The sequence below is a fragment of the Trichosurus vulpecula genome, chromosome 2, assembly GCF_011100635.1.
Source record: "Trichosurus vulpecula isolate mTriVul1 chromosome 2, mTriVul1.pri, whole genome shotgun sequence".
Lineage (NCBI taxonomy): Eukaryota > Metazoa > Chordata > Mammalia > Diprotodontia > Phalangeridae > Trichosurus > Trichosurus vulpecula.
Window position 1 is genome coordinate 423604392 of NC_050574.1, and position 288358 is coordinate 423892749.

The following is a 288358-nucleotide window of genomic DNA, read 5'->3' on the forward strand; positions in this document are numbered from 1 at the left end:
TGCATTTCTTTGTTTATCCAGTGCTTAGCCCTATGCTCAGCACATAGAAATACTTGTTGACTCGAGAACTCATTAGCTTGTGATCTCAAGGCAAGTTGCTTAACTTTTCTGAGTCTCCAGCTGCTCTCTTGAACTGTATGCTGAATTATAGGTGGTAGTGATCTGTGTTGGGGGAGGGAGTCCTCATATTGACAAAGTCACAGGTCCTTGATGTATTGATGTCATTGATCATATCTCCCATTCCTTAGAGTCCTCTGAATCTTGAGCAGAGTTGGCCAGTTTCTATTCAGGGATTGCTTTTCTCACAGTATATTTTTTGAGTAGAACACATCAGATGGTGAAGCATTATATAGAAACCTCATGGAAGACTCCTGGATTGAAAGTGATTGCTTAACTACCTGCTGATGGAAACAAAAGAATTAGTTCTTTCCAATGGGGAGTACAAGTAGCACAAAATCTAGAGTCAGGAGATTAGGGTTCAAGACCATGTTCCGCCAGGTATGAGAAGTGTGACCAAGGGCACTCTACTTTCCTCATTAGGTCTCAGTTTCCCCATCTGAAATATGGGGAGGGTTGTACCAGGTGTTCTCCAAGGACCCTTCCATCTCTGACATTCTCTCACTTGGCTTAGCCAATAACGATTATCAGGAGAATTCATTCAATACACACTTTTGAGTGTCTTTTATTTGCACAGCACTATGCCAGGTACTCAGGGAGATACAAAGATTAAGGCGGATGCTCTGAATGAGCTCACAGCCTTCTATGTCACATCAACAAGTACCTGTGATACAAATGGCAACATGATGAGTGTCTGGGATACACAAAGGAAGGAAAGAGAGTCATAACAGTTTATGGTCAGATGGCACTTTGCAGTTTACAAAGTACTCTTCCTTACAACAACCTACAAAAATATCTCTTTCTTTCTTCCCTTCTTCCTTTTTTTCCCTCTTCTCTTCTTTTACTGGACTGGTGATTTAATTGGTATAGGAAACTCATAGTGAAGAAATTCTCTCTACTAATACTGATTTGGAATCAACTCTTAGTCTTAGAAAGTCTCCTGGAGGTAGATAGAGGTTAAGGGACATCCCCAGAGTGACACAGCCAGTGTGTATCAGAGGCAGAACTTGAACCCAGATCTTCCTGACAGGCCAGCTCTCTATCCACCACTGCAAGGTGCATCTCTATTATAAATCTTAACTTTCTAAGCTTTTGCATCATCTAAAGAAAGGCCAAAAGAATACAGATCTCTTTTTTTAAAAACCAGTGCCTGCTTTGATAAGAGGATCAGCACATTGATTGGGCTGTATGCACACAGTTTTCTTCCTGTGAGATTATCTTTGCCAGATGGTTCTTAGCCGGCTTCCCTTTCTCCTCCCTCACTTTACAGGATAGTGTTGGTTCCAGCCTCAAACCTCCCTGGATGGTTTCATTTTGTCTTGAAATGAGCTAAGATGTTCTAATAAATGATAGAAGAAAGATCAAGCCTCTGATGGGTTAGTGGGTGGAGAGCTTGGTTAGGGAGGAGTATAATAGTAGTAAAATAGGCTTCTCTTACAGTTCCAAGGCATTCTTGTGGATATTCCTCCCCACAGAAGGGGAGTAACTGGTCATTTAAAAGCCAGATATGATTGATTATTGACCAACTGCACTTTGCCTGTAGTATCCAACAGAGACCACAATACTGTCAGTTAGAGTTAAGGCTTGGAAATTGGTAAAATTAAATTAAATTAAATTAAATCAAATTCTTTAGCTATCCCCTTAGGGCAGCTAGGTGGTACAGTGGATAGTGTCCTGGGCTTGAAGTTAGAAAGACTTCGTGAGTTCAAATCCAGCATCAGATACTTACTAGCTGTGTAACTCTGGGCATTCATTTAATCCTGTTTGTCTCTGTTTCCTCATCTGTAAAATGAGCTGGAGAAGGAAATGGCAAACTACTCCAGTATCTTTTGCCAAAAGAACCCCAAATAGGGTCATGAAGAATCAGACATGACTTGAAACAATTGAAGAACAAATATGTGGAAGGCTTAGCCAAGAATGAACAAAGGTCTTTTTTTTTTATTTTAACCTCATTTCCTAATTCACTAATACTTACACACTGGTTTACTAGAGTGAGGAGGTAGGTCATAATGGGTGTGAAGGTGTAAGTATAAAACCAGTGGATTGGAATAATGTAGCTTCTAGGTCATTGTTTTCAACTGTCTTGTGTAAGTTATTAAATAATATAGCTATTTCAATCTATTTTCTTTTAATCTTTTTCTCCTTTAGTGATTACCTTTTAGTTACAAGTATGATTACAGTCCTAGGGGGAAAAACATAAAATTTCTTCCCATAGAGGTTTGGTAGTTCAGAAAAAAAAAGTTGAGAGAGACAAGAGAGACAAAGATGGAAAAGCATTCAGAAAGGGAGAACCAGAGAGAGAGAGAGCTAGACAGAGACAGAGAGTCAGAGAGAGGGAAAGGAAGAGGACGAAGGAGAGAGAAAGGGAGGGAGAGAGAGAAAAAAACATGGAGAGACAATGAGACATCTCAGAGGGACCTCTGATGTTACCTTCTCCAAACTCTTAATTTCATAGATGAAGAAACTTAAGGCCCAGAGAAGGTGTAACTTGCCTAGCATCACAGAAGTCAGTAGCAAAGTCAGGGTTCTGATCTGGATCCTCTCCAAATCCAGTACTCACACAGCCTCTCTTTTTAATTTACATTGTTCATCTGTATAAATAAATAATCCAGTGTGTTTGAGAGAGGTCGAGAGGAACTTAAGAAAATTCCAGGGTCAACCTTTTTAGAACAGGCATCTTCATTTCAATTCAACTTACATGTGTTGTGCAAGATAATTTGGTAGGCCCTACAAGAGGAATGCATATAATAAGACAGTTCTTATACTCAGAGAGCTTTTAATTATCGGGAAAACATTCGCTTATTAACACCTTAATTTAACAGATCTAGAATTCATCAAGGAAGATGGATAGCACTCTTAAAATTTGAGGTTGAGGGTTAATAGTTAACAAAAATCTTCTTGCAGATTGAATCCCACAGAACTGATTTTGACTCTTGCTATCGATCAATGAATCAATATTCATTGATTAAACATCTACCATGGGCTAGGAACTATTCTAGATGCTTGGGAACGAAACCAAAAATTAAACAGTCCCTGATATCAAAGTAGTAGTCATGACTGGCTCATGATCAGTGGAAAATCTGCAGTGTTCCACAAAGGTGACAGTCTCCATGCTAATTAGAGTTATCGCTCAGTGCTTAGAACAGTATCTGGCATATAACTGGCATTTAATTAATGCTAGTTGACTTGGCTTACAAAGATTGGTAAAGCAGCATTGTACTGTTTCTTGAGAAAGGGATGGGTTGTGATGCCTATCATTTTCTGTCTCAGCTTCTGTAATTACCCTAGAACCTTTGGTAACTAACTTGACTACTGAGGGGTTGACATATTTATTATGCAGCATTGTTTTAATAAGTGACGCATTTGTTTTGTATATCAGATTCTTGGAAGAAAATTGTAAATGTCTTCACTGATCATAACAGGTGATGGATTAACAGCATTAGGACTGACAGTTTAAAAAGCCACAATGTAAATTTTCTCCATTACTCCTTTGTTATTTTGGAAGTTTAGTATAAATGGGGCTATATTCATGGTGAATTTTTTAAAAGTAGTTTTACTTCTCTATTCCATCTTCAGCAAATTCCATCATCCACGAAGACACTGAGAGAATTAAAGGTGGTAGATTGTATAATTTTACCCACTAGGAAATGAACTCATACCACCAACTTTTCTTGCCAAGGTTCCTAAGCTGCTGCAGCAAAGCATTTGAAATGATTGCGTTTATTCACCGAGTTATGAAAATCTGATTTTCAAACTTCCCATAGAGACAAGCAGCCAGTTGTACACTGCCTTCTCCCACCACAACACATCTAGGAATCCACACTTAGAACAGCAAATGAGCTTATTTTGTGCCAACAGTGCCAACTGGTGGATGGTATAGGGAAGTGCCAGAACCAAATTTTCTTGCCTACCACCTGCTTTCTTACACTCCAAGGGTTAGTACTGTACGTGCCGTATTCCCAACTTTTCTCTTTTCTTTTGGCACTTAGAACTCAATTCCACTTTATACAACATTTTTTTCTCCTACATACACATAATACAGCCCCTTTAACTTCCTCCCTTGTTGCCCTCTGGAAAAACTTTACCTTGTTTTCTCTTTATTTCAGTCTTTTCTTTCACTTCATGACACACACTCCATTCAAAAGAAAAAGACGAAAACAAGAGAACTCAAAACCCTAATCACACCTAATCAACAGGAGTAGTACTTCTAGTATACCTATTTCAAAGAAAGGACAAGGAAAACCAGATAATTTTAAGAAAAAATAAGCACAATAAAACACTACTGTTATTAACTTCTAAAGTCCCCAGAGCATTCTGAAGTCCACTAGAATTTTCCACAGATTGAAAATATTTTCTTCAAACACCAACGTGGAAGATTTAAAAATGTCAAAACCTCTTTTATTCGCTTTTTTTGGGTTTTCAAAATATGTAGAACTTATCATTTTTTGCTCTTTCATTGAAAAATTATGGTATTTCAGTTTCCATTTGAATGGTTTAGGCATTTGTCTGTGGACTAGCCTGGGAACCTAACAGTCATTTATAATATTGTTTCTATGAGGAAAACGTGTTCTGAGTTCACTGCTACCAATTTATAAATGAACTTTTGGAGCACACTCCATTCGTAATTCAAGGGCTGCACTTATTAACACAATTAAAACCTTAAAGCAAAGAATTAGGCTGCTATTTCCAAATTGTTACTCTTCATAGTCACCTGCCTCAAAGAGGCTGGGCAGCTGAGGAAAATGAAGCACAAAGGTGTGTATGGGACAGAATTTTTAAATAATAGGAGAGACATCTTTAAGAGAAACAAAGTAAATTTATTATACAAACCTTGCAAGATTTGGGCACACCTCCATAAGGGAGGAGGCTAGGTAAAAGGGTACCTGCCTTAATTTATACTCTTAATGAAAAAGATTCCCACCCACCTCTATCCCTTCTCACCATTGGCTGAGAGGCGGGCTTACAATCTAGGCGCGAAAACTACACAGAGGACCAAGATTGATCCAGTTCGTTCAGGTTATTCCCCTATCAGAACTCAACTGCCAGGGTGGCGTCTGAAAGTCTAGGAGGAGAAATGGGATGGGGGAAGGAGAGACCCTTCCTGGAACAGAGAACAAATAGCTCACAGGAAGTTCATTATCTTCTAACATCTGAGAGAGAGAGGGAAGGGCATGCCTTCCCAAAATTACAAGGCCAAATCCCAAAACCTTTCCACTAGACATACCCTGTGAAGTCTTCACAATTATCCAACCCACACAGGTGTAAACTACGTTTCCAGAACCAAAGGGTTGGATCTCAGGGGAGTCAGGAGCCACTAACTATCCATCCAACCTTCTCTATTCTTGCACCAACTGAGGCCATAAAAAGGAGAGTCCCTGGAGGGACTTTAATTTTCTATTTGCAACCTCAGCATTTAGAACAGCGCTTTGCACACAGCAATCATTTAATAAATGCTTTTTTATTCATTCATTTGTTCATGATGATAGCCTAACCTTTATAATCAGTAAATTTTTCCTTATGCCTGAACTAAAGTCCCAGAGTGACCATTATAAAATTTTGATTACATATAACACTCTTAAAAAACCAAGAAGACCATCCTTAGAATTAAAGATCTAGAAAGAGCTATGAGTTCATTTCCTAGTGGGTAAAATTATACAATCTACCACACATTATCTCATTATCTTTAGATAAATACCTAAGCTATCTGAAATACCTTGTTGATGACTCTGTTAAAGAAATAATCATTGAAAATTTTTCTCTATTTTTTCTCAATTACATGTAAAAACAATTTTTAACATTTTTTAAAATGTTAAATGCTCCAAATTCTCTCCCTTCTCTCCCCCATCCTTGAGAAGACAAGTAATTTGCTACAAATTATACATGTGCACTCATGCAAAACAGATTTTCATATTATGTTGCCAAAGAAAACAGACCAAAAAAAAAAAGAAAGCAAAAAAAAGTATGTTTTAAACACATTCAGACTCCATCAGTTCTCTCTCTGGAAGTAGGTAGCATTTTCCATCATAAGTTCTTCCGAATTGTCTTGGATCATTGTATTGCTGAGGATAGCTAAGTCATTCACAGTTGATTATCATACAATATTGTTGTTATTGTGTTACAATGTTCTCCTGGTTCTGCGCACTTCACTTTGTATCAGTTCATATAAGTCTTTCCGGGAAGAAATAATCATTTTTAAAAGATTTTAATTGCCAATGATAAATATTTATTGAATAAATGCCTAATTCATGCAAACCAGTAGTTCAGGCTGCTAGGGTCAGGGGACATGGGTAGAAAGGGGTCTGGCCAAAAAAATATAAGGAATGCAAAGAAGCAGTGTGCTCTAATGGAAAGAACAATAGATTGAAAGTCGTAGACCTGTATTTATGTCCCAAAGAGAGGCAGCGTGGTCTAGTAAATAGAGCAGTGGATTTGAGTCAAGAGAAGCTGGATTTCAAATCCCAGTCTAGAAAATAACCAGTTGTGTGACCCTGGACAAGTGACTTAACCTCCCCATACCTCAGATTCTTCAGTTTCAGAAGAAGGACTTGTATTCAATGGCCTCTAAGGTCCCTCCCAGCCCTAAAACCATGATCTCACAAGCTCCCACTGTTCAGCTAAGTGATCTCAGGCAAATCACTTAAGTTCTCTGAGTATCAGTTTCTTCATTTTCAAAATAGAAATCATAATACTTTTACTATATATTATCATGTTTCAGAATGACAAACTGATCCTCATAAGACAATTGTCAGGACCAGATTTGTGGATGTAAATAAAGTACATGTATATGTACACACATACATATGTATATAGCACGCACACATGGAAATATTGTTGTTGTTCAGTTGTGTCCAAATCTTTGTGACCCTGTGGACAGTACAATCCATGGGGTTTTCTTGGCAAAGATACTGGAGTAGTTTGCCATTTTCTTCTCCAGTGTATTAAGGCAAACAGAGATTAAGTGACTTGCATAAAGTCTCACAGCTAGTAAGTGGCTAGGGCTGGATTTGAACTCAGATCTGTCCAACTCCAGGCACAGTGCTCTATCCACTGAGCAATCTAGCTGTTCCAATGTACACATATACATGTATTTATTTATATACAGAATATAGACCAATGCTTTGATATATATGGTGAATACACATGTATATACATACATAGACACACGTGTAGCAAATACACAAATGTGTTTCCTACATGTATACATGTGTATATATGTATATTGCATTTGCAACAGGTATATATAGCAAAGCATCATTCTAAGGACTGTTGCAAATACACATCTCTACACACATAAGTATAGTAAACACGTGCATGTGTATGTATACATGCATGTGTATGTATTTGCTACATGTGTGTATAGCAAAGCGTTGTTCTAAGGGCTACATATATATATATACACACATAATATACATGTGTATACACACATATATATATGCATTTATATAGCCTCATAACAATCCTGGGAAGTAGTTGCTTTGTCCCCATTTTATAGATGAGGAAACTGAGGCAAAGACAAATGACTTACAGGGTCACACAGCTGCTAAATATCTGAAGCAGGATTTGAACTCAGATCTCCTTGACTCCAGGTTCAGCACAACGCTATATCATTCTTTACTGGAGTACAATTAGTTAATAATTTAGTTCAAACCCAGAAAAAACCATCTCCAGAGTAGGAAACTTCCATATTTTCTCAGGAATATAAAATGTATTACTTCCCCCCTGCTCCCTCGCCCCCACCCATTTCTTCTTATTTTCCCTTGACAGACTCAACTGAAAGGGAACAGCTACGGAGGCACTGCCCTTTTGCAAAGAAACAAAATGAGTACATGGAAATAACATTGTAAATACCAAATGAAAAAGCCATAGTGGTATGGATGTAAATACTATCTCTGTAATTATCTGTACTATATGTGTAACTAGGGGGCACTGACAGAAAGAAAAAGGGTTTTATTGAAAATTAAAGGAGTCCCAGATTTGCCATGAAAATAAGAAGAAAGTAGATTGAGCTTCCAAATGTTAACTTAGCAGAGCAATCTTCCCATCGAAAGCTATAGTCTATCCTAGCTTTCTCTTAGACAAATGGCTTTTGGAAAAGCTAGTGGGAACTCTAATACCTGGAAGTTTTTTCTATTAAAATAAATAGGTCATCGTTTTCTCCTAACAGATGACAACATACCACTGTTTCATTTTAACCAGATGAAAATGAAGTAATGAAAATTACTAACTTTAAACAACATTTCTACATCCCAACTAATTAGTTTTGGTTTTGATTTGTCAGCAATCCTTCCTTTTCTTTTGGCATCCACACGTCTATCGTTCCCTTGAGAGCATGAGTTTGTATATGATTCATATCTATCATCTATTCATCTTTCCTCCATATATTAAGGGAATTTTTTACAAGCCCCAGTTAATACCACCAATCTTGACAATTTTCTGTCCAAGAGGCAATTACCAGACACGAACAGAACTGGAACTGAGGAAAGTGTGGTCCTGGGATCTGCCTGAAATTTCTATTAGTGGCTCTTTCTACATAGTAAGATTCCATTCAGTTAAATATTTCTAGGCTGTATCTAAGGCACTAAGTTTCACATTATAGGGAGTTTGCTGTTGTTCAGTCATGTCTGACAAAGATATTGAAGTGTTTTCCTTGTCCAGCTCAATTTATAGATGAGAATACTGAGGCAAACAGGGTTAAGATTTGACCAGGGTCACATAGCTAGTAAGTGTCAGAGGCAAGATTTGAACTCATGAGAATGAGTCTTCCTGACTCCAGGCCCAGCTGGGGTGGGGGGAGGGGAAGGAAGAAGGTGGGAAAAGGGGGGAGGCAGTAATAAGCTCATTGAGTTTTTCTCTTTCCCAAAGTTTAACTACAATCTGGTAGTAGAGATTAGACAGATTCACAAATAAAGGGAATGCAAAGTAGAGTATGAATGTGCTTGAAAGATTGACTACCCCCTTCCCCAACGTCTGAGAGCTCGAAGGTACTGGAGAGTAGGGGAATGAAAATCAGGCAAGATGTCTAAAACAAATAGCATTTAAGATTTCCACTAGTGAAGTCATGGAGGGATCATATTCTAGTTGTAAGGAGCTATATAAAGAGAGATATGAGGCCAAGAAAACATGAAATGAATGTGTTAGTGGGAAAATGAGTTAACCATTTTAACTAGAGAATAGGAAGCATTGTGGAATAAGGCTAGGATGCTAGGATCATTGGGTTTTTTAATTAAAAAGGGATTCAAGAGATCACCCATTCCTCCCTAGGGATGTTTAGCCTGGAGAAGAGAAGGCAGGGTAGAGATGTGATTGTCCTGTTTTTGAAAGATTATTACTGGGCTGAGGAGGGGTGGTGATGTTTGAATTGTTCTGTTTGGCCCCAGAGGGCAGACTCTGGTGCCACTAGCAAAGAGGTAAATATGGATGTGAAGTAAAATTTTCCCAAATACACAGAATGAATGGCTTGTCTGGGAAGGTAGTGGGCTCCCATTCCTTGGAGATCTTCAGAGTCTGGAAGACCACTTGTCCAGGGTTATAGTGAGGAACAAAATTGCAGAAGGTTGATGAGGGTGACCATGGCAAAAAATAAAGGTGAGGAATGTAGACTTTGATGATGGATTTTGCAGTGATTACAGTGATTTGCAATGACGAAATTAATGACAATCCCGAGACTCTATAATATTCTGAAGCGCCTTCTGAATCATCAAAAGAATGTGCTTAATGTTAAGCTTCTAATTCTTTGAAAATTGGTGTAACAACAATGTTACTTGCTGCTGCTGTGGAGGTGTAAGACCAATAACACCAGCACAGAGGAGGGCTGCTAGCACAGGTTCTTCAATCTGCTTTTCTAAAGGAAAGCAACTTTAAAGGGGTCAACAATCTTACTTTAATTGAACATATATATCATTCACTTAGTTCAGGGGAAAAGTCAAAACAAACAGAAATTACAAGCAGAAATTACACAAGAAAAATAAAGACCAACAGACTGGGCTTCTAACTGTCTGAGAAATTAGCACTGATCAACAGACATATCCAACTGTAAGACCAACATTATACCTACATAGTTACCAGAGAGAGAAGCACCAACATCTGGATTTTCAAAACCAGGGGGGGATCCTTAACAGCTATCCAGAGTCTGATCACAGGAGCACTCTTCCAATGAGTGAGCCCCAAAGCAACCTCAGAGTATATATACCCTTTTTAGAGCCAGAGGGCATCACAGCCCTGGTGATCTAGTGCCTAATTAGAAAATAGCAAAAGATGTGGGCCTTCCTACAAACAAACCTCCTCTGATCAAGCTTTTAATGGGCTCCACATCTAACCCTATCAATGGTCGAGGAAGATCTTCACTCACATTAACGTTGTAGTTGGCAACCTAAATGCAATGTATATAGTGATTCTTCTTTAATTAATATATTTAACCAAAATAAGCCATTACCCTACAGTGTCAAAGGATACGATATCTCTTAAAATGAAGCATATCTTTAGTATCTCCTCCCCCTTAGCCCTTTAATATATTAAAGGGGACAGAAGGAGGGAAAGGAGACAAGGGAAAGAGCAGGCAAATAGGAAGAGTATTTAACCTGCCATCCTGATGTTGTTTTTCAATATAAACCAACAACAAGCAATTCTAAAAACAATTCTTGGTTGTGGAGCAAAGCATGGCACATTTTAGCAGTCTACAGTGTATGGTTTGCCTGTATGGTCTATTATCTTGTATTTTGGAAACCATAACCATCAGAATGGTTGTTGTTTAGTCTTTCCAGTTGTGTCCAACTCTTGGTGACCCCATTTGGGGTTTTCTTGGCAAAGATACTGGAGTATCTTGCTCTGTCCTTCTCCAGCTCATTTTACAGATGAGGAAACTGAGGCAAATCGGGCTAAGTGACTTGCCCAGGTTCACAAGTCTGTAAGACTTGAACTGTTAAGTAAGCTAGTAAGATTTGAACTCAGGAAGATGAGTCTTCCTCACTCTAGGTACAGCACTCTATCCACTATGCTACCGAGCTGCCCAATCAGAATGGTAAGTGGTGAAATAGTGAACTTTGGAAAACAAGGCACCATCCCTACATTCTATTTTGGAGGATGTGGTTTTGGTGGATATAGTGGCCCATTGAAATCCATCTGATTTATCAACAGTCTCAAAGTTAGGGATGTTAGGTTTTTTATGCAAGGGGTTGTGTGGAGTAGTATGGGTTAGGGGGTGGGGGAGAGAGAAAGCTGAGAATCATTCTGTTCTGATACATTTCCATGGTCTCCATTTTGACTAAATCATCATAATTCCCACCCAGACAGTCAGTACAGAATGATAATGGCCTGATTTATTGTTTTATATGCATCACCAGTATATGCAGTACTTTATGGCTTGCTATAAATCGGGAGGGATTATCACAGCTGTTACTTATTTTAACAGGTCACAATACAGTAGTTTATGCCAGATGGTTTGGAGGATTTTGAGAAAGAAATTATATAAAGACAGCCATATAGATACTAGTTTGGATAGTAGCTTTCTTAAATTAATTTACATTTGTTATCCTATTAAGTATATATGTATAAGCACTTCTCTACTTATAAAGCAGCAATCCCTTTTATAACAGTCATTTCTTCATAGGATCTCAGTCTCTGTCTCCCTTCCTCCCTCTGTCTCTTTGTCTCTGTCTCTCAGTCACTGTCAGCTGTATGTCTGACTCTCTCCCTCCCTCTTCTCTCCTCTACTGCTTGTGTCTTCTTCTCCCTCCATAGCAACTGCAACAGGGTGCAGTTACTGGAATGGCAGAAGTCAGCTATGTAAGGGGGATTCATCCTTTCCTATCGAATAAGCCCCAAGGGCCAGGTTTTATTTCAAGAGCTCAGCAAATATTTAAGCCAAGATAATAAAACAGAAAAGCCAACCCAGGTAAACAAAATAAGAAGGAATCTGGGGTGAGGTTCTAGGACTGAAGCCCCAAGTAACTCAATGCGGCAATAGACTTTGCTTTTAATAAATTCAAAAGATCTCTCCCTGCCCACCCTCCAATTTGGAACGGCTAGGTATCACGGTAGATAGAGTGCTGGGCCTGGAGTCAGGAAGGACTGAGTTCAAATGTGAACTCTGACACTTCCTAGCTGTGTGACCGTGGGTAAATCACTTAACCCTATTTGCCTCAGTTTCCTCATCTGTAAAATGAGATGGAGAAGGAAATGGCAAGCCACTCCAGTATCTTTGCCAAGAAAATTCCAAATGGGGTCACAAAGGATCAGACAAGACTGAGATAACTGAACAAGTCACTTAACTAGTCTGTGCCTCAGTTTACCATCTGTCAGATGGTCACAGTTATACCTTTCCTGAACAACTGAACAACCACAACAATCAAGTAGGGGCTGTGACTCCTTAAGACACCCCAATGCAAACTGAATGCAAATTACCTTCAGCATTTAGACTTATCAGTGGTTCTTTAAAGTAAGGGCCTGATATGATATAATAAAAAGGAAAAAAGTATAGTCTAAATTTTGATTTTCCCCACAATTGAAAATACAGTTTGTGGGTAAAATAGTTATGTCTCAATTACCTGCATCAGCGTTCTCAAACTTTTACACTCTTAAAAAATTGTTGAAGAAGGACTCCAAAAGTTTTTGTTCATGTGGGTAGTATATATCAATATTTACCATACTGGAAATTAAGATCATTTAGTATTATTATGAAAACAGTTTTGAACTTGCATACTCCCTGAAAGGGCCTGTCTTCCAAAAACAGGCACAGTGACCAGAGTCAGAAATGACTTTTAATATTCTGGTGTCAAGTGAGTAGATAGTCTCAGAAGGCAGAAAGAGCTAACTGTGTCACTAATTCTGACTTGATTTTTCAAATTAGTATTTGAGAAGCTTTGACCCATGTGGTCTGAGAGGCAGCAAGACATCTTAACTAAAGGGCCAATCTGTGGTCATAAGGGCCTGGGTTCAGGTCCTGTCCCTGTCCCTGTCCCAGTGTTAGTGAGACCTTCCATAGGCAAAGTACTTAATCTCTTACTGCCCAGGAGGCAACTCTCTAAACTTTTAAATTTACAGATGATTCGCCAAGATACTTTGAAACGTCCACACAAAGAACTCCCTGATTCATGAAATCATGATTCCAAATTTAAAAAAAAAAATTTTTAAAAATAGCTTGAGTAAAGCGTAAACATTGACTGATTCCTTCTGCTTTCCCCATACATTATGATCATGGGTATTCATTACTAATGACCCTGAGTCACAAAGGGGAACTTAAATTATCATCTGTTCACTCCATTTAAAAACACAGGGAAGAATATGATATGTTCTACAAAGAGCTATGTCTAAAATGCTTAGAATTTCCCAGGAGCTCTGGTTGTTGTTGAGTCGTATCATGTCTGACCCAATTTGGGGTTTTCTTAGCAGAGATACTGGAGTGATTTGCCATTTCTTTCCCAAGCTCATCTTACATATAAGGAAACTGAGATAAACTGGGTTTAGTGACTTGCTCAGGGTCACACAGCTAGAGAGTGCCTGAGGCCAGATTTGAACTCAGGAAGAAGAGAGCTGGTACAGGCCTTTCATCCCTGCTATTGGGGAGGCTGGAGCTGGTGAATCTCTTGAGCTCAAGAGTTCTGAGTTGTAGTAGGCTTAGAGCCAATCTGGTGTCTACACTAAGTCCAGCAGCAAGATTGTGGTGGCCGGGGGAGGGTCGAAGAGGGTAGATCATCCGGCTACCTAAAAAAGGGAGAACTGGCCTAGGTTGGAAACTGAACAGGTCAAAGCTTTCATGACGATTAGCAGTGAGAGTGGACCCATGAGTGGTGCTCTATTTCTAGTCTGGGTGAGATAGGAAGTCCTAGTCTTTCAAAAAAAAAAGTTAATTTTTAAAAATTATGTTTAAAAGGGCAAGTTTTAGTTTTTTAGAAACCTGGCTTCTTTGAAATACCTCATTTCCCAGAAAAGCTAGATAAAAGGAGACATCACTGTTTGTGATGTGTATCTCTATAGGCACTTTTCTATATAAGGCTACTACATATCTTTAGTTCTACCAATGAAGGTTATGGTGATACAGGTACAAAATATGGGAAGACCCAAATTTTTCTTATATGGCTGTAAGCATATAAGTAAAAATGATCTAAGATGATGTATATCAACACTATTTGAGAAGTTAAAGTGAAACATGTCATGTTGTTCATCCTTCTTTTTCAGAGGACCAGTGCAAATAGAGTAAAAGATATTCTGCAGGAAACATATAATCTGAAAAGGAGAGGGGCCGATATACCAAATATAGTAAAAATAGTAATAAAGCATTAGTTCTCAAGTCCAAAGACTTGATTTTAAATCCTTCTCCTGGTATTTACTGCCTGCGTGGCCTGGGGTAAGTCATTTATCTTCCTGAGGCCTTAGTTTTCTCATCTCTAAAATGAGAATGTCCCTAGGATTATTGGGGGTTTTTTGGCTGCCTGTTCAACAAAAGGGTCTTATTTTATTTTGGTTTTGATCTGGACTTGTTTTTATCAATATAGGGAATTTCCTGCCTGGATCATTCTTTCACCAAGGTATAATGGCAGATTATCTGTTGCCTCGTACAGTGCTGGGCCTGGAGTCAGGAAGACAGCTTCCTGAGTTCAAATCCGGCCTCAGACATTTCCTAGCTGTGTGACTCTGGGCAAGTCACTTAACCCTATTTGCCTCAATTTCCCCATCTGTAAAATGAGCTGGAGAAGGAAATGGCAAACTACTTCAGAATCTTTGCCAAGAAAACCCCAAATGGGGTCAGTAGGAGTCAGACATGACTGAAAAACAACTGTACAAATAACAAAGAATTTTAGAGAGTTGCCTTGAGGGTAGTAAGAGATTATGGTTGTAATAGGTGGCCTTTGAGGTCCCCAGAACTATGATCTTTAGTCATGGAACAAGAGTGATGGATAATAGTTGACCTGTCTGAGCACTGCACTAGTACCCACAGAATATTAAAGATTCCAGAGAAGTCCTCCAGCATTAAGTAGATGCTCTACAAAGAATCTGTGGGAGAATGTGGACAAGTACTACCCATGATGAGAGAGCACTGGATGGGTTATCAATATACCAATGGAGGGAGTACCCACAATGATGATATTATGAGTCTGTAATATCATCATCATCATCTTCATCATTATAGATATGCAAGATCACCTCAGGGCATGGCTGAACCCTTCATGCTTTTTGTCTCTTAATCTGCTTCCTTAGGCCTTGTTAGCAAGGCTTCTATTTGACAAAGGGATGGTGTAGACTGAGAGTAACAGAGCATATGTTCTCAGGGTATACAGCTAGTGACTTGGCTTTTAGGAAACTGATCTTGGCAGGAGTTTCTGTAGTTTCACTAATCCTGACCTCGTTGTTTAAATTAGGATTTAAGAGATTTTAACCCATATTGGTGGGCAAACAGCCATGAAAAGAAATTTAGCTAAACTAGAAAGACTGGTCTTTGATGCTTTAATTCCTCACAGGTAGGTGCTTTAAAAATAAAAAGTAAATTATTTGAAATGAAGTAATTAATCTAGTGTGAAAGATGTAGGACTGTACTTTTTTCATGGTGTTTCCAAGACTTTCTCTTTTTTGCCTTTCTTAGGGTAGTTTGAGTGTGTGTGTGTTTGTTTTTGTTGTTTTATTTTGTTTTTACAAAAGAATCAAGAGAGATTTTTGTCTGTGATTTTGTTCATAATTTTTTTAATCTTATAATGTTCAACAGATAACAGTGCTTTCTGGTTTTGTCATATTGCAATCTACCTTTTTTCTTGATGCTAGGTTTGATGACAGACTTTTCTAACATCTTGTTCTAGCCTCTAAAATCAAAAATCATAGACTGCATGTGAGTCAAGAAGAAGCAGAACTATAAAGTTATTTCTACAAACTATAATTTTTGGATCCATTAACTCTTTTGAGCTACAAGAGAACCATTTAGTTCACTGTCTTTTAGCTTTCTTTGTTCCCAGCATTTAGCACAGTGCCTGGCACATAGTAGGTGTCTAATAAATGTTTATTGACCAACTCACTGAAAGAGGTACATTAGACAAAGTTATCTTGTCATCCTAAAACAAACAATTCATGCTTCATTATTCCTAGAGTGTGTTTTTCTTTCCTCTTTTGCGGGGGGGGGGGCGGGGAGGAGCAGGGCAATTGGGGTTAAGTGACTTGCCCAAGGTCACACAGATAGTATGTGTCAAGTGTGAGGCCGCATTTGAACTCAGGTCCTCCTGACTCCAGGGCCAGTACTCTACTCACTGCGCCACCTAGCTGCCCCCTAGAGTGTATTCTTCTCATCTACCTGTCCTGTGCTTTCACTTAACAACCTTTCTCCTCTATCTCGCTGGGGGGTTCTGGTGACCCTGGTTTGAAGACTCTTCCAGAGCTTGCAAGTTTGGCAAGTCCTCCCAAGCAGTATAGGTTTCTATTGTGGTCCCAGCATCAGGCTTATGTCAGTATGTCCTGGGAGAGCCAGTTTAGCAGAGGGGTTTACTACCAGACTGCCACTGGGTAATGCATTTTTTCAACTCATAAAAACTACTGGTGGATGAATACTTATCACTGATGAAATCTCTCATCTTCTCTGAAGTACTATAGGAACCAGCCCCAGTTTTTTGGTCGTAAATATTATATAATAGGGGTGGCTAGGTGGTGCCGTAGTTAGTGTCAGGCCTAGAGTTAGGAAGACCTGAGTTCAAATCTGGTCTCTGACACTTTTAACTAGCTGTGTGACCCTGGTCAAGTCACTTAACCTTCTTTGCCTCAGTTTCCTCATCTATACAATGAGCTGGAGAAGGAAATAATTATTTAAAAACTTTTTAAAAAATAATCCTTGTTGATGGCTTGTTTTTGACATCACCTATTTCTTCTCCAGGAAGCCATTTCATGTAAAGAAAAAAATAAAAAGGAAAAAAAAAGGAGAAAAGAGGCAAAAAACAATCCATGCATTGAAATTTTGACAATATTTTTGTTCTACACCTGTGGACCTCTTGGAGGGGGGAGGGGAAGAGTTGTCCTTCCCCCCACCTTTGTAAGACATAGAGGGGAGTGTCTTCTCATATCTCTTCTTTAGGGCCGTGCTTGTTCTTTGAAGTTTTGCAACATTTCATTTTTAGTTGTTTCGTGATGACGTTTCTTTCCATTTACACTATTTTACTCATTCTTGGCTCTGCTTACTTTGCATAACATTTTTCTATATTTTTTCCTTAAAATCATTAGATTACTAGAATGCATTGCTAGAAATTTTAACCTTTTCCTTGGAAGGTCATTATTTCTTGGCATAAATCAGCATCAGTTCAGAAGTGACCTGAGTTCCAATTCTGTCTCCTATACACTACATATACATGTATGTATGTGTGTGTATATATATATACATATATTTATATATAATATATTTGACTGTCATTAAATCACTTAGTCTATATGAGCCTTAGTTTTTTTTGAATTTATAAATGTAGATTATAATACCTGTAGTCATAATCTGCAACCTATCTTCTCCTCTGGGTTCATATGGATCAGATTCATCCTACAGGAATTTTCATACATTTCTTTGACTCCTTTTGCCCTGAGTCAAGTTCTTCCCTGAGAATATCAGTATCTAGCTCATGCCTCTATCCATGATTTCAGGGGCCTTGAGTTCCTATTCAAGCACCTAAGCTAACAAAACATCACATGTAAGAGAAGTTTTATTTAGCCTTATGGAATCACATAGGACTTATATCCAATACTATAAATAGTAAAGAAAACTTTCTTCCTTGGTAGATCAAACCTCCCCCAGGGACCTAGACTCTTCAACATTAAAGTGCTATATCAGTGTCAGTTATTATTATAATTATTAATAGTAGTAATAGTATTTAATTGAAGGGTGAATGAATGGAAGAGCTTCAAAACATATTCATGGATTCCAAAGGTTCTAGTTTTCTAGCCTACGATCATGGAAACCAAAAATTCAAAGAATGGTACTTACACTTTTTTAGAGCATTTAGCAGTAGCCTAAGTACAAAAACCTTCCCAAAACTAAAGCCCAAAACATTTTCTTGGACCCCACTGGGTATTGAGCTGAAGATATAGCTAATTGAGAGCCTGACTCATGGAGTGTCAAGAGGTTTCTATCCTGAATCTATGCTTAAGATGGTAAAAGCAGATGTTTTTAAACCAAATAAACAGGTGCATGGAATAAAAGATTTAGAAGCTAAAATACACTAGCAGCCTCTAGGTTTGTCCCTATCTAAATGGTACTTTCTACAAAAGTAGAGATGCTATACATTTCACCATTCTATAACTCAGGTAGTAGGAATATAATTTTCCCTTCAATTTTAAAGCATTTTTTACTTATCTCCTATATTTAGTGTCAACAATGAATTATTTATCATATATGTATTTATGCACATTTATATATGTTTATATGTGTATGTGTGTATATTTATCTATAATACATATGACCTAGTGTTAAATTATTGGCATTTTAGTAGCCAGCTAATAGATTTGAGGACCTATTCAGTGAACATTATAAATGAGTAGGCCAAAAATGCCACAGTAAAATCAGGGAGAAGTATCTGTTCAGATTATATAAGAAATGTGGATTATGTTTGATTTATTATACTGAATGAGAAAATTCCTGCCACTGAGGTCCAACTCTAGATTAAGTTTCAAATATGCACAAAATTTCCCCTCTGTCTCACATGAGTAAAGGGCATTTTCTTGAGCAACTTCTCCTCATGTTTAGCAAGAAAAATAAATTTTTATATTTGAAGATGATAAAAATAAATGTTAATAAATTATTGGATTTTTCTTGTCTGGCTCCTTAGCCTTTATTTTCATGAATGCTCCTCTTTGATTTATTCAGTGTTCTTTAAAAAAATACAAAATATGCCAAGTCATTCCTTCAGACTTCACTGGGATATGTGGTCTAAAGTATCATTCAAAATTCTTTCTGGTCATAAATTGCCAGGGCTCTGCTGGCACTTACCCATGCTTCGGGCTTCCTTGAGTCCTGTTCTCTTCTGTATGGCAGGGGATTCCAGATAAATTTATCTGAACTAATATGTCAGTTAGCCATGAGTTGGCCTTGCTCATAATTAAATAAATTAAATTAAATTAAAATAGAGCTCTTTCTTGGAAGCTCTCAAGAAGTGGTCCTGTGAACATGTCAGAGCCTAAGCTAGACAATTAGGGAGCAGAAGAAGATGGTCAGATGTGCCTCAGTTTCTCTTCAGTCACACAGTGAGTGGATTCATTCTACCTACCAGCCCATTGACTGTGAGGAGGTCAAATTCTTGGTTAGCAGCATTGTTGTAGAAAGTACTCCTTTCTTGCTGAATATTTCTCAGGTGGCCTGTGAAGCTGGGACATTAAATAGCCACCTCTGGTGAATAGGACAAAGCACTCTTCTAGTCAGGGTGGGACTGCTTTGTAAAGAAAGCTAAGAAAACTCCAGGGATCCTGAGCCAACAAGGAGAGATTCTGAGGGTCACACGCCACTACTCTTCTCCCTTTCCCTTTTCTCTCCAGCAAAGTTCAGAAAAAGCACACTGATTATTAGACCTGTTCCCAAGTATTCAGCACCATCCTGTTCAACATTGCCATTTGTTTTCATTGGAATAGGGTAGTGATATCTCAGGTAGAAACAGAGGCCACTAAACTGTTCATAAGGATCTCTGCAAGCTGTATATTGACTTAGAAAACCACATTTAAGCATTACCTATATCCTAGTGTATTTTCATTTATTTTAGTAAATATTTCCCAGTTATATTTTAATGTGGTTCAGGGAATAGCCAGGAGTGTCAGTCATCTGGCTATGTTTACAGGCCTATGTGTCTGACACCTCTGGTAAAGAGTATTCTCAGGTAAAGAAACTCCCTAAATATATTGTTTGTATGTTATTTCCTACATTAGAATATGAACTCCTTAAGATCATGGACTGGTTTTTTTTTGCCTTTCTTTGTGTCACCAGTGATTAGCATACCACGTGACTTAATATATGCTTATTGGTTTTATTTGATAATTCACTCAATGCTTGTCAGTATCTTCTTTGCAACTTACAGTTTGAGAGAGTTGCCTAGATCACTGAGAAGTTAAGTGACTCTGCCAGGGTCACACGTATGTTGGAAGGCAGGATATGAATCTGTCTTCCTGGTTTCAAAGTTGGCTCTCTTGCCACTATTCCATGCTGCTACTCAAATAGAAATTGAATATTGGCATTGGGAGAAGGGTGATGCAATTGCCTGAAAAACTTTACTACAATCCTTCTATATCACAAGGGTTAGGAGTGCAGCACCCTTGCCATCTGGAGAATCCATGTGAAATTTTTTGGTTCTCCATACCAGAGAAAAAGTCTGAATTTTTTTCTTTTTCTTTTATGGGGTGTTTACAGTACTTTTTTGTAAAATTTGGGTTAAATATTTGGTCATAGGCTCTGTGTCATCTGCTGGCCTTCTTATATCATCCGCAACTTCTACAAAACTCCCCCCAAATTCCCACTTAATTTCTTATGCTGATCCATGATATATCAAAACCCCAATGGGGAAAGTCTCGATGTAGAAGGGATAACAGTATAGGACTTAGAAAGTGATGGTATGAAAATCCACAGCTGTGTAACAAAGGTCTGTTCTTTGGGATTGTGTGGTTAGGAAAAGAGAACAGATAGGGAAAAAATGTTCTGGTGTCTCATGTGGCCACTATCTCTTTTTGACTATCTCTTTATTTCTGTCTCTTATCTATATTCAACATAGAAATGATTATAGGGTCTTAATTCTGGAAATATTAGGTTTGGATTTGTTACTTGTAGCCTGAAAGTGAGAGATAAAGGTCAGCAATATCCCAGCTAACATTATTCATTGGTTGCATATACACACAAAATATATGTGTGTGTAACTATACATATATGTGTGTATATGAGTTTAGACAAAATTGTGCTATAGAAAGAAGCTAATTGCATGGGAATAGAGCTGAGAAGATGAAGCCTGAGCCTGCTGAGCTAAGAGTCTGCTGAGCTAAGGATGGGGGTGGTGAGAGCAAGGGTTGAGACAGGGTCAACTTGGGTAATTGGCTTAAAGACATTATAGCAGGGTTCTGGATATTGTGTTGGAGTTTGGTTACAATGTCTTAATGCTAATGTTTTGAATTGGTATCATGTAGGGTAATGTAATGTGGAGGTTGCCTCTATATTTTTGGTAATTTGAGAACCGTATCAGTTGGCACTATGCCAACATCCCCCCAACTTAAAATAGAATTATTGTCACCCTGTAATTTAGAGGAAATCAGAAAGTCGTGGGCAGGGAGAGAACTTTGAAAAGCAATCAAACAAATGCTTATAATTCAAGCAGTTGGATTCCATAGTTCATTATGCAGCAGATATAGAAACTGTGTGGTAACCTGTAAATAACAACACCCTACTTGTCCCACCCCTCCACACACACACACACACACACACACACACATACAAGAAGAGGAAGGAAGGAAAAGATTTTTACTCTGATTATTGTAAAGAGGATTTTTCTAATGAACTGGAATATCTTCCCCCTTTTCCTCATTTGTAATCCATCCGAAGTTTTCCTATAGGCACATAGTATATCCACACAATGTGTCTTGCTTTATTTCATGCTTAACATATCCAAGGAAGTCAGTAAACTTTAATAATAATTATGCTTCCAACAAGCATTTATTAAATGCCTACTATATGCCAAGAGGTGTTGAGTATGCACAGACATAAGTTTATACAGTCCCTGCCCCCAAGGAACTTACCTTTTACTAGGCTACAACATGTTTATAGATAAAAAAAATGCAGAAAATACATAAAATATATACACACTGATGAGGAGGAGGGTGCCAATAACTAAGGAATAAGGGAAGACCTCTTGAAGGAGGCAGTACTTGAGCTCATGAAGACTCTCAGTGCTTCTCCTAATTCTGTCACTGCCTTGCCATATGACCTTACAAGTCTTTTCATTTTCGAGTATCTTAAGGCTTCCCTTTGACCCCTTTGGATGTTGGTAGAGTCTCTACTTACACATCACTGCCCATATATGGAAATCTGTCCTTTTGGAAAAGCCTCTCCATTTGTAAAAACCTGATCATTTGAAAACTGGCCTGTAAAGTCAAGCTTTGCCCAAGCGTGCTCTTATATCTAACGTGTACTTTGCATAGAAGAGTAAGTATATCAGAGACAAATTCAATGTGTTCCTCTTAGTCTCTCGCTAAAAGGTGTTTTGACTAGATTTTTTTAATGTCATTGGCTGGGGTGGTGGTACACAACTTGTAGTCCCTGCCTCTGGGGAGGCTGAGCCTGGGAGGATACTTGTGTTTGGGACTAATGAACTGCAGCATGGCCAAAGCTAGTAGGTGTACACACTAAACCCTGTACCAATGTGGTGAGCCCACAGGAGCACAGGACCACTGGGTTGTCTAAGAAGGGGTAAACTGTCCAGGCTGGAAAAGTTTGTGTTTCAGTCAATGTTTTGGATCAGGCTGGTAAGAGGCTGTTTTACTTCTAGTCTGGGTGAGATAAGAAACCCTAGTCTCCAAATACACATACATACACATATACACACTATATACTCGCACACTATACACACATACACACATACGCACATATCAGTTTATATCTATATATATGAGCATCATATGTAGATATAAACATCAGTTTATATATGTGTATATATGTGTATGTATATGTTATAATATATGTTATACATATGTTTATGTGATATATTTATTATCTATAATATACAAACTATATATGTATGTGTGCATGTATTTAGTATATAGTATTTAGACCTTTATTTCCTGTTATATCCCCCCCTCCCACTCTCAGAGAGCCATTCTTTTCAATAAAGAATAAAAGAGGGAGAAAAAACTTCAGCAAAACTAACCAACACATCAAAAAAAAAAGTCTGGCCTTTATGCAGCAATATACAACCAAGGTCTCTTACCTCTGCAAAGAAATGAAGGGAGGTACCTTCTCATATGTTTTCATGGTCAGTATCACTTTTCAACATTGAATTTCATTTATTTTGTTGTGGTGGTGGTGGTTGTTTTCCATTTACATGGTTGTGGTCATTGTAAATATTGTTTTTCTGGTACTGCTTGCTTCATTTCACATCAGTTTATGTAAATCTTTCCCTACTTCTCTGTATCTATCATAGATATTTCTCACAGTGCAGTCACAATCTATTACATTCTTGTACCTTAGTGGATGAGAATCTGCTTTGCTTCCCATTCTCTACTATGAAAGTGCTATTGTTATAAATATTTTGTTATATATGAGACCTTTCTTTTGTCGTTGACCTCTTTGGGGTATATGCCTAGAATCTCTGGGTCAACGGGTATTTGGTTCTCCAGTCTTGGTCAGAGTTAATTTAGTGTCACATACAGTATACAATGAATGTATGTGTATTCCATAAAGTTATATACATGTACATATGCAAATGCAGGTATGAATTATTATACTCATCTGGCTCTCATTTTACACTAGTAAACAGTAAATCTCTGCAAGACATTGTGTGTGTTAACATTTTAAAGTCTTTGTTGTTTGTAATGTTTGACGGATGGAACATATAAGCATTTAGAGATCAATCAGTGTATGCACAAATCCACAAGGGCCCCATGTGCATAATATATGTGATACAAATGCACATGCCTTGCCAGGGATGTGGATGCTGAGGCTGCTGCTACTGTATTGCTTCTGACTCTTCTGCTGAGAGAGAGAGAGAGGGAGAGAGAGAGAGAGAGAGAGAGAGAGAGAGATCTTGGATACAAAGCTAAGGAGCTGCCATCCATCAGATCACTGGGGCTCTCTAAAGATGCCATGTAACACTGACTTTCACACCAGGGATGGGTAACTCTGAGAACAAGCTGCAGGGCTATTCAAGAAGAAGAAAATACAGAGGTATGAGAAATTAGGACCTGTGTATACCCGGAGGGGGGCAGGAAAATAGAGGGGGGGTCAGGGGAGTGGGGTAGAAGAGCTTGGCAGCAATCAGCCAGTCTTAACACATAGGCCCTGCTTTGTGGCTGGCCTTTAGCTACGCTGCTGCTGCTGAGTTTGTGGCTGGAGTTGGGTTGCTGCAACTCACTGCAGCAGAGTCAAGGGTGAGATTATTTTGAGCAGGTTCCCTTTCAGCCTTGTTCAGGCTGAAGATCTTCAGGGAACAGGGGAAGCGTTTGTGGAGTGGCAACACTCTGCTCAAAAACAGGGCTCCTTGCACCAGTCCTGCCTGCTGGCCAAGAGATTTTGCTGCAGCATCCCTCCGGCCAGTTAGGAAAGGGATGTAAATCAATGAGGCAGTGAGAGAGAGAGAGAGAGAGAGAGAGAGAGAGAGAGAGAGAGAGAGAGAGAGAGAGAAAGATTATCTACCATGGCAAGGCTCTCAATGCCTGGATATTATGGCAGTGCTTTGCCTATTCCAGGTATCTAAGGTTTGTTATCTAGAGGTTTGTCTTTTGGGTTTTTGTTTTGTTTTGTTTTGTTTCCTGGTAGATGAGTCTCTGATTTTCCAGTGATCACTTGGATGTCCTGACCAGGAGGTACCAGTTTCTACAATCCAGTAGCTAAAGCTTCATGAATCCTTTGTGAGGTACATAGTATCTCTCTGGACCTCTAGGCGCCCTCTTTGCCAGACAACATCCATTCACAATTCTCCCTGTGACTGGGAAGTTAGAGTTAGTCAGGCTTTGATGCTGTGCTCTTTCTGTGCCTTAAAAAAATGTAGTATGCAGTTTCAATACAACAAGGATATAGAAAGCCACCAGAGAGGGCCCTGTCTTTTCTGAGAAAAGGGAAAGAAGGCAGAACCCAAAAGAGGTTGCTGCTCTCTGCCTGTTACGGTTTCTTCCACTGTGGGGACTGAATACCTGCCTGACATCTGCATTTACGTGGAGGTTGCTCGAGAAAAGTACTGTAAACGGTGAGGCTGGAACCCTTACGCTTTGCAAAAGGTTTGCCAGGCAGAGAGAAGGGGGCGGGGGGCGGGAGGAGGGGGCGTAGGGAGGAGAGGGAAGAGGAAGGAGGGTGGGAAGGGGCAAGGGAATGTACTTCAAAGCCTAGTGTCGCTGGTGGCCTAGGTTGACAGGGATGGGCTCGTCTGTTGCAGATTCCCCCCACCCCACTCCCGTCCCCGCCCCCAGCCCTCCAGGACCTGATTCACTGGCCATTGCAGGGGTGAGAGTAAGGAGCAGCTTCAGCTTTTAGAGCAAGTAATTGGGGAACAGAAATCAGCAGTGACGTCATTTTAACTGATTCCTCACAGCCGTACGCTGTGGGTGAACTTAGGGGGGAAAAGCTGCAACCACACGGAGAGATTCTCAGTTCTGGCTGGAACGGAGAGCCCCCCAATGGTAATTCGATCGGCGCCTTGTGCAGAGCTGCTCCTGCGGGCATTCACGGTGCATTCATCAGAGGACAGAAGGGAGATGGTAGGAGTTTGTGTGTGTGTGTGTGTGTGTGTGTGTGTGTGTGTGTGTGTGTGTGTGTGTGAAATATATGGAAGCTGCTTTGAAGTTTTGCCTCAGCAGTGGCGGGTTTCAATCTGTGGCATGAATCCTTTGCTGTTGCATGCGAGACTTGGACATGTAGCATTTACGCTTCTCGCCAGGAATGGAGGTGCAGAGGCAGCCAGCCAGCATTGAGTCAAGCCGCTTTTTTTCTGCAAAGGGGGATGGCAGTACTTTGGGGATTTGCAGGTGGAAGGACAGGGGCTTGGAGGTATTTGATTCCACCGGCAGAGAAGACATCTGAAACCTAGAGGTTTAGCAAATAGATTGACCTGTGGTGTTCCTTTTGCTTTGGATACTAGTGACATTTTGATTGCCAAGGGTTTCATGATAATGCATCTGTCCATAATGCTTTAAGGTAAATGGACTGTTCCGATAAGCAAAAAGAGAAGAGAAAGAAGGTTTGGTGGTTTTTTTTCTTTTTAGAGAGCATTTAACCCCATCCTTCCTGTTCCATCTGCACACCTGTCCAGTCATCACCACTCTCTATAGGAATTAGTAGCACAACAGGACACATTGGCTAGGCTCATCTATATGACCAGAGTATTCTACCTGGACATACCTGGGTTGAGCTGAGCTAGTCATGTGGTTGGAATATGCGGTCACTGAAAGAAAAAAAATGCATGTACCATCCAGGGAAGGTTAAGCTGGTCAGGCCAAGATGGCGGATGGTGCTTAAATAATAGCCCATGGTCTTCAGCTGTTTTGGCTTGAGGCTGGTCATTTTATGAGATTTTTCATCTTGTTACCTCTTGGGCATCAGTTTGTTTTTTCACATCTGCTTGTGAGGAAGTCAGAGATAATGAATAATATCCAAAAATAGCCCTCCACTAGTTTCAGATAGAGTACTTACTGCCTAACCCCATTTTTTTTGCTAGCCAAAGGATGGACTCATTTCAGCAGAATGGACCTGAGACATTCAAACATGAAGCTCTCAGAAAACCTGGGGTCATATCCATGAATCACTCAGAGGACACTCAGTTTTCAGCAACTGCAGTGCAGAACAAGGTTTGGAGGTAGGGAGAGTTGGAGAACCTAGAAAGGGTAGAGATAGGTCTGGGGGACAACAGTGGAGTCAGAGCTTTTGTATATAGCACATCTGCCCCTGCATTGATGAGACACAGGGATGGTTTTTTGATAACCCTGCACTACCATTAGTGGGAGCCATGAATGACTTGCTTGTTACTTGGGATTTTTCCCCTCACTTCTGCCTTCTATTCCACATCTGGACCTTCTCTTTCATCTTACACTGAAGCCCTAAGAGTCTTGGTGACATAGAGCTGGGGTAACTAAGAGACTCCTTAAACTTTCAAAGAATTCTTTGTGTGACTACTCAGGATGTCTTGTTCACTGAATGTTGGGAGCCATGTCTCTTGAGCATAGAGAACAGTATATGTTCTCCAGTGGAATATAAGCCCCCTGAGGGCAAAGACTCTCATTTTTTTTTCCTTGAATGCCCCATGCTTAGCATAGCTCCTTGAAGGTTATTACAGCTTGAAGGTTAAATAGCTTGTTGAATTGAGTGACTAGAAACTGCTTTTAAAACTAGCATGAGATATAATTAGAAACCTGTGCACAAGTTCATAATGGTGAAAGCCAAGCCTATGGGAAGATCACCATGATAAAGAACCTCAGAAGGAAAGTGGAGCTTGTCTGAGGATACTAGTCACAGAGACCTAGTCTTCTTTCCAAGGGACCATGGTTCTTTGTGACCTTGGGAAAACTTACCTCCGCTTCCTTTGCTCTCCTACAAGAGCAAAGTGAATTCCCTTGGACATGTCTTTTGAGGGGAGTCAAGAAACTGGAATGTAAATTATGTTAGAATTTTTGGTTTGAGAAGCCTACCCATCCCTGTATATGTCCTTTCCTACACTGAAGTCCTCCTCTGCTGCCTGGTCATGGCATGGAAATGACCTTTGGTTCTAAGAGGAAGCTATTTCAGGCATAGGAAAGAGTGTGCAAAGACACAGCGTTAGTATAGTGTAAATAAGAAGAGAAGGGGGAGGGGAAAGTATTTTCTTTTGGTTGGAGCACGGAGTAAATTGAGGAGAATAATATGAGATGAGGCTGAAGGGGCTCTCTGAAACCAGATTGTTGAGGGCCTTGGCTGCCAGGCAAAGAAACTTGAACTTTTTCCTTGATAGGCAATAGGGAGTCCCCAATAATTTTAGAGGGAGTAGACTAAATGAGGTTAGACTAGATGGCCACTGATGCCCCTTCTGGCTCTACATCTGTAATCCTATGATCCTAGATGGTCTCTGAAGACCCTTCCATCTTAAAAGCCATGATTCTCTGACGCATGTTTTGGCCACAACTTTCAGTGACCATCTATGAAGTCATAGGGTGTGCCAATCTGTATCAGTGGAGGAAACACCAATACTGACAAAACCACTGGTCATTGAAAAAGTTTTTTCTTCACCTGAAACCTGGGATCCTAAATTAGAAGTGAACTGGAATCCCTCTGAGAAGTACAAGTGAAAAACAACCACCTAAGAGTGCAGGAGTCCTGCCAACTCTTCCTCTGACTTTAGATGAGTCACTTGGCCATATACTTTCTCCATCTGCAGCAAAATGTACCTACTCTGCTTCCATACAGAACTTTCTCCCAATACAACTTAATAAGTGTGCACATAAGGGCTTAGATCCTATGACCATCCTTCTAACTCTAAAAATTTGATACAAGATAACCATAGCTCTTAGGCTTGCAGAAAATGATGTAGTTTATCTGTGAGGTAGGCAAGTCAACAGAGGTTCAAGAGTTTAGGTCATTTGCTTAGTCACCTGCACACCTCAGGAGTTTGGGGATTTGACAAATCCAGAATTGGAACTTCGATCTCCTGCCATACTTCAGTACTCTTTCCAATATACACAGTGCCTGTTCAGAAACAATTGCATAGAAAGTGTAACTCTGACCAAATTAGTAATTTGGGAATATTGAATGATAATGTGAGCAGAAGAAATGGAAGCAGATCCATAGTTTAATTGTTCCCAAAATGGGTCTGTTGGGTTTTGGAGAGCCCTTGTATATGTTTTGGAATGGTAGTTTTTTAAAAAGTTATCATTATCCTAAATCAAGGTAAGAATTATTATATTGTTAATTTTAAATGCATTCAAAAGGGAATTAAACAAGATCTATTCCTTTTGCACACTGATTTCATCAGTGTATACCGATGTCAATTACAACCCAGCTATAATTTCACAAATAAATTTAGAAAGTTGCCTGAGGCTCATGGAGGTTAAATGATCTGGCTTATGATCTTTCAGTATCAGAGCAGAATTTGAACCCAGACCTTCCTGATATGAAGTCCAGCCTTTTAAACCCATGGAAGCATAGCATACTATCTTAACCTATAGGATAATAATTGTTATTATACCTTCCAAGTGCTCCCTTTATTTCAATTATATGCTTCATATTTGTATAATACTTCAGAATTTTTCAAAGAGCTTCTCTCACAACAACCCCATAAAGTTGATAGCACAAATACTATCATTCCCCTTTGACAGGTGACAAAACTGAAAGATTAAGTGATTGGCCCAAGGTCACACAGCTAGATCCAAGTTTTTTGATACCAAAATCATCAGCCTTTCCACTGCTTAACATTGCCTCCCAAGATGCCCAACACATTGCAAGCCACAACAGTCAGTCACATGTTACATCTGCATGAACTGAGGCTATAGAAGTAACTTGCCTGGAATGAATCAAGTGGAGTGGAGGGAAACATAACCAGAACAGTGAGTGCCTTATTCCAGAGCTCCAAACTCCTCACTCTAAACATTCCTAAGTCTTCGATATACTTTTTGTTGTTGTGTAAAATAAATACCTGAAGCCAATTGGGCTCAAAGCATGATGAATGAAGAAGGGAGTAAACAAATTCCTTCTGTTCTACTGTTACCCGTTTCACCTTTTTGTTGTTGTTGAGTTCTTTCAGTGCTGTCCAGTTCTTTGTGACCCCATTTCAGGTTTTCTTGGCAAAGATATCACAATGGTTTGCTATTTCCTTCTGCAGCTCATTTTAGAGATGAGGAACTGAGGCAAACAGTTAAGTGATTTGCCCAGGGTTATGCAGCTGGTAAGTATCTGAGGCAGAATTTGAACTCATAAAGACAAGTCTTCCTGATTCAAAACCCAGTGGTCTATTTACTGCACCACCTAGCTGCCCTTGGTTCCACCTACAGAGATGAATAAACATGAACAGCAGTTGTCCCTTGTCTTGTTGTCCAGGAAAATATATACACAATCTATACTGTGTTCAGTTATATTTCCATTCTATGTATTCTTTTGGATTTACCTGTGGTTTTGTATCTGGTAGAGACATGTGGGTACTGTTCATTCACTTAGATCATTCAGCGAGCATCAGGTGGCTACTACATGGCTGACCCTGTACCAGGCTGTTGTACAGGTTTGGGTAACACAAACATAAAATAAATCAAAACCAACAAACAAACAGAAGACATGGTTGTTATCTTCAAGAAGCCTATACAATTCGAGTCTCTGAACAAGGTAAACTTAGAAGAACCAAGTTGAGAACTGCATAAGCAAGTGAGAGATAATGATGTCATGAGCGCATCTTATATTTGAGTGAATATTCTGTCTTTCTCCTCACCCTTGGCTACAACTTCAACTTCCTGATAAGTTTTTGTGGGGCAGGCATTTGGGGACAGCTTATGTGGCTTACAGTTATGTTTTGGTACTTCTTGTTGTTGTCGTGAGCATGGCATGTATAATCAAAACTGATCTTCCAATTGAATTCTCTAATTATATCTTGATAAAGATCTGGCAATTCAATGAGAAGGAAATTTTAAGGGTTGCCAGGATACAGATGACTCTGGGTTATAGGGAAAGATTTGCTTGCAGAATACTAATATGAATGGGGCCATTCAGCATTCTTATCTAGACTTTTCCAATGGACTCTTGTAGTATGGATATTGGAGTGCTTATTTCTCGACTATTATTCTGAAAAGGCGATTAAAGACATAAGTGGAGTTTTATGAAAGAAAAAGTGACATGTTCCTTGAGAGCAGCATCATTTGTCCTTCTGTTGGTACACAGTGAAAATCAAGGGATCCTCTAATAAAAATAGGGGCTATTTCCTAGAAATCTGATGGGAAGGGATGGAGAAGAGGAAGTAAACCAACTCTGATTTCTTCTTTCTCTCCTGTTCCCCATTGTTGTGAATGAAGATGAGATGTCTTTGAAGCTTCATTGCTGTTTTGGTTTGGGAGATGTACAGTGATGTTTTCAATAGATTTTACTTAAAAAAATAAAAAGAGTGGAAAGTTATTCAACTTCCTATCCCTTGGTATAGACATTTTTATGCTGCTTTTCTAATGTATTTCAACTTCCTTCTTTCTTTCCTTCCTTCTTCTTCCTCTTCTTTCTTTCCTTTCTTCCTTCTCTCCTTCCTTTTCCTTCTTCCTTCTTTCCCTTCTTCCTTTCTTTCTTTCCTCCCTCATTCCTTCCTTTCCTCCTTCATTTCTTCCTTCTTCCCTCTTTTCCCTCCTACCTTCCCTCTTTCCTCCCTTTCTTCACCCCACCATCCACCTGTCTGGCCATCTATTTAACATTTATCAGTTGCCTACTTTATAAAAAGCATTTTGCTAATAGCTATGGGATAGATAAAGAAGGAAAATACATGATTTCTGCCCTCAAGAAACTCACAGTTTAGTTTGGGAGTTAATGTGCACACACATAAAACTGTTGAATCACAATATGAATCAGTATTCCTAAAGTGACTCCTTCTTCCTCTAATTTCTATAGCACTTTGTACCTCTCTTAGTGGAACTTAACAAATTCTACCTTACACTTATTCCTGTTTTATTCATCTTTTTAAATTATACATTTTTGAGATGGTTTCTTAGTTATTGTTGTATTCCTCTCCCCCTCACCCAAAGGATATTGTACCATAGTAGGTATTCAATAAAATGTTGTTGAATGAAGGAATTCACAAGTACCCAACAAATAGTAACCAAATGGTATGAAAATAAATGTTATAGATTTAGAGGAGGGAAAGCCTATAGACTAGAATGGTCAGGGAAAATTTCATGCTAGAAGTAGGGCTAAGCTGGGCCATAAAGGACAGATAGAATTGAAATAGGTCAAAAAAGAGTCATTCCAGGCAGAGAGAGAATAGGCAGAAGTGTGGAGGTGATAACCTGGTGTCTGGGGCAGCAGTAAATAGACTAGCCTGGTTACTTCAGTTAGTGAGTGGAAATTTCTATGGGGGAGTAGTGGAAGAAAGGGCTAGGAAGGTAGGTTACAATCAGATTTAAGACACCCTCAAAAACCAAGCTAAAAATAATGATAAAGCCCATCAAAGGTTTTTGAAGAAGAAAGTGAGATGTTGGTGTTTGTGGGGAAATTAATATGATAGCAATATAATAAGGGATGGACTGAAGAGAAGAAAGGTGGGAGTCAGTAGTAATCTGGGTGTTGGATGATAAGGATTTGTTTGACTTGAGGTTACAGCTTTGGGAATGAAAAATGTTTGATAATGAAAATGTTTAGAACTTTACAAGCATCTATGTGTGGCAAGAAAAAGTCCATGTCCTAGGTATCATCTTTGTATTATTTAAATAATACATAACCACTTCTATTGCTGTCGCACTATCAGATGAGAGAATCCTAAACCAGACTTGCTGACACAAAATCATTGAGTTCCAAGTAGAAGTGAAAGGACCCTTAGAGATCTAATTCAATTGCCTCATTATATAGCTGATGAAAATGAGGTCTAGAGAAGTGATATTTAGGGATACACACCAAAAAATAACCACACCCCTAGGGGCAATACTTTCTTGATACCAAGCCTATTTTTAGTTAAATATTTGTTGCCACTGCGTTAACTTTGAAGGGAAAAAATACCTCCAAGGATAGCTAAAGTATATGAAGAACTTTTCCTAGTCAATAGAACAGTTATTCAGTTAATATAGAATTGCAAATTCTTGGAGTTGGAAGCAAAGCATGGATTGAGTAGTTCTCCCTTCCCTATATCGTCTGTTGTCATAGACCTATCTACCTCCAAAGAGATGTTTTCTACTTTTTTCCTATCTTTCCTCTGTCTTCAAAATACTCCCCCAAAGTCCCTCAAACCTCAGCTTATGCTCAGTATTCCTAATACTAAGTCCACATGTTCATATGGGCTATTTGTGCCTGATCTGTGGTAAAGCCTTCCATACTTGTATTGGTCTGATCAGCCATAGTCGGACACATAGTCCCTTGACTTCAACATAGTGAGGTTGCTTTGCTCCTCTTCGAGAATGAAGGACAACAACCAAGCAACACCATAACCAACATATTGTAGGACCATTCCACTTTTTTTGTGTTCTTCCTCTGTTACCAATCCTTCCTTTCATCTTCTATATATGTATTTTAAAAAATGAATTCACCCCACATAGCTAGCTATATTACTTCTTCATTAGATTCATTTGCATTTATGGCATCAGATTAATTCTTAGAAACATCCCCATTCCTCTTGACTCAGTTTACCTGTTCTGCCTATCCTCTCTGTGCAACCATCAAAATCAACTGCAAAAGTGAAGTGTACATGTCTCAGATTATACCTAACCTACCCTTCTTTGTCTATTATAAGCCCTAGCATCTTCCTTTTACCATTCTTGTCATTTCTACTTCAATAACTACTTCATCCTTACTGTTCAGAATTAGGCCCAGCATTGTATACCCGTCATCACTTCCTATAATCTCTGAAGGATGAAATTATCAGCAAGGCAAATCAAGAACTTCTCAGCTGTTATTCTTTTTTTTAGCAGAGAGAGACCCCCCCATTTGCCTCAGTTTTCTGTAAAATGAGCTGGAGAAGGAAAGGGCAAACCACTCTAGTATCTTTGCCAGGAAAACCGCAAAAGGGGTCATAAAGAGTTATACAGGACTGAAAACAACTAAACAACAACAAAAGTCAGATCAGAAGAAATTCAGTAAGTAAGCAAAAACAAATTGTTAAGAAAATAATGCCATTTAGGAATAAGTAAGTTTGTTAGGGAAATGGAAAGAAGAGACTGTAATAAGATCTGGTGATTATAAAAATAGAAGAGGAAGGGGAAGGGAATAAGTATTTATATAGTGCCAAATAATGTTCCAGGCCCAGTAAGCACTTTTACAATATTATCTCATTAGATGTGCCCGGGTGACCGTGAGCAAGGCACAGCTTGCCCACAGCTAGTAAGTATCTGAGGTCGTATTTGAACTCAGGTCTTCCTGACTACAGGCACAGAGCCCTATCTGCTCTTTCTGCTGTACCACCAGTAGAGAAGGTTGTTGGTATTTAACATGCATGGATTTACTCATATCATTCCTTTGTTTCAGAATCTTCAGTGGCTCCCTATTACCAACCACTCTGAGTAAAGTTAAAATTTCTTTGCCTGGCATTCAAGGCCCTTGACAATATGTTTCACAGTGCTTTTCTGGTCCTATTTAAAATTATACTCCTTCATTTACTCTGTACTCCAACCAAACAGAAATGTTCTCTACCCCCAAAATTTGTACTACACTTACTATTTCCTGTGCCTGAATTCTCTTCCTCGCCCCTATTTGCCTATGGAATTCCTATTCATTTAAAAAAAGTTTAACCCAAATGCTTCTTTTCTCCATGAAACATTCCCTGAAATCTTCTGCTACCTTTGACCTTACACCTCACACATAGCACTTTGCTTTGTATCTTTCTAATACACTCAACATGTAATATTGTATATCTTATTTCTCTTTTATCCTCCTCCTAGTCTATAAGCTTCATGAAGACAGAAACTATGTCTCATATAAACTTTGCATCTCTCCCAGTGCCTAACACAGAGAGCGTGCCGAGTAAATGAATTCTATCTTTGTTTTTAAGTGAAGACGAGCAGGAATCCATGTTCTTTAGAGCTTTTTCCTTTGTCTTGTAACCTGGATGATTGATCTCTATTGCCTGTCCTCCCAAGCTCTGTACTCGTTTGCTTAAATTCTTAATATCTATCTGCTCATACTTGCATTCACAGATATCCCTGGACCTTCCTCTGGCCTTCCTACCACCTTCTCTTCTGTCTGGTCAAATTCTTGGTCCTGATCCCCTTCCTGGAACTATCAAGATCTGCAAATGATAGAGGTTGGCACAGTTCTGGTCATGTATGCAGCCAATAAATAATTCCTGAATTTAATTTAATTGAATCGCTTGCTTAGGTAAAATAAATCTCATCAAACATTGATAGAAAGTATCATTTTTAAACGTAAAAATAAAGCATCAACTTTTTAAATGAACCCTACCAAACCAAAACAATCCTCCAAATCCATAATCTTTTTCCTTCCTTCCTTCATTCTAGCCATCCTTTCTTTTCTTTTACTCTCTCTCCTCCCCCCTCTCTTCCTCCCTCTCTCCTTTTCACCTCCTTCCTTCCTTTCTTTCCTTTTGTCTTTCATTCTCTTTCCCCTTCCCTCTTTCCTTCCTTTTTTCCCCTCCTTCCTTCCCTCTTTCTTTTTTTCCCCTTACCTCCAAAAAAAAGCAGCCTGATCTCACTGCTGAGTGGTACAGAAGATTTGACCTGCTCCTTTTCCAACCTACATTGGTTCCACTCTCCCTAGGCAGCCTGGTAGCCCCCTGCTCTCTGGGGGTTCACCATATTGCTGCCAGACATAATGAGACACCCAATTGATTTTAGCCCTACTGCAACTCAGAACTCCAACATTCAATCAATCCACCAGCCTCAGCATCCCCCCCCAAAAGGGATTACAAGTGTTTGCTACCATGTCCAGATGATAAACTAATTTCTAAAAGAGGCCCTTGCTGTTTGCATTGTTCACATTATGGACTATTAAGCTTAGGTCAATGACTTGAATGCAGTCCAGTAGTCACTAGCAGTTATCATGATTGTAATGTCTATTGGGTTGGACAACCCCAAAAGACCCAATCCTTTTGTGGAATTTCCACAAGAACATTACCACAAATGACAGTAGTTTTCCACAAGTTATCTTCTGCATGAATAATCAATATCTTAATAAAACCATGGTCCCTTGAGGTCACGCCTGAGATAGTTGAGTTGGTGGGGGTAGGGAAATGGGGAGGTCGATATGTTCAAGGTGGCCCCTTCTCCTAAAAGAAAATACATTTTGACAGAAAGATAAAGGTGGGGAACAGAGGAAATAAATACAGTACTCAAAAAAAGCTATTGGTTTGACAACTTTTTTAAATAAGAAAGAAGAAAATAAGTTATTAGAATATTGGCTGAAACCCAGCTTTAAACAAGATGATACTTCTCAAGATATATGCAGATTATAGCACCCTTCCATCCAACCCAATCTATCTACAAGTACAGACATCCAAGGGACATAAGGGATTAGACTTAATGATCTCTAAGGTGGTCTAAATCTATGGCCTCTTGTTCTTCCCCTTGCCATTGTTTTTAGTATCTGATAAAACAGGCAGAGCAACCCCATGGTGGCATATAAAAGGTACTGCGGACTTAGTTATATGGGCCTCCTTTATCAATTGTTTTAATGGAATCTACTAGTCAAATAAGGGGAAGGGGAGGTTTCAGTGATATCTTACAGGAATTTATTGTCATTTGGGTTAGCCAAATGGACCAGTTGTTTGGGCATTATGTAGATGTAGCTAGAAACTTTTCTTGCTTTGCTGGGTAGTCAGCTATAGAGGTAACCTGTTGTATTATAAAGTAACTTTAGGGCTGTCTCCGGAACCCCAGAAAGGAGACCCCATATGCAATTTGGCCACTGCGATGTCACTATGATGTATTTCATGGAATCATTACACTTAATGTAGTCTCCTTCTCTTCCTCCCCTCCCTGTGTCTACCCTCTATTTCATTTCTACTGCTGATTGGAGCTATGAAAAGTCCGTGCTATTCAGGTGTGTAAAGTAGTCCATTCATTTTCCTGTACTTCTTGTTCTCATGTCAAGATAGTCTGTGTTGGCATCATTGAGCTGGTGAAGCTCTGCATTATGACTCTCCAAAGTGAATAAATCTGGAACTGGCCGCCAGCAGTTTGGTTAAGAGGGACCTAGGGCAATGCCAGGGTACTTGTTATGTCTGCTTTGGGAGAGGTCTCTGTGCAAGGAGGAAACAATAAAGCATCCATTGTTCTCCACTTAAGAAACTGTGTGTTTGCTCTGAAGGGAAGGGGGGCACAGTGTTTTTTACTTTGAGCTGCTTCTGGCCCTGGCAGTATATCATAGAGTGAGATTTGGTGAAAGATGTGTACAAAGAAATTCCTTGTCCGGGTCCCTATGGGAAATATTGGAAGCAGAAAGGACAGAAACTTAGAGATAGAAACAACAGAGACACAGAGAGATGGAGAAAGAGACAGCAAAAAGAGAGAGACAAAAGCAAGGAGACACACAGAGAAGAGACAGAAAGAGAAGAAACAAAAAGAGACAGAGAAAGACAGAGAAAAGGAAAAGGAGACAGGAGAGAAACATTAAATGTAGAGATGTGGTCTTAGTAAACAATGTTTCTTGTATACTTACACTTGCACATTTACATGAACCTTTACAAAAACCTTTACTGCATTTCTATAAATAAGCTGACTTAAAATACAGATTAATTTACCTTTTAAAGTAATTATAGCTAGAATTAAATAGTACTTTAAGGTTTGTAAAACCATGTTTCCTTAACTATCCTCTTAACAACTCGAGAACGAAGGTATTATAGATATTATTATCCTTTTTTACAAATGAGGAAACTGAGGCTTAGGCAGATTAGGTAACTTGTCTATGATGAAACAGCTAGTAAGTATTGGAAGAGAGATATGACCCCAGTTATAGCCTGACTCCAAGGCTAACATTCTTCCCACTATACCACACTATACTGGTTCTTGTCAAAGCAAAAATGTGGTTAATAACTCACATAAAAATCGAGGAACTTATTTGAAAGATACTTTTAGAAGGACAAAGAAGGGTACTTCATTCATATCATACCTGCATTAATGTTATAGTAAAATCACATTAATTCAGATTTGATCAATTCAGAATTTACAAATATTTGAATAAGAGTTGAGCTGGTTTCCCTGTGAACTTACATTCAAAAGGAGGGTTTACCTAGCAATCTAAAAGTGTAAACAGATTGAGAAGGAAATGTTTACCTATTAAGAGAACAAACTATTTTCAAGAGGTTTAGAAACATCCATTTGTATGTCATGGAACTGCAGTGTAAGCAGAGGCCAGTATAGCTTTTAGGTGTCATTATCTGTTCATTAAAGAATATGTACTAAGCAAACTTTTGTAGGCCCATCCATCCATCCATCCATCTATCCACCCTTCCATTCATTCAAATAATTACTTATTGAGTACATACATGTCCAATGGTATGTATACTATATACAAAGAGCTCTGAGACTTGATCCCTGACCTCCCAAGGCATATATATATATATATATATATGGAGATGAGACCTATAAGGTGCTTTACAACCCTTAAGGAGCTACATAAATGAATTACTATTATATACACAAAAATGTAAATAACAATACAAGAGATATTGCAAAATGGTATAGACAGTGCTCTTGGGTAAACCATAGGCTGTGAGTTCAGAAAAGAAAGAGCAATATGGGTTATACAGAGTCGTTTGGGAAGTTTTTATGGAGAAAGTGAGATTTAAGCAGGATTTGGATAGATGAGGTAGGGTAGAAGATGGGGGGGGAAGTATCTATAGAAGGACCGTAGAAGGACCACAGATCCAGGAAAAATTAATAATAATTTACGTTTGTACAACTGTTAAAGATTTATAAAGAACTTTCCTCAAAAGAATTCTGGAAGATATGTAGTCTAAGTATTATCTCCATTTTACATATGAGAAAATCTGTGCAGGGGGTGAAGTGATTTGCCCAAAGGCACCTAACTGTAGTTAGAGTTTGCACTGAAGTTAGAACCCAAAAGGGAACTCATAGATCATCTAATTCAGGTCTCTCGTTTTAAAAGTGAGAAAACTGAGGCCTGGAAAGATGAAGTTACTTGTATGTGGTCCCACAGGAAGCAAGTGACATAGATGAAATTTGAGCCCAGGTTCTCTGACTCCATTAGAGCACACTTTCCAGTGCACCAAGATAAGACGCTGACAAACTCACCAAAGGGAGAGAGTGTTAGAGAGAAAAAGACTGAGAACAATGCTGTTGTTCGGACATTTCAGTCGTGCCCAACTCTTCATGACTTCATTTGGGGTTTTCTTGGCAAAGATACCAGAGTGGTTTACCATTTCCTTCTACAGGTTATTTTACAGATGAGGAAACTGAGGCAAACAGGGTTACATGACCTGTCCATCGTCACATAGCTAGTGAGTGTCTGAGGCCAGATTTGAACTCAGGAAAAGAGGTCCTCCTGACTCCAAACCCAATACTCTAGCCACTGAACCACCTATAGGAAACCTTAAACAGAGAATTTGAGAGTGTTGGGGACAAAGTTTGTTTTGCAAATTGTTAACGTTTCAGTGAATGGTGAGGAAGTAGAGATAAAGTTGAGAAAAGAAAGTGAGTTGGGGAATGTGAAACATTTTTGGAAATGGCCATTGTTGGGTTTTTGTTTTGCTTGATTATGCCTAAAAAACAAGAAAAGAAATATTTACCTGCTTTGCTAATTATGTCATCCTTGGGATGCTTCTGCTCTTAAAAGTAATGCCTTGCTTGCTTAGGCTGGTGAGGATTTGTCTTTTGTCTATATTAATACTTAAGTGTGAATATACAGGCCTGGGGGCCATGTTGCATTGCTGGCTGCTTCATGAATGGAACCTTAAGGTCTATGTCAATGTCCTTCACAACATACCACAACCTTAGCGATCCGCGATTACACTAGTTTCATTCCTCTCCCGCCTGGGAAAGGCAGATGGACAACCCTCTCTCTATCTGTAATGTCAACAGTCTCTATGATATATTGTTGCTAAAGAAAGTTCATCTCTTAGTATCCAACCTGCTAGAAAACTTGCTTCCCTGTCATTAATGCAGTCAGAATACTCCCTTTAGTGACTGCCTTTTCTCCCTATATCCTTCTTAGGATTTCTACAAAGAAAACACCTTGTAGAACTTTGTGCTTTGGAGAAACATTTAGTAAACTTAAAGTGGGGGGACTCCTAAGGTTTCATTAATATAGGGAACTGACAGATAAGGAAATGCTGTCCACCAAGGCAGGTCAGCACTTTCTCTGTAATCGTTAGCCTGGGGCACTGACTTACCTCATATGTGTCTGAGGCAAGACTCAAATTCTGGTCTTCCAGCTTCAAGTCTGGCCCTCTATCCATTATCCCACACTGCACTATATAAATAGCTGTCAATATCTTTGTGGCCATTGCTATTACATAATGTGACTATAATGTGACTATAGATTACAACAAGCCACACTACAATCTGATTCATCACTTTCCTCTCACATTCTTTTATCTTTGCTTTTAAATACTTCTAAGGCCAAAGATTAATCAAAGTCATTCCAGTGGGCAGCATTTTTAATAGTAGGTAGAATCAATCAACCAATAAACTTTTATTGAGTTCTTGCTATGTACCAGGCGTTGTGGGAGGGAGAGAGGGAGTAAAAAAGCATTTTCAAGTGGGGGTAGCTAGGTGGTCCAGTGGGTAGAGCACCAGCTCTGGAGTCAGGAGGACCTTTGTTCAAATCTGGCCTCAGACATTCGACACTTACCAGCTGTGTGACCCTAGGCAAGTCACTTAATCCCAAGTGCCTTACAAAAAAGAGCATTTTTATTAAGCTCTTACTATGTGCTCAGTACTATAGGTACTAATAGGAAAAGTCAGAAAGTTCCTGTTCTCAAGGAACTCATGTTCTAATTGGGGGAGACAACACATAAAAGACCATTCAGCTGCAGAGTCAATGGAATAAAGACCTGGGTGGATGGGAAGGCCCTGAAGTCTGCAGAAACCCATGTCTTAGTTGCTCCAGCTATCAAGGTGTGACTGATACAGCAGGGGCTCTTAGCTTGTCCAAGGCTTTTAGAGTTGAGACATAAAGTGCAACATGAAGGGATTAGACTCAGTGACCTCTAAGGTCAACTATAAATGGATGATCATGTGCAACTTTCCCTCTCTTGTTTCTCTTTTTCTCCACTCCTCTCCCTCATTTTTTGCTGAAGCCAATGAGAGTGACAATGCTGGCAGGGGTGGGGGAGATTGAAGGAGGTGAAACGATCAAGGGGAGGCAAGGAAGGAGTCTGTTTATTTTGTAAATTTAAAAAATATATCTTAAATTATCTTCTATTTATCTAAGAGGTAATTTTTCTTTGTTATCTGGAATCATTTTGCAGCCTTTCAAGTCTGAAGCCAGATGATCCCTGGCTAGTTCATTTAAACCAAACCTGGGTTGTGATGCATCAAAAGAGAGTACCCTGTGAAGGCTGCTACTTTGCCACCCACTGGCAGGCCTGGGGAAACTGGGGGGAAGTGAAGTGAGGAGAGGGGGTTCTGACTAAGCTACAGTGACCTTGCAAAGTTCCCTTCAGAGACTCCTAGGTTCAGGGGAGGCTATTTTGTTCTCCTATTCCCTCTTTGCACCAACCTTTGTGTTTGATCTCTGGACCAGTTTGTCATAGGCCTTCAGAGCAGGAGTTTTTGAGCCTCTCAGAGATCAAAGGCCTTCCAACAGAGTTGTGTGGGTTTCTTGGCTCTGTTCTCTAACAAAGCAAATCCAGCCACTCCAAGGGAACGTGGCAAAGATCACAAGACAGAACAACTGAGGGAGGGAACTCCCAGTTTTCTCAGTATTGCTGCATGAGGAACAGATGGGTATTGGAGTCAGAAAGTTTTGTTTCTCTGAAAGACACTGAAATTGAAGAATGCACAGACCCAGGAAGAATTTTAGTGATTTATTTAGTGAGTCATCCAAACCAGAGGGCACCAGGGGCTTTCTTCAGATTTCTTACCCCATATGCCCAAAAGTATACCAAAAGCCTAGGGTGAATGCTGCACAGATGTGAATAATAATCCTTTCAGGAGATAGAAATGCCATCTTTATCCTTTAGTCATCATCAAAAAGTACTTATTAAGTGGTGATCTGCCTACTGTCAACAACAGATATTACGGAACTGCAATAATGTGTCTGGTGTTACGGATACGAAATCAGTTAAAAAAAAAAAAACATGGTCCATATGCTCTGCAAAGTGAATTAGTAGACAATCCATTTCCTTTGGGAGCTTAGATTATAAAGGGAATAAGAAACTTCTGGCACCCGTGAGATAATTTTTCTATGGCTCAAAACCCACACTGGAGTCAGCCCTAGGCAACATTTTGAGTGGTTGGAGATTTCTTTTGGTTGAGCTCTCTCATTTCCTTCCCCTTCCTGCACCACTTCTCTTTCCTGTGTCCTCTTCATGCTAATCCCTGCTAAAGGCCTCAGGGACAGAGTAGAAGGGGAGAAAGAGAAGAGGCCTGACTCTTCCTACCAACCGTCAATTGCCATGCCAGGCTAAGATTCAGAGGAGTTTTTGCCCAAATATCTGTGTGTCTTTGCCTTTGCTAGGTTCTGTAGATTACAAGGATATTCTTTCTGGCAAGGAATTTACATTCTAGTGAGAGAAAACACAAATGGTGTGTGTGAAGATATATACCCATACACATATATATATACATTCATATATATTTATCTATATAGGTGTAGATATGCAGAGAGAGACAGAGAAAGACAGAGAGAGCAAATAGAAAGAGAATAAATGCAAAATGCAAAGTACTTTGCATGTGACTGATAATGTCCTTCCTTCCTCCTCCACAAAGACAGTTATCAATATCCCTGCTATGCCCCCTTTTCTCCCCCTCTCCCCTTAGAGTGACTAGGAAATGAGCACTTAACAAGCTGCTGCTTCAGAAAGATTGGCGATCCCTCATCTAAAACTGAAATGGTTAGAAAACTTGAATATGATCACTATAGGTGCTTGAGCTCCTACCTCTCACCTTAATCCAGCGAGTATTCCTTGAGCACTTACCATGTGCTTGCAGCAAAACCATATGCTTTCCCAAGCATATGTTAGCAGTAATACAAATTTTGTGTAGTGGATAGAGCACCAGCCCTGGAGTCAGGAGGGCCCGAATTCAAATCCAGCCTCAGACACTTGACACTTACTAGCTGGTATGACCCTGGGCAAGTCACTTGACCCTCAAAAGAACCAATCATAAAAATTCCTTGAAAGATATACAACTTTGTTCCATAACCTTCTGATTACTAATGTTAATGAGACATAAAACAAGATATTTTCTACTGTGATAGAAGAAGATATCCAGTGAGGAGTCTAAATAGAAGAAAACTTCCTTATAGAGGGTGAGGTCCTCCAGTTAATCTTGTTTCTCGATAACATTTGTGCTGATTTTATCAAGTCCTGGAGCACTGAAAAGCTTCTAAATACCCAGTATATGGCACATATTAGTAAGTATTTATTACAGTGAAATAGGCTCCATTCCAAACACAAGGTGATGTGATAGATAGCCTGCTGACTCAGTGATCTCTAAGGTCTCTTCCCACTGTAAGTCTATGGTCTTATGGGACTTTTCCTCTCCTCTTCCTCATTTTTCTACTCTTTCCTTCCTCTCTCATCTCTCTGCTGAAGCAACTTAAAAATGAGAGTGACCTAATTCAGAGAGAATGGAGGAGAGAATGTATTTATTTTGGAAATTTTGGAAAAAAATTTATCTTGAATTATCTTTTCTTTACTGAAGAGGCAATTTTCTTCTGTGGTATCTGGGATTATTTGTAGCTTTTCAAGTCTGAAGCCAACTAATCCCTGGATAGTTTATTTAACTAAATCTCAGTTTTCCTGGAGTCAGGAAGACCTAGGTCCAGATATCACTTCAGACAACTTGATAATTGTGTGATTGTGGGCGAGTCTCTTAAATTCTCAAGGACTCAGTTTCTTCATCAGTAAGAGGTTCTCATATGATCCTACCATCAATAATTTCCCCCTGAAAAAGAGCAGATTATCTATACACAAAGGAAAAAAATAAATGGGTAACAAATGCCTGTTTTCCATACTATGACCTGTCAATGGAGGGACAAACAATAGAATTGGTCCATCAGTACATATATGGATAATCATTATTAAAAGACAATAAACTAGGGACAGAATTGACTAAGAAGATTGCATGTGAGAAATTTAGGGTGCTTTTAATGACTCCAAATACCTTATTGAAACAAAGACCCATGTTTGTTTTTTAACCTCAGTGTTTTTCTGGTGATACTGTGTAACCACAAGTCATGGAATACCATAGTCTAAAGTTGTAAATTTCCCCAAGGGTGATGAAGAGTTACATGGTAGATATGGGTTGGTGTTCAGTAATTCAGTTGTGTCTGACTCTTTGTGACTCTGTGAACCATAGCATGCCAGGCCCTTCTGTCTTCCACTATATCTCCTGAAGTCTTTCTGTCTGTGGGATTTTCTTGGCAAAGATAACTGGTGTGGTTTGCCATTTCCTTCTCCAGTGGATTACCTTTTGTCAGAACTCTCCACTATGGCCTGTCCATCTTGGGTAACCCTACACAGCATAGCTCACAGTTTCACTGAGCTACACAAGCCCCTCCACCACAACAGTGATACAGGATGGGGATATGGGAAGGCTATTGGATATTATTACCGAAAAATTGTGGAGAAGTACCATAAAGGATATCAACTCACTAGAGGTAATTATGACCAGAAAAGGAGGCGAGATGGTCATACAGCAATAGGCAGCTTACAACATCTATGAATACATTGTCCAAATGTCTGAAAGGAAGGCCCCTTGCACATTTAGTTGAGGACTTAACACATGACAGGACATGGACAAGAATCACAGAGAGACTGTGGATGGATTTTGATCTGAAGTGCTGGGGTACTCACAAGGCTGTGGAAGCCTGGGGCCATGCTTTCATGCATTGTAGAGTTGGCAAAAGTCTGGAAGAGGAAAGATGCTCTTTCTAGAAGCCTGAAGTCCTTCTCTCCTTCAAGGGACTTCTCCTTGAAGAGAGTCTGGAACTGCCTGTATCCTCTCTTGAAGCTGGAAGCCAGAAAATTTCTCTTCTTCCGAGCTCTTGCCAATGCTTCCCCTCACATAGTCACACAGCATCTCCACCAATGAGGAGAGTCTTGTGTAAATGCCAGGCTTGAGCTCTAAATTACAAATGAAACCAAAATATTCATTAAGGTATCCAAGTACTATGTGCCTAGCACTGTGGTCAGTAAAAAAAAAGATACAGAAAAAAAAATAGAAGGCCTTGCCTTCTAGAAGCTTACAATCAGTTCAGAGTTTACAAATTCCTTTCCCCCTTCCCTTTTAAGATCACCTCACTTAGTTTCACGGTAGTTCAGTGGTACAATGGGCCCGGAGTCACAAAGACCTGAGTTCAAATTTGGCCTCAGACACTAGCTGTGTGGCCCTGGGCAAGCCATTTAACCCTGTTTGTCTCAGTTTCCTCATCTGTAAAATGGGCTAGAGAAGGAAATGACAAACTGCTTTAATATCTTTGCCAAGAAAACCCCAAAAGGGATCACAAAGAGTTGGTCACAATTGAAAACAACTAAACAACAACAACAAAAATTCAAAGGAAAATTTAACCAATACAGAAAACCATTTTTCCTGTACCCACGCAACTCCATTGACTTGTTTCCATTATCTGGCAAAAGGAATTCATCACTTTAAACCTTTTGCCCTTTTTTCTGGAGCTATATTTCTAACCAGTCTGTAATACTGGTTGGTAAGATCCCTCAATGGCATCACATTAAGAAGTTTACATACAAATCCAATGATTTTCTTAAAGAACTAAATTAAAATTTTGAAAACACTGAAGAACTTCTTAGATGGCTTTTAACTTTTAAAAAGCTGGAAATGCACAATTTGAAATGGAAACATTTTGTGAAAATTACATACAAGAAGAAAAGAAGCCAGCTTTTCACTTAAATAACAGAAAATCTTAACCTCTATGGGTAAGATGCTTAAGGTGGAGCTCTTTCTCCTTTTTTCATGTGGGTTTATTGATGTCTTAATGTTTTTTACATCACACTCATTTTTTTATATACACTTTCTCCACTCCCACCCCCAGGGAACCTTCTGTAGTAATAAAGAATATTAGTCAAGCAAAGCAGCCAATATAGCAACAGAGAGGTCATATTAGGCATCAGTAGTCTCCTGACCCTCTAGAACAAGAGTACTTAATCATCTGTCCTCTGGAATCAATCTTGGTCATTGCATTTAATCTGAATTGGCAGCCTTTTTTGTTGTTTTCATTAATATCATTTTAGTCACTGTGTCCATTTTTTCCTGGTTCTGCTTTTTTTTACTTTATATCAACACATATAAGACTTCTTGTGTTTCTCTGATTTCCTCATATTTATATCATTTTTATTTTGCAATTATATTCTATTATAGTCACATGCATCATTTGCTCAATTTTTTTGAAGAACAACCTAGGCAATGGATAACCACTTTTTCCAGTTTTTTGTTATCACAAAAAAAATGCCATTAGGAATATTCTCCCATATATGCATATATACATGTGTATAAGTGTATGTCTATACACACATGTGCATGCACATATAATTTTCCCAGAAAGTTTGGACTAATTTGCTGTTCTATCAACAATGTCTAAGTGCACGTGACCTCCCCCTAATATTGGCTATCTTTTATCATCTTTGACAATTTGATGGGTTAGAGTGCCACTTTCTTTGAATCTTTGAGCCACCTTCTATTATTTGGTTTTAAAATGATTTTGTTTTTCTTCCTGTTCTCATCCTATCTCTTTTCTACCTTTCTGTGTCACCTCATGTCCCCCCCTTTCTTTCACTTCTGCAGGTAGAGGGACAGACAAAGACAGATGTGGCTCTATCTATCACTTCTTGCTTCCTGCCCTACCTAATTTGTGCAATGACCTCTGTCCCTTCCAATCCCAGGGGCCACGGAACCAGGCTGAGTCACCTTGCCACCTCATCAGGTGGGAGACTGAGGTTAATTGACTTGTAGGAAAACCCAGCTTTCCTGCCTACAGGTTCAATGCTTCAGGGAATAAAGCACTTCCATCCAAGCCATACCTTCTACCAAGATTAGAAAATGTATTATAATCACATAGGTTTTCCAAGTAGAAAGGTCCTTTAAAAATAACTAAAGCCTTTTTGGCTCTCAAGGGCTTGTATTTATAACTCTTTTGTTGGCCCAATAAAAGGTATCACTTGTCCACTCCCTGTGAAGATACTAATTAGGAAGTAATAATTCTCAGTAAGTGCAAGGAAGGTGGCTCATGGTGTCTTTTTTTTAAGGAACAAAAATAATCCATCCTAGTTGATGGCCTCAAGTAATTTTGAAGAGAAGAACCTATTGCATGAGATACCATATCCATTACCAAATACAATTGAAAGTCATATTGCTAATTACCTTAAGTGTCTTACAATTAAACTGGGCCAAGGGCATCAGTCCAAGAGCACTGAAAGGGAATGGAAAGAACCTTGCCTTTCTTTCACATGAATCCATTGGCCACTAGCATTATATCCTGAATGCCAAAGTAATTTCTAGAAGCTTTCTCTAACTTTCTACTCCCATTCCACTGCCTTCTTAGGAGTAAATTGCTTAAGTGATATTTCCCTATTGCTTGAATCCCTTTTTTCAGTTTTAACATGACCATTCATGAGGTCATATCTTCACCACCATGTGCTAGGTGTATATATGCACAACTGAGGCCCTGAATATACATTCTACTGGAGTTATGCAACATGTTCACAGACATACAGAAAATGCAGGAAAATATTCAAAATAAATATCCAGTGATTTGGAAGAGGGTACTAACTATGGAAGTGGCACCTGAGCTGAGCCTTGAAGGGGCCAAAGGTTTCCAGCAAGCAGAGGTGAAAAGGGAAAGCATTCTAGGTATGGGAGAGTGCCAGTGGGAAGGTAGGGAGGTGAGTGATGGAATATTGGGCATAGAAAATGAGTAAGTAATACGTAATCAGCCTGAAAAGTTAGCCTGGAGATAGATTGCAAAGAACTTTAAACAGCAAGTAGAGAAATTTATAATTCATCCTCAAGGTAGTAGGGAGTCACTGAAATTTCTAGAGAAGATGAGTAGTGTGGTTATCCTTGTGCTTAGGAATATCAATCTGGCAATTTGGCAGCTGTATGGAGGTAGGGTTGGATATACACATTGCTGTTGTTGTTCATTCTTCATTCTTGAGGACCAGTAACATCATGAGTGTGATGTCTTGACTTGTGTGTGCATTGGATTTAAAGGAGGCAGAGCTGTGCAAAATTGTCAGCCTGACTCTCTCCTCCAGAGTCACTGAAGTCCAGGATGCAGTGGGTGACCTTGGCCTGTTGGAGAAGGGAGAGACTGAATCCTTGAAGACCAATTAGGAGACTATTGCGATAGTGCAGGCAAAAAGTGGTGAGGGCCTGGGCCCATGGTGCTGGCTATAGGAGTGGAGAGAAGAGGAGGTAGAATGGACAAGACTTGGAAGCTGTTCTGATATTTGATATTCTCCCAACCTGGGAAAATGAACAGCTGAAGATGACTCCCAGGTTGGGAATCTGTCAGTCAACAAACATTTATTAAGCCCACTCTGTGTCAGGCACTGTGCTAAGGGAATACACAAAGAGGCAAAACCCACCTCTGTCCTCAAGGAACTCACCCTCTGATGGAGAAGACAACAAGCAAACAAATGTACTAAAATAGGAAAAATGGGAAATAATTAAAAGAGGGAAGGTACCAGAAATAAGGAAGTTAGTAGGAGGAGTGAATTTTGAGGGAAAAATAATATATTCTGTTTTAGAAACAAAGAATATTTTCATATTGTTTCATTTGTTTCCTTATCTCAGGTACAGTTTCATTACTTTTCCTTTGATGCCTCATGGGCAACCAGCTCAACACACTACATAGCTAGTAAACGATAAAATTGTGATTTGAATCCAAGTCTTAATCCAACTTAAGATCCATGTAGGTAAACAGGAATTCGGGCTAGGTTCAAAGTAAGGTCTTCCCAAAATGGCCCATCCAGGTTGCAAAGAAGTTGTGAATGGTCTAAAACCAAAATGGTCTAGATCTGGGCATCAAGGACCTTCTTGGGGCAGCATCAGGAAAATAGAACAGAATGAAGAAAAGAATGAAGCAAATGCATAATTTGACAGCCAGAAAGAGCAAGCAGCCTCTCATGGTAAAGGCATATAAGTGGCACCCTTTCCTACCTCAACTGCAATCGCAGAGCTTTGGGCGAGGATAGCATTTTTAAATCACCCTTTCTAGAGGCAAGGGCAGAGTCAGGCGCCCAATACTCTGACCTAGATTTCAGGTCGGGTACAGAGGGCTTGAAACCTGGTGTGAGTATCTCATGACTTGGTGAAAAGCTAATGGTTTTCAAACTTGTGTTTGGGAGAGCAGAACATCTTATGACTGCTGAAAAGCTTAAAGGCCCCCTCTGGTACATCTGACCTTGAAGTTGATTTAATTACCTGCCATATTGTCTTTGTCTCTCTTTATTTAAACTAGTACATGACAAGTGGGTTTGCAGTTGAGAGTAGCTTCCTTGGTTTGCTATCCTGTGTTTGAATAATGAGTAATAATGATAGACTTCATGTAGTGCTTTAAGATTACTTTATAAACATTATCTCATTTGAGTCTCACTGCAACCTCTGAGGTGAGTGCTACAGGAATCATTAGACCATTTTGCAAATGAGGCAACTGAGGCTCACAGATTTTAAATGACTTGCATAGTATATGTATATGTATATGTGTGTGTGTATGTATAGTATCAGAGAGAAGATTGAACCCAGGGATTCCTGACTCCATGCTGTGTCAGTGAGTTCATGGATCATTATAGATATTTTTTGTCTACTTGTTCCCTCTCCTCCATGAAGGGACTAATTCTAGCCAGATGACATTAATTAAGGCATTTGACATTTTTTGAAGCATGTGCATATAACAGTAGTTTTTCAGTCCTGTCTGACTCTTTGTGACCCCATTTGGGGTTTTCCTGGCAGAGATACTGGACTGGTATACCATTTCCTTCTCCAGCTCATTTTACAAATGAGGAAACTCTGACAAGCAGGGTTAAATGACTTGCCCAGGGTCACACAACTAGTGAGTGTCTGAGGCAAGATTTGAACTTAGGAAGATGAGTCTTCTTGACTCCAAGCCCAGTGTTCTATCCACTCACCACCTAGCTTGTCTATTTTTTAAATCAGCTAGGTAATATAGTAGAGAGAGTGTCAGAATTGGAGCTGGGAAGACCTGAGCTGAAATCCTACCCCAGAGGCTTACTATGTCACCCTAAGCAAATGAGCTCTCTGAACCTCCATATTCTCTTCTGCAAAATGAGGATAGTAATAGCACCTATCTCATTTGTGAACATCAAATGAGCTAGCACATCTAAAGTGCTTTGCAATAATATAAATTGTGGTCATGGTTACTATAAGGAATATTCATGCATCAATTCATAATACCTGATGCTATAACCTATCCTGTCTTCATCTTTTGGATCCTAGAGCAAACATTTAGACAGGCTGTCCTTTAGACTCTAGTTAGTGGTACCTCTGGTTTTCCCTGCTCTCAAGTTGGGTGGTAAGTAACCAGCCTTTTTCAAAATGAGGAGACCCAGCATTCTGGCCTAGCTCATGACACATATAAAATGCTAAGACTGGAAGACATCTTTTAGTTAGTTTTCTTGATTCCTGAAGGATCGTAATTTTACTTAAACCAAAGCTCTGCCCTCTAGCAATGGAGACTGGGCAGAATATAACATACAGCTTGGGGAATTCAGTATGAAGTCTGCAATTTTATTAGACCAGGGATGTGCTGGAGTTAACTCAAACTAGCTTGAGAGAGCCTATTATTAAATTTTCAGTGTGAGCAGTTACACCTTGGAAATCTGCAAACACCACAAATCAAAGCTTAATTTATTGTCTTGTTGATTGTCTGGACTTAAGAAGGTGACGGAGAAAGTGTAAATGATGCAGATAAAACTTAAAAGTGTGTCATGTGTTTTCAAAGAGCCAATTGTTAAGCCTTAACTGGCACACCATGACTGGCCTCACAGAAGTTTAATGTCTCACTTGGATCATGCCAGCCTCCATGACTTCCCTCTCCCTTTCCCTTTGATTTACTAAGCTTCCCTTGATACATATACACCTCACTATTTGGGTATTGTGTTAATTTTCCAGGTGTAGGACTTCACATTTTCTTGTGTGTGTTGAGGGGAATATCGGAAGGGGTGAGATAGGAGAGTTTCCAGTTCTTCTATAAGAAAAGGGAAAAGCTAATGTTAACTCAACCCCAGCCCCATATTTGATGATTGCTGTTTGGTACATTCTACAGTGGGCAGTCAGTGGTCAGAGTGCTGGGCCAGCTCAGGACTCATCTTCCTGAGTTCAGATCTGGCCTTAGACACTTACTAGTTATGTGACCTTGGGCAAGTCATTTAACGTTGTTTACCTGTGAGCTGGAGAAGGAAATGGCAAACCACTCAAGTATCTTTGCCAAGAAAACCCCAAATGGGGTTACAAAGCATCAGATATGACTAAAACATGAAACAGTATCATTCTATAGTGATAAAGGAGGGGAAAGGGGGAAGAACAAGGCATGTTACACCTTCTCTGGGAACATGGTGGTTCTGATGTCTGCGTGGTCTCAAATCACTTAGGCTCTGATCATGTTTGGCATCTAAAAATCTCTAAATAAAAAATCCTACAATTTGATTCCATAACCTACTCCAGTCTATCCTGCCTCCCTCAGTGACCTCTTCTACTGCTACATCTTCCACAAGGTCATTTATGCAGTGCTGGCTTCTCTAAGAACTTGGTGTTCCATTTCCCATTTCTTGCTGGACAGTTCCATCTCCATATCTTGCCAGTATCTTAGACTTAACCACCCAAGCCATCATCTCTCCATCCCCCCCAACCAGATAAGTCCTAATTTGAAACGTTTTTTGTCTCCTCACCCCCTTTCTTTCCATTTCTCTGGCAAAACTTTAGCCCAGGACCTCACTATTCCTTGCTTAGGCTATTGTAATGGCTTCCTATATTACCCCCACTTTCAATTTCTTCCCCATCTGATCTCTCTTATATACTACTGTCAGATTCGTTTCCCTCGAACACAGTTCTGAACAGCTCTCTCTTTCTTTAAAAATCTTCTATGTTTACCTCTTTTTATTTCCCCTGGCCAAATAAAATGACAACATCTTAGCTTTACATGTGAGGCCCAACGTAATCTGACCCCATTCCCAAACTCAGCCCTCCTTTAAACTCCTTCATGTATTTTGCTTTCAAACTCATGTTCATTGCACACACCCCATACTTTCCTGTCCCAAGGTTTCCTCAGGCCAGCATTTTGCCTCGAATTGATTCTTTTCTTGTCTAACTCCTGCCCATCCTTCAAGCCCAAGCTCAATAGTTACTTTCTCTGTCTTATTTCTTCTATCTTATTAAGACAGAAGTGACCTCTCCTCTCCTGATATGCTTTTTAAAATTTTTTTTCTTTTTATAATAGATATTTGACAAAATTCAATAAACATGAAAAAACATCATATATAAAGAGCAAAGAGGATTATATGTGAATTTCTATATATGACCTGTATATCTAACCTCTGACATATATATGTAAAATTTCATATAGTAGTAAAAAAAATTGCCCTACCTTTATGTGTCCCTTAATGAACTTCCTTCTGCTCTCTTATGTCAAGTTTTCACTTACACTATTTTTTTCTTTTCTTTTCTTTTTGCAACATTATTACTACTCCTCTCCCAATCCTCCATTATCTCTACTATTGCTATGTCTCATCATCAAATAAAATCTTTCCCTTGTAACAAATAAAAACAGTCAAGCAAAATAATTTCACACATTGGTGTAAAGATGTATGTGTCAGTTTGAACCTAGAGTTTATCATCTCTCTGCCAAAAGGTGGGAAATATGAATTATCATCAGTTTTTGGAGACACGATTGACCACTGCATTGATCATGGTTCTTAGTATTTCAAAGTTGTTTCCCTCTATAACACTACAGTCATGGAATAAGTTGTTTTTCTCATTTTACTTACTTCATTGTGCATAATCTTACACAAGTATTCCTAGGTTTCTCTGAATCCATCCCTTTCATAATTTCTAAGTGACACAATCATATTCCATTACATTTATATGTCAGAATTTGTTCCTCAATTGACAGATATTCACTTGGCTTCAATTCTTTGTTGCAAGAAAAAGTAGTGCTGTAAATAAATTTATATGTATAGTCTCTTTTCTTTGTCTCTGATCTCTTTGGGGTATGCTTAATAGTGGTATGATTGGTTCTAAGTGCAAGCAGTTTAGTGGCTTTGGGGGTATAGTTACAAATTGCTTTCCAGAAGAGTTGAACCAATTCACAGCTCTATCAACTGCAGTAGTATGCCCGTCTTTTCACAACCCCCAAATAATTGTCATTTTCCTTCTTTTATCATATTTGCCAATCTGATGAATGTGAGATAGAATTTCAGTTATTTTTAACTTGTACTTCTCTTAATAGTGATTTGGAGAGTTATCCCATTTGGTTATTGATAGCTTGTATTTCTTCCTTTGAGAACTACCTTTTCACGTCCTTTGACAAGTTATAAAGTGGGAAATGGCTCTTGCTCTTAAATGTATATCAGTTTCCTATATATCTTGTATATCAGTCCTTTATTGGAGAAATTTGCTGTAAAGATTTTCCCCAATTAATTTTTCCCTTCTTTCTACATGAATTTTCTGTTATTTTTCAATTTTATTCAATCATAATTATCTATTTTGTTTTTTATGATAATCTCCATTGTTTGGTCAAGAACTCTCCCCTGCCCGTAGTTATGAAAAGTATGTTTTTCCATGCTGCTCTAACTTTTTTATGGCTTTCCAGATCGAAGCCAAATATCTATTAGACATTTGTCTCGAAATACGGTATGAGAAGTTAGTCCAAGCCTATTTTTTCCCAGACTGATTTCCAATTTTAACAATAGTTTTTATTTTTCCAAAGCAGTAAAATACCAACTATAATTGGTTTCTTTGAGTTTACATGACATTTCATTGCTTCTGGGTTTTGTGTACCTATCGCATTGATCAACTTTTCTTATCTTTTAAAAAAAATTAGTGTGATGTTGTTTTGATGATCACTGCTAAGTAGTATAGTTCAGGACAGCTAGGTGGTCCAGAGTGCCAGGTCTGGAATCAGGAAAACCTGAGTTAAAATCTGACCTCTGACTCTTGCTGTGTGACCCTGGGCAAGTCACTTATCCCTGTTTCCCTCAGTTTCTTCTTCTGTAAAGTCAACTAGAAAAGGAAATGGCAAACCACTCTAGTATCTCTGCCAAGAAAACCCCAAATGGGGTCACAAAGAATCGGACATGACTAAACAACAACAAAGTATGATTTAGGTCTGGTCTTGCTTTATGCTTTTCCTTCCCGCTTTTTCCCCTAGAGATTCCTGATCTTATATTTCTCCAGATCAATTTTGTTATTATTATTATAGTCCCATAAAGTACTTCTTTGAAAGTTTGATTGATATGGCACTGAATCTGAACATTCACTAAGGTGGTCTTATTTTCATTATATTTAGCATGACACAACTATGAATAATTAATATCTCATTATTTTGGTCTGCCTTTATTTCTGTATAGAGTATTTATAGTTGTATTCAAATATACATTCTCTGTGTGTCTTTGTAAGTGGACTACCAGATATTTTCTATTTCCTGCAGTTATTTTAATGCATTTTCTTTCTCTATTTCTGCTGTTTTTGTTTTATATATATACATATATATATATACATATATGTAGGATGATGATTTTGGGGGTTTATTTTATGTTTTGCTACTTTAGTGAACTTATACTTCCTATTAAATATTTTCTAATTGAGTCTCTCGGGTTCTCTGAAGTAACCTCTGCAAAAAGTGATAATTTTATTTCTTCTTTGTGCTTATTCCCTCAACTTCTTTTCATTGCTATAGCTAGCATTTCTAGATCTATATCAAATAACAGAAGTGACGATTTGCCTCCTTACTTTATCCCTAATGTTAATGAAAAGGCCTTTACATGTTTCTCCATAAACTTTTTGCTATAGGTTATGTATCATACCATGGCAAGGCCCATTTACTTCTTTGCTTTTTAATGTTTTTAACAGATGAGTGTTGTATTTCTTCAAAGGTTTTTATTACTGCATTTATTAATATAATTTTGATTTATATATTCTTATCTTTGTTTCAAACACCTCACCCAGCAGTAGTTATTAGTGTAAAGGAAGTAAAGGGGGTAGATAGTATCCCACCTAGAGCATGATTGGTTTTGTGTAGCAAAGTACAAGATGCCTCACCTATAAGAAATATAAAGGACAGTCCCCATTCCATGGGGCATGAATACCCCAGAGGGGACTGGGCCTGCCCAGGTTTGGCTCATGTTTGCCTTGAGGGCTTACCTCAGTTAGGTATAAGATTAAATAAAGTCATCCCTCTCTGCTTATAGGCTTTCCAATTTTTCCTATTGGAAATTTGTTTTTACCTTGGGTATGATATATCTCCCCTGCATGTGGAACTTCTAAAGGGGAATCAGTCTTCAAGTCAATCTCCGCTATGCCTCAGCCTATGCTGAAACAGAAGCATGCCTAAATAACCTAAATAACCACCTATACCATTATTAATTATATACACGAGGATTAACAGCAAGGGGAATAAAGTGATATCAATAAAAGTATAGTGAGTAATGCAAGAGTAGAAGGGGAATAGTTTGGATAGGAAGAAGTTGATGGCTTACACTAAAGGATTCAGGGGCAGAATCAGCTCCCCTTCAGCCCCTCCTCTTGAATGGAAGGCAGCAGAGAATGTGGATGAGTTACACAGTTAATGGTGGGTAGGGGCGAGGCACACTCAAGAGAAGGGTGAGAAACAGGAGAAAGGGAAGTTTCTATGTTCAGTGTCTTACCAACCATCTCCTTTGGTTTTCGGCTTTGACATCTTACAAGTCTGATAACTTGGTCCTGTCTTCATGGCCTTCCAGGTGCAATGGGACAGAGCAGAAGGGAAGGGCACAACATACCAGTGTCTGACCTTCTAACACCTCAGCTCAACCCTGCTTACTTGTCACTCTCAGCGAGAAGAGTAAATCTCTTCTCCCGGGTTCCTCTTCTCTGAAGCCAAATTCCAAGAAGTGTCAGCAGATGGCATTTGAGTCTCCATTCTCAACAGCAGCACTCAGCATCCAAGAATTACATTAATAAGCATATATACATATACATAATCTTTATCAACAATTATTACTGAATTGCAAGGCAATAATTTTAGAAGCTCAGGAGATGAAAGACAAGACATCAATCTCTGCCCTAAAGGATTTAACAACCTAGGTGGTGAGACATGATGTATGCACATGCACATAGCTAACAATGCAAGAAGTCTGATAACTGACTGCCCAACACCAGGAATAACAAATGAGTGTTAAAAAGAATGAGTAATAATAAGGATTCGTTGTTGTTACTGTGTCTGAATCTTTGTGACACATTTGGGGTTTTCTTGGCAGAGATATTAAAGCAGTTTGCCATTTTCTTCTCCAGCTCATTTGACAAATGAGGAAACTGAGGCAAACAGGGTTAAGTGACTTGTCCAGAGTCACACAGCTAGCAAGTGTCTGAGGCCAGATTTGAACTCAAGAAGATGAGTGTTCCTGACCTCAAGCCTGGTACTCTATCCACTGCAACACCTACCTGCCCCCTTATCTGCCATGCTTAGAGCAGCATTTATCAAGAGCACTTTCCTGAAACTCTCAGTCTCTGACTTTCCTATTCTGGTGACTCTTCCTGCTTTGCTCACCTTGTTGAGCCAATTCCTGCAAAAATAAAAGCAGCTGGTCTCTAAGAGGTCAGGTGACACATGTTCTTTTTCTGGAGGCAGCCTGATAAATGTGATAGGTTGAGAATCATTACACAGTGCTGTGAAAGAGACAGGAGCCGGAATTCAGGCTGATGGGAGAAGGTGTGTTGTAGGTGAGGCAGCACTGGACTAAATAAGAGCCAAGAAAAGCCCTGCCTCTGCTAGAAACGAATTGTGTCAAAGCTAGAGAATTCTGGGATAGCATTGACTTGAGTCTTTCACGTCCATTGCAGCTCTCACAACAAAACAAATCCATCAACAGTTATGACTCAAGACCTACTGGGTTCAAGGCACTATGCTATATCTCAAGAAGATGAAGTAAATGACACAGTGTCTACCCCAAAGGAAATAACAGCTTAATTGGGGAGCCATGGTCTATTCATATGATTTTGGGCAAATCATTCATTCTTTCTGGGCCTCAATGTCCGTATCTGTTAAATGAGAGGAATAAGAGGTTACCTAAGGCAAGGGCCTTTTCCCTAGGTTCTGTGAACTTGTTTTTATTTAAATATATATTTAATAAGTATTACAATATAATTGGTTTCTTTTTGTAATCCTCTGCGTTTTATTTGATGCATTTGAAAATACTTTGAAGAGTCTGTAGGCTTTACCAATCAGATTGGCAATGGGGTCCATGACCCAAAAAAGGTCTATCCCCTGCTCCAAACTATTCTGCCTCTTGTTTAATGTACAATTTTAAAAAAAATAATATATTTTTATTTATTTCATTAAATATTTTCCAATGACATTTAAAAATTCTGACATTCATTTTTAAAAATTTTGAGTTTCAAATTCTCTCCCTCCTGCCTGTCCCTCCCCCACCCCTTGAGATGGCAAGTAATGTGATATCAATTATGCTTAATGTCTAATTAAAACTATTAGCACCAGATTGCCAGAGGCATATATCCTTGTCACAAAAACGGCTAAGCGCCATAAGACCCGGATGGTCTTTGAGGTCTCTCCAGTTCTAACATTCTATGTCCTTCTGAAAGAAATTGAAATTGTTTTCTTTCTGGTTTTGGTTGCTTGTAACTGTTTCCTCTAATCTTTCTGGGAAGAGGCCAAACAAAATGGTACTTTGACTGAGGCAAGGTGATCAAATGAGTTTGTTTTGATCCTAAAGTCATTACTATTATTCTGGGTTTGTGAGATGACCTGTCAGGAAAGTAGCAGAATCTTGAAAATCATACATGCTTCTCTACTTCAGGTTCTGGGAGGGCTTACAAACTCTTGCTGGAGGCAACTGTCATGTCAAAACATTGTATTTAGAGTCAGGAGACCTAACTTCAAATCCCAATTCCGCCATTTTAATTGGGTGTCACTGCTTTAGTACTTGTCACACCATCTCTCTCTAGCCTCAGCTAGACTTCTTTTTGCCCATATTATAAAATGAGGGGGTTGGACTATCTTTGTGGTCTCTTCTATATGGTTTTTCTGGGATCCTGATCTTTGATGATCTTTGTCTAAACATTGCTCTTCGAGAATGAAGAGGAAATTAAGCAAAAGTGATAGTTCCATGAGATAACCTCTGGGCTTCTTCCTCTGACCTCAGGCCCTAGTCCCTTAGTCCCTTTGATTTTCAACGTGGGAAATGACTTAAGAGGTATGGAGCATGAGTCATCCTGGAAATGGGGAGAAAGGTAAATCATAGAATCCTAGGATTTTATAGTTGAAAGGGACTTTAATCTTATCTAGTCTAGTCCACTGCTTTACAGATAAGGAAACTGAGGCTTAGAAGAGTGAAGGGTCTTATACAAAGCCTAATAATTGGTAGTAAGTAAAGGAGCCAGGATTAGACCAAGGTCCCTTGTGGGCTTTCTCTGGGGAGGTACACATGAAAGGAAATCTTCTTCCGTGAATTTTTAAAATGCTGAAAATCAGGGAAAGACATCAGAAATGACTAAACCACTAAAAGTTGCTTTTAGCCCATAAATACGCATACAGATAGAGTTTTCTCCCCTTATTCTGTATATGTTGGAAGTGTTTCAGGTCAGAAAAGCCCATTTGGACAGCCTTTAAAAGTATTTCTCTATTACTATGGGTTCAGCACACAGATGCTTTTTCTTTATTTGAGAGCATAGTAGCAAATCTGAATGAATAGTGGCTCCACATGAAAGGAAACCAAGCCAGGAATAGACAGAAAGCTGTCTGGTTCAGCTGTGGTCCTTGGGGCTTTGTGTTTCTTCCCAGACAGCAGGAGATTCTGTTGTTCCCTGTTTCACCAATGCCCCTTTCCCCTCTCTCCTCTAGAAGGCAGAGAGGAGTGGGCAAGAAGGGAAGCTGGCAGCAGCGGGTTGCCACGGTGGGAGAGGAGGCTGAGAAGGAATTGTTTGACTGGATGTAATCCCCACCACCAGGCCCTGAACCAGAGAACTTTTGCAGAAGCAATGGAGACTCTCTGTGGGTTTCCATTTTGCTTACTAAGCTGCTGGCCCCACAGGGTTTACTTCTGCCTATAACAGAATAGGGATCAGAGAAACGGGCTGACTGCACATATATTATTGACTATTTCAGACATTTATTAATAGATAAATGCATTGCCGCACTCCTTGCTGCTTTCTGTCACAGTATATTAGAAAGGATGGTTTGCAGAGGGGAAGAATTCTGCATAGTGGGGGCTGTTGTGAAGGAAGAACGGTAGAAAGGAGGGGTGGAGATACATGTGTTTGTGTCCATGTGTCTTACGAAGTTCATAAATGAATTTTTAAAAAAAAAATCCTTGTCTCCTCTGAAGGGCTAGAAAATCAATTACTGAATTAACTTCCATATTTCACCCCTGCCCAGTCTTCATTCCCCGCTCCCCACACCCCATTTTAAATTCTTAAAAGATCTGAGATAAAGAATTAGAATGAATGGCAGGACCAGTTAGTAAATGGTAGAGGACTGTAAACCTCTGGGCAGGGAAGCTTTCCAGGAAGAAAGACTAAAAATAAACAATATTATGTACTCCTCAGAGGGGGCTGCCCCTTCCTTCAGTTTGATGAAGTCTTCAAAGCATCTAGGCACTCCCTCAGCCCTGGAATAAGCCATTTGCCTGTGAAAGGTAGTATTCAGGAAGGATACACACAAACAGTACTAATAGTGATTGAAAGTGGCAGGGGCTTGGTGTGTGATTGCAGTGTATGTTTCACTCCCTGAAATATGTGCCACTGATGTTAACCCCTTCTAAGAGCAACTAAAACTTAGCTTCCTGCTGACCTTTCTGCTGAAAATAGACTCCATCATTTTGAAAGGAAGGTTGCTATTAGTTTTCTGCATAATAGGGACTAATCTATTTCATATCTGTGCAGTGTGTTTGTATATGTACACATGTGCCTAATATATACACATCTATAGACGTATATGTACATGCACAAACATACATTTTAATAGTTTCAATGGGAATAGCCACAAAATTGCTCAAGTCCAACAGAAGAACAAAATCAAATCAGTATGTAAGGATTTTTTCATAGCCCCATGAACTATTTTCATAAAGTATGGAATTTCTGAACTGGAAGATAATCTAGGGTGGCATTGTTTTTATACTGTTTTGAATCCTGCAATTTCACAACTGGAGGGGATTTGATAGGTCGTCTAATCCAATCCCATCATTTTAAAGATGAGAGAACTGAGGCCTAGACAGGTAATGTGACTTGGAATAAAACCAAAACTGAAACCCAGGTCTCTTGAAGTCAAGTGTATAATTCTTTACTTTATATCACACTACTTCATTTGTTTTTGTACTTTCAGAAGGAGGGAAACAAGTATTTAAGTATCTACTATGTGTCAGTGCCAATCTATAAGTGCAAGATCTTTCCCTTCTCCCCCTCCCCTCTCTCCCCCTTCCCTCTCATTGAATAGGCCTCAGGTGGGGCCAACAAAGGGAGGCCTGTTAGAGGCAGGCCCACACCCTTGCACTAACTACATGTGAGGCTCCAGGCCCCACACCTTTTTGCTAAGTAGAGTCTGAGCCCTCAGGGCTCTGAACAGGGTATAAGAGCTCTGAGGTTGGTGTTTTGCCTTTGGGGGCACACTCATTGAAAGAGTATTGGTGATGAGACTCTGGGTAGCCGTTGAAGCAGCCCCCACCCACTTTGAAAAACCCAGATGTTGGTGCTTCTCTGGTAACTATGTATTGAGATATTGGACAGACAGACAGAAGCCTGTCTGCTGGTCGGTGTTATTTGCTCTGTTTATTTAATTTCTGTTTGTAATTGCTCTGAAGTTCAAGGTGCTAGCTTTCCCCCTGAACTAAGTGAATGGTATATGTATGTTTAATCAAAGTGAGATTTTTAACCCCTTAAAGCTGCTTTCCTTAGAAATGCAGATCGAATAAGCTGTCCTAGCAGTCCTCCTGTATGCTGGTGTTATTGGCCTTACACCTCCACAGTAGCCGCAAGCAACATTGTTGTTACAGTCAGGCACTACTAAGCATTTTATATATATTAAATTTTTTTTAATTAAAAATTTGATCCTCACAACAATCCTGGGAGGCATTTGGGGTTATTAAAATCTCCATTTTATAACTGAGGAAACTGAGGCAAAGAGAAAGGTTACATGACTTGCCAAGGGTCACACAACTAGTAAGTATTTAAGGCTAGATTAGAACTCAGGTCTTCCTGACTCCAGGCCTAGCATTATATTAGGTCACCTATCAGGAAATGGTTGGTACTTATTTATATACAAGCTAGGTGTTGCAGTGCAGAGAGTACTAGACTGGGATTCAGAAAGCCCTGAATTCAAGTCCTACATCAGATACTTATTTTTAGTTGTTTCAGTTATATGTGACTCTCTGTGACTCCATTTGGGGTTTTCCTGACAAAAAGCCTGGAGCAATTTACCATTAATTCTCCAGCTCATTTTACAAATGAGGACACTGAGGCAAACAGGGTTAAATAACTTGTCCACAGTCACCCAACTAGTAAGGTTTTCCTGACTCCAAGCCCTGTTCTCTATCCACTGCCCCACCTAGCCACCTTCAGATTGAGTGAAACTGAGCAATTCAATTAAGCTCTGTTTGCCTCAGTTTCCTAATCTCTAAAATAGTACCTATGTCTTGGGTTGTTTGTGAATCAAAGGAGATAACACATATAAAGTGCTTTTCAAAACTTTAAACATTATATAAATGCTAGCTATCATTATTTTTTAAATGTCTCAAATCTTTCCTGAATTCTTTATTGGTGATTTTCTGTGAGGTCATTCAGTTCTCAATAATACTCCCTGGTAGAAGGAACCAGTGGTGTAGATGCTTCCAAACAGTATCTAATGTGAAATCTTCCATTCTTGGTTTGGAAAGCACTTTAGAGGACTTTTATGCATCAGCTATACCTTTCTGACTAGGCTTGACTTAAGCTAATGTGAATGTTAATTTGCACTCCCTGAGCATACCCCAGGGAGAAGTGACCCAAAAGTCTGTCAGGTGGCATGGAGAGAATGACCCAGGAGATTGGTAGATGGCATGGGAAAGTTGACCTAGAATTAAAATATAGGCTGCTTAATGGCTGACTGCTCGTAAATAATGCAGAGACCATAGAAATCAGTGCTCCAGTAACTGGAGGAGATAACAGGGAAGAAGTAAAAAAAAGTAGAAGTCTAGACTAGAGCTGTAGGGAAACCCCCTGGATCTATCAAAATAAGTGGAGCAGAAATCTCCCTTTCTTGGTCTTTGTGTCACTATTATTAGAACAAACATGCCTGACTGGACTAAGCCATACTGTCTTCACCTACCAGAATGCAAGCTCAGCCATTGAATCATTGTTAAAAGAAAAAGAAAGGGGGTTGTTGGTGTGGAGACACTAGGCAGAGCTTGATGTGGTGGGGAAAGCCCATGAATGATATGGATCAATTTTAGTTAAGATGTTGCTTAGGAAATCAGATAGTCTTTCTGGGACAAGATCCATTAGTGCCTGTCTTAACTGACTCCAGCAGACATATAACACCGTCAAGACTGTGAAACCAGAGGACATAACTAACCAGAGAAAGTAGTAAATAGTTTCCCTTTCCTTCCTCTAACAAGAGATAAAACTATTGTGGCAACCTGGGAGTGAAATGCACACCTGAAAATACACGGTAGAAATCCATTATATGGTCTAGGCTGATAAAGGAAGAGATTTCAGTTCGAGCAGGGGTGACAAGTTCCTTCCTTGTTAAGTGAATTGCCCTTGTGGTTGCTGGCTCTTCCAAGCAATACCAGTGCTAGAATTCACTGGTTGGGTTCACATCATTATAGATTGTTCTAGAAAAAAAATTTATATGCTCCATGCCACAATAAAGATGTGAAACATTTCTTACAAGGGAGAATCTGTGTCCCAAGCACAAATCCCTAAAAATTAATACTCCAAAGAGTTCCATAATGCTGAAATAGGGAGGGTCTGTGAGAGGTCAGATAGTCCAATCCCCTGACTACCCCCTCCCCAAATCTCTGGACAAGAAGTCCTTTAAGCCTAAAACAAATTTCTTTTGTCAAAATTTCAGCCCATATCCTCTGGCTCTGTCTTTCATAGAGATGGACAGCACCTGTCCCCTTTTCAGCTTCACTGGGACCTCACCAATAAGTTGCCTGTGAATTTTCCCCTGATTCAAAAGACTGTAGTAGTTTTAGAACAGGGGTCCCCATGGGTTTGATCACTCAGGATGGACTGATCAGTTGCAAAGCTTATGCATGATGTGGCAGATGTCTCAACACCTCATCTTTTGGCCTCATAGGGCCATGTGCATTTCCAACAGAGATGCAACTGTTCTACCTCCAGCTAAGGGATGATGGTTTTTGTTTTTTTTCTTTGGTGGAGGCAAAAGGGGTTTCCAGGGATCTGTTATTTCATTGAAGAGCTCCCAGAAAGGAAACCCTTATAGATGTAGATCAACAACCATTCTAAAATTTATAGTTCTGGAGAGTTGCTTGAAGAAGTGAGAGGTTAAGTGATTTTCACATGTTCATCCAGCCAATGTCAGAAGCAGAAATTGAACCCTGCTTGTCCTAACTCCAACATCCTATCTCCACTACTCCATCCTGCCATTCTATCTCACTTTAGAACCCTGAAATTCCTGTATGGATCAAGGGCATTAAATACTGGAGTGACAGGCACTAGCCCCTGGAATACTGATATCAAACCATTAGCCCTTATCCTTTCCTAAACCTCAGGATTTAAAACCTATGAGTGATGGGCCTAGAATTGATTTCTCAGAATATTCTCTATTCAGTTGCCTAGCCAGGTTTGGATTTTTTTTATTTATTTCTTCAGTCAGGAAAGCAGTCTGCTCTTTTTCTAAGACTCTTAGCGGAAGGAGAGCTTGAAGGACATGAGGCAGTTAATTAACCCATCCCCTCTCTCTCCAAGCTGTCAGAGGCACAACTGGAATGGATTAATTTGCTACCAGCCTCTGTTGGTTTTGGTAATGGCTTCCCTCCTGGGGGGAGTTGACCTCCTGATCTCCAGTGAGAGTCTGACTTGTTAGTCAACAGCCAGGTCAGTGAACCAGAACATTCCTCAGTAAGCTGTTGAATAAAGCATCTGTCTCTTAGTTGCATGCTTGTTTATTGGTTCATCCCTTCTCTCCCCCTGCCCCTCCACTTCCCCAACCTCTCTTCCCAAATTCAAGAAAATTCTTCAAAATGTAAAGGTCTACCTGGATTGGCCCTGAGTTCAACTATATAGTACCCTGTTGGTGATCTGAGATGTTGGGTTTTTACCTGTCTTAGTAAACAACTATTCCCAGGTTTTCTTTCATGGCCTCCAGGGCTCAGTGACCTCTGACCTGTAGGCCAAGCCTGGCTCATTCCCAAACTGAGATTAGTGAAACAGAAGCTTACCTTGCTTTACTGCTTGGTTCCTTCCTTTTTCATCTCCTCCTTCAAATGCATTTCCAAATATACACAAACTCTGCCTCATGGGTTACAATTCTTCTGACTGAAAGTCTGTTTCTATAACATAAGTTGGTTGGTTGTTGTCCTTAGTCCTCCAAGAGGACCAAAGTAACATCACTATGCTTGAGTCAAGATTCAGTGTGTCCAACTGTGGCTGATCAGGCCAATACAACATAAACACAGCAAAGGGATAAAGCACCTTGTAATTGAAGGTGAAAGCACCTAATGTTCCTTGATCCAGCCCAATCTAATGGTTCCCAAAGTAAGGCCTTCAAACCTGAAGAGGTCATACAGATATTACAGAGGGTCCATGAATCCATACATAAATCCACAAATAGATAAATACATCTTTTGGGAAGCTAGGTGACAAAGTGGATAGAGCACTGAGTTTGAAATCAGGAAGACTCATTTTCCTGAGTTTGAGTCTGGCCTCAGACACTTACTAGATCCTAGTGTTTCAACAATTCGGCTAGCAGCTGCTGTGGGGGTGAAAGACCAACACAAGCCCAACAACAAGAACACTGCCAGCACAGTTCTTTGATCTGCTTTACTAAGGAAAGCAACACTAAGGGGTTAACAATCTTGCTTTAATCCAACATACAAATATCATTCACTTAGTTCAGGGGAAAAAGCCAGCATCCTGAACTTCAGAGCAAATACAAACAAATTACAAAGATACATTATAAACAGACCAAATACAATTGTATTTGATCGTATAAGAAACCATCAACATCTGGGTGAGCTGGGAGGCTCTTAAAGCAGCTCCCCAGAGTCCTGAGGCTCCAGGAGTGAGAGTCTCAAGCAAATAGTTCTGTTCTCTCTTTTTATACACTCTTTAGCCATCATTAAATATCATCTGAGCAACCAGAACTCAGGCTTCTGCTATTGGCTCTGGTCTTAGCAACTCCCCTTAGGACACTGAGGGCTTTACTCCCACATAGGCTTAACACCTAGTAGATAGGGGTGTGGGCCTGGGGCTTTGCACCTGGTAAGGTTTAGTCAAAGGCACTTAATTTATGATTCCAAAACAATAAAAAAAAGTCCCAACTTAATTGATGTTACAACTAGGCAAGTCAACTTAACCCTGTTTGCCTCAGTTTCTTCATTTGTAAAATGAGCTGGAGAAGGAAATGACAAACCACTCCAGTATCTTTGCCAAGAAAACTCCGGATAGGGTCATGAAGAATCAGACAACACTGAAAAAACAACGATAGCAATATGAAGGCAAATTACAGGCGGTTCCTTTATGAACTATGTAAAATAAAATAGATGGCACAGTAGATACAATGCTGGATGTGAAGTTAGGAAGCTCCTACTTAAAAAGTTTAGGGACTTCGTAGTTGTATGACTGTAGGCAAGTTGCTTAATCATTCTGTGCCTCAGTTTCCTCATCTTCAGATGGGGATAAAAATAGCACCCTACCTCATATGGCTACTGTGAGGATGAAATAGCTTAATATATAAAATTCTTTTCAAATCTTAAGGTATCACATAAGTGTTGGTTATTATTATTATCTCACATACACATGGTATCCCAATAAAAGACCCTGGGGATACCCTATATTACTATTTTTCAAAAGTATACAGCTTTTGTGATGAACAAAATGAAAATTTGTTTAAAAAGCACTAAAAACTTAATAGTTTTTGTCATTGTGTATTTATCAGTCAACAAATACTAATAGTACAAGTGCTTTCAAGTAGAGGTAGCAATCTCTGATATTTGTGATATTTAAGAAATTGACCTTGAACTTGAAAAAGTTAGGAATTGTTCATCTAATCCATGCATCATTTGTTCCATGAGGGCAAGGATCATGTCTTCATCATTTTTGTGTCTTTGTAGGGTAACATTTCTTAAACTTTTTTTTATCTCAAGACCCTCTTTTTCATCTCAGGACCTCTTAAAAATTGAGAGCTTTTGTCGCCGTGGGTTATATCTCTCAATATTTACCCTATTGGAAGTTAAAACACCTTAAGAATTATTATGGAAATAGTTTTGACCTTGCTGAGCTCTTGAAAGGGCCTCACGGACCCCCAGATATTCTTGTACTACCTTTTGAAAATCATTGCTCTAAAGTATAGCCTAGCACTTCACATGCAGTGAATGCTCAAAAAAACAGTCATTTGAATGTATTTATGAATCACTGTCCTGAGACACTTTTTTCTAAAATAAGCCACTTTCATAAACCGGCACCAGCTGACTAACCTACCACGTAGAAAATCACACAAGAAAAAGGCAAAATTGTTTAAGGTATGCTTAATATTCTTATTGCCTATAGAAGCCACTATCCTTCAATTGACCACAACAATGCTACACAGTTCCTTGGCTGGTTGTTGCTAGTTATGGAATTGGTTATAAACATAGATCATCACAGCAAACTTTAATACTCAAGAGTGAGTGGAAGGATATTCCTTCTGCCAGGTGCCAGTTATATTAAGGAATTGTAGAATTGTAGAATTTTAAAGCTGAAATGGACATTAAGGATCAAATCTGCAAGTCCTTCTAGTGGTCAATTTACCTTTGGACTCCTAGTAAGTTAAGCAGTGCCCCAACATGTGGTAGGTTCTTAAAAATGCTAACTGAACTGAAGTTAATTAGCAACATGGAGTCATAGGAAATCATAATAATAAGTTCTCAAAGATGGACTTAAGTAATATTGACGACATACTCTTTACTATATAGATTAGGTAGGCATCTTAGGCTTTATCAAGAGTTGGCCTCTAAATTTGTGGTACAGTAGAAATGCATCTTTTTTTCCAGTGGCAAGTCTCAATGCTAATAGATTTAATGACATGCTCTCAAAAAAATATGGAACATTGCAAAAAAAATGGGATAACTGATAACAAATGAATTGATTAAGAAGATAAATAATTATCCAAAGGCATATTTAGGAGGGGTTTTTTTGTATTTAACATGGGGTGTTCTTATATATGTCTGTACTCATTCTTTTCTGTCCTCTGGCCATATATGCAATCCTTAAATCTGAGTTCCTTTATAATATCCATGAATGAAAAATAATAGTATTTAATAGCACTTAGTATTTAATAAGCACTTACTATGTGCAAAGTACTGTGCTAATCACTGGACATACAAACAGGAAAGAAAGACAGGCCGTGTTCCTAAGGAGCTCCCATTCTAAGGGAGGACAACACATATGGAAGGTTTCAGCCGGAAGTCAGATGGAAAGGTCTCATGGTCCTTAGGACATAGCAGCAAAGCTGATGGTAATTGCCTCATCTTCAGTGCCATTTCCACTGATAAAACTTTACCACTTTCTGATGTTGAACCGTTTAATATGCTAAGGATTTTGGTGGCAAGAACTTTCCTTTCTGCATCTTCGATAGATCTTTACGGTTTTTACACATGCAGGGGCAGTTTCAAGGTTGCATTTCCATGAGGGTTGTTTCCCAGGGTAATGGCTACAGATACTGGACTCTAATCGTTGCTATTCCCAAGGCTTTGGGGTTCAGGGGACCATGCTGTCTCCATTTGGGTCTGAGGGGAGATTTTGGTCAAGGTAGTGATGGTACTGGCACATACTGTCTTCTCTCTCTCTCTCTCTCTGTCTCTGTGTCTGTCTGTCTGTATGTCTGTCTGTCTCTCTCTCTGTCCCTCTCTCTCTCTCTCTCTCTCTCTCTCTCTGTCTGTCTCCCTCTCTCTCTCTCTCTCTCTCTCTCCTATACATGCCTTGCTTCTTCATGTCTGCCCTGTGACTGGCAAGTGGTTGTCAGTTGGTTTGGGGATGGGTGGAGAGCTCTAAAGTGTTGCTTCCCCACATGATGGTTGTGAGGGCTTGACTAGAAGCATGACCAGGCACCTGTGGGGTGCTGCTGCATAAGCTTTTATGTTTATCTACCTGCTGGTGGCAGTTGGTCAGCAAGTGTGGTTTTCGGTGATGAGGAAAATGAAGCCCCTTCTTGATGCTGATATCTCTCCTCAAGGATGGCTTCAGGTGCTGGGCTGAAAACAAGTCTGTGGTATGGGGGACACTGCTATTACCAAGGCTCTGGAGTTCTGGGGAGTGGTGTTTCCATCAGGTTCTAAGGGAATAGTGGTTCAGGTGGTGGCAGTAGTTTGACTTGCTTGGCGCATTATACCTCTTTTGTCTCCTCCAGGTTGCATTGCTATTTCGGGTAGGATGATTTGCCTATCTTGAGAGTAGTAGTTGGTTGGCATAGGATTTCAAGCCTCTAGAAAGGGAAGCAGTGATCATGTGATTCAAAGTCCAGTATACCTGTCAGTATATGCATTGACATAAACAATGGAATCTCAGATGTATGAAATGACTCAGATATAATCTGGAGAGAAAATTAACATCCAAATTTGCTTAATAGATACTTCCTTTTGTTAGTGACTCCTCCTGGATCTTCAATCCACAAAGAGGGTGGTGCTTAGATTAGAAACAATGTTTCAAGAAGGAATATGTGAGTGTGGGGGACATAATAAGGTGCAAGGAAAGTAAGACTTATTATTTAACTGAGTAGGAATGGGAGAGAAACCAGAATCTCAGGAAGTTTCACGCTAAGTTGGACTTAAGGATATAATATCTTCCAATACCAGGGGAAGATAGTTCTGTGTCACCCAAAGATGCAAAACTCAAACTTCTCCCAACCTCCCTGTTTTCTTTTTCCTTTGACCTCTACATCATCTACGCTTCCTATTGTCTTTCAAGTTGAAATAGAATTTAAGGGTAACGCTACCCTGACACAGTGTGTTTGGAGAGGTGATTTTAAGGATGAAAAGATAAAAGATGAACTGGCAAACTTTCAGCAAAAAATAGGGAAGCCTAGAAAAATGCACAGGAATTAAGAGGAGGCAAAATGAACAAAAGAAACTAGCTAGGATGTGATGAGTCTCATCAGAATAAAGCAAGTAAAATGTGAAGCCAGGAGGGTAAATTGAAATATGTCTAATGTTGTCATAAATTGAACCAGATTCTCAGTGCATAAAGTTGGCCCTGAGACCCTCAGCTTCTTTAATGGCTCAAGCAATAATTTCCTACATGGAATCTTTCTCGTTTCTAATAGTCACAGCAGCTTCCTAAAGAGATTAACTTACCCCCAAGAAGTGATTTATATCCTGGAATTACTTGACTCAAGGTGTGTTAAGAAAAATGATGGCATGATTGGAAATGAGTAAAATAAACTCCAGGGGGACACACTGCTGTGCTAAACAGTGCAAGGGACTTGAGTAATCTTCTGGGTTATGCCTGGACTGACAAGTACATACATATTAATGTATAGTTCCTATCCACGGCAAATTCAATGTTAGATGAAACAATATTACAAGGAACATTTGATTCCTCAGGAATAATGTTATAAATAGGCAATTGCCAAGACTGTGCTACAGCAGATTTTCACAATTTTATATTTCATTTTGGTTATGTTATTGCAGAGGGATGTATTTTAGGGGCAACTATTCACAGAGTATGCCTGTATACTATTTCTAATGTTCTATAGAGAAGGAGCTAATTCATTTGAGAACCCCAGACAAATTTTGGCCAATGAATTCACAGGGAGAAATGGATATATTGGGTTTTGAGTTTGAGGTAAGGAGTTGGAATCGGGGAAACTGATCTAAAACTTTGAAGGGTGAAAGTAGGTATTAGGTCAGAGCAGATATTGTGTCAGGAACTAGGCAGACAGATGGGGAGGGAAGCAGGACAACATGGAGAACAAAACAAGGTGGATAGGCCGATGTACAGGTAAATACACAAGAACCAGGAGATCTGTGGAACCTGAAAAGGCAGGAGCTGTCAGTAACAAAGAAGGCCTCATTAGCAAAAGTGACCCTTTAGCTCATTCCATTGTTTTGAAATGCTTTCTTTTAAAACAGGAACTAATCCCTGTACATGGCTAGCCTCCAATTTATGGGCAAAAAAAAAAATTGAGTACCTGGTTAGAGTAAGGTAAAAGAGAGAAAGAATAAATGAAATGAATGAAAGAAAAGCATTTATTAATGTATTGCCAAGTGATAACACTAGATATAAAGAAAAAAGCCGATTTTTAAAAAAAGTAATAACAGCCTCTGTTCTCAAGGAACTTATATTGTAATAGTGGGAGATAATGTGAATAGGGGAGTGATGGCTACAGTGGGTGACTGGGGTTTAGAATGTTACGGGGATGTTAGTGGAGCCATGGGAAAGTAGATTTCTTTCTAGTAGCTGGGCAGTATTGATTTGATTATGCTTCTTGGAAGGAGGGAGTGGTCTGAGATCAGAGAAGAAGCCAAGGAGGCCAGTGTTAAGGTGGATGAGGAGAAGTTTGAAGCATGAATGGAGCCTGCATAGATGTATGGGGTCATGTGAAGCACTCATCAGTCACAAGGTAGGGGGAAGGGAAAGGAGTCCCAGAAGTTCAAGACACGAAGGTGTTAATGTAGGCCATGGTATGTGATGACATAAGAGTCAAAGTTCCAGAGATCCAATCATTTAACAAGGCGAAAACTGACCTTCTGGTAAAGAAATTCTAATTCTAATGGAATTCAAATTCTCCTAATCCCAGGATATAATGTCCAGTTTTTACTATGAGCTCACCTATGGGATGACTCAACCCAAAGCAACTAGTATAAAATGCCTTTTTCTCTTCCCTTTAACAGCAGTCTCAAACCTGGACGTGGAGAGTAAATTGAGCGTCTGCTACCAAGCCCCGTGGCACCAGCAAAGAAACATTTTCCTTCCTGCAACAAGGCCCCCCTGTGTGGAGGAGCTGCATCGTCAAGCTAGGCAGAGTCTTCAAGCTCTCCGCAGAGGTAACTGAGGCCAAATGGTTAGGGCCTGGCAGCAGAATGGAAAAAGGGTAGAGCAATGATTGGGCCATTGCGGGGTACTAAGATATCTGGTGAGGGCATAATAAGAATATACAGTTAATGATTGAATGAGTGAATGAATAAATGAACGAATGAATGAATGAATGAAAAAAAATTATAAAGCACTTACTATGTGCCAAGCACTGTACTAAGTGCTATGGATTCAAATACAAAAGAAAAGTTGGTTCCTATCCCTAAAGGGCTTACTTAAAATTCTAATAGAAGGAGACACCATATATAGGAGAGAGGAAACCAAGGATGGGTGTTTTGGTTTGGAAAGTCACAAAGATGGTCATTGGAGACACAAGGGAGAGGGGACTGACCTAAATATATTGCAAAAACAATAATGATTTCTTAACTTCTTTTTTCTTGGCAACTGGAAACAGATGTTCCAATAAATAATGATGAGAGTCAGTGCCCTACAAGGGTAACTGTTCCCGGACTACTCTCCTTTCATTTTACAACTGGTTTCAAAATAAATGCACTCATTCAACAGATATTTATTGAACCACAACCATGTGCAAAAAGATAAAAGATTGCAAACCTCAAGGAGCTTAGGATCTTGTCGGTTATATTCTGTACACAAATAACTTAAGACAAGGAAATCAGGGAACAGCATGAGATAGTGAAAAGAACCCTCACCAGAAAAGCAGTCAGAAGGTCTGGGTTCTAGATCTGGTTCTGTTGCATTGTATAGTAGATTAAACTAGTGGCATAAGGAGACCCAGGTTCAAATCTTGGCTGTATTACCTGTATGATCTTGGGCAAATCACTTAACATTTCTGGGCTAAAGCTTCATCTATAAAATAGTGGGGTTGGATTATATGATCTCTGAGGTTCCTTCTAGATTTAAATTTATTAATATGGCTATTAAGAAATAGCCATATTACTTTTTTCAAGTCAATTAAATTTCTCTAAACTTCAGTTTCCCCTTCTGTTAAATGAGGATAATTACATCTGTCCTGGCTACCTCAGATAATTATCAGGATCAAATAAAATAGCAGATTCCAAAATGCCTCAAAACTCTTTAGCGCTATAAAAATGTGAGTTATTATTCTAACTCATCACCATCGTAATAATGTTAATGATAATGTTGGAGATGGTGGTGTTTGTTGTAGAAGTTGGTGGTGGTGATAAACTACCACATAGAAGACTGGGTTGGGCTTCAGCCAAAGGAGAATCACTATTGATGAAACCAATAATTCTGAAACAATCACTAGTATAAGCCTAGCCAAAAGAAGCCTTTTAGTTGAAGTTATTTTTGTCCTTGTTGCTTTTAACCAACAGTAGTTGATTGTATTTCTTTAGGACTCAGTCACTACTCAATTATTAATGAGTGAATATTGTTCACCATTATGTTGTTTTTGCCCTAATAGTAATGGCCATGGGGTCCTCAAAAAATAATCCTAAAGGGGAGGAATAGAAAGTGGTGATATCCTGTGCCTTGGAAGAAAAGGTAATGGGCCAATGGCCAATCACATACTAGCCTGCTTCAAGTCATCTTGGTACCAAATTTAGAGTGCAATAGAGTTTAACAGAACTGCTAGGAGGAAAAAGTACAAAAAATTACAGACATCATACCAAACATCTTAGAACTAAAATTAAAATATGACTATAAATCTTCAATGGATAGAGTGCCTTTATTCACAAGATAATGTAGTTCTGCCATCTTGTGGCCAAGAGTAGCACCTACAAATGCCCATGGTGTGGAGAAAAGTGAATGACGACTCTTCCTGAGCCTTAGTAGTTGGATGCTTTCTAAAAACCAACATTCCGTTGTACCCAGAGCTAGGGACTTGGATAAGCATCTCTTCCCTTCATTTTTATGGCCCAACCAGAAACCGTTCTCCCTAGCTACTTTGATTAGTGTGGTATGGGGTGTATGTGTATGTGTGTGTGTGTGTGTGTGTGTGTGTGTGTGTGTATGTGAATGCACATGCTTTGGGGGGGGGGGGTGAGTCCCATTGTTAAGAAAAGACAGGGATTCTATGTGGTTCCAAGGATCATCTCTAGGGAGAGAGAACCTTATAGATCTGTATGATTTCAGAAGGGAGGAAGGTCCTACCTGCTGGCTGATTCTTGAAACTCCTTTAATTGGGGAAGAATAAGAACTCATTTATTTGGCAATTTAAGGTTACAAAGAATTTCTCCATATAACAGCCCTGTGAGGTTGGCAGGAATCAAAGTCTTTTTCTCATATCAATAAGGTTTACAATGGAGGTGCAACAGGGAGGGGTAGGATGTTTATTTTAAATTAATTCTCACTAGGGTACAAGTGACTGATACCAGATCCCAGATTTTGATAGAGAGGAATAAAGGAGGAGGGCACCAGATTGCAGTGTCGGGAGTGACAAAGAGAAATCTGGTACCACCAAACCTAAGAAGTTTATCAGAGTAAGATGGACAGAGCTGTGAACTGGCAGCCATGACCTGGCTTCCAGGCCTAACCTCCTGTCAGTTACGTGACCTTGAACATGGGGTCATTTCACTTCTCTGCACCTTAGTTTCCTCACCTCTAAAATGAAAGAATGTGACTAGATCATCTCCAAGGTTTCTCCTATATCGTTCGTCTTATGATTCTGCTTTACAACTTTTACCTAACCCCATCCCTGTACTTTAATATAGTAATAGCAGATCCTCTTTGAGCCAAATAAAAGTGGGCTGCCCCTAAGGCCCTGGGCCTGGACCTTCTTTTTCCTCTTTTCATTTGTCAATATCATCTATCCTATGACTTTAATTATTGGGTCCCTTCCCTCTCTTTCTATCTCTGTCTCCCTGTTTTTTATCTTTTATCTCTTTCTTTCTCTCCCTTTCTTTATCTGGCTCTGTCAGTCTCTCTGTCTCTGTCTCTCTCTCTTTCCATATACATACATACATTTATATATATATATATATATATATATATATATATATATATATATATATATATATACACACACACATATATATATATGTAATACGTATACATATATATCACATACAGAATCTATCCATGTATCAATACATGTATATTCATTGCCCCAATATCTGCCCTGCGCTCTCTTAGTTGACAAGTATTTATAGAATAGCCATGAAGTGTCAGGCATTGTACTAGGTATTGGAGGTACAAGTATGAAAGACAAAATAATTGCTACTTGCAATTAGTTTACATTTCTAACGTGGGACATAATGATGCAAAATACAAAGTTCATAAATATAAATCTACACAAAGTAATTAAATACAAGGAAGTCTGGGAGGGAGGAAGGGCACCAACAGTTGCGGGGAGGGGGAGGGGATTGGAAAAGCCTTCCTGCAGAAGATGATGCCTGGGCTGCATCTTTAAGGGAAGAGAGGGACTCAGTGAGGCTGAACCAAGCAAGGAGTGCGGTGAGGGCCAAGTTAGAGATGGGAGATGGAGTGTTGAGTTTGAGGAACTGATAGAAGACCAGTTTTGTTGGATCACAAGAGTTTGGAATAAGGAGTAATGTCGAGTGAGGCTGGAAAAATAATTAGAGACCAGGTTGTTCAGAATTTTAGCTGATTAACTGGTTTTAGATTTTATCCTAGAGGTAATATGGAGCCACTGGAGTTATCTGAACAGAGGTGTCATTTGGTCAGATCTGTGCCCCAGAAAAATTACCTTGGCAACAGTATGGAGATGTACCGAAGTAGTCTGATTATCCTGAGTCAGAGAGACCAATTGTTATAATCTATTATTTTAAGTAAATCTATTATTTAGAGGAAATGAGGGCCTGAATCAAGGTGGTAGCTGTATAAGCAGAGAGGAGATGGATTTGGAAGATTGCTGTGAAGATGGAAACAGCAAGATCAGGCAACTGTTTGGATATATGGAGTGAGGAAGGGTGAGAAGTTTAGGATAATGCTCTAAACTCCAGCTCTCCAACTACCTGATAAATATTTCCACCTCAATATCTCACCATCTCCTCAAACTCAGCATATAAAACAAATCACACTCCTTGTCTTCCTCCCTAACACTTCTCCAAACTTCGCTATGTCTATTAATGGCCCCATTGTTCCCACTTCAAAATGTCATGATCAGCCTCAGCTCCTCACTCACCTTCACCCTACGTATCCAATTAGTTGCCAAATCTTTGTCTTTCTACTTCCATTACATCTTTCATATCTGTTCCCTTCTCTCTACTCACATAGCTCCAACTTTAATACAAGGCTTCATCACCTCTATCCTAGACTATTCCAATAGCCTTCTAATTGGTCTCCCTGCCTCAAGCCTTTTCCTACTCCCAATCCATTCTCTGATACAACTGCCAGAGCAGTTTTCCTTAAGGGCACATATGACCATGTCATTCCCTTACTTATTACATTTCAGTAGCTCATCTCCATCATAAAATATTTATTCCTCTATTTGGCTTTTAAAGTCCTTAAAAACTTCATCCCCAAACTACCTATTTAGTCTCTTCTCAAACTCTCCAGCCAAACTGGTCTTCTCTCTGTTATTCCCATACAACACTCCATTTCCCACCTTAGTGCCTTTACAGTGATTGTCTCCCACACCTGGAATACACTTCTTCCTTATCTCCAGGTCACAGAATCCCTCCCTTCCTTGAAGACATAGTTCAAGCACAACCTTCTACATAAAGCCTTACTTCATTCCACTTGGTAGTGCCCTCCCTCCCTTATATTTAACTGCCTTGTATTTATTCTATATAAACTTATATGTACACATTCTCTCTTCCAGTAGAATATAAATTCCTTCAGAACAGGGATTGTTTTGTTTCTTTTCACTGTAGCTCTAGTGACTAATGCAGTACCTGGCACATAGAAAGAGCAAAAGTGTTCTGCAACTTATAGTCTTAGAAATTTGCTTAGGAGGCATTGAGGTTATGACTGGCCCAAGGTCCCACAGCCAGCATGTCAGAGACAAGACTTCAACCCAGGTCCTCTTGACTGTAGGGTCAACTCTCTTTACATAACACTATCTTGCCTCATCTTTTAAGGAAATGCATTCCATTTTCATGCATCTCCAATTGTTATGAAGATCTTAATACTAATACAATATCTACTTCCTTAGAACTTCCACCCATTTGTATGAGTTCTGTCCTCTTGGAAGTGGATAAAATAAGGCCTCTTCCATATGAGAGCCCTTCAAAAATCTGAATCTAACTGTAAACTTTCCCTTTCAAGGCGGAGCATCTCTATCTGTAGGCTAAATGTCTTGACTGGAGGTGGTATGTTATAGTGGATCATGTGTTTGACTTGGGGTCAGAGGAGATAGGACTTTGGATTCTACCTCTGGCATTACAATATTGTCACCGTGTGATCCCAGACAAATCACTTAACCTCTGTCTGCCTCAGTGTTCTTGTCTGTGAAATGGGGATAATGAGAGCACCAACATCCCTGGATTGTTGTGAGGATCCAATGAGTTAATGTTTGTGAAGCATTTTGCAAACCTCAAAGGTACATAAAAGCTACTTGGTATTGTTGTGAAGCTCAACCAAAATAATGAAAGTAAGCCCTATGTCAATTATGATTACAATTCTTTTCTTTGTTCCTCAAATGGCATGGTTTCCAGACTCCTCTCCACTCTGGTTGCTTCTTCAGAACACACTCTTATTTTTCAATGTCCTTCCCAAAATATTGTGCCCAGAACTAAGCACAATATTCCAGATCTGTTCTGAGTACAGTGTGATGATCAGCTCCTCATCCAGGAAGATATATCTCTCTTAAATTCTTTCTATTTCTGAGACATGATAGTTAACAAATGTAATAGTTATATATGTCTCATATATTTGGAATATCTCCCATTTGGGCTTGTGAATGAATTACTATACCAAAGAAATGTCAATAATCTATTACAATGGGCTGAATTTAATCAGATAAAGTTTAATCTTGGGTTCAAAAAAATTAACTTCTTGAGGGAAGTGGGGATAATAGTTAAGACAGTAAAATTTTGTGCAATCTCAATATGTGTCAAAAATATGACATGGAAGTCACAAAAGTGAACATGATCTTGGACTACACTGAGAGGCATTCTTTAGAAAACGGAGGGGTGATTGCACTGATCAGACTATATCTGGAATATTGTGTTCAGTTTGGGGTGCCGTATTTCAGGAAGGCTTATTAACTGCAGAATGTCCAGAAGAGGGTGAACAGATGGTACAACCATTCATTTGAACTGAGGATACTTAGTCTAGGTAAGAGAAGACTTAGGGAAGACATTTCAGCTGTCCTCTGCTATTTGAAGAACTGGCTTATTAAAAAGGGATTAGCCTTGATCTGCTTGGCCCCAGAGTACAAAACTAGATGTACTGAGTGGAAATTACAAAGATACAAATTTAGGCTTGAGATAGAAAAAAAAATCCTAATGATTAGAGCCATGTAAAAGTGAAAAGGGCTAATCTGGGAGGATCACCCTTACCATCATCATCGTAATAGTCGTAACATTTATATAGTGCTTGACAGTTTGCCAGACACTTGACAAATATCATCCTCACAACAACCCTGGGAGGTAAGTGCTATTATTATCCACACTTTATAGTTGAAGAAACTGAGGCAGATAGGGTTGTGACTTGTCTAGGATCAAACACTTGATAAGTGTCTAAAGCCAGATTTGAACTCAGATCTTCCTAACCCCAGGTCCAGTGCACTGTGCCACCTCATGACCTAAAACTAGAAGCCTACAATTAAAGCTTTATCTCTTGTTGGAGATGCTACAGAAGATACTCCTTGGATGAAATGTGCTTTGAGATTCCTGCCAACTCTGAGATGCTGAGACTGTGTGACCAGTCTTTCCCAAAAGGGAAGCCACCTAGTCTACAATGCTATTCCAAACTAGCTGTATTAGCAACTCACTTTAAAAGAATGTTATTCATTCCAACATATTTGTAATAAGTACAATTTTTAAAACAGACACACGAATCATGAAATCCATTAGTTGTAATATAGTTGGTTATTGAGAGAACTTGTTTTCTAACTCTCTAGCCCATGTAATAGGTCAAGAAATCTGGGGTCTAGCTCAATTTTTCTTAGCAATTTGCCATTTGAGGCAGCAAGGTAGCGGCATAGACAGAGCACTGGGACAGGAATCATAAGTTCAAATCTAACTTCAGATACTTACTAGCTATGTGATCCTGGGTTAAGTCACTTAACCTCTGTATTCCTCAGTTTCCTCATCTGTAAAACAGAGATACAAAATAGCACCAATACACTCCCTCCAAGGTTGTTATAAAGATCACTTAGCATAGTGTCAGGCACGGAATAGATACTTAATAAATGTTTGTTTCCTTTCTTTGTGTTCAAATCATACTCTCTTGCTCAGTTTCCTCAGCTGTAAAATTAACAGGATGGATAATGTGATCTCTATTGTCCCTTCCAGCTCTAAGATTCTTTGGTTTTATGATTGTAAGGCAGCTCACCTTTAAGGTGACTGTTTACTATGCTTATCTTGAGTCAAGATCAATGGAACAGTTGGGTTTCAATGGCCCAGAGTGTTTCTCTACATTTGCGCAGGGTAGCTTGGATTATATGTGTCATAGCATCTACACATATGCATTTAGCCTTCACTCAGTTACCCATGGTAATGAGGATAGCATCACAAATAGCCTTACCAGCTTCTGATTTCTAGTCCGACCCCAACCCCCAGGCCCAACCATTTTTGCAAGAACTGCCAGCAAGGAACTTCATCTGACTGTTTTGAATGTTTCATCTTCCATTTTCCTCACCCACTTTGGTCATGGTGCTAAGGAGCAACAGTGTCCAAGAAGTGAGAAGCTGGAAAGGGAAGGAGGAGAAACAAGAAAACAAAGGTTGGATGGTTAATTCCTCACCAACAGAGACTAAACTATTCAAATATCATTCTACACAGATAGATTTATCTGGCTATCTACCTAAGATAGGATAGGATATTGATAATAGCCCATATTTATTTAGTCTTTTAAAGCTTGGTACTTGAAATTGACAACAATTAAAGTAATTAAGTAATTAATGATACACATAGCTAGAAGCAGCAAATATGTGATTTGAACCTATGTCTCCTAACTCCAAATCCAGATCTCCTTCCCCTACAGTCTTAAGTGATTCTTATTTTCATCATGATTAATAGTTCCCACAAAGTATATAACACCATTTGAGACATTTGGTGTTGACAGTTTGGTTGAGCCGTCCCTAGCCAAATGAAATATATTGTATTTACTCAAAATATAGTAAACATATACTTTCCTCCTTGATATTTTCACTCTAAAATGAAGAAAGAAAAGGAAATCATCTAAGCATTTAGGGCCTGGTCTGCTGGCTACCCTCAGTATCTTTCATCAGGGTTTATAGTACCTTTACTAAAGAACAATGATTCATTTAGGGTTATAAAGCAATCAGTGGCAAAATTCATTGAAGTCATTCCTTTAACAATTGTGGACTCCATATTTTTTTAAACACTCTGAGTTCGAAATTAGTAAATCTGGGAAAATATTATTTACACTTAAGATTTCTTTTTCTATCAAGTTTCTCAGTAAAATACACCAGATCTGAAGGAATAAATAGGAATTAATAAGCTGCTACAGCCCCAGCTCGCTTTTACTATCTTTCCATATGGTTACAGGTAAAACATAGATGCTGCCATTCCTATTTCTTAGCCCAGGCCAAATAAGAAGAAGGGTTCAGAGTGAATAATGGAGTTGAAAAGACAGGAATATTAATTACCTCTTCCTTCTCATCTTAATGAGTGATGCTTTTAGCCCTCTCTGTTAGGGTCAAAGTGGATTGCACTTCATTCAAAAAGAATTTAAAAGCAGCTCATTTCATTGAAAGGAAAATGACGGTGGGAAAAGGGTGGGAAATTGAATAAAGAAACTTTTTATCTCAAAATATGTGTATGATCTGGGTAGGTGTTAAGATGGAACATGTCAATGTATTATTTAATCCTGTATGGTCCTTCTTTTGGCTCTCCTCAGTCTCTTGGTTCTTTGAGGATCTATCTCCTCAGCTCATAGCTCTGAACCCTCAATTCCATGAAATCTCTCATATTCTAGCTAATAAACACAGAAAAAACTGACATCATTTGATGAATTAGAATTCAAGATAGATAGACCCATCAATTAAACATTAAGTGTTCTGGGCACCCAACCCCTCTGCCGCCTCAAGCAAGTTTCTTGGGAGTTCTAGACTTGGTTCCCAACACAGAGAGAGGGAGATCCATTAGCAATTCATGGAAAGCTGTGCTGGGCTACAGATGATCACAGAAATCATAGCTGCTTCTCAGGGTTCCCATAGCTGGTCCCCGTGGCTAGCTCTGTGGAGCTGTTAACTCATGGCCACAAGTCTTCTACCAGGTCCTTTTCCCTTGCCTATTCCTCTTAGCTGCCTCTGCCTTGCTCTTCATAAGCCCTCTCCCCAGCCTTTTCAAAACCTCCCATGGTCAGAGACTCTTCATGCTTAAAGCCTTTCAGGAATTCTAGAAAGTGCATAAATTAGGAAAAAAAATGTAATACAGGCAATTGGATTTATATAGATATGGCATAAATGACACATTAAATAAGCAACATATAAATATGTATTTAACTGGATCTGTGATCATATTCCCTCCAATGGTAGAAAACGCATCCAGACCTTTCTATCCTGTACATTTCTTATCCTTTTTCCTCCTATATACCCGCAATGGAGAGAATCAACCCAATGTTCTAGAAGCCTCCCCTGGGTCTTCTATCTATGCTGTAGTATTAAAGCTTTCTGCTATCCCTTACCTTGAATAGGCAATCTCCTTTCTCATCTGGATATTTTTCCCACCATGTCTTGCATGCCAGACATGGTTAGTAATATGACAGAGGCTAGTTAAGACCCACTATGAATCTCTCTATTGATGTGAAATTTTGATTCTTCAGAGATTATGGTGTCTCATGACTGCCAGATATATAGTATTACAGGGAGAATACTGGAATTAAACAGATGGGGGTTTGTGTCACATAGTAACCTGAGACTGTTGAAAGCATTTTTAGTTTCCAAGATGAGAATGATTTATACTCACATCAAAAGTATCCTTGAGGAAATTGTGAGAAGGGAAACAGCAAGCTTCTGCAGATGATTTTCAACAGCAGGCTCCCTCATCTTCACAGTCATGCAATTAACTGAAAGTTATAGAACATACACTATTCTACTTTTTATAATTATTCATTGGGCACAAAAAAGTCATTTAACTCAAAACAAAAGCACTGTTTTAAAAGTTGTTTCTCCCATAAGGTGCTCTATTAGGTACAATGGAATGATATAGGGAAGCCAGAGGTCCTGAATTCTGGAGGGACAATCTCCTGGAGGGGGCAGGTTTTTGGGTTATTTTTTAAAGCTTAGTATTCAAGGATTGTAAAGAACAGAGTGAGTGGAGGTGAATAGATAGGGTGTTCTGGGCATGAAAGGTATAGCATAAATAAAAAATTAGCAGCAGGAGATGAAAAAGAACAAGGATATTTTCCCTACTCACAGAGAATATGAATGCGGTTGATAAGGGTGGATAATGAATAAAGCCCACGCTCAGTGATAACCCAGTCTAAAGGACTTTAAGAAATATAGTGGCATACTTTAACGAGTGAGATGGGTGAATAATTGTGAGTATACTCTTTATGTATCCTGTATCTATTTCTTTACATGTCTCTCCCATTTCTCTTTCAGAGGAGAGACACTTATTTTGTGTCTTTACCTTTCTTTAAATCCTCAGCCCAGTGCCTGTCATGAAGTAAACAATTAGTAAGTGTTTATTGATCGATTGACTGAACCAGGGACTTGAGTTGGAGAGTTCTGTGAGGAAAATCTGACCCAGTACCTGGATGAGAGCTTGGCAGTGGGGAAATTAACATTGTAACATGTTTAAAATAAAATTTAAAAATAAAACAAAACACTGGGATTTGGAATTTGCCTCCAGTTTAACATACTATGAAAGAAATATCTACACAAAGGGGAAATACAGAAAACTTTTCTGACATAATAAGGGTGTACTCTGGCTAATCAAATTCTCTGGTGAATGGGAAATGGTATTATATCCAGCCTTACACACTTCTAGCTGTGTGACTCCGGGCAAGTCACTGAACCTCTGTCAGCCTCAGTATCTTCAACTGTAAAATGAGGCTAATAAAAGCACCTACCTCCCAGGGTTGTTATGAGGATCAAGTGAGACATTTGTAAAATGTTTAGCACAATACCTGATACAAAGTCTATGCTTAATAAATAATTGTTTCCTTCCTATACATCTAAATTCATTTTTAAGATGGTAAATATAACAGCACTCATTAAAAAGCAGCAAACATTTAATTTCTAAACCATATGTACTTTAGAAACTAGGGCAGAAGAGAGGAAAAGTCATGGATGAGAAGTCAATTAATTTGATTATTTTTGTGGTCCAGATCAATACTAACCCAGCCTCCACTGAGGTGGCCTACAGCTGGTATACATGCAAATTTCAAAGAATTAGAATATAATAAAAAATACACAGAACCAAAACTATATTAAGGCCAGTTTATTTTGGGTTGTTACAATTTAGGAGGCCATGGTGTGGTAGAAAAAGACTAGATCTGAAGTTGAGCCTTTTGTTTATAACATGGGGTTAATCATTTTTGCACTGTCTATTTCACAGGGTTAATCAGAGGATCAAATGAGATGGCATTCATAATACTCTTTGTAAATCACAGCATACAATATAAATGTCAACTCTCATTATTAGCATTAATAGAATCTAATACTGTATCATAAAAGTATAGATATTCTGGCTAATAGAGATTTCTGATTCATAGTGTGTTGAATAATAGAACTTGCTGTTCATTTTGGACCTTCTTACTTGGAGATGGTATTATGGATTTTGGTTTCCTAAGCGTAAGTGCATACACTAGGATTCTGGTACTTGGGATGGTTGTGAATATGGGAGGTAGGGGTAAGTATGTTTTACTGGTAGACTCACTGAAGCACCTATAAGGTACTTATAGTATATTCTAGAGCCTTTAATGAGTCAGTCTTGTGAAATTAACAACACATCTGAATAACCACAGACATTCAGGTTTTCTATAGTTACACTTTAGTTCCTGACTTAAAGGACTTGTTCATAGAGGTGATGGTTTACTCTGTATCGGTCATTCACTCTTGCCTGGTTCCCAAGGTTCATTCCCATAACCTATTGAATAATGTAGCTGGACATGAGGGTTATGGATTATGTGAAAAGAGGGGTTCCAAAGGTTTTGTGGCCATCCTTTTGTTCCTGAACCTCTTGTTCTATGAAATTTCCTACGGTGTAGACATAGGAATACTTCCCACTGTTCAATTTAAAAATTTCTTTTGCTCATGTTATGTTGAAACAAGACAAATCCAAAGTCACGGTGCTTCTAGAACTTTAAAAAATAAGCTTTGTTGTTCAGTTGTTTCCAACTCTTTGGGACCCCTTGGAGTTTTCTTGGCAAAAATACTGGACTGGTTTGCTATTTCCTCTTCTAGTTCATTTTCCAGATGAAGAAACTGAGGCAGAGTTAAGTGACTTGCCCAAGATCACATAGCTAGTAAGTGTCTGAGTCCAAATTTGAACTCAGTAAGATACCTTCCTGACTCCAGGTCTGGTACACTGTGCTACTAGCTGCCCCCTAAAATGAGGTATCACATTGTAAAAGGACTATATATCACACTGTGCAAGACCAGATCATTGAAACGTATCTGCCGGTTAGGATTAAGCATGCACTGAGATTTTTGTTTAAGTCAGATATTATTTCAGAAACCTTAATCTTTTCAGTTGCAAACCAGTTAAAACTCATGTTTTCTTAGCCTTTTGCTAATGTTCCTGCAAAATAAAATATATTTTTTCTCTTTATTCCCCTTTCTCCTAAAACAGAACAACGGAACCGTGGGGATCACCGAGAACAAAGAGTAACTGTTCCACTTTCTGTGGTGGCACCCCCACTTCCTTCTTTACCTGCATCCTACGGTCGGAAGAGACTTGAGCTTAAGGACCGGCACTTTTTAGCGGTGAGAATTTCTGTACACGGGCAGGTTGTTGTTGTGCTTGTCCTTCGTTTTCGAAGAGAACCATGTCATCAGGGAAAAGGTGACATGACTCGCAGTTGACTTTAATTTTATTGAGGGAGGGCTGTGCAAGGTCACCAGCTTTACTTTCTCCTCCAGAGCCATCTGGATCCAGTGATCAGATATCAGGATGACTGGAGATGGCCCAGGATGCAATGGGAGATCCTAGCCCTTTTAGGCTTAGGCCTTTTCGTGTACTCACTGAGAGTGAGGTAATGCCCATTCAGTGAATAGGCCTCTTTAAGAAGTGAGTCAGCTGTTTAGCTGATTCACCATGTATTGGTATGGATGAATCATTTAGTTCTAAATGGGTAGCCTAGGTGTCTGGTTGGTGTGGGCACCTCTGCCCTTCTGTCATGACTGATTGAGAGACACTTGTAAACAAAAGACTATGTGTTTTTTCTCTCTTTTTCTCTTTTATTTTCTTGAATATTAATCCCACCAGTTGAGAGTGATAGAGAAAACTGATGTGACAGGTTAAGGTACCAGGGATGACAGGTAATTGTAATACAAAACACTATGTATGGTTAGGAGAATGTTTGGGGAAAGCTAAGAGAAGTTTGGAATAATGTACTGTGAAGGAGACAGACATAATATGAAGAAAAGAATATTACTCTTTAAAAAGTAATAATGGTAATATTGTAATAGCATAGTTTTTAGTTTTACAAGATGGGGAAACATTTTCAGGCAAGAGATCAACCACCCTGACTAGAGCGCTAATATGGTCATTGTTGTATGCTGAATTTCTCAGCAGTTCCAGGAAGTCTGGATGTTACTGTCCTTTGTCAATGCCCTATAGTCGGACCTATGGATCAAGCAGAGGGATTATACACTGGCATCATTATGGGAAGCCTAAATAAACTTGTCCTCAGCAAGGGCTATTCACTACAAGATTTGTTGGCCCTTGAGTTTTAAAGATAACTCCATAGAATGGGAATAATGAAGACCTGGAGACTTAGGGGTTGAAAGGTGATGAAGTACAGAGAGTGAAGGGTTTGGAGTCAAGCAGACCTAAATTCAACTCCTGCTTCAGACACTTACTTAGCTTTGTGAACCCAAGCATCCCAACTTATCTCAGACTCAATTTCCTTATCTGTTAAAATGAGGAGATTGGACTTGATAGCTTGTAAGGCTCCTTCTAACTCTAAATATATGATCCTGAAATCCTCAGGATCTTGCAAAAAATAGGGTTATCACAATGCCCTAATCTTTAAATGACTCTTGAACCTGATATTACTATACAAAGAGCCTTGTACTTCTTTTGGACCAAGTGCCATCTAGCTCTGAAGTCTTTGATCCCTATATTGTGTGGTCTTCTGTCCTACCATCTTTGATACCACTTCTGTGGGTATAAGGATGTGAGAACAGTGATAGTCATGAGTGCATAGTTGAAATAAAATGAATGAAGATGGTGGCTGGAAAGCAGGGAACAGCATGAGCTCCCTGCCGTGTCCCTCCAAAAACCTATTAAAAATGGCTCTGAACGAGTTCTAGAACTGCAGAACCCACAAAACAGCAGAGGGAAGCAGGGCTCCAGCCCAGGACAGCCTGGATGGTCTCTGGGTGAGGTCTATCCCACACGGAGCTGGTTGCTGGGAGCTAGGAGCTGGGAGCTGAGAGTGGAGCGGAGCAGAGCCCAGTGTGAGCAGCGTGGACCAACCAGACCAGGAACCAGGCGGAATGTGCCCTACCACCCTGAATCAGTGAGCTGCGACAGTTACCAGACTTCTCAACCCACAAACACCAAAGACAGTGGAGAAGGTTAGTGGGAAAAGCTGCGGGAGTGGAAGGGGTTCGAGGTTCAGCTTCCAGCCCCAGGGGCAGCGGAGGTGGGGCAGCTACAGCTGTTGTTGCTTCCGGCCCCAGGCCCACCTGGTGGGAGGAATTAAGTGGCAGATCAGAGCAGGAGTGCACAAGCCTGCTGAAGATTTAAGCCCAGTCCGGGTTGGGGGTTCTTGGGGAAGGAGTACTGCTGATGTGACAGAGCTGGCACCTCCCCCCCAAACATGGAACATAGAACTCTGTAGTCTACAAGCAGTCATACCCCACTGAAAAACTCAAGGGTCAAGTTAGGTGGTTGGGAATATGGCCAGGCAGCGAAAACACACCCAGATTCAGTCTCAGACTTTGCATTCTTTCTTTGGAGACAGAGAAGACCAAAACATACAGACAGAAGAAGTTAACAAAGTCAAAGAGCCTACAACAGAAACCTCCAAGAAAAACATGAACTGGTCCCAGGCTATGGAAGAGCTCAAAAAGGATTTGGAAAAGCAAGTTAGAGAAGCAGAGGAAAAATTGGGAAGAGAAATGAGAACGATGCGAGAAAAACATGAAAAGCAAGTCAATGACTTGCTAAAGGAGACCCCAAAAAATACTGAAAAATACACTGAAGAAAACAACACCTTAAAAAACAGACTAACTCAAATGGCAAAAGAGCTCCAAAAAGCCAATGGGGAGAAGAATGCCTTGAAAGGAAGAATTAGCCAAATGGAAAAGGAGGTCCAAAAGACCACTGAAGAAAATACTACTTTAAAAATGAGATTGGAGCAAGTGGAAGCTAGTGACTTTATGAGAAATCAAGATATTATAAAACAGAACCAAAGGAATGAAAAAATGGAAGATAATGTGAAATATCTCCTTGGAAAAACCACTGACCTGGAAAATAGATCCCGGAGAGATAATTTAAAAATTATTGGACTACCTGAAAGCCATGATCAAAAAAAGAGCCTAGATATCATCTTTCAAGAAATTATCAAGGAGAACTGCCCTGATATTCTAGAGCCACAGGGCAAAATAGAAATTGAAAGAATCCATCGATCACCTCCTCAAATAGATCCCAAAAAGAAATCTCCTAGGAATATTGTCACCAAATTCCAGAGCTCCCAGATCAAGGAGAAAATATTGCAAGCAGCCAGAAAGAAACAATTTGAGTATTGTGGAAACACAATCAGAATAACCCAAGATCTGGCAGCTTCTACATTAAGAGATCGAAGGTCTTGGAATACGATATTCTGGAGGTCAATGGAGCTAGGATTAAAACCTAGAATCACCTACCCAGCAAAACTGAGTATCATGCTCCAAGGCAAAATATGGATTTTCAATAAAATAGAGGACTTTCAAGCTTTCTCAGTGAAAAGACCAGAACTGAATAGAAAATTTGACTTTCAAACACAAGAATCAAGAGAAGCATGAAAAGGTAATCAAGAAACGGAAATTGCAAGGGACTTACTAAAGTTGAACTGTTTTGTTTACATTCCTACATGGAAAGATGATGTGTATGATTCATGAGACTTCAGTATTAGGATAGCTGAAGGGAATATGCATATATATATATATGTGTGTATATATATATATATGTATATATATATAAGTGAATGTGTATGTATGTACATATCTATATATGTGTATATATATATATATATATATATATATATGTAAAAGAGAGAGAGAGAGAGCAGACACAGGGGGAGTTGAAGATGAAGGGAAGATATCTAAAAGAAATAAAATCAAATTAAGGGATGAGAGAGCAACATACTGAGAGAGGGATATAGGGAGAGATAGAATGGGGTGGATTATCTTGCATAAAGGTGGCAAGAGGAAGCAGTTCTGTGGGAGGAGGGGAGAGGGCAGGTGAGGGGGGAATGAGTGAACCTTGCTCTCATCAGATTTGGCCTAAGGAGGGAATACCATACATACCCAATTGGGTATCTTACCCCACAGGAAAGAAGAGGGAGGAAGATAAAAAAGGTGGGGATGATGGAGGGGAGGGCAGATGGGGGTGGAGGTAATCAAAAACAAACGCTTTCGAAAGGGGACAGGGTCAAGGGAGAAAATTCAATAAAGCGGGATGGGTTGGGAAGGAGCAAAATATAGTTAGTCTTTCACAACATGAGTATTGTGAAAGGGTTAAACATAATGATACACATGTGGCCTATGTTGAATTGCTTGACTTCTTAGGGAGGGTGGGTGAGAAGGGAAGAGGGGAGAGAATTTGGAACTCAAAGTTTTAAAAACAGATGTTCAAAAACAAAAAAAAAAGTTTTTGCATGCAACTAGAAAATAAGATACATAGGCAATGGGGCGTAGAAATTTATCTTGCCCTACGAGAAAGGAAGGGAAAAGGGGATGGGAGGGGAGTGGGGTGACAGAGGGGAGGGCTGACTGGGGAACAGGGCAACCAGAATATATGCCATCTTGGAGTGGGGGGAAGGGTAGAAATGGGGAGAAAATTTGTAATTCAAACTCTTGTGAAAATCAATGCTGAAAACTAAATATGTTAAATAAATAAATTTAAAAATTAAAAAAAAAGAAACTGCCTTTGTTGAAATATTTGATCTCTTTGTCCATCAGAGAGATGGCAGCCAAGGCAACAACAGTTTAAAATAAAAAATCATTTCAAAAACAAAAAAAAACAAAAAAACAACAACAAAAAGAAATAAAATGAATGTAACCACAGTCCTGCCAGTAGAGAAGGTCTGTGAGAGAGTATATCTGCCACCTTTAAGTCTTCTGTGATGATATGCAAAATGATGGGAGAAGTTACCAGGGATTTGATGCTGCTAGTTTCCCAGTGGGTGGCTCCCTAAATGAAAGTGTTAAGTCCTTTTCAGAAGTGTTGCCATTAAAGAACCCAGACTTCAGTGGAAAGGACCCAAATTTCATGATTTGATGACAAATGGCAGAAATTCCCTGACCTCCACATGACTTTTAAATTACTTTGGATGCTTTTACATAATTTTTGACAGCTTATGCTACCTCTGCACTGCACTCTCTGACCTGCTTCACTAAACAAGTAACCAAATACTGTAACTGTCTCTAGTGACACTTTTGCAAGGGGATAGATGTGGGGTGATGTGGAGGGGAAGCTCCTGAATGTTATGGGTTAACCCACTTGTTTCCCTCCCCTTGGTTGTATAGTCACCTCCTCCTGTGGCCAGAGCCCTTGGCTGACTGCCAGTTTCATACAATCTTTAGATCCATTTTCAGTCAATGATTAGTCCCAGTTGTAAAAGGACCCAACTTTCCTCCCAGATGGGAAAGCCCACCATAAAGACCACCACAGAGAGAAACCTCCTGCCCCCCCTTCTTTAGTGACCACTTCAAAGTAATCCCCTGGCTCCCACAAATAGGAGGAGGTGGTACTTAGTTTATTCACACTTAATTTGAACCAGAGATTCTTCAAGTAAAACTTTAAGGAAACCAAACCTGCCAATTTAGATGAACAAAAATGTTTGTGAATTGAAAAAGCAGTGAGAGTAACAAAGATCTAATTAGCATGGAATTCCCCCAACAGGGTTGGCCTTACAGTATGCAGCTGTCTAAATGACATAATTTCAAGAGATCAAGGAAACTCCTCCCTGCCAAAATATATATTGCTCATCTAGCCCACCAGTGTCTGCACTTTTACAATTAGATATTCTTTTGTTCCTTGTTAAAATACAACTACCCTTGGGAGAGGTAACGTATTAAGCCATATCAGTGATTTATATCATAGTGTGAATGAATTTTTGAGTTCCAAATATTGGGAAAACTCTGGACGGGGGAGGGACACCATGGAGAAGAAGTTCTTGATCTGGGGTCTGCAGAGTTTTTAAAAAAATATATTTTGTAACTATTACAATATAATTGGTTTCTTTTGTAATCCTATGTATTTTAGTTTATATATTTAAAAAACATCATTCTGAGAAGGGATCCTTAGGCTTCACTAGATGGCCAAAGCAGGTAATGACATAAAAAGGTTAAGAACCTTTGATGTAATGGGAGAAAAGGGAAGGGTGGGGAACTTTGAAACCAAATGTTTGCTAGTTCGAAGTTTTTTGGATAGGTCCCTGACAACCCCACTAAAATCTATGCCAGTCTGGCCTGATTGGATTATAAATGTGCCACATTTACAACGAAAAAATTTTTTTCTCATGAGCCACAGTTTCTCAGCAAGCACATGAGAACAATTTCTTAACAAGCTTTAATCCACATGACCATCCTCCTTCCTAGAAAAACAATTTAAGTGGCATGTATGCTATTTATTTAGGAATGAGGGCAGAAGGTTTCAGAAGAGAGGTTTTATATACTAAGAGTGACTAGAGCATTAAACTTGAAGTTAGGAGGGCTTGAGTTTGAATTCCACATCAGTAACTTATTAGCTATGTAACCCTGGGCAGATGACATAACCTCTCTCAGTCACTCTCTCCATCTATAAAATGGAAATGATAATAATCCTTACCCCTTCCCTACAGAGTTAGAGTGAGCTGCAAATTGGATAACATATGTAAAATGTTGTGCAAGCCTGTGCCTTAGGAAGATTACTTTGGCAGGTGAGTGGAGGATGCAGTATCAGAGGAGAGAAGAGGGTGTACTTAAGACATGCCACAAAAATGTAAACCAATAGGTATGGCAACAGATTAGATATGAGGAGCAGGAGTGAAGGATGATACTTTGGTTGCAAGCCTGGGGGACTGGGAGGATAGTGGTACCTTGGACCCAAGGAAGTTTGGAAGTTTGGAAGAAGGGAGGGTTTGAGGAGAAAGATGAGTTCAGTTTCAGACATGTTGATTTTAATATGTCCATACGGCTTTCAGTTTGAGGTATCCACTATGCTACTGGCAATGCAAGACTGGAGGTCAGCAGAGACATTAGGGCCGGATAAGCAAATTTAAGAATTATTAACATAGAGATGATGATTTAATCAATCCATGGAAGCTGATGAAGTCACCAAGTGAAATAATATAAAGGGAGAAGAGATGAGAGCCCAGGATAGAGACCTCTGTGGGACATTCACAGTTACCAGTGGTGACCTAGATGGAAATCCAGCAAAAGAGACAGAGAAGAGAAACAGGAGAGAATAGTGTCATAAAAATATAGAAAGAAAAGAGTATCAAAAAGAAGAGGATAATTAACAATGTCAACATCTGTTGAGAGGTCAGAGGTCAAGAAAGATGAGAAAAGGCCACTGGATTTGGGAATTAGAAGATTATTGGTAACTTTGGAGGGAGTAGTTTCGGTTGAATGATACAGTCAGAAGCCAGGCTGCAAAGAGTTAAGGAGAAGAGAGAGAAGGAAGTAGAGGTACCTGTCGTGGATGGCCTTCTCAAGGAGTTTAATCACAAAAGGGAGGAGAGACATGGGAAGATAGCTAGCAGGGATAGATGGAGGGGAAGAGGGAGGGACTGAAGATGGAAGTAGACAGTAGAAAAGTGGCTAGCAGACTGGGAGAGATTAGAGATAAGTGAGGGAGTGGGGATGACTGAGCAAGCAAGCTGCTGAAGAAATTTCAAAGGACTTCACTCTGCAGTAGTCCATACAAGTCTTCCCAGGTTTCTCCAAAGCTATCCCTTTCGCCATTTCTTATAGCACAGTAACATGCTATTGCATTCATATACCATAATTTGCTCAGCAATTCCCCTTAGATTTGAGTTCTTTGCAACAAAAAAATTGCTGCTATAAGTACTTTTCTGCATGTATGTCTTTTTCCTTCTTTTAAAAATCTTATTGGGGTATAAACCTTGAAGTAGTATTGCTGGGCCAAAGAGTATGCACAATTTACTGACTTTTAGGACACCATTCTGAAGCATGGCCAAGATTTTGCAGTTTCGTTGATAAGAACCAACACCCTCACTCTAATTGTTACTGGCAGCAGGAAAGCCAAATCTGTGATTCAAGTTCAATGGATACCACATCATTCAGAAGTTTCTCAGTATCTCATCCTAAATTAGACTCCCAAGTACAGTCCCTAGCCCTCTAGAGCAAGACTTGGGAACAGCAGTTGTGCTAGATCTTAGCCTTGAGGGAAAGATAAATATGGCCCTGAGATAGAAACCTTATTTGATATATAACAAGGACCACAGATTCAAGAGAAAAAAATCAGAACTTCAAGTTTATGCAGAATTTCCATTTATCCCCCCAAACTCTAATAAAAAGGACAACCTATCTTCTACAATTTCATTTGAAGTTTGAGTCATCATTCAGCGTAAGGATCTCAAGCATATTTCTGGGAATGGATTGGTCAATACTATGTCAAACTATTTTGGAGAACTCTTGAAGTCCCCTGGTTTAGGTAGCCAGAGGTTAGTAGTTATTCATTAGCGAGTGTGAATAACTTTTCTGCAGGGGTAGGATTCTTAACTTGGATATAATCCACTTTCTTCAGAATTCAAGGCAGTGAGCCATGAAACCCCAGATGGTCTTTACAGACTTTGCTGGGGAGACTGGATACACCGCCATTCTGACATGTGCTGGAGCTTGAGTGGCAAGCATTACTCTAGAGTACAGAAAATTAGGATCATGGAGAAGTGAATCTACTGATCTTTATGACTGCAGCAATCTTCACCAAATATCATTGTCACAGGCTGCACTAAAAGACCTTACATCAGTTTCTTAAGACAATTTCAGTTGAATGAGTAGAGGGAGACAAAGCCTCCAGGACACAGTAGAAAGGCAGCAAAGAGGCCCTATACCATCTAGTAGCTTCCTGTTTTATTAATCTTGATAGGTAGGTGTTAAATTCATTCATTTCTAAGATTCTAAGGCATGTAAGTGATATAAATCCCCTTTTGGGGTCTTGGAGGCAAGTTCCTGGTCATCCCACCCTAGTTAAAACTCTGTTGTGATCTAAGTCTTTAACTTTGGGGTTGGAAGTTAACTTATTTTCACACACTGGGTTTGCAATGATATGCTTTTCCACACTAGGTGATTAGGTGCTGTTTCCCCATAATCTAGGAGGAAATATCAAAAAATATAGGGCATCTTAAAGATCTAACAGAATGTTAATGATTGAAAGTTTGTCCCTTTCAAAAACTAACAAATTGTAGTAACAAAGAGATCTTAAGGAAAAAAAAAGATCACACGAGCATAATTACCTTCACACCAGACACTAAGAGAGAAAACACTAGGTCTTGAACATAGAAGGTATTTAATAAACGTTTATTGAATTGAGTTGATTGTTGTTGTCCTTTCTCAAAGAGGACCAAAATGACATCACTAAGCCAGAGTCAAGTTTCAATGTGTCCGACTGTGGCTGATCAGAACAATATGAGCTCAGAATGCTCTACCACAGGTTGGGCACAAATAGTCCATGTGAACATTTGTGGGGGATACTCTAAATTTGTGAATCCTGCATTTCCTTTGAGCTGTTTCAATATTGCTTTGCTCATAGAGCACAGCACCTTCTCTGATGTGGGCATGCCATGCTGAGCAGTCCTGTGCCAGTGTCTCCCATGTCACACAATCAATTCCAAAGTTCTTTTTTTATATTTTATTTTATCATTTTATTTAATATTTTAGTTTTCAACATTGATTTCCACAAGATTTTGAGTTACAAATTTTCTCCCCATTTCTACCCTCCCCCCCATTCCAAGATGGCATATATTCTGATTGCCTCATTCCCCAGTCAGTCCTCCCTTCTTTTACCCTACTCCCCCCCATCCCCTTTCCCCTCACTTTCTTGTAGGCAGGTTAGATTTCTATGTCCCATTCCCTATATATCTTGTTTCCCAGCTGCATGCAAAAAACAACTTTTTTAAAGCATCTGCTTTTAAAACTTTGAGTTCCAAATTCTCTCTCCTCTTCCCTTCCTACCCACCCTCCCTGGGAAAGCAAGCAATTCAACATAGATCACACATGTATCATTATGTAAAACACTTCCGCAGTGCTCATGTTATGAAAGGCTAACTATATTTCCTTCCATCCTATCCTGTCCCCCATTATTCAATTTTCTCCCTTGACCCTGTCCCTTTTCAAAAGGGTTTGCTTTTGATTACCTCCTCCCCTTATCTGCCCTCCCTTCTATCATCCTCCATTTTTTTATCCCCTTCCCCTTATTTTCCTGTGAAGTAAGCTACCCAATTGAGTGTGTATGTTATTCCCTCCTCAAGTTGAATCTGATGAGAGTAAGATTCACTCTTTCACCCTCACCTGCCCCCTCTTCCCTTCCAACAGAACTGCTTTTTCTTGCCACTTTTATGTGAGATAATTTACTCCATTCTATCTCTCCCTTTCTCCTTCTCTCAATATATTCCTTTCTCACCCCTTAAATTTTTTCATTTTTTAAAATATCATCCCTGCATATTCAACTCCTCCTGTGCCCTCTGTCTATATTCCTTTCAACTCCCCTAATGCTGAGAAAGGTCTCATGAATTACACACATCATCTTTCCATGTAGGAATGTAAACATAACAGTTCAACTTTAGTAAGTCCCTTACGAATTCTCTTTCTTGTTTACCTTTTCATGCTTCTCTTGATTCTTGTATTTGAAAGTCAAATTTTCTATTCAGCTCTGGTCTTTTCATTGAGAAAGCTTGAAAGAACTCTACTTTATTGAAAATCCATATTTTGCCTTGGAGCATAATACTCAGTTTTGCTGGGTAGGTGATTCTTGGTTTTAATCCTAGCTCCTTTGACCTCTGGAATATCATATTCCAAGCTCTTCAATCCCTTAATGTAGAAGCTGCTAGACCTTGTGTTATCCTGATTGTGTTTCCACAATATTCAAATTGTTTCTTTCTGGCTGCTTGCAGTATTTTCTCCTTGATCTGGGAGCTCTGCAATGTGGCAACGATATTCCTAGTTTTCCTTTGGGGATCTTTTTCAAGAGGTGATCGGTGGGTTCTTTCAATTTCTATTTTACCCTCTGGTTCTAGAATATCAGGGCAGTTTTCCTTGACAATTTCTTGAAAGATGATGTCTAAGCTCTTTTTTTATCATGGTTTTCAGGTAGTCCAATAATTTTAAAATTATCTCTCCTGGATCTATTTTCCAGGTCAGTGGTTTTTCCAAGGAGATATTTCACATTGTCTTCCAGGTTTCATTCCTTTGGTTCTTTTTATAATATCTTGATTTCTCATAAAGTCACTAGCTTCCACTTACTCCAATCTAACTTTTAAGGTGGTATTTTCTTCAGTGGTCTTTTGGACCTCCTTTTCCATTTGGCTAATTCTTCCTTTCAAGGCATTCTTCTCCTCATTGGCTTTTTGGAGCTCTTTTGACATTTGGGTTAGTCTATTCTTTAAGGTGTTATTTTCTTCAGTATTTTTGGGGGGTCTACTTTAGCAAGTAGTTGACTTGTTTTTCATGGTTTTCTTGCATCACTCTCATTTCTCATTCCAATTTTTCCTCTACTTCTCTTACTTGCTTTTCCAAATCCTTTTTGAGCTCTTCGGTTTTTCTTGGAGGCTTTTGATGTAGGCTCTGACTTTGTTGACTTCTTCTGGCTGTATGTTTTGATCTTCTTTGTCACCAAAAAAAGGAGTCTAGAGTTTAAGTTTGAGTCTGCATTTGAGTCTGAGTTCATTTTCACTGCCTGTTTATGTTCCCAGCCAACTACTTGACTCTTGAGCTTTTTATCAGGATACAACTGCTTGTAGGGTAGAGATTATTTTGTCCCAAGCTTTAGGGTCCAAGCGCTGCTGTTTTCAGAGCTACTTCTACTCCACCATCACCCCAGGCTCTGTCACAGCAGCGCTTCTCCTCCCCCAAGAACTGCCAACTAGGACCGCAATACAGATCCAAGTAGGGCACAGCAAGAGAATCTGCCTTTGTGCCCACAAAGCACTCCTTGCACTCCTGCTCTGATCCGCTGCAAGATTCCTCCCACTGTGTGAGCCAGGGACTTGGGAAGCAGCTGATGCTGTAGCTCTGGAAGCAGCCTCAGGAGCTTCTTGCTGAGGCCACTGCCACCACTGCACCACCTCCGCCACCCCCAGGGCTAGTGGCCTGACCACTCTGAACGCAATGCCGCAATTTCCCTCTAACCTGCTCTTTGGCATTTGTGGGTTGAGAAGTCTGGTAACTGCCACAACTCACTGATTCATGGCCCCAAGGCCTGTTCCAGCTGGCTGATTCTGGGTCTGGGCTGTGCTCCACTCCTAGCACCATGTGATAGACCCTTCCTGGCAACCATCCAGGCTCTCCTGGGCTGGAGACCTGTTTCCCTCTGCTGTTTTGTGGGTTCTGCAGCTCTAGAATTTGTTCAGAGCTATGTTTTTCAGGTGTTTGGAGTGATTTGGGGGAGAGCTCAAGCAAGTCCCTGCTTTCTAGCCACCATCTTGGTTCTGCCTCCTTGATGCGTCAATTCCAAAGTTCTTAAGAGAGGTCTCCAGAGTGTCCTTGTTTCACTTCTTCTGACCACCATATGAACACTTGCTCTGTATGAGTTCTCCATAAAACAGTCTTTTTGGCAAGCATACGTTTTGCATTCAAACAACATGGCCAGCCCATCAGAGTTGTGCTCTCTGAAGCAGAGTTTGAATGCTATGGATAAGTTCACTTACCTTGGTAGTGGACTTTCTGGAGATGTGCACATTGATAATGAGGTTGACACACACATTACCAGAGCTACCTCAGTGTTTGGGAGATTCTGAAGGAAAGTATGGGAGAGAAGAGGTATTAGACTGACTGCCAAACTGAAGGTCTACAGAGGTGTGGTGCTGACCTCATTGTTGTATGTCTGTGAAACCTGGACAGTACCATGCCAAGAAATTGAATTGCTTCCATTTGAACTGTCTTAGGAAGATTCTGAAGATCACCTGGCAGGATAAGGCACTGAGGTCTTTACTCAAACTCAACTGCCAAGCATTCAGACTGTGCTTCAGAGAATTGAGTTGAAATAAGTAGCAGAAGGCACCAGTGTCAATACTTGAGCCTCCTTGGCCACAGTCCAGAAATGTGACCACTTGCTTTAGTAATTCCCCATATTCAAGATATTCAAGAAATGAGTCTTCAAAGCAGCTATAATCAGAGAAGAAAATAGACAAATCACAAAGCAAATAAAAGTCTGAAAATATAGTTCAGAGATCAGTACAAGGGGAAGGAATCTTATAGACAATTAAGTCCAACCCTTTTAGGTTACAGATCAGAAAACTGATGCCTAATGAAATGAATTATCCTGGTATACACAGGTAGTTAATAACAGTATTTGAACCTTGGTCTAATGGTTCCATGTTCTCTCCACTACATACCATGTTGCCACTAGCTAAGCTAGTGAGCTCTTTGTCCTCAGAAGCTATATTATACCTGTGGTGTTCTTGACAGATGATTTCTAAAGATGCTAAGGAAAGGGCACATAATCCTCAACCCCCATCCACGGTCAGGAACCCATTACACTATTTAATGATCCTCAGTGTCTGGAGAAGATTCTACATAATGGAAGACCTTCCAATTCACATTGCATATAGTGGGGAACAAGTTGGACTTTTGAGTTGGGAGAGATGTAGATTCAGATTCTGGTTCTGACACTTACTAGCTGAGTAAGCCTAATCAGTTAATTCTCTGAGCCTCAACTTCTTCATTTATAAAGTGGGTATAATAATATCTTTTCTCCTTTAAAAGTTTGTTTTGAGGAAAGCATGTTGAAAAACTTAAAAGCTCCATATACACACATATCTGTGTGTGTATATATATACATATGCATATATATATATATTTTCCATATGTGTATATATGTGTGAGTTATTATTATTTCAAAAACAAAGCAAAACTGGATAATTCCCTACTGTAGTTTAACCCATTTTCTCTTGTTTTATTTTAAATAAAAAAAAAGATGATGATGAGCCAATTACTATCTTTTGTATAAGAATCCTTCACATCACAAGGCTTTCTTTAAAGCCTTTATTACCTGCTAAATAAAATTCAGACTTCTTTGCCTGGCCTTCTACGATCTGACTTCATTCCACCTTTCAGGCCTTATCACCCTTTACACTCCAGCCAAATTCATCATTCTTTAAAATAGGATCTGCGCTTTCCCAACTCTGTGCCTTTGCTATTACAATTCCTTCTGTCCTCTTTCTCATCTCTACCTATCAAAATCCAACTCATCCTTCAAGGCCTAGTTGAAATGCCACCTCCAATAATAAGCTTTGCCAAATCATCCCAGCCAGAAGTTATCTCTACTTACTCTGAATTTCTATAGTAATTTTGTTTGTCCCTCTCCTAGGGTAGTTATATTGTCTGTGTACTTATCTTACTTACTAAATTGAAAATCTCTGAAGAGCAGGGATTGTTTTATTTATTTTTGTATTATTTGAAATATCTAAAGACTTTGTTATGCGTAAATGTTTACTGAATGGATTAATAAAGCCATTGTTAAATCATCCTTTGATATGGCTTCTACAACATGTCAGCACCTGTCTAACTTGTCAGTCTTCAAATTTCCTGTGAGAAATGGTGGGAGCAGTTTTGTTTCCTCAGAATAGCAATACCAGATCGTAAGTCAGGTGACTGATTAGAACCAGTTCTAACCAGAGCTATGATCTAGCAGAGACCAGGCTTCTGATCTGGTGAAAAATTAGAGGCTTGTACGCATGCTTAATGAGGCATTTGAGGAGGGCATGATGTAGGCAGTCATGGGGTTGCATCTGACCAATGAAGAGCCTGGTGGGAGATTCAAATTGGGAGTCAATAGAAGGACTGGAGTTTGTCTGAGTGCTTATACTCTCCTGTAATCCGTTCAGGGGATGTACCCATTTATTCAGAAGGAATAAATGTAAGATATAATTAAAACCTTCCTGGCTTCCCAACGAGTATTGTTTATTTATTCCTAGACAACATGAGTATATTTATAACATTACCTATATAGCTTTCCATTGAAGTCTCTTCAAGTTCTCCATGTCCTTCTTATATACACTGATATACAGCAGAAATTTGAAGAAATTCTCTGGATAATTCAAAGGGAAAAAAACCGCCATAAGTTAATACCTTTTTCACAATTATTTGGGGGTTTTCGTTTGTATTTTTAGGGGAGTATTTAACTTTAGCTTTTGTTTTCTATTTTATTTTTTGTACAGGTGTCAAAATTAATAGAAACCTTAAGCCTTTAATCTAAATGTTAACCAAATAGGTCTCATTAATGTTAAGTCTTGTGATAAAGAAATATCTAGCATTTTAGGCTTAAGAAATATCTAGCATTTTAGGCTTTGATGCACAAAACACTTTATAAATAGCTTCTCATTTGATACCCACAACAACCCTGAGAATAAGGTATTATATTTATGCCCATTATTCAGATGAAGAACTAAAACTGAGACCCCAAATCCAGCAATTTCTCTACTGCACCAGAGGCATATTAATTTGATTTAGAAAGATGATATGTTGCAAATTTCCTATTTATTTTGTCATAAGTGAACATTACTCAGGGCTGCTGGCTATTAAATAGCCCTTTTTACATTTATAAGCAATATTCCTAATCTGTTTCTTACTCCTCTTGCCTATTTTGGTTCTTCTGCTGTGTGAGTAACTTGCACAAATCAAAACAAAATCTGGGTGTATGTGGTATGGGAATATTTAATTTTTTTTTCTGTGGGGTTCGTTCTGTGTATATTTAAATCTGGCAGAGGAAGTCTGAACATGCTACACTTATTCCCCTCTGCATCTGGTCTGAATTATTATTTGAAGGTTTCACTCAACTTCAGGACTGACTGAAACAGCTGCCCAGTTACCATTTGCATCTGAGCACTCCAGCTGAGCATGAGGGTAGAGGGTGATAAAGAATGGTTAGAACCATTCATTTTTCTGACTTATGTGCTCTACTACCATCATTCAGTTGGAGATATTTGTGTCATTTTGAAGTTCAAAGAGAATTTTCTCTACATACTTCAAAGTCTCCTTTGCCTTTGTTCTCCTTATTTATTTATTTAGGAACTAGTGGCTTTTGAGTGTGGAAGGAGCTAAGCAGCCCTTGGCATTAGATACACTAATTGGCAAAACTGACAGAAGAGGATGAATAAGATCCTTACTGGAATTAACATCACAGTGACCCTGGTCAAGTGGGATGTGTTTTCTGCCCTTTCAGAAACTGCAGAACAGTTCCACTGAATGATGGGCCCAGCTAGTTAGTAGTAATAGTCACTGCCCCAGGCTCCCTGTCCCTACTTCTCTGGTCACATCATGAAAAGCCAACTACAGCTGACTTTAATGCAGTATTCTGAAGCCCTGGATAAATATAATGCACTAATATATATATTAATAATACATAATAAAATGATAAATATAATGAATACAAAGTGATAGTATAAAATCATACACACACACACACACACACACACACACATACACACACACATGGACAAAAGACTGGACCTGTGAGGAAACTCCCTTTACCAATACAAATTGGTACCTTCTCTGCAACTTAAAGTCTTAGAGAGTGGTCTCTCCACACAATAGATGATAGATAGATAGATAGATAGATAGATAGATAGATAGATAGATAGATGATAGACTTATGTAGATATGTATGTGTAAATACGTGTGTATACACACATACATACATAAGTCTGTATGTATATACATATATGTATGTATTTATACACATACATATATGCACAAACATACACTGTGTATATGTACATGTAAAATAACAGTATTTAAAGGAGAGAACCAGGGACCAGATTATCCTATGGAACATCAGGGTCAGGGTGAGAAAGGAAAATTCACATTGGGACTAACAATACTTCTACTACCTTTAGGAACACTCCTTTCACTGCCTGATACCTCAGATTTTCATATCAATTACTGTGATATTGATGCTTAACCCTTCCAAGTCCCTCTGTAACTATAGATAGTGAAGGGACCTGTGGTATACTACTGGGAAGGTAATCCACAGGTATTCCACTGGGAAGCACCATATGTGAGAGCGGCAAGAAGGTTGCATTGGGAATCAGGTGGCAGCGCAAATTCTGCCAATAACTAGTCATGTGACCTTGAACAAGTCTCTGCTCCTCTCTAGATCCTTTCATTCTTCTCCTTATCTGAAAAGGAGAGGATGGACTAGATGTTCACTAAGATCCCACCAATCAGTAGGAATCAATGCATATACATTATATATAAATGCATGTGCAGACTTTTGTGGGGAAAAAAAAAAACAAAAGAAACAATAAATTCAATATTTTCTTTTTACTGCGTGACACCTTCTAATACCTTCATATCACTTTATAAAAATGAGTTCATTTATTTATCACAACACATTGAAGGATAAAGCCTTTTCCTGTGGCTGGTTAGATCTGGCCCATAAAGGCACTTTAAGACCAAAGGTATTGTAAATTCCACTATTCTATGGGCTTCTAGTACAGGCCTTGGATCTAGGAAAATGACCCGTATACAGAAAAGTCCCCACCTTAACACCATGAAAAGCAACTGATGGCCACTTGCACCAGTGTGCCAGAGAGCCCAGGAACCTCAGGAACAGCAGTGCCTCTCCACTCCCAAGGGACTCTGCTTAATGCTTGGCCACCACAGACATCTTCTAGAGGACCATCCCTTTAGAGAAGGGATTCATTATTACTGCCACCACCAAGACCATCAGTTTACCAACTGCCACCAATAAGTGAGCCCAAGAATCCTCAGAATAGTAGGACTCCCTCACTTTGCCACCCAGATAAGCTACCATAGTTATAATGCAAGAAAGCAACCCTTGGAAAGCAACCTGGCAACTTCCTCGGTAAATGCTAAAGCCCCCACTTCCTTAGCGTGGTATTGAAGCCTCAGAAAAGAAAGTTCTCAACTCCAGAGTTCCAGGCCTTTTCAAACACTTCAACATCAGAAACTGATAAGGTTTTATTAATGGAACTGACACTAAAGAAGGTACATTGCTATCTCCCTTACTGATATATCCTAAGACCATGGGTCCTTTCCATTTGACTTGTAGCTATATGTGTTGTCTCCTCCCACATTAGAATGTCAGCTGCTTGAAAACAGGGAATGTCTTCCTTTTCTTCTTTTATCCCCATTGCTTAGAATAATGCTTACCTGTAAGTTATTAATAAATATTTTTTCATTCATTCATGTTTCATTTCTATTCTTCTGGAGCTGAAACAGACCAGGAAAAGAAAAACTATCCCCGTTCACCTAGAATGTATGTGTACCCTGCAATCCCATTTTCCCTGCCAGTAGAAAGCAGGAGGAAGGTACAAGAAAAGCAAACAAAAGACAGGATTAGTGACTATCATATGAGAGGAGAGTATAGAATCTCTAATCAAGTCCTATTCTGTTGGATTATCATGGCATGGATTCTGTTTTTTTCCAGTTCTTTGTGAGTACAGTATAAGTTCTATCAGGTTCTACCAGACTAGAAAGACCCTGAGTATAGAACCAATATGTTAGACTGTGTTTTCATTGTCCAAGTTTAGAGAGGCTCATCAACAGAGGGTTGGCCACCATTTGATGAATTTTTGGCCACAGAAATTCACAAAGATCATCTCCTAAGGCATGGAAGAAATGCCAGCCAATCATTGGAGGGGGTAACCAAAATGGCAAAATTATGGAATCTTATACTAATTATATGAAAGAGGATTCTATTATGAAAGAAGATTCTATTAAGAACAATGAAAGAAAAGGTCCTATTAAAGCCAATATGTAGATTCCATTTGTAAATCGTCAGATGGGAGCTTCCCAGAATACAAATAAAAACTTAATCTGATATTTAAAAAAAAGTAACATTTTTATTGAGCCAAAAAATGAATAATTGATATGAATTCATTATATTAATAGTTGGGTTTGAAAGCAGAATAACTTTTCTTAACTAAAAAAGGGATGCATTTTAATGAATGAATGGAAAGCATTTATTATGCACTTCCTACATGTCAAGCATTATGCTAAGTGACGAGGATAGTAAGTCAATTCCTACCATCAGTAACATGCGAAGGGCATATGGCAAAGGATATTATCCTGAAAACATAAATAGTTGAGTACTTGCCTTGTCTTGGCTATGGTCACACAGGTAGTATTAGACATATGCAATGAATTCAGTAATTCCTGACTACAGGTCAATTTCCTACTACCCCAGCATAACTGCCTCCCATAGAAGAATTGATTTAGCAACTGCCAAAAGATTTCCAAGCCCTAGATAATTATCCGCTTAGCTGATTCAATTCATTCATTCAACAGATACTATGTTACAAGGTACTATGCTAGGTTCTGGGGATACAAAGACAAAACAGTTACAATCACTGTTTTAAGATGCTTACATTCTATTGGGAGGATATTGCCTGTAAACAGATAAGTAAATGGGAAATATATTCCAAGTGAATACAAAGTAATTTGTAGTGGTACTTGCAACCTTTGGGGATCAGGAAATAGCGCTTGCTCCAAGCTTTGAAGGAAGGGAGAGATTCTAAGTGGTGGGGGTAAAGAAGGAATACATTGCAAGCATGGTCTAAAGATGAGAGATAAAATGTCATGGACTAGAAAGAGGAAGTAGAACAGTTTAGCTGGTATGAACGAGCATGTGAAGGAGAATAATATGGACAAAGTAAGGAAAGGCAGGTAGAGCCAGATTACGTTCTTGTTGTTCAGTCATGTCCAATCCTTTGTGAGCCCACTGAAGTGGTTTGCCATTTCCTTCTCCAACTCATTTTACAGATGAGGAAACTGAGGCAAACAGGGTTAAGTGACTTGGCCAGGGTTACATGGCTAGTAAGTATCTGAGGCCGTTTTTGAACCTAGGTCTTCCTGACTCAAGGCCTGGTACTCTATCCACTAAACCACCTATCAGCCCCAGAACCAGATTATAAAGGGTTTTAATTGTCACACAGAGAAGTTTGTATCTTTACCTAGAAGTAAAAGGAAGACACTGAAACTTTCTGAGCTTAAAAATAACACAGACCTGTATTTGATACTGTTCAATAAAATAATTTAGTTAGTCTTGGCATTCATGGCAATGGATTTAACATGCACATGCAGGTAAATCTGGGAAGATGTGGCCCCTACCTTGTGGAGGATTACAAAATGCATATTGTATGGACCTTATTTTAGGCGAACCCAACTTGTGAAAACATGGATTTTTACAAAATATAAGTAGTGGGATGATTGTTAACTTTACACAAGAATTTTTTTTTATTCAGCAAAATAATTCATAATAGCATTTCATTAAATTTATAATTTGAGTGGCAAAAATTTTATTAACATATAACTTTTTAGTACTGCAACCATTGTGTAAAGAAAGGTACTTATGTGAACGTGATCTAAGGAATGCACAGCTTTGAGGAATAAAGAATTAGTGGTCCTCTTGTATTCTGTCCTAGTCAGATCACTACTAGAAAATTATGTCCTGTTCTTGAAGCTACAATTTAAGAATAACATTGATAAACTGGAGGGCCCAGAGAAGAAAGCATCTAGGCTGGTTAAGAACCTTTAGTCCATGTTATATGAAAGTAAGTTAGAAGGACTCAGGTGTTTAGACTGGGGTAAAAAAAGGCCCGGGGAAGATATGAAAGCTGTCTTCTAACTTGGAAAGACTGTCAGGTGGAAGATAGATTAGAAATTCTATTTGGCCTTGGAGGGCAGAACCAACAAAGAGTTTGCTCACGTAGCCAATATGAGCTTGGTATCAGGATAAGCTACTTAACAATTAGAGCTGCCCCCAAGGGCCATATGTTGCTTTGTAAGCTGGTGGGTTCCTCCCCGCTGGGAGAGGATGGATGTATGTTTGGGAATATGTTTTAGTGGGGATTCCTTTTGGGTATGGGCTGGACTATATGGCATTTAAGATCCCTTCCAACTCCAAATTTCTTAGACTCTAATCTATGAACTACTTGAGGAAGATAAAATATTCCAAGTACAACACTTCCCAGCTATTCATACAAATCTACCAGGATTAATCACTGATTTGGATGACAGAGTGTCTGCTTTGAATTTTTAAACATATCATAAAGAAATTTAAATTCAGAAAAACAAAAATATAGTCACTGTCCTAAGATGAGCTGAACTCTATCCTGTACAACAAATACTGAGTACTTGCTTTGTGTGAGTACTGGGTTAGTGATGGCATGAGAGACAAAGTGTAGATAAGCCAGTCTTTTCCCTAATTCTAGTTTTATGTATATTTATCTATCCATCTGTCTGTGTATTGCTATATATTATATTAGCATAATCTAGTATGTTGAAAGAGTATAGTATTGAGTCAGAAATTTGTTGTTATCCAGTCATTTTTCAGTCATGTGGGGCTCTTTGTGAATCCATTTGGGGTTTTCCTGTCAAAGATACTGGAATGGCTTGCCATTTCCTTCTCCAGTTCATTTTACAGATGAGGAAACTAAAGCAGACAGGGTTACGTGACTTGCTAAAGGTCACACAGTTAGTAAGTTTCTGAGACCAGATTTGAACTCAGGGAGATGAGTCTTCCTCACTCCAGGCCCAGCACTCTATCCACTGTGCCACCTAGCTGCCCAGAGTCAGTTCAGATATCACTTTTGCAATTTACTACCTGTGTGACCTAGGACAACTCATTGAACCTCTGTGGATCTCAGTTTTCTCATCTGGAAAATGGATTTGATGGCCTTTGAGGTTCCTTATTTCTAACTATGAATCAGTGATACTGTGATAAAACACTCAAATGATTTTCATACAAAGCAATACAATGCTAAATGCATAAGAGTAGTTCAAACAGCATGCTTTGTGAAGTCAGGGTGGGAAAGGTAACTACCAAACTGAATGGATGGAGAGAGGATAAGACCAAAGAATGAGGGAAGATTTTATGGAGGTGATATTTGAGTTGACCTACACATAGGGAGACGTGAGAGGGCAGTAGAAGGGAAGGGGGAGGATAGGGAAAAGATAATATCCCAAACAGAGGGAATAGCATGAACAAAGTCATGGAGACCAAAAAGTGTGAGGCATATGTCAGAAACAGCAAGTTTCTTATAGTCAATTAATTAATAAACATTCATTAAGTGCCTGCTATGTGCCAGACACTGTGGTAAGCACTGGGGATACAAAAAGGTGCAAAAGACAATACCAGCCCTCAAGAAGCTATAGGGGGGAGACAACATGCAAACAAATATATACAAGCTACAGATAGGACCAACAGGAAATAATTAACAGAAGGAAGGTATTAGCTTAAAAGGGGCTGAAAGAAGGCTTCCAGTAAAAGACAGGATTTTAGCTGGAACTTAAAGGAGGCCAGGGAGGTCAGCAGGTAGATCAGAGGAGAGAGAGCATTCCAGACATGGGAGACAACCAGAGAAATTTCCAGAGCTGAGAGATGGAGTGTCTTGTTCATGGAACAGCCAGGAGGCCAGTGTCACTGAATCAAAGAATACATGTCAGGGAGTAAGGTGTAAGAAGACTGGAAAGGTAAGAGGGGGCTAGGTTATAAAGGCCTTTGAATGCCAAACAGAGCCTTTTGTATTTGATACTGGAGGAGATAGGAAGGTACTGTAGCTTACTGATTGTGTGTGTGTGTGTGTGTGTGTGTGTGTGTGTGAGAGAGAGAGAGAAATGATTGAGCCTGCACTTTAGGAAAATCACTTTAGTGAATGAATAGAAGATACATTTGAATAGGGAAAGATTTGAGGTAGGCAGATCCACCACAGGCTATTGCAGGAGTCCAGGAGTAAGGTGATGAGGGAATACACCAGAAGTGGTAGCAGTATCAGAGGAGAGAAGGGAATATATCTGAGAGATGTTGCAAAGGTTGAAATTGACAGGCCTTGGCAATTGCTAGCATATGGAGAGTAAGACATAGTGAGAATTCCAGGATGACTCTTACTTTGAAGCCTGGGGAAATGGGAGAATGCCATTTACAGTAATAGGGAAGGTAGGAAGGCTTAAGGGGGAAAATAATGAGTTCTGTTTTGGACATATTGAGTTTTAAGATATTTACTAAGCATCCAGTTCAAGGTGTCTAAGAGGCCACTGAAGATGTAAGATTGGAGACAAGACCTACTTTGACCTGTTGGAAAAACCACACTTCGTGGAAGATTACTTAAATCTGCTCCAGAGACTAAATCAGATTTAATGGACTTTGGGAGATAATATTTGCTTTGTTTTTAATGATTACTGAGCCAGCTCTGTCAGTTAGAATTTTGAGGATTAAGAGGAATTAAGCCTTGAGATACCTAAGAGTAACAGTTTTGCCAACAAGTTCAAGAAAACTCAGGTATAACATACCATAGATCACTGCTGTTGCTTTTAAAGACTTTAGAAAAGTGTAATTGTTGGGTTAATGTTTTTGTTTAACTTGTATTTACACTGAGGTACCTCAGTACAGTGGGAAGAACTATTAGATTTTGAGTCAGCAGACCTGGGTTCAAATCCCAGCTCTGTTCACTACCTATGTGATGTTGGACAACTCACTTTGCTCTGTGCATTTCAGTTTTGTCATGTGTAAAACGAGGAGCTTGGGTACATCTCTTCCAGTTTTAAATACTAAAATAGAAAAACCTGAGATTATGAGTTATCTATAATCTCTAGGGATATTGAATCATTCCCTTACCCTACTGATGTTTTCCTTTTCCTCTTGTAGTGGTAGGTGTCACAATCAAATGCAAAGCTAGTACGGTATTAAAGAACTTCAGTTCCATTTGTTACCTGTAACCTCTGAAAAGGGGAACCCAGTTAGCAGATTATTCTTTGCATATAGACTATGAAATAGATGGATTCTGAGCAAGCTGGATACAAAAGTTATTGACCAAATATTCCCCAAAATAAAAACATTCAGGGAATCAAAGAAATGATTTGGTCTTTCCAAAACTATCAAATTATCATGCAGTTAGTTTTGCTTTTTTTTTTTTTTGAGTATACACAGAATTTCTCAGGTGCAAGGTGAGGACATTAAATTAATAATACTCACTAAAAATTTCTTATAGTAGTGGACCCATTCATTAATGTCATACACTTGGCTTAGCCAGAAGTACTTTAAGTTAATGTATGTTCTCAAATTTTTCCTTTATTTTTGTTTCTTTCTTAAATTTCATATTTATAGTTTCACAGCACCCGCTCGTCCTCCCCCACTGAGTGTTGCCACATGACCCCTTGGAGTAGAAAGGTATTGGACACCCTGCATTCCTTCATAGCCTTGTCTCCTTATTCACTGTCTTCCTGTCAGCTTGACACTTTAACTCTTGCTTCTTTCCTTTTAACTTTCTTGCAAAATCTTAACTGTCTGCAACAGTTTTGTCAGTCCAAAAAAAAAAAGATGCTGTCCTTACTGTGAATAAATAAAGTGCAGAAAAGAGACTTGGATTACTTTTTCATTCCTTTTTGAGTAGATCTAAGGGACTGGCCCAGGATAAGCCATGATTTGATGCTACCTTTAGATATTACAGTTTATGAGAAAATGAAGTTGTGACTTGCCCTATGCTTACCAGACCTGAAGGAGTTTAACTACTCAAATCAAAATTAAATATGAACAAAAGGATTCTCTGGCCAGTTGTCCCTGTCACTACTACATAAAAAGGACTTTTGGCAGAGAGTCAGAGTGTGTAGCCAGGTCCCAATTCTTCCTTTGTTCCTGTAGTCCATTGTTATTCAAGGAAGGAACCAGCAACAAAATGTGGTCTCTGTGGGTTTTTTTTTTTTTACATACAACAAACTTTTTTTTTTCTTTTTGGAAGTAACCTAGGAAACAGTCTTTTGTGCTTGAAATTTATTTGAGCTATTCACGTTGCTGGGAATCTGCACAAAAGCTCAAGAGAGAAAGAAGGTTGCAAAAGTTTCACTAAAATATACATGAAAAAAACTTTTTTTTTCCTCAAAGGGGGGAATTATATCCTCCAGTGTATGTTAGGGGTCTTTGCAGAAACCTCTGACTAGGTAAGTGAACACTGAGAGTTAGTTTACAGAAGTGACTTTGGACTGTGATCTTTAACATTTTTAGTGGGTTTAAGAAATGTTAAGATGCAAACCCTCCAATACAACTGGAAGCGATATTTCTTTCCAAGTTGTAAAGAAGAAGCCTGACAAAAAGAAGAAAAATCATTCAATTCTGATGCTGAATGGGCTGTTATTAATGTTGTACCTTGAAAGGAGAGGAGGGAAAAATGTATTTCTTTTATTCCATGTCCCTCTCAAAAATAAAATGAGACACAATCAACCAAAGACGAGAAACTACCAAATAAATATAATAAGCTGGCCTGCGAACCTAACCCTAAAGCAGGTATCAATGTATCAATTAGACAGAAAGTTGCCTAATGCAGAACCTCTACTGACCACTTGCACAGAAAATATTGAAAGCTGTAAGAGGCCAAACTGGAAGTGTTTTATTTTTCTTCTCAATTTGACAAAGAAACACATCTGAATATTTTCCCCCAACAACATTATATTTTCTACTCTGGTAGACAAAATGTTCTTCATTTCTACATCTTACTCAGTGAAGTGCACAATCCCAACATCATGTTAATTTTGGGGGTTATTAGCCCAGATTGTACTCCTGTAATTAAACTAAGCCAGTGTTTAATCTGGCCTCTTGGGTTTTTGTTGCCTATTTACTCCGATAGTGTTTTCTTAGAATACCAGCCCAACCCTAGATTTTCTAGCCCATATTCTAAACTTTTTCCATAGGCACTTAACCTCCACTTAGCTTTGGGCCCTAGTCTATCTGGATGCTCCAACAACTTTGAATACTGATTTATGACCATATTTCTATCTGCAATATTCAGTTCCCTAAACTAAATCCAAAACATAGAATGTGTAATTAATTGAACTGTAATTTCACCTTTTCATTTAAAGCTTTGGTACTTTGGGCTGCATATTTTCACCTTCTAATACTTTCTTGAAACTTTAATCTCTAAAAAGCATGTGTTTTTAGGAAATTTATTTTGTCCTTTCTTGTTTCTTGGCTGATTACTGAACTAATATTACAAGTCTTTGTGACATATATCACAATTACTCTTCCTCGTCTTCTTCTTCCTTCTGAAACCTAATAATTGTGTTCTTTTATGTTTCTTGGTATTAATGAAATAACAGAATCTTTTGTAATATCTGATTGTGTTTAAATTTAAATGACTTTAAACGTATTCATTTACAGTCCCATCCCCCAGAGGACGAAGATACAGATGTCATGTTAGGACAGAGGCCGAAAAATCCAATACATAATATCCCTTCAACACTGGATAAACAAACCAATTGGAGCAAAGCATTACCTCTCCCAACTCCAGAGGAGAAAATGAAACAAGATGCCCAAGTGATTTCTTCCTGCATTATCCCCATCAATGTCACTGGTACAGTTCTCTTATATTGCTTTTACTTAATACAGGAATATTCAGTTCAGAATATTTTATGGTGAATATGATCTAAACTTGGGCTGCTGTTAGTATCTAACCAACAAAACCCTTATGTAGTAGTAAAATTAGCTTTGCAGCTTTACCATTAGAAGCCAGTAGATGCTCAATATGGATGTTTTTTTTCATATGATCTGATATCAATGTGCATGTGTTACAGTGTGTCATTTGTTATGTAAATTATGAACAGTTCCTATTCAGTGGGGAGGGGGGAGGGGGGGAACATCACCAAATAGATCTTTGGCCTTAAGCTAACTAAAATAATTGAGAAAACTGCGGTGGCTAATCATATGATAATCACTTGTAGCACAGAAAGTTAAAAGGAACAAACACCCAGTTGCAAGTAATGGCAATGTAGACCCTGCCCCCCCAATAAAATCTGATTTCATGTTGTCCAAATAAAGGTAGGATTACATTTGCTTTCTTTTGAAGACCCTTATAGAATACTGCATTGGATTTCCTCTAAAGATTTTTGTGTGTTGTATGTGAAGGTTGAATTCTTTTCCAAAACCTCAAATCCTCTTTTCCTTTTACTTTCACTTTTCCCTTTTTAAATGTTAGGTTGACTCAAAGAAAAGTCTATTGGGAGTTCTAAAGTGGCAGTTTTAAATCCAGAGTTGAATATGATAAACTGAGTGGAAAGCTTTTTAAATATTCAAACCTTTCAATTCAGAAAACAAACACCCCTTTCCATTGTGTCTCCCCTTCCTTTTTAATTTTTCTAATGGTTACAGTTTCACAGTACAATAAAGAACCCCAAGAGGCTGTATTCTTGTCCTGATGGCATGTAACTAAGGGTCAAGGCATGATTCCCTGAGACAAGCAGGCTGGCACAACCTCCCTGCCCTGCCCCTCTCTTCCTCCCCCCCCCCCCCCCCCCCCCCCCCCCCCCCCCCCCCCCCCTCTCTCTCTCTCTCTCTCTCTCTCTCTCTCTCTCTCGGAGCTAGTTTTCACAATGACATATCTATTCCTCCCGCACAGCCTTGAGGAAAATTAATACTCCCAAGAATGTACACTTATCTACTTTTTAGTAACCGTAATGGGATATATCAGGGGACTTTAGCTGCTAAAAAGGATCACCACAGTGACCTCTTACACTAATTTACAGCTTTTAGAACTTCTGAACTGATAGAATCATCAGCTTCCATTAATGGAAGTATGGGTTGTTTTTTTTTTCTTTTTTAAAGTAAAACTACTGATTAGCCCTTATTTCCAAATTCAGCACTATGAATATGTCTGTCTTCTTCCTGTGATATAAAAAATCCAAGGATACTGATTCTTAGGAGTTAATTGTCTACAGCTTGGGTTATATGTGCCATAATAAACTTCAAAAAACAACTTTTTACAAGAAAGTAATTTTTAAATTATTTTACATGATTGTATAATGTAAAAATGTGTGTGTGTGTAACTATTTTTTCTACAATTTTAACATGAGAACGGGGATTAACCAGAAAGGACTTTCATTTTTCTTTGGGTTTTCTTGAAGGGAAAATATCATTAATATTCTGCAACATTGTATAAGCCACTTGCTACAGGGCTGAATCTAGAGTCAGGAACACCTGTGCAAGCCATTTGAATTCTCTGGGCCTCAGGTCCTCATTTAAAAAATAAAAGGATATTTCCCAATGACCTTCCAGGTCCTTTCCAGATCTAAATCTATGATTCTCATTTGTTGTATTACAATGAATTTTTCAAATTGAGCTCTAAGCAGACACTGTTGGCAGCCATGATGCTGATACCACTTCAATATACAGTACAAACAGTATTTGAAGTGAGAAAAAGAGATCAGGCTGACATCCTGCTCTACTTCCCTCCTTGAATACAACTGATGAGGTGGCTAAATTCTGATCCACAATATTATGACTATCAGCGGCCAAAAACACTTTGAAAAAAGCCATGGTGCATGCCCTGCTGACAGAATTTCATTCTCCACTTCTACTTTTCTAATTTGGATAGAACCTAAAAGACACACATAATATTTAGTTTTGGTATTCAAAGGATTTTACTTGTTTTTGAAAAGTACCTTCCCAAATTTGGAACCCAGTTTTATATTGGATAGAACAGATAGATTCTTTATAAGTTCCCTATTTTTTCTGCCTTTTATAACTATTAATATTTCTTAGATATCAAAAGCCAGACCAAAAAAAAAAACTGTCAATTTAGAAAGATGGAAATAAAACAGGGGGAATTTATTTGTTCACAAAATTCCTCAGACTGCTGATTTTCCTCCCAATGTCATTGTAAGGGTTGAGGGAAAGGGAGAAGGAAACAGCTTCACAAAGGCTCTTTTAGTGAAAAAATGGGTCAGGATATGTTAGCTGAATTGATCCAGGTTAACATCTTGGCTACTGCTATTCTCTGAAAAGGTGTCAGCATGAGTGAGTAAAGAAATAGACCAATAAAAAGCAGCGATTAAAGATGCTGAGCTTTTAAGGATTCACTTATTCTCTCCCTTTTAACCCCCTCCCCCCATTTAGTTTTCCTTACTTTTGTTCCATTTTCCTTTTTGAGTTCTGTTACTTTTGGCAGTGTGCGCTGCTGCTGAGGGGAGCTGCATTTAGAAGTAAAGCTTAACGTACTGCAGTACAATTTAAGTAAAAGCTGAATAAGGGCTCCCTTATATTTGCTCACAGCCTTAATCCAAACTCTTCACTTACTTCCAATCAATAAATATCACTGTGTTCCAACCAAATGAAAATTTGTTTACCATTTCTAAAGGCTAATGAGACCTATTTGTGGGTTGCAGGAGTTGGTTTTGACAGAGAGGCTAGTATACGCTGCTCTCTTGTTCATTCACAATCTGTACTACAGCGGAGACGAAAATTGAGGAGGCGGAAAACCATCTCTGGCATCCCCAGAAGAGTGCAGCAAGAAATAGGTGTAGTATAAATAAAAATGTTAATGGTTAACATTATAACTGCCTTCAATTGCTGAGATATGAAGTGGTAGTCTGCTTTCCAATAGTTTCCTCAGGAAATGCTAAAGTTTTTGTGACTGTAGAGTATTGCAATGATAATGTTGTTTGTCGTTGTGTTTATATAGCCGAAACCAGACTACATTATTCATATGAGCCCTATGCTTTAATTGTGGAGGTGGGGTTTTACTGAGTGAAACAAATACACGTGTTCAGTTCTCACCACTTAAATCTAATTAGTTCACTTTTAAAAAGTTACTTTTGTTACACTTGTAGTACTAAAAGTAAGAAGATTCAGTAAACTTTTTTTGTTATAAATTGAGTATCTTCAGATGAGGTGTGAGACTTCTCATAAAAAAAGAAACTACCAAATAAATATAATATTCAACTTTGTACTTTAGAAATTCTCTTAAGCATTAACACTGATGTCCTAGTTTAAAAAAAAAACTACAAGGAGGCTTTCTTCCTTATCTGCTCAGTTTATTTAGTATCTCTTCCTCTTGTTTCTTTTATTATGAGATCATTTACTTAGAAACAGAATTTTAGTTCTTTACATGTTCATCTGCCTTTGAATCCTGTGGCTCTGACTTGCTAATAAGTAGCATTTGGGAAGCTTAGACCAACTGATAGAATGAAATGAAGACGGGTCATATGATAGACATGATAAAATAGATTCTACTTTAAAATTTTTTTACAGTGACAGTATTTAGTTATCTTACAAAAGGCCATGGTATGAAAGAATGGGAAAGGAAAACTTCATAAAGTATTTAAAAACTAAGATTTTTCTAGGAGTAAATTTTTAAATTTTCCATGAGGAACTTGAATCTTTCACATAATTTTATATACAGGATTATTTTGAGGAAAATAGAAGATAGTTATATAAAGATTGTTAGGCTCAACATTCAGTTATTTATTCAATAATTGGGGAGAATTTCATTTAAGAAGGGAGTCCCACAGATCTAATACAATAATAAAATTGTGGGGGCTACTCAAAGAAAAGTCATTGGTCTGCAGATGTCTAAAGTATCTCACTGTGCTTTACATGTGTCCTAGATTCTGATGAATCACCAGTGGCCAGGGAGCGGAATGTGATTGTGCATGCAAATCCAGACTTCTCCAGTAATATCAATAGGAGGTCGGGGACCAGGGACTCTGAATGCCAAACTGAGGAAATTCTTATTGCTGCTCCATCCAGAAGGAGAATCAGAGCTCAGAGAGGCCAAAGCATTGTGGCTTCCCTTTCTCACTCTGCTGGCAACATTTCGGTGTTGGCAGACAACGGCAACGCCATGTTTACTACTGCGGCAAGTAGCCGCACTCGATCACGGAGTCTTCCCCGTGAGGGTGCTAGAGGCAGTGATGCTGAGCATAACATTGGTGCTAAAACCTCAGCTTACGAAGAGGAGACTTTTATGGACAACCAGGAAAGGATACCAAATAAAGATACAGATGCCATGAGCAGCCAAGGTTCACAGGAACACCAGCCCCCATTGGGATTAACCTGCTCTCAACACCTCCACAGCCCCCAGCACAAGTTAAATGAAAGAGGAAGGTCAAGATTATCAAGGATGGCTGATTCTGGCAGCTGTGAAATTTCATCCAATTCAGATACCTTTGGGAGCCCTATTCACTCCATCTCCACAGCTGGAGTTCTCCTTAGCAGCCACATGGATCAGAAGGATGATCACCAGTCCTCTAGTGGCAACTGGAGTGGGAGCAGCTCCACATGCCCCTCACAAACATCAGAAACCATCCCTCCTGCTGCCTCTCCTCCACTGACTGGCTCTTCGCACTGTGACTCTGAGTTGTCATTGAACATAGCCCCTAATGTCAATGAAGACTCCAGTGTCTTTGTGACAGAAAACTATAATGACCATATGGATAAAGTGAGGGGCCATCGAGCAAGCTCCTTCACTTCCACTGTTGCAGACCTGCTAGATGACCCCAACAACAGTAATACAAGTGACAGTGAATGGAACTACCTGCACCACCATCATGATGCCTCATGCCGCCAGGATTTTAGCCCTGAGCATCCCAAGGCTGACAGCTTGGGCTGCCCAAGCTTCACAAGTATGGCCACTTATGATAGTTTTCTGGAAAAATCACCATCTGACAAAGCAGATACTAGCTCTCATTTTTCAGTGGATACTGAGGGATATTATACCTCCATGCACTTTGACTGTGGTCTCAAAGGTAATAAGAGTTACATGTGCCACTATGCAGCCACAGGGCCTGAGAATGGCCAGGGCACTAGTGTTCCTCCTACTTTCTCAGATTGTACCTGGCAAGACTACCTAGATCAGAGGAGGCATGGAAGGCCAAGCATCTCTTTCAAGAAACCAAAGGCAAAGCCAGCCCCACCAAAACGCAGTTCATCTTTGAGGAAGTCTGATGGAAGTGCAGATATTCCTGAGAAGAAAGAACCAAAGATAAGCAGTGGGCAGCACCTGCCTCACAGTTCCAGGGAAATGAAATTGCCTCTTGAGTTCTCTAACACATCTTCTCGAATGGAAAGTGTTGGTTTATCCAGCAAACAAGAACATTCCTGGGTGAACTCGAGTGACCATGGAATAAAAGAGTCTCATTTAGACACTGCAGATATTCCATCATTCAAAGATGAAGGTGCTGAATCAACTCACTATGCAGATCTATGGCTTCTAAATGACTTGAAAACAAATGATCCTTATAGGTCTTTATCCAATTCAAGCACTGCTACAGGTACCACAGTCATTGAATGCATCAAATCACCAGAGAGTTCTGAATCACAAACTTCCCAGTCTGAATCCAGAGCCACTACTCCATCCCTTCCTTCTGTTGACAATGAGTTTAAATTAGCATCACCAGAGAAGCTGGCTGGCTTAGCATCACCATCAAGTGGCTACTCAAGCCAGTCTGAAACACCAACATCTTCTTTCCCTACAGCTTTCTTTTCTGGACCATTGTCTCCTGGAGGTAGTAAGAGAAAGCCAAAAGTCCCAGAAAGGAAATCCTCCCTTCAACACCCCTCTCCAAAAGATGGAACTATGTCTTTAAGTAAAGATCTTGAACTTCCAATTATACCTCCTACCCATCTTGACCTAAGTGCTCTTCATAATGTCTTCAACAAACCCTATCACAACAGACATCCATTGCATGCATTTACTCATTGTAAGCAGAATTTGGTAGGAGAAACACTAACCTCTACTCCCTCACCATCCCTTGCAATTACACCTACAGTCCTGAAATCTGTTAACCTTAGGTCAGTTAATAAGTCTGATGAAGTTAAACAAAAAGACAGTGATAATACAGAACTACCTTATTTACAGGAATCTACTATCACAGTGGCAGCCTTGTCTCCAAGCAAAACAAGGCCACACATAGCTAAGAAATCAATATCACGCCAATATTCCACAGAAGACATCATTTTGTCCTTTATTGACTCATCTCCAGTAGATACGGGCCCTGATAAAATGCATTTAGAAAAAAACTCAGTTTTCAATGTGAAGAATCATTGTGATCAAGAAACTGTACCATCAGCCAGTAACAATCTTCTACAGACTAAAGCCACAAAGGACCAAATGTCAACAGTCAGGGAACCTTTTCCAGAACATGTACCAGGGAAAAACTGTGATGTACCTGCAGAAGGCCTTCAGAAAGGTTCTATTGGTAAGATAACAGTTCAAAGGACTGGGCAAGATGGCAATACTGAGCAGGTACAGAAGGCATTCTCTGTAGATGGGGAGAACATTGCACAAGGTAAAACTGGGGACGAAACCTCATCCCTGTCTCTGTCTGATTCACCAACCAGAGCAGCAACAGACATGGATAGCCAACTTAAGCATCACCTTGGTATGAGCCACCACCATGACAAAGTGCCTGGGCATGGTTGCTATGAATCAGAGCTAACAACTATAAATTCACTTAGTGAAAAGCATTCTGAGCAGGAAAGTGATATTGCATCAGGTATTTCTACCAAAAGTGCCTCTGATGACCGCAGGACAGAGGAGACACGAGCAAATACAGATGAGGTTTCATTGAAAGGTGAGTTGTTGGGGAGCTTGGGTCTTAGTGGCAAGAAATTACTATGTTCCCTAGATTTAATTTTTACTGACTCAACTTTTAAAAAAAAATATTCCCTATGATACTGTATGACATTGGCATGTTTATTTCCCTGGCCTATTTTCACTTATAAAAGAACGTCAAACTTTGTTATTGAGAAATTGAATGCTGGTCAAAATATTGTACAGGATACATGATAAATTCTGATGCTCAACATAATATAATAAATCATGGTCCTAATGGAGTATGGGATCTGGACCCCTGCCCCCAGACTTTCTTGTGAATTTCAGGAACCCAGATCCTTGGCTTTGCCTAAGGCATTGGCTTATCCCAGTATATTCCTTTCAACTGTCCTTTCATTGCGGCCCCTGCCCAACACTCCATTCTGGGCTTCCTCTGGACCACCCCAGGCTACTTCCCATTCTGTAATCCCATCCCGACCCCTTTCTCTGTTACCTCCAGATCACCCCAGGCTATTTGCTACTCCTTAATCCCATCCAAATCTTCCCACAATCTCTTCCCCTTTAAAATATCTATTTTACCCTCATCAATTGAACAGACTTACTAGGAGTCTGGCTCCCTTGTATTGGTGGCACAAATAAAGTCACTACTTGGACTGGAAAGTTTGAGCGGTCAAATTCTTTTGAGGCAGACCTGTGCCCTGTACCCTTGCATTTCAGGGTTGCCAGCATCCCTAGACCACAACAGTCCTGGCTCTTTTGTCAAGATCTTGGAGGTCTTCTTCATTAGAATACTTTTCTGTTCTTTTTAAAGAATCTTCGCCAAGTGACGACTCCATCATTTCACCATTTAGTGAAGACTCTCAGGCTGATGATGATGTTTTTGTGTCTCCAAACAAACCTCGAACAACTGAGGATCTCTTTGCGGTCATTCACAGGTGAGGCAATAGATCTAATGTTGATGACTGGACCTAGAATCAGATTAAAGTATATGAAAGCCTCCTGAGAGATTTAGAACAAGCAAGGAAACTGTTTTTTTGCAAACTGAGTTTGAAATCCTTGATAGAAGTTTACCCATCTATAAAATGAAGGGATAAAACTAGATGTCCTCTCAGGTCCCTTCAAGCTCAACAATTCCAAGACTCTGACTGAGATGAGCAATGTAAATCTTTATAGCCCTTATATAAGGAGTTTTAAGACAAAGTTTCCTACAAAGGTTTTTGGCTCCCCCCGCCCAATAAATGTGGATCAAGCTTTTTATCAGAAAATGTGATCAGATTGCCTGGAGGGGCTAACAATTAAAGTTCCAATTCAATCTCTAATATATCCACTAACTTTAAAATTTACATTTTCAGGTATCTCCTGAGAGGAAAATGATTCACATTTTTGAACATGTCTAAAGCAGTGATTATAATAATAAGGGCAGAGGTGAAATTAAACCACCAAAAGAATCTGAATATGAAGCATGAACTGGGACATGGGTGTACATGAATACTTAACTACTCTATATCTTACAATATTCTGTAACTATGATGATCACAGTTTCTTAAGTAAAAATCAGAACATGCTGTCTAAGAATGCTTCATTAACAGCTTGCTTAATTTTCTTGACACTGGGTCTGCCTAGACGGGTGGGGAACCTGCAGCCTCAAGGCCACATGTGGCCCCCTAGGTCCTCAAGTGTGGGCCCCTTGATGGAATCCAAACTTCACAGAACAAGTCCCCATAATATAAGGATTTGTTTTGGTAAAACTTGGACTCAGTCAAAAGGCCACACCCAAGGACCTAGAAGGCCACATGTGGACTCAAGGCACAAGTTCCCCACCCCTAGAAAATCTTGGCTATATTGTAACTCCTTTTCTCTGCCTAAATGGCATGTTTCTATAATAATGTTTTCATTCACATACAAAGATGATGTCAATCGTCTACCTATTATCAGGGACAGCATTATGCCATAGTGTATGGAGATAGTCCTGGCTCTATCATTAAATATGTGACCTTAGGAAACTTTGCCTTAGTTTCCTCATGTGTAGAATGAGGGAGTTGGACTAGTTCTTTAACATTACTTTTCAGGTTAAAACTCCTGATCCTATGTGTATTATATTTCCAGTAATAGCAAGGAGTTTTGGATTTTGGCTGATTCTTCCACACTCTCTTTCCTGTTCTCTTTTGTGACTAGCAACATACATTTACATGACAACCCACAGCATCCATGGTCATAGAGAGAGTGAAAATCAAAGTCCACATAGGGAACAAATGCATGTTCATAGTATTAGTGCAGTGTGCTAACAAACTGAGCTAATCAAAACTAATTGTCTGACAACTAGCCAATGAGAAGTAGCTTCACCCTTTGTGAAACAGGGCTAACTGACCTAGCTGAAGCTAAAAAATTTAAATCTACCAGCATCAATACAACACCTTTTGCATATTAGTTACTCAACAAATATTTACTGAATGAAAAAATGAGGTCATATTGGAAAATTATATTCAAGATGCTGTATATTCAAAACAGAAATACAATTATCCTTTTCATATCACAGGGGGTTATGGGTGTGGCAACCCCCAACCCTAGCCCTGGCCATCTGGAAAATCTGCATAAAATATTTTGGCCCTCCCTTGGTACCACAGAAGAAGTCTGAATTATGGTATTAAAGATAACATATGTTGATATTATATAATACTATAGATATATTTTATGCATTTCTGAGTTTCTAAACTTCTTGTGTCATCTGCTGGCCTACACGTGTTGTTTGTGGCTTCTGCAAAACTCCTAAAAAATTCTTATTTAATATTTTATGCCAACCCATGATATATTGAAATTGTGATGGGGGAAGTCGTGATGTAGAAAGGATAACTGTAATCATATCTATGAAATCAGCTAGATCTTTTTAGCCAATACACAATTGTATATATGTCCAATAACATACCATGTTTTCCAAATCATTTTGTTTTATGCTTTCAAGGTATCTATATTTCAATGTCTTATGCATTTTAGTAAATGTATCAGTATAACTGAAAGTGTCAGTCATTCCCCTGTCTTAAATAAAGTCAACATCAACTACAAATGTGCCATATCACCATAAACAGGTTTTTTTAGGTCTGTGCTTGTAATATTAATTAAGTTGGGACTTTTTTCCTGTTTTAGAATGCTTAATTAATTGTCTTTGACTGAGCCTTACTAGGTGCAAAGCCCCAGGCCCAAACCCCTATTTACTAGGTGCTAAGCCCATGTGGGTATGAAGCCCCCAGGGCCCTAAGGGGAGTTGCTAAGACCAGAACCAATAGTATGAGCCTAAGTTCTGGTTGCTCAGATGACACTGATGACATCCAAAGACTGTATTAAAAAGAGAGAACAGAGCTGTTTGCTTGAGGCTCTCACTCCTGGAGGATTGTTGGCCTGGGACTCTGGGCAGCCGCTCTAAGAGCCTCCCGGCTCATCAAGCCAGATGTTGATGGTTCTTTGGTAACTATGAATTGTGATATGGTCTGTTTATACTGTGTATGTTTGTAATTTGTTTGTATTTGCTCTGAAGTTCAGGCTGCTGGCTTTTCCTCCTGAACTAAGTGAGTTTATGTATATTCATATATATATAGGATTAAAGTAAGATTGTTAACCCCTTAATGTTACTTTCCTTAGTAAAGCAGATCAAAATGAACCTGTGCTGGCAGAGTTCTTGTTATTGGGCTTGTGTTGGTCTTTCACCCCCACAGCAGCTGCTAGCCGAATTGTTGCAAGAGCACTGTCATTTTTAAAATTTCTATATGTGTACTTATAATAGCATTTGAGAAACATCTCCCCCCCGCGCCAATCTGCACTAAAAGTAATTAAACTAGTTCAGATTATTGTTTGACAAGATAACTAATTATACTTGGACGAACTGATGATGTGCCAAAAAAAATTCATTTGGAGAAGGGGGCATGCAGTAAAGTAACAGATGACTAGGGTTGAAGTAGTAATAATCTCAAACTGTAATATTATATGTGTATGCATATTTATATACATGTAATATAATCTCATAGTAATAACATCTCAGATTTATAGCACTTTAAGGTTTACAAAGTGTTTGACGTACATTACTCATTTAATCTTCACGACAGCCCTGATAGGTAGATATTACATGCAGGTATTATTGTCTCCATTTTAAAGATGAGGAAACTAAGGCACAGAGAAGCTAAGTGACTTGCTCATCACCACACAGCTAATGCCAGACACAGGATTCAAACTCAGGTATCTCCTGACTCTAAATCTGGTGCTTTATCTAATATATGCCCCTACCTCCTCCCAGCCCCACACCTCATTCTCATATTTAGTATGGTTATAGATCTAGGAATCATACATCCTACTAGGAACACATCATGGATATACTTTAGCAAGAACACTTTCCATTCTAAGGAAGAGAACTAGGACTTTATTGTTCCTTATCCCTGTGTCCAAACTAAATCCAAGCTTGGGGGGGGGGGAGAGAGAGAGAGAGAGAGAGAGAGAGAGAGAGAGAGAGAGGTTACCAATGATAAGTGTCAAGGAATAGAAAAGTTGGTAAGTTATTAATAACAACATGCTGCATTTCTATCGTTTATGCCCTTCAAAGAATCTGTAAATGTGAGATAGTGGGAAGAACCCTCCAATTTATGAGGCTGTTACTGAGCATTTTTTGTCATTATTTGAAATGTTTATTACTTAAACTTAATCTCTGTCTGTTGGATATTATAGAATATGCTTTTACTCTCTTAATTTAATTAAAAATACACAATCATCCTGAGGGTTTTCTTTGTTTTTTTTGTACTTAATAGATCAAAGAGGAAAGTACTTGGAAGGAAAGATTCTGGGGACATTTCTGTACGAAGTAAATCAAGAGCTTTCCCTGGCAGTAGCAACAGCAGTACTGTGCCCCCCAGCAACATCCTATCTCCAAACAGCAATGTGCCAACTCCACCAAACAGCCAGAGATCTCCTGGTCTTATCTATCGAAATGCAAAGAAATCTAACACCTCTAAAGAAGAGTTTAAGCTATTGCTTCTTAAAAAAGGCAGTCGGTCTGATTCCGGTTACCGGATGTCTGCCACTGAAATCCTGAAGAGCCCCATCTTGCCCAAATCCCCTGGTGAGCTCCCCATTGATTCCCCCCCAAGCATGGATGAGCCTACCCAAGTGTCACTGGGGGCAGAAGCATTGTCCCCTCTCTCTCCATGCTCCCCAAGAGTTAACGCAGAAGGGTTTTCCTCCAAGAATTTTACCATGTCAGCTTCATCTAGGGTTGGACGTTCCCGGGCACCCCCTGCAGCCAGTAGTAGCCGTTACAGTGTCCGTTGCAGGTTGTATAATACACCCATGCAAGCTATCTCAGAAGGAGAGACTGAGAATTCAGATGGAAGCCCCCATGATGACAGGTCCTCCCAGAGCTCAACATAGGCTGTATAATCTATATAGCCTCACTGTTAAACTAGGAAACACGTTAACGCTGAATGCATTTGGCTTGCATGGGGATGTGAAAAATATAACAGAGAACTCAACAGATATGTGAGGAAGTATCAGTGCTTAAGCTCTGTAATTCTTTGCTTAATTTTGCATTTTCTAGTAGAAATACACTCTAGTCTCCCATGTCTCAATCATTAGCTTCATTTGGTTTATTCCAATTTTATTCTTTTTTGTTAATGTAGTTTTTAAAAATCAAATTTCCATGAAAAGAAAGGGAAAAAAAAATCTTTCTCAGCTGCCCATTTAGGAAAGAAACTTCTTCACTGTTGTGCTTCCCTAGACAGAGATGAAATGACTCTTAAGGATTGGTATTTTTCTACATTAAAATGAACTGAAACAAAGTTTAAAAGAAATGAACTAAACACATGTAAATACCATATTTTTGATAAAAAAAATGTAAATAGAACTATTAGAGAAGAGTGGACATGTGGCAAATTATTTACTGCATACTGTTTATTGAAGACAAAAGAAATAAAATGTCCTAACTGTATTCTGTGAATACCATTTTCATATCAAACATCATGTTTAAATGTCCACAAATATGGCTTTCAGAATGATAATCAAGCCTCAAATCTGAATTTTTACAGTCTTGAAAATAGGAAAATTTCAAGGTTACTTACTGAAATGTTAACTTAAAACCTTATGAATTTAAACCTAACCATTTTTCTTGTAAACTTCAGCACCAAACAAGCTCATAGCAAAGCATAGCTGTGATTTACCATATGGTAACTGGTCAGAATGGAAAGCATGCTTTAAGTTTTTTAAAGAAAGGAAGTCATCATTCTCAGTACAAAGCCCTAAGCAAAAGTACTTGACAGTGTCCTTTAGCCATTTATTTTTAAATGAATTGCTTTAATAAAAATGAGTAGGGGGAATAGAAATCAGTTTTGTGTTATGTTTCATATTAGGCTACTGAGGTACAAAGAATCAGAATCTAATGACTATAATATTTAAACGTTTTAGACAATTAGTTCCAAGTTCTTAAACTAACAATATAAAAAAATGTAAGCATGCAATGGAGCTGTTGATTTATCAGTAAGTATCTGCAATGAGTTTTAAGTGAAGCTTTCTCTTTGTGCTGATGAGATTCATGCTACCTAAATATTAACAGAAATGACACTGTGAAAAATGTAGCTGGGAAATAGGTATGTATATGCATTATTTATATTCATTGTTAAACTGGGAATGGGGGAAAGCTCTGGTTCACAATGCTACATACAACTTTGTCTGGTTTTACTATAACTGCTTGGTGGGGTATAGGGAGGGTGGTGGGTGGGAATGGAAATCTGTCAGAGTAAATGCTCTGATAAAAATGAAGGCAGGGAAACAAGCTGAATTACTTGAAATTACTTGAATTTTCTTGTCTTAAAACTGAGAGAAATATAGTTAGGAGTTGAAATCTACAAATGGTTTTACACCTATGATTTTAACATTAACGGAAACTAATGTTTGAGATTATTTGTCAGAAATGTAAATGGTTACTATTACTTAGAAAATGCTTTGGAATGCGAGAAGGTATAGTGCAGAGGATTGTCTGAGAAGGAAAATGGCCTGTAACAGAATGGAATGAGACTAGGATGATAGAAAAATAATATGGTCACAAAGAAATCAGTAAATCAGTAAATAGCTGGCTTTAAGCATAAGTAAATGGTGATTAGGGAAGTAGGTTGTGTGAAAGGGGTTTTATTACTTTGGTTCAATTCATGCAATGCATAGGAAAGAGCGTCAAAGACGAAAAGTAAGGTTGTCAAAAAGAAAGTTATCTAAAATGTTAGAGAGTTGTTAGATTAAGTTAGGAGACTAGGAGTGTTGGTTGATTTTGCTTTTTTTTTTCCTGGAAAGAAAGAAGAACCTTGATCTCTTCTACGTTTATTACCAAAATGTGTTTTAGAGTTTCTTGCCAACATTGTATGAAGAATGGTTATGCAGTTGTATGCGTGCATGTCCACGTGTGTGTCCACGTGTGTATACTTTGAGAAAGAAAAAATAACTGGCAAAAGAAATCAGTGGGGCAGGATCTCCAAAGTGTTAAAAATTTATACTAAATGGAAAGTGGGTTGATGTTTGAAAATGGACCCTTATCACTCACAGTTAAGTTATCACTCACATACCAGTTAAGAATACCAGCCTCTTCTGATACCACATTGGGAATGTGAATGAATTGGTCTAATATTCTGAAAATTACATGGTGAAATAAAAAATGTTTTTAGATAAATGTGACAAGGTGGCTGAAGCAGTCATTTCCAGTTGTATTAGGTCATTTTTCATAATGTTTTTAATAGCAGTTAATTTGCAGCATGGTTCTTTAGCCTGAAGAAAAAAAATGTATTATGTGTGCTTTAAAAGTAATTCCAAAATATACCTGAGATAAGAAACACCAGAATTGGCTTTAATAAATGTCACCTTTTTTATTACTGATATAAATTTAATTGATAATGGTACCACGTATTTTAAAACAAATATATTGACTTGAATTGTGAGGCAATAAGATATCTTCTATACGTAATGATCACAGAACACTTATAATTATAGTTTTACTTATTTTGTTTAATCTAAAGATCTATGACAAAGTTTCTCTATTTTATATTTTATAGATTTAAAAGCCCAAACAGATATGGATTATAAATCCACTATAGAAAAGAATATTCAGTATAAAAACAAGTGAGGGAAATTAAAAAAGCCAGGAAATTTTAGTGATAATGGAGTATTTTACATGGCTTTAAAGCACTCAAGACAAAGTTTGAGAACTGACTTTAACATCACTGCCATTTTGAAGCAGGGTACATGCATTAAGTAATGTGAGAAACATCATTCCAAACTTTTGTTCTGTTGTTTGCACTGATGTTATTAAAATGATTTTGAAGTTTATGCAACTGTTTCTGTATTCTGTAAAAAATAACCTCCCCTTTCCTTAGTTTTGATTTTGCTTTGGTTTTTGTTTGTTTTGTTTTATTTTTACTGAATAGAGGACATGGAATAATTATAGCAAATAAAGCATCCTGTGTTTGCTTTTGCCAAAGGTCAGTGATTGAGTGCATTTGCTGCAATGGTGGCAGATTTAGAGAAATAGGTTATGACTTAAAGATTTAAAACAATTAAGAAGGTTACAGTGTAACTATTTTGGTACTAGAACCAGTTCGTGCTGGCAGAAAAGACAATGGTTTATGGACTTGCATCCATTTTGTATTTTTGTAATATTTGTAAATATAAACTTTTTAAATTGTTGCAAAGATGGTTTCTTTTGTAAAATGTTTTCCAAGTTTACATTCAATCCAAGCCTTTGTATATTTTAGAGCTGTGCAACACTTTAAGTCTTGTATTTATTTTTAGTAAAAACGGTGACAGTTTCATTGTGAACCCCTCTCAAAAAACGTGTCAGAAAAGTTTGATTACCTAGAAAGTGTGTATAGAAACTGAAAATAAACGTGACTGCAATTCAAAAATCCCCCCTCTCTTCATTGTCCTATAACAAAATGTTATATCTTATCATATTTGAGTTGATAATTCCAATGATCTATCTAAATGCATTAAGTAGTACCCAGATATATTGTATAATAACTTATATAATTTAGGGAAGTGACAATGCCAGTTAAAAATAATTTAATCCCTTTTGTCATATGAGTCCCACGGCACAAAGAGGTTTTTGTTCCCCCTACCAAGAAAACCAGGGAAAATCTCTGTAAAGTACCCACTTATATACTGAGATCAATTCTCAAGAGAAGATTTAACCTCAAAGTCAGTAATGTTCTTATTATTACAATTTTAAAGGTGCTGTATCAGACCAGAAATTTTGAGGCTACTACCTCTGCCTTCACTCCTATGAGCCTCTATTCATAAAATAAATCACCCTGAAGTCTGGTCTCTGATGCACTCATGAAAAACTAAAAGTTTACATACGGTGACCAAAATCCCAGTATCTTTCCTCCTCTGACTAAGGGAATGAGAGTCCTTCACCTGAGAGAACATTTTCCCATTTGTTAGCCACCCCAAATTGTTCTCCAAATATTTCTTCTTGAGCATGTGTCAGGATTTTTTAAAGCACCCAAAGCTTTTAGTAATCTCTACTCAATGGAAAGTGTAACAACCAGGAAAGGATACCAAATAAAGATACAGATGCCATGAGCAGCCATGAGTCTAAGGGTCATACCCCAACCCCAAATTCATGAACACACCATTTTAAGAAACAGACACTATTTTATAAAATTTTCACCTGTGTTGAAGTTTTCAAAGGTTTGCTCCAACCCAAGACAATAAGGGGGTAGGGACAGGGAAATCAAGCCTCTACCTTCCAAGGAAAATCTTGGATTTCACAGAACAAAGACCTGTGGGGTGCAGGAGAAGTAGAGTGCTTGTCCTGTGTCTCTCCCATGAAAAGGCCCCTCTTCTCTGGACCATGCATGCAAACATGTTTCAGTCCTAGGGGGAAGGCAGGGATTCCTCTGGGTGCTTGAAACACATTGGACAATTCAAATGGAAGTCCAAATTCATCCTTCAATAAGGTAAACAGGTTATCTTAAAAGGAAATTATAATTCTTAACGTATTCATGTTCTCAAGACTGACATACCATTTTGCTCTCTTTTACATATATATATGTATACATATATATAAAAACACACACATATATATATACATACATACACATGCATACATATACACATAGATACATACATACATACACATTCACTTATATATATACATAAACACATATATATGCATATTCCCTTCAACTACCCTAATACTGAGGTCTCATGAATCATACACATCATCTTTCCATGTACGAATGTAAACAAAACAGTTCAACTTTAGTAAGTCCCTTGCAATTTCCGTTTCTTGATTACCTTTTCATGCTTCTCTTGATTCTTGTGTTTGAAAGTCAAATTTTCTATTCAGTTCTGGTCTTTTCACTGAGAAAGCTTGAAAGTCCTCTATTTTATTGAAAATCCATATTTTGCCTTGGAACATGATACTCAGTTTTGCTGGGTAGGTGATTCTAGGTTTTAATCCTAGCTCCATTGACCTCCGGAATATCGCATTCCAAGCCCTTCGATCTCTTAATGTAGAAGCTGCCAGATCTTGGGTTATTCTGATTGTGTTTCCACAATACTCAAATTGTTTCTTTCTGGCTGCTTGCAGTATTTTCTCCTTGATCTGGGAGCTCTGGAATTTGATGAAAATATTCCTAGGAGATTTCTTTTTGGGATCTATTTGAGGAGGTGATCGATGGATTCTTTCAATTTCTATTTTGCCCTGTGGCTCTAGAATATCAGGGCAGTTCTCCTTGATAATGTCTTGAAAGATGATATCTAGGCTCTTTTTTTGATCATGGCTTTCAGGTAGTCCAATAATTTTTAAATTATCTCTCCTGGATCTATTTTCCAGGTCAGTGGTTTTTCCAAGGAGATATTTCACATTGTCTTCCATTTTTTCATTCCTTTGGTTCTGTTTTATAATATCCTGATTTCTCATAAAGTCACTAGCTTCCACTTGCTCCAATCTCATTTTTAAAGTAGTATTTTCTTCAGTGGTCTTTTGGACCTCCTTTTCCATTTGGCTAATTCTGCCTTTCAAGGCATTCTTCTCCCCATTGGCTTTTTGGAGCTCTTTTGCCATTTGAGTTAGTCTGTTTTTTAAGGTGTTGTTTTCTTCAGTGTATTTTTCAGTATTTTTTGGGTCTCCTTTAGCAAGTCATTGACTTGTTTTTCATGGTTTTCTCGCATCCTTCTCATTTCTCTTCCCAATTTTTCCTCTACTTCTCTAACTTGCTTTTCCAACTCCTTTTTGAGCTCTTCCATGGCCTGGGACCAGTTCCTGTTTTTCTTGGAGGTTTCTGTTGTAGGCGCTTTGACTTTATTAATTTCTTCTGTCTGTATGTTTTGGTGTTCTTTGTCAACAAAGAAAGAATGCAAAGTCTGAGACTGAATCTCGGTGCGTTTTCGCTGTCTGCCCATATTCCCAGCCAACTAACTTGAGCCTTGAGTTTTTCAGTGGGGTATGACTGCTTGTAGATTACAGAGTTCTATGTTCCACGTTTGGGGGGGAGGTGCCAGCTCTGCCACACCAGCACTGCTCCTTCCCCAAGAACCCCCAACCTGAACTGGGCTTAGATCTTCGGCAGGCTGTGCACCCCTGCTCTGATCCGCCACTTAATTCCTCCCACAAGGTGGGCCTGGAGCCGGAAGTAACAACAGCTGTAGCTGCCCCACCTCCGCTGCCCCCTGGGCTGGAAGCCGAACCGGAACTCCTTCCACTCCCGCAGCTTTTCCCACGAACCTTCTCCGCAGTCTTTGGTGTTTGTGGGTTGAGAAGTCTCGTAACTGCTGCAGCTCACTGAATCAGGGCGCTAGGGCCCCCTCCGCCCGGCTTCTGGTCTGGATGGTCCACGCCGCTCAGGCTGGGCTCAGCTCCACTCCGTTCCCAGCTCCCAGCTCCCAGCTCCGAGCTCCGTGTGGAATAGACCTCACCCAGAGACCATCCAGGCTGTCCTGGGCTGGAGCCCTGCTTCCCTCTGCTGTTTTGTGGGTTCTGCCATTCTAGAATTGGTTTAGAGCCATTTTTTATAAGTTTTTGGAGGGTCTCAGTACAGAGCTCACACTATTCCCTGCTTACCAGCCGCCATCTTGGCTCCACCCCCATACCATTTTTCTAACTCAGCTCAAGCGGAGGATCTGGTAAATATTTCATCAAGGGCTACCTAAATATTTAGGTGGATAACCTGACAGCTAGGAAGAACTGATTTCAAGCTCCATCTCTGCCGCATTCTGGCTGTTTTCCTCTTAGCACGTCACTTAATGTATCAGCGTTCTAAGCAACAACCTAAATCTCTAAGCTGCAGAGAACGGGCCAATCCATTCTGGTAAATTCCCTGATGATGATGTTCCCTATATCAACGAGAACGTGGGTCAAATCCCAATCCCCCATCTAGAACATTTTCCTCTTAGAACTATCTGAAGAAAAGAACATATTTTCAGCTTCTGCTTTCTCAGTACTCAGTGTAGTCCTCTGTGACAGGGAGACAGGTATACTTACCTTTAAATACTGTAGCCTTCCTCTTCAGAGGAACCATCTGGTAGTGATGCTTCAAGTGACTACTCTTTTCTGTCTTACTTACAAATATAATGTAGTTGATACCCCTTTACAAACTGCAAATAAGGAAAACAAGTCACTGTGTCATCAGATAAAGTCTAAGAAGGCTAAAAATTTGAACTAGCCCTCCTCATCACTACTACTCTTGGCACTAAAATGTGGTTTTGCAATTGCTCGATCCTTATTTCATGCTTATTTATCCATTCTCCAAATGTGATCTATATGTCATTTTATTATAGTTTAAAATTTGCAAATTGTATACTTTTACTTCTGGTTCAATTAATGATGGTGGCTTCCAGGTGGTAAGGTGGTCTTCAAAACCAGGCCTTTCTGACTTCAATTCCAGTACCCAATCTAATATGCCACAGGGCTATCTAAATAAAAGCTGAATCATTCTTCCTAGTTCTTCTGATGGGTTTTGTAACTTCAGGCAGAGACAAGTGAGATGGGTTGTATCCAGGTCCTTGTGCCCCACTTCACTAGCTTATAGACTAGAAATTTTGATTAGCAATGACTTTAGGGATCATCAAATGGGGATCCTATTCTGCATTCCATTTTCGGCTGCACCAAAAAGTAGAACAACACAAAATATGAAATGTGGCAATTGACTAAGATGGCATAATGGGAAAAGTAGCTACAAAATATTCCCCCAACAAGCCTGTGGCATGCTTTCCCATAAACACATGCAGTATAAGAAGACACAAAGCGTATGAGGGCAGTAAGATGTATATGTAAGAAACACAGATAGCCAGGGCTACTGATTCCTCTGATGACGCTGGACTCTCTCTTGAGTACACAGCTGGCTCACTTAGTTGTTGTCAGAGGTTGTGCTCCTTGAAGCCAATGAAAGTGTATCAGGTTATCTAAATCTGCAAGCAGGTTATTTAAAAAGCAAAACAAACTGAAAAGAGCTCTAAAGCAGTGTGGAACCTCCAAAGAGGGTTTCAACACTTGGCTTTGGCTACTCAGAGTTTCTAGAACATTAGGTAAACCTTATTCTATGTACCTGAAATGCTAAGGATCTAAGATAGCTATCTAGACTCGTGCCCTAAATGACTACCTCTCTCTATATGTGCCAATCTGGAAAGTATGTGTCTCTGCTTTCTTAATGGTGTCTCAAACTCTAACACTGACTCTCCAAATTCTAGATTGAGTGTCTCCTTCTGGAAAAATCATTCTCCTTGAAGATGTCATACTGCTCTGAGTCTAAATTACATCAAATTCTATTCCCTCTCCATGGCTATTTAAAGCCCTGAAGGGGTATGGACAATTTTCATTCATCCAGTGATATACTCCTTCATATTCAATATGAAAAAGCAATCATACTTTGTAAAGGGAAAATAGGCTGTTAACACTGTGTTAAAACATTAACAAAACATCAAATCTTCCTCCTACAATCTCTCTGCCCTGCCCCAGTTAAATATTTGCCAAACCCACCAAATCAATCATGTTGCTTATGGGCATGTTTTTCTGTAATCTCAATTATGGATAGCAGTCTACTGACTTGGGGAGGATGAATGATTGTCCTCTCAGATACCTCTCCCAGTACTTTATGCCAAAGAGTCTCAGCAAAGTCCACATGACAGTTCTTAAACAATCTAAAAATTACTTAATTTTTAGGAAGTCCAGGTCTACCAGCTGGTGAGTCTAAGGGTCATACCCCAACCCCAAATTCATGAACACACCATTTTAAGAAACAGACACTATTTTATAAAATTTTCACCTGTGTTGAAGTTTTCAAAGGTTTGCTCCAACCCAAGACAATAAGGGGGTAGGGACAGGGAAATCAAGCCTCTACCTTCCAAGGAAAATCTTGGATTTCACAGAACAAAGACCTGTGGGGTGCAGGAGAAGTAGAGTGCTTGTCCTGTGTCTCTCCCATGAAAAGGCCCCTCTTCTCTGGACCATGCATGCAAACATGTTTCAGTCCTAGGGGGAAGGTAGGGATTCCTCTGGGTGCTTGAAACACATTGGACAATTCAAATGGAAGTCCAAATTCATCCTTCAATAAGGTAAACAGGTTATCTTAAAAGGAAATCAAACTCAGAAAAGGCTCTGAAGAGGTGCAGAACTTTGAAAAAAGGATTAAATACTTAGGGTTGGTTACCCAGAGTTTCTAAACCATAAGGCAAATCTTATTCTATGTACCTGTAGTGCATGAGGATTTAAGACAGCTGTCGAGACTCACATCATAGTAAGACAAGTAGTCTAGGTCTGCTAAAAAAAAAAGAAACCTAAAAGTTAAAATAGATGAACTCTTTCAAAATACTCTAGAGTCTAGGCAAATTGCTAAACACCAGAATTCTAAGGATACAACATCCATACTATTCCTATTAACTTCTATACTCAAAATCAGTACAGTAAGACAATGGATAGTAATATAAAAACCCTATAAAAAGCCCTATAAAAGTTATCTCACAGAAATTGGTCTGAATTTTAAAGGAAATAAACCAGAAAACTAACTATACAATTACAGTATAAAACAAAAGAAGAAAAAATGCTAATTTTTCTCCAGGAGATCTCCACAGTGCTAAGGCATACAAGGAGTCCCAGTTGCAGAATTACTCCAATGGGTCCCTATACAAATGTAAGGCATCTCAAATATATTTCTGAGGAAGCCTCCACAAGATAACACTCCTCTAAGTTACCTCCCCAACTTTGTACTCACAAGTTTGCAGATCATGAATCCTCAGGGCTCCACAGTATATTTTATGGGTTCCTTCCTCACACCCCTCCAGTAGTATTTAAAAGTAAAACAACATCCCAGCTTTCCTAGAGATGTAGTCATAACAAATCCATCTAAATGTCACGCAGCACAATTCAATTTCTCACGATCCCAAATGAAGTCCAAAGGCAGACTAGGATTTGAATCTGGAAGTAAAGAACACAAGAAAGGTATAATCAGTTTGCAACTGGTATTTTGTAGCTTCCACAATTGGACAGGATTGAGCCGGAAACTCTCTGAGTACCAGCTTCTATATCTGTGTTTTCCGCATTGTTTTTATGGAGTTGGAGTTGGCAACAATGGTTGGTGGTGGAAGCCTAACGCAGTGGTTCCCAACATTTCTTGTTCCATAGGCCCTTTTCAACAATTATGACAACGAAAAGATGCTCTGAACAGTCACGATAATCTAATATACTATTTTTCCAGATGTATTCATTAAATGGTTACAATAACTATAATGATAACTTTTGCTCAGAAAATCTCCAAATTAAAATTTACATTATGTAATTATAATTATAATATATAAAATTTTCTTCTACCTATAACTATGAAAACTTTAAATATAAAGTTTAAAAATAATTACATGAATAATATAATACAAATATTGTATGTGAGATATTCTGAAAGAATTAAAAGTAATCCAGCAAGAGCTTATAAATAAGACTTCATATGAAAATTCTTTAATTTACAAATTGAATATAAATATTTAACTTATTTAGTGAAATAAGTTATAATTTGGATATTTAAATATGCAGCAATCACATATAAACTTAATTTCAATGTTGGACTCTTTTATCTGAACAAAAGCTTCCAATATTTGTCTCAACACCAGACCAACAGTCTTAAATTTGCTTTTGTATCAAGTTTATTTCTGCATTTTAATTTAAAACAAGAATCAAGTAAAATGCTCATGTATAAATATGTGATAGAAAATGGAAGGATAATTTTATAAATTCTTTTGGAGATAAAAAAAATTCATTTTGTAATTTTTAGCCACCTAACCAATCAACAAATATGAAGTTACTTTATAAAATATTTAATTTTCTATTGGCGAATGACAAGCCCTATTTTAGAGAATAAATATATTTAAAGTACAACTGTATATATTGCTTAATTTTAACAATGTTTTTATGTGTACTTTATATACTTAGTGTACATGTATTACATATATCTATCTGTATATATACACTAACCTTTGTAAGGAAAGAATCTCTTCAGAAGTGACTTTCTTTTCTTCTACCACTGACATTCCCATAGGTACTGTACTGAACAACTGACCAGTATTACCAGCCAGTTCACTTCATAAACTTCCATATAAGAAACAGTCACATAAGTGGAGAATAAGTTTAAATTGGAAAAGTCTTAATACTGAAATGAGAGGCAAGATTTTTTTCTATGGAATATTTGTGATGGTCCATGATGGTTTCAAGATGTATCGTAATGTACATGACCAGTGATCATAGTTTTCTGACAGCCTGACATCTTGCATTGCAAGAACATAAATGTCTGTAACATTTTGGTCACATAATTACACAGCTGTTGAGATATAATTACAGGGTAGGAGAGAGGAACAAGGAGCTACTCTGGTGCAGTATATAAAATGTAAATGAAGGTATGCCCATGCATCTGACTCTGTTGGAAATAGAATCCTTATGGAGGTTTGTAAACAACTTGATTACAGGTTGAGAAACTGCAAGAGCATATTGCACTGAGTCAGAAATGGTCACAATTTGATGCAATTGCTGCATGAATACCAAAACCACTCTACACATTATCATGACAGTTTCAAATCACTGAAGAAACAAACCTATAATATTTTAAACACACATATGCTTGTTGTCATAGAGGGACAATACATTTATAACATAATTGGGCAATTATTTACTGTCACCATTAAAGAACCTCAAGGGATTTGTGAACCACTAAATGAGAATTACTGGTCTAGAGGCTCATTCCAATCAATAAACAAAAATTCATTAAGGCTGTATGAGGGAAAAAGAATAAATGCACTGTCCATGTTTATATCTGAGAAATCTGAAGGTCAAAGCAGACAGGTTTACTTCTCTTAACTTCCATTCCCCCAGGGTGCACCAAATCATAAGAGAATATCGTTACCTGTCAGTTCAAATGAGAATTTTTTTCTCTATCCCCTAAAGTAGGGGCGTTTCATAGTATTTTTAATCAACTTGGAGAAAGTGGAATAAAATAAAATCATTCCAAAGGAGAGAAACACCAATTCTACTCATTCTACATATATAAGATAGGAAATATATAAATTCTGTGTTGTACAAACATCCACCAGTTTTAAAATTTGTTTATATGTAATATGTGTGTTCCCATGTAAGATATGTATATCTTTACAAGTTGTGGAAATGTTTAGACTCACAGTTCAGGAGAGGCATGGATAGATATCTCTGGAGTCGGGCCTACCTTTCTCCAAGGAAGACTGGGTCATGCAAAAGGGCCATGAAACTGGGTACTCCTTTCTCTAGTCTCCAAAGAGATAATGGACCAGAATTATATCTGTTCCCTCAAATATTGTTGTTCTAGGGTTACAATAGAAGCCATTTCAGTGGCTGATAGTCCTTAAGGTTACACTTTCCAACTTAATCCCTCCCTGCTCATATAAAGCAACCAAAGTCACTCTCTGAACCACTTAGGAGCCTTCCCTTCTACATACACAATAGAATGCAAAATGTCCCAGAGTTGGACATAAACTTAAATACATTTTCACTTTAAAAATTTGAGTTCTTTTTTCCCCACTTATATGTTCCCATTATTATGAGAAGAGTTCCATTAAACTCCATTTACTTAACGAAGATATCCAGTATAAACTGAGTTTGAAGGCCTCTTCATTCTTCATTAAAGAGAAATGAAGTGATTTGATGCAGACCTGGCAAATTAATAAAATGAAACTCTTTTGGTCATTTGTATAGAGGTGAATGCTTTCAGTTCTGATTGATATTTTTGTATCAAACTTTTGTTAAGAAATTCTTTACAATGCGTTCCTAAATCACTTGCTCTTTAAAATGTGTGTTTTTTCAAAAATAGACATCACTCTATGGACAGCACATTTAAGGAGGGATTGTTATGAGGAATCAACCTTGTGATTTCATAAGAGTGGACTCTAAATGTAGAAATTTTCTTCACAAAAGCAGATGGGCAACTCTTCTGTGACATATAGACATATAGAGCTGCCTGTGACACTAAGATGTTAAATGACTTGCTTGATGTCACCCGATAATGTGTGTGACTATAAAAATTTTTTGTTTCTTCCACTAGTACTATGGCAGCAGCATCTTATATACTTTATGGTGAACTAAGGTCTTAATACAAATAAAATCAACTAATATAGCTTCTTTGCCTCCATGATTGTCTTATTAACATATTGTCTAACTTGACATTCCATTAATGTAGAATCTACACTAGACCAAAGGAAAAAAAAAAGAGATTAGGTTTAACTGTTGGGATTTTCCTGATGACTTTTAATGTGTTTGTGTTTTTCTTTCATGTTAACCTGCCTTTGGTTTAAATTTTATCTTCTTTACCATAATCTAAGGCAGAGGTGTCAAACACATGGCTTACAACACTCCTGAGTCTGACCTGAACTAGATTAAAATGTAATTGGGAAATATTTAGCAAAATAAATAAAGTTACAATAGAACATAGATAATGTTAATATGTGGTTTTCCAGTCAGTATCTGGCCCACATGTCCAGTTTAATGGCCTCCACTTCTATTTGAGTTCGTTATCACCACTGAGGGAACAAATTTCCATTTTTTTTTTTAGAAGTCAATGTCATGTTATTTTTGGTTTCCAATTCTCTAAAAATATGGATTGCCTTATGAATTTACATGTCATCCTTGTACAAGCGGCCATGCTAATCTCTGTATTGTTCCAATTTTAGTATATATGTGCAAGTACCAATTTCCTTTTCTAGGGGTATATCATTGCTCTTTTCATCTTCAAATTTATTGAAAATACCTCTCCACAGAAAGCTTCTTTCATTTTACAGAACTAGGTTGTCCAGGACTACTGGAAACAGAGCTTAAGATTTCATACTATTTCGGGCCTATATTCCTCAGTTGCTATTGATAAGGTGAGTTTTCATGAGGGAATGATAACACAAGGAAATTCATCCCCAGGAATATTAGGAGTTGCATAGCATTTACATATGAAACTGATGGGAGCAAAGCAAGGTTGGTTTAAACCAGAGTTGTTGCTCTGGCTCCTCTTCTTTCAAGAGTTCTTCTCACTTTTTTTCTTTCTATTGCTTTTCTTCTTCCTCAGACTCTGATTCCTGTTTTATTTGTGGTTGCTTATGCTTTCCCGACTCTAGGAAGAGAAGAACATTTTCCAAGTGGATAGGATCTTAGTTTAAATTCCTCACTTGATAAACATTATTTCCCACCTTCTTCAAGATCTACAGAAACTCATCATCTTACAGGAGAACACCAACTCTGAAACTCCTTCTCGGTACCCCTGCTTTGGAGCTTCTTCCTCCCTCTGATTGGAGTAGGTGGAGGATAGACATAACAACCCTTCCCAGATTCTCTACCACTTAAGGAAGGGTCCCAGGACATTCACTTCATCATGTCTACTCTCCCTCCCCAGCTGCTCTCCTGGACTACATCATCTTCAGAAGCTCAGCATCCTGCAAGATGAAATCAACTCTATAACTTCCATCTCCTCCTACCATTTTCTACCAGGGTTGCAGGACTTCATCATGTCCCCATGCTGGGTACCCTAATCTGCCCTTCCCGCCACCTGCTTTTAGCTTCTTTTTATGTACTATCTTGTCTCAGATTGTGAGCTCCTTAAAGGCCAGGACTGTCTCATGCCTTTCTTTGTATCCCTAGTGCTTAAGGGGAATGCTTGGCACATCATAGGTACTTAATGAATGTTTATTGACCCTGACTCAGTAAAATGTAAACTTCTCAAGGGCAGAGGCTTCTGATTTTTTATTTTCATTAGGTAGTACAGTGCCTTGTCCATAGCTTAATAAAGAAACTGATACCCAGGGAGGTTGTGCCTTGACCATGGATGGTGGCAAAACCATAAAGATAACAGCTTTCTAGTTTTTCATCCAGTCACTCAACATGTATAGAGCTGCTTCCATGGGGAAAAATACCATAGTTCTTAACCTTATCTTTTTTTCCTCTTTTCCATATTTACTTCCTGTCACTCTGGGGAGTAGATTGCCCATAAAAAATGTTTACAAAGCAGGTGATTATTAAATGCTTGTTGGGAGTCAGGAAAAATATGTTTTTGGCTTCACATCTTTTTTACGTAGCTCGCAGCAAAAAGGGTTGGTTCAAGGACGATAACAGCACGATAATAATGGTAATATCTAACATTTCTATAGTGCTATGTTCCAGGTATCGTGTCAATGCTTTACAATTACAACCTCACTTGATCTTCAAGGCTACTCTGAGAGGTAGGTGCTGTCATTACCTTTCCCCCTTTCACAGAAGAGAAAACCCGAAACAAACAGGTTAAGCGACTTGCCCAGGGTCACACAGCTAGTAAGGATCTGAGGTCGACTTTGACCTCAGGTCTTCCACACTCCAGGCTCAGCGATCTATCTACTGTGCAACCTGGCTGCATGCATCTTACCAGGGGAAATTTTTTTTTTAAATGTTTCTTGAGCTTTTCCATTAGTTGGGCTTCGAAGACCACACTCATACATCGCCGAAATCTTGTCTGTATTATGGGAATTCCCTTCTTCCTATTTCTGGGAATAAGATCGGTACGGATGGAAAGGGAGCAAAGTTGTTTCACCCCTTGTTGCTACTTGGTGTGGGAGGAGGGCAGGAACACTAACCGATCTCTATGAACACTATTAAGGACGGAAGGACACAAACGGAAAAAGAGAGAAGGATGGGCGTGAGTCCACAGAGTGGGATACATTTTCTGCTTCCGTTTGGGTTTCCGCCAGTGCCCGAGGGGTACCGTTCGAACCGGGCGCCACTGCGCAGCCGCAGAAATGTAAAAGAGTTTGGTGCTCTCGTCGCCCGTCGAGCCCCTTCCGTTTCAACGCCATCTTCCAGCCCCACCCACCTGTGCCAACGGAAACCCGAGCCTGTGGCGGTGCAGAGACCGAGCCAGAGTGGAGGAATACCCGGCCCCGGCGTCTAAGACATGTCTGAGGAGCAAGGTAAAGCCGCGCTACAGACTTCTGACTGGTTGGGGGTGGGGGGTGGGGAATAAGGGCTAAGTTTTTCCTCCTCTCCGCCGCAGCCAAAGGGAAGGGAAGGAAAACGCTCCGTCATCGTTCGCAACGGCTCTAAGGAAACGCCTAGAAAGAGGCTCGCCAACTCCCGCCCCTTTCTTCGACGCCACTCTGGATTGGCCAGTCCACAAAAGGGGGTGTGTCGCGGCCGCCAATTGGTCAGGAGTGTGGTCGGTTGCTTTGTGGGGGGTCTCGCGCCAAGATACTTTTTCCATTCTGCCGTCTTGGTGTTTCCCCCTCCCTCCCCTCCCCGCCTCCCCCGGTACTCCGAGGGTTTGAAGGGAGTAGCCGAGGGTGAGACCCGGAAGAGAGCCCGGGAAAGAGCAGGGAGGGAAGTAGAAGTGCGCTTGCGCGCGCGCTGTTCTCGTAACTTCACGCTGAGTTCCCAGGAAACGAGGAAAGGGCTGGGCATGGTGGGGACCAGAAAATGACCAGAAAAGGGTCTCCCGGCATAAGGGGGCGACTGGTGCTCGGTTCGCCATACCCTGTGCTTGATGCGACCGGAACAGCTGGTGCTTCCTCTTCCTTCAACGTCCCCGGGCAGGCGGCGGGCTCAGCTTGGGCTCGTCGGGGCGCAGAGCCGGGGACCTCGGGAGTCCGGGAAGGGGGTTTCTCCAGGTCACAGATTCGGAACCTTGTGTATCATGTCTCCCCCCCCCCCCCGAAACCTGGGGAACATTTATCAGAATGAATCACGTTATTAAGCGTTTAAGTGCCTCCTACTTTCCAGGGGCTGTGCTGAGCGCCGGGGATACAAAGCAAGCCCCCCCCCCAATAGTTTTTAGATGATTCAGTAAGATGAGGGGAAACTGATCATGAAACACGCTTCACGCTAGCAACCCATTTATTAAGCACTTACAGTGCGCCCAGGCCCTGTGCTAAGTTCTGAGAAAGGCCAAAAAATGGGCTGTTAGATGCATAATAGTGTGACAAAGGAAGGGTTAGCTAGGCGGTGTAGTGAATAAAGTGCGGGGCCTGGAGTCAGGAAGACTCGTCTTGAAGAGTTCAAATCAGACCTCAGACACTCACTAGCTGTGTTACCCTGGGCTAGTCACTCAACCCTGTTTGCCTCAGTGACCTCATCTGTAAAATGAGCTGGAGAAGGAAATGGCGAACCCCTCCAGTACCTCTGCCAAGAAAACCCAAAAGGGGTCACATAGAGTCCCACAGGACTGAAAATGACAAAGGAAACCTGTCATGTTGAAATACACAAGTCTTTTACCCAAGCATTTAAAAAGGTGTACTGTGTACCAGTCACTGTGCTGATCTCTGGGGATAGTAAGAAAGGCCAAAAAACAAGTTTTTAGAAACATAAAATCCAATAGAATGATAAAGGAAATCCATCATATTGAAATACACTTAAGTCAACAAGCATTTACCGAGCCCTTACTACTTTGCTTGTCACTGCTAAGTGATGGCTGAAGGCTGCCTACTTAATTTAGGGTTTACTGGCTAGATTTCTTAAAAACCAAGCCTTAAAACAGTTCACTCTGGAGCTTGTAGATTGGACAATAGGTCCTAGCACAGAGTGAGTGTTAATACTAAATAGTAACTGTTCCTCTTTTGTCCAGGAACCCTAAGGGTCTTCTTGTCTCAGTTTGATTTTTTTTTTTTTGGAGTTTTGATTAAAGGGGCCATGCCTTGATTAACTTCTTAAAGAGGCCTATTCATTGAATGGGCATTACCTCACTCAAAAGTGAGAACCTGAGAAGACCTTAGCTTGAAAGGGCCAGGGTCTCCCATGCATCCTGGGCCATCTCCAGTTGTCCTGGTGAATATCAGGCCACTGGACCCAGATGACTCTGGAGGAGAAAGTGAGGCTAGTGACTTTGTACAGGCCTCCCTCACTCAAATCAAAGTCAGTTGCAAGACACGTCATTGTATTTCCCTGATGTCATGGTCCTCTTCAAGAATGAAGGACAAACACAGCTAAGTACAGGGCTACATAAAGCCATTATTAGAATTGGTCATCTAGTCCAATGTTGTCAACATCAAATAGAAATGGGCATATGTATCTGTATCTACCTATCTGTCTGTCTATATGTAGGCTGCATATTAACATAGAAAACCACATATTAATATTATGTTCTTTTATATTAAATATTTCCCAGTTAGATTTTAAAAGGGTTTGAGCCACACTTGAGAATGTTGCAAGTCTGGAGTTTGACACCTCTATTACTATGTGCCACTAAGTGCTCGGGATACAAAGAAAGGCATGAAGTATCACCTCTGATTCAGTCCAGTACTCACTCTCATTTCCAAATGCGAAAGCGGAGGTCCATTGAGGTAAAGTAACCCACATGGAAAGTGGCAGAACCAGGATTTGAACTCATGTGACTTGATTCCAAAGCCTTTCTTTCCACTAAACTATGCTGCCTTTTGTTGAAAGTAGAAGGCTGCAGTTTATTCAGTCTTTCCATATATCTAACTATTGTACTTTGGGTGACCAAGAGTTTTGATTTTTCAGGGACTATGATGATTCCATGATTCATACAGCATCAGTGGAAGAATGTTAGTGTTAAAATCATGAGATTTTGTTTCAGCAAGAAACTTGGGGTCATTGAAAGCTTTGTATAACTTCCCAAATGCAATCCAGCCTTCTCTCTCCTTTTCAGTGCTGGGTCTGGTTCATTGTCCAGCTGTATGTGGTGTCTTTCCAAGATGTGTGTATTGGTGGGCCAAATCAATGGGATATCCCCACAGTTGACTGTAATTTGGTCAATGGGTATTCTTTATCCATTTATTTTTTCATTTGTGAATATTTTGACTCTCTTGAGTGATTATTGATTGTATTTAGGAGGCTCAGTGTTCTGGGACTTGATGTCTACACAGTACAGTGTTTTACACAAACAAGAATGTCTAACCTCACTGTCTCAGCTCTGCTACTTGAGAGTTGTGAGACAAATCAGTTTATTTCATCTGTGGGCCTCAGTCAACTTATTTATAAAATGATGTCAGACTACATGATCTATAAGGGCCCTTCTAGCTCCACATTCATGAGCCTGTCTCTAGGAAATTAGTCCTTGTGCCATTTGGAATTGGACAAATTCTTCATCTTCTTGCATCATAATTCTTAGTGTGTCTCTCAGAATCCTCAGTCTTCACACCTAGTTTGTTGCCTGCTCCTCCCAGTTTGGCATAGGGAAGGTCAGAATAGCAGCTCTAGCCTTGGAAATTACAAAGCCACTTCCTTCCTCAGCCCTGGAAAAGTAAACTATTAGGAGTGGCAAGTGGAGGAGAGGAAGAACATGTAGAATCTTAAGGTAATAGTTTTAGAAGCCCAGGAACTTTGCTGCCAATTGAAATGTTCGGATTATGTCATTCTTTATGACAAATAATACCATACAAAGGAGGGGAACCCTAAAACTACATGTTGTAGCCCCTAATAAAATTGATGTTCCTTAAGTCCAGGAGCTGTTTTGTGTTTTTCATTTCAGTTTTCCAGTACTATGCCTTAAATTTTGTTGTTGTTTGATAAATATTAGGGCAGCTAGTTAGCGCAATGGATAGAGTGTCAGGCCTAATGTCAGGGAGACATCTTCTCGAGTTCAAATTTGACCTCAGGCGCATACTAGCTGTGTTACCTTGGAAAGGTCACTTAACCCAGCTTGCCTCAGTTTCCTCATATGTAAAATGAACTGGAGAAGGAATGGCAAACCACTCCAGTATCTTGGCCAAGAAAATCCCAAATGGCATCATATAGTCAGACACTACCGAACAGCAACAACAGCAATAAATACTGAGTGATCAAAGACTTGTATAATCTTAACATATACAAGGGAGAGGTCTTGTTAGAGGAGAAACTTAAAGCAAGCATTTTGCTTTACCTCACCAGATGAATTCAAAAACCCCAGCAGTAGGCTTTTGTATTCTCTGCATCTTTTAGTCAGCTTTGTTACTAAAAAGATGTGGTCTGTTATGGAATATCATTTATGAAAGCCTAATTGTTTCCTTCTTATCTATTCAAGGATACTCTTAATATATCCATAAATTATCCTCATAAAGATTTTTATAAAAATGAGAAAATAGGCATGGGTCAGTAGTTGTCAGTGCCTTCATGATTACTTTTTTGGGTAGTAATGAAATCCATGCTTCTTTCCAATCATTTGATATTGTTCCTTATTTCAGAAATCCTGAGAATTCTTTGTGCCCTCAAGATTATGCTACCTTCAGTGAGTGTGTGTATATATGTACGTATATGTATATGTATGTATATGTATATACACACACATATATAGTCTGGTCAAACTAATCTTCCTATTGTTTTCTTCAAGGCCATTTTCCTATCACTTAGCAGTGCTCTAGTGACTATGATGTTCAAATGTGGTAGTTTCACTGTTATTGATAATGAAAATGATTTACTAAGAAATCTTGACAGATCTTTTCCATTTTTGATCTTTGTTGTTGTAACAACAATGTTACTTGCAGCTACTGTGGAAGTGTAAGGCCAATAACACCAGCACCCAGCAGGGCTGCTAGCACAAGTGCTTTGATCTGTTTTTATAAAGGAAAGCAACTTTAAGGTGTTAACAATCTTACTTTAATTAAACATACATATATCATTCACTTAGTTCAAGGGAAAAAAAAAGTCAGTACCCTGAACTTCAGAGCAAATACAAACAGAAACTTCAGAAAAAAACACAAACAGAAATTACAGAGAAAATAACACAAATCAACAAACAGGATTATAACTGTCTGACCATAGCAATACATACATAGTTACCAGAAAGAGAAGCACCAACATCTGGGTTTTCAAAGCCGGGGTGGGGGGCTCCTTAACGGCTACCCAAAGTCTCGTCTGGCCAGGTCACATGAACACTCTTCCAGTGAGAGACCCCAAAGCAAAATGGTAACCTTAGAGTATATATACCATTTCCAATCAGTGACTCTTGATTCAATCAAAGACTCTTGATTAAAACAAAGGCAAGACTCAGTCAAAGGCACTTGATTGCCTTAGTGCTGAGAAGCACTCAAACAAAGAACAGTGAAAAATCCCATTTAGAGTGTGGGAAAGGTAATCCCTAGTACCACCATATACAAGTCAATGACTCCTGATTGTCTTACTGATGAGAAACATTCCAAGACAAGATCCCACTTTATCTGCCCCATTCAAAAAAAGGCCAGAATCATTAAAGGCACTTAAGAGAAGAACAGCAAAAAGTCCCACCTTAATCACTAATACATCTCTGCTCCTTTCCAGGATACTTGGCTTTACATAATCCAAATAGCCATGGATCCTGGAACAAATAGAGGCATTATACATTGTGATCCAATCAATCAGGGAACTATAACAAAATATATCATTCAGTATCATCCCCAAAATACTTGTTTACAATACACCATCTACCCCCTAGGTCAAAGCAGGTAAATCTCTTTAGTTAATACAGAGTGTCCAAGTAAAGTCCTTCTTGATGGTGTGTCCTTCCCACAAGGCCCTTGCAGGCTTCCTCCTGGTACCCTCAGGTACTAGCATGCTTTAATTAGCAGAGTCCCAACACAAACAAAAAAGTGCAAATAAAGTTCTCTTGGGGATGTGTCCTTCTCCCCACACTGCTGTTGCAGGCTTCCTCTTGGCACCCAAAGTGCCAACTCAAAGTTCTCTTGGAGGTCTCTTCTCCCCGCCCTGTTCCAGTCCCCCACTTCCAAGTCCTGAGGGACAGCTGGGCAACAAAGCCAATAGGGTGGGGTCCCTGGGGGTCCAAGGCACTCCCCCCCCACCATAGACAACTTCGCCCCTCCCTCCTGGGTCCCAAACAGTCCCAGGGGAAGGCAGCAAAAAAAGCACACTCAGGGCCTTGCTACAAAATTTCCATCTTGCCCCAGGGCTGAACTCCAAGCTCCTGGGTTCCTGGTTGTCCAGCTCCTGCTGGCTGCTCCTGGCTTCTGCGCTTACCTCACCAAAGTCAGCTGGAAGGCAGCTCACCAGTTCCAGTCTCACCTTTCCAAAGTTCTCAGGCAAGCAGTCTTTCTCGCAAGCGACTGTCATCTGCTTCTTCTCTCTCCTCACCAGCTGCTCCTGTTGATTCTGCACAAAGGCCATTCTCCACTCCTGTTTCAAAACTCCACACGCAATACAATCTCAAGACATTCACCCTTCCATCACAGCCCTCTGGAACCAGGCTTATCCACTCAAACCCTTGCTCCCGCCATCCACACCTCCCCCAAGCCTCTGCTTGTTTTCCTCCCACAGCCTTTGCTCCAGCCTGTCTCCTCCAGAGTGCTAGTGGGGTAGGGAGAGGGAAGAAGAGATTATCTCCCAGAGGCCCCTGCTCCAGGCTCCCAGGAAAGTACTCCCATCACTGCCACTTACCTGTTCTCCTTCAGGCCTCTGGGCCTCCACAAAACCAAAGCCACCACAAGCATAAAGAGCAACCCAATAACTGGGACATATCCAACCACTATATCGGTACCCCAAAACTCCATGCTTTCCTTTTAATCTGCAGATCCTGCCATGACTATGCCATTTTGTAGCAACAATTCAGCTAGCAGTTGTTATGAGGTGTAAGACCCAACAAGACCAACAACAAAAGCTGCCAGCGCAGGTTCTTTGATCTACTTTACTAAGGAAAGTAACTTTAAGGGGTTAATAATCTCACTTTAATTAAACATACAAATATCATTCACTTAGTTTAGGAGGAAAAGCCAGCACGCTGAACTTCAGAGCAAATACAAACAAATTACAAACAGAGACAATATAAACAGACCAAATCACAATAGTTACCAGAGAAGAACCAATGGATCTGGATTAGCAAAGCTAATAAGTAATAACGGCTTGCCCAGAGTCTCAACACCCCTTCCATGAGTGAGCCCTAAGGAAAACTGCCAACCTCTGAGTTTATATGTCCTGTTCAGGGTCAAAGGGCATCACAAACATGTGACTCAAACCCATGTGAGCTAGGCTTTCCCTTGAGGCAAGCAAGTCATCAAAGACTCCCCATCTCCCCAAAGAAACAAAGGCCAGACTCATCAAGGGCACTTGATTAAATAAGTGCTAGAAGAGAAAACAGCCAGCCCCTTGATCAGTGATTCTTACCATCCAAGATTTAATGATTCTCCCATTCTTTGAGTGAATCTACTCAAAATGTCTGATTTTTTGCTGTGAAAAATCTTCTCAAACTTCCCTCGTAACCGAATTACCATCTTGGGTTTCCGTCCTACTTCCAAGTATGGGATGAACTTCTGTCTGAGTATTTAATAATCTCTCATTCTCTATGTGAGGGACATTCTGAACCCTAGTAGCATTTTGTGCCTCAGCTGCTGACATTGTCTCATTTTCTCCCCACTTCCTTCCCCTGCCACCATGGCAAGGGCCAATCTGGCAGTAAGGCTCAACCTGGGCTGAGTTGAGATGCACCCTTGACTTATTTGGCCTAGCCATATTAACGGCAAAATTCTCATTTGAGGCAGTAAACTCTTGAGCAACACCTCGTTCTCCTGCTGCCTGAGATTCCCCATCTTGCTGTGGCATTTCTTTCACTTAATTTCAGTCTTTCATATAACAGCCAGTAGGCTGATAAACACCATCTAGCTTTGCCTAGATTGTGATGCCAGCAATTGTTCCTCTGGCTCAATTCTAACCTCTCGGTAAACATCTTTCCAAATCCCTGTAGCCTTGGTTCCCAGTTTTCACAGAGTCCAGCTCTTTTAGTCCATTCCTTTGCTAGGGAGGGATAAGATGGCTCCTCCCACTCTGGGATATTCATCTCTTCTTCTGAAGTCCTTCTACTTCTAAATAGAGATTTTATACCCTGCGATCCCATCCTCGCCACCAGATATATAATTAAGGCAAAGTTCATGACCTCGAAGAGGACCATGAGCATGCCTGAATGGTTTGGAATCACAGAGTATAATGAATTCTCTAGGTAGAAGGCAGAGGAAGTATAACATTTATTTAGACTCCAAAGGATCAGATCCAAGGACCAATGCCCCCAGTTCGATATCGTGGCAACAACATTCCAAAACCTATTAATAAGTCCACCTCACTATAATAACAAGGAGGTTACAACAAAATATTATGGCAGCAAGCCAGACTATACTTGTGCTTCCCCTCAATGCTAGGACCCTCCTATAAGAAGATCACTCACAAATCTCAAGTCCCTGCTCAGCACTGTCTTTACTGTAGCTCTGCTGACTCCAAGTTCCAAAACTCCCTCTTGTGTGCAGCACTCTCCTCTCTGCCCACTTTGGAAGCTGGCCCTCGGCTCCTGAATCCTGCTGCTCTCTGCTTCTCAGTTTCTTCAGCTTCTTGCTTCTACTCCCCCATTTCTCAGTTTCTGTAGCTTCCGTTTCCCAGCTCTGTTTTCTCTTTTTATACAGTCCTTAGCTGTCATCTGATTGACTAGAACTCAGGCACATACCATTGGCTGTGGTCTTAACAACTCCCCTTGGGGCCCTGAGGGCTTCCCGCCTCTCTCAAACTAGGGAGCTAGTTTGCTAACCAGCCTGAGGCCTCATACCTAATTAGTGAAAAGGTGTGGGGCTCTCTCTAATCAGACCTCCCTTTGTTGACCCCACCTGAAGCCCCACCTGAAGCCTATTCAGAAGGCAGGAAAGATCTTTTCACTTGCTGATTGGCTTTACAGTAGAGAGAGAGAGATGAATCTATAGCAATAGAAAATTCAGAAACAAAAGGTTGTGATAAGGGACTTTCTACAAAAGGCATGTGGACTCTAAAATCAAATTCTCAGGGTGATAGTAATGACCATCACTATGTCTACTATATGTCTCAAATCCCATATGGTAATTATGTCTAATTGTTTTCTTTTGAGAAATTCTGTTACTTGATCCGCATTTCCGATACTTCATTTAAATCCTAGAATCATAAAATATTGGACCATGAGAGAACCATTAGTGATCATTCAGCTCAATCCTCTCATTTTTACAGGCAAAATAATTGAGGTCCATAGAAGTGAAGTAACTTCTTCAAAATTTTCGGTATTATTTTGGTTTTCATGCTGTTAATTTATTACTGGGACAGAGTTGCCCTAGTATACTTTGTTTTGGTGTTTAGGTGAATGTGTAGTCATACCTGTGTGAATACTTCCTTTACAGCTCCATCTAGTATATTCTTTTCCATACTGCCTTCTCATCTTGTGCATTTTGTGTGTGTGGCCTTCCAAATATACTCCCTACAGAGACACTAGTATGTGAGAGACCTTTCTCTTGACTTTTTAATTTCTCTAACATATAGTACTTGGGCTATCTATGTATTATGAAACTGGCCTATCTCCTCTTTTGGTCATATGTCCTTGATGAAGCATTTTATGCTACTTCTTAAATAAAAGTCATCTGTGGTAATATGCTATAGCTTTTTTACATTTTACCAAAGGTCTTTCTTTGCTTTCTGAATTACCTGCAATTTTTACTCATCTGAGATCCTGGTGTGGTTTGTGGCCCTATAACATAATCAAAAGAATGTTACCATTAAAGAGATGGGCATTTGTAGTAGTGAACAGTTTAGATAGTCTGCCTTTCTACATCTTCCACCCTTTAGTTCTCTATATTCAAGCAAAACAAATAAAATCTCTCTTTTACACCATTACTCTTAAAATCCTTGAAGATAGCCAACACCTTTCCCCAAGTCCTTGTTTCTCCAAGCTAAAATAGTTCTTAATCCATTTCTTTCAACCAATTTTCATGAGTTTCCTCTCCTTTTAAGACTTTTGCTCGCCTCTTCTTAATGTGCTCCATCCTAATAATGTCCTTCCTAGAATGGAGCACAGTACACAGAGCATAGAACCATTGTGGTCTGGCCACAGGAGATTGCAGGAGAGCTAACACTTCTCTGAATCTGGACATTCTGTTGATGTAGCCTGCAATCATAATTGCTTTTTTTCCTTCTCTGCTGTCTGTACTTTTTACTCATCTCGAATGTTTTCAATCCTATAAAAATCTCCAGGTGTGTTTAAAATGAACTATTGTTTTTGCCATCTCTAGACTCCACATGGTTCGCTCCTTGAGAGGCTCTATCCTGCGTTCAGGGTCTTCACAAGCTTTCTCCTGTCCCCTCTTTCACAGTCCACTTCTCTCAAGACCATGAAATAACTAACACTTATCTTTGATCCTTAAAATCTGGGAGGGGGGTGGGGGTGCTGTTGTTATTCCTATTTTACAGATAAGAGAACCAAGGCCTCTACGTGCCTGTGGTCGCACAGCTAGTAAGTGTTTGAAGCAAGATTAGAACTGGGGTCTTCCAGACTCCCAAGTATAGAACCCTATCCATTAGGCCATACTGCCTCTTAGCAATTCCAGAGCCTGGAGCAGGTACCACAAAATGCAGGGAAGGTCTGAGGTGAGGTGAGATTATGTTAATCTCCATTGTGCCATTCATGAATGATGTGGGGCTCTGTGCTAACTACTGGGGTTGCACATACTAGGCAAGCTAGACATTTGTGCCAGCCTATGACTTTTACAATTCCTCCTGGTTAGGTGATGGAAGGGGAAGCCCATCCCTCTGAAGTCAGCCTGTTTTCCCACAGTCTAGCTTCTGATGTTATCACTCAGCTGAAACTATTCTCTCCCAAGTTATGAGTAATCTCTTAATTGCCATATATGATAAATCTTTTCTTATTCCTTATCCTTCCTGAAATGAAAAATTGAAAATTTTTGTCAAAATTTCAATAACTATTTTTTCCATCCATGAAAACGGATGTTTGGATTTTAGCCTACGCCTAGTACAAGAAGTAGAAATTGCACTCTAAAAACACCCTCGAAACAAAACAAAAAGTGGGAAGAAAAGCTCGGCCAGACCAGGCGTACTCAGAGCTTCATGCTGCAAGTGATACAATTTTAAGGGACTAATTTCTCAAGATACCTGAAAGGAGGGTTAAGAAGGGTTGGGGAGGGGCAGAGTGGAATATGCACTTCGGGAAAAATCCAGGACTTTATTACTACTGAAGAGAGGTGGTTGGAAAAATATCAGTAACTCCTGAATCATATGCCTGCCTACTTTCCCATTTGTACAAAACTGTTTTGACCATAAACGGCACACACACTGAAGCCATCTATAATGAAAGTTTGTGAACTATTCCAAAACACAATTTATAATCACATAATTCCATTCTAGCCAAACTGGCCTGCTTTCTGATCTCTGTCCACAAAATCCATTTCTCGTTCCTGTTTACCTCATAGCATTTCCCTAGGCTCCCTCATGCCTAGGATGCTCCCATCCTCATCCTCCCCTGTCTCCCAACCCCTTGCTCCTTTCAAGGGTCTACTCAAGTTCAAGTACAACTTATTCTAATAGACCTTTCCTGATTCTACAAGTGAGTACCTTCCTGAAATTCTTTTGTTTATTTATATTGTATCTATGTTGTTATTTACATTTCTGTATATGTGTTTCTCTCCAGTAACATAGAAACCCCTTGAAAGTCTGGATTGTGCAGATTTTTTTCTTTGAATCCGCAGTGCCTGGGCACATAGTAGGAAGTTCATAAATGTTTAATGGGTTGAATTGGATCCAACCTGTATTAGAAATTAGAGAAATTGTTGCCATACTTCAGTAGAATCTATGATATTCTAGTAGCAAATTTTCAGAATATCCTTTTTAGAGTAGATATTCCTAGTTAACATTTTTCAAAATCTATGGCTGTATGTGAAGAAAATGATTAAATATTCTTTGTTAAAAACATAGGTGAGGTAAACTTGAGCAGTATATTTTCATATTTTTAATTTACTTTGAATATAGTTGTAATGGAAATTTTCCAAGGAAAGTAAAACAAAGCATAATTCATTTGAATCAACCTTATTACCAGTAGCCCAACCAAAATATGAATAGAAATAATTTCAAAATCTTTCTTAAACCAACAAGCTAATTTCTTAGAGCATCTCCTAGCTTCCCCCTCCTCAAGGTACAACTTCCCCCACTCCCCCACTCCGTTGTTTCTTCCACCTCTGGATTTATACTATAGTGAATTATAAGTAATATTGTTTAAGACATATGGTATTGACTCCTTATTGATCAAGGATGAATAATATCGCAGCATAATTTTAAACGTATAAATATTTTTTCACATTCTTGTATGTGCTTAATATGCCACTTTAATTTTAAAAAACACCTCTTTAAAAACTACTCTTGTTCTAATTCACTACTAGAAAGATATTTTTGTTTTGTCACTTGAGTACATGAGGGCTTCAAAATAATTATTTAGTTTAATTTTTATTGGTATACAAAGGAAGGATTAGAGAAGTTTTCAATTTGGATTTTATTCAGCTAGCCAGATTTAGGTAGCAAATACATAAATCATTTTTCTATCTTGATTTTCAGGAGGTGAACATTTATCAGTACTAGGCAACCAAGTAAAACATCCATTGGAAATAAAGAGAAATGGTCACAACACAGAGGAAACGGAGTTTCTGGTTTTACATAAAAGAAGGCGAGTTGCTTCTTCAGTGGAAGATAATACAGTATGTATTTCAAAATTCAGATTCCGTCCTTCCTTTTTATTGTTTCATGGGTTGTCGTGGCCTATTCTGGGTTTGGGTTTGTTTTTTTGTTTTCCTGGCCTATTATAACAGTTGTAAGCAAGCAGCAGTAATGGTGGCTTAAACAGAAATGATTTAATTACTTTAGAAAGACAGTTTTTAATTCTTTGGATGGCCTTGGGTAGATTTTTGAACTTGTGTGAGTTTTAGTTTTCTTATCTATTACATGAATATAATGCCTTCATTGGATTATTGTGAGATTTAACTAATAATAATATTTGTTTTGTATCACTTTAGAATTTACAAAGCACTTTCCCACACATTTGATCCTCTCATCAAACCCAATGGGGTGGGTAGGCAGGACAGACGTGTTATGGGTTAGGAAGCCGGCACAGTGGCTTGCCTAAGGTCACATGACTCTTTCAGTGGCCCAATTAGAATCAGAACATGTATTTTCTGAGTATTTGTACAGTGTTTTTCCCCTTCTGCCTGACTTAGCAGTATGATGGTAGGATGGAAAGAGCCCTGCACTTGGAGACAGGAGAACCTGAGGTCAGGTTTCTGCCATTTTCCACTTATGTCAGTGTACGCAATCTGGTTACTTTACCCCTTTGAATCTCAGTTTCTTCTTCTGTGGAAGGAGGTGGTTGGCACTGTTTCATATAATCATTGTGAGCAAGCACTTTGAACTTTAAAGTGTAATAGACACATGTGCTATTTCAGCTTTTGAAATACTTTATGTGAACACTTTGAAAAGCTTACAGTACTATGTGACTTTGTATCATATTAAAATATTAAACTTATCCCAGTTGTTCAGTCAGCATGACTGCCAGGTCAGTTATTTTTCTCTTATTTAACTTGAGAAGAGATATAGCTACAAAGACATTTGTTTCCTTCACCTTTTTTTAAGAGTCTGTAATACTTGGCAGAAAAGAATTTTTACATTGTATAATTTTGGGTACTGAGGAATAAAATAGGGATTCAAGTTGTGTTCCTTTTTCCCCACCAGGTGGCACTGTCTAATTTGTTTCTTAAAATTATATCCTGTGTGGACTGTCGTCTTTGTCATTAATGCAATATTTAATATTAAGACACATTATGGTTATATTTAATTGGTTTTATTAATACTCTGAAGTATGTAAGGAGTTAAATTAATATAAAAAGTCGTCCGTTCCTTAACTGTGGTAGTGTTAATGAGAAAATAAATCTGCAAGTATACCTTTTCATGTGTTTTTGAAGTAGCCAGAGTCTTTTCTATTTGATGTTATAAACAGGCTTTTCTTAGAGCTTCTTCAAAGCTCACAGTTGTCCTGAACTTTCCTTCAGCTCTTTCTTTCATCTTTTCTTTTAATTTTCCAATGTGTTTTTTCTTAGATGAGCACTCAAGAAACTGATTATGAGGATAGTGGAAGTGTTGTGTATGAATATGAACCAGATTATGAATGTGTGAGTAATTTAAATTACTAATTGCCAAGTATACATTTATCATCTTAAAGAAAGGATTTAAGTCCATGGTTTTTTTTTGCTGGGAAAATCACACGATATGAAGTAATTCGTTTTGTTAATAGAGTGCTTCCTTTGATCTGTTATGATATAAATATTAACTATCTGCTTTTGTGATGTTAACAGGGTAGTGTTGTATCTGAAGCATCCTACACAGGACATTATCAAAAAACACTTATGGAAGTCCTGAACTATTGCCAGGTATCTATCAAATTTATGAATCCTAGGCTATTTCCAAAACCCTAAAAAAATTCTATGTTATATCATTTTGCTATTGATTAGAACTTTGTTAAATCTAGACATACATGGATTTTTCTTATTTCAAGTTAGGGCAGCATAGTTTAAGTGTATCAATTTAGATCAACAGTAGTCATATAGTCCTATTTTGTCTTTTCATTTTAATAAAGCTATCTTTGTTAGAATGAGGTAAAGTCTTTTTCAGCTAGAACTCTTAAAATTTCATGTTTTTTTTTGTTCTACTCTTTAGAATTACTGATTTTAATCAATTTTGGTTCGTAAGTAAAAGAAATCTTAATTTGAAAGTAATTCTACCATCTTAAAGCAAAATAGTGGTCCATTAAAGTTTCAAAAAATAAAAATAATTTATTTCAAAGGTAAAAATTACATTGTGTCTGACATAATTTTTATTGTATTACAAGGAAATTCACTATGTGGACAAGGTTAGATGAGTGTGTTGGGTAAGATCTCTATGTTAAAATGGGGTGTTAAATTCTTCAAAAATTAAAAATGCTATTCACTTTTTATTTGTCTATTTTTTCTTTTTCTATTTCATTAAATATTTCCCAATTATATATAAAAGAATTTTTAAACAGTCATTTAAAAAAATTAACTTCCAAATCTCACCCTTCTTCCCTGCCCTCACCACAACTTGAGAAGGCAAGCACTTTGATTTTAGTTATTCAAGTGAGGTCATGCAAAACATATTTCCATATTAGCCATGTTGCAAAAGAAAACACATACAAAATAATGAAAATTAAGTAAAAAAGGCATGCTTTAATCTGCATTTAAAGTTTGTCAGTTTTCTCTTTGTAGGGCAATAGCATTTTTCATCATGGGTCCTTTGAATGTCTTGGATCAGTGTCTGGGTCAGAGTAACTAAGTCTTTCGCAGTTGTTTATCCTTATGATTGCTGTTACTGTGTACAATGAATATCCTCCTGGTTCTGTTCACTTCACTTTGCATCAGTTCATATAAGTCTCCGCAGGTTTTTCTGAAACCATCTTGCTTGTCATTTCTTATAGCACAATAGTATTAAAAGAGCCATTCACATATATTATTGATATTATTGAATGCAGAAACATAGTTGATCTTTAGATCTTATGTCATATCTCTTTAGAGAAAGATGGCTGCTTTGGAAAACAAGTTTTGAAAACTTGGAAAACTTTGGAAAACAAGGCCATTTTAACTTGCTGTAGAACATAGCTAAACTTCCTAGATTTTCAGTGATCTCTCAAGACCACCCTGGCCAGAGAGAATCAGAGGGTCTGGGCCAGATCTTCTAGAACCACTCTAGATAGGAAGACACACCTAGGTTTCTATTCCTAATCCATATCCTGAGAATAGCCAGAACTAGTCTAGCCTTCACAGGTGCAGAAATGAGACACCTATTTCTCTGCGTCTTTTTGTATTATACTTGATTGCATACACAATTGATATATGTATATACGTGTTTATGTGTGTGTATGTGTATCATGTAAGATGAAGAAAACATATTTAATATGGATATATATGAACTGTAACCTGATCTATACAGTGCTATCATGAAAGGAACAAAGCCAAATGGAAATGGATGGTAGCACCGGGTAAGTTCTGTAAGGAGGTAGACCTAACCATAGAACCTATGGGATCTAACAAAATAGACCATGGGGTGTTGGGTTAGGGTGGAGTATATTTCTAGGGCAACACTAAGGCTTTGCGTGTCTTCAGACAGCTACATAAGTATTTTAACATTCAGAAATGTGAAAGTGCTCAGTCATGAGATTGATAGATGTAGTAACAAAATATTTATAACAAATTTATTGAAATATTTATTCTCCAGTATTAAGAGATTCTTCAGTGGTTGACAAAAGCTTTTTATAGTAAATTGAGGTTTCTGGTGGCACTGATTCTTATGAGTGTGTTATTTTAACTTTCTTTTTTTATCTATAAAAATAAAGTGGTTGAGCTGGTGATTTCTAAGGTTCTTTTCATCTTTAAATATCTATGATTCTGTATGAAATAAGGTGGTTAATTATAAGGTTAAATCTTTAATAAGAATTTCCACAATTTCACATAGATTAAGTTGGTTTTAATGGAATTTACATTTTCAGTACTTTACTTTTGAAATAAAAACCATTAAAATATTTTTATTATATTAGGCAATGTATGATGCAATCCAGAAACTAGATAAAAAGTTTGACCTGCTTCATGAAAAGGTTTCAGAAATGCAGCATACTCGGATGAAGCCATTGCTTCTCAAACCTGTAAGTGTAATGATAATAATATTTTTACAGTCATTATAAACATCCCAATGTTCATAAAGACATCAGGCTAGTATAAATGATCCAGAACTAACAACCCTGCTTTTTACTGCTCCTTTACAAGCTCCTTTTCTTATTGGTATTTATCTCTGCATCTGCCTTTGGCCTTTTTCTCTCTGCACCTTTTCTTTCTCTGTCTCTCTCTTTTCCATTCCCACAGCCAACTATTATCTTGATGGAGATGACTTCTAATTCTCTATGTCCAGCTTTGACCTTTCTACTGAGCATACATCAACTACCTACTCACCTACCTGTTGTCCCCTTGAATGTCCTGCAAGAACCTCAAATTCATCACGTCTGAAAGCAAGCTTATTGTCTTTCACTTAAACCTTTTATTTCTTACTTCCCTATCTCTGTCAGTGGTACCATCATTAACTAACTTTCCATGTTTGAAAATTTGGTGTTATCTTTGATTGCTCTCAGTTCTCTAATCTAACCTAATCATTTTCTAAGTCCCACTCATTTCTGCAGTATCTCTCATATCCTTCCCCTCCCTACTTCCTCTACCTCCACTCTAGTATAGACCCCCATTATGACCTGCCCAGACTATTGAAGTAGTCACAAATAATCCATTTTTTTTCTACTGAGTTACTAAACTGGAGGCTTCAGGTAGTACTAGTATCTGAGTTTTAGGAAGAAAAAAAACTTACAGGGTATTCATGATGGCCTTCTGGAAAAGATGGAGAGATATAGACTGGAAGAGAGTAAAATTAGGTGGCTTTAGAAACAGCTGAATGATGGGACCCAGAGAACAACGATGGCGGTCAGTCTAAAGGACAGTTGCCAGTAATGCTGCTCCAATACTCCTCTGTTCATCATTTTTATCAGTTGCATGGATTAAGACCTATATGATGGTGACCTTAGCAGATCTGTGTGTGATACAAAGCTGGGAAGCTTTGGATTTAGACTATAGTAGGTGACAAAATTGGGATAGGTGGCACAGTGGATAAAGTGCCCAGCCTGGAGTCAGGAAGACTCATCTTCCTAAGTTCAAATGTGGCCTCAGATACTCACTAGCTGCGGGACTCTGGGCAAGTCACTTAATCCTGTTGTTCTCAGTTTCCTCATCTATAAAATGAGCTGGGGAAGGAAATGGCAAACCGCTTCAGTTAGTATCTTTGCCAAGAAAACCCCAAAATGGGGTCCCAAAGAGTCAGACTGAAACGACTGAACAACAAAAATGGTGATTAAATTGGTTTTCAAGAAGATCCCAACAGCTTGGAATAGCACACCATATTTAACAATATAGAGTTTAAAAGGTATTAAGTGAATATTAAGTCCTGTGTTTATGTTTTTTAAAAAAAACTGCACAAGTACAGTAAGGAGTCATGGTTAGGTAAGCAACTCAGAAAAGATTGCATCTATCTCTTCTGTTCCCTGTAGTATGGACCCAGCAAAAGGCCCTCATGACAACAGTGGCACATTTCAGTCCCTGTATATCTAAAGAGGTATTGCAGTGATCCCTCCCTTCATGCCCATCCTTTATCCTACTTGCAAAATCCTCTTCCATATACACGTGTGGTTATGTCACTGCTCAGTAGATCCCTACTGTCTTCTCGATAAAATTCAGATTTCTCTGCTTAGAATTTAAGATTCTCCTCAGTTGGATGACACTGTACCTTTATAGCATTTAATTTTCTTTTCTGTATTTTATACCATAGTCAAGCTTCATTAGTCTCTGTATCCAAAACATCCATATATCTGTGCCCAGAAAAATCCTCATTTGCCTTCATGGTCTTTTAAATCCCAAGCCATATTTTATTTTATTTTTTTATTTCCAGTCCATCTTATAAGGCCTTTTAAAATACCACTATGACTTCCTTGCATCTCTATTCCCTCCCCATGTTAGTTAAATCATTATCTCCCCCTCTTAAACTCCTGGCATTTAAAACTCTTCATAACTTGGTCTTTCCCTACTTTTCTAGCATTTTTACACATTATTTCACTCCCTATTCTCTGCAGGCCCACACACAATATTCTCTCTTACCTCCTTTCTCTGTGCCTTTATCCTGGCTGTCCCCCATGCCTGGAATGCTATCCCTCCTCACCTTGGCCTCCTGGAATGCCTGGTTTCCTTTTGACCCAAGCACCACCTTCTACATGAAGCTGTCCCTGAGCCCACCTGCTACTAAGGCACTTACTTCACATATAGTAGGAAGAGACTCATATCTACTTGCCATTTTCTGTTAGAATGTGGCTTCTTGAGGTCAGACTGTTTGACTTTTGTAGCACAGTGCTTGGCACAAAAGAATGCCTGTTTGTTGATTGATTAGCCCTCACATAGTACTGTCTTTATAACTCTAATATAGTCCTGCAGCATTGTATAAGCTACCAATAGGCATTTCTTTCTTATGCTTCTACTAGACTACAAGCTCCAGGAGCACAGGGATCCTGTCTTATCTAAATGTTATCTCTCACCTAACACCACACTCTTTATGGAGTAGTTACCTTAATACATGTCTTAATGAATGGAATAATTTTAAAAAGCCAATTTTTTTTTTGTTGCAAGCTCAGTATAAGTCAAGGTGGTATTACTTCTGATAAAATCAAATCTTAGGCTATATACTAATGGAGGCACAGTGACTAGAACAAGAAAGGTGCTAGGTGCATTGACAAACTTTAGGAATCACCTTAGGAAGACCAACCAGGTTGGTGAAGAGGACTTAAAACCCTCTCCTTCTAAAATGATTGGTAGAAGGAGCTGGAAGGAAAAAAAAAGCATAAAGGGCAGCTGGAAAGACTCTCAGAGGCTCTCTAGTCCGACCTTCTCATTTTCACCGAGGTGCAGCCAGGATGAATGACTTGCTTAAGGTCACACAGGTAACAAGGCTTAGAGATGGGATTTAAACCCATCTTCTCTTACTCCAGAACTAATACACTTTCCGCTGTACCAGTCTGATGAGACAAAATAAATGGTTTCAGATATTTGAAGGGTTGTTATGGGGGACAAAGGGGGTGTAGGGAACAACACCCTCTCCTAACCCTGCAATCCTTTCAAGCTATTGGCCTATATCTCCTATCTATTTCCTTCCTTTCACGGCTAAATTCCTTTACTTCCTCTCCTTTGACTCACATCTCAAACAAATTAAATCCATCTTTGCTTCCAGCCTTATCACTAAAGAGAAACTGTTCTCCATAAATTTACTAATAATCTCTTTTAAAAATGTATTTTATTTTTCCTCAATTAATATTAAAACTATTTTTAACATTTTAAGTTTCAAGTTCCAAATTCTATTTCTTCTTCACTCCCTGAAATGGTAAGGAATCAGATTTAGGTTATTCAGGTACAATCATATAAAATATATTAGTCATTTTGTACAAGAAGACTCAAATAAAAGAAAGAAAGAAAATTAAAATAGTATGTTTCAATCTGTATTCAAACAATATCAGTTCTTTCTCTGGAGGCAGATAGCATGCTTCATCATTAGTCCTTTAAAATTGTCTTAGATCATTGTATTGCTGAGAATAGCTAAGTCCTTCACAGTTCTTCATCGTACAATGTGGCATGCTTCATCATTAGTCCTTTAAAATTGTCTTAGATCATTGTATTGCTGAGAATAGCTAAGTCCTTCACAGTTCTTCATCGTACAATGTTGCTGTTACTTTGTACAATGTTTTCCTGGTTCCGCTCACTTCACATTGCATCACTGTTCATGTAAGTCTTCCCAGGTTTTTCTAAAGTTATCCTGCATCGCATTTCTTTTAACACAGTATTATTCCATCACAATCACAATGGCTTGTTTAGCCATTCCCCAATTGATGGGCATCCCTTTGATTTCAATTCTTAGCCACTACAGAAGGAGCTGCTACAAATATTTTTGTACAAATAGGTCCTTTCCCCTTTTTTTGGATGTCTTTGGGATGTAGACCTAGCAGTGGTATTGCTGGATCAAAGGGCATGCACAGTTTTACAGCCCTTTGGGCATAGTTCCAAATTACTCTCCAGAGTGTTAGATCAGTTCATGGCTCCACCAAGAGTGCATTAGTGTCCCAGTTTTGCCAAATTCCCTCCAACATCCCATCATTTTCCCTTTTTGTCATATTAGCCAATCTGATAGGTGTGAGGTGGTACCTCAGAGATGTTTAATTTGCATTTCTCTAATCAATAGTGATTTAGAGCATTTGTTCATAATACTATACATAGCTTTGATTTCTTTGTCTGAAAACTACGTGTTTGTATCCTTTGACCGTTTATCAATTGAGAAATGACTTGTATTTTTTATAAATTCAACTCATTTCTCTGTTTTTGAAAAATGAGGTCTTTGTCAGAGATACTTGTTGCAAAAGTTCTTTCCCAGTTTTCTGCTGTCCTTTTAATTTTGGTTGCATTTGTTTTGTTTGTGCAAAAACTTTTAAATTTTATATAATCTAAATTATCTATTTTATATTTTGTAATGCTTTCATTTTCTTTGGTCCTAAATTCCTACCTTATTCATAGATCTGACAAATAAACCAGTCCATGCTCTCCTAATTTGCATGTGGTATCATCCCTTACCTGTAACTCATGTACCCATTTTGAGCTGATTTTGGTATACCGTGTGAGATGTTGGTTCTGCCATATTGTCTTCTACTTTTCCCAGCAGTTTTTGTCAAATAATGAGTTTTTGTTCCAAAAGCTTGGATCTTTGGGTTCATCAAGGATTAGATTACCATGGTCATTTACTATAATGTAGTGTATACCTGATCTATTCCACTGATCCACCACTCTGTTTCTTAGCCAGTATCAGATTGTTTTGATAATTACCACCTTATAATGCACTTCAAGATCTGGTACAGCTAGACTACCTTCCTTCACATTTTTCTTTTCATTGGTTCCCTTGATATCCTTAACATTTTGTTCTTCCAGATGAATTTTGTTATTTTTTTCTATCTCTATAAAATAATTTTTGATAGTTTGATTGGTATGGTACTCAATTAAGTAGATTAATGTAGGTAGAATTGTCATTTCTACTATATTGGCTTAGCCTATCCATGCGCAATTAATGTTTTTCTGCTTGTTTAGATCTGACTTTATTTGTATGAAAAGTGTTTTGTAGTTGCATTTGTATAGTTCCTGGGTTTGTCTTATCAGGTAGACTCCCAAGTATTTTATATTGTCTACAGTTATTTTAAGTAGAATTTCTCTTCCTGTTTCTTGCTGCTGGACTTTGTTGGTAATATATAGAAATGCTGATGATTTATATGGGTTTATTTTGTATCCTACAACTTTGCTAAAGTTGTTAATTATTTCAAATAGTTTTTTGGTTGATTCTCTAGGAATATTTAAGTATACTATCATATCATCTACAAAGAGTGATAGTTTTGTGTCCTCGCTACCTGTTCTAATTCCTTTAATTTCTTTTTCTTCTTTTATTATTGCAGCTAACATTTCTAGTACAATATTGAATAATAGAGGTGATAATGGGTATCCTTGCTTCCCTGGCCCCTGATCTTGTTAGGAAGGCTTCTGGCTTATCCCTGTTACCAGTAGTTGCTGATGGTTTTAGATAAATATTACTTATCACTTTAAGATGAACTCCATCTATTCTTGTGTTCTCTGGTGTTTTTGATAGGAATGGGTGTTATATTTTGTCAGAGGCTTTTTCTGCATCTGTTGAGATAGTCATATGATTTCTGTTGGTTTTATTATTGATATTGTTGTGGTTTCATGGTGTTGGCACTATCTCAAAGAATTCAGTTAGACTACCCCTGATCCAAGTACTGGCATCTATTGAGGACTCACACCTCTCAGAAGTGAGCTAGGTTCCAACGGGAACCAGCAACTTAGTAAGACAACATAGGCAAATTTATAGTGTAATGATGTTAATTATACAACAGAAATTATGAATATCGAAAAGGCAGGAGGGATTTGTTAAGGGATTAGATAATGGGGAAGGCTCCCTTCTTTGGTTTGGTGGTCAAACATCCTGTTTGTGCTGCCCTCCAATTGGCTAGCTATTGTGGTCCTGTCTGGTCAAGATAGATAGTTAGGTATTGTGGTCCTGTCTTGGGCTAAATGGATGATGTAATTGTGGTTAGGTACAAGAGCACAACTGTTCAAATATGTGGATTGGATCTGGGGGTAGTGGCCAGCTAGGGGTAGAGGGCAAGCTGTTCAGTGTGGCCCATAAGAAAGTTAGAATATTGGGGCTGGGGGCAGCTTTAGGATTCCATCAAAATGGTCGATAATGCTGAACGTTTTCCTAATACTGAACCAGCCCTACATTCCTGGTATAAACCACACCTGATCATAGCATATGATCCTTGTGATATATTGCCATAATCTCCTTACTAGTATTTTATTTAACATTTTCGCATCAGTATTCATTAGGGAAATAGGTCTATAATTTTCTCTCTGTTTTATCTCTTCCTGGTTTAGTTATCAGTACCATATTTGTGTCATAAGAGGAATTTGGTAGGACTCCTTCTTTCCCTATTTTTCCAAATAGTTTATGTAATGTTGGAATTGTTTTTTCAGGGTTCAGTAGAATTTGCTTGTGAATCCATCTGGCCCTGGGGATTTTTTCTTAGGAAGTTTGTTGATGGCTTGTTCAATTTTTTTTTAAAGGTTGGGTTAAGTATTTTCTTTCTTCTTCTGTTAATCTGGGTGATTTATATTTTTTAAGATATTCATCCATTTCATTTAGATTGTCAAATTTATTGGCATATAATTGGACAAAATAGCTCCTAATAATTGTTTTAATTTCCTTTTCATTGGTGGTGAATTCATTTCTTTCATTTTTGATACTAATAATTTGGTTTTCTTCTCTTCTTTTTTAAATCAAATTAACCAGTGGTTTATCTGTTTTATTGTTGTTTTTTTCATAAAACCAGATTTTAGTTTTATTTATTAGCTCAATTGTTTTCTTACTTTCAATTTTATTAATCACTCCTTTGATTTTCACGATTTTCAATTTGGTGTTTGATTGGGGATTTTAAATTTGTTCTTTGTCTAGTTTTTTTTAGTTGCATGCCCAATTCATTGATCTGCTCTTTCTCTGTTTTATTGATGTAAGCAATTAGAGATATCAATTTTCCCTTAAGTACTGCTTTAGCTGGATCCTATAAATTTTGATGTTGTCTCTTTGTTGTCATTTTCTTTAATGAAACTGATTTTTATATGACTTGTTCTTTGACCCCGCCCCTTATTTTTTAGGATTTAATTATTTAATTTCCAATTAATTTTTAATATATCTTTCCATTGCCCTGTATTGAATATAATTTTTATTGCATTATGATCTGAAAAGGCTGCATTTATTTTTTCTTCATTTGGTTGTGAGTTGTTTATATCCTAATACATGGTGTAGGTGCCATGCATGTACTGCTAATAAAAGGGTATATTCCTTTCTATTCCCATTAAATTTTCTCCAGCTATCTTACCAACTTTTCCTAAATTTTATTCACTTCCTTAACTTCTTTCTTTTTTTTTTTAAATTAGATTTGTCTAATTCTGAGAGGGGAAAGTTAATGTCCCCACACTAGTATAGTTTAATGTCTATTTCCTTCTGTAACTAATTCAACTTCTCTTTCAAAAATTTATATGCTATGCCATTTGGTGCATGTATGTTTAGCATTGATATGACTTCATTGCCTATGGTACCTTTCAGCAAGATATAGTTTCCTTCATTATTTCTTTTAATTAGATCAATTTTTGCTTTTGCTTTGTCTGAGATCATGATTGTTACCCCTGTTTTCTTTGCTTCAGCTGAATTATAATAGATTCTTCTCCAGACCCTTACCTTTACTCCTTGAGTACCTTTTTGCTTCAGAGGTCTTTCTTGTAAACAACATATTATAAGATTCTGGTTTTTAATCTGTACTGCTAACTGCTTCCATTTTATGGGTGAATTCATCCCATTCATATTTATAGTTATGATGACTATGTATTTCCCTCCATGCTTTTTCCTCCTTGTTTATTTGCCTCTTACTTACCCCTACCCTGTCCTTCACAAGTGTTTTACTTCTGATCACCACCTCCTTCAGTCTACCCTTCCTTTTATCAGTCCTCTCCTTTCTGTTATCCCCATTTTGCTTCCATGTAAGGTAAGATAGGTTGTGTGTATATTATTCCCTCTTTGAGCCAGTTTTGATGAGAGTAATATTTAAGCTTTGCCTACCCCACCCCCAATCTTCCCCAGCTCTTTCATGACTCTTTTGCGTGAAATAATTTATGTCATCCTATCTCCCTCCTCCTTCGTCTTCGAACATTCTTTATCATTCTTTTGGTTTTTTTGGCTATATCCCATCAAAATTACCTTATATCCACACCCTCTGTCTATGTATACTCCTTTTAATTGCCCTTATAGTAATTAAGTTCTTAAGAGTTATATAGAAATATAAACAGTTTAACCTTATTGAATCTCTTATATTTTCTCTTCTTTTTACTTTTTTATGTTTCCTTGATTCTTGTATTTGGAGATCATGTTTTTTATTCTGCTCTGATCTTTTAAGCAGAAATGCATGAAAGTCCTCTGTTTCATATTTGGTTTTTCTGGGTAGGTGATTGTTGGTTGCCTTCCAGTATATATCAAGCCCTCCAGTTTTTTATTGTGGAGGCTACCAAATCCTGTGTAATCTTAACTGTAGCTCCATGATATTTGAATTGTTTCTTTTTGGCTGCTTGCAGTGCTTTCTCCTTGATGTGTGAGCTCTGGAATTTAGCCATGATATTCCTAGGAGTTTTCATTTTGGAATCTCTTTCAGGTGGTGATGAGTGAATTCTTTCAATTTCAGTTTTGCCCTCTGGTTCTAGTATATCAGTACAGTTTTCCTTGATAATTCCTTGAAAGATATTATACAGCCTTTTCTTTTTAGCATGGTTTTTGATAGTCCAATAATTCTTAAATTATCTCTCCTGGATCTATTTTCTAGGTCAGTTGTTTTTCCATTGAGAAATTGCACATTTTCTTCTATTTTTTTTTTACTTTTTAAAATTTGCTTTATCGTATCTTGATATCTCATAGAGTCATTAACTTCTACTTGCTCAATTCTAATTTTTAAGGAAATATTATTTTCAGTGAGCTTTTGTAATTTCTTTTCCATATGACTAGTTCTATTTTTTAGGGAGTTATTTTCTTCAGTGAATTTTTGCATATCTTTTCCCATGCCGTTGACTCTTTTTTCATGACTCTCTTGCATTACTCTTTTCCTTTCCCAGTTTTTCTTCTACTTCTCTAATTTGCTTTTTAAAATCCTTTTTAAGTTCTTCCAGAAGTTCTTTTTTGGCCTAGACCAAATTACGTTTTTCTTTGAGGCTTCACATGTAAGCCATTTTGACATTATTATCCTCATCTAAATTTATGCCTTGATCTTCCCTGTCACCATAGTTAACTTTCTATAGTCAAGTTCATTTTTTGTTTTTTGCTCATGTTTCCCGCCTATTTTGTGACTTGGTGTTTTTATGTGAGAGCTGGGCTCTGGTCCTGCACTCTCTAAAGCATTTTGTGCTGGGGCTCAGGATCTTGCTTCTGGCTTTCACTGGGTTTCAGGGCCTAACTACTCCCTTGCACTGGAGGGTAGGCTTCCCTTCAGCTAATACTGAGGGATGGAGCCTCCCTGTTGCCCTCCTCTGGGTGTGCGTTTTCTCTGCTGGCCTGCTATGGAAACAGAGTCTTTCTGCTGGCAGACTCTAGGGGAGGGATCTTCTTGCTGGTTTTCTTCAGGAGTGGGGCCCTGCTATGGTTACTATAGGGTTGCTATGGAAACAGGGCTTCTCTGCTGGAGGGCCCCAGTGGTGGTGTCTTGCTATTGGCCAGCCCCAAGGTGGAACCTCACCACTGGTCAGCGGTAGTGTTGGTGGCCTGTGCTGGGGATTGGGCTACTGGGATAGGGCCTTGCTGTGTTGCACAGACTGCTGGCTTACTGGAGAGTGAGACGTTTGTGGTGGATTGCCGTGGGGCTTGGAGCCTAGCTGCAGGCCCCCTCCAATGAGGGTGGATGCTGCTCTAGGATCTTTCTCCCCTCCCACCCCAGTCAGACAGACCTTTATTGCTGTGCTGATAAACTGCTTCCCTGCTCCTGAATCTGTTCTGAGGTGGTTTTCAAGTTGTTTGGGGTGGGGGGGGGGCGGGATTTGGGAGGGCTCCAGAGAGTTCCTTCCTCACTCTGCCTTCTTGGCACCAATAAACTCTAAATTTTCAAAACTAATGGCCTTTTCTCAATCTTCCTCTTTCTTGAACTCTGCAGCATTTGACACTGTTGATTACCCTCTCCTAGGTATACTTCCCTGAGTTTTCATGACTCTGTCTTTCTTGGTTGTGTATCTACCTTTTGGACTGTCCCTTCCTAGTCTCTTTGCTGGTTATAATTCATATTGCCTAACTGTGGAAATACTCTAGGGCTTTTTCCTGGACTCCCTTCTCTCTATGTTCTCTCTTTTAGTGATCTCCTGAGTTCCTATGGGTTGTTACCGTCCCTAAGCAGATGACTCCAAAATATATATTACATATCTAATCCTGGTCTCCTGAGCTCCAATATGATCTCAACAACTGCTTATTGGATAGTTTGAACTGGATGTTCCATAGGTATCTCAAACTCAGCAGGTCCCTTTATTGAACTTCTCTATAGCCATTGAGAGTTACACCATTCTTTCAGTTACCTAGGTTCACAACCTTGAAATCGTCCTCAATCCCTCACTCTACCTCCCCTCTCTTCTTCTATATCTAATTATTTGCCAAGTCTTATCAATTCTACCTCCACAATATCTCTCATTTTCGTCCTCTTCTGTTCACTTATACAACCACCACTCTAGGTTAGACCCTTATCACATTTCACCTGAACTAATGTGATAGCCTCCCTGTCTCAAGTCTCCCACTCTCATCCATCCTCCATACAGCTGCCCAAGTGATTTTCCTAAAGTACTTATCTGAACATGTCACTTCTCTACTCATTAAGCTCTAGCAGTGGCGTCCCCCTCCCCTCCCCCCCTCCCCCCCCCCCCCCCCCCCCCCCCCCCCCCGCCCTTACCTCCAGGATAAAATACAAATGCCTGTTTGGCATTTAAAGCCCTTCCCTAAGTGGCTACAACCTACTTTTCCACACTGACTACAGTTACTCCCCTTCTTGTATTCTTTGATCTGTCCAAATTGTATCTTCTTGCTTTTTCTTATACATTATATTTCATTTCACATTTTCGTGTCTTTGTGTGTCTTCTCTGCCTGAATGCACTTCTTCCAACCATCACTTCTTAAGAGTCTAGCTTCCAGCTTAGCTCAGCTCAAATGCCACCTTCTACATGAGGCCTCTCCTGATCTCCTCTCCTCTTCTAGCAGCTAGTGACTTCCCCCTTCCCCCACTACCTTGTATTTATTTTTTCTCTCTTTTGTGCATGCACATGTTTCTCTCCTATAAATGCAAGCTTCTTGAGGGCAGAGGCCATTTGATGTTTGTCTTTGTCACCTAGTATAATGCCTGGCACATACGAAGTATTTAATAAATGTGTGTTGACTGCTTGAAAGTAGAATTAAACTTATTCTGTGTACTCTAAAATAAAGAACTAAAACCAGTTACAGGGAGTCAATCTTATGAGAATTCATAATGATTTTAATGTGGAATTGACTGCTTGATGACATCTCTGTCACTAGGAATGTTCAAGCAAAAGGGTGAATTACTACTTCTTATTAATGTTTATAGAGGAGTTGATATATGGGTGGGGGCAGAGGTGCTAAAGGACCTCTACAGTCTCTTCCAAAGATACATTGTAAACGATGTAAAATCATGGTGTAGAACGTTTATTTGGTTGTCCAACATTTATTTGACTCTCCCTTGCTGTACTTTTTTCTCAAAATTGATTTGTGTTACTCTAATATTTCAGAGGCCAGTTGGATTTACATATAGAAGTTCTAATCATGTACCTCATGGAAAAATTCGAGTACAAAAACCAGTGGAAAGGGAATCCAGCATTCAGGTATCTCCCCCTGGAGAGGGAGGTCATAGCTCATCTTTGGCAGTAGTGCTACCACAAAATCACGTTCAAACCAACTCTGTAGGAAAGTCTGTTCAGACACCACTGAAAAGTGAACCACAGCAACAAGACCTCAGACAGAGTCCACCTCTTCCTACAATTGTCTCTACACATTCATTGTATCAACCATTCATGATAGGAGCCAACAAACCTGATCTTTCTTTACAATCTAAGTTGGTCAGCACAGTTGTTGAAAATACTACCTCAGCTGCAAAAAGTTCTCCAGTAATAACTACAGTGGTACCAACAAAACCAGAAGCCTGTCTGGGAAGGAATACTGTCATGACGGGTTACCCATCTTCACAGGAAAATGAAAGTCTTAATCAAGAAGTACTTCCATTATCTATCTGCATCAATCCTAGTTTTGGTGAGTTTTGAGCTATCCACATGGGGAGTCTCTGTTCTTTATAGTTTATAAGTGAAATAGCAGAAGTGATTTATTTCTATTCTGATGACTATTTTTTTTTACCAGCAGAATCCTTTATGGTAGATATAAGCTCAGTCCACAGCATATGAAATAGCTCCCTTCAGGCCATCATTATAATGTAGCTCTACACGTCCAAAGATTCACTCTATAAAAATCTCGATTTAAACCAAAGATCAAGAAATCTTTGAGTGTACTTCTAAGTAGTAAATTTGTCTTCATTAGTCACCAGGAGCTCATTAAATTAAAATTGTTTGGCAAAAGTAGGAGAGACTTAGAATTTCCCATTGCTTTTTTCACTTTTTAGTTTTTGAATAGAAAGAAAAGAAGTAGGGAGAGAGAGAAGGTCTTAATGACATTGAAAGAGTATAGTTCCTCATACTCTGCTGTTGCTAAAAACAGGAAAAATTTAACATAATATAGTATACAGGGGGCTTTGTTGAAAGAATGCAGAATGCAGATGTAGGACAAAAAAAGGTAAAGATTCATGGCAGTAAAGAAGACACCAAATAAAGATAACATTCAAACAAAATTAAGGTCTGGGTACAGGAAATGGAGAGTTCAGTTCACTTGAGCCTCTTAACCCTACCTAGCTTCTTGCCTATGGTGGCTCTATTTTTTTAAAAAAAATTAAATGTTTTCCCTTGAATCTAATTTTTTAGAGTACATTGGTGATCCAAAGAGGAACGTAAAGGTTCTTGGGACATATTTGATGAAAGCTCGTCAAAAGACCAAACCCAAGTATGCAGCACGCTACTTGGTTCGAGTTTTGTTCCCCAAGGAAACACTATTGTGTAGTGTTATGGGTGTCAGCGCGTGGGGTCGAAGCACTCTGGATCCCAATAAAGTTGCTGCAATAAGAGGTATGTAAACTATTTGTGAAATAATAATTTTACAAATTAAGAGTTTTGTGTAAATTTTGGGGACAGTTAAGTTTGTTCGTATTTTGTCCGTTGATGAAGGTTAACATTTATTAAAAATTAATTTAGATCTAAGTAACAAAAAAACCTTAGCAAAATGCATATTTATCATGAACTAAATTTACCATCGGATTCTTGTGGATTTTTTTTGTAAGCCAATACCAGTTCTTCAGTGCAAAATCCTCTTATTTTTTTAAATAAGTATATCATTTTTATTTATTTGCCATTGAAGAAGAACATGTGAAATAGAAACATATCCAACCAGAAAAGTGGATTGTTACCTGCATAATGTTGACACATTATCTTGGGTGAATTTTTTTCCTGTATCTACAAGCCCACTAAATAATGCAGAAAGAAGACTGAACTCGGAGTTACGGGATCCAAGTTATAGTTTTAGCTTTTCCACTAACAGCCTTTATAGTCTTAGAGAAGTAATTTATTTAATTTTTCTTAGCCTTAGTTACCTCATCTTTGAAATGAAGAGATTGGACTAGGAAGATAAAGCACCAATAAACAGTAACTAGTGTCCAAACTGTTACAGAATTCTCCATTTCTGCCTTTAGTTATACTTGATTTAAAGGTTATTAAATGACTTGGAACCCTGAAATATGCCAACTTTTTACTCAAGGTTTGAATAAAACTTAAGATGTGGTCTCTATCTTAGCATTTAAGAAACCTCTTGGAGAAACTAAAGAGAACTCTGAAGGGCAAACACATTAGCTCTGACTTTTATCAGGAGACAGAGAAAAAAATCAAATTTGGGGGAGAGTATTCATTTAAATTTTTTCTTTAGCAAAAGGTTTTGTTTGTTTATAATTAAAACATTTCTGTCTATTTTTAAATGGTTAATTCCATCTACAGAATTTCTTGCAACACATTTTCCTAACTATGATCTGAGTGAATATGGAAGAGACTGGAAAACCTGCATTACAAATGTAAATGCCATGATTCGGTGTCTATGCTGTGAAGCCAAAATAAGGCCTGTAAGTTAATTTTCATGTACAATATTATTTAATTATGTTTATAACTATCACTTCTGGCATGATAAACAATATATAGCCGAAGTTTTTTGAAAACAATGAGAGCATGCTTGCTGTTTATTTTTCTTTTTGGTATGAAGGTAAATCAGTGACTAAGGTGAGTATAAGATATGTTAAATGCCTTATTTCAAAACCAGGCACAAAATATTCATTCCTATTCTGATCTGTTGTTATTCCTTGTAAAATGTGAGTGTAGACCTACAGCCAGCCATTGGCTTATCCCATAAGGTTACATAGTCTCATGGAATCCAGTCTGCTAGTAAAGAAGTCCACCTATTTCTCATCACTATTGATATATGTTATTTTTTCACATGGCAGACTGCTTTCTAAACATCCTGACCTCCTGTGGAATTGCTTATTAGGTAATGTGGCCCCCTAGGGAGCTAACATACATTGTTTTTTGCATTTTACTCTGGAATACTATACTTCTGCTTCACAACTTTAAATGACAGAGACTACAAGTATTTCATGGAAAACATAGCAATGATGATAATGTGTAAGTTATAGACAAATAGCGTCTTTTTCGTTATTAAGCCTCATTAATATATTTTTTCTGCGTTATATTCTAAAGGTAAAATGATTAGTATGATTTAAGCCAAGGGCTTCACTAAATGTCTGTAGGCATCTCACATTCAGTATGTCCAACATAGAACTCATTATCTTCCATTCTCTAAGCCCTACTCCCCAATCTTTTATTCTTCTTTCTACCCTGGTTTGAAAACTCAGTGTCATCCTCATTATTATTAACTCCGTAGCTACCACCCTAGTTCAGGCCATCATTATGTCTTTACTGAATATATTGCAGCAGTCTTCCAATTAGTCTTCTCCCTGCCTTAAGCCTATTCCAATCCATCCTCCACACAGCTGTGGCAGTGATTTCCCTAAAGTATAGGTCTCTGTGTGTGTATCTGTGTGTTTTCCCTCCCCCTTCCCCAGTTCAATAAATTTCAGGTCAAATATAAACTTCTTTTTTTGGCATTTAAAGCTCTTCACAATCTCGCCCCTTTCTACCTTTTCAGGCTACTTAAAACTGTGCTTCCCATCATTACTCTGTAATCTAGCCTATTTGCTATTGGCCTATTTGTATTTCTCATACCCAACAGTTTATCTCTCATCTTTGTGTTTTTGCATTGTCTGTCTCCACCCTCCCCAAATATTCTTTCTTATCTCCCTGTACCTCTTAGGATCCCTGTCTTCCTTCAAGACTCAACTCAAAGGCACCTTCTACAGAAAACCTTTCTTGTGTCTTTCTTTCTAAGGTTGTTCTTTGTTCAGTCACTTTCGTGTTTTCCAACTCCTTGTGACACATTTGGGTTTCCTTGGCCAAGATACTGGAGTGGTTTGCCATTTCCTTCTCCAGCTCTGCAAGGTTACCTCCATCTACTCTGTATATATCTTGTATGTACCTATTCATTTATATGTTATCTCCCTGATTAGAATGAAAACTTGAGAACAGGCCTATTTCTTTTTTCTTTTTTGCCTCCTGCCCTTAGCACACTGCTTAGCATAGAGTAAGTGTTGCATAAATGCTTGTTGATTAATACAGCCACAAGTATGACATTTTGTGGAAGTGTCAAATATCCTTTTTCTACCAGCATTCCCTTATACTATGCTTTCATTATTCTTTACCTCTTGTTACTCTTACTGTTCCATCAGTGTCTTGCAAAAATTCCACCCTATTCCCCAAAGTGCAGTCATTCCTAGATCTTTAGAGTAGTTCTAGGTGCAGTTTTAATTTTGAGCTTGGTGGATAGACTCTTATTAGCCTATTTCTTGTGGAGCTTTCTGTTTTGTATTTTAGGAGAAAACTGAAAACAAAGATAAACTTCCAGTCACCCCAGATTCATCTGTGTGTGTAGACTTGAATTATAATAATAAAGATGGAGATGTCAGTTCTCAGGTGCCTCAGACAATGACTGCCTTAGGAACAAATGGAATACAAAGTTCGACTTGGGACAGTAATTCATTACCTGAAGTGTTTCAAGCACCTTCATCTAAGAAATTGCCATCTTTAGAACCAATGCGTGAGTTTTAATATTTTATCCTTGGGATTAATTCTGTGAAATATGTATGTATATGTATATGTATGTGTGTGTGTGTGTATATTTCCTTGGAAACAGCATTAGGCTTGAAGCATAGAATTGAGAGATAGAAATGACAGAGATCCTTTAGCATCAGACCTGGAGAGGTTAACTTGCCTCCACCCACACAGGTAGTAAGTAGCAAGCCAGAATTTAAATCCACTTCTCTTTCCACTATACCATAATAGCCTTTCAGAAAACTTGAGTCAGAGGCTTGTCATTGCCACTCATTAAATCAGGTCACTTAGCCTCTCAGCTTCAACTTCTCATTCCATAAGGTAGGGCAAATACTTATTCTTTTGTACAGCACAAGGTTACTGACAGTGCTTTTTAAGAATAAAACTGAGTGATATAAGTGATAAATATGTGTGAGCAATCATATTATCTTAGAGTAAGTGACAAGAATGTTACGCACAATCAGTGGACTGCTGTTTCCTGTCAAAAGTCAGAATTAAAAAGTAATAGGTGGTGCGTGGGCCAATGTCATTTTCATCGGCTTTGAGTGGCGTTAATCTTTTTTATTGAAAGCTTAGAGGGATAATGTGGGTCTCCTTAGTCTAGTACTTATGCCTCAGAAAAGCCTAACATTTATAACTAGAACAAGCTATTAGTAGTGACTTTATCCTCCTCCACTATGGTGCCACCTTTCTTGCTATTTGTCCCCTCCAAAGGGATATGCCATAGATAGCTGTATCTCACATCAGATGGTATCTGTGCTTGGGAAAGTTAAGATATGTTAATTGTTTGTCTTGTGTCCTGTGTTACCTGAGGTTCGTTTTGGGGTTTTTTTTTTATACCAGAGTTATAGATTGACATCAGAGGGGTTGCAGTTGTTTGTGACTATATGGGCTTAATGTGCTAATGCTAAGGAAAATATTATCTGTAAGCTAGTTTGCACAGTGTATTCCAGGTTTGCAGTCCAAGACATGGAATTTGCTTATAGCCTATAAAATAATTTTCTGTTTCTCTAAGATAGTTCCTTTACCAAAAAACGTTAGAGAGTAGGTTTTTGGTTAATGGAAAGCTTCAGAACTTTTTGTCATATATGAAATGTGGACATATTAAATTTAGTTCTTAATCTTTGTCACTGTGGACTGAATACAGATGATAAGGGGTAAAGCAATACATTTTTATACTAAGCATCTGAAAAATGGAAAAACTAAAATTGGTGTTTTAGTTCAGTTACTAAAATGGTTTAGCATTTTGTTGTTGACTTTTTAAAAATAGCTCAAGCCTAATATTGAGCAGAAAATATAACTTTTATCTTTGCTGCAGCTGTCAAAATGAGTCTAATTGTAATTGTAATTATATAAATAGAAAAGGTGTTTTCAGAAGAAAACCTTCAATGTGAAAGAGAAAACAGGTCTACCTTTTAAATTACTAGGGTTATATATTCATATATAAATGTCATTTGCTCACATATAAAACCTACCTATTTATACTAAAAGGGAGAAATAAAACAGAAATATGTACGGTAATGGTTCTTATCCCATGCCAGATGTTATATACTCTTCCTGTTTTCTCTATTCCACAAGTGTGGTAGGAGCAATATCCTAACACCTCTCGCCATTCAGGTTAGGCCGGTTTTTCATTAAAAGATATATTCCTCAAAACTTTTTTGGCTCAGAGAACTAAGGACTCAGACTGTTGATTTCACTTTCTCGTCTACGTAACCAAGAGTTGGAGGTGGAGGGATTCCCAGAGACTTAATTTGTAGATTGGTAAGAGCTTCACTTAGCTAAATCAACTCTGGGGGTTCTCAATGCCTATTCTTGTTTAATATTCTTCTCCTGGTATAGCTAAATAAATCTCCCTTTTTAAACTCTTGAATGACCTGTGGGCATCTAATTTTGTTTTATTATTGAATGTATGTACTACTCTGAGTCAGGCCCAGGCCAAAACAATAGAATTGGAAAGAGTAGACCTGCTTGCTAGCATCATGGCTCCTTAGAAGAAGCATGTTAAATATGGTTGTTTAAAATCAACCATAGAAATGTGTTTCTCTTTTCCTTTTTACTTCTAGAACTTCTTGGTTATCCATGGAGAAATGTACAGCTGCCGTTTTCAGTGATCAATGTGGCAAAGGGAAAGTCCCGTCCGGAACTTTCAGCTCGGTACCTCATTCGTCACCTCTTTACAGAGGAAATACTGGTTAAAAGCAATGTATATGGCAGCCTGGAACGTGGCATGTGTCCACTTGACTGTAACAGGATTCATGCTCTCAGAGGTATGTTATAATTTAGAGATATATTCTTATAAATAAAAACATCATCTTAGGAAAAGAAAGAAAAGCAAAAAAGCATAAATAAGCTTTTATGTTTTTAGCCAGAGATTGAACTCTATCTATTACTTGTAATGGGAAATAACAAATGGATAGATTCATGATTGTGCTTCTTATAGGCTCTCCTTTAATTTAAAACATGAGAGTGAGAACATGAATTGAGAATATGAAAGTGTTTTGCTAACTCTGGTTATGGAAATGCATACAGACTTTAATCTTAATAAGGATCTTAATCTAGGAAAAAATTGTTAAATAGCTTTGGGGAAAAGAAGTTTAAATAAAGGCATAGTGCATAGATGTGCCCATTTAATTAACAAAGCCTTTCTTAAGCCCCAATATGTACAAGTCACTTGCTAGGCATTTGCAAGTCACTTTGCTAGGCCTTGGGAAAGGTGAGACAAAACTAAAAACAGTTTCTGCCCTCAAGGATCTTACATTCTATTAAGTGTGACACCCAGACCATTAATCTGGAGATACGAAGATGAAGATATGGAGAAATTCCTGTCAAGCATTCTTTTATTCATTATTCTGTTCTACTTCTGAAAATAAATATGGTCACAGAATAGTACTTTTCGTGCCACCAGTAACTGTTATTCCTTGCCTGTGTTACATTTCTGTACATTACATTAACATTACATTTTTGTACATTAACCATTTTATTGCCCAGCATATAAACAATGTACAATCTGGAAACCTATAACAACAGTAGTTTAAGAATCCAGTGTTAAATTGGTTTATTTGTATGGTTTTATTTGGCACTAGGCAACTAACAAAGAGGTAGGAATAGGGACTGTTCTTTTAACTGTCTCTACCAATACAGATTATCACCTCTCTGCAAGTTATAATCTTAGTTGCCTAGATCCCTGTGAAGTTAAGTGACTTGCCCATCATCACAGAACTACTGTGTATAAGAGGTAAGACTTGAGCCCAGGTGTTCTTGAGTTCTAGGCCATAGTTGTTGGCTATAAAGATGCTGATTCCTACAATTCTTTCTTGATAAACCTGATATATAAAGAATTCCTAAACATCCTTTGCATGCATCAGACTCAAATGGCATATAAATTAAAGACACTTGCCAGGTGCTATAGATATACAAAAATTAAAGCCGTTCCCCAACAAGAACTTATAACCAAAACCTTCTGTAGTGACTAGACATGGTCATGCATGACTGTTAGTGCCCAGAAGAGTTTTTGACTCTGAATCTTAAAGAATCATTATCTATCCACTATGCCATGCTGCCCCCGGTATAGTTCTTGATGTCAGTCTTAATTTTATTTCTGTATAATCCAAGAAAATCTTGATTCCTTTAAAAGTCTCCAATATTTCCACCTGAAATAAAAGTAATGTTTTATACTAAATTTAAGATACCCTACATTTTGTTGATATCCCAGAAAAAGGAAGCATAACTTCCTACCTTGATAATAAAACAAAGATTTCATTACATAATTAAAATAGAATATTAGTGATATTGTTTAATTTTTAGGGAGTTAATTATGGCATCAATTGTTTTTCTGGTTAGAGTACTTGAAAATGAGAAGAAAAATAGATTTCTAGGTATATAGTATTTAACAAGAAGTAGCTAATCAATTCATATTATGTATGAGGTATGAATATTCCCACTGACTCCTCTTTGGGTACTTTGATTATATCTCAGCCCCCTGAGGATGATTGATCAAAGCTAGGATATTTTTTTTTTTGAGAGTGTGAGGATTGATTCTTGATTAAGCCATGGCAGTCATAGATATGAGCTACATGTTGGGCCTTTAAAAGAGAGAAGACAGAGTTTGTAGGAGTGAGAGAGTCAAGGGCAGCAGCAGTTAGATCTGAATGGCTACATACATAGTGGTTTGCGGTCCCAGGAGAAGTGGGAAGATCACTCTAGTCTTGCGCAGGCAATAGTGATTGTGTGCCTGAGAAATAGGTGTACTCCTTCCTGTTCCCTTTCAGTGTTCTACAGAGGTCTGTAATACCTAACTTTTCTAAAATTCTATTCATCTCCTTAACTTCTTATTCATTTTAAGATTATTTAGATCTGAGAGGTATAAATTGAGGCTTACTACTATTATAGTAGATTTGCTCTCTTTTTCCTCCTATAACTCATTTAACTTTTCCTTTAAGAATTTGGATTTTATGCTATTTGGTACGCATATGTGCGTTATTGGTATTAATTTATTGTCTACAATAGCAAAATTTTTCAGTCGTTTTCAGTGGTATCTAACTCTTTCTGACAGTTATTTGGGGTTTGCTTGGCAAAGATCCTGGAGTGGTTTGCCGTTTCCTTGCACAGCTCATTTTACAGGTTAAACTCAGTCAAAAACTCAACCAAACAGGGTTAAGTGACTTGTTCATGGTCACAGAGCTAGTAAGTGTCTGAGGCTAGATGTGAACTCAGGAAGATGAGTCTTCCTGATTCCAGGTCCAGCGCTTTATCTACTATACTGCCTACCTGTCCAGCAAAATGTAGTTTCCTTATTTGTCTCTTTTAATTAGTTATGTTTTTGCTTTGTATTTTTCTGAGATCATAATTGGTACCCTTGCCTTTTTTATTTCAACTGAAGTTAATAGACTCTGCTCCAGCTTCTTATTTTAATTCTGCATGTAACTTTCTCTGTTTATTGTAAATAGCCTATTGTTAGATTCTGGTTCCTAGTTCATTCTGCTATGCTCTTTGGTTTGGGTGAGTTCATCTCGTTCACATTCACAGTTAAGATTGCTATTTCCTTTCATTCTTATACTTTTTCTTCTCTTTTTTCCCCCTCTCTCCACTTTGAGTCTGTTTTACTTTTGACTACTGCCCCCCTTAATGTACTCTCCCTTTTATCCTCCCTCTTCCCCATCTCTTAACCCTTTTTCTTCTTGCTTCTCTGTTGGGTAAAATGAATTTCTGTACCCAACTGTGTGTATATGTATATTCTTCCCTCCTTTAACAAATGATAGTAAGATTTAAGTGTTGCCCACTCCCCGTCCCTTGTCCTCTCCATCGCATAGCCTACTGGGAGGTTCTGCAAGTTCAGAGTGATTGAACTGTTAAATCATCTTTGATCTGGGATGTTCCCACCCTAGTTATTCCACTGCAGGCTTATGTGGTAGGCTTAAGGGTAGAACTGAGTTGCTTCCTTGCTGCTGGCCTCAAAGCCATGCAGATCCATTTCTGGAATTTGTTCCTTTTCCAGTATTCAGTCCAGGGCCCCTTTTGCCCACTACCACTCATGGCTACTCAGGACCTATGATCCAAAACTGGGTAATGGGTAACAGAACTGCCAGATAGCACCCATTCCTAATCCCAGTGCTAGTTCAGGGATTCCATTCCTGGGATCTCTTTCTACTCCAAGGCCTCCTGCCTCAGCCCCCTTCCTTTACTGGGTGGTGGAATGTCCCTTGCCATGAGTGTTCCTGGCCATCTCCTACTCCCATGTCAGCAGATTTCTCTATCTCCCTAATCTGCCCTGGGCTGGAAAAATAAATGTCTATATCTTTTTCTTGACTTTCTTGATCAGAATTCTGTCTGTTGCTTTTTCTGGGTTGTTGTGAAGGAGGTGTGTTGGGTAAGCTAGGCAAAAATGCTTCTTTTCAACTCTGCCATCTTGATTCTGCCCCACCCCCCACTTCTTTTTAAAGGTATATTGTGGAGTCCCAAATGAGGTGTTAGTTACTCATACTTTCAGTAAGGGATTATTTCAATGACAGAAAAAATATTTTATCTATTAATCATATTCTGTTTATCAAGCTATTTATGATATCACCTTATATATCCCCTGAGATATAGAATACAGGCATTCCTAAAAAGTTGAGAAGTGAAATTTAGTTTATAAAACTCTGGTTTTTTTCCTTTTTCTTTGTTTCAAAGAAAAATAATTTACTTACATAAAATTATAAATGAGTTTCTTTAGGAAAAACTTTCAGCCCCAACTTTGCTGTATTATTTTTTGGCATACTCAAATAATTTTCCCACTTCACTCAGTTCCGTTTCTTTGGCAAAATACAGTTGTACTATTTATTACCAGTAACAGGTAGGATAAATTAGTGTGGAGCTTACCTTTTTAAACGTAATAGGAAGACGGAAATATAGTTCTGCAAGAGAAGTAGTAGCAGACCATCTGGAATGTCATATCCGATTCAAGGTTCAATGCTTTAGCAAAGACATTGAAAAACTAATGAGCATTCAAAGGAGGGTAACCAAGGATGGTGATGGTCTGTAAACCATGTGAAAAAACAAGGTAAAACAGCAATAGATTGGGATATTTAGTCTGGAAAAGAGACTGCAGGAAGTACCCAGTAGTTGTTTCTACATACTGAAGAATCATTTTGTGGCTAGTCTTTGTAGCTCTAATAAACAAAACTATGCCAATGAGTGGAAATTATAAGGGGGAGGATTTTGTCTCAGCTTGAGAAAGTGTTCTGATTACCTCTATCCGTTAAGAAACCAGGTTATTTGTAAAAGTAGTAACCTGAGTTCCTAGAAATGTTGAAACATAAATTGAATTTGTCAGGAATGTTGTAGAACATTGTTACATTGGAAAGAGAGTTGGATTGGAAGACCTCTAAAATCCTGTACAGATCTAACGATTCTTAAGATTCAGAGTCAAAAACTGTTCTGGGCACTAAAAGTCATGCATAACCATGCCTAGTCACTACAGAAGGTTTTGGTTGTAAGTTCTTGTTGGGGAATGCCTTTAATTTTTGTATTTATATCTGTAGCACCTGGCAAGTGTCTTATATTTATATGTCATTTCAGTCTGATGTATGCATAGGATGTTTAGGAATTCTTTATGTATCAGGTTTATTAAGAAAGAATTACAGGAATCAGCATCTTTATAGCCAGCAAATACCTCCCCCCATCATTCGTGTTTGGTATAAAATCTTATTGAGAAGTTAGAATCATCTGTAGTTCAATGAAACCAGTGCATGAAGCAGATTCAGGGTAGTATCTAGGTAATGAATATCAAGTTAGTTCCTTGTTCTTACAAGTCCTGTAACAGCAAAATTCCCGATGTTTAGTTGTTATATATTATAAGATTTAATTCAACAAACATTTAAACTAGCAAAAGATTTCTATTTCTTTGCTTATATAGAAAGACCCTTGAATATTATTGGTAACAGACATTATGATTTAGAAATGATGATATCAATATTATTGCCCTTTCAAATAAAAAGACTTATGAAAATAATAATTGTTATTGTCCATGTGGTTTAAATCTCTAAAGGCTAAATTGTATTACTTTAGGGCAGGCATCTGCAGCCTCTCAGAAATATAGTGCCAAATTGTTGACGATAGCGCTCCAGCATAGGAGGGAAGGTGTTCTGGTGTAAGGGGACAGAAAGGCCTCCCTGGTCAGAAATATCTTACCACTCTACCAATTAAAAATTCCTTAAGATTAATAAGAGTTCTTCTAGTCAAACCTCCTTGTTTTGAAGATACGGAAACAGAACCAGAGAGGTTCTTATCCAAGGCGGTGAATGCAATGAGCAGCAGAGCTGGGATTCTTACCCAGGTCCCACATCTTTCTGCTGGAATGTTCTGTAAACTTGAGCGTCCATTACTAGAAGCACAATCATATTGCTTTCCTATTAATATCTACCTAAGAAAAATGGGGATTTTAATTGCTGATAATTTGGGGTGCTTTGGGGGAATTAACATTTGGATGGTTTGCTTTATTGGTGGGAAGAGAAGACCCGTGATCAGCCAGTAGGCAGCATTAGCATAGTGAAGGTAGAAGAGAAGAGGGTGGAACAAAAGGAAGATAATGAGAAACTCATGTCTTCTACTTTTTTCATTTTGCCCAAGGCCTTGGTGGTGGCAATCCTAATAGGTCATAGGCATGGTTTTATCAGTACAGGGAGTTCCCCATGAGGAGCTTCCTTTTCTAATGCAGGACAGCAGCCGCTCTGTAATTTAGTCTTAGAAAGTTGTGACTTATCTAGGGTCACAGAGCTAGTATGTGACCAAGGAGGGACTTGAACCCAGGTTTTCCTGGTTCTGAGGACACCTCTTTATTCATCATGCCATGCTGCCTTTCCTGATACAGAGAACTCAGGGCCTCACAATGCAAGGAATGTGAACCATGCTAATAAAGCAGCATTATCTAACATTGGTTCTATTTCTGCTGTCTCCTTTCTGTTCTATTGTTCTGTTTTTTGTTCAATATGACATAGTTTAGGTAATAACTACTTTGCAGTGTGTTTGTATAATCCAAGAGGGCATGCTCACATGTATCAGCTTTGTTCTAAAATTTCTCTTGAAAGTCTAACTGTTTGAATATTCTTTTATTCTCTCCAGTTTTATAAATTTGAGTTGTTGAACTATGATCAGTTAACTTGTAGAATATTATCATTTTCACTAGGTTGGTCTGATATATCTATGAATATTGCGTGCCATTTCCCTTATTAAGATCTTTATTGCTGACCCAGTTCTATCGTTATATAAAGGTCTCAGTGTATCTTGGTTAAATTTAATCCCCAAATATTTAATTTGTTGCTATAAATGGAATTTCTTTTAAATATTTTATTTTTATTTTTAGTACATAAGAATGTGATTAATTTTTGTATTTTAATGACTTTTTCAACTTTGCTTAACTCCCATTTTTGAGCGGTTGACATAATTAAATTTTTTGGACATAGCAATTATATCTTCTGTAAGTAATTTTTAACCTCTTCATTAAAATAAAGTTTAAAACCTTTATAATTCTTCTAGTGGTGAGGGGGGGAGCTTTTTTAGCCTTTTTTACCCTTGATAAACTTCCGTTTCATAAATGGGGGCATTCAGAGTTAATCCATCGGCAGTCAGAGTTTATCAGTTCTAAAAAATCCTTGCCTTGACTCTTTTACTCCATTCATATATTTATACCCCTCATGTCTTTCTTCCTTTTCACCTGCACAGTTCTTAAATAAATTATCTCTGTCCCGTACTTTGACTTGCTTATCACCCATTTAACTACATCTTAAAATCTGACTTTTTTCTACACCATTTTATTGAAATTGTTTTCTCAAAGGTCAGTAGTAACATCATAATCAAATCCAATGGCATTTCTCAAACTTAAACCTCCTTAACAATCACTATAGCATTTGGTTCTGTTGACCATTCCCTTCCTATTACACTCTCCTCCTTTAGTTTCTGGGATACCATACTGTCCTGCCTCTCTAATAATTTATTTCTGTCTTTGTAACACCTTAACATTATTTACCATCCTCAGTTCACTTATCAATTCTTGACACTGCCAATAGAGAAAATAAAATTTTCCTGTTTTTAAATTATAACTGATTCATAATTGATTGCCAAATCCGTACCTCCATTCCCAACTTTTTTTTGAAGTCACCATAATAGTATCTCCAGCTGCTCACTTCATAGCTTCACTGGTACTTCAAACTCAATATATCTAAAATTGAGCTTATAATCTTTAAACTAAAATCTACTTTTCTTTCTGGCATCACTATTTCTGTGAGTGATACCCAGATTTCCATGTTTGAAACCTTATTATTCAATTAATTCAATGAACATTTATTAAGCATCTACTATGTGCATAGTATACTAGGCTTTGGGGATACAATACTTTGTACCAAGGGTGGGGAGGTAGGGAGTGATGAGAATAAAGGAGAGATCTACACAGAGTACTCTAAGAAAATTGGAGGAAAAGAACAGTTGTAGTTGGCGGGATCAGGGAAGGTTCCACAAAGGAACTGGCACCTAAACTGACCTTTGAAGGAAGATAAGGAGTCTGAAATACAGAAATGAGGAGGAAGTATATTTAAGACATGGGAGATGACCTGTGTATATGCTCAAAGATGAGAAATTTAGTGTCTAGTTTGAGGTTTAGCCAACAGTTCACTTTGGCTAGAACATAAGGTTAAGTGAAGGGAACTGATTTGAAATGTAGTTGAAATATTGTGCCATCTAGCTGCCCATGTTTTATAGCACTCTCTTCCAAGCTTTACACTCCAGACAAATTGTCATACACACCCTATACTTTCCTGCCTTTGCTCATAGTGTTTGGTATGAGGGAAATTACTTTCCTCTCTCCCACTCCCCTTTAATTTTTAGCCCTCCTTTAAATCCCAAATGTTACCACTTCCTGGAAGTTTTCCCTGAGTTCCCCTAATTGGTAATAATTTTTTACCTCAGAGCTTACGTAGCATTTGGCTTATATTTCCTTGATGAACTTATCAGTTGTTATTTTATACCATTGTTTTGTATTCACATTAATTCTCTGTTGTTTAGTAAGTTCTACAAGAGCAGGACCATATGTTATCTAAACTTTGTATAGAATTTAGCATAGTGGACACTTAATAAACACCTGTTGAGTTTGTTGAATATCTTCTTCCTGACCTCTATTCCTTTCATTATGGTACCATCATTTACTCATTCACTTGTTTGGTTCTCCCTTTGGGTTACAAGATTTGATGTAGAAAAAGGGAGTCATTTTGTAAGATCTGTTAATTCTATTTCCACAGTATTTAGTGCATCTGTTTCCTCTTCCCATTTCTACCAAGGTACAAGCCCTACCTTTCTGGACTATGTCTTGCAATAGATTTAATTGGACTAACTGCCTTTAATCTCTTCTTTCAACCATTACATCATTGCAAGATTAATTTTATTAATACTTATGAAGAAGGAAGCTTAATTCCTTAATACCAAAACATGGTATTAAAAGCCTTTGCAGTGCAGCCTCGGCTTACTTTTCTGGACTTATCTCATTTATATTCTATGTTTCATCCAATTTAGGCTGCTTACTCTCCCCCACACATGCCCCAGCCTTATGTTCATGGTATTCTTTAACGTTTGGAATACTTTCTGGCCTTAGCACTCCTACCTTTTAAAATCTTTTCCCCCCTTTTAAGATCCAGCTCAAATGTCACATGCTCCATGACACCTTCTATGAACTTCCTACATGATTCCCTTTTTCCACTCAGAAACAATCTCCCCTCAGATGCCTTGAACTTCATATTGTGCTTTGTACCTTTCTTCATTTTTCATGTATTATTTTCTATTCTAGCTATTTATCTCTGTGGCATATGCCCCTACTAGTTTTTAAGTTCGGTGAGAGGAAGACTGTATCTTATTTATTAATTTATGCCTCTTTCCTAGAAGTTAGAACTAATAATAAAGATGCATTACAGGACTGTTGAATGAGGAGATTTTCCAAAAACAGACTGCCGTTCCCTTTTTACCAGTAGGTGGCAGGCCATTGCCTCTTTAAATCCATAAATGACTGGGTCAAAAGTAATAAAACTGAAATATAGATGTATGTTAGATGAATGTGAACTGAGAGAACAGCTCATTACAGGTTAGGGAAAAGGCAAGAACTTGTGTTTTTATCTAAATCTGTAAAATCACAAGAAGTATGAAAAAGGCAAACAGACTATTCACTGAATCCTGAAATATTAGAACCATGAAGGAGAGTACCATTTGAAATCTGAGTGAGATAAGTTTATAACAAATAAAGGGAAATCATTTGACCTCCCTTAGGGCACAGCTTCTTCATCTGTAAAATGAGGGGCTTGTACTAGCTGGTCTCTTCCAAGCTTTAGATCTCGTAGGTATGACTTCACCTAGCTGGTAATAAATATGTAGAACTTGTTATCCTAAGAAATAGAATATTTCAGAAATACAAATTTATGAGTGACAAAATCATAAGTAACTACCAAAAGAAATGGGAAAATACCTGACTTTTAAAGTGGGTATCAGAAAATAAAATTCCATTCCCACTAATGATGGAGCATTTGGACCTTCTGTGTCATCATAGTACTAGGAAGGGTTGGCCTCTTAGGGATCTGACCAAGTTTAGGAATTCTTATTTTATTTGTATTGAATATACAAATCAGGAAACTCATCATATAGAATTCTAAAACAACAAATATACATACTGTCCCTTGTATTAAAAACTAGCATTGTACGATCTATCATCAGTAAAGTGGGTACTTTGAATTCTTTTTCCAGTCATCCTTATGACCAAATCCTTGGCTGTTACTATGACCATGAAATGAAGTAAAACTGACTGACCCACATGAAGAACAAGCTTCTCGTGTTGGCTCTAGGAATAGCTCTTTATAACCAGTTGAGGTTACTAACCACAGACATGTTTGACCAATTTTTAGCTTGTCTTTGTTAACCCCTTTTAAAAATTAGTTTCTCCTTTCTCTCATTCTGTCACTTTTCACTTTAAAAGCATATTTTTAAAAAATATATATGCATATATAGACATACATACATTTACATATATACATATACATATATAGTTGTTATTGTTTGTTTCCTTCTTTAGTAATAAACTTTCACCAGTCTGTGTCACCACAATATTATTAAGGTGTGTTTTGCCATTTGAATGTTTACAAGTGGTTTGTCTAAACAGATTTTGATGTAGTTGTATCTGGATAATTGTAGTTAAAACTGGTAGACGTTGTCATTGTGGACATTTTTAATAGGAAAGTATTCCACGTCGTACCTCAGCATTACAAAATAACTTGTTGTATGATTGGGTTTTTTCCATTAGACTTTCTCCAGGAGAACTATCCATCTTATGACCTAACAGAAACTGGATATGATTGGAAGGCATGTGTTGCTGCCATCAATAGTACAATCCGAAGTCTTCGGCATGACCATAAAAAGGCCACAAGAGAATTCCGGAGGAAGGCATTGCATCAGTGAATGAGAAAAATCCTTCATAAAACCCTTCTGGATGAGATACCATTAACTCAATGGGTTGCTGTTTCAGCCATCATGCTTATATCTCCTTGTTATGTATGTGTCTCAAGTTGTAATTTTTGAAACATGTTGGTGCTTTGGCAGTTGCAGGTTCACAGAAAATAACAGCCAAACTGGTGAAGAAACAGAGATTCTTTGTAAGCACAAGTTGTATTGTAAAAGTGAAACACTGGACATTCCACAGGCTGTAAAATGGTTTGTTTGACTTCCTTTAATTCAGGTAGTACATAGCGTCATGAAAGGAATAGGGTGGTACTTCAGAAGAGTGACTTAAAAGTAGCTAAAATGAGGATTTCTTTGAAATGAAGGTGCAGTAGCACCTGGTACCATAATTGGTATGCCATGTTTCTTTTTTTTCCATTTTAAAAAAATTTTTTTATTTGATATTTTTTAGTTTTCAGCATTGATTTCCACAAGATTTTGAGTTATAAATTTTCTCCCCATTTCTACCCTCATCCCCACTCCAAGATGGCATATATTCTGATTCCCCTGTTCTCCAGTCAGCCCTCCCTTCTATTACCCCCTTTCCACTCCCCCCCATCCCTTTTCCCCTTACTTTCTTGTAGGACAAGATAGATTTCTATGCCCCATTGCCTGTATATCTTATTTTCCTGTTGCATGCAGAAACAGCCTTTTTTTTTTTTTCTGAGCATCTGCTTTTAAAACTTTGAGTTCCAAACTCTCTCCCCTCCTCCCTCCCCACCCACCCTCCCTAAGAAGGCTAGCAATTCAACACAGGCCACACATGTATCATTATGCAAAACACTCCCATAAATAGTCATGTTGTGAAAGACTAACTGTATTTCCCTCCCTCCTATCCTGTCCCCCTTTATTCAGTTTTCTCCCTTGACCCTGTCCCTTTTCAAAAGTGTTTGCTTTTGATTACTTCTTTCCCCTATCTACCCTCCCTTCTGTTGTACCCCTTTTTTATCCCCTGCCCCCTACTTTCATGTGGCGTAAGATACCCAATTGAGTGTGTATGGTATTCTCTCCTCAAGTCAAATCCGATGAGGGCAAGATTCATTCATTCTCCCTCACCTGCCCCCTCTTCCCTTCCAACAGAACTGCTTTTTCTTGCCACTTTTATGCGAGATAATTTACCCCATTCTATCTCTCCCCTTTCCCCTCTCTCAGTGTATTCCTCTCTCATCCCTTAATTTGATTCTATTTTTTTAGATATCATCCCTTCATATTCAACTCACCCTGTGCCCTCTTATTCCCTTCAGTTACTGTAATACTGAGGTCTCATGAATTATATACATCATCTTTCCATGTAGGAATGTAAACTAAACTTTAGTAAGTCCCTTATGTTTTCTCTTTCTTGTTTACCTTTTCATGCTTCTCTTGATTCTTGCATTTGAAAGTCAGATTTTCTATTCAGTTCTGCTCTTTTCACTGAGAAACCTTGAAAGTCCTCTATTTTATTGAAAAATCCATATTTTGCATTGGAGCATGATACTCAGTTTTGCTGGGTAGGTGATTCTTGGTTTTAATCCCAGCTCCATTGACCTCCGGAATATCATATTCTAAGCCCTTCAGTCCCTTAATGTAGAAGCTGCTAGATCTTATGTTATCCTGATTGTGTTTCCACAATACTCAAATTGTTTCTTTCTGGCTGCTTGCGGTATTTTCTCCTTGATCTGGGAGCTCTGCAATTTGGTGACAATATTCCTAGGAGTATTCTTTTGGGGATCTTTTTCAGGAGGTGATCAGTGGATTCTTTTAATTTCCATTTTGCCCTCTGGCTCTAGAATATCAAGGCAGTTCTTCTTGATAATTTCTTGAAAGATGATGTCTAGGCTCTTTTTTTGTTCATGGCTTTCAGGTAGTCCAGTAGTTTTTAAATTATCTCTCCTGGATCTATTTTCCAGGTCAGTGGTTTATTCAATGAGATATTTCACATCGTCTTCCAGTTTTCATTCCTTTGGTTCTGTTTTATAATATCTTGATTTCTCATAAAGTCACTAGCTTCCACTTGCTCCATTCTAACTTTTAAGGTGGTATTTTCTTCAGTGGTCTCTTGGACCTCCTTTTCCATTTGGCTAATTCTGCCTTTCAAGGCATTCTTCTCCTCACTGGTTTTTTGGAGCTCTTTTGCTCTTTTACTAACTCAGATGGCAAAAGAGCTCCAAAAAGCCAGTGAGGAGAAGAATGCCTTGAAAGGCAGAATTAGCCAAATGGAAAAGGAGGTCCCAAGGACCACTGAAGAGAAATGGAGCAAGTGGAAGCTAGTGACTTTATGAGAAATCAAGGTATGCCATCTTTCTGATAACCAAGGAGCTTTAGTGCAAAATTAACTCTAATTCTTGAAAGGAGCTACAAAGTTTATATGGTGCTAAAATGCCCTTTAAGCTTCCTGAAATTGATAAAATGAATGTAGGCTTAACTTTCTGAAAGCAGTCACTATATTCCTTTGCTGAACTCATGATAGCACATACTGCATTAAACCCTTCTTTATTACAAGTCAAATATTTTCTTAATAGTACATATGTTTAGAATAAGCATGAAGAAAAATATATTTTTTAGTTGTTTTGGTTCAGTTTGAGTCATTTGATTTTTCAAAAAAAATCACAGACTGAAAAACAGACGTCTTTGTCGAGTGATTTCTGAAATGTTTATAGAAACTTGAGTATATTTTCTATATTGTCTCTAGAATACTGTTAAAGTGTACGTATTTTAAGTTAATACATAAAAGTTTTAAGAACTGTAAATGGATAGATTTTTTTAATCAGAAACTTTTTTTAAAAAAAGTTTAAAGTATCTAATTAAAATTAGTGGATTTTTCACCCCACTAAAAAAAAATCCCTACTTTGAGTATAAATTTAGATTTTATTTCTAACTGAGTAAAATATTTTCAAGAAAGTACTTGAAGCCATAATAAATGTCAATCATTAGGTCTTTGTAACTTGGTATTTATATCTGTGAAACGTTTCTCTTGAATGTTAATCCAATTTATTTCAGTTATAACAATGCCATCAGCTTCATCTACTAGTTGGAATTTAGCAAAGCTAATTTTTATAATAGTCTCAAATATTCTTCAGAAGGTAAATGTTTAATTTGCCTGTCAGCAATCTGCTTTTAGTTATATCTATTTGTTTAAGGCATGTGATTTATGACTTTAACTTAAATAATTAAAATTGAATTTAATTTTTAGATATGTGAACTTAAAAGGCAGTTTTGAATTGGTGAGAGAAGAATTAGAACATATATCTGTAGATCAACCAAACCAAGAGATTATGGTAAAAATTACACCTTTCTACGTGAGAACTATAGAATAGATCGATATTTTTATCTTTAGAAAATTGGAATAAATTCAGAGTATTTTAATAGCAATACAGTATATTTTAGACTTTTTCAAAAGCACAAGATTAAAAGACTTGGGTATTCAAGATGCTTTTTATTGGTATGTGAAATAGGGCTACTTTGGCACAGGCCAAAGATGGTTAAAAAAAAAATCAAAAGCAAAAACTCTGCCATAGAGGAAGATGTGAGACTTGTGAATGAGCTAAACTGCCTCATTGGATTTGCTGCTTAGTTTAACTTTACCTGTATACGGGGGCCATCTCCAGTCATCCTAATCTGTATCTCACCACTTGACCCAGATGGCTCTGGAGGAGAAAGTGACTTTGCACAGTCTTCCCCTCACTTAATAGATTTTTAAGTTTACTTGCAAGGTATGGCATCACATTCCTGATGTCATAGTCTTCTTTGAGAATGAAGGACAAACCACAACCTTTGTACTCTCAGAGACGTAGTTACATTTCAGGTGCTATAGATGAGTTAGTGAATATTTTGTTCACAAATAAAATTCAAAGTATACTGTGAGGTAACAAAGGCAAATTTCATTAAAGTCGATTTCTCATCTTTTTTTTTATATATATATATACCTTCTAAAATAGTCTCTGAATTGAAGGCAGAAATGAAAAAATCCCAAACCTTTCCAGTCAGAAAACATTCAGAAGACATCTTTCATTGAGTCCTTACTGTAGGCATCATTTGTATCACTTTTCAGAGCACCTTTCAGTTCAGTATAATGCCCAAGACTTGAATGATAATGTATCTAAGTTATCTTGAAGAAAGCTTATTTGATTAGCACATGTAATATAAATTGTGTTAATGTTTTTGTACTTTGTTTTAAACTAATTAGCTTTCTTCTTAGCTTTATTTTACCATTTCATCCTTAATTAACTTTTCATAGTCAACCTTAAGTATATCTAGAAAAGGTACTAGTGCAAAAACCAGCCTAAAATGCTTCTTCAGAGGATTTATTTTTTATAAATAGAAAAATGAATGTTTTCAACTCATTTCTTCTATGTATCAATTTCACAAATAAATTATTGAAATATAATTTTTAAAATATATTTTGCTTATACCTGTAGCACTATGATATGTGAATACTGTTTTTAATGAAAACAGATTTTTTACAATATTTGTATAACATTCTTTACTGTTAACCAGTTCTATGTCTTTTTTTTTTGGTGAGTTACATAAATGTCTTAACATTTAGCTGTATTTGCCTTCACAGATGACAAAGAAAATTTCCTCATGTTTGTTAGAGTCGCAAGAATTTTGAAAGCTTTTGTAAAAAATATTTTGTTCTTAGGCAAAATATTTTGAGTGTTAATATATTTTTGAACCTCAGATACATGACTATATGTATATATTTTTGTTTCAGACAAGAAAGTCTTAGATCTATAAAGAGCTTGGCTTCTATTCATTTTCATATAATGCAGAAATTATTTCACATAATACAGAAATATTTCATTGTCTACTTCATCCTCAGTGGAAAATCTCTTGTCTCGGGAAGGTTATATATTACTGTGCCTGTTCAAAATAATGAGCCTAGAAAGATGGTCCAGTTAAGATTCCTCCAGCCTCTGCCATGAAGTAATTAATATAAATTTTTCAGATATAGGAGCAAAGAAATATAGATATGTTTAGCAGAAAAATAATCAGAAAATGTCATTTATGGCAGTTTAGAAGGCTAAGTCTGCAGTTCCCAAATTGCATGCTGTGGCACCATGGGCTGCTAAAGTAAACCCATAGAGCCACCAGGACATTGAAAATTTTCAGTTATACTGCTTAATAAATGGAACTGTTAGGGACCTAGGGGATCGTTCTTGTTTTGTTCTTGTTTGTTTTGCCTGTGGACGTTGGAAAAATGAGAAAGTTTGGGAACCTCTTACTCATTTGTTTCTTGGTGCGCCACAACAACTAGTTTTTACTTCCAGCATGAAAAGATTCTCCAACCTAGACAAATAAATTGCTTCCCTTTTCAACTTCTATCACTAGCTTAAGCTTTTATGGAACAAAAAAAAAATCTCACTTTGCCTTTTTTTCGCTGTAAAAGTCATATACCACTTTTCAGATGTGAGAATTAGCTAATGTTTATAGACTTATAAGATCTTTTGCAGAGAGGCAAAATACTTTTATTATGATGCAATTAGTAGAATTTGTAACCAAAGATAAATTTTGTAGAAATGTTTTAAAAACTACCTAAAACAGTTTAAAACAACTCTCTCCCATAATCTGTGCTTCTAAATATTGTTGAACTGAAGTCCCAGTCTTCTAGAGCAGAGGTGTCGAGCATGTGGTCCATGAACCACAGCCTTCCACACTCTCAAGTATGGCCCAAACCAGGTTAAAATGTAGTTGGAAAATATTTAACAAAACAAATGAAAGCATAATAAAACATAAATCACATTGCATTTTAAAATTAAGTCAATATACAGCCCACAAAGATCCTTAGGTACCAATTTATGGTACCATCTCTATTTCTGTTTGACACCACTGTTCTAAAGAACTGATAGCAGATCAATTGTTTCTTACAATATTCTAGAAATGTAATGTCTTGGTCTAATAAAATCAGATTCTAATGATATCAGATATAGTATCTCTTTTTCTTTCATAGTGTAAGAATTGTTTGATGAATAAATTCTTGGTTGTCAATAAGCTACCTCTGTTATTTCTTCCTCCTCAGAATGTTTATAGCATTTTTACTACTGTTATACACTTAGAACATTTTTACTTTTGATTATAAGTTTTAACATCATGTCTTAACTTCTCTAATAAATTGTAAGTTCTTTGAGGGCAGAGGATATATCTGTTCTTTCTATTTCCCTAAAGGGCCTATTACAAGGAATCAAAAAGGTCATCAGTGGAATTAATGGGAAAGGTCCCTCTTGCTGTGGCTGAAGGGGAGCAATACAGGATGGGAGACGTCCCACAAAGCCAGTGCTGTAAGCCCCACCTCAGCAAACCAGCAGGAGATCCTGAGCCCCAGGGTGGTGGAGCAGGCAAGCACGAACACCAGGCACACACCAGCCATCACCACCTGCCCCATCTCTGCACCATGTAAACTACCAGACCACTACAACATCTAGTTGCCAGCACCTGAGGTCCCAGCACAGAAAACCAGTAACCAGGCCCCTAGTCCCCAGCAGAAGAAGTCTGGGACAGTACCCACTGGGCCCCAGAAGTAGAGCTCAAATTTAAAAGCTAGAGAAAAGGCAAACAACGTGAGCAAGAAGAATCAAAGAAAAACAATGACCATAGAGAAATATCTTGGTGACAGGGAAGATCAAAACACAAATTCGGGAGAGGACAACATGATCAATATACCCACATCCAAAACTGAAAAGGGGAATATGAACTGGTGCCAAGCCCAAAAAGCTTTCTTGGAAGAACCCAAGAAGGATTTTAGAAGCTAAATAAGAGAGGTAGAAGAAAAATTGAACAATTCCTTTAAAAATACAATTGACAATGGAAAAAAAGTATCCTGAAGAAAACATTTTCTTAAAAAGTAGAATTGGCCAAATGGAAAAGAAGGTACAAAAGCTAACTGAAGAAAACAATTTGTTAAAAATTAGAATTGGGCGAGTGGAACCTAATGACTCTATGAGACATCAAGAATCAGTCGAACAAAATCTAAAGAATGAAAAAAATAGAAGAAAATGTAAAATACCTCATTGGAAAAACAACTGGTCTGGAAAATAGATCCGGGAGAGATAATTTAAGAATTATTGGTTTACCTGAGAATCATGATGAAAAAAACTGCCTGGCCAACATTTTTCAATAAATCAGCAAGGAAAATTGCCCTGAGGTCCTAGAATCAGAGGGTAAAATAGTTGTCACAAGAATCCACCAGTCACCTCCTAAAAGAGATCCAGAATTGAAAACACCAAGGAATATTGTAGCCAGATTCCAGAATTAGCAGATCAAGGAGAAAATGCTGCAAGCAGCCAGAAAGTAACAATTTAAATATCGTGGAACTACACAGGATCACACATGACCTTGCAGATTCTACATTAAAAGATTGGAGGGATTGGAATATGATATTCTGTAAGTCAGAGGAACATGGAATATAGCCAAGGATCAACTACCCAGAAAAATTGAGCATAATCTTTCAGGGGAGGAGATTCAGTGAAATAGGGGACTTCCAGACTTTTCTGATGAAAAGACCAGACCTCAATGGAAAATTTGGTCTTCAAATACAAGACTCAAAAGAGGCATAAAAAGGTAAATAGGAAAGGGAAAAAACAAAGCAAAACAAAACTTTATTCAATAAGGACAAATTGTTGACATCCCTACATGGGAAGATGATACAACTCCTGAAAACTGTATCTTTATTACATCTTATAGAAGGGAATTAAGTGCTGAAAAAAAAATTGTAATGGGAGAAAAGGAGAATGCAGAAAAAGGTAAATTATGTCACATGAAAAGGCGTAAACATATTACAGTAGAGGAAAAGAAGGGAGGGTAATGAACATTGTTTGAACTTTACTGTCATTGGATTTGGCTCAGGGAGGGAATAACATGCTCAATTAGGTGTAGAAATCTAACTTGCCCTATAGGTAGTTGGAGGGGAAAGGAGAAAGAAAAGGGAAGGAGGGATAGAATGGAGGGAAGTAGTAAGGGAAATAAAAGGGGGGAGGTCTGACAGAAGAGAGGGCAAACTGAGGGAGGCAGTGGTCAAAAGCAAAACTAGTGAGGGAAAGGGAGAAAGGAGAGGAAAAAACAAATGGGTGGGGGATAGGATGAAGAGAAAGACACACATAGTAATAACTGTGAATGTGATTGGGATGAACTCTCCAATAAAATAGAACACACTTGAAACAGAGGGATACATACAGGGTAAAGGTAAAAGACTGGAGTAGAATATATTATGCTTCAACTGAAGTACAAAAATCAGGGGTAGCAATTCTGATCTCAGACAAAGCAAGATCAAAAATAGATCTAATTAATTAAATGAGATAAGGAAGGAAACTATCCTGCTAAAAAGTACGATAGACAATGAAGCAATATCAATAAACATATGTGCACCAAGTGGTATAGCATCCAGTTTTCTAGAGAAGTTAAGGAAGAAATTGACAGCAAAACTACTAGTGGGGGACCTCAAAGCCCCTCCCTGCCCCCAACTAGATAAATATAAACACAAAATAAGAAAGAAGTTAAGGAGGTGAGTAGAATTTTGAAAAGGTAGATATGGTAGACCTCTGGAGAAAATTGAATGGGGAGAGAAAGGAATATATCTTTTTCTTAGTGGTACATGGCACCTACACAAAAATCGACCATGTACTAGGACATAAAAACTTCACAATCCAATACAGAAAGGCAGAAATATTAAATGCATCCTTTTCAGTTCATGATGCAATAAAAATTATATGTAGTAAAGGGCCATGGAAAGATACACTAAAAATCAATTGGAAACTAAACAATCTAATGTTAAAGAATGAGTGGGTCAAACAATAACTTCATCCAAGAGAATGACAACAGTGAAGACAACATACCAAAACTTATGGGGTACAGCAAAAGTGGTTCTTAGAGGAAGTTATATATCTCTAAATACTTACATGAATAAAATAGAGAAAGAAAAGATCAATGAGTTGGGCATGCAACTAGGAAAGCTAGAAAAAGAACAATTTAAAAATCCCCAATTAAATACCAAATTAGAAACACTGAAAACCAAAAGAGAGATTAATAAAATTGAAATTAAGAAAACTATTGAACTAAAAAATAAAATTAAGAGGGGGTTTTATTAAAAAAAAAGCTAGTAAGATAGATAAACCTTTGGTTAATTTGATTTAAAAAAAAAAGAAAGAAGATAACATTATCTATAGTCATATGAACTCACTCTAAGTCTCTATTGATTAGAGATATCCAAATTAAAAAATCTCTGAGTTATCACTTCACATCTATCGGATTGGCTAATAGGACAGGAAAGGAAAATGACAAACATCAATGGAAATTGGCTAATTAGACAGAAAAGAGGATGTGGAAAAACTGGGACATTAATGTGTTCTGATGAAATTGTGAACTAACCCAACCATTCTGGAGAGCAATTTGGAACTATGCCCTAAGGGCTATAAAACTGCATACCCTTTGGCTCAGCAATAGCACTACTAGGTCTGTATTCTAAAAAGATTTTTAACAAAGAAAGGAAAAGGAAAAAGATCTATATACACAAAAATATTTACAGCACCTATTTTGTGGTAGCAAAGAATTGGAAATTGATGGGATGCCTGTTGGTTGGGGAATGGCTGAACAAAGTGTGGCATTTGATTGTGATGAAATTACTATTGTGCTATAAGAAATTATGAGCAGGATGCTTTCAGAAAAACCTTGAAAGATTTACATGTACTCATGCAAAGTGAAGTGAGCAGCACCAGGAGAACACTGTACACAGTAACAGCAATATTCTATGGGTGATCAGCTGTGAATGACTTGGTTATTCTCAACAATACAATGATCTAAGTCAATTCCAAAGGACTCATGATGAAAAATGCTATCCACATCCAGAGAAGAAAATGATGGAGCCTGAATGCAGATTAAAGCATACTTTCATTTTTTTGACCATGTACTAGGGCATGAATACCTCACAATCCAGCGCAGAAAGGCAGAAATAGTCAATGCATCCTTTTCAGATCATGATGCAATAAAAATTATTTGTAATAAAGGACCATGGAAAGATAGACTAAGAATTAATTGGAAAGTAAATAATCTAATCCTAAAGAATGAGTGGGTCAAAGAACAAATCATAGAAACAATCAATAACTTCATTCAAGAGAATGACAATAATGAGACAACATACCAAAACTTATGGGATGCAGCAAAAGCAGTTCTTAGGGTAAGTTTTATATCTCTGAATGCTTACATGAATAACTTAGAGAAAAAGGAGATCAATGAATTGGGCATACAACTGAAAAAGCTAGGAAAAGAACAAATTGAAAATTCCCAATTAAATACCAAATTAGAAATACTAAAAACCAAAGGAGAGATTAATAAAATTGAAATTGAGAAAACTATTGAACTAATAAAACTAAGAGCTGGTTTTATGAAAAAACCAATAAAATTGACAAACCTTTGGTCAATTTGATTAAAAAAGAAGAAAACCAATTTGCCAGCATCAAAAATGAAAAGGGTTAATTCACCTCCAATGAAGAGGAAATTAAAACAATAATTAGGAATTATTTTGCCCAATTGTATGCCCATAAATTTGATAATCTTAGGGAAATGGATGAATATTTACAAAAATACAAATTGCCTGTGTTAACAGAAGAGGAAGTAAAATACCTAAATAACCCCATCTCAGAAAAAAGAAATTAAGCAAGCCATCAATGAACTCCCTAGGAAAAAATCTCCAGGGCCAGATGTGAATTCTATCAAACATTTAAAGAACAATTAATTCCCATACTTAGACTGTTTGGGAAATTAGGCAAAGAAGGAGTCCTACCAAATTATTTTTATGACACAAACATGGTACTGACACCTAAACCAGGAAGAGCCAAAACAAAGAAAATTAGAGACCAATTTCCCTAATGAATATTGATGCAAAAATGTTAAATAAAATGTTAGCAAAAAGATTACAGAAACTTATCATGAGAAAAATACACTATGAGCAGGTAGAATTTATTCCAGGAATGCAAGGCTGGTTCAATATTATGAAAACTATCAGTATAATTGATCATATCAATGACAAAACTAGCAGAAATTATATGATTATCTCAATAGATGCAGAAAAAACTTTTGACAGAATACAACACCCATTCCTATTAAAAACGCTAGAAAGCATAGGAATAAATGGAGTCTTCTGTAGAATCTTAAGTAGCATCTACCCAGCAAGCATTATATGCAATGGGGAGAAGCTAGCTTCATTTCCAATAAGACTGGGAGTGAAACAAGGATGTTCATTATCACCACTATTATCCAATTTGGTACTAGAAATGTTAGCTGTAGCAATAAGAAAAAGAAATTGAAGGAATTAGAATAGGCAAAGAAGAAACTAAGTTATCACTCTTTACAGATGATATGATGATTTACTTAGAGAATCCTAGAGAATCAAGTAAAAAACTACTTGAAATAATAAATGGCTTTAGCAAAGTTGCTGGATATAAAATAAACCCACATAAATCCTCAGCATTCCTATACATTACTAACAAAGCCCACGAGCAAGACATAGGAAGAGCTTTCCATGATCTTTCAAATATCCCTCATTGGAGATCAGCACTCACATCCATTAGTTCTTTCAGTACTCAAGGATGTGGTTTATCTGGGAAAATTGACTTGAATTCAAAGACAACTGGGTGCCTTCTTTCTATCTCCTTACTTTTCTTAATCTTTAACTCCCCTTACTAATTTTTCTTCTGCTATTCCCAGTGCAAAGGCCATTTTCCTTGGCAAAGAAAACTGAAACATGTCACCCTTCTCAATCATCATTATATCCTCTCCAGGCAGTAGTAGTAGCCCTTCTTTAATCCTCATCATTAAACAAACAAAAATTCTTTTATTGTCCCTAATTAGCTTCATCTACCATCCTGAACTCAATCTTAGCTTTATCCATCTGGACACATTTTATAGAACAAGGGCACATTCTTGTATTCATCCTCTGTTACCTGCAATTGTGTTTCAACAATCTGGCTAGCAGCTGCTGTCGGGGAAGAGGGGTGGGGGGGTGGTGTGGGGTGTAAAACCAACAACAACCAGCTCACAGAACACTGCAAGCCCAGGTTCTTTTGATCTGCTTTACTAAGGAAAGCAACGCTAAGGGGTTAACAAGTTTACTTTAATCCAGCATACAAACACCATTCACTTAGTTCAGGGGAAAAAGGCAGCATCCTGAACTTCAGAGCAAATACAAACAAATTACAAACATCAACAGGCAGACCTTGTCTGATTCAAATCCCAATTCATAGTTACCAGAGTTTAACAAAGTCCCAACATCCGGTTTATGAGCTGGAGGGCTCTTAGCTACAGCTGCCCAGAGTCTCCACATCAGTGTGCCACCTAGAGTGAGAGCCCTAAGCAAATAACTCTGTCTTCCCTTTTTATGCAGTTTCAGCCGTCATCAAATGTCATCTGAGTGACCAGAACTTAGGCTCCTTCCATTGGCTCTGGTGTTAGCACCTACCTTCATTGGCCCCACCTGGAGCCCCACCTTAGTTACCAATTCACACCCACATAGGCTTAGCACCTAATAGGGGTTTAGGCCTGGGGCTTAGCACCTAGTAAGACTCAATCAAAGACACTTAATTAATCATTTTAAAACAATGAGAAAGTCCCAACTTAATTAATATTACAAATTGCGTTCATCTTCTGTACATATTTTTTTTAAATCAAAGTTGGTTGAATGTGCATCCCTGTGCATCCGCATCAATGTCTATAGACAGCTCACTTTTTTCCCCCACTCAGTCAGATTGTTTCCTTTCAAGTGTTCTGATTTCATCCTGGAGAATAAAATCCTTCATTGGGTTGAGTTCTTCTGTAGATCTTTAGTCCATGTGATCCTATCCATTCTTCTTCTGAAGGCTTTGAAGTGTACCCTCCCTAAATCTCAGAGGCATGTCAGCTTATTCTTGGCTTTCCTTTCCTTTATCACCAGAAGGTGGTCAGTGGAAGGTGGAACTTTATCCCCAAAATTCCCTCATCCCCTCCCTCAAAACCAGTTTCTCCCTGTTAGTGAGACCACCTTCTCCATGTCTTTATAAGGATGACATTTATCACTTAAACATGTCAAGAAATTATGAGGTGCTCTGCTTTTGGCAAAGAGAGAGCTCTAACAGATGTCTGGATAATTGAAGTCTCCCATCTCCATGTTATTATGTTTTCATGCCAGCATGGATTGACATATCATGTTAGGTATTACCTCTTTCAATCCATGTGGTTAACAACATACTCACAAGACAAAGCTCCTTCTTTTCCTCTCTGTTGATCTTCATCCAAATGCTCACCGCTATACTTCCTCTTCTGATTCCTGAATTTCTTCACACAAATAGACCTTCTTAATATATATTAGTACCTCCCCCCACTCACTTCCACCTAGCTTATTTCTTCTGAGTAAGGTATACCCATCCAGAGTCACATTCAAGTTACAGATTTCCTTCATCCCACCAAGTCTCAGTGATACTAATGAGGTCAAATTTGCTTCCATGCATTGGGACCTTGTATTGGGAATCAAGATGGGCTCTTAGCACTTATTCAACCAAGTGCCCTTGAAGAGTTTGGCCTTTGTTTCCTTTATTAAATCAGGAGTCTTTGATGGCCTCCTTGCCTCAAGGGAAAGCTTACTTTACATGGGTTTGAGTGACATGTTTGTGATATCAGAAGCTTTTAGACCACTTGGGTTTAAATCGCATTTTTGTGATGATTTTAGGTCACATGGGTGAGTCACATGTGTGACTCACCTTTGACCCTGAACAAAATATATAAAACAGGGGTTGACTTTCTTTTTTCAGAGCTCTGAGCTGCAGCAGTAGTGACCCGTGACTCTGAATCAGCCGTTGTGGAGCTCCGGGCTGAACTTAGATGTCGGTAACTATAAATTGTATTTGGTCTGTCTGTTAATGTTTGTAATTTGTTTGTATTTGCTCTGAAGTTCAGGGTGCTGGCTTTTTCCCCTGAACAAATTGAATGATATTTGTATATTGGATTAAAGTAAACTTGTCAACCCCTTAACGTTGCTTTCCTTAGTAAAGCAGATCAAAAGAACCTGGGCTTGCAGCATTTTGTGAGCTGGTTGCTGTTCGTTTTACACCCGCACAGCAGCTTTTAGCTGGATTGTTGAAACAGACCTTTTGTTTATTCCCCAAATTTGGAACATTTGTATATAGACATCTGAGGTGATGGATTTTAATACTGGCTCCATCCTTTAATCTTGTCTTCTTTGAAATTATGGGTGTTTCACCTTTCCTACCTCCTTTGCTGAAGATACTCTTTATGGTATCTAGCTTGATGGATATACAGTCATCTTCCTGCATGCTTTTTAGTGTAAACCTCTTTTGATTATATTTGTAAGACACCAGGCAAATATAATTTTACAAGCTTTTAATATGTACTTTCATCCCTTGCCAGTAGACATTGCTTATTTTAAGCCATGGTCCAGAAAAACATATCCCATTCCCAGACATTCTCTTCTTAGCCAGCACTTCACATTCCATTCTCTGAGCTGTTGACCTGCATCATCCAGTTGTAGATGATCACCACTGGGTCTCCCATTCTATGCAGTGTGTTCAAAACAGAAATTACTCTTTTCAGCTGCTTCAAAAAAAACCTGCCTTCCTCTGAACTTCTGTTTTTCTAATGCATGTACCACCATCCTTCTAGTTCCTCATATTCACAGCCTTAAAATTATCCTCAACTCTTCATTCTCCCTCCCTCCTCACAGCCAATCATTTACCAAATCTTATTGATTTTACCCATATGTCTGTTGCCTCTGTCCCCATTTCCTTCTCTCACAGGACAACCACCAGATCAATTACTCATCACCTTTTTGCCTAGACTATCACAATACTGATGGGGCATATGTTACTGATACTGACAGGATATACACTTTGGGAACTCCCTTAAGCTCTCCCTGAATTCTTCCCACTTATTCTGGCTTTTCATGCCCAAATAGCCTAGCCTTCCACTGTCTGATTACCTCCAGATTGTGTATCAAAATATCTATACCCAAGTCTTTTACCCTAGCTCTCCACTGTCTGTTGTCTCCAGGTAGCCTTCAGCTATTTCCCACCCTTATTCCCATTCCTGGAGTCTGACCTCACCCCAGTCCCCCCAGTAGCTCCAGTCCCATCAAGATCATCCCTAAACCCCTCCTCCCATCATCCCAGACTACTTGGACAACCCTAGATCCCTCCCACAACCTTTCTGTATATAAGATCCATCTTGCTTCCATGAAGGTGCTCAGATTTAATCCAGCTCAGTTTAGATTCAATCTGGCCAACTGGTATTAGCATCACAAATGTTCAGGCTCCTTAAGAGTCTACACAATATGGTGAATCTTTAATAAACTTTGTTTTTCTTTGGCTTTAAGAAGGCTTGGGTTGAATTCATTCAGCAGGACCTGGCATGTTGGTATTGTGGGGTCTCAAGCACCCCTAAAAACCTCAACATTTGGTTCCTTGACCCCTAAAGCACAACAATACCTCCTAATTGATTCTCCTGTTTCCAGCCTTTCCCCTCTCAAATCCATCCAGGACATAGCTGCTGATGTGGTATTCCTAAAGTACAGGTCTGATTACATCACTCTTCTGCTCGAGAAATTTCAGTAACTCCACAAAGTCATTCAACTTTGTTTACCCTTTAACCCAGTGATGATACTATTATAATAGGCCTATACCCATAGAGATCAAAAGAAAAGGAAAAGGACCCATATATACAAAGATATTTATAGCAGCTCTTTTATAGTTACAAACAATTGGAAACTGAAAGGATACCCCATAGTTTGGAGAATGTCTAAACAGATTGTGGTATTTCGAAGTAATGGAATAACATTGTGCGGTAAGAAACGATAAAAGGGAGAGACAGATTCAGTGAAATTTGGGAATGCTTACATGATCTGGTCCAGAACAAAGTGAGCAGAACAAGGCAATTTATACAACAGAAACAACATTGTTGCTCTTTTCCTTTTCCGCGGCTGCAGCCATGAGTATGCTCAGGCTTCAGAAGAGGCTTGCCTCTAGTGTCCTTCGATGTGGAAAGAAGAAGGTATGGCTTGACCCCAATGAGACCAATGAAATTGCCAACGCCAATTCCCGTCAGCAGATCCGGAAGCTGATTAAAGATGGTCTGATCATCCGGAAGCCCGTTATTGTGCACTCTCGTGCTAGATGCCGGAAAAATACTCTGGCTCGACGGAAGGGCAGGCACAGGGGTATTGGTAAGAGAAAGGGTACTGCCAATGCTCGTATGCCTGAGAAGGTGACATGGATGAGGCGAATGCGGATTCTGCGCCGTCTGCTCCGAAGATACCGGGAATCCCAAAAAGATTGACCGCCCCATGTACCACAGCCTGTACTTGAAGGTGAAGGGAAATGTGTTTAAGAATAAGCGGATCCTCATGAAGCACATTCATAAACTGAAGGCAGACAAGGCGCGGAAGAAGCTCTTGGCTGACCAGGCTGAAGCTCGCCGGTCCAAGACTAAGGAAGCACGAAAGCTTCGGGAAGAGCGCCTGCAGGCTAAGAAAGAGGAGATCATCAAGACCTTGTCCAAGGAGGAGGAGACTAAGAAATGATCCTCCCTTATCTCCTCTGTACATAGTACCCTTCTATTTGGCTTATACAATAAAACTTGATAGACTGTCAAAAAAAAAAAAAGAAACAACATTGTTAAAAAACAAATTCAATGACCAACTACAATTCCGAGGACTGAGGATAGAGCCTGATACACACCTCCTGACAAGAAGTGATAGACTCAGGGTGCAGAATGAAATGTATATATACATGTATATATATACATACATATATATATATATGTATATATATATAATATATATATATTCTTTGAAGGGGGGAAAGAAATTGGGCCAAGGTCACACAGCTAGTGTGTCAAGTGTCTGAGGCTGCATTTGAACTCAGGTCCTCCTGACTCCAGGGCTGGTGCTCTACTCACTGCACCACCTAGCTGCCCCAATAGATATATGTTTTTGACATGGCCAATGTGGGAATTTAATTTGCCTTGGCAATGCATATTTGTTACAATGTCCCCTCCCCCCCCCCATAGTGTAGGAGGAAGGAGGGAAAATCAATTTTTGTTCATTAAAAGAAATTTTATTGGCTTCCTGTTGCTTCTAGAATCAAATACAAACTTTTCTATCTGGCATTTTTAAAGCCCTTCATGGTCTAGTGGTATAGCTCCACGCTACTTTTCTAGGGTTATTGATCATTCCACTAAATTTACCTACCTGCTCACTGTAATATAACATTCTGTCTCTGGCCCCCTACCCTGTGTCTGAAATGCTCTTCCACTTCCCTAATACCTCTTAAAATTCCTAGTTTCTGAAAAGATTCAGCTCAAGTGCCACTACCTATATGAGGCCTGCCCTATCCACCCCTCCCCCACTTATTAGTTGCTTAGTCCATCTTCAAAATTACAAAGTATGTGTGTGGGTGTATTTGAATTACTTATCTGTGTACATATTGTTTCCCTCTAATAGAAATAAGTTTCCTGAGGTCAGGGACTTTTCATTTATATCTTTGTGTTATTCTTGGGCCTAGCACAATGCCTAGTCTATTGTAGGTGCTTAGTTCTGGCTGAATGAAAAAAAGTGATAAAAACTATCCAATCCCACATAAAGAGTTGAGCCATCTCTTTATCATTCTGTAAGGAAAAAGTTATCCAATGGTAGCACCTCAAATCAGGCAGTGCTTCACATTAGCCATGTGAGGCACCAGATAACAAAAAAGCCACTTAGGACAAGCACCTAGCATAATACCTTGAAAATAATGGGCACTCAATAAATGTTTGAATGAACAGAAGATAAAAGTAGGAAGAGTCGTTTGTATCCTTTACTTCTTTCTCCAAAATGCCTGGGGGCTTGCTTACTTTGTATCTCTTACCTTGTATCCCGATTGCTAAATATCATTTAGTATTAGCATGTTTGATAGTATGATTAGTATGTATATAGATACAGTAGTTCTAGATGTCCATTGGAGCAATTGGAATCATCAGTATTCTTATGCCTGTATCAAAGTTCATTAAAAAAAAAAAATCAAAGACCTACTTTGACTATACTATTGATTTCTGTCTACTTTGAAGATCGTAGATGAATAAGACCAGTGAGAAAAAAATTTTGTAAAGCACCAATCAGTTAAATAACGGAAAAGTTGGATTACCTTCTGTTATTTTGATACAATTTCTTTTGAATTTCCCACACATAGGAATTTTCCAGTTAAATGTATCAATATCAATATAGATGTCTTTTAATTCCCATTGTAAAATCTTCATAGACTACTTCCCATGGCTGAGATGAAAATTGCTGATTTGGAAGATTAAAGTACACTCATAAGAATTTGAAGAGCAAATTTTAAAAGTCTGAGACATTTCTTCGTGTTAAAAGCTGCTGGCTAGGTAATTCTACAGCATTTATCCAGTCAGTTTTAGATTCATATCCTGACTCAGAAGTCTTATAGCACCATCTAGTGATGGCCTTATATCTTTTCCAAATTCTAAGCCCTACGTAAGATCAAAGGCATTTTCCTCTTAAGAATAAATATGCATTTACTATCATTACCTAGAATTCCAATCACACCAAACTTTCAAGTTCAGTTTTCATCAGTACAGATCAGAAGAACATTTGGGATCAAACTCGTCTTTGCTTCAACATGAAAATGGTCTTCCTCATGCTCAGTCTTCTCTCTCACCTACGAATTGGAAAGCGAACATTGCAAAATGTACTACTTTCACATACAAAGGACAATAATATAAAAAAGATTCTTGAGCTAACATTTCATTTTCCCCTTCATCTGAAAATAATTTCTGGTATAATTCTTTTGCAAAATCTGAATTCCCAGAATGCATCTCCATAGATATCTATGTAGCCACACTTTCAAGCAAAAAAAAAAAAATACTGAAGCATCTGGCTGGGGATGATGCCAAAGCCAGTGCCATGTGTTAAAAGGGGGAAAAAATGAGGTGGGGGGAGGGGTCATTCTAATTAAGAGATCTCTAATGCTTTAATCACTTTAGTAGCATTACCATCAAATGCTTGTCAGAATTTGGCTCAGTAGTACTCTCAGATAATAATTCTACCTATCATCTCAGTGAAAAACATCCTCAATCCATTCAGTCTCTTTTCATATCAAGAACAAATCCTGTTTGAAATTAGAATTTGCTGATATTGCCACCTCCTTTCATAGAAAACGTGTCTTCATTGGGTGGAGTGGAATCCATTCACTGGGGCAATAGAATCATCAGTTATTCTTATGCCTGTATCAAACTTCATTAAAAAAAAATCAAAGACTCCTTTTGACCATACTTTGACTATACTATTGATTTCTGTCTACTTTGAGGATCACCAACGACTAAGACCAGGGAAAAAATATTTTTTAAATGTATCAATCAACTTAATAACAGAAAATGTTGGATTACCTTGTATTATTTTGATACATTTTGTTTTGAATTTCCCATACTATTAATTTCACTTATTCTCAGATTCTTTGTTATAAATTGTCTGCCTTTTCTTCAACAGTAGAATCTCGAGGACAAAAAAAAGAAAGCAAGCAAACAAACAAAACAATAACTGAGAATGCACAAGTTACTCCTCCATTTTTTTCCCCTAGCTTTAGCCATCCCTGGGGCAATGTGTTATCAAACTGTTTGAAACCCATAAGATACAAACAGGAATTTTTAACCGGGGGTCTGTGAACTTTAAAAAAAAAACATCTTGAGATCTGTTTCAATATAGTTGGCTTCCTTTAAAATCACATAAATTTTGTTTTATGCATCAAAAAATTTTTTTTAGAACAAGGGTCCATAAACTTTATCAGACTACCAAAGGGTCTGATGAGGTCTAGGGAACCATATGTTTAGGTTAGGGGTGCTCGAGACCCCACAATACCAACATGCCAGGTCCTGCTGAATGAATTTGATTCAAGCCTTCTTTCAGCCAAAGAGAAAAACAAAGTTTATTAAAGATTCACCATACTGGGTACACTCTTAGGGAACCTGAGCATTTCTGTTGCTAATGGATTGAATCTAAACTGAGCTAGATTGAATCTGAGCACCTTCATAGAGGCTGGATTGAATTTAAACTGAGCTAGATCGAATCTGAGCACCTTCATAGAGGCAAGATGGATCTTATATACAGAAAAGCTGTGGGAGGGATCTAGGGGTGGTTCTGAGGTGATGGGAGGAGGGGTTTAGGGAGAGTCTTGAGGAGGAGTCTAAGAAGGATCTTGATGGGACTGGGGTGAAGTCAGAGAATGGCATTAAGGGTGGGAAGTAGTGGAAGGCTGCCTGGAGATAACAGACAATGTAAGACTAGGATAGTTTAAGGGTAACAGATTTGGGCACAGACATTTTGATAGGATCAAGGGTGGGAAAGAGTGTGGTAACCAGACAATGGAAGGCTAGGCTAGCTATTTGGACATGAAAAGTCAGATCAAGTGGGAAGATTCCGGGTGGGATTTAAGGGGGTTCCCACAGTCTAAGCCCCATCAGGGCCATAACACAAAGTGAAGACTTCTTACTATAATGTTAGTATGTGGATGAACATCTCGCTCTGGATAAATCCTTCTTCCTTAATGTGGTATTTGTGGCCTAAAAAATATAGCATCTATTTGAGTGATCACTTGGTAAGTTAGTATGGCACTGGACTTAAGAACTTTATATCTTTGGGCAAATCACTCAACTTTTCTGAACCTCAGTTTCTTAATATGTAAAATGGAGTTGATAGCTTGCAATGCCTACTTCACAGGGTTTCTGTGAGAGCTAAAAGATGGAGACACACACATATATGTGCACATATATATACATATACATTTATACATATGTATGCATGTGTAAGTGCTTGTAAACTAGAACACGTATATCAACATGCCTACCATTTCAAGACATGCCTTACCTCTCCCATAGATTATTATAAGAACCTCCTAACTGATCTTCCTTGAAACTGGTCTCTCAACATTTCTAGTTCATCCTATATAGTGCTAACATATAAACTTTCCTAAATGCGCTCTGATCATTTCATCTTGCTTAAATGGTGACCTTAAATGAAAGAAATAAGATTGGAAAAGAAAGCTGGGGGCAAATTATGGAGAATTTGGGATGCTATCCTAAGACTTTTAGCCTTCTTTAGGAAAGCAAAATTACTAGCCAGGAAAGTTTACAAAGCTCTTTCCTCAGAATAATCTTTCGAGGTAGGTAGAAAGATCATTGTTCCCATTTTGCAGATAAAGAGAAGAGAATTCATTCTCTTTCTCCTTAAATGTATCTTTCCTCTAAATTTTCCTATTTCCTCCTAAGGCACCGCCATTCTTCCCATCTCCTCAGGCTTTCAACCTTTGCACTATTCTCTACTCTTCACTTTCCCACAGCCAACATTTCCCTTCAGCTGCCCAAACTTGGTGTTTCTACATCCACTGCCTTCTTTTAACTGTCACCTTGGTTCAGGTCCTCATCACTTCTTCCTGGATTATTGCAATGGCCTCATAATTGACCTCTCTGCCTCAAATCTCTTACCACTCCAGTCAATCTTCCATAAGTTATTTTTCCAAAGTCATTTTCCAGTGGCTCCCAATTGCCTCTAGGATAAAATACTAGCTTATTGATTTTGCTTTCAAAACCCCTTACAGCCTGTCCTCAGCCTACTGAAAGGTGTTTCTAGCCTCTTTTGTACATTACTCCCCCTCCAGTACTTTATGATCCAACCAAAATGACTTTCTCTGTTTATCACGCACAGCGCTCCACTGTCTCCCTCCCTTGGCACTGGTAATCACTCATTGCTTGGAATGTACTTTCTCTTCACCTTCAACTCAGAGAATACTTCTATTCCTTCAAGGCTTGGCTCCATCACCACCTTTTCTATGAAGACTTTCTTGACTTCGCCTCCCAAATGCTAGTTTATTTTAGCTTTATCCATCACTGTGAATGTGAAAAGACTATGTTAGTATCCCTCCAGAACTACCTTGCATGTAATGACTATGTTTTATATTTATTTTTCCATATTTATCCTGCATACACTTACATGTATGTTTATAGAGACACATATTATATAAATATATTATATATATTATATATATATATACATGCAATATATGCATGCACACTCACTTTTCTCTCTTATTAGAGTGTAAGCTTCAGAGTAAGGATTGCTTCATTCTGTGTACTTGCATAGACCCTAGTCCATAGTAGGCACTTAATAAAAGCTTGTAGATTGATAAATTGATTGATTAATGAGCTTTCCCTTATTCCCTCACCTGATGGAAGGAATTTTTCTTCTTTTGAAATTTCATAGAACTTTGGACATCTCTCATCATATTTTCATATTCTACCTTATAATATGGTTGTTAGTACACTTTATTTGGGAAGTTAGGTAGCACGGTAGATAGAGATTCCAGCCTGGAGTCAGGAAGACCTGAGTTTAAATCCGGCCTAATATGCTTTACTAGCTATGTGACCCTGGGCGAGTCACTTAACCCTGTTTGCCTCAGTTGTAAAATGAACTGGAGAAAGAAATGGAAAAACACTCCAGTATCTTCACCAAGAAAACCCCAAGTGCAGTAACAAAGAGCTGGACATAACTGAACACTATTTATTTCCCATAATAGATAATAAGCTCTGTGAGGGTAAGGGTGATGTATCATTCTATCTCCCATAATATTAAATTTAAACATGGCAATTTGTGCACAGTAGATGCTCAAAAATTTTTTGACTAAATTATATTTGTATGTTTTAACTGGCGTACATGTGTAGGCGTGTATATATGCATATGTGCATCTATATGTAAACATATATATTTGTCAAATAGCAAGCATCTACTATGTGCATAAAACCACCAGATGAGGAAGGGTCCCTGCACTCAAAGAGCTTATAGACTAATAAAGGAAAATGTGGTGCATTGGAAAGAGTGCTGACTCTGGAGTCAGAATATTTGTATTGAATTTTAGTTCTGCTAATTACCACTACTGTGGTCTTGGGCAAATAATTTAACCTCTCCGAGATTGCAGTTTCCTCATTTGTAAATGTAGGAATTGGACTAGATGACCTCTTTTCTCTTGTTCCATTTTTCATTCCATGTTCCTATGACTTATTTAAGCCAAGGTAAAAAAAAAAAGTTAAACAATGTATTTATTGCTTAAAATTTGAAAGCTAATGTTTACTTTCCAGAGTCATTGTGAACAGATTTTGTTTATGAAAATAAGGAATTTGGTGTTAACTATAGCTCAAGGCTCCAGGTCACAATGGTCAGATTACTGGGTAGAATGTTAGGACAGGCTAGTTTGTTCCACTGAGCACCACCAACTTTGGTTCAGCCTTGCTGCTTACCACATTGGACCCAGATGAGACACTGTAATCACTAAGGGATCATTTTATAGCTACAGCTCAAAAGAAGCTAGTGATCTCTCTGTAGCCAGAGGGGAAGTGACTCATGTTTCCATGGAATACAGCAAGTATCTGTCCAAATTACAGAGCGAGGAAGAACCAGTCTTCATTATACTTTTCACGTCACTCTATATGTAAACAGTGAGCTAAGCAGAGAAGATCCAGAGTTGCCAGTCTGAAAAGATAATGGCAATTTGGCCAAGTTAGAATATAGATTTGCAAAAGACCTGTCTAGTAGGGCTTTAACTAAACATGAAACTTACTGTTTAACACAAGGAATTCTCCTTTCCTCCTTAAGCCTCTGATTTTACTCTTAGCATTAGTTCTAGGAAAAACATTAAGCTTAGAATGAATCAATCATTCCACCCACAAGCATTTAGTAAATTAGTACTATGTGCCAGCCATTGTGCTTGTTAAATTCTGAGGATACAGAGAAAGACAAAAGCAGTTCCTGCCCTGAAGGAGCTTACGTTCTAAAGCAGGAGGCAACATGAAAATTAATAGGTACATACAGGAAGTGTATAGAGTAGGTGGAAGATAATCTTGCAGGGCAAGGCGACAGGTGTCGGGGTCCTGCAGAAGGTAGCTTTTGAGTTTTGCAGGAGCCAGGGATTCTAAGAGATAAGGAGAGAACGTTCCTGTGGAAGGAGTAGCAAATAGATCAAGATGCTGGGTCATAGAGGTCATCAAGGGGATTAAAGCATCAGCGGAAAGTGGAAGGGGCCAAGTTTTGAAAAGTTATCTATAATGCCAAAGGTCTTCATATTTGATTCTGGAGGTGACAGAAGCCGCTAGAGCACCACTGAGTAGAAACGTGTTTCAGAAAACATCACTTTGGCAATTATTCAGAGGCCGGATTGGAGTGGGGAGAGACCTGAAGCAGACCAAGCAGTTAGAAGATTCTTATAAAATCCATACAAGACGTAATGAGGATCTATATTAGGGTGGTGGCTTTGTGAATGTAGAGAAGGGGCTATAAAGAAGAGGTGTTGTGCAGGAAGAAGCAACAACCTTTGGCAATTGATTCGATTTGTGGAGTTGCTGATATTGGGAGGTAGAGGATGATATCAAGGTTGCAAATCTGTATTACTCAGGGGGGTGGAGGTACTCTTAAGGGTCATGGGGAAACTTGGAAGAGGAGAGAGTTGAGGGGAAAAGATAATGAGTTCTGTTTTGAGCATGTTGAGTTTGAGATGCCTACAGGACATCTGATTGGAAATGTCCAATAGGCAGGTGGTAATGTGGAACTGGAGCTCAGCAAAGAAACTAGGACAATACAGAGAGAGAGAGAGAGAGAGAGACAGAAAGAGACACAGAGAGAGAGAGAGAGAAAGAGAGAGACACACACAGACACACAGAGACAGAGACAAAGACAGAGATAGAGAGAGACAGAGAGAGACAGAGAGCGAAAGAGACACACACACAGAGATGGATGAATAGATAGGTAGATAGAAAGATAGATAGATAATCTGGGAATTAGCTGCATAGATATTATTATTGAATCCATGGCAGCTGATAAGATCACCAAGTAAAATAATTTGGAATCTAGAGAGAAAAGTGAAAAGGGCCCAGGACAGAGCCAGTTGGTCCAGAAAAAGAGACTGGAAAGGAGCAGTCAGAAAAGCAAGAGGAACTAAAGGAAAATGATCACAGTGGTCAGTCTGAAAAGATAACTCACATTTCAGCTATCTGTGTGTATCTTTAGTGTCAAACTCAAATAGAAATGGGGGCCACTAAACTATGCAACTATGCATGTTGACTTAGAAAATCACATATTAACATTATCTATATTCTATTGTATTTTTATTTGTTTTGTTAAATGTTTCCCATATACATTTTAATCTGCTTCTGGAGTGTTGCAAGCCTATGAGGGCCAGCAATAACACCTTTTGTGTACACTATCAAGTAGGGGCAATAGCCAGAGAAGTATGACAACCTCCAAAGAATACTTAGGACCTGATCCATTGGATCAGGAGAAATCCTTTGATATAAAGGTCCCAATGGTTTATAGTTAAATAGTTAAATAAAAACAAAGTAGTTTGGAGAGAGAAGCGGGGGGAGGGGGGAGAGGGAGAGAGAGAGAGAGAGAGAGAGAGAGAGAGAGAGAGAGAGAGCACGAACTAGCAACTGGGGGAACCAACCATTCAATCAATATGCATTTATTGAACACCTACTTTGTTTCAAGCATTGCTGGGGACTCAGAGATTTAAATAAAATAATCATTGCCCTAGAGTAGTTCACGTTATACGGGATGAAGGAAGGTTTCACAAAGGAAATTACTGACACCTGAGCTGAACCTTGAAGGAAACAGGACTTGGAGAGGTGAGGTTGAGGAGGAATTATATTCCAAATGTTGGGGGATAATTTGTGTGGAAAGGAGTCTTAAAAAATACAAGTTTACAGATGGGAGGGAAACTTCAAAGCCATTTAGTACAATTTCCCCTTTTGACATTTGACTAAATTGAGACCCAGAGACTTAGGAGACTTTCCCAAGGTCATACTATGAGTAAATAGGAAGATCAGAATTCTAACCTAGCTCCTCTGACTCTAAATACAGTACACTTCATTCTGCTATACTAGAGGGTCATCAGTTTATCTTATGGCAGTCCTTTCTTCCATTTCTATTGCCACCACTCCAGATCAGGCACTGGCTACCTCCTATTTGGTCTTTTATGATCGTCTTCTAGTGAGTCCTTCTCTCTTGTCCATCCCCTACCCCTGCCACAGTAATCATCCTACAATAATAATAACAGATGAATATACGTAGCATTCTAAGGTTTGCAAAGCACTTTTACTAACACTATCTCATCTGATCCTCACAACAACCCTGGGAGGTAGATGCCATTAGTACCCTCATCGGATACACGAGGAAACAAAGTTCTATCAGTCTATCAGTCGTTTTTCAGTCCTGTCCAACTCTTCATGACCCCATTTGGGTTTTCTTGGCAGAGATACTGTAGTGGTTTGCCATTTCCTTCTCCAGCTCATTTTACAGATGAGGAAACTGAGGCAAACAGGGTTAAATGACTTGCTCGGGGTCACACAGCTAGTAAGTGACTGAAGCTGGATTTGAACTCAAGTCTTCCTGACCTCAGGCCCACAACTCTATTTGCTGTACCACCCTCCTACTGAGAAACTTCTGATGGCTCCATGTTAGTTCACCAAAAGACCCTTTAGTTCTCTATCCAAGGTACTTTATATTTTGACCCTCCTACCTTTCTGACATTATCTCCCTCTGCTCCCTTGTACTGCAATGAATACACCTACATTTCCCTTTCTGTTTATCATTTCTCATATAATTTCCTCAACCTGGCACACATGCTTTTTTTCCTATGCTCTATCCTTGATACATCTAGTTGTGGGCATTTGTGTCCTAGCTTTATCTCAGCATTTAGCACAGTGCCTGGCACAAAGTAGGTGCTTAATTAATGTTTATTGATTGACTGAGCTCAACTTTGCACCTCCTCCATGAAGTTTTCCTCCTTTTCCAAGCTTGGATAAATGTAATCTTTTTCTTTCTGAACGGTAATAGCATTTGAACCTCCTTTGCCACATTTTCATATTCTGCCTTGGGCTAGAGCTGTTCGTGCACACAATTTGTGTAATGGAGGTGATCTCATTACCCTCATTATCCTGTAAGTTCTGTGAGATCAGAGGTCATGTGGCTTATTTGTATATGAGCATAGTGCCTTGCACGGGACAGTTTCTAAAATATCTGTTGACTAACCATAAAAATGCTTCATGGAGAAATTCACATTTGAATTGAATCTTGGAATATGGGCAAGCGTTGGATAAGGAAGATCACACAAAGAAAGGCATTCGTGCCAGCCGTGGAATTCCTCTGAGCAAAGGCACAGAAATGAGAAAATTTAGGATGTTAACTAGAGTGTGTGGTATACAAGAGCAAGGAAAATCTGGAGCCAAAATGTGAAGGGTCTGGGATGCCAGATGAAGAAACTGGGACCCAGAGAAATTACTTGCAGTAGGCAGGTAATCTTGTATAATCCTTCCTATACCAATAACCAATTCAAAGATGAATTTAAACACACTCTTACTAAATACCTGCATAGCGCTACAGAAGATCAAACACAAACACAAAAATGAAATAGTCCTTGTCTTCAAGGACCTTACATTCTCAGAAGAGGATACAGCCTATAAATAGATAAGTAATTATGATGTGCATATTAAGTAGATTCTGGAAGGAGAAGGCTACTAGGAAACTCAATCGATAGACTGCTGGGCATAGGGTCAGAAACACCTGGGTTCAAATCCAGCCTCTGACATTGTAGTATTAATGAGATCAAAGATCTTCCCCACCCATTCAATAGGCCTCAGATGAGCCTAGGTGGGAAAGTTTCATTATATCTTTATTTGTAAGTAGGCCTAATAAACAGGCCCCCCTGTTTATTAGGTGCTAAGCTGATGGGGGTGTGAAGTCCTCAGGACCCTAAGGGGAGTTGCTAAGACCAGAGCCAATGGTATGTGCTCTGAGTTTTAGTCAATCCTGAACTCAGCCAATCAGAGACCTGAGTTTTAGCCAATCAGGTGCCAACTAGGACTGTATGAAAGGAGAGCGCAGAATTGGAGAGGAACAGAACTGAAAGCAGCAGGACTGAGAGGAAGACATTGAGGCAGCAGACACCAAGAGGGTGATGAAGAACAGACATTGAGAGACCAGTGTCCCAGAGCTGCAGAAGAGAGTGCTGAGCAGAGAGTTAGGATTCCTGAGTGATTGTTTACAGGAAGGCCTTAGCAGGGGGAAGGTTATAGGATGTATTGGTAATCAAGGTGGGACTTTTTTTTTTTTACTGTTTTACAATGCTAAATTAATTAAGTGTCTTTGATTACACCTTACTAGGTGCAAAGCTCCAGGCACACACCCTTTTGCTAATTAGGTGTGAATCCACTGAGCCCTAAACAGTGTATAAAAGCTCAGAGCCTTCTGTCTGGGGCTCTCACTCATGGAGGAGTGTTGATGTGGAGACTCTGGGCAGCCCTTGTTAAGAGCACCCCCCTCCTCACCCCCAACCCCCGCCCCCAGCTTCAAGGAAACCCAGATGTTTCCTTTGGTGGGGTCTCAGTCACTGAAAGAGTGGCATGGGACTCTGGGCAAGCCATAGTAACTGTCACCCTGCCCCCCCCCCCCACTTTGCTAACCCAGACCCATTGGTTCTTTGATAACTATGAATTGTGATTTCGTCTGTTTGTATTGTGTATGTTTGTAATTTGTTTTTCTTTGCTCTGAAGTTCAGGTTGCTGACTTTTCTTTCTGAACTAAGTGATTGATATTTGTATGTTGGATTAAAGTGAGATTGTTAACCCCTTAACGTTACTTTTCTTCATAAAGCAGATCAAAGAACCTGTGTTAGCAGCCTTCTGTGTGCTGGTTGTTGGTGGTTTTACACAGCCACAGTAGCTGCTAGCAGATTGTTGCTATGCAGAACAACTCGGTTCCTTACTATGATACTGTGTTATAATTTCCTTGTTGCTACACTGAGGTGGGATTACTGGTTTTGGAATATAATTGCTACTATATTGAATTGGGGTATTGGTCTTGGGACTGGATTCTAAATAAATGTTGTACTTCCTCTGCCTTCTACCTAGAGAGTTTTTCATACTTTGCGATTCCAAACCATTCAGGCATGTTCATGGTCATCCTTGAGATCATGAATCTTGCCTTACTGGTATAGACATTTACTAGCTGGATGATCCTGGGCAAGTCACTTCATCTTAGTTTGCCCCAGTTTCCCCATCTGTAGTATGAGGATAGCAATAGTACCTACCTCCCATGTTTGTTGCGAGGATAAAATGAGATATTTGTAAAGTTTTTGTAAGCTTTGCAAACCTTAAAGCACTATATAAATGCTAACTATTATTATTATTATTATTGTTAGGGCAGCTAGGTGCCACAGTGGATAGAGTGCTGAGCTTGAAATCAGGAAGACCTGAGTTCAAATCCAACCTCAGACACTTACTTACTTAACTGTGTGACCCAGAACAAGTCATTCACTTCATTTCCTCATTTAAAATGAGCTGGTGAAGGAAATGGCAAACCACTCCAGTATCTTTGCCAAGAAAGCCCCAAATGGGGCCACACAGAGTCAGAAATGACTGGACAGCAACAAATTATTATTATTATTTGTGGATGGAACATGGTGGATCTGCAGAGGCCACAAGCAGGGAGTAGTACTTGAATTGTGCTCTCAAGGAAGTTGGGGGTTTCGGTGTTATAGTTGAGGAAATAACAGTTTGACCTTTCTAATGGTTGCCTGGTAGCCTGTGTTCTGAGAGAAATGATTATTAATAACCAATGATTTGGAGAGATCCAGAGTTCCCCCTTTTTCTGAAGTCCTTATTTCAAAGCTCAGTCTCTGAAGGTTGAACTTTCTCCTCAATCTTGGTCAGACCTCACCCAACCTTACAAGGAATTTAATCTAAGGTGGGGAAGCCCATTGTGCTCTGCACAGGTTTGGGTGGGGATAAATTCTTTGATTAGAAGGCTGGGCAATTTAGAAGTAAATGACATAATCAAAGTTACATTTTCCTGCTCCCCTCATTAGAATAGATCCACTTCTTGTTGTAATATTCATTTTCTCTCATTAATTGTTTACCAGTCAGAGTTGATTGCTACCCTAGGCTGTGAGCCCACCACCATGATTGGTCTTTGGCATTTGAGAGTATCACTGATGCTTTCATTAATAAAATGATAGCATTATTAATAAAATGATTAGTTACCCGGAAATTATGTCCCTCGAACTTTTTAAACATCACAGTTCTATGAGTATTAATCAGTCAACAAGCATTTCTTAAGTACTTACTATGTGCCTGGAACTGTGCTAAAGTCATAGACTCTCAGTTTGAAGGGACCAGGTGGGGTGTATAGCCTAACCCCTGCCTGAACAGAAATTGTCTCGATGTTCTACATTGTGAACACTCAGTCTTTGCTGAAAGACCTTCAGTGACAAGGAACTTATTACCTTATGAAGCAAGCCATTCATTCCCCTTTTGGATAGCTCTCATTGTGGGGAAGTTCTCCCAAAACCAGAGTCAAAATCTGTGTTTTTGCCACACCTACCCACTGAGAGGGGGCCTTTGGAAATGGGAAAAACAAGTCTGGCCCTTCCTTCATGTGACAGTTCCTTGAATATCATAACATTCCCTATACTAAGACCCTTCACAGGTCCTCAAAGGACAGAGTTTTGACTCTGCTTCCCATCCAGGTCACAGTTCTGTGTATGTGCTGCAGCTCATCCGTGTCCCCAAAATGTCGCACTGAACTAAACAGACTAGCTGCACAGAGGTGTGACTTTCAATTGCTATGTGTTAGAAAAAAACAAAACCAAACCAAGATCCAGGTATTACTGGCTTCTGACTAACTGAGCTAGAAGGGCTAAATTGTTCCTGCCTGCAATGAGTACTTTCCAAAAGAAAGAGATAGAATGAGATAGAAAAGAATGAGATAAAAAAGTGTTACTTAAAGCACTCATCCTCAGCCATCTCTCTTTTTCTTCCAGCTGCAAAGCAGCTTGTATATTTTGGATGTATGTACAGGGTAAGTGGAGTCATGTTTAGGTATCAAAGAAAAATTATAGTTTCACAGGCTGATCCCATCCAACAAAAAGATGTTGGAAACCAGTTTCCTAGAGATAGATCCTTATTTATCTTCAAGTAGCTTTTACTCTTTTTTTATTTTTAAAAGGTCTGAGGCAAAGCAGGTGGAAGAGAACAAAACAAATCCCCAATCTGGAAAGTCATTTAAAGAGGAGGGAGGTGTTGCAGCATCTGAAATTCTCTGAGAAAATAAAGATTCCTTCTGAACTATTTCTCTATTTCTCAACCAGACACTTCAAAGGAAGATTTAGCTTTATTTTTAGCGAATTGCTTCTTTCCAGGGAGGGGTTGGGGGGAGGGAGGAGGAGGAGAGGGGTGAAAAAAATCACTTTAACGGCATAATCCATCTGCAAATCTCTTTGCTTTTTTTGAATTTCCTCACAGGGCCATTGTGAAGAGCAAGCAATTAATGATTGTAAATCACCTCCAGAAGCCAAAAGCCCTGAATAAATGTTTCATAATAATTTCCTCCAGAAGTCAGGATAGCTGTACAGCTGGAGGCCTGGAGCTGTGCCTCCTTCTGATCTTATAAGCTATGAGCAGAGGCAAGGTCACTGGAGTTTTCAGAGGGGAAACCCAGGTTCTCTGGAGAGAGGAGGCAGTGTTTTAGATGGTGTCCTTCCCTTCTGAATCACTACTGTATCCAAACTCGTGAGAGCATCTGAGCTTCTGGAACACTCACCAAATGGCCAGTGATTACTTAGAAAACAAAACAAACATACAACAAACAAACAAACAACCCCCCCAGCAACAACAACCTGACGTGTACTGTGAGAAAAATGACTCCGGCACCAGATTCTTTATAAATTCTACTCAGCATGTTCATGCTAAAGTAGAGGGTGCTGAAGGCAGCCTGGAGAGCATGCTGGATTTAGAGTAAGAGGACCTATGTTTGAATATGGGCTTACTAAGTACTTGCTCTCTGTGTGACCTTTCTAGACCTGTATGCCTCATCTGCTAAATGGTAAGGTTTGACTAGAATGGAGCCTAGGGCAGCTAGGTAGTGAAGTAGATAGAGTGCTGGGCCTGGACTCAAGAACACTCGAGCTCAAATCTGGCTTCAGACTGACTGTGTGACCCTGGGCAAGTCACTTAACCCTGTTTGCCTCAGTTTCCTCATCTGGAAAAGGAAATGGCAAACCCCTCCAGTATTTTTGTCAAGAAAACCCCAAATGGGGTCAGAAAGAGTCAGATGTGACTGAAAACAACTGAATAACAAGATGGTTCCTAAGAGGTTTCTTTCAGTTTTAAACTGATGACCCTATGACCCCTTGGACATTGGATGTGGCGTTCTTTACAATTCTTGCTATAGGAACATCCAACATCTGCTTTGAGATTTTTATTTTAAGTAATGTATGTGATGCATTACGTAAAAGACTAGTTACATGTTACTCTGAAGGGAGTGGTAATTCAGGAGTTAGTAGAGAAAGATTCATAATTTACCCACAACACAGCAAGAAAACACATGAAATATGCTTTAATTTTTGTTTTCCCTTCATAAACAGCACAACTAGATAACTATAGGGTTTGATTTTGTTTTCTTTTTGATTCTGAGCCATGAGTACAGTGTAGTAATAGTGTAGAGAAATCTCACTGCAGAGACTTCCCCTGACAATATTGATGAATGGTTGCCCTGATATAGCACCAGAGAGTTGACTGGGTGTTTCAACAATCTGGCTAGCAGCTTCTGTGGGGGTGTAAGATCCACCCACAGCCAGCACCCAGAAAGCTGACAACAGCACAGGTTCTTTTGATCTGCTTAACTAAGGAAAGCAAGGTGAAGGGGTTGACAAGCTTACTTTAATTCAGCATACAAATATCAGTCACTTAGTTCAGGGGAGAAGGCCAGCACGCTGAACTTCAGAGCAACATACAAACAAATTACAAACATCAACAGACAGACCAAATACAGATTCATAGTTACCAACATCTAGGTTCAGCCCGGGAGCTCAGAACAAGGGCTGGCCCAGAGTCATGCGCGCCACCACTGCTGCGGGAAAGAGCTCCAAGGAAGAGGAGGCCAAGCCCTGGTTTTGTATCTTTTTCAGCGTCAGGGATGAGTCACACATGCGACTTACCCACATGACCTAGAATTGTCACAAAGAGGCAACTTAAACCCATGTGGTCTAAAAGCCTCTGCTGTCCCAGACATGTAAACTAGGCCCTCCCTGGAGTTAGCCCCACCTTGGGCCCCACCTTAGTTGCCAATCCACACCCACTAAGGTTTTACACTTAATAGGGGTTTGGGCCTGGGGCTTAGCACCTAGTAAGGCTCAATGAAATACACTGAATTACTCAAAGGGAACAAAAACCAAACTATTCAAGGGCACTTGGTTGAACTAAGTGCTAAGGAGCCCATTTTGCTTACCAACACACTGGGGCACTGAATGATTAAGTGACTTGACCAGGGTCTCCCAGCCAGTATGTGTCAAAGATAGGATTTAAACCTAAGTTATCCTGACTCCAAGTCTCATCCACCATGTATCATACCATACTGTGCCCTGGTTTTCACATTACACAAACATCTTTCAACACAATATGACTTTCCTACCACTCAAGTTTCCAGTTTTAGTGATGGATATGTTATAAAACTGACCCAGGACTACTTTTGATTGTTTTTTAAAAAATTTCTTTTCATATGAGAAATCAGGAAAGAAAGATGGACAAAAGAAAATCCATAAGGTTGAAAATAAGGACTGTCTTATAATTTCTATCACTGTAGCAAATAGTTTTGTTGCTGTCTTAAGAGAACGTTTCTGGTGGTCTATTTCATGTGCCATTTTCAGATTTCCCCTAAAGTGGCCATCAGAATCACTGAAACTACAACTAGGGAGAGACAATCCAATGAGGCAGAATGAGATAGAGGGAACAATGATCGATCACCTGGAAATCGAGGAACTTAATTCTGACTCCAAGAACCACCACTAACTATTTGAGTGACCTTGGGTGAGCCATAGCTTCTTTGACTCTGCTTCTTCATCTGTAAAATGAACAGACTGAACTCTCGTAGAGTGCCAGAATTTAATAGTTCAATCTTCTCAAGTGATCTCAAAGGTCTTTTCCAGTTCAAACATTGTATGATTGATTCAAATACCTCAATGAAATACGAAGATAGGTCTGAGTACACTCGGAAAACTTCAAAATATCATATGACTATGGGGTATTATTTTTCTGGTTATAAGCATTTCAATAGCTTTTTTTTTACACTTACTAATTTATTTATTCAACTAAGTCAACTACAACATAGTTTGTGTTGAGGAACAGATTTTTGACATTTAATTAAAAAGTTTAAAAGTCAGATTTTCTACTTCACCTTTTGGAAATAATTTTTATGTTATTTATATTATTTTCCACTTCCAAAGTAGATCACCGCTATCAATATAATGAGGAATGTGCTCTCATTTCAGGAGAGCTAATTGTTATATTATTTTTGTGAGCATTAATACCTCAAAAGTTGGCAAATACTACAAATTAGATTTGATTTATTATTTAGTTGTTTGTCTAAAACTAAAATAGTAATGGGGAAAATTTTAGTAATGTAGATTAAACTCATGTGTTCTTTTTTTTGGAGAGCTTGTTGTTAAATATTTGCCAGCATGTCTCTGACTATAACCAACTCTTCATTTTAAAAAAATTTAAATTATTCATTTATTTTTGACATCTAATTTAAAAAGTGTTTGAGTTCTGAATTCTCTCTCTCTCCCTCCAATTCTTTTCCCTTCCATTGAGAAGACAAGCAATGTGGTATCAATTGTATATGTGAAATCATGCAAAACATATGTCCAGATTACATTATGTTACAAAAAAAGTGAAAAAAATTAATATAACTATCAGTGGTTCAATTGTTTTCAGTCATGTGTAAATCTTTGTGACTCCATTTGGGGTTTTCTTGGTAAAGATACTGGAGTGGTTTGCCATTTCCTTCCCCAGCTCATTTTACAGATGAGGAAACTGAGGCAAACTGGGTTAAGTGACTTGCCCAGGGTCACACAGCTAGTAAGTGTCTGAGACCAGATTTGAATTCAGGAAGATGAGTCTTCCTGACTCCAGGCCCAGTACTCTATCCACTGTACCACCTAGCTGCTTATAACCATCTAATGTAGCAAAATATATTTAAACAAAACCAACCAACACAGTGTAGGTCTCATTCTGTACCTGCAGTCTACCACTTCCCCACTTAGAGGAGGAAATCAGATTTCATCATCAGACCTCTGGTCAGACTCATTGCATTAATCTGAATTCTGATGTCCTTAAGAATCGTTTTCCTGCTTCACCACCACATGTGGAGAAACTCACAGTACAGACGGCTCTATTTTGTTAGCCACTTCAGATAAATTGAGTACTTATTATATGCTAGGTTTTTAACCTCAGATTTGTCACTAATTTGCTGTGTGACCCAAATTGGGCAAATTGTTTCTATTCTCTGGGCTTTGGATCCTGATCTATAAAAAGAGAATATCAGACAAAATGATTTTTAAGGTCCTTTCTGGCCCTAATATACTATGAACTTACTGTCTATGAACTTTTCTTCTCCTTCATTTTCAGCATAAAGCCTTCTTGATACATGTAATAACATACTTAAGATTGAAAAAAGATCTTGAGAGAATAGAATAATGGGCCAAATTGAATAAGATAGAACTTGATAGGAATAAAATACATTCTACACTTGGGTTCAAATAATCAACTTCACAAGTAATCATTATCATCATCATTATCAGAGCTGACATTTATATAGTACTTGGAGATTTGCAAAGTACTTTACATACATTATCTCATCTGAGTACAGTATGTGGGGATGCTTTCTGGTTTTTCATAATTCCTCAGCAAAAGATCCAGAAGCTTTTGCTGGACCTGAATTAAATTAGGAGTGTGACACACCAGAAGGATATCTAGCAATATGTATGATAGATTGAGGTAATGGTATGGTATGGTATATTGAAGGAACTAAGTATATTTAGCCTAGAGAAAACTAAAAGATGGCTGTCATATAGAAAAAGACTTGTTCTGTCTTTGGAGGCCAAGCAGAAGGAGGATGAATGGGGGAAAATTACAAATGGGCCATTTTCAGGTTTGTTTAAGGAAAAAAGTCTCCTTAGAATAATTAGAGATGTCTACAAGTGAAATGAACTCCCTTAAGAGGTAGTGGGTTCTCCCAGGTTTCTCCCTTACTAGAGATTTTCAACAGGAACCTGGGTGATCTCTTAGCAATGTTTCTAGCCCACTCTTCATTTTCCATTAGCTGCTCTGCTTGGTTTATATTCCCCCAGGATAAACTCATCACCCATCATCTTAGAGATTACTTCAGCTTTGGTACTCAAGGCCTCCTCTATGCCCTTAGTTGCCTCTGCCCCTCTGATTGGAGGTCTGAAGGAGCAAAAAACTCCTCCCAAATCTTCCTTTCATAGAGGGCTCAGAATTTCCAGCCAATCAGATTTCCTGCCAGTTGTTTTGCTTGGGTTCAACTCTCTCTAGTCTCAGAGGACATCCCTTCCCTTTTCAGCTTTCTTTTGTGTATTGCCTTCTTTCATCAGACTGTAAGCTTCTTTTTCTTATTTGTATCCCCAACACTTAGCACTTAGTAAACTCTTAATAAATATGTATTAGATTGCATTGTATTGAAATGTTGGGGTTTTTTTTTGAGGCAGTTGGGATTAAGGGACTTGCCCAGGGTCACACAGCTAGAAGGTATCAGAGGCTGGATTTGAACTCAGGACCTCCAGGGATCTGACTCCAGGGCCCACTGTACCACCTAGCTGCCCCGAAATGTTATTTTTTTAAAAAGAGTTGTTTGGTTAGGTATGATTTATACTAAATGGTTTCTGAGGTCCCTTCCAACTCTGAGGCATCATCCTAGGGAATGAGGGAAAAGAAGATGAATATAACACTGTCCCTGCCTTCAAAGAGCTTAGAATCTTGTTTCAGAGATTATAGATAAAATTATTACTAACAATACAGTCAACATAACACGGAAGTTTTTGTTTGTTTGGCTGTATATTTATTACAACTTTTTTTCCCCAGTTGCAGGGAAGGTAGGAGGGAAAGACAATAAGTGTTTTTTGTTGAAAAAATAAAAATAATAAAGGCAGGGTAAAGTATAGGTGGCAAATAAATGAACAAATATTAGAGGTAAAGGTTATAAAACTTCAGAGGGAGGAGCTGTCACTTTAGGCTTCCACGACAAGAGATATCTTCACAGAGGATATAAGATATGAATAAGTCCTTTAAAAAACAGGGTTTAGCAAAGCAGAGATGATGGTGCAGGGGAGCGATGAAGAGCCCTCTCTACTTAAAGCAAAAGGGAGGACAGTCTGATTGAAGCAAGATGGAATCATGGGACATAAGGCTATAGAATACAGGGTCATCCAAGGATGCTGCTGGTGGAGAGACACCTTCCTCCTGGAACAGAAGTGAACAAGCTCAGCTGATACAATTCAGAGAAACATCCGAGATGAGGCCATTATGATCAATTACTCCTTGAATATGCATGTGCTGACTGTGCCTCAGCAGCCACAAAATAATCACAACTCTAAAACCAACAGTCTGCAAGCAGAGGAGCCAATGAATTGTGCTTCTTTACCTCTTCCAATCCTTGCCTAAACTAACTTAATTTTCTCATGACTGATCAACCATTCTTAATACATAATACATGCTCCGTTGTCCCCCTCTTCACACAAGTAACAGCTGTGTTCTGACTTCATTGAAATCTGAACTTAGCCTGCCATTTAAGGCCCTATGCAGTATGGTGTGAGCACATATTTTTGTCAAAGGTTTAGGACACTTTGTGGCCCGGGGTTAAGCATGTATATGTATATGTGTGCGTATGCATGTATGTATACACACATATTGTAGTTTCTTTTTTATTGATTTATTTTTAATTTTCAATATTTACTTCCATAAGTTTTAAATTTTTTCCCCCTCTCTTCCCCCTCCCTCCCAAAGATGGCATGCAATCTGTTATGGACTCTACATATATATTCCTATTAAACACATTTTCACATTAGTCATGTTGCATAGAAAAATTATAACTAATGGGAGAAAATGAGCAAGAAAAACAAAACAAAAAAGAAAATAGTCTGCTTCACTCTGCATTCTGATTCCATAGTTCTTTCTCTGGATGTGGATGGCATTTTCTGTCATGAGTCCTTTGGAATTGTTTTAGGTCTTTGCATTGCTGAGAAGGGCTAAATTATCAAAATCAGTCATCATGCACTGCAGCTGTTACTGTGTACGATGTTCTGGTTCTGCTCCCTTCACTCAACATCAGTTCATATAAGTCTTTCCAGGTTTCTCTGAAGTCTGCCTGTTCATCATTTCTTATAGCACAATAGTATTCCATTACATTCATATAAGACAGCTTGTTCAGCCATTCCCCAATTGATGGGCCTCCTCTCAATTTCTAGTTCTTGGCCACCACAAAAAGAGCTGCCATAAATATTTTTGTGCATGTGGGTCCCTTTCCTATTTCCATGATCTTCTTGGGATATAGCCCTAGAAGCAATATTGCTGGGTCAAAGGGTATGCACATTTTTAAAAATAATTTGTGCTTATATCCTCTTTTAATTATTATTTATTTATTTAATATTTTTAGTTTTCAGCATTGATTTTCACAAGAGTTTGAATTACAAATTTTCTCCCCATTTGTACCCTCCCCCCACTCCAAGATGGCATATATTCTGATTGCCTCATTCCCCAGTCAGCCCTCCCTTCTGTCACCCCACTCCTTCTCATCACCTTTTCCCTTACTTTCTTGTAGGGCAAGATAGATGTTTATGCCCTGTTGCCTGTATATCTTATTTCCTAGTTGCATGCAAAACCTTTGTTTTTTGAACATCTGTTTTTAAAATTTTGAGTTCTAAATTCTCTCCCCTCTTCCCTCCCCACACTCCCTCCCTAAGAAGGCAAGCAATTCAACATAGGCCACATGTGTATCATCATGCAAAACCCTTCCACAATACTCATGTTGTGAAAGACTAACTATATTTTGCTCCTTCCTATCCTGTCCACCTTTATTCAGTTTTCTCCCTTGACCCTGTCCCTTTTAGAAAGTGTTTGATTTTGATGACTTCCTCCCCCATCTGCCCTCCCTTCTATCACCCCCCATTTTTTATCTCCTTGCTCCTTCTTTCCTATGGGGTAAGATAACCAATTGAGTGTGTATGGTATTCCCTCCTCAGGTCAAATACAATGAGAGCAAGATTCACTCATTCCCCCTCACCTGCCCCCTCTTCCCTTCCTACAGAACTACTTTTTCTTGCCACTTTTATGTGAGATAATTTACCCCATTCTATCTCTTCCTTTCTCCCTCTCTCAACATATTCCTCTCTCATCCCTTAATTTGATTTTTTTAGATATCATCCCTTCATATATATATATATATATATATATATATATATATATATATATATATGCACACATATACATTTATATGTATATTCCCTTCAGCTACCCTAATACTGAGGTTTCGTGAATTATACACATCATCTTTCCATGTAGGAATGTGAACTAAACAGTTCAACTTTAGTAAGTCCCTTATGATTTCTCTTTCTTGTTTACTTTTTCATGCTTCTCTTGATTCTTGTGTTTGACAGTCAAATTTTCTATTCAGCTCTGGTCTTTTCAATGAGAAAGTTTGAAAGGCCTCTCTTTTGTTGAAAATCCGTATTTTGCCTTGGAGCATGATATTCAGTTTTGCTGGGTAGGTGATTCTTGGTTTTAATCCTAGCTCCATTGACCTCCAGAATATTGTATTCCAAACTCTTCAATCCCTTAATGTAGAAGCTGCTAGATCTTGTGTTATCCCGATTGTGTTTCCACAATACTCAAATTGTTTCTTTCTGGCTGCTTGCAGTATTTTCTCCTTGATCTGGGAGCTCTGGAATTTGGCCACAATATTCCTAGGAGCTTTCTTTCTGGGATATTTTTTCAGAAGGTGATCAGTGGATTCTTTCAATTTCTATTTTACCTTCTCGCCCTAGAATATCCAGGCAGTTCTCCTTGATAATTTCTTGAAAGATGATATCTAGGGTCTTGTTTTGATCATGGCTTTCAGGTAGTCCAATAATTTTAAAATTATCTCTCCTAGATCTATTTTCCAGGTCAGTGGTTTTTCCAATGAGATATTTGACATTGTCTTCCATTTTTTCATTCCTTTGGTTCTGTTTTATAATATCTTGATTTCTCATAAAGTTACTGGCTTCTACTTGCTCCAATCTAATTTTGAAGGTAGTATTTTCTTCAGTGGTCTTTTGGACCTCCTTTTCCATTTGGCTAATTCTGCTTTTCAAGGCATTCTTCTCCTCATTGGCTTTTTGGAGCTCTTTTGCCATTTGACTTAGTCTATTTTTTAAGGTGTTATTTTCTTCAGCATTTTTGGGGCCTCCTTTAGCAAGTCATTGACTTGTTTTTTGTAGTTTTCTCGCATCACTCTCATTTCTCTTCCCAATTTTTCCTCTATTCTCTAACTTGCTTTTCCAAATCCTTTTTGAGCTCTTCCAGGGCCTGAGACCAATGTTTTGATGAGGCTTTTGATGTAGGCTCTTTGTGTTTGTTGACTTCTTCTGGCTGTATGTTTTGGTCTTCTTTGTCACCAAAGAAAGATTCCAAAGCCTGAGTCTGAATCTGAGTCCGTTTTCGCTGCCTGGCCATGTTCCCAGTCAACTACTTGACCATTAAGTTTTTCCTCGGGGTATGACTGCTTATAGAGTAGAGAGTACTTTGTTCCAAGCTTGAGGGGATGTGCTGTTGTTTTCAGAGCTATTTCTACACAGCAAGCTCTGCCACACCAGTGCTACTCCTCCCCCAAGAACTGCCAACCAGGACCAGACTCAGATCTAAGCAGGCTCTGCACTCCCGCTCTGATCAGCCACTTAATTCCTCCCACCAGGTGGGCCTGGGGCCAGAAGTAACTGCAGCTGTAGTTCCTCAGAGCTGCACCACTTCCGCTTCCCCCGGGGTGGTGGCCAGACCATAAACTCTTTTCACTCTGTCCCTGTAGTTTTTCCCACTAACCTTCTCTGTTTTCTTTGGTGTTTGTGGGTTGAGAAGTCTGGTAACTGCCACAGCTCACTGATTCAGGGCACTAGGTCTTGTTCTGCCCAGCTCCCAAGCTGGTTGGTCCATGCAGCTCATGCTGGGCTCCGCTCTGCTCCGCTCCCAGTTCTGGGTGATAGACCCTACCCAGAGACCATCCAGACTGTCCTGAGCTGGAGCCCTGCTTCTCTCTGCTTTTTCCATGGGTTCTGCTTTTCTAGAATTTGTTCAGAGCCATTTTTTTATTGGTGTTTGGAGGGTCCTGGGGGAGAGCCCTAGGCAAGTCCCTGCTTTTCAGCCTCCATCTGGCTCCACCCCCCGGGTATGCACATTTTTATAGCCCATTGGGCATTATTCCAAATTGCTCTCCAGAATGGTTGGATCAGCTCACAGCTCCACCAACAATTAATTAGTGTTTCAACTTCCTCACATCTTCTCCAACATCTATCATTTTCCTGTTTTGTCATGTTAGCCAATCTCATAGGTGTGATGTGGTACCTGAGTGTTGTCTTGATTTGCATCTCTCTAATCAATAGTGATTTAGAGCATTTTTTTCATATGACCATAGATAGCTTTAATTTCTTCCTCTGAAAACTGCCTGTTCATATCCTTGGACCATTTATCAATTGGGGAATGACTTGTATTATTGTAAATTTGACTCAGTTCTCTATATATTTTAGAAATGAGGCCTTTATTGGAGACACTAGTTAAAAAATTCTTTCCTAGTTTTCTACTTCCCTCCTAATCTTGGTTGCATTGGCTTTGTTGGTGGGAAAAATCTTCAATTTAATGTAACCAAAATTATCCATTTTGGATTTCATAATATTCTCTATCTCTTGTTTGGTCATAAATTCCTCCATTCTCCATAAATCTGACAGATAAACAATTCCTTGCTCCCCTAATTTGTTTATAGTCTTAGCCTTTATGCCTAAATTGTGTACCTATTTGGACTTTATTTTGGTATATGGTGTCAGATGTTAGTCTATGTCCAGTTTGTGCCATAGTATCTTCTAGTTTTCCCAGCAGTTTTTGTCAAATGAGTTCTTATCCCAGAAGCTGGGGTCTTTGGGTTTATCAAACGATAGATAACTATAATCATTGACTACTGTGTCTTGCGTACCTAAGCTATTGCACTGATCTACTCCTCTATTTCTTAGCCTGTACCACGTAGTTTTGATGATTGCTGCTTTGTAATACAATTTAAGATCAGGTATAGGTAGGCCGCCTTCCCTAGCATTTCTTTTCATTAATTCCTTTCATATTCTGGAACTTTTTTTCTTCCAGATGAATTTTGATATTATTTTTTCTAGCTCTATAAAATAATTTAAGGTAGTTTGATTGGTAGGGCACTAAATAAGTAAATTAATTTAGGTAGAATTGTCATTTTTTATTATATTAGCTAGGCCTAACCACTGATGGCTTTCCAATTATTTAGATCTGACTTTATTTGTATGGGGTTAGGGATATATTTAGAAGCCTCCATTGATAGCATTGAGGCAGAAGGATATAGTGGAAGAAACTCAAGAGGGCAGTAAGAATTAAGCATGCTCAACCTTTACTATCTATTCCCAGTCTTTCCAAACAGTCCTTGGGACTGTACTTTTACCTCCATTCTATTAATGTCAGCATCTAAATAGAACCATACATGGTCTTGATGTGTTTCAGTCCCTTGACAAAAATATGGGCTAGGGGCAACTGTGTAGGACCTTGAATATCAGGCTGAGTCCAGGTTTTGTCCTGTAGGCAATGGGAATCCATTAAAAGCTTGTGAGCAGATGAATGATATGAAGGTTGTGGTGTCTGAAGAAGATTATTCTGGTGACTGGCCAGCACTCAAAGCCTTTCTAGTTTATCATGACCCATCAGGGCTTGCACTCCACTGGCATAGCTAGGAGGAAGCAAGAGTCCCCTGCAGATTAGGATGAGGTATTCACAGAAGTATGACTTCACCTAAAGGGTCTTCTGAGGACCAGACAAATTTAGTTTAAAAAATTCATCACTATAAGTTTGGTTACCAGGTAGCAAATTGTTTTGGCCATGAAGATCATGAAGGTCATTTGTTAAGGCTTGGAGATACCCATTCTGATGAAATTATGGATTTTTTTGTAAAATAAAATAGAAAAATCTAGTGACAACACACAATGTAAATTGTTGTTGTTGAGTAGTTTCAGTTGTGTCTGACAGTTTGTGAACCTTTTGGAGTTTTATTGGCAAAGATCCTGGAGTGGTTTGCCATTTCCTTCTCCAGTTCATTTTATAGATGAGGAAACTAAGGCAAACAGGATTAACTGACTTGCCCAGGGTCACACAGCTAGGAAGTGTCTGAAGCTGGATTTGAACTCAGGAACTTCCTGACTCCAGGCCTAGCACTCTATCCATCGTGCCACCTGGCTGCCCCCTTTGACAGCGTACATACTACTTTTGTATTTTACCAATTGTTGATATAAAGAAAGGATGTGTGCTTTGCTTTCAAAGTAGTATGATGCCAACATTGTCCATGGTGTTTGACTTAACATTTTATTGCCTTTTAATGTTGCCTTTATTCATATTGTGGATATCATTTTTCTAGTTCTGTTTTTTTCACCCTGCTTCATTTCAATCAAATCTTCTAATGTTTCTCTGAATTCTTCATGTCATCACCACTTATAATTTAGTAATCATGGGTTAATCAATGGAAGTAGCCTCAGGGATCATCTAGTCCAACTTCCTCATTTTATATTTGGGGAAACTCATAGCAAAAGAAATTAAGGGAATTGTGCAACCATATAGGTACTAACAAACCAGTTTTTGAACCAAAGTTTTCTGACTGCAAATCCAGTAATCTGTCTAGCACACCCATCTCCATTACATCAATGAACCACAGTTTGTTCAGCCATAACCCTATTGTTGAGCACATATTTTGCTGTTCTTTATCACAAATAATCTTCTGTGGATATTTTTGTACATATTAATTCTTCATTGTCATTAATCACCTTGGAGTATCATCGAAGGAAAAGGGTTGCTGGGAATGAACAATTAGTAGCTTTTGTTGAATAATTCCTATTTTTCAGAACAGTTGGACTAATTCTGAACTCCACAAGCAGTGGATTATCATGTCTATCTTCTCACAGTGCCCATTTAGCAACATTTAATTATCCCATACTTTCTCATCTTTGTAGTTTTATGTCAAGTGTAAAGGAACACCTCAGAATTTTGAATTTGGGTTTCTCTGATGACTGAACAGTTGAACAGTTTTTTCAGGTGATTATTTTTAGATTGAATGCTTTTTTGCAAACCATTTGTTCATATATGTTGACTGCTAATTTATTGGAGAAAGTCTTCTAATCTCAGGGATTTGTGTCAATTCCTTATAATTTTGGACATTACACTTTTATCATATATATTTAATGCTAAGATTTTTGCAAATTCACGTGTTTTTTCATTCTGTCTACATTTCTTTTACTTGTGTAAAAGTTTTAATTTTATACAACCAAGATTGTAGATTTTGTCTTTTATCATACTTCTTATTCTCTATTGGCTTTTAAATTCTTCATCTATTCATTGCTTTGAAAGCTGTGACCTTTCATTCACCTCTTTTTTTTTTTAAAAAAAAAGATGGTTTTTCAATTAAATCATTTGTCTGTTTGGAATTTATTTTAGTACGTACGGAAGAAGCTAGTTTAAAACTATTTTACACCAAATTGCTTTCCAGTTTTTTGAGTCTTGTTGATTCAAGGGTCCTTCTTCCTATGGTTTGTGTTTTGGGGTTTATAAAACACTAGACTATTGTGTAGCTTAGCTTCTATGTCTGCGATCTATTCCATTAATTGCAACAGGCATTTTGAGGGAGGAATTGACACAAATTAATGGCATTGAATATGAGTAAAGGGAAAAAGAATATTCAAAGGTATGATCTTGAATGTTTAAGAGTGTGGTGTTTTCATTAAAGGGAATTATATAATTCAGTAGCAGAAGATATTTGATGGGGTGGAAATTAAATTTTATTTTAGATAAGTTGGATTGTAGCTGACAGTAATACATACAAATGGAAATCAGCTAAAAACACAAGATGAAGCCTGGGAGAGTGGTCATGGCTAGAAACACAGTTTTGGAAGTAATGGACATAAAAGTAATACTTAAAGCCATGGGAATGAATAGCAAAAAAGAGAATTGGACTGAGGACCGTATCTTAATTTAATGTTTATATTTTAGGAGGTTGAATGAATAAGCATAGTCATCAGTGGAATCAGAGAGGTAAGAGGATAACAGGGAAAGTGGAGTCATAGAAAAAAAGCAAAGGAGGGACCAGTGTCAAATACTGCCGAAAAGTAAATGATGAAGAAAATTGAGAAAAAGTTATTGACTATGGCAATGAGGATGTCTACAAAACACTTCATTCTACTCCTGTCAATATTTCCATTAGCCTTATAAAGCATTTTGCTTGCTCCTGGAATGGCAAACACTTCCCAGGTCTTACTATCACTCTGGCAGCTGGCGAGATCATTTCATGTTACCACGTAGAGTAGAAAGAGGCAGGGAACAGTGCTTAATAAGCACTTGCTAATTATAGAGCCAATAAACAAATGTACAGTCTCTTCATCTTCACCTACAGCAAACTTCCAGGCCAATGAAAGATGTAAATGTCTCAAGGTAAAAAAAGTACCCACAAAGAGAAGCAAAGCGAATAACTTTTGTAGACGATACTTTTTATAGACATTACATAGATTTTCAAGACTTGGTTTGCTGAGTCTTCTTTCATATTAAAAGTCAAATGAACATGTTCGTTCTAGCCCAACAAAAGCATGTTATGAACATAACACAAGGAAAGGAGTTGGGGTAGATGAACTGAGCCACAGGAAGTAGAAGCAGTAGAGAGAGTTTTTAGTTTTCACTTTACTCTTAATAGCATTAGTTCCTGCCCTCAATAAACTTCTTAACGTGTCAAGACGCGTATCTCATGAACTCTTACATGCAACGGAATTTCCATAATGCCGAGAATGTCATTCTTGGAATCATAGCATCCTAGAGAATGAAAGGATCTTTGTAGTGAAGCCATCCAACTCCCTGACTAATGGGCTAACACCCTTTCTGGCATCCCTGACAAATACTCATCCAAACTTCAAAGACAGAGAGCTATCAATGTTACAAGGTTTTCCTCAAAAAACCTGTATGTACAAAAATATTTATTGTAGCTCTTTTAATAATAATAATAATCCAAAATTGGAAACTAAAGGGATGTCCTCTTATTAGGGCCTGGCTAAATAAATTATGGTACATAAACATAATGAATATTGTGCCAAAAGAAATGACAAAATGGACAATTTCAGAGGAAAGTGCAAAAGTCTTTGTAAGCTGATGCAGAGTGAGAAGGCAATAATAGGAAAACAACGTATGCAGGGACAATATTACGGAGGAAAACAATTTTTGAAGACCAGGACTCTGATCAATACACTGGGCTGAAGATGAATCACACCACTCACTCCTTTCAGAGAGGTGATAAATGTAACATGCAGAGATATACACTTTTGGGCATGACTAATACAGGAATTTTCTTTGCTATACTTTGTATGTTTATGATAAACGTTTTCTTTTCATTACTATTGTTCAATTGAGGGGATCATAGAAGGGACAAATAATAAATGCATGCAGAATAAGTTTATTTATAAATTTATATATTATAAATGCATACAGAATAAACAAGTTTGTTTATAAAATACAGCCCTTACTTTCAAGTAACTTATAATCTAATCAGATAGTAGATGGAATGCAATAGTTTTATTCTATCTGGAGCCAGAAGAATAACATATTATAAATGCATTATAAATTATATATCCTATATAAATACATTATAATTATACTTTATAAATGCATACAAAATAAATAAGTCTATAAGACATAGTCCCTGCCTTCAAGTAGTTTACCACTTAATCAGATAGTAGATAGAATTAGATAGTTTTACTTTACCTGGGGCCAGAAAAATATCAGAAATTTTTCTTTTCTTTCTTTTATATGGAAGCAATAGCAGATGAACCAAACTGTAGAGACTATGAATAGGGAGGAATGTACTATGAATGGGTACAAGCTGTCAAAGAGAAAAAAAACAGTTTTTCAGGTGGAAAATTAATCAGATAATGGAAAGAGGCCAAGGAATAGAGGAATGGAAAAAGGGAAGAAGAATGAGGGAATGTGTCTCTATCAGAGGCCAGTTGTCTGAGAACCAGTAAGAAGACACTAGGGTAGAACAAATTAGAATAGAAACTGGAAAAACTGAAATTCAGCATGTCAGTTAAAAATGTGGAAATTGTTTATAGAAAAACAAATGCTCTTCCAGAAGGAAAGAGAACTAGATTGAAGAGGAAAAGGCAGTGTGTGTGTGTGTGTGTGTGTGTGTGTGTGTGTGTGTGTACACATACCCATAAACACACATCTGCATTTTTGTTTAAGTTTTTTTTTCATTTTTTTTTTTGCTGCATTTTGAGAAATCAGTCTAGTAAATGTGTTTATTACTTGCTGATAATAACCCAGGGAATAGAATGACTATTAAACTGGGGAAAGTTGCCTCCTGTCAGGCATTTACCTGGTTCAGTAGAATGCAGGAAAGCTCCAGATGGTCCCTCTCATTGAAGCTGAGTGAGCCAGGTCTCTCCAGAAACCCGTCCTCTAACGACTCTAGCTGAACAGCAGGAACCTGAAACAATGCCAGGCATATCACATGGGATGCTTAATGAAGAGATGAAAAGAATTTAAATTCCGCAGCCTACACTGTGGCTCTCTACACCCAGCCTCCACAGCTGGGTTTTGTGAAGAAAGTAATAGAATAGAAGAACAAAGAGTTTTCTTTGCCCTGTTCTCCGCTCACTTTGGCTTGACTTTGCTTTCCCCGATTCCTCTCTAGTCACCTGTTGCTCTCAGCTCGGCCTGAAAACTGGTGGTTATAAAAGATACTAAATGTTGGACTACTACTGCAACTACTTATGTGTCTATTTTGTTTTTTTTCTCTTTTAAAAAAACTTACTCTGCATCTCTGTGCAAATCATTATGAAAATGTCATGTGTACATGTCAAAGAGACAGAAAAATGCTAGCGAGAAATCAGAGAGTATTGAGAATCGGGTGAGATAGTGGCTACCATGATGTAAATCAAAAAAATATTAAAAAAAACTCAAGTTCAAATTAATTGCAAACTCTTTTCAGTGGAAAGATAACAATTTCTTTGGAAATTTCATTATCCTATTTAATTTTGTGGCTTCAAGAAACAAGTCCCAATGTATTGAGCTATGCTTTAAGTTAATGAGTGATGCTGACTTTGTAAACAGACTAAAATAAATTCATAAATAAAAATGCTATATATTTGTGGGGAAGAAAACTTATTCTGAAAGCCCCTAAAGAGAATTTTCATACACATAGAATCCCCAAACAAGATTCTATGTGAAATTGGGAATTACCATTTCACACACCGTGCTTTAAAAAAACAACAACCAAACTTTTAAAAGTACTATATACAGGGTGTCCCAAAAGTCCTTAGTGCAGGATTTAAGCTTTAAAAAACATGAAACACCTTTAGACTTTAAAAGCTTAAACCATGTACTAAGACTTTTGGGACACTTTTAAGTTTTAAAAGCTTAAGACTTTCACTAAGATTTTTGAAACTCCCCATGTAATAAATTCTACATACTACTTTCAAAACTAGCCTGCTGTCATTTAAACTCTCCGTGTCTGTTTCTTCGTCTTATACAAAAGAGATAATAGCAGCACCTATGTCATGCAGTTGCTGTGAGGTTCAAATAAGTTAAAGTATGTTAAGTGCTTTGCCAACCTTAAAATCCTATAAAATGCTTAGGTTGTTGTTTGTATCTTTGAACTTCTCTTCCTGCTTCATCAGAGTTCAAGCTTTGGAAGGCATGACAATGGAGAACAACTTTAGAAGGTTTGCTGTCATTCAGTCCAGTCCAACTCTTTGTGACCCTATTTGGGATTTTCTTGGCAAAGATACCAGAGTGGTTTTCCATTTCCTTCTCCAGCTCACTTTACAAATGAGGAAATCAAGACAAAGAGAGGTAAGTGCCTTGCCCAGGGCCACACAGCTAGTAAGTGTAAGTGTCTGAAGCTGGATTTGAACTTAGAGTGATGAGTCTTTCTGACTCCAGGGCCTGTACTCTATCCACTGTGCCACCTACTTGCTCTTGGCAGGTAGACCTATGTTGTACCTCAGCTGACAATCAGAGCCCCTGGCCTGGGAACTAAATGGTGAAAGAATTCACTTTCAAGTGATTGTGTAGGAGGCTGACTAAATGACCTTGAGATACCATGGTGCAGTGCAGTTAGTATCAGACTCAGATAGAAATGAAAGGCCACTAAACCATACATGTTGACTTAGAAAACCACATATTAACATTATCTATGTTCTACTGCATTTTTATTTATTGTTAACTATTTCCCAATTGCGTTTTAATCTGGATCGAGAGGCACTGAGGTGGCCCACACTGGCAGACACCTTTTGAAACCTTTGGTGCAGTGGAATGAATGCTGGAGGTGGACCTGGGTCCAGAAGACCTGGACTCAACTTCCAGCTTTGATATTTACTAGCAATATAATTTTTAATACACCATTTCATGCTTCTGAGTTTCAGTTTCTTCTTCTGTAAAGTGGGAAGGATAATACATTACAAAGTCGTTATGAGCAAAGTATATTGCACACGTTAACATTTCTATAGAAATGGAATTCTTATCATCACTATAAATAATACAGTCATTATTGAATGGCTGCTACATAGTGGATGGAGAGCCAACCATCAAATCAATAAGACCCGAGTTCAAATCCTCTAACACGCGCTGTTTGTGTGACCATAAATATGTTAATCATTTAACCTCTCAGTGCCCCCTAGATAACTTTCAGTCTACAAGTTACACTTGATTTTCAGATCTGCATTGGTAGAAGGCATTCCTGTAACAGGAGTTCCCCACATAGCTGAAATTACAAGTCTAGAATGACTATTTTAATAATACATCCTCACTAGAAGGGAACTTAGAGGTCATCCACTTCAATGTCCTCGTCTTACAGATGAGGAAAGTGAGCCCCAGAGAGGTCACCTCATACAAAGTAAGTGATGAAGTTGGAATTATAACCCAGGTCCTCTTATGGGAAACCATGTGTTCTTTCTACTACAACTTTCTGTCTTCCTGAGATTCTGTCCAACTCTAAAATCCTGCAACTTTTATGAATTAAAACATTGCAAATATCTAAACAGTGCCATTAACTCATATTTCTCCTCCTGCTCCCCTGCCTCTTCTTCTTTTTCTCTTCTTCCACTTCTTCTTTTTCTTCCTCCTCCTCTTTTTCCTATTTCTCTCCCTCCTCCTCCTCCTGCTCCTTCTCTTCTTCTTCCTCTTCCTCTTCCTCCCCTTCCTCCTCTTTTCCTCTTCTTCCTCCTCCCCCTTATCCTCTTCTTCTCCCCTTCTTCCTTTTCCTCCTCACCTTCTTCCTCTTCTTCCTCCTCCTTTTCCTCTTACTTCTCTCCATCTTCTTTCTCCTCCTTTCTTTCCTCCTTTGCCTCCTCCTCTTCTTTCTCTTCTTTCTCCTCCTCATCCTCTTCCCTTTCTTCTTCTTTCTCCTCCCTTTCTCTTTTTTCTCCTTCTCCTTTTCTTCCTCTTTTTCTTTTTCCTCCTTCTCTTCCCTTCCTTCTCTTCATCTCTTTGTTTATCTTCTTCCTCTTCCCTTTCTTCCTCTTCCTCCTTCTCCCCTTTCTCTTTTTCCTTCTCCTTTTCTTCTTCCTCTTCTTTTCCTCCTCCTCCTTCCTTCCTCCTCTTCCCCTCTTTCCTCCTCTTCTCCCTCTTCTTTTTTCTCCTCTTCCTCCTTTCCTCTTCTTCCTCTCTTTCTTCCTCTTCTTCCTGTTCCCTTTCTTCCTCTTCTTCCTCCTCCCCTTTCTCCTCTTCCTCCTCCTCTTCCTTATGTCTCCCAGACTGAGAACGCAGTAGTCTCTCACTGGTCTGATTCCAGTGTTGATTGGCACAGATGCTTTGACCTGCTCTGCTTCTCACACAGGCCAATTCACCCCTCTATGGGCAGGCTGATGATCCTCCTTTTCCCAGGGATCCCCCATATTAGTGTTAAAGTTAGTGTGGCCAGCCTCTCCAATTAGCTTCTGAGCTCACACAATCCACAGCCCTCTTCCTCCCTAGGAGCAGGAAGATTACAGGCCACTGCTACCCTGTCTGTGTCTGGTGCTCTTCTCATGTCTCTAAGCAGTGACCTCACCCTCACCTCCAGCCAAACAGCAACAAGCCCAAACACTCTCCCTTTCTGATAGACATCTTGTCCCAAGAGGTAAGTTCTTAGGAATGTTGAGGTTAGGTTAATATCCCAAGGCAAGAAGAGGCCTCCCAGTGCCTCTCTGCTGAAGCTGACTTCCCCAATTTCCTTTAATGTTTCAGTATCTTTCAATAGCCCCCTCTCGGGGTATGAGAGGTCAGCTGACCTGTTGCTGTTGAGTTATTTCAGCTGTGTCCAACTCTTGGTGACCCCATTTGGAGTTTTCTTGGTAAAGATACTGGAGTGGTTTACCATTTCCTTCTCTAGTTCATTTTACAGATGAGGAAACTGAGCCAAACAGGGTTCATGACTTGCTCAGGGTCACACAGGGCCTAGACGTAGGAAGACCTGAATTCAAATGTGACCTAACACTTACTAGCTGTGTGACCTTGGCAAGTCACTCCACTCTGCTGGCCTCAATTTCTTCATGTATAAAATGAGCTGGAGAAGGAGATGGCAAACGACTCCAGTATCTTCACCAAGTAAACCCCAGTGGAGTCACGACTGAAATAACTGAAGAACAACAACAAAATGGAGTAGGTGCTTAATCAATGTTTGTTGATTGATTGATTGGCCCCTGATATTTGGAAGGTGGCCCATGTAAGACTGACCTGTTTGAACCTGGGCCACATCCCTTCAAAACTGCAGCAGGGAAGTTCTCAAGGGCAAGGAAGCCTTGTGCCAGAATATCTTGACAGTGGCTAGTGGTTTTCTAATGAACTCAGTAATTACCCGAATGGGAAAGGATACAGTAATTGTCACTTCTGAATTTTAGACAAGGTGTTTATGAGATCTCTTATTTTAAAAGGCCATCCCATAAAGTGACAAGTGGCCGATGAGGGAGCATAAAGGGGAATTGAATGTTCATTGTTATGGTGGGCTCTCCACAGCAGCAGGTGGGGAGTTTCATTTCACTTAATCTCTTCTTCATTAATTGTCCTGGAGAATGCCCTGCATTTGCTGAACTTTTAAATGCCATTAACTGATCAGTGTAGAAAAAGGGGTTGTAAACAGGAGGGAGAGCTGTAAAAGGCTCCTGGAGAAGTCACAGGAAAAAGACGGTTGAGTGTGAGCACTAAGTGTTTCCTCCAAGATCAAATATAAACTCCTGTCTGGCACATAGAGCTCTTCACAGGAAGGTATCAACTCCAAGTGCCAGGGACTGGTTGGCAACTAAGAAAGTAATTTCAGGAGCATGGCAGGAAGAAAAAAGATGCACACTCGGGACTAATATGGAAGACCGGCATGTGGATAATTGGGAGCTGATTGCTTTTATATGGATGCTATAGAATCATAGATTGAAGAATTTAAAGCTGGAAGGAACTTCTGAGATCCTTTGGTTCAAATTCCTTCATTTTACAGATGGGAAAGCTAAGGCCCACAGAGGTAAGTAACTGGCCCAAGATAAGCAGTGGGTGGCACAGTGGATAGAGTGCCAGACCTGGAGTCAAGAAAACTCATCTTTGTGAGTTCAAATCTGGCCTCAGATACTTACTAGATGTATGACCCTGAGCAAGTCACTTAACCCTGTCTGCCTCAGTTTCTCATTTGTAATATGAGGTGGAAAAGGAAATGGCAAATGACTCTAGTATCTTTGCCAAGAAAACCCCAAATAGGGTCACAAAGAGTCAGACATGACTGAAAAAATATTGAACAACAAAACAACCATCCCAAAGTCATATAGTTAGCAAATAGCAGAAAGAGGATTTGAATTTAGCTTCTCTGAATCCAAAGTGAGGGGACTTTCCAATACGCTGCAAGGCCTCCATAATGGCTCTCAATACAGAAAGCATTTTACAAAATTTTTCCTCATGATAGTCCTGGGGAGATGAAGTATGATTTCCATTTCACAGATGAGAAGACTGACAAATTAAATGATTTGCTTAATATCATGCCATTAGTAAAGGCAGATCTGGGACAGAAACCCAGGACTTCTAACTCTGAGCCTGGTATACTTTTCATTCTTTGGTGTGAATTTTGAAGGTAAGTAAGAGGCAGAAACAGAATATTAACCAAGCCCTGTCTATTCCACCTGCAGCCAAGTGGGCAGAGCCTAGAGCCCTTTACTTCCATCTAGGGGTGGGAAATGTATGGACACGCAGAAGCTGAATAGAATTTCTGATTAATAAACTACATAGGAAGCAATGACAGAAACCTCAGTCGCAAATCACCTGGACTACAAATAAATGCTAGTTGTAGTCTCCTTTCAGAAACCACACTGCTCTGAAAGACACTAATGTAGAAGCACCCTGACTTTCTGGCTTACACAATAGACTGGACACTGACCCTACTGGGAAGTTAGCCCTGAGTGGGAAAGCCCCAACCAAAGTGGAAGGAAAACTTGCTACTTTCCTCTGGGTATAGCTGGAGGAAAGGAACTGAGCTCCTCTCTGGTTTTGCTATTGTTTGTTTATCATTCGCTTGTTTTTATGTTTCATGTGCATGCTGAAATAGGGATTTCTGTGTGGTGTGAAGATGGTGGGCTGGGAGTATGCTTACTCTGAGTACTTTAATGTTGCACATTTTGTTCATTCCTAACATTCTGATTAAGTGTCATACAAATATAACTCCAGTATGGGACTGGGGTTACACAAGATGCACATGGTGAGGCAAGGAATAGAACCAGGAAGATGAAAGCTAAGTCAGAAATCTGATTGGATAAATCTACACCAAATCCTTGACCAATGAGACAAGCTCCCAAAAAGGGGCAGAGCTAATAAGAGAGAGGAAGTCAGTTCTCTCAAAGTCAGAGAAAGTCTGGTAGTCATCTTAGATCTCCCCCTGGCACTGTGTTATATAAATAGCATCTGGGGGAGGAAATGAGTATTTGCCAGTAACTAATCTTTACTACTAAATAGGGTCAAGTACGTGGTTGCAAGGTCCCCTAGGTGCAGAATTATAGGTGGTGACGATGATAATGGTGGTGGTGGTGATGGTGATGGTCACTGTGCTAAGCGCCGTACAAATATTATCTCATTTGAATCTGGGAGTTATTTTCCTTGAGGTAGCATTTGAAGTTGTGGAAGTGAATGACATTTCCAAGAGAGAATATAAAGAATGAAGAGGAGAGACAGGATATAGCAAAAAGAAGAAAAAATTCTTGGGAGAACACTCATATCAGTGAGCAGGAAAAATAATGAAGAATAAGTGGAGGAGACAAAGGAGTTAATAAAGAGGTGGGAAGAGAACCAGGACAATATGGTGTCGCGGAAGCCAAGGGAATAAAGAGTATATATAGTGGCAAGGAGGGGACAATAGAGAGATCATGGAGAATGAAGACTTAAACTAACACCTCCATGACTAGAAGGACATTGACGACTTTAGAGAGATTAACTGCTGTAGTGTGTAGAATTCCATTTCAAAGTATTGGAAAGATTGAGGAAGTGGATAAGGGGTATAGGCAAGTATTTGAAGAAGTTTAGCAGTAAAGGGAAACGAGAGGTGGATCAGATAGATGGAGCAAGGGAAGTGTTTCTTAGATCTGGGAGTATCAAAAGCACGTTTATAGACTGGTGGGAGGGTGATGGCAAAGGATACATTGAAGATCAATAGGAAAGAGAGGGTAGGTGCTAGTGTAAGATCTTAAAAGAGAAAAGAGGGACTGAGGAGTAGATGGGAGGTGTGAATGCAAGCAGAGAGATGAGCCTTAGTGAACGATGATAATGGCTCATCTTCTAGGTCAGGGCTGTCCAAAATCTGGCCCACAGGTCGCATGCGGCCAGCAGTGTGATTTTATGTAGCCTGCCTGTGGGTTTTAATTTTTGCGAGTGAAAAAATAAAATAATAATTTGCACAGAATGAGTATTAAATTTTTAAATTCCATCACTAATAAATAATCTTGTTGATGTTAATTTTCTTTGGTGTTTTTAAACAGTATTACGGATGGAACATATCGCACGGAATTTTCAAGAGATGCGTTCCATCTGTACAATGCAGACTAGTCAGTATGCTATGCTTTATACTGTTGTGTTGTCACTTTGTTGTTTTGTGTTTGCTTTCATTCTTTGTGCCTTTGCCTGTCATACTTTCTATTAGGGTAGTGCATTTTTTTATTCTGGGTGCGGCCCCCGAATAATTATTTTATTTTAATGCAGTCCCAAGATAACCTAAGGTTGGACAGCCCTGTTCTAGGTTGTTGTTCACTATGCTTGCTAAGGACCAATGACATCAGCAGGGTGATGTCATGACATGCAAGTGAATTGGATTTAAGTGATGCAGAGCTGTGCAAAGTCGTCAGCCTCACTCTTTCCCCCAGAGTCATTGGAGTCCAGTGCAAGATAGAGATCAGGATGATTGCTGATGGCCCCAGATGCAGTGGGAGACCTTGGGCTTTTTAAGCTAAGGTCTCTCCCAGGTTTCAGTTTGTCTGAAGCAGCGCCTGTGACCAAGGAGGAAGCAGAGGGTGATAATGTTGAGGTTTGAGGAATGGAGGAGGAAGTTGAGGAAATATAATTCAGAAGTCTCAATTTTCTCAGAGAAGAAGGAGGTTAGTGCAATTGTGGTATGCATGAAAGGTGGGACAGGACTGATTGTGGGAAGAGATTAAAAAAAAGCTTTGGAATTTAGTGGGAAATGAAAATATAAGTTAATAAGGGTAGAGTAAAAAGACATGCAATGGTGATGTTTTGTACCATGAGTGGTTCATGATGGTAGAGCAGGAGAATATTGACCCAATGCATGGAATCGAAAACTCTAATGCCTTTCCTACACCACAGATGCCTGAGGTTCAAGTGAGCCTATTAGGGCCTCTGACCACTCTTGAGCAGCAATTCACAAAGACTCCTTCATCCAGTTCACTGTCCCGGAGAGCTCACTCTACTATCAGTAAAAATATTCCTAAGTTCAGAAGCAAAAGCAAGTCTACTACCACCCTGGGACGTCAAGGCAACTTTTTTGCCTCTCTAATGCTCAAGTGAAGTCACTCTAGCTTTGTTTCTTCCCTGGCATTTGCACTCTGCAAGAAAGCCCACAATTGTACTCTCTATTTTGTGACCTCCTGGACTTGCTACTACTTTATCATTCTCTAGGCTTTTTATTAAATTTAATTGTGCATGGAATTTTAATTAAAATGCGTTACATATACATATACACATAGATATCTTCAACTGAAGTAGTAACACCTCATATTGGTAGTTTTTGTTAACTTTTAAGTGAAAGAAGATCTGCGCAGGAGTGGGAGTTGGATGGATTCTTTAGAAAATACTAGATTGTTTTTTTTTTCTATTTTGTTTCCTTTTGGCTTGAAGTGAGTGAAATCAGTGTGATTTTGTGATTCTCTCCATCACTGCCTAGCAGCCTGAGGAGACATACAGAAATCAGATTGGGGAGGATACCAAAGAATGAGGATTCAGCAGAAGGCTGGGGGAGAAAAGGGATTTTAGGGTAGTAGATAGTGCAGTGTTAAAGGAGCAGCTCTAGAGAATGGGGGTCTAGGGATACATAGATCCGAGCAAAGCCAGAGTAGAGACAATGAGCCAAATGAGACATAAGGATGATTCAGAGAACCAAAGGTAAAGAGTGATTTTTAGAGTGTATAAAAGAGTAGAAGGGGGGCAGGGCAGAACCAAGATGGCAGCTGGAAAGCAGGGACTTGCCTAGGGCTTTCCCCCAGGACCCTCCAAACATCGATAAAAAATGGCTCTGAACAAATTCTAGAACTGAGAACCCATGGAATAGCAGAGGGAAGCAGAGCTCCAGGCTAGGACAGCCTGGATGGTTGCTGGGTAAGGTCTATCGCAAGGAGCTGGGAGCAGAGCAGAGCCCAGCATGGGATACACCTGGACCAACTAGACTGGGAGCGGGGCAGAACAGGCCCTAGAGCCCTGAATCAGTGAGTTGTGGCAGTTACCAGACTTCTCAACCCACAGACACCAAAGACAACAGAGAAAGTTAGTGGGAAGAACTGTGGGGACAGAGTGAAGGGACTTCACCGTTCGGCCACCACCCCAGCGGCAGCGGAGGTGGTGCAGCTCTGAGGAACTACAGCTGCAGTTGCTTCTGGCCCTGGGCCCACCTGGTGGGAGGAATTAAGTGGCTGATCAGAACGGGAGTGCAGAGCCTGCTCAGATCTGAGTCGTGGTCCAGGGATAAGAGGGATAAATCCACGCAGGCACTAAAGCTCTCACCCATTACAGCAGGGGTTTTTAACCTTTGTTGTGTCCTGTACCCCTTTGGAAGTCTAGACTTCTTCTCAAAATAATGTTTTTAAATGCATAAAATAAAATACGTAGGATTACAAAGGAAGCCAATACCTTGAGATACCAAGTTCAAAATATTTTTTAAAAAATGAAACTAAGTTCGATCCCAGGTTAAAAACCCTTGCATTATAGTAAGAATATAAATGAATGTTTAGAAAAAGGAAGTAGTATGGACATTCCACCCTTACCAGAGGAAGTCAGAATGAATTACCAGGATTGGAGACCCAAGTACAACAGCCATGTCTCCCTGAAAGGACTCAGTGAATAGAAAATTTGCTGTTAACTGGGTCTTGACTAAGGGAGTAGAGTCTTGGGACTCTGTGCTCTGGGGTTAAGAAGTTGAGAGAATGTGAATTTGATACAACAAGCTTAATTTACTCAAGTGATTGTTGGTGAGTGAATAATTTCAGAGTATCTGGTGTCACTTCTAGCCTAGACCCCATGCCAAATTCCACCCTCATCCTAACCTAGAATTAACCTTAATCCTAATTCCAGAAGTGAGGTCACAGGGAAGTGAGGGAAACAACAGCTGAATTCTTCAAGATAGTTGATGATGGACTGGATGAAGAAAACATATCAGAGATAAAAACTATGTATGAAAAATGGGATACAAATACCTGTGACTCTATCATTCCTTACTGGCATTGCTTTGGGAAAAGGGCCTTTGAAATGGTAGCATTTTATGTCATTGTTTCTACCCTCTGCAGGGCCATAGATTTAAGGATGAAAGGGATGGTTGAAGACCACAAATTCTATCCTCTTTGTTTTACAGATGAGGAAACTGAGGCCAGAGAAGTTAAATTACTTGTCCACTGTCATACAGGTAGCAAATGGAAGAGGAATTGAATCTAGGATCTCTGACTCCAAATTCATTGCTCCTTTAACTGTACCATGTTGCATTTGGGCATGAACACACACACACACACACACACACACACACACACACACACACGAACACACACACATGACACACCACGCACATCCTCTTTTCCATTTCTATGTGGCTTTTTATTGCCAGTGTGGTCCAGGAACCATTATCTCTGGAGCTCCTAACAAATCAACTAAAAATTGGTCTTCTTCCCCTGGCCTCTATTTCTGGGGCTTACACTGAAATAGACTGCTTCTTAAAATTTTATTCTGCTTTCATACCTAGCAATGCTCCATTAATTTCTGAACACTGCTCACTCTTTGGTTTCATGTATTTTGACCTGAAGCTAGAAAGAGCCATCTGGGAAATGCTGTTATTTAAGCAAACATAACTCAGCGAATTGCAACTTAGATGTTTGGATCACACTGAATCTCCAGATTTATTCTAGGAATGCAAAGAAAGAAGAAGAAATGATAATAGCACACAGCACATGTACTTTAAGACCTGGTTTAGTTTCCTGAAAGAAGAAATTGGAGGAGGAAGAAAAGAAAAGCATTTGTCTGGGTACTCGGAGCTTTGGGTTAGTTCACCACAATACTCCATATCTTTGGGGTAATGTTGAGTTTATCTTAGAGCATACAAAACTTAGAGCTTAAGTGTTCAAAGGCAAGATCATTCTCTGTACAAAATACACAAAATTACTAAATATAGACAAGACCTAGTGGGAGTTAGACTTTTCCCCTAATCTTGAGTCCTGGTACATTGTGATATTATTGGAAAATATAGGGCACTAGGTTTTACAGAAGGAAATGGGAAATCTGGATGCAAAATAAGCCAAATAGGAATGCCCTTGGAAAAAATGAAAGACTATAATGAAACAAAAAAGTCACAGCTAATACTAGTAGTGCCTTCAAGGTATAGACATGATGTCCAGTATTGGTAGAGTGGGTTGTTATCCCTCACACAGTGGGATGCAGTGGGGGTGGGTGATGGGAAGAATTATATTAAAACAGATTGGTAGTCTCTCTGTTGAAATCTGTTCCTAATGCCCTACAGCCTTATATTATTTTTCTATTCTGATTTCATTTGGTTGCCTTTCATAGTAATCCTAAGAATTTGGGTAGCATTACTCACAAATCCCTACGGGGTCACATCCATGCCAGAATGTCTATGAAACCTTTCCCCCTTCCCCCCATGGCCCTACCTTTACCCTGTAAAACAAAAACCACATCACTCTATTGTTTTGGGAGCAATCTCCTCAATTAACATGTTTTACCCATAAAATCAAAGGGTCATAAACTTAGAACTGGAAGAGATGTTGGAGATCATTCATATAGAAGACAAATTTCACTTGTCAGTGAACTGTGGGCTGTATTGTCTGTATGGCAGGACTCTGTGGGGGCAGCAGTTATGTAATGATAAGTGTTCAACAACCAGCTCTCCAGGGAGAAAATGTTCACGTGTAACAACAATTTGGCTAGCAGCTGTTGTGGGGGAGAAAGACCAATACAAGCCCAACAACAAGAGCTGCCAGCACAGATTCTTTTGATCTGCTTTACTAAGGAAAGCAACATTAAGGGGTTAACAATCTTACTTTAATTCAACATACAAATATCATTCACTTAGTTCAGGAGGAAAAGCCAGCAACCTGAACTTCAGAGCAAATACAAACACATTACAAACATACACAATATGAACAGACCAGATCACGCTTCATAGTTACCAAGAAACCATCAACATCTGAGTTTACAAGCCAGGAGGCTCTTAGAGTGGCTGCCCAGAGTCTCCACATCAACACTCCTCCAGGAGTGAGAGCCTCAAGCAAACAGCTCTGTTCTCTCTTTTTATACAGTCTTTAGACGTCATCAAACGTCATCTGATCGACCAGAACTTGGGTGTATACCATTGGCTCTGGTCTTAGCAACTCTCCTTAGGGCCCTGGGGGCTTCCTGCCTTTCTCAAACTACTGAACTAGTTTGCTAACCAGCCTGGGGCTTTGTACCTAGTAAGACTCAATCAAAGACACTTAATTAATTTAGCATTCTAAAACAGTAAGAACGTCCCACCTTAATTACCAATACATCATGTCATACTTTTAAGTTCACTCTACATAATTAACATTTCCTCCATCACTTTCTTAAGTTAGAAAATTAATAAAAGAACACATCAAGCCCTAATCTGTAGCATTTGCCAATTCCCCAGGTGTAAATGCTCACACTAAAAATTTAACAATCAGTTCTTGAGCTGGTTTGAACTGGCTCCATGTTGCAACAATTTGGCTAGCAGCTGTGGTGGGGGTGAAAAATCAACACAAGCCCAACAACAAGAATGCTGTAAGCACAGGTTCTTTTGATCTGCTTTACTAAGGAAAGTAGCATTAAGGGGGTTAACAATCTTATTTTAATCAAACATACATATATCATTCACTTAGTTCAGGGGAAAAAGCCAGCACCCTGAACTTCAGAGCAAATACAAACGAATTACAAACATACATTTATAAACAGACCAAATACAATTCATAGTTACCAAGAAACCATCAACATCTGAGTTCAGCCGGGAGGCTCTTAAAGCAGCTGCCCAGAGTCCCGCGCCTCCAGGAGTGAGATCCTCCAGCAAATAACTCTGTTCTCTCTTTTTATACACTATTTAGCCATCATCAAATGTCATCTGAGTGACCAGAACTCAGGCTCCTACTATTGGCTCTGGTTTTAGCAACTACCCTTAGGACTCTGAGGGCTTCACGCTCACATAGGCTTAGCGCCTAGTAGATAAGTGTTTGGGCCTGGGGGTTAGCATCTAGTAAGACTCAATCAAAGACACCCAACTTAATTGGTATTATACTCCACCCCTTTCAGGTTCCATGGCCCAACAAAAATCTAAATTAAATGGCCATGGATCCTGGAACAAATAGAAGGCAGGAAACTAAAACATATCATTCACAACAAAACAAATCATTCAGTATCATTCCCAGATACTTGTTTACAATATAAACATGATCCACCCCTAGGTCCCAGCAAGTTAATCTCTTCAATCAATCATTCCCAAAATACTTGTTTACAATTCAAATGTCCACCCCTAGGTCAAAGTTAATCTCTTTAGTTATTACAGAGGGTCCAAGTAAAGTATTTCTTGAGGTGGGTCCTTCTCCCCACACTGCTGTTGCAGGTTTCCTCTTAGCACTCAAAGTCCCAACTCAAAGAAAAAATCTAAACAAAGTTCTGTTGGGGGTCTGTCCTCTCCATGCTGTTCCAGTCCCCACTTCCAAGTCCTGAGGAGCAGGTGGGGAGAGTGAAGAGTACTGCCATGTGGGAAGGATCAGCCGAGGCATCATGTAGGAGATGACACCTGTGCTGAGCCCTGAAGGAAGCGGGGGATTCCAAGAGGCAGAACTGAAGAGGCTGAGCATTACAGACACCAGGGACTGGCTAAGCAAAGGACCTGAGGCAAAGATGGAATGTCCTGAATGCAGACAGTAAGCAGAACACTTGGCTGTGATGTAGTGTTTGGGTGAAATTATGTTAAATAAGTGTGGAAAAGCAAACAAAGGATTGCAGAAACTCAGCTCAGGAGTTGTTATTTTATCCTAGATACAATAGGGACCCATTGAATCTCCTTTAGCAGGAGAGCTACATGGTTAGATTTGTGCTCAAGAAGATTATTTAACAGCTGTATGTATGTGTGTATATATGTGTGTATACGTATATATGTGTATATACAGAAATATAGATATAGAACAGCTGGAGAAAGAAATGGTGAACCCTCCAGTAGCCTTGCCAAGAAAACCCCAAATGGGATCACTAAGAGTCAGATATGGTTGAAATGACCAAACATTTGTTCATATTATACATACACACACACACACACACACACATATATGTATACACACACACATTTAACATATACGTATTATATACATGTGTGCATATATATGTATATGAATATGCCATAGAGGGTATATATGTGTGTGTTTATACATACACATACACACATATACCCTCTCTGGTGTTTATGTGCATATATATGTATATACATATGATGTGTGTATATACATGTGATGTATATATGTACGTATGTACATATATGAACATGGAGGGTATGTGTATATATGAATATATTTTTATACACACAATGTGCACTTCTCAGGTGTGTTGATAAGCAAAATGGCCTTTGTTTTCTTTGAGTAATTCAGTGAGCCTTACTAGGTGCTAAGCCCCAGGCCCAAACCCCATTAGGTGTTAACGTAATCCATGTAGATGTGAACCTTCCAGGGTCCTAAGGGGAGGGGCCAACTCAAGAACCAATCGCCAGAGCCTGAGCTCTGGTGATTCAGATGATGTTTGATGATGTCTGAAGCCCTATAAGAAGGGAGGACAGAGCCATTTGTGTGGGACTCTGGAGATGGTGTTGTTGAGGAGACTCCGGGCAGCTGTAGCTAAGGAGCCCTTCAGCTTGTAAACCTGGATGCTGAGACTTTGTTGAACTCTGGTAACTATGTGTTGGGATTTGAATCAGACAAAGTCTGTCTGTTGATGTTTGCAATTTGTTTGCATTTTGTTTTGAAGTTCAGGATGCTGGCTTTTTCCCCTGAACTAACTGAATGATATTGGTATGCTGAATTAAAAGTAAGCTTGTCAACCCCTTCACCTTGCTTTCCTTAATTAAGCAGATCAAAAGAACCTGTGCTGTTGGCAGCTTTCTGGGTGCTGGCTGTGGGTGGATCTTATACCCCCACAGAAGCTGCTAGCCAGATTATTAAAACATCAGGTGTGTCTACATGGGTGTATGCACATACACATGTGTATACGTATGTGGTATTGTTTGTGTGTGTATCTCTGGAGTGGGCAGACCTCTTAAAAGGCTGTTGCAGTAGTCCAGCCCAAGTGAGAGTTAGTGAAAGCCAGAACTGAGATTAAAAATATCTTGCCAACTTCTGTCTTAAACTCTTATTATATATCATAAATTAACATACTCTAGAATCATCATTTTATTTTTAGTAAAAAAAAAAAATGAGTGTGAGTCCACAATCAACTCTGGCTTGCTGCTGAAAGTTTACAGAAATAGACTGATGAAGGAAGGAAAGGATGATGTCTGCAAGAATCCACACTGAGAAATAAGGGAATACTGAGGTTAATCTGTAAAGAAGAGACCTAAAAGAAAGCATCAAGGATCAAGAAAAGCAGGAAAAAGACAAAAATCATCTTTAACAGATTGGAAGGGTTAGAACACTGGAATCACTCCCACACTGCAAAAGCCTGGCCAGAAACAAGAAAGGGGAAATGAAAGCCTATCATGTCTAAAAGCTTTAATTAGGTCATTTGAGAGGACGGAACATTAAAACAATTTCTACAATCTAAAGCCCTGAGGGACTTCATCCCCTCGTTCTTGCCATTTGGTCTTTAAATAAATTAAGCCTTTTACTGGTTATGAAAATGGTTTTGAAAAATGATTGATTATTCAAATGAGGAAAAGTGTAGTTGCCTGTAGAGTACATTTTGTCTTTATAATCATTGTCTCTTTATTAGTTTCCTCCCTAATGAGCCTTGTCTTGATTATAGAATTTAGAGGGCAAGATACATGATAGACATATGTCTATTTGAAGGAGGAGGAACAGCAGACAAAGGAAAGGAGAAAAATATTTCCTGACTTCTCTACTGACTTTACCATTTTTAACCCATTCATTGTGAATGTGTCCTCTTTCCTGTTCCTTTAATAGATATTGTTATACTCCTTACATAAAATCAATATACAATGAAGAGGAGACCTCAATTTTTTTTTGTATGTGGTAATTGTTTTTCTCCTTCCCTGAAGCCTTAGAAGTTTGACTCAAACGGAGTGTTGGCTTAAGAAATGTGATTCCTTAAGTAGCACACAAACAAGAAGGTGCTCAAAGACTTCATTTCACTTCAGTTGGACAAATATTTCTTAAGAACCCACTATGTGCAAAATGCTGCATTAGATGATGCAAGCCCTGCCCTCCAAGAGCTTATACTCTATTCAGGGATACAACATTTACACAGATGAGTAAATAAAATGATATACAAAGTAAATACAAAATAAATGGTGGGGAGAATGAAAAGTCTTAACACAGGATCAATCAGCCAAGGGGTCTTGTAGCAGGTGATACCTGAACTGAACCTTAAAGGAAGCTAGGGGTTCTAAGAAGCAGAGATGAAGAGGCATAGCAACATAATAACCATAAGGAACTAACTAAGCAAAGACATGGAGGCAAGAGATGGAATGTCTTTCATGGAGTACAGTAAGTCAGTGAGTGTGGTCCTGGGTGCTAATAAGATCTGCAAAATGCATTGTGTATGTAATTGCTGTAGACCAAGTCCACCCGTAGAAAGTAATTTTCTCTCTTTGCCGCATTCTTCCTACTTGGTGTTATTTTAGCAAATCTTCCAATATCACATGCTCATGTCTAGGGTTCCCCAAATGTGAGTAGCAAGTAAGTACCTATACAAGCACATGTGGTAATAGATAGAAAGCAGCCTTTATTGCAGCTACAGCAAATATATAAGCTGTTAAATATTCACAAGAAGCCATAACCAGTTACAGTAAATACATAAAATACACCCCTAGTTCATTTGCTGCCCTCCAGAAGGATTCTGACCTTGGGATTGCTATTGGGGAAACATAATGACATTCTGGCAAAATTCTTCTTTCTCACAAGGTTATCATACACAGCCCCTTACAGACATATAGTGAAACCCTGTAGTTTAGACTCTTCCCAGAGGGTGAACCTACTTTAATCACTTTTAAGCAAGTTGGTTGCCAAACAAGCAATTCCCTTTCCAATCAGAATTCCAGTGTTCAAGTAACTCATTGACTTTGTTCTCTAAGTAGGATACTTCATGTGAGCTATGTGCATCATCTTCTTCTTTCTCCAAGGATTCTTCTATATCTTCTTTCTCTAAAAAGTCTGGTTCCCCAACTTTTAAACTCGAGAACTCTTGAAACTGAGGTTACTTGCAAGGCAACTTCCAAAGCTGGTACTCTTATTTCAGACCAAATGGGTGTACACACATTCCTGTTTTTGCCATGAATTTCAATCATTAATCGATCAATAAACATTTGTTAAGTACCTAGTATATTTCTGCGTCGCATTTGATGAGAGAGCCAGGCCCAGAATCAGGAAGATTCATCTTTCCGAGTTCAAATCTGGCCTCAAATACTTAGTAGCTATGTGGCCCTGAGTAAGTCACATAACTCTGTTTGCCTCAGTTTCTTCATCTGTAAAATGGGCTGGAGAGAAAATGACAAACCACTCCAGTAACTTTGCCAAGAAAATCCTAAATGGGGTCATGAAGAGTTAGATATGACAGAAGTGACTGAGTATCAACAATGACATATTCTATGTGCTGAGGCTATAAAGTATGAAACGATGGGAGAAATCCAATATGATGGTACAGAGATGGAAGATGGAGTGCTATATATGCATGTACGATAAGAAGGCCATTTTGACTGGACTTCAAGAAATCTCTCAATTCCCTTGTTGCCACTATCTTTTCAACTAAGGATGTCTCCTCTCAGGATGCTGTTCTCAAGCCTTCTACTAGACCTAGAACATGTCTACCTCTGTCTTATACTTCTGCTGCAAATTGCCACCAAATATTGGCAGTTTGGGTGGTGGGGGAGGGGAGAAGGAGGAGGAGCTAAATCCTCTCTGTCCCTTGACTCTTTGATGAACTTTTTTTCTTTTTAAAATTTTTTTTGACTTTTTAATGAATTCCATATTTTATTGTTTAATGTTTTTTAGTTTTCAGTGTAGATTTCCACAAGATTTTGAGTTACAAATTTTCTCCCCATTTCTACCCTCCCCACCACTCCAAGATGGCATATATTCTGATTGCCCTGTTCCCCAGTCAGCCCTCCCTTCAGTCACCTCACTCCCCATCCTCTTCCCCTCTCCCCTTACTTTCTTGTAGGGCAAGATAGATTTCTATACCCCATTGCCTGTATATCTTATTTCCCAGTTGCATGCAAAACCAACTTTTTTTTGTTGTTTTGACCACCTGCTTTTAAAATTTTGATTCCAAATTCTCTCCCCTGTTCCCTTCACACCCACCCTCCCTAAGAAGGCAAGCAATTCAATATAGGCCACACATGTATCATTATGCAAAACACTTCTACAATAATCATGTCATGAAAGACTAGCTATATTTCCCATCCATCCTATCCTGTCCCCCTTTATTCAATTTTCTCCCTTGACCCTGTCCCTTTCTGAAAGTGTTTGCTTTTGATTAACTCCTCTCCCTATCTGCCCTCCCTTCTATCATTCCCCCCTTTTTTATCTCCTTCCCCTTACTTTCTTGTGAAGCAAGATGCCCAATTTAGTGTGTATGTTATTCCCTCCTTATGTCAAATCCAAGGAGAGCAAGATTCATTCATTCCCCCTCACCTGCCCCCTCTTCTCTTCCAACAGAACTGCTTTTTCTTGCCACTTTTGTGTGAGATAATTTACCCCATTCTATCTCTCCCTTTCTTCCTCTCTTGCTCCTTAATTTTGTTTTATTTTTTAGATATCACCTCCCAACTCCTGGTCTGGTTGGTCCTGGCGCAGCCCACACTGGGCTGTGATTTGCTCCCAGCACCGTGTGACAGACCCTTCCCAGTGACCATCCAGGCTGTCCTGGACTGGAGACCTGCTTCCCTCTGCTATTTGTTCAGAGCCACTTTTTACTGGTGTTTGGAGGGACCTGGGGGAGAGCTTAAGTGAGTCTCTGCTTTCCAGCCACCTTCTTGCTCAAAGATCAAACATAGAACAAGGGGAAAAGACAAAATCCTAAAGAGTACAAGAGATACCAATGCTCTAGCTTTTCTAAACCATGGAGAGCAACAGCTAACATTTTTAGAAACTGTAGAGAGGTCAAGGAGGACGAAAACTGAGTAAAGACCATAAGATTTAGAAGTGTGGGTATATTAAGGATTATACCTCTCATTCACAAACCCAGAAGACAAATTAACCAGACGAAAGAGGGGGAAGGGATACTTAGATGGTCTTGAGCCATATCCAATTCTAATTTGCTTAATTCCTCATAGGAAGCATGCAATAAAAATCCAAGTTAATGTGGAACTGAAATAGGAAAATAATTCCATTGGTGAAAGTAGAAAACTTTGCAGTGGTTAAACAAATGTCTGACTTTTCTGAGAAGACCTAGAGGATTGGAAGTTGCTGCTTTTAAAATGCAAGCTGTATTGCAATATTTACATATTTTATGTGGGAAGTGGTAGGTCTTAATTTTAACTGCCTATCACCTCCTCAATTATTCCCTGAATAGAATAGGAACATATTGAAAATTACAAGGAAAAAAATTGATAATAAAAGCTGGAACTGAAATGACTTTAAAGTTCATACAAAGTGCATTCTGTGGTTATCACCCGTTCTACATCCTACAATACATACATATGAAAAGCTTTATGGTCTGGGGCAATGGTTTTAAAGAGTTGGAGTGACTTGAAAGGAGGGATTTCTATTTTAGGAGAAAGAATGGACACAGTCTTCTATCTATAGACTGAGATCACTTTGAGGTTTTAAATCTTCCCCTCTCCCATCCCCCCATTTGATGTGGATCTTTTTTTTTAATTATAAATTTATTTTTTATTTTTAGTTTACAACACTCAGTTCCACAAGTTTTTGACTTCCAAATTTTCTCTTCCTCCCTCTCCTGCCCCCTACCCCCCAAGAAGCCATGTAAACCAATGTAGATTCTACATATACCTTTACATTGAACTTATTTACATAATAGTCCAGTTGTAAAGAAGAATTATAACCAATGGAACGAATCATGAGAAAGAAGAAACGAAACCAAAAAAGAAGGAAAAAAAGAGAGCAAATAGTTTGCCTCACTCTGCATTCCAACTTCGTAATTCTTTCTCTGGATGTGCATAGCTTTTTCCATCACAAGTCTTTTGGAGCTGTCTTTGAACCTTGCATTGATGAGAGGAGTCAAGTCCATCAAACTTAGTCCTTACAGATACCGTGGGTCTGTAATCGTGTATAATGATCTCCGGGTTCTGCTCTCCTCACTCAGCATCAGTTCATATAATCTTTAAACAGAAAAGATTAGTTTTTGTGTTTTAGCCTCTCCCTATGTGAGGTTTAAAAATCACATGGAGAGTACATTCTTTTCCTTATTTGAATGAAAAAGATAAGATATCAAATCTGTAATGAGCTCTTCAAAAGTGGACAGCATGTTTTTAGAACTCCTAGTAAAATCATGAGCCTTGCAGAAAGTCATGGTAAATGAGACAGAGATCTTATTAGTCAGATTACTCTAGTTGTAACTTACAAATAAAGATGCTTCACTAACATAAGGAAGATGCTCCTGGAGAAACCGACAGCTTACTTTGAGGCAGACAACGTGGTGTGTTGGAAAGAGAATTAGATTTGGAAGTCAGAAGGACCTGGGTTTGAATCCCAGCTCTGACCTCCTGGACTCAATATCCTCAACTATAAAGTGAGATGACTTTGAAGACCCCCTCTAGCACTATGTCTGTCCACCTAGAAACCTACTGCAGACTAAGCTGAGAACCCCAATGTCTTGCTCCCTTGTGATCCTTCACTACCTTACTAAAGCAAGGATGAGAATGGGAATTCTGGAAGGTCTGGCTCATGAAATACACATCATCCATGCTTCTATGCTTCAGAAGGTCATTAATCCATCTAGATTGTGAGGGTGCCATTTAGTATGTAAGTCACTTCTTTCTCATGAATAAACACCCTGCTCAACAAAATCCTTTAGGAACAGCAAGTTTGAGCACGGAGGTGTTTGGACTGAGTTCTATTCCAACAACAGTGGTGGCAACTGAGGAAAATGAGGCCATGGCAGTCTCTCAACTATAAGTCTGAGAAAAGAGGATTATTTATGAAGATGCATATTGCCACACACACCTTGGTTTGTTTTTTAAAGTATATAATAAATTCAATATGTTAATTTCTGAGCTGTCCTGCTTGTCTTTCCCTCTGAACCTCCTTTTGTTCTTTCCAATGCATTTTTAAATGCTTCATTGATGCTTCCTTCTTCTTTTTTTTTGGCATTACTATCACTAGCTTCTCTTATTCCCCTCAATCCATCTCCCCTTCCCACCCACAAGAAACTCTCCTTTGTAAAGCAAATTCATATATTGGCCATGTCGGAAAAAAAAAACCATAGTAAAACAGTATGCCTCTTTCTGCCCCTCTGGTCAATCACCTCTGTCAAGAAGTGGGAAGCACACTTCATCATCGTCAGTTTTCTGGAGTCCTGGTCTGTCAATGCATTAATCAGAGTGATAAATCTTATAGAGCAGTTTTTCTTTACAGAGTTATAGTCATTGTATACATCCTCTCTCTTGATTCCATCTGCCTCAATTCGTGCAAATTCTCAGGTTTCTCAGAGTCTAGCTCTTTTGTCATTTCTTACAGTAAAATAATATTCTATCATATTCATATGCCATAGTTTGTTTAGTCATTCCCTAATTCTTATTAGCATCCATTTCTTTTGCTACCACAAAAGTGCTATATTTGTACACATATATACATAAACATACATATTTTACACATATATACATACATTTGTACATATATTTGTACATATGAATCTTTTCCCTCTTTTTTGACCTCTTTAAGGTATATGTATATATGTATACATGTATACATGTATATGTATGTATATATATATATATATATATATATATATATATATATATATATATATATATATATAGTGATAGAATTATAGAATTTCTAGGACACAGTTTAGTGACTGGGTATATTTCCAAATTACTTTCCAGAATCGTTATACTAACCCACAACTTCACCAAAAGTGCATTAAAGTTCCCATCCTCTCATAGCCCTTCCAATAATTATCATTTTCCTTTTCAGACATCTTTGACAATCTGATGACTGTAAAATAGAACATCAGAGTTGTTATGATTTGCACTTCTCTCATTATTTGCAGAATTTTCATCTATAGTTGTTAATAGCTTATTTTTCTTCTTTTGAGAGTTGCCTATTCATATCCCTTAATGATTTATCTACTGGGGAATTGTTTTTATTCTCATGTATTTGAATCAGTTTCCTATATGTTGCAGATATCAGATTTTTATCACAGAAGCTTGCTGCAAAGATTTTAGAAGTACGTATCTATTTCATTTGTTATCAATTTTGTTGGTATGTAATTTGACAAAATAATTTCTAATAATTTTCTCTATTTCCTTTTCAGTTATTGTAAATGCTCTTTTATTCATTTTGGACTTAGTAATTTTATTTTCCTCTCTTTCTCTGTCTAATTAGATTAGCAAAGCCTTTATCTCTTTTAATAGTTTTTTCAACAATATCTAAGTTTCCTTATCAAGTCAATGTTTTTTCTTTCAATTTTGTTGATCTCTTTGACTTTCAGAATTTCTATGCTTGTGTTTAGCTATGTTTTTTTAAAATTTGTTGCTTTTCTAGTTGTTTAGTTGCAAGCTCAGTTTATTGATCTGTTCATCTCTTTTTTATTGATGAAAATGTTTAGCGTTATTAATTTTCCAACAAAGACTGCTTTGACTGCAGCCTCAAAGTTTTAACATGTTATTTTCTACCTGGTAGTCTAGTGGTTAGAATTTAGAACTCTAATTTCCTTTATCTATTCTTTATATGATTCATTCTTTTACCAGAGGTTCTTTAGAATTAAATCATTTAGTACCCATTTAAATTTCATTTCTTTTTTAAAAAAACCTTCTTATTATCATTTTATTGCATTTTGTTAGTAAAGAATGTGTTTAATATTTCTACTTTTCTGCGTTTATGGGGTTTCTATGCTTTAGTTAATACATGGTTAATTTCTTTAAATATGCCATGCAGAGCTAGGAAAATGTATTCTTTCTATCCTCATTTTGTAATCACAAGATATCCCTTATATCTAACCTTTCTAAAGTTCTATGCAGATTCTTAACTTGTTTCTTGCTTGTTTGTTTTTGTTAGACTTGTTTAGGTTTGAAAGGGGTATTTGAGTTCTCAACTACTTGAGTTTTTCTGTCTTTTTTTTTCCTCTCTGTGATTAACTTTTGCTTCACATAAATAGTTGTTATGCCATTCAGTATGTGTGTGTGTGTGTGTGTGTGTGTATTGATATTTCATTAAATATAATGCAATTTCCCAGTTTATCTTTTTTAACACTTTTTTTTTTACTGTTGCCATCTCTGAGATCATCATTACTAACTTTGATTTTTTTTGGTTTCTCTGAAACACAATAAATTCTACTATCATTGGAATATATTCTTTTCATTAGTTAAGGTGTCTCTGTTTTCTGTGTGCCTGTTTATGACTGCTAAATCCCTTTAAGGACCAATAGGTCCTTATGGCCAGCACCTACTGACCTCCCTTTCTCCATTGCTGAACTATGTTACAAGTTACTTGACATCTCACAAAATTCCAGCACTTGAACCTTTGGTGTTTCCAACACTTCCTTTATCTTGGCTATTCCTTTGCCCTCATCCTCTCTTCCAGATGCCCCTTCCATCATTCTTGGCCAGCCTTGGCATTTCTATCAGCTCTATTCTGTCCATACCTCTGTCTTGAAGTTCTCTTCTCTCTGTGAGTTGTTGCTTCAAATTCCATTTTATCTCTACTCCCAGTTGTCACATTCTGCCCCCCCTCCCTCAACTCCAAACAGCTGTCAAGGACCACTGAGCATGGGACCCCACTGTGGTCCTCCTGGGACTGGATACAGCAGCTGGTCATTAACTTCCCACTTCCTAGTGGCAGGACAGAGTGACTGCATTTGAAGGTTTAGCACTGTGGTGTGCTCATTTTTAGCTCTTTTCCTATCACTCTAATTCCCTAATGATACAACACAAAACCATATTCAGATAAAACCCAAAGGGAGCATATGGTTCTCAGCAGTATGTCTTGAACAGCTAAGACTCTGGCATCAAATGAAACATCTGATGAAACCGTTGTGTTCTCTCACACACCATTTCCTCCTCCCCAGACAGCCGATTTCATTAGTGATTGTCCTTTACACTGGAACTCTGTTTGGTACTATTTACTCTGCCCCAGTTATTGTATAGATGTCCACAAATAACACATACTTGGCTAAGTGCAGAGGCCATTCCTAGCCTGGGGTTCTGTCCCTCCCCATTCCATCCTCCCCTAACTTCTTTGGGTAAGAAATAACCCTCTTTCTGCTGTTATCCGTATGGTATGGATAATCCTTTTTGCTGTAGATAGGAACCACCATCTGTGTATATGTTATGTGAATGCATGTGTTTAGAAATGCTAACGTGTCATAGGTTATGGGGGAAAGAACAAAAGAGAGTGACTTAGAGGGGCTGGAACAGTTAAACAAAAGAAGAAATACTAGTTAGACTGTGTGGTGTGTGTGTGTGTGTGTGTTTATGTCATGTTGCCTGGGTATGAAGAACAGAGGCAGGGTGAATGAAGGAAAAGTACAAGTAGAGCCAGGGATGTGTTGGAGCCAGCTTGAATGGGCTCACAGAGCTGATTGTTAAATTACTGGTGTGAGCATTTACATCTTGGAAACTGGGAAATGCTACAAATCTGGGCTTGATTTGTTTTTTTTTTAGCTGATTTTTGACTCTAGATTGAATAAAGTGATGGAAAAAATGTTGATAATGTGGATTAAAGTTAAAAGTGTGTCCTTCTGAGAGTCAGTTATTAAACATTTACTAGCACATTCCTGAGTAAGCACACTTGGGTGATTGTGCCAGGATCTGTGCATGGGGGTTGAATGCTGATGAGGGACCATGTGTCTGAGATATTCCAAGGGGGGAAGCAGGTATTTGTACCAGTTGGTACTAAAATAGACTCATGAATATTTTTTGGCTGTATGTGGGTATGTGCCTGTGTGTAAGAGATATGGGAGACAAAATTGCCTTAGGATGGGGAATGGGGAGAGAAAGGAAACATGTAAAAACTGTGAAGGACAACTATCCAAAGGTTTGTAGTTTGGAAGAGAGATTAAACTTGTTTCACTTGTCCTCTGAGGATAGAGCCAGGACCAGTGGATGGTGTTTTAAGGTATCATAGGTCTAGAACTGGAAGGGACCTCAGAGCTGGCTAGTCCAACCCCCTCATTTTAGACATAAGGAATTGAAGTCCGAGGATGTTAAGTGACTTGGTCTAATGTAGGTGTCAAGAGAGGTAGGATTTGAATATAGCTCCTCTGACTTCAGAGACGGTATTCTTTCCAATCAACCATTATGTGAGATTAATTAAATTGAAAGAGCTATCCTAAAATTGAATGAACTGCCTCACGATGTAAATTCCTTGATAGTATTCAGGTGGATGCTACATACTTCTTGGGGATTTTATATAAGGGATTCCTGCTTCAGGAAGAGGATGGTAAATGATTCCTGAAGTCTTTTCCAACTTTAAGATTCCATTCCATATTTAGAAGGGAGATAGTTCTTAGGTGACTAGTAGCAATACCTCACTCCCCCTAACCCTGCCCATCCCCAACCCAATCAAGATTCAGGTTGCCTCTTTGCGATGGCTCCTTCTCTATTTTTTACCTTTAAGGCTGCCCATGATTTAATTTTTAAACTAGATTTCACCTGTATAAAAGTCTTTTATCATTAAAAATAGGATAGCCCTATAATAGAACTATAGCTGGAAGGGACCTCAAAGATAATCTAGTTCAACTGCTTTGTTTTACAGAAGAGGAAACTGAGGCCCACAGAGGCTAATTGATTTGTTCAAGTTCACACTGTGAACTTGACTTTCCACTTTCCACTTTCATGCAGGAAATTTCTGTGAGTAAAGAACAAGAAAGCTGAAACTGCTGCTGCTGCAGCCTCAGGGCTCTGCCTGGGTTTCAGCTTGACTTTGAATTGAGTGTCAAATATGAAGAACTAAAGAGAAAGAAAGTTGCTTTCTAATTCATTTAATAAAAATAGTTCTTAACTCCTACTATGTGTATAGTGATGTACTCAGAAATGGTTCTATGGACTGAGGAGCTTAGAGAGAAAACTGTAACTGATGGCTATAGAGTCAGAAACGAGGTGGAAATAGGAAGAGATCATGCATATTTGAGGGGAGCTGAGAATGGCTAGATTCCAGCACTGGACAGAGATCAATAAGGAAATTTCTGAGTAAGGTCTTTCCCAAGCTGAACAACATTGGACTCTTTATCTGTTCTATGTACCTATAATTTGCCTACCTGTATGCTCTTTGCACCCTGACAATCTTCCCACTATATAGTAGTTCGTGTAGATTTGGAAGTATTTTAATTTGATTGGAAGTAATTTAATGGTCCAGATGTGGGGGAGGAAGTGAAGGAAGGGGTTGGATTGGATTATATATTATCACATTGAAATATGGTTCCCTTATCCCCTTAAATGAAACATAGTTCTAAAGACATGCAGCAGTACCATGATACCCCACTAATGAACTAAACCCAGCCAGCCAATCTAAGGTGAAAAGCAGTACATTTCCTATTCCTCTCTTAGTCCAGAACTCTGGTCAATGTATAAGCACAAGTCCTTGTTTCTTTGCTTATCTGTGATCTTTCATCCATGGGAAGTAGTGAACAGATGACTTCTGTCCTAGCACTTGGGCAATCACAGAAAGATACATATTCTGTATATGAAGGAAGGTTGTGTAGTAGTGGCTCAATTGGGGGATTCTGACAAATGGAGGACTGTTTTCACCCAGGCTATATTTATTTCCCTTTGGATTTTGTCAATGTCATGCACATAGAGCCTTGGTTGCTCTTCAGTGATGAAGAATAGTTGTGTTTACTTGTCTGTATATGTCTTACAAGATAACTACACAGTCTACTCAACCAGAAAGATTTTCGACATCTTTTCTGCTGATTGGCTCCATGATACCATATCTGCTATTCCAGTGGGACAGTAGGATTAACTGTTTCTCCCATTACCCCACAGAACTGTGGGCTTTCATATGTGCTGAACTTGAAGCCTCTATCTGGTACTAGGAGTTTTACCTGTCTCTTGAAGGTGAGGGAGAAGACTGTCTTTTCTCTTTAAACAGCTGGTCTGAGTGCAAAAAAGCTTGTCATTGTGGAAGGTTTGGAACATAAACAACAAAATTGTGGTCCTGAGGCTTTAGCACAAAAAGTAGCAGGAGAACAAATTTTTCTGTCCTCTTCCTTCTTGAAGCCTTTCTCCAGCCCTGGAATTCACACATTAGGCCTACCCTCTGCCCTTGTGGCTTCCTTCTCTGATTGGATGTTTCCTTCTAGACCAAGGTTTCTTCCTTCTATTTAAGAAAGACACCCAGACAGGCCATATCTCATTCCTCTCCAGGATGCACTTCAGACTTCCTCTACCATGCCCTTGGGCTGGCCCTTTGACCTCCTCCCAGTCCTGCTTTCAGCTTCCTTTTCTGTGTGTCTTCCCCCATTAGAATGTTCGCTTCTTTAAAGGAGGGATTTTTTTCTTTCTACTTGTATTTGTATTCCTAGTGCTTAGCATGTAGATTTAATACAAGTTAGTTGACTGATTGACAAATGACTAGTGGCCAAATCAGGAGCCCTCAGCTGTGGGCTCCCATAATTTTGTCATACTCTGCCATCCATGCAAGATCCCCCTCAACTCCTTGCCCAGATTGGGGGGTATTTAAGCATCCCCATAAGTGGTTACTTGCAACCAGATAGGCCATGATAAAGGTGCTTTCAATTAAGCTGTTATGCCTGACTTCAGAACATACTTTCTGTCAACATGCCCAAAGGTAAGTTGCATGGTCCACGGAAAAAGCATTGCAGTGAAAGTAATGAAATTTGACTTCTCATTCTTTCACTAAAATCAGCTAGTTGTGTGATTTTTGAGCAAGTCTTAACTTCTCTGTGTCCTAGTTTCATTATCTTTAAGATGGGGATAGTGCTATCTGCACTGTCAGCTTCCCAGAGTAACTGTGAACATCAAATGAATAAGTGCTTTTAAAAGGAGAAGAGTTCTAGAGAAATGGGAAGAGCTATTACTGACTATTCTATTGGCTTTGTTGATTTACCCACCATTGTGCTGGGATGACTGGCACATTTTTTTTTAATAAAAAGCTTCACACTAAATCTGAGAAGGCAGTTTCAAATATTGTGAGTTGGGTGGAACCCGATGGAAGACAGAAGCCCTGGCAGGAGGGCATAACTAAATCGAGTTGTTCCTAGATCCTATGTGTGGGTCAATGGTAGTGGTGGGGTGATCTGCTTCAGAGCTCCCCTTAGAAAGCTGAGGCTGATAGAGGTGAAAACACAAGAGGGCAAGAGTTAAGGATAAGTAGAGATCCTTGTCCTTTTACTGCCTGGGGTTTCATCTCTTTGAGGAGTGCAGGGGAGTGCTCTGTCTGCTGTCCTCTGCAGAACAATCCCTAAGGATGTGATAAGACCAATTAACCAGTCTCAAATCAACACTTAAGGAATCCTAAACATTTTGGCAGGGGTGTATGTGTGTGTAAACAACAAATAGACAGGAAGTAAGAGAAACAGGTCTCTTCAACCAAGGATCTTATGCTAAGAAACACTGACCACACTGTGATGTGAAAGCCCCTCTGTTCCTTCAGGTAGGAGAATCTATTTGAACTCCTCTCTGACTCTGGTCTGATACTTGGCTTCTCTTGTCTACACCCTAACCTTGAGACCAAGACCAGTGTGGCCTCAGGAACCACCAAGAAGACTACTTCATGTAGATATTGCACTGCCTTACTTAGATTACATTTTAGCTCATTTCTAGTTGTTAGGAACTAAAATCCTGGCAGTGTGATTCAGTGACATAACTAGGATGGGTTAACCAAAATTTTAGAAGGCATTGACAACACTCAAATTCTTTTAGTAGGTAGGAAAACTGTTAGCATTTAATTGTTAAGAATAATTACAAAAAATAGGAAGCTATTATCTGGCTTGCATTTCTGGCCACTAACTTATCCCAGATGAGTTTTTCCCAGTCCAGACCTACCCCATTCTGTTCCTTTCTCTGGTGGTAGCACTGGAAGTTCCATAATCTCTGACTTCTTCCTCCTAGAGATGTGTCTTTGAATCTCTCCCTGAATCACACCTACTGGGCTTTACAAATTGATTCGAAGACACCCTTCTTTCCACTTTCTTCAGGTGCATCTTGTGGAGCTTGCTGTGGTTAGTTTTCTTGTGATACAAATAATACATGAGAGACAGTGTGATACAGTCGATAGGGTTGGACATGGTATCAGGAAGACCTAAAGTAAAGACCTAGTTTCAAGTCCAGCCTCTGATATTTTTTTTTTAATTTATTTATTTTTAGTTTACAACATTCAGTTCCATAAGTTTTTGAGTTCCAAATTTTCTCCCCCTCTGTCCCCCCCACCTCCCTAAGATGGCATGCAATTTGATATAGGCTCAACATATACATTCACATTAAACATATTTTCAATTAGTCATGTTGCAAAGAAGAATTATAACCAGTGGAATGAACCACAAGAAAGAAGAAACAAACCAAAACAAAAGAGAGAGAGCAAATAGTATACTTTGATTCAGACTTGGTAATTCTCTCTTTGGATGTGGATAGCATTTTCCATCAAGAGCCTTTTAGAGCTGTCTTAGAACCTTGCATTGCTGAGAAAAGCCAAGTCTATCAAAGCTAGTCTGTGTAACCATGAGTAAGTCACCTAACTTCTCTGAGCCTTAGGCCACTAGACTCCAATCTATAGACTATTTGCAAACTGATTTAGGAACAAAATGTTGCATGTCATTTTTTATTTTGGCATTTCTGGTTCTCAGTGTTTTGTACTCAATAGTAGTAGTAAAAGTTTGCTGAAGTAAAAGTAAGGGCATCCTTTCTTATGGAATTCCATCTATTTTTCAAACAGCAGTTTTAGTTGAATAAAAATAATTTCTCTCACAAGCATTTAAAAATGTTTTATTGAAGCTTATTTACATTGCTGTCCTTTTCCAATGACCCACACACCTGATACATAAACAGAAAAGAATCCTTTGTCACAACAAAGAAGTACAAAACAAAACAATACTGAAGAATGGTTTAAAGAACTGGAGGGATATTCATCGCTAATGGATGGACTGTGGCAATACAATAAAAACAACCATATTGCCAAAATTTATTTACACATTTAGTTCTACATCAATCAAACTACAAAAAAGATACTTAGAACTCAATAAAATTATATTAAAATTCATCTGGAATAACAAAATATTTAAAATACTGAAAGAAATTATTTTAAAAGGTAGAAATGAAAGGGGAATAACATTCAGGCCTCAAACTACATTATAAGGCAGTTACTATTTTAAAAATTGCTACTGGTTAAAAAATAAAAAGGTAGATTAATAAGCTGACTTAGACCAGGAAGAATCAGAATTAATTGAACTAAAACACCAAGTGTTTAACAAACCTGAAAATATAAATTATTTAGGAAAGAACTCCTTACTTGACAAGAATCACTGGGAAAACTGGAAGTCAGTCTAGCTGAAATTAATTGTAAACCAACATGTTTACACATATGTCAAAACACAATAAATTCAAAATGGATATTTGATCTAATTGTTAAAGAACATGCCATAAAAAAATTAGAAGAGAAATAGATCATATACTTTTACATGGATATGGCTAGGGGGCAAATTACATAGTAAGGGCTTAACAAATGGTTTCCTTTATCCATCTCAGTCCACATTGGGGGGGGGGTGAGGAGCGCAGTGTCCCCAGATCTCAGAAATACACTTTTTAATATTTATTTTATTTATTTTCAGTTTTCAACATTCATTTCCATAAGTTTTAAATTTCCCCCCCCTCACTCCTCCCTCCCTCCCCAAGATGGCATGTAATCTGATATGTGCTCCACACATACATTCCTATTAAACACATTTTCACATTAGTCATGTTGCATAGAAGAAATATGCTTCCTATTGTCACCATATATGCTGTTTATGATAACCCCTCCCTCTTCTTGAAATTCATTTCTACAAATGCCCGCTTTCTTGTTGAAAGTGAGTGTAGGCCCATGGGATTGGGGGCTCTTGTTTAGGAACTTATCTGTGGGAGATACAGGGCTGATGACTAGCAGCAGAGGTCTCTAGAAGATGGAATCAAGATTTTAGCAGAGATTAGTCTTCTGGTATTTGAGCAAATTCAGAGCTGGGGAAAGGGTCCTGGAAATGAATAGACACAATGAAACAAAAGAGCTGGAAAAAAGTGGATACCAGCACAGGGTGGGTCAAAAAATGATTTGGAGCAAAGCACCCAAATACTAAATGGAACAGGAGATGGAAAGTTAATGGTCAGGAAACAAGATAGCCAGAAATACATAATAGTAATGGTAACCTATATTTTTTATAGCCCTTTAGGGCTTATGAAGTACTTTCATTGCAACACTTCCATGAGGTAAGTAGAACAAATATTATTATGTCCCATTTTAGGGGTTAAATGACTTGCCTAAGGTCACACAGCTAGGAACTTTCCAGAAGATATTTGAACCAAGGTCTCTTCTATCCCCAGGCCCAGCATTCCTTCCACTACAGCATGCCACTATATGGGGAAGCATGTCAGTCACAGTCAAGACAGGTTGCCTCATGACAAGGACCTTTATCTTATGCCTTCTTTTTGATGACAAATTGGGCCATGCCTACCTTTGAATTTAAAAGCAAATATTCTGAGAACTGGGCATCTCTATTTTTTTCAATTTACAAAACAAATGCTGGTATAATAATTCCAATTAAATAAGATTCACCCATAAGTTTTTTCCACTTTTATTACATTTGTTCAATTTCCAATCATTTGTTTTCTCTCTTTTCTACTTATACTCCACTCACGGGGCGGGGGGAAAATATAAAACCCTCATATCATATAAGCACAGTTAAATAAAACATATTGCTATGTTGGCTCCAAAATCACCAAACCGTGCATGCCCTCTGCCTCAGCAATAGCAGTATAAGGCAATGCCCCAAGGAGATCAAAGAAGGAAGAAAAGGACCCATATGTGTAAAAATACTTACAGCAACTCTTCTTGTAGCAACAAAGAACTGGAAACTAAAGAGGCACCCGGAAATTTGTGGAATGACTGGACTATAAATTGCTTTCCAGAATGGAATAATTATTGTTGAATATTATTCCTCTTTCTTCTTCCTACAATAGAATTCCATGTTGCTGTTCTCTCAGTTTGTCATCCTAAATCAATGACAGCAAAAAGGTCTGAAGAGGAGTGGAGATCTTCTAAAAGTCCTACCTGTGATGCTGTGCTTTAAAGGGATCTCTCTAGGTGGAGAAGTCTATCCTGAAGGTGAAAGGTGAGGAGGGGGTTATTAAATGTGGTTGCCTATTCGTTCTTCAGAGGCTTTTCCAAGCTCCAAGGTAGCCCGAAGAAGCTCATAGCTATGCTTCCTGAAATGCATGTGTTTCTTGAAAGATGGAAAAATGGGAAACTCTTCTTTGGTAGGAGGCCATTTTTTTTTTGCCCAAGTTGCCACCATTTGGGAATGAGGCCAAATGAGAAAATAAAATCACATTGTATGAGCGTTTTGCTTGTGTTCTAATCCACTATGATGGAGCAATTAATCAAATTTGTTGCCTGAAATTTTTCCCTGTTTTTGTTACAGTTGTTAATATTATTGACAAATAGAACTTTAAGTGGTTAGTGAACTTCTGTACTATACTATTCATATCATCTGAGGCAAGATGAATTAGATTTTCATTGTGTTTGTACGCAAAGATCAAGTGGACCAGAAAATCCCCACTGGTAAGAAACATATGCTCACTACAGCAATAGAAAAATAAGGCACTATGTGCTCAAAAGCAGAATGGCGACTATCTCCTTTAAGAGTTGTCTTGATAGCAACCAGCAGTTTTTGTCTTCATTCCTCTCTCAGATCCACTGACTCTCGAGACTTCTTTTATCACCATACCCCCACACAAGTATTTTTCCATTACCCCTTTCTGCTTCCTTTCCTATGTTATCTTCCCTTATTAGAATATGAGCTCCTTGAGGGTGGGAGTTGTCTTTCTTTATGCTTTTATTTGTATCCCCAGCTCTTAACACAGTTCCTGACACACAGTAAGCAATAGTAAATGCTTGTTGACTTAACTTGACTATATCTAGAATTGAAAAGAAGCTTAGAAGCCAATCTCTTCGTTTTATAGATGAGAAAATTTGAGATCCAGAGAGGTTAAAAGTCACATAGGTAGTAAGTGGCAGGTCTGGCATTTGAACTTAGGTCCCAGGTACGAGGAAAAGTACCCTGATTCCACAGGCAGAAGATTTGGGTTCAAATCCTACACCTGATGCCTAAGAGCACAGAGACAGCTGAAATTGTTTTATCTCTTGCTCACTTTTTCTGTTTTGGAGAAGTTGTGAGGATCAGAGAAAGCCTCTAGCCCTACATCTTGTTGGTCATGAGACCTGGTCTTCCAGGTTTCTCTTTGAAATCATCTTTTTCCTCACTTCTTACAGCACAATTGTGTTTCATCATATTCAGATATCACAATTTGTTTAAATTACAAGATCTTTCTATAACCATTGTCCTTTAGCCACACATCCTCCATTTTGTATTTGTGCTGTTGATTTTTTAGATTAAAATGTCAATTTTTGCATTTATCCACTTGCCTTCTTGCTCTTACTCACATGAGGGACTCCATCCTTTGGATTCAGATGTTTTCCTTGATTGCCTCCTATGTCTGGAATACTCTCCCTCTTTATTCCTGCCTTCTTGCTTCCTTAGCTTTCTACAAATCCCCAATAAAATCTCACCTTCTACAGTCCCCCTTAATGCTAATGTCTTCCCTCTTTTGATTATCTCCATTTTATCCTGTATGTAATTCATCTGTACGCAACTCATTTGTATATAGTAATTTACATGTTGCCTCCCTCCCCTTCTCCCCGCTCCCACCCCATAGTCTGTGAGCTAACTGAGAACAGGAACTGTTTCTTTTTCAGTGCTTAGCACACTGTCTTAATACATGCTTGGTCTATAAACCCTGTCCATACTGCTCATTTGGAACTTAATTCCTTTGGAGGTTAATTTTGTCGCATCATGAATCTGAAAGTGAATTTCACTGGCAACAATATTCATGATATATAGTTTTATTTCATTTCTCTCTGAAACTTCCTTATATCCCTGAGTTAGTTATCTTTTTATATATACATTCTGTCTCTTGAATTAGATAATAAGCCTCTTGAGGACAGAAATCTTGTATTTAATTTCTTTTCATTTCCCTCGTCGCTTTATATACAACATTCAACTCAAATGTTTGCTGACCAACGATATCTCTTTCACCTGTAATTTATTTCATATTCTTGGGGCTATAATCCTAGTTTAGGCTATGATTCCCTTTCACCTGGAATATTTTAATAGCCTCCTAATTCATTCCCCTCCACCCTTTTTCAATCCTTCCTCTATACTGCTGCCAAATTGATTTTGTTAATGCTCAGGTAGAGAGGCAATTGGGTGTAGTGGATAAAGTTGACTGTTGAGTCTGACTTCCAATACTTAATGGTTATGTGACCTGGAGGAAGTCACAACCATTCAGTGGCCCAGGCAACTCTTTAAGACTAAATTACAGAACAATTGCTGATCTACATTGGTGGAGAGATTTTCCTCATTGGGAGTTCTCAGTCTATATCAATGAAATCACAGGTCTGGACCAAAAATCATAGGTAGGGCTCCTTATAGCCTCCGGGATAAAATACTGAGGCCTCTGTGTGGCATTTAAAACCTTTCACAATCTGGCTCCATCCCACCTATTAACCCTTATTTAACTTGAACATTATCATTCCTCCTCATGCCGCCATGTTCAGCCAAAACGGCCTACTAGCCATTCTCTAAACATGCTTGACATTGCATTCCTATCTCCATGACTTTTCACAGGCTGTCCCTCTTGCTGGGAATGCTCTCTTTATGCACCATCAACTTTTTAATCCCTTTAAGTGTCAGTTCAGAGGCTACTTCCTATATGAGGCTTTTCTTTACTTTCCCCAATTACTTCATATATATGTACATATATGTATATACATATTTCACTTTTAAAAATTGTTTAATTTGTTTAATTTATGAAATAAAACATGCATTTTCATAACAGTAGAATAATAAAAAGATGATTGCACATGAAACTGCAATTCTATTATGTAAACTTGCTATTCCTTTTAAGTATATAATAAACTTATTGTGTAAATTTCTTTTTCTTTCTTTTTTTCTTCTCCATCCACTCCACCCCCTTCCCTAGAGATGGCTACCATTAGACCCAAATTCTTTGCTCTTGACTATCCATGTACATACTATATCCCTATCTGAGATTGTAAGTTTCTTGAAGACAGAGGCTATCTCACGTCTTTGTATCCCTAGCCCATGGTACAATGCTTGGCACATGGAAGGAGGTTAATAAATTCTTATGGAAATACATGAATTGAATTGAATTTTTCTAGGTCAGAGAGTATCAATGATAACATTTGCTTAGAACATTAGTGATAATATTTGCTTAGTTCATAGACCCAGCTCTGCTGGCAATCTTTCTCTTTATTAGAAATTCACCCAAATTCTTCTTTTTTGTACAAGATAATATATTCTGAGGGAAGTAAATCTTCATCTTGCCTGTGGTCCAGGGAGTGTAGATAAATGAGGAAGGGACTAAAAGGTATGTGCTGGGGAGAGGGCGGAGCAATTGCCCTAGGTACAAATCTTAAAGAGATGGAAAGAGCATAGAGGTTATCTATATTCCCTATCATACCTACATTCCCATACCATATACCCTCATTACCCTCAGGTAACTCAGGTGAAGTTTTGTCATTATAGGACCACTCAGTATGTGAGCAGTGTCCACCACTCTCTTTCAATCTGATACTTAGTAGACACAGTCTTAGGTCTGGATCATTCAGAATTTCCTGCCTGATTCCTGGACCAAAGCACAAGAAATATCTAATCCGCTTCCCAGCTTAGAGTGTAGTGATCAGTATAATGCAAATGATGATTGTATCATCTAGAGGATCTGCATTCCAATCCCACCTCTCGTGTTTTACCACCTTGGTGACTCTGGGCAAGTCACTTAATCTCACTCAACATTAGTTTCCACAATTGTAAAATGAAGGGTTGGTTTAGATTGCCTCTGAGGTAAGTGTCTTCTAGCTCTCCATCTCTGATCCTGTGATTTTTATTGTTTAGTTGTTTCAGTCATGTCTGACTCTTTGTGACCTTCATTTGGGGTTTTCTTGGCAAGGGTACTGTCCTGGTTTGTCGTTTCTTTCTCCAGCTCATTTTACAGATGAGAAGATTAAGACAAACAAGGTTAAATGACTTGCCCAGGGTCACACAGCTAATGAGAATCTGAGGCCAGATTGGAACTCAGGAAGATGAATCTTCCTGACTCCAGGCACAGAGCTCTGTCCACTGCACTGCTCAGTTGTCCCATGGTATTATTATATCTTGAATAGTTCTGTGTAGTAGCCTTTCTTCAATATGCTTACATCAAGAGAAAAGTTAGCAGCAGAAACCTGATGACCACATTCTCTGACATCTCTATCTTCTTTCTCTTTACTAGTATCTGTTTAGAAGAGTTCTAATGATTAATGACATGGTCTGGTATCCTAGCTCCTGAAAAGCATATCTATTCTTTTATAAGGCAAATTTTTGTTGCTTTCTGTATTAAAGAGCCTCAGTCTATGAATGAATGAATTCATTTCATCATTGGAAAGGATTTCATTTCAGGGTGCTGCTGCCTATTTTAGTGCAGAGAATGTTTTCCTTCAGTGAGTTTCCCTGCAGAATAACAAGTACAGGCTTCACAAAATGTGTGCTTTGAACTTCTCTTATGTATATACTTTGAATGATTTGTTGCCACTGCTATTTGTGCATGGAACATATCCCCTCCAATAACAGCAATAACCATCCACACTTCTGTTGTTTTCTGATAGTCCTGCAGAATTGTTATTTTAAGCTTATTCCAACTTTACAGATAAGGAAGATGATATAACTTATTCAAGGTCAGATATAGGAAGGAACACAGTCCTCTTCTAACTCAGCATTCTCTCCTTCCCTCTCTCGCTGCCACATTAAATCTACTGGAGAACAACCTCTAGGTTCAGATTCTTATTCAGGACTCTGTGATGGGATGTTGAAGAAGAGACAGCAGGATTAAGGAGGATCAAAAAGGGCTAATGAGCATTGTGAGTAAGAACCTGAAGACAGGTATGCAAGAAAGAAAAGGAGAAGGTAGTTGGCAAGGCCAACTATGTGAGGAAAGGGAAGTAAACAGTTGGTAAATTAAACAAATTAGTAATTTTGTAGTAAAATAGATTAGAAGTTAGTTATAAAAGGCAAAGAAAATAGCATGTGACTCTAATATTGCTATCAGATAGAGGAAAAGAAGTTACTGCATTTTTTAAATTAATATTTTTCCCCAATTACATGTAAAGATAAATTTTAACATTCATTTAAAAAATTTTTTTGAGTTCCAAGTTCTCTCCTTCCCTCCTCCTTTCACCCCTCCCTGAGATAGCAAGCAATTCTATATAGGTTGTACATGTGTGATCACGCAAAACATATTCCCATATTCGTCGTGTTGTAAAAGAAGACACAGACCACAAAAGAAAAAAAAAAGTGAAAAATAGTATGCTTTGATCTGCATTCAGACTCCATCAGTTCTTTCTCAGGATATGAATAACATTTTTCATCAAGAGTCCTTTGGAATTGTCTTAGATCATCGTATTGCTGAGGATAGCTAAGTCATTCACAATTCATCATCATACAATATTGCTGTTATTGTACACAGTGTTCTCCTGGTTCTGCCAACTTCACTTTGCATCAGTTTGTGTAAGTCTTTCCAGGTTTTTCTGAAACCATCCTGTTTGTTATTTCTTATAACACAATAGTATTCCATTACAATCATATGCCACACCTTGTTCGTCTATCACCTCAATTTTCAATCCTTTGCCACCACAAAAAGAGCTGCTATAAATATTTTTGTAAGTATATATATGTATATATAAATATTTTCCTTTTCCTTTTTTAATCTCTTTGAGTTACAGACCTAGATCAAAGGATGTGCACAGTTTTATATCCCTTTGGGCGGAATTCCAAATTTATTGCAAAATTTTCCGTGTTTTCCATACTGATTTAGATTCTTGTTTTTTTTTTTTTTTAACTATCTATGGATAGTCAGTCACATCTTACCTTCTTTGTTCTTGTTGTTCAGTGGTTTTCAGTCATGTCCTACTCTCTGTGACCCCATTTGGGGTTTTCTTGGCAAAGATCCTGGTGTGGTTTGCTATTTCCTTCTCCGGCTTGTTTTATAGATGAGTAAACTCAGGCAAATAGGATTAAGTAACTTGCCCAGAGTCATACACCTAGGGAAGTGTCTGAGGCTGGATTTGAACTCAGGTGTCCCTCACTCCAGGCCTGACACTCTATCCCCTACACCACCCAGCTGCTCATCTCATCTTCTGAGTGCTTCTTTACACCTTCACAGCCCTTGAAAGCCATCATGATGCTTGTTTTCTTCAAACTTTGCCAACCCAAAAACCTCAGAAAAAGAAACGATGCACCAGATATAGAGTAACTAAAGTTAGGTCCATAAGATTAGAAGAAAGGAATATCACAGAGGATAAATTTCCTTACAAAACAGCATTGAAATACTTAAATACTTAGAGTTCCTTCCCACTGTCTCCTCTCTACTGCGCAACCAATGATACACATGAGATATAGTCAGGACAAGCAAGCTTGCACACTTGTTCCTCAGGATCCAGCTGTGGAAGTCTTTACCTGGTCCCCCACATAGCAGTGATAGGATAGAGTGCTGAGTTCAAATCCTGTTTTAGACATTTACTAGCTGTGTGACACTGGCCAAGTAAGTCATTTAACCTCTCTCTGCCTCAGTTTCTAAAATTGTAAAATGGGGATAATCATAACACCCACCTTCCAAGATTATTGTGAGGCTCAAATGAGATAATATTTATAAAGTGATTAATACAGTGTCTGTCACATAGTAGGTGCTTCATTGATGCTTATTCCATTCCATTCTAATGATTTCATCTAAATGAGCAGTATGCTGGTAAATGTTTAGTAACCAGGCTCTCTGGGGGGTGGGGAGGGGAAGCATGAACATCCACTTTTAAATTTAATCTTCATTTTTTACATTTTTTTAAGTCTAGTCAATCAACAGAACAATAAATTATGCCCTGATTTGTAAGGATTTTGATTTCCTAGGCTTAAATGGTGACTTCAAAAATTTAACAATGACTTTCACATTGGAGCTGACTCCAGCATACCTCTGTTCTGAACCCATTACCTCTTACCCACAAAGAAGCAGAAGATAATAATTCTTCCCAGGTCTACAAAAGAACAGGAAATGAATTGTAGCAAATGGGGAGAAAGAGCTGGCCAGTGCAGAGTATAATGTATAAGGCAGGACAGGGCTAGCTAGAGAGGAAGAAGCCTCTATGCTTGAAATAAAGTGAAAGAAAACCTGGGTAGGGCCAGTATTTCCCTCACCCTTCCCAAATTTACTTGAGCAGGAATATCTGCTGAGTCCCTTAATCCTCCAAGTTCAAGAAGGCCAAGGATGCCAGACTTTTGGGGATCCATGCAGCATGGAGTAGTAGCGGAAGGCAGGAAAAGGACCAAAGAGTGAGAATAGAAGTCAGAGGACCAGTAACTGGAAATTTAAGAGAAAAGCTGAAAGAACAAAAGTCCATGTGGAAAGGCAGACAAACCATTAAAACATCTCACAAACACAGGATATAGTAACTCAAAGAAACCACAAATTTTTTTCTTTTATTTCTTTAATATAGTTAGTTTTCAGCATTGATTTTCACAAGAGTTTGAATTACAAATTTTTTCCCCATTTCTACCCTCCCCCCCCACTCCAAGATGGCATATATTCTGGTTGCCCCGTTCCCCAGTCAGCCCTCCCTTCTGTCACCCCACTCCCCTCCCATCCCCCTTTCCCTTCTTCTCTTGTAGGGCAAGATAAATTTCTACGCCCCATTTCCTGTGTATCCTATCTCCTAGTTGCATGCAAAAACTTTTTTTTTTTGTTTTTGAACGTCTCTTTTTAAAACTTTGAGTTCCAAATTCTCTCACCTCTTCCCTCCCCACCCACCCTCCCTAAAAGGCAAGCAATTCAACATAGGCCACATGCATATCATTATGTAAAACCCTTCCACAATACTCATGTTGTGAAAGATTAACTATGTTTTGCTCCTTCCTAACCTATCCCCCTTTATTGAATTTTCTCCCTTGACCTTGTCCCTTTTCGAAAGTGTTTGTTTTTGATTACCTCCTCCCCCTGTCTGCCCTCCCTTCTATTGTCCCCTTTTTTATCTTCTTCCTCCTTCTTTCCTGTGGGGTAAGATACCCAATTGAGCGTGTATGGTATTCCTTCCTCAGGTCAAATCCAAGGAGAGCAAGATTTACTCATTCTTCCTCACCTGCCCCCCCTTCCCTTCCTATGGAACTACTTTTTCTTGCCACTTTTATGCGAGATAATTTACCCTATTCTATCTCTCCCTTTCTCCCTCTCTCAATATATTCCTCTCTTATCCCTTAATTTGATTTTTCTTAGATGTCATCCCTTCATATTCAACTCACCCTGTGCCCTCTGTCTATATATATATATATATATATATATCTATATATATAGATATATAGATATATAGATAGATAGATAGATATAGGTATCTATATATACACACCTACATATATACATACATAGACACACACACACACACACATATACATGCATATTCCTTTCAGCTACTATGATACTGAGGTCTCATGAATCATACACATCATCTTTCCATGTAGGAATGTAAACGAAACAGTTGAACTTTAGTAAGTCCCTTATGATTTCTCTTTCTTGTTTACCTTTTCATGCTTCTCTTGATTCTTGTGTCTGAAAGTCAAATTTTCTATTCAGCTTTGGTCTTTTCATTGAGAAAGCTTGAAAGTCCTCTATTTTGTTGAAAATCCTTATTTTGCCTTGGAGTATGATACTCAGTTTTGCTGGGTAGGTGATTCTTGGTTTTAATCCTAGCTCCATTGACCTCCAGAATATCGTATTCCAAGCCCTTCAGTCCCTTAATGTAGAAGCTGCTAGATCCTGTGTTATCCTGATTGTATTTCCACAATACTAGAATTGTCTCTTTCTGGCTGCTTGCAGTATTTTCTCCTTGACCTGGGAGCTCTGGAATTTGGCAACAAATAGGAGTTTTCTTTTTGGGTCTTTTTGAGGAGGCGATCTGTGGATTCTTTCAATTTCTATTTTGACCTTTGGATCTAGAATATCCAGGCAGTTCTCCTTGATAATTTCTTGAAAGATGTTATCTAGGCTCTTTTTTTGATCATGGCTTTCAGGTAGTCCAATAATTTTAAAATTATCTCTCCTGAATCTATTTTCCAGGTCAGTGGTTTTTCCAATGAGATATTTTACATTGTCTTCTATTTTTTCATTCCTTTGGTTCTGTTTTATAATATCTTGATTTCTCAGAAAGTCACTAGCTTCCACTTGCTCCAATCTCATTTTGAAGGTAGTATTTTCTTCAGTGGTCTTTTGGACCCATTTGGCTAATTCTGTCTTTCAAGGCATTCTTCTCCTCATTGGTATTTTGGAGCTCTTTTGCCATTTGAGTTAGCCTATTTTTTAAGGTGTTGTTTTCTTCAGTGTATTTTTCAGTATTTTTTTGAGTCTCCTTTAGCAAGTCATTGACTTGTTTTTCATGGTGTTCTCACATCATTCTCATTTCTCATCCCAATTTTTCCTCTACTTCTCTAACTTGCTTTTCCAACTCCTTTTTGAGCTCTTCCATGGCCTGAGACCAGTTCATGTTTTTCTTGGAGGCTTTTGATGTAGGCTCTTTGACTTTGTTGACTTCTTCTGGCTGTATGTTTTGGTCTTCTTTGTCACCAAAGAAGGATTCCAAAGTCTGAGTCTCAATCTGTGTCCGTTTTTGCTGCCTGGCCATGTTCCTAGCGAACTTACTTGACCCTTTAGTTTTTCGTCGGGGTATGACTGCTTGTAGAGTAAAGAGTACTTTGTTCCAAGCTTGAGGGGATGCACTGTTGATTTCAGAGCTATTTCTATACAGCCGGCTCTGCCACACCAGCACTCCTCCTTCCCCAGGAACCACCAACCCGGACCTGACACAAATCTTAAGCAGGCTCTGCACTCCTGCTCTGATCTGCCCCTTAATTCCTCCCACCAGGTGGGCTTGGGGCTGGAAGCAACTGCAGCTGTAATTCTGTAGCTGCATCACCCCCGCTTCCTCCATGGCAGTGGCTGAACTGTGAATTTTCACTCTGTCCCCTGCAGCTTTTCCTACTAACCTTCTCTGTTTTCTTTGGTGTTTGTGGGTTGAGAAGGCTGGTAACTGCCACAGCGCACTGATTCGGGGCTCTTGGGCCTGTTCTGCCTGGCTCCTGGTCTGGTTGGTCCTGCTGCCATCCATGCTGGGCTTCGCTCCCCTCTGCTCCATGTACAATAGACCCCATCCAGTGACCATCCAGGCTATCCTGGGCTGGATCCTTGCTTCCCTCTGCTATTTTGTGGGTTCTACAGTTCTAGAATTTGTTCAGAGCTATTTTTTATAGGTTTTTGGAGTGACCTGGTATGTTGGTAAGAAAAATGGCCTTTGTTTTCTTCGAGTAATCCTTACTAGGTGCTAAGCCCCAGGCCCAAACCCCTATTAGGTGTAAAACCTTAGCGGGTGTGGATTGGCAACTAAGGTGGGGCCCAAGGTGGGGCTAACTCCAGGGAGGGCCTAGTTAACATGTCTGGGAGAGCAGAGGCTTTTAGACCATGTGGGTTTAAGTCCGCCTCTTTGTGATGATTTTAGGTCACGTGGGTGAGTCACATGTGTGACTCACCCCTGACGCTGAAAAAGATATAAAAAACCAGGGGTTGGCTGTCTGTTCTTTGGAGCTCTTTGCCTCAGCAGTGGTGGCGTGTGACTCTGGACTAGCCCTTGTTCTGAGCTCCTGGGCTGAACCTAGGTGTTGGTAACTATGAATTGTATTGGGTCTGTCTGTTGATATTTGTAATTTGTTTGTATTTTGTTCTGAAGTTCAGGGTGATGGCTTTTTCCCCTGAACTAAGTGAATGCTGTCTGTATGCTGGATTAAAGTAAGCTTGTCAACCCCTTCTTTCCTTGTTAAGCAGATCAAAAGAACCTGTGCTGTTGGCAGCTTTCCGGGTGCTGGCTGTGGGTGGATCTTACACCCCCACAGAAGCTGCTAGCCGGTTTGTTGAAACACCTGGAGGGGAGCTCATGCAAGTCCCTGCTTTCCAGTCGCCATCTTGGCTCCGCCCCCACCTACAAAGTCATTCTACAATGTTGAGCCCAGATGTAATCCAATCAATTCAAAGTACCCTGTTTATAGCAGCAATTTAAGAAATACTTGATATGTTTAAAAGGACATTGATAAACTGGAGACGATCAAAGGAGGGTAACCAGCATGGTGAATACCTTGATAAGAAGATCAGCTAAATGGACTGGGTATGTGTAAGCTGAAAAAGGAAAGATTTCAGGGTAGAGATAAAGGAGGACATAGTGGCTGTCTTCAAGAATTTTAAGAGTTGGAAAAAGGATTTGGCTTGACTCCAGAGGACAGAATCAGGGGCATGGATAAGTTTGCAAAGAAGTAAATTTAGGTTTGATGACAGGAAAACAAAACAAAACAAAATAAAAACAAAACAAAAAACACAAAAAACAAAACAAATCGAGTTGTCCCAAAGTGGAATGGGCTGTTTGTTAAGAGGAGCTGTGGGCTTCTCTTCACTGAAGGCTCTTAAGTACCAGTTGGATGATGACTTGTCCTCTATGTATAGCAGAGATTTCTTTCAGGTATCAGCTGGACTAGATACCTGCTGAGTTCTCTTCTAACTCTCAAATTCTGTCATCCTGTGGGTAGAAGGCTATGAATTCCATGAAGATAGTGACCATATCTTTTTTCAGTCTTTGCATTTCTTCTAGCTCCTAGCACAGTGTTCTACACATAGTAGTCACTTAGTGAGAGAAACAATTATTCCTCTCTGATATTAATAGGCAATTATTAAAATTGGGGAGATCCAAGGTTTTTTTCCTGTCCTATTTTCTTGTCCAAAGCCCAGTCTCTCAAGGACAGGGCTAAGGGAAGATAGAATTAACTTTCTCCTCAATCCGGTCAGACTTCATCCAACCTTACAAGGAATCTAATCTAAGGTAAATTTCTGTCCTTTGTGTTCCACTCAAGCAAGTTGGGTGGAGGTCAATCCTTTGTCTAGGGCTGGGGGTGGTCTGGGTGTAGAGATAGTCTCTTTATCCAAAGGTGATATTCACTCTTCCAGTCCCTCTTTGGAGTGAGCCTACTTTTCTTTGTAAAGTCCACCTCTCGTTAATTGTTAACCAGTCAGAGTGGATTGCCATCCTCGGGAGCACCACTTTTCCAAGGGTATTTAAATGGTGAGTCCACTGCCATGATGGTCTTTGGTCCAAGAAAGAGATGGCTAAATGACCATTCCTTTTATTAATAAAATGCTAGCCTTATTAATAAAAATTACTAATTGCCCAGAAACTATGTCTCTTGAACTTTTTAAATGTCACATTTGAAAGTAGTTGTTGACGTTAACATTTTATTAGAATAATCTTGAGAAGGAGCAGGTTATAGAAAAAGTGGAGAGACCAGTTAGGAGGATATTGCACTAGTCCAGGTGAGAGATGATAAGGGCCTGAAGTAAGGTGATAGAGATGTGAGTGGAGAGAATGGAGTGGATGTGAGAGATCTTGTGCATTACTACTTGCCTGGGATGCTGCATAGGGGCATCCTGTTTCATAGAGCAGGACTCTATGATGCTATAACTAGGAGTCAGAAGATTTAATTCTAGACCTGTCTGACACTTCCTAGCTGTGAACCTCAGACAAGTCACCTAATCACTCTTTGTAAAAGTAAGATAATGCATAGTTCACACCCTGCCTATCTTTCAGGGTTGTTGTAAAGATCAAGTGAGGTCTTAGAAGCATAGTTTTATTCCCTGGAAACGACCTTAGAGGAAAAAGGAGGGAAGAGAATAAGCATTTATATAATACCAACTATGGCCAGGTACTGTTTATTTCACATATATATATATATATATATATATATATATATATATATATATATATATATATATATATAAAATATGTGGTGCCATAATATATTACATATGCTATTTTATAGTATAATATGTTAATATTATCTTGTTTGAGCCTCACAATAACCCTATGAAATAGGCGGGATTGTTATCCCCATTTTACATTGAGGAAAATGAGGTAGAGGTTAAGTGACTTGCCCAGAGTCACACAGCCATCATGTCTAAGGCTGGATTTGAACTTAGTTCTTCCTGACTCTAGGCCCAGCTTCCTTAGAGGTCATTTAGTGATTTAGTCCAACTCTGCCCCCACCTTTTTTTTTTATAAATGAGGAACAGAAAAATGTTATAGAAGATCAGTGACTTATCCAAGGTCACACAAATTCCTTTGGATGTGGCTATCTAGGTTTTGGTTGTTGCTTAGCTATGGAGTAGTCATGTCAATAAATCCTTTGTTCCTTATACCTGGTTAAACAAATAATCCAAAAATGCCAGGAAGAAGAACAGAGAATAAGGGGGGACAGAGAGGGACAGGGTAGATGTAAAAAAATACAAGAGACAACAGCTCTTTCAAGACCTCAGTGCCTCCCTGGCCCCACAAGGGGCAAAAAGCAGAGCTAGGATTTGAACCCAAGTCATTTGGCTCCAAAACTAGGGCTCTTTTCAGCCTCACCCTGGGACAGATAACCAGATAGAAGATACGAATGTGTTTTAAGCCCCTGTGTGAATATCAACATTTCCCTCTTTAGGGCTGGCCTCAACCAGCCACTCAGCAAGGTGCCATCCCCATGGTGTGACATAAAGAGCACAAGGTCATTAAGACTCTGAAGGCAGCTGTTAAATTGAAAACATCCCATGGGAGGAGAGTGATGCTGAAAACTAGGACAAATGTCGCATTCTTCACAGTTTCACCAGGAGCTCCCAGGGAACTATCTCCTGATTGCATGGGAGTCTGATGTTTGGCATTAGCAATTCCAAAGAAATAGCTTGATCTCCCCTGTGAAAGGCAGAAGAGGGAGGTTCTGGCAGCCTCTCCACTGGGTACTGTCAGGATGCCAGACCTTGCCTCTTTAGTTCAGGGTTGTGATGCACAGAGCCTGGATGGCCAGTAGTAACAATAGACAGAAAGCTGTGGAAAAGCGGCTGCTCTGGGTATTGCTGGAGATCTTGCCAGTCTTAGCCAAGGATTACTCTGAGCTCACAGCCCAGGGCCTTCTCAGTCATCTGACAAAACTCAGAAGACATACACAAATCACTACACACCCGGATTGGGTTCAGAGTGTTGAACTGTATCTGATTTCAAATTGCTTGTAGTAATTTATATCCCAAGATAAACACATTCTTATAAAAATGGAGGAGAAAGAACAAAGAGAGATTTATTGAATGCTTGTATTCAGTGAAAGAAGGGAGCCCCCAAACCCTCACTTGAGAGGTCCTCTGTACAGAAGCAGTATAGGGCAAAAAAGGGGAATGACACAGTTAGAAGATATCTGGGAATAAGTCCAACCTGGGCTCTGGCACAGGGCTGGACAGCAGGCGTGGAGATCATGTCAGAGTCACAGTGTCCTGGTGATGGGTTGGGTCTAGGGCTCAGTGAAGCTTGGCCAGGGAAGGGGAAGCTGGCCAAAATATTCCCTTTGGGGCTTGGGTTATAAACCCAACTCCCTACATGGTGCAATAGGGAAATGTAAACATGTTGTACAGAAGTGGTCCCCTTGGCCAACAAGGGCCTGAATGAACATTAATAGCTGTGGGAGGCTCCCTGGTGGAGGTTTTAGCTTGAGTTTTCTCTTTCGGTTAAAGTTTGGAGTTTCATTTCCGTTTACGGTGGGAAGGGTTTCTTCACTGAGGACAGTATCCTTGTGTTTCGGTCTTCTGTTTTATTTTTACATTTAGGTTTGTTTTTGTGTTTTTCCCAGTTTACAGTTTGTGACTGAATGAGCACAACCTTGGTCGACTAAGCCAGTGTACTGCCCAGAGTAGCTCTTGGGATTGCCCCTGCAAAATCCCCTTTTCCTTTTGCTCATATTCACTGCAGCCATGATTTGGAGTTAGGTTTCTGCTCTGAGCTTTGTACTGAGCTTGCCAAACAAAGCTTGGGTTCTTTTCTAGGTTGGTTTCTCTTTTTTCATTGCTCTCTAGTTTCTGGCAGTGCCTTTGAAAAGCCAGTGACTTGGTCTTAAAAAGCATACCACTAATTGCCCACTTTCTAATTCCGGTTTCTTCCCTCCTCTCCTTTGGTTGTGAAAGGAGCAATTTCAGTGAATAGGCACAGAGGTTTTTTTTTTTATAATAATATCTCTTTAAGTGAATTCTCTATGAATTTTGTGTTTGTGAAAGATGAGCTGCTACCCTGTGGACTTCCCTCGCTTGCTGTGTGATAAACACATTTTCATTCTCTTTCTATTTCCAGTGTGAATGATGTTTTTAAGTGGTTTGTCCTGGAAGAGGTATGATAGACTCTTTTGGAAATTAATTTCTGATATAAATTAAGATCTTTTAAACTTTATAACCTGCACCTTGTAAATGCAATAATCTGTAGCAATTAGATGGCATAGTGGATAGAGTGCTGGACTTTGGTGGGAGTGAATCAGGAAGACCTGAGTTCAAGTACTGCCTCATAACTGTGTGACTTTGGGTAAATCACTTAGACTCAATTTCCTCCTCTGTAAAATGAAGATGATAAAGGTTCCTGCATCCTGACAATCAGATAAAATAACATATTTAAGGTGCTTTGCAAACTTTAAAATGCTATATAAAAACTAGCTATCGTAATTATTGTCATCATCATAATTATAATAACATTAATTATTACCAGAAGTAACTTGCAAATTTTATTGGTTGCTTAGGGAAATTATTTGTACTTAGAGTAAATGGATCTCCATTTTCGCTAGAATATATACTTCATTTCCTGATTCAGAATGCAGCCTTTCCTTGTCTTCCTGCACTTCACCCTTCTTATCTGTGTCTTTCTAGAAATCCTTCATAGAACATCCATATAATGAACTGGAAGGTCTTTCTCTCATTCTTTTTTTGGGGGAGGGGGAAAGGCAGGGCCATTTAGTTTAAGTGACTTGCCCAAGGTCACACAGCTAGTAAGTGTGTCAAGTGCCTGAGGTCATGTTTATTGGGATGAAATGTCAGTTTCTACAAGCCTCAGTTGGGATATGAGAGTTAAGAGAGTATGTGCTGTTCTAGTCTTTTCTAAAATAGAAAACTGAAAGGAAAATTTTGATTAGGAGGTAATACCCATGAAGACTCATACTACTGAGGTAGAGCTATGTGACTATTGAACTGTTTTGTTTACATTCCGACATGGAAAGATGATGTTTGTAATTCATGAGACCTTTCTCAGTTTCAGGGTAGTTGAAAGGAATGTACAAGACAGAGAGCACAGGGTGAGTTGAATATGAAGGGATGATATCTAAAAAATTAAATTAAATTAAAGGGTGAGACAGGAATCTATTGAGAGAGGAAGAAAGGGAGAGACAGAATGGGGTAAATTATTTCACATAAAAGTGGCAAGAAAAAGCAGTTCTGTTGGAAAGTAAGAGGGGGGAATGAGTGAATCTTGCTCTCATCAGATTTGACTTGAGGAGGGAATAACATACACACTCAATTGGGAATCTTACCCCACAGGAAAGTAGGAGGAAGAGGATAAGAAAGGAGGGAAGATAGAAGGGAGGGCAGATGGGGGAGGAGGTAACCAAAAGCAAACACTTTTGAAAAGGGACAGGGTCAAGGGAGAAAATTGAATAAAGGGGGACAGGATAGGATGGAGGGAAGTATAGTTAGTCTTTCACAACATGGCTATTATGGAAGTGTTTTACATAATGATACATGTGTGACCTATGTTGAATTGCTTGCCTTCTTAGGGAGGGTGGGTGGGAAGGGAAGAGGGGAGAGATTTTGGAATTCAAAGTTCTAAAAGCGGATGCTCAAAACAAAAAAAAGAAGTTGTTTTTGCATGCAACTGGGAAATAGGATATATAGGCAATGGGATATAGAAATCTATCTTGCTCTACAAGAAAGTAAGGGGAAAGGGGATGGAGGAGGGGAGTGGGGTGACAGAAGGGAAGGCTAACTGGGGAATTGGGCAATCAGAATATATGCCATCTTGGAGTGGGGGAAGGATAGAAATGGGGAGAAAATTCATTCATAACTCAAAATCTTGTAGAAATCAATGTTGAAAACCAAAAATATCAAATAATAAAGAATTAAAAAAAAGAATTAGAGAGGAAAACACTGGGTGACTGAGGAAAACAAAAACAAAACCAAACAACTCCAAAAGGAGTTTTTGAGGAAATTCCATAGACTCTAAGATTAGGAATAACAATGTGTTAGAAAGACATAGCCTTTTCAAGCTAGGGGAATAAAACCAGGGTTCACTCACTAAGTGATTGGTAACAACTAAAGATCAGTGAATAGAACACCTAATTGTACCTAGATGTTTGCTTTCTTTTAAACCATGTTCCCTACGATTATTTAATTTCCACATTATTGCTGGACTTAGCTGTTTTAATAAAGTATTACAGCATTTTAAAATATTGAATGGAAAAGTATGTTAATCTATCTTTCAGTACATCTGAAGCTTGCCTTTATTGACCACTAACCACATAAATAAGATACCGCCTTTTACCCGGTGTCAGTTTACCCTAATTGCAGAAAAAGTAGCCTGAAGGAAATAAATGTACTTAAGTGCTAAACTTTCAAACTTAAATAGGTAACATGATAACATTTACATCCCACACAGTTAGACTGATGTTTCTTTGTCTTTTCTTGGGAGAATACTATACCTAAAAGACAGAAAGTAGAGAGTGTAGGCCATTTATGAAGAAGGAAAAAAAACATCTTTTCCACAACAGTTAATAAACATTGACCACAGAATCCTCTGAATACCTCTGTGATGTGAGGTAGGAGACAGTATAATTCCACATTACAGTTAACTTCTGCTTTCCTATGATACCTCAGCCTCATGTTTTAATAACACAGTCAGTTCAGCACAGTTTCAAAAGATCCAGGATTATTAAATGGCTGCAGAAAACTTAATAAATTGTTACATAGGTATAACTAATATTTATACAGTCATACTGAGATGTGTCACAAAACCTTTAGAAGAGCATCTAATAGCTATAGCAGACTTAGAATCAAGTACATGGAAAACAAGGTTGAAATGGTTGTAGCTGCCATCCAGTTAAATTTTTTCTTTGAAAAGCTGTGTGGAGTAGGATACCAAAATGAAGAAAACTTAAATATAATAGGATGGGTTTTTCATAATATTTCATAATTTTCATAATAAAAATCACCTAACCAGGTTTATGTGTTGTTATTCCCATATTTCTGTGGCCCTTATATCAGAGACTCCTACCTAACATGAAGGGCTTAAGAACATTGTGAAGGCGGAAGATAAGGGAGAGAGGAGGAGACCCTCTCATAAATTGGACATTTTCCTTCACACAGGGAAACCTGAGAATGTATATAATTCTTCCAAGGGTGGCCATCACTCCCCACTCCCCATCTCCACTGCCTTTACAGGAACTCAGTTTCACAAGGCACCAAATATAGAGGAGGTTTTATCGCTGCCAAAAGAATGTGTCCTGGACCTCACAGACAATCAAGAGAACATATCTACTTTACACTAAGCCCATGTGTCCTTCCAGAAGTCCATATAGTCCTCATTTCTTACAATGTCATCTTAGGCAAGGCCTCCAGAAAGGGCAAAGACAGATCTTTTCCCTTCACTGTGCATCATGCCCCACCCAAAGGTAAAGAACTTGAGATTCACTAGAATGTCAAGACTTCCCACATTCTAGTGAGCCAAGTTTTCTCTAAGGACCCATACTGTTCATGTGATTTGCAGCAATGCTCTGGGTAAGGCCCAAGCAAGGGTCAAGTTCCAGGTTTTCTTATCATTCTCTGGAATGGCTCTGTCTCCCAGTCACTCACTGCTGTGGCTTTATTTTCTTTCAGTTTTTTTTTCTTGCTGTGGAAGGAAGCATTTCTTCCCACAGATATTATCCAGCACTTGCTTTCAGAGTAGATGCCTATAACTCAGAGCCAGAAGGAGCGAACAATTGCTACCTTTGAAATCTAGGAAGATTTGCATTTATTACAAATTTTACACCAACTATTTATTATACTTTGGAAGCATGTGCAGATAAGTGAAATGAAAGGAAAATGTTTCAGAAAAAAATCAAAATATTATGGAAGGAATCCAGAAATTTTATAAATGTTCTTTTTCATTTGAATAGTAATTGCAATCTGAAATGATGTGAAAAGAGTGTGCTGAGGAGGAGCCAATCAAAGTTGTCATTGTCAACCAAGTTCGAAGATGAGGTCTTTGTTCTGATGTTTATGGTGGGTCCTTGATGGCTGTGAACTTTCTTTCCCCTGAGTGCTTATTGGTTCATTGACACCGCCTATTGGGCTATATGCTAGGAGTATGCCTTTAAAAAGAAAAGCTAGAGACAGATATCCAGAGCTGAGAAATGCCAATGTGAGAGGAGGATCACTCATACAAGCTCACTCAAACTTGGTGCTTTGGAGGGGAAGACTGCCCATCTGTGAGGTCCCTCTAAGGAACCATATATCCCCATATTTGGACTAGGCCAAACCAGGCATGGCAAAGGCATGAGCTGGCAGCAGTGGAGCAGCAGAGGTGGAGGCACAGAGGAGTTTCCAGACAAGCTGATGAATTGGAAAACTAGATAATAAGGAGACCTTAGACCAAACTGGAGTTGCAACTGAGAAGCAGGAAAGGGCAGAGCTAAGATGCGCAATAGTAAACCCAGATCTTCTGCACTTGTAACGTGAGTCGTGTGGACTGTGCAGCTCTGGAGGGGTGTAAAGGCAATCAGTGAATGAGATCTTTCCCACCCATTTGAGTGGGCTTCAGGGGCAGGGTTCTCAGGGTCCTGGGGGGAATGGCTAGGACTGGAGCCAATGGTAGGCGCCTGACTTCTGGTCCACTTGATGACATGAAGCCTATGGTGGGAGGAGCTTGCTGAACAGTTGGAGCAGAGCTAAGAGGCAGTTGGTGAGGCAGTTGGTGAGAGCAGTTAAGAGCTGAAGGAGAGAGGAAGCAGTCAGCTAGCTGGAACACAGCTTGGAGATTGCGGTGGAAGCAGCAGAAGCGGCGGCAACGGCAGCAGGCATTACAAAAAAGCAGGACTGACCTTTGTGGAGACAGGAGAGTGCTGAGCAGGGGCTTGAGGCCAGTGGGTGGTCTTCTTGCTGGAGGCCCCTGGCATTGGGTGGGGGGGAAGCACCAGTATGGCTTGGCTTGCTGCCATGATGTTTTTCTGTGGCCTCCTGGTCACTATTGTGAGATGGGCATACTGGTTTTGGAAGGTTCTTGCCAGGATGTCAAACTGGGGACACTGGTCTGTGGGTCTGCTACTTTTGAGTTTCAATAAATGCTTTAACTCCCCTGCCTTCTACTTAGAGAATTCCTTATATCCTGTGATTCTGGACCATTCAGGCATATTCATGGTTATCTTTGAAGTCATGAATTCTGCCTTAATGATATAAGGGGAATGGGATAACTGTGGCTCTCACTTCCACCCCCTAATCAGAGCTCCTCAATTCCAGGGAAATACAAGTCTGGATGTCTATATAAGCCCCTTTTGGGGGGAGGGAGGGAGGTCATCATGGAAATGAATTGCCTATCTACTTGGCAACCCTGGGTGTTTCTTTCTTGGAGAGTGACGAAGAGGGGCCCTCAAACTCAAGGTTTAGGTCTAAATCTATAGTTTTAGAGGATGGCATAAGACCTTGGGGCTAATATAGACTCATTAGGGAAGAAAAGAGAGTATTCTTTACTATTCCTGGGATTTGCTGTGAATCCTTTTGAGTTTTTGCATTTTGTGCCAGGGCAATGGAAGCCTCTCCTTTACTCAATGTTTTATTAGACTGAGTGCTTTCATGGAAGGTAAGGGTTCTTTTATCATTTTAAAAGAGATATTTAGACATAAACTCAATTCTATTATACCTATAAGGGAAATCCTGGAGCCTGAGCCAGGAAGATTTTTGAGAGATAGTTCTAAAATTGGATTAATCCAGTCTTCATAGAGATAGTGCTTTGGTTCTGGGTACCATGCGTGTATTTATACATATATGTGTGTACATGTATACATAAATGTAGAGATAGATATGGAGGATTTTATCTGTGTCCCTCTAAAACAAGGAGGTAGTCCTAGCTCAAGGATGATGCCCCAGGATTATAGCTTCTGGCAATAAGCTGCTACTTCAATCAAGAATCAAACATTTATTATGTGCTTACTATATCTCAGGTTCTGGGGACAAAAAGTCAAAAGGAAAACAGTTTCTGACCTACAGAAGCTTGTGATCTAGCTAGGGGAGATAACATGTATATAGATAGATGTACATAAAATAGATACAAGATGACTTTTTTTGAACATCACTAATGTATTGGGAGACTAGAAAAGGCCTTTTTTCATAAATAGAAGATGGAACTTGAAATGAGCATTGAAAGAAGCTAGAAATTCTAAGAGGCAAATCTAAGGAGGGCACTCTAGTACATTCTAGACCTTGGGACCTGAAAGAGAATACCATATGAGGAAAAGTAAGAAAGTGAATAATTTGGGTCTAGGGGAGTAATATCTCCAAGACTGGAAAGATAGGAAGGGTAAATGCCATATATAAAAGTTTATGTTTAATCCAATATGTAATAGAAAGCCGCTGGAGTTTATTGAGTAAGGGACTGACATAATCAGACATGCATTTTAGGAAAATGACTGGCAGCTGTGAAAAGAGAAAAGGTGGAGAGACCAGTTAGGAGGATATGTCACTAGTCCAGGTGAGAGATGATGAGGGCCTGAAGTAAGGTGATAGAGATGTGAGTGGAGAGAATGGAGTTGATGTGACAGATCTTATGGAGCACGTGATTGATTATGGGAGTTGGGTGAGAGTGATGAGTTGAAGATGACACTGGGGTTGTGAACCTGGGTAACTGGAAGGATGGTGGTACTCTCGATAGAAACAGAGAAGTTTGGAATTGGACAGTTGTTGGGGGTAAATATTATTTTGAACATATTAACTTTGAGGTTTTAATGCAACATCAAATTCAAAATGTTCAATAAGATATCAATGGGAGACCTACTTCAAAACATCCAATAACTTTCAGTAAGAAGTTTGTGATTCACAACTGGTATTCAGGAGAGATATTAGGGCTGTATATATATAGATCCAAGAGTCATCAGCATAATGACCATCATTAAATCTATGTTAGTTTGAGGTGGCTGAGTTATGGTGGCACACTGATGACTTGGCTCAGTGGTTGAGAAAGCAAAGGAATTGGAATACTCCTTACTCCCAACTTCCACTTCCAGTTTCTGCCCCTTCCTCCATTACTCAACCTCTCTTCCTTTGAGGTTCATGCTTTCATATCCACCATCCAATCAAAATCCTGGTAGTTGTGGTCTATAGCCCCCATTCCCCCATCTCCCCCAAGTCATTCCTTTCTTTCCTCAATGAGTTTGATGCCGGACTTACAAGTTTTCTCTCCTCCCCAGCACTTGCCTAAATACTAGAGGACTTCAATATACATATTGAGTCTCCCTCAAATACACTAACCACTCAGTTCCTCAAACTACTCACTTCCCATTAGCTACTCCTCTACCCCCAACTAAGCCACACACAAATATGGTCATAAAGTAGAGGTTTGAAATGAAGGGGATTTAAAATTTTTTATTCATTTATTTTTAGTTTTCAATATTCACTTCTATAAGATTTTGAGTTCCAAATTCTCTCCCCATCTCTTCCCTCCTCCACCCCAAGATGGCATGTAATTTGATATAGGCTCTATGTACGCATTCATCTTGAACCTATTTTCACATTAGTCATGTTGTACAGAAGAATTAGAATCAATGGGAGAAACCATGAGAAAGGAGAAACAAACAAAAAAAAAAGAAAAGATAGAGAGCAAATAATATACTTCAATCTGCATTCAGACTCTGTTGTTCGTTTTCTGGATGTAGACAGCATTTTCAATCATGGGTCCTTTGGAGTTGTCTTAGATCCTTGTATTGCTAAGAAGAAGTAAGTCTATCAAAGTTAGTCATCACACAGTGTGTGGCTGTTACTGCATATAATGTTCTCTTCTGGTTCTGCTAACTTCACTCAGCATCAGGTCATTCAAGTTTTTCCAGGTTTTTTAAAGTCTGCTTGCTCATCATTTCTTATAGCACGATAATATTCCATTACATTCATATACCACAACTTGTTCAGCAATGCCCCAACTGATAGGCATCCCCTAAATTTTAATTTTTTTAATAATAGGACTTCTAGAGAGCATAGTGGATATTGAATAGGGTAGAGTTGAGATGTCTGGAGGTAAGGAAGTGAGCAATAGGGTTTGGGACAGTTTATTCATGGGCCAAGGGGACTTTAGTATCACTGGGATTATGGGAGGAGGGTATAGGATTTTGTTAACCATAGGGGAAGAATCTGGGTAGTGGGATGCAGTTCCACTGATGATGGCAAGTGAGTGCTCTGCCTTGGTAATGCTTCAGGGTCTTGGTGGCTCCACCCAGGGGTCAAGTGAATATACCTCTGCTCACTCAGAGGTCACTTCAGTGTTTTGCTAGGCATTTTCTGCCACATGTGCTGCTTTCTTCTTTGCAGGCTAAATGCTTTCTGTTATTTCTTCACCATTTCCTATTGGTGGCTCAGAAATTAGATGTCTTTTCCTTTTGGGGAGAAATGCTTCTACAAGATTAATTAACTATGCACTATACAGCTAGGGCAAATTGTATTATCATAACTGGCTTCCAAGCAATA

At 38.7% G+C, this 288358-nt stretch overlaps 2 protein-coding genes, 1 non-coding gene and 1 pseudogene across 3 annotated transcripts; 3 read left to right on the forward strand and 1 right to left on the reverse strand.

Moving 5' to 3' along the window:
- The first annotated feature begins 69854 nt into the window (after positions 1–69854).
- Positions 69855–122560, forward strand: NHS (NHS actin remodeling regulator). The gene is made up of 9 exons (XM_036744188.1): positions 69855–69891; positions 70785–70937; positions 83802–83935; positions 107673–107735; positions 109716–109908; positions 112715–112846; positions 113936–116902; positions 117695–117818; positions 121671–122560. The coding sequence occupies exons 1-9, from the start codon at positions 69855–69857 to the stop codon at positions 122287–122289; spliced, it is 4422 nt and encodes a 1473-aa protein (XP_036600083.1). The 3' UTR covers positions 122290–122560.
- A 13430-nt stretch (positions 122561–135990) lies between these two features.
- LOC118840503 lies at positions 135991–136092 on the reverse strand. The gene has a single exon (XR_005009691.1). It is a non-coding gene; the product is annotated as a U6 spliceosomal RNA (small nuclear RNA).
- Positions 136093–138194: 2102 nt separating this feature from the next.
- BEND2 (BEN domain containing 2) lies at positions 138195–184604 on the forward strand. Its single transcript, XM_036745450.1, has 11 exons — positions 138195–138321; positions 150662–150801; positions 152194–152265; positions 152449–152523; positions 154701–154805; positions 166654–167170; positions 167890–168090; positions 169009–169130; positions 170989–171211; positions 173292–173495; positions 184034–184604. The coding sequence occupies exons 1-11, from the start codon at positions 138306–138308 to the stop codon at positions 184186–184188; spliced, it is 1830 nt and encodes a 609-aa protein (XP_036601345.1). The 5' UTR covers positions 138195–138305; the 3' UTR covers positions 184189–184604.
- A 15553-nt stretch (positions 184605–200157) lies between these two features.
- LOC118838558 lies at positions 200158–200814 on the forward strand (annotated as a pseudogene).
- Positions 200815–288358: the final 87544 nt, after the last annotated feature.

Excerpts from the sequence above, each read along its gene's own strand:
- NHS (XM_036744188.1), top strand. The coding sequence starts at position 69,855 with ATGGAGAACAAAACAAGGTGGATAGGCCGATGTACAG. Across the intron at positions 112,847-113,935 it reads AAGAGTGCAGCAAGAAATAG|ATTCTGATGAATCACCAGTG; the intron begins GTGTAGTATAAA and ends CATGTGTCCTAG. Across the intron at positions 117,819-121,670 it reads CTCTTTGCGGTCATTCACAG|ATCAAAGAGGAAAGTACTTG; the intron begins GTGAGGCAATAG and ends TGTACTTAATAG.
- BEND2 (XM_036745450.1), top strand. Across the intron at positions 154,806-166,653 it reads AGCCATTGCTTCTCAAACCT|AGGCCAGTTGGATTTACATA; the intron begins GTAAGTGTAATG and ends CTAATATTTCAG. Across the intron at positions 167,171-167,889 it reads CTGCATCAATCCTAGTTTTG|AGTACATTGGTGATCCAAAG; the intron begins GTGAGTTTTGAG and ends CTAATTTTTTAG.